At 46.3% G+C, this 288,358-nt stretch overlaps 2 protein-coding genes and 1 long non-coding RNA gene across 6 annotated transcripts; 2 read left to right on the forward strand and 1 right to left on the reverse strand.

The window, feature by feature from the left end:
- Positions 1-77,888: 77,888 nt before the first annotated feature.
- HUNK (hormonally up-regulated Neu-associated kinase) lies at positions 77,889-210,427 on the forward strand. 2 transcript variants are annotated; one of them, XM_086413136.1, is made up of 11 exons: positions 77,889-78,274; positions 123,497-123,789; positions 139,559-139,614; positions 145,567-145,702; positions 162,116-162,243; positions 175,838-175,973; positions 182,836-182,998; positions 188,998-189,081; positions 196,369-196,416; positions 202,376-202,556; positions 207,110-210,427. In XM_086413136.1, the coding sequence occupies exons 1-11, from the start codon at positions 78,011-78,013 to the stop codon at positions 207,757-207,759; spliced, it is 2,139 nt and encodes a 712-aa protein (XP_086269262.1). In that variant the 5' UTR covers positions 77,889-78,010; the 3' UTR covers positions 207,760-210,427. The 2 variants fall into 2 exon arrangements, with proteins under 2 accessions (XP_086269262.1, XP_086269274.1); XM_086413148.1 differs by lacking the exon at positions 196,369-196,416.
- LOC147380342 (uncharacterized) lies at positions 170,724-179,922 on the reverse strand. Of its 3 annotated transcripts, none has more exons than XR_015168290.1 (3): positions 179,722-179,917; positions 179,271-179,354; positions 170,724-171,104 (listed from the first exon to the last, which is right to left on the reverse strand). It is a non-coding gene; the product is annotated as an uncharacterized LOC147380342 (long non-coding RNA). The 3 variants fall into 3 exon arrangements; XR_015168288.1 differs by lacking the exon at positions 170,724-171,104 and adding an exon at positions 178,864-179,175 and having other exon boundaries at positions 179,722-179,922; XR_015168289.1 differs by lacking the exon at positions 170,724-171,104 and adding an exon at positions 178,864-179,199.
- Positions 210,428-245,994: 35,567 nt separating the features above from the next.
- Positions 245,995-247,515, forward strand: LOC147380343 (uncharacterized). Its single transcript, XM_086415986.1, has 2 exons — positions 245,995-246,676; positions 246,827-247,515. The coding sequence occupies exons 1-2, from the start codon at positions 245,995-245,997 to the stop codon at positions 247,513-247,515; spliced, it is 1,371 nt and encodes a 456-aa protein (XP_086272112.1).
- The last annotated feature ends 40,843 nt before the right edge of the window (positions 247,516-288,358 follow it).

Below are 288,358 nucleotides of genomic sequence, written 5' to 3' on the forward strand. Positions count from 1 at the left end.
TTTCCAGTCTCCAGAGGCCGCCCCCGTTTCTTGGTCTGCGACCCTTCTTCCGTCTCCAAAGCCAGCAATGGCAGGCGGGGGCCTTCTCACGTCAAATACTCTGGCCTGTTTTTCCACCCTTCTTCCACTTTTAAGAATCCTTGTGATTCCATCAGGTCCACTTGGATTATCCAGGATAATTTACCTTAAGGTCAGCTGAAGACAAGAGCCGGCACGTGGACACAGCAGGGGAGGAGAGCTGGGATGAGCTGGGGGCAGCACTGACATCTATACACTGCCATGCGTGAGGCAGAGCCAGTGGGAGCCTGCTGTGACGATGGAGGGGTGGGGCCAGTGGCCGGGATCCAACAGGGCAGGGACACGGGCATGCGCACAGCTGAGTCACTTCACTGTACAGCAGAAATTGCTTGAAAAGCAATTATATTCCCCCCAAAACCAATTATATTCCCCCAAATTTATATTTTATATTAAAAAAACTCAGTGGATTGGCAAACTTAATTCTATCCTTCTTAATTCTTAATCTTAATTCTATTCTTGAGACTCAGGAATCTCAATTCCTTCTTGCCACCTAACCTAACATATTCATGGGTTCCAGGGATTAAGAGGGGGACATTATTTAGCCTACCACAGTCCCGGGCATCACCTCTAGGTAAGCTTTCGTAAAGCGGAAATGCCTCTTTCCCCTTTCTCCAAATGTTGACATGCCTTGGAGGGCAGGCAGGCAGTGGGTTGGAGAAACAGGTATATTTAGCAAAACTGATTCAGCTCTGCCCTCACTGAGATCCAGTGGATGAAATGTTATTTTGAAGTAGTATCTGTCTTTTCCCAAACAGCACTTCAGGACTTTTGTGGTGACCTCTCTAAACACTTCATTTTCATTCATGAGGAAATGGAGAGCCAGGCTGGTGAAGTGACTTCTCCAGGGTTTCCCAGCTGGTTCCCCAGCAAAACTGGACCTTTAACAAGATTCTTAGAACTCCATCCCTTTCCTTTCCTATTGTAATGCTCATCAATGTTCCAAGATTATTGCTCTGCCTTTTCTCACCAAGAGAGATGTGGTTTTTGACCTTCAGAGGTGCTTAATTCTCTTGATTAACAGAATATCCATCTGTGTGTACGTGTCCTAAAAGCAATTACAACAATTGGATAAGATGCTTACTTGGTTGTGGTGTATTTGTTGCCGAAGGCATCTAATGAGACGAGGAGGTGAGAGTCTATATACATATACCTGGTGTTCAATTCCAAGTACCATGGCACCAAGAAGATGCAGACAGATTGGCAGCAGTTCAGAAGAGATCAGCTAAAATGATGAGAAGAGAGAAGATTGAAGCAGCTAAGCAGGGAATGTTTCACTAAGCAATCAACTGGCTTGAATAAAGCTGGCTCCAGGACTTCTATGAATATTTTCATAGGAAAGCTGTCACAAAGAGGGGACTTAATTACATCAGCATTTTGGCAGATCTAAGAAAATGCACTGTGTGTAGACACAGAGGGGGAAAAAAACCCCTACTTGTGCCAACACTAAGAGCACTGAATCATTGTACCTTAATTTGCAGTTGATCTCAACTTGTAGACAGTCTTTTTTTTTTTTTTTTTTTCACTTTGACTGATTGCTTGGGTGACCAGTTGTCCTAGTTTTCCCAGGCCTGAGGACTTTTCTAGGGTGTAAGACTGTCAGTGCTAAAACTGGTACTGTCCACGGCCAACCAAAACAGTTTGCCTCACAACTGACTGCCCAGCTTGTCTCATGGCATGTGAGGGTCATCATGTAGGCCTAACTTGTCTGTCTACCTGGAAATACTGGGATACCAGAGGTAATCAGAAATCCTATTTGTGTGAGATTCCAAATATCCTTAGAGAAATAGTAAAGAGATCCCGGAGATTTACAGTAGAGCTTCAAAAATACCTGCTCGAGAAATTTGGCTCAAATCAGGGAGGCAAAGCCAACTCACCTTGGCTGTGATCAGTAGTTATCTGGCTGTTTCCAAAAGATGGGGAAAATGGCTTGAGATTGCCTGAGATGTCCTGGGGTTCCTGGTCAGGTGTCATGACCTGTATGTTTGATGCGGTATTATTAGATGTGTGTGTGTGCACACTCAGTCGTAGCTGACTCTTTCAAACCCCATGGGCTGTAGTGTGCCAGGCTCCTCTGTCCATAGAATTCTCTAGGCAAGGATACCGGAGCTGGCTGCTGTTTCCTCCTCCCGGGAATCTTCCTGACTCAGGGATTGAACCCGCATCTCTTGTGTCTCTGGCATTGAAAGGCGATTCTTTACCACTAGTGCCACTTGATATTAGATGGTGTCCCTCAAACACCTCTAGTCCCAGCAGAAGGTCTGAGGATAACTTTAGGGCCCTGGAGATGTACAAGCACTGAGGAAGCAGTGTCCGTGCTGAAGGCCCTGCAGAAGCAGGTGGACAGGTGCTGAGGCTCTGGATCTGGGAGCGGGAGGACAGCTAATCACTTCTCTGTAGCAAAACCTTCAGCTGTCAAGCCAGGCTGTCAGATAATGGAGGGAAGGAGTGTAAACTAGTACAAAAACATCAAATGAGGGGACTTCCCTGGCGATCCAGTGGTTACAGTTCCCGGCTTCCAATTCAATCCCTGGTCAGAGTACTAAGATCCCACATGCCATGCAGTGCAGCCAAAAAATTAAAACAATAACCCCAAAACCCAACAACAACAACAAAACACAAAACAAGAAAGAGGTTTCCGTCCAAAAGGGAAGAACTTTAGTGGAAACCTAGAAACACAGTAATAAGATCTCCTTCTTCCAGACCAAATATAATCTCTATTTTTACTCAAGTTGTCAGAGTCTAAAAGTCCTGTTTTACTCATAGACTTAGAGCATGAACTTACGGTTACGGGGGGAAGGGAATGTGTGGGGTGAGGGATAGACTGGGGATTTGGGATTGACATGTACACACTGCAATATCTAAAAATAGATAACCAATAAGGAACTACGGCATAGCACAGAGAAATCTGCTCAATATTCTGTAATAACCTAAATGGGAAAAAAATTTGAAAAAGATTAGATAAACGTATATGTAAAACTGAATCACTTTGGTTTATACCTGAAACTATCAAAACATTGTTAATCAGCTATTGCTGTTGTTCCACTGCCCAGCCGAGTCTGACTCTTTGTGACCCCATGGGTTGCAACATGCCAGGCTTCCCTGTCCTTCACTTCTCCCAGAGCTTGCTCAAACTCATGTCCATTGAGTCGGTGATGCTATCCAACCATCTCATCCTCTGTTGCCCACTTCTCCTCCTGCTCTCAATCTTTCCCGGCATCAGGGTCTTTTCTAGTGAGTCGGCTCCTCACATCAGGTGGCCAAAGTATTGGAGCTTTAGCTTCAGCATCAGTCCTTTCAATGAATATTCAGGATTGATTTCCTTTAGGATTGACTTGTTCGACTCCTTGCAGTCCAAGGGACTCTCAAGAGTCTTCTTCAGCACCATAGTTCAAAAGCATCAATTCTTTAGTGCTAAGCCTTCTTTATGGTCCAACTCTCACATCTGTACATGACAGCTGGAAAAACCATAGCTTTGATGACATGGACCTTTGTTGACAAAGTGATATCTCTTCTTTTTATATGCTGTCTAAGTTTGTCATAGCTTTTCTTCCAGGGAGCAAGCATCTTTTAATTTTGTGACTATAGTCACTGTCCTCAGTGATTTTGGAGCCCAAGAAAATGAAGTCTCACTGTTTCCATTTTTTCCTCATCTATTTGCCATAAAGTGGTGGGACTGGATGCCATAAACTTAGTTCTTCAAGTCTTAAAGCCAGCTTTTTCACTCTCCTCTTTCACTTTCATCAAGAGGCTGTTTAGTTCCTCTTTGCTTTCTGCCATTAGATTGGTGTCATCTGCATATCTAAGGTTGTTAACATTTCTCCTGGCAATCTTGATTCCAGGTTGTGATTTATCCAGCCTGGCATTTCCCAAGATGTACTCTGCACAGAAGTTAAATAAGCAGTGTGACAACATATAATCTTGATGTACTCCTTTCCCAATTTTGAACCAGAAGTTCTGAGGATGGATTATAGGAACCTGCATTTAAACAACAGTTGGAACCAACCGAGAGGGTTGACCTTTCAGGGCTCTTCTACAAATCAGGACAAAATCCTTAGGTCTGGAATCTTCTTGGTCTGGACCTTCAATCTTGAGGCTCATAGCTCAAGACACTTCTTAGTGGGGAGGCTCCATGTTGTCATTAGAGGTGAAACCTTTGGGGAGGCTTATTTTGTAGTATGTCATAGTAGAGACTTGTTATTTAAAGAAATGAAATCAAGATGCCCATTCTTGGTGCCCAAATTAGGTGTTCCAGGGAGATTAGGAAAGGATAGGGCTTCCCTGGTGGTCCAGTGGTAAGGATCTGCCATGCAGTGGTTCGATCCCTGGCCAGGGAACTAAGTGATGCTGCCCAGCAACTAACCCCAGGCGCCACAACTACTGAGCCTGTGAGTGCCAGAGCCCATATGCCACAGCTAGAGAGAGAGTCCATGTGCTGTGATGGAAGATTCCATGTGATGTAACGAAGAGTCTGCATGCCACAACCAAGACCCAGTGCAGCCAAAGAAATAAATAGTTAAAAAATAAAGAAAAAAACACTTTATTTGAGCACCTGGGACAAACTCAGCTTGTGAATCAGTAGGTTGTATTACTAGACAGTGTTGTTGCTGTGGTTGTTTAGTAACTAAGTCATGTTTGACTCTTTTATGACCCCAGGGACTGTAGCCCACCAGGCTCCTCTGCCCATGGAGTTCTCCAGGCAAGAATACTGGAGTAGATTGCCATTTCCTTCTCCAGGGCATCTTCCCCACCCAGGGATCGAACATGCATCTCCTGCATTGACAGGTGGATTCTTTACCACTGAGCCACCAGGGAAGTCCCAGTTAGACAGCATGCAGTATAATTAATAGCAAAATCACCTGTTACCCATCCTGCAGGGTAGTGAGAGTCTCAGGGTGACCAGCCATCCCAGTTTGCCCAGGACTAATGAGTTTCCTGGGACATGGGATTTGCAGTGTTAAAACTGAGATAGTCTTGGGCAAACCAGGACAGTTGGTCATTATGGAGAAGGCTTGATTTTCAAGCAAGCCTAGTTGGGGAAGCCCCCTTTGGGGAGGAGGGAGACAACTGAATGGACATCACAGTCTGGAAGGATGTACAGTGGCCAAGAGCTAGGAGAGAAGAGGCAAAATTCTAATTCAAATTCACAAGTGCCTTCACAGATTCCCCAGCTCTATCAGCTCAGATCCAGGTGTTTTAAACCCCGGGTGTTTTTACTTGGCATGTTGCTACAAGAAGTGTGACAGAGCTAAGTGGTTCTGCAAGCTTGAATGGTAACAATTCACATGCGCACCCACCTCTGAGAACAGGCTGACTAGCTCATGTTTGCAGAAACCTCAGAGTGCACACAGCAGAGCCCGAAACCCAGGTATCATTAGCCAGTGAGCGCCACCTTTCAAGATTCACATTTCTGCCCTTTCATCCCATTTTTTTCTCCATTCCTTTGAAATCGCTGGATTCCTGCAGATTTTAGCTTGAGACACTCAGTGGAATAGAAGAGGCTACAAGGCCTGACCTGTGTGTGAAAGGGATTACATAAAAACAGCCCAGGGCCCAGCTGGCATCACTGGCGGGCAACAGGCCAATTTCTTTTCTTTTTTTATTATTACATTGAAACTTCTTTTTTTAATTGGAGTATGATTGATTTAGGGCTTCCCTGGTGGCTCAGACAGTAAAAGAATCTCCCTGCAATGCAGGAGACCCAGGTTCAGTCCCTGGGTTGGGAAGATTTCTGGAGAAGGGAATGGCAACCCACTCCAGTGTTCTTGCCTGGAGAATCCCATGGACAGAGGAGCCTGGAGGGCCACAGTCCAGTTCAGTTCAATCACTCAGTTGTGTCTGACTCTTTGTGACCCATGGACTGCAGCATGCCAGGATTCCCTGCCCATCACCAACTCCCAGAGCTTGCACAAACTCATGTTTATTGAGTTGGTGACGTCATCCAACCATCTCATCCTCTGTTGTCCCCTTCTCCTCCTGCCCTCAATCTTTCCCAGCATCAGAGTCTTTTCAAATGAGTCAGCTCTTCACATCAGGTGGCCAAAGTGTTGGAGTTTCAGCTTCAGCATCAGTCCTTCCAATGAATATTCAGGACTGGTCTCCTTTAGGATGGACTGGCTTGATCTCCTTGCAGTCCAAGGGACTCTCAAGAGTCTTCTTCAATACCACAGTTCAAAAGCAACAATTCTTCGGTGCTCAGCTTTCTTTATAGTCCAACTCTCACATCCATACATGACTACTGGAAAAACCATAGCCTTGACTAGACAGACCTTTGTTGACCAAGTAACATCTCTGCTTTTTAATATGCTGTCTAGTTTGGTCATAGCTTTTCCTCCAAGGAGCAAGCTTCTTTTAATTTCATGGCTGCAGTCATCATCTGCAGTGATTTTGGAGCCCAAGAAAATAAAGTCTGTCACTGTTTCCACTGTTTCCCCATCTATTTATCATGAAGTGATAGGACCTGTTGCCATGATCTTTGTTTTTTGAATGTTGAATTTTAAGCCAACGTTTTCACTCTCCTCTTTCACTTTAATCAAGAGGCTCTTTAGTTCTTCTTCAGTTTCTGACCTAAGGGTGGTGTCATCTGTGTATCTGAGGTTATTGATATTTTCCCCTGCAATCTTGATTCCAGCTTGTGCTTCATCCAGCCCAGTCCATGGGGTTGCAGAGAGTTGGACACGACTGAGTGACTAACAGACAGACACACATGCACAAACACGATTGATTTACAGTGTTTTGTTAGTTTCAGGTGTGCAGCAAAGTGCATCAGTTATACATACCCTCATATCCACTCTTTTTTGAAGATTCTTCTCCCATATAGGCCACAACAAAGTATTCAGTAGGATTCCCTGTGCTATACAGTAGGTCCTTATTAGCTATCTATTTTATGTATATAGTACTGTGTATATGTCAATCCAATCTCCCAATTTATCCCTCCCTCCCTTATCCTCTGGTAAACATAAGTTTGTCTTCTACATCTGCGACTCTACTTCTATTTTGTAAATAAGTTCATTTGTATCCTTTTTTATAGATTCCATGTAAGTGACATCATATGATATCACATATGATTTGTCTCTCTGTGTCTGACTTACTGTGGGGTCAATTTCTAAGTAGGCTGTCCACTTCCTGTTGGAGAGAGAATTTCTCCTCCCTGCCTCTCCTCTGGTTGACCTGTTCATAGACATCCTTTAATCTTTCTTATATATTGTTATATACATGTAATATCATAGACCATACGACACTCTATCAGTAGATAATGCAGGTCCTATAATGAGAGATGGAGTTGATGCCACAGTACAGCCGAAAACACTGCATGACAGCCCACGCTCTGCCCTGAGTCCAAGCTGGTTCCTAATGCCCCTGGGATGAGACAGAAGTGGGAAAGGTACAGCTCCCCCCACCCTTTCCAGAGCTGCTTCTAAAGGGAAACAGTGAGTTGGGGTCCCACTTACTGAGCCTGCTTCCTATTCCTGGGCAGCTTAAAGCTTGGTTAGCCAAGCAAAGTAGTGCTGGCAGTGGCTGAACTCTCAAAAGCACGCATGTATGGAGTTGTGTGCATGTGTTGTGTGCACGTATGTGTGAGGGTATATGTTGTTTTCATGTGTGTAAGGGTGTATGTTGCATGTATGCACATATGCGTGTGTATATATATGTGTGCAAGTTTGTTCTGTATATGTGTGCGGGTGTAGAATGTGTTTACATACGTATGTGTGTGTACATGTGTATATGATCATGTATGTATGTACAGGTGTGCTTGGGGAATGGGTGCAAATATGAGTGTGGTATGTGTGTGTGCCTTCTTGAAAGATCCCTGAGAGTTGATGGTTATACTCTGGACCTCGGGCGGTGAACAAGCTTGCCAGCCCCTGAATGTGCAGACACGTGCCCCTGCTCCTTGCTTTGCTGAGATGCTGGGGGAGGGGAGGGAAGGAGGGTGCACGCAGGCGCAGAGCCCAGGCTGGGAGCGGGGCTGGTTTCCAGGCTTGGGCTTGCCTCTCCGTCAGTGCCTCTCTCCTGGTCAGAGTGAGAGGCAGACGGGATTAGAGCCGGGTTTCACTACTAACAATAACTGGTCTTAAGACATCCTGCCAACCTGTGGAACTCCTAGAAGCGGTTCACCCAGCCATTGTTGCTAAGCAGTAGAGTAGGAATTGCTCTTTGAGGCCCACACTTGGCGAGGATTTCATGAATAAAAAAGCACACATGAGTGGTCCTGCCTGCCCAGTTCCAGAGCTTGTTGGATAATTCCATTCTTGGCCGGACCACCAGAGAGGGCGAACAGAGTGAGGAGTCAGCAAAGCTGATTTTCTTTAGACTTTACAGAGCCCTGAAGTCAAGGGGACTCTTGGAGGATTGCTGTTAAGGAGTCTCGAAAAATCAGTATGGCGGTAGAATGGACAATAGCTGCTTGACAGTGAAGGGGATGGAGCTTTGCTAAACAGAACAAAGGCTGAAAAACCCAGATAGATGAGCTGGGAGGTTAAAGGAGCCCGGAACACAGGGGCTGCTCACCGTCATGAACCCAAATCTGACCACCAAGACTCCTTGCGATTACAGATTCTTGGGGTTTCTTTCCTGGCATCTTAAACAAGTGCAGTGAGCTCCTTTGCCTGTGGGTGTTTCTTTTTCCCCAGCGGTGGCACCCACATAGGTTATTGCACAACTGGCGAGGCATCTAATATGGCCTTAAGAAAAGGAAGTGATGTGTAAGCAGGGTTTGGGAGCTATTTAAAGATGACATTATCTTCCTCCATCATACTCAGTTCAGTTCAGTTCAGTCGCTCAGTTGTGTCCGACTCTGTGACCCCATGAACCGCAGCACACCAGACCTCCTGTCTATCACCAACTCCTGGAGTCCACCCAAACCCATGTCCATCGAGTCAGTGATGCCATCCAGCCATCTCATCCTTTGTCATCCCCTTCTCCCCCTGCCCTCAATCTTTCCCGATACTGGTCTTTTCAAATGAGTAAGCTCTTCACATCAGGTGGCCAAAGTATTGGAGTTTCAGCTTCAACATCAGTCCTTCCAATGAACACCCAGGACTGATCTCCTTTAGGATGGACTGGTTGGATCTCCTTGCAGTTCAAGGGACTCTCAAGAGTCTTCTCTAACACCACAGTTCAAAAGGATCAATTCTCCGGTGCTCAGCTTTCTTTATAGTCCAATCCCTCATACTAGGGTTTTCAAAAGCCACATCAAACACTCGAATGGCCCATGACCATGCCTGTACGGTCACACTTTTGAAACTGTGTCTTCAGATGGGGAAGTGCCTGTCACCTCCAGATGAGGCTTCAGACAAATTGGCCCCTGGACACTGGGTTTCCTGTGCTACGGGGATAATGGGTTCTCTTGATCTGCAGTGAGACACCTTAGTGTTCATAACTATCTGACTATCTTCCTTTCTTCTCCCTGCCTTTCATCTCTTACTTTCATCATTAAAAAAAAAAAAAAACTTCTTTAAAAAAATAATAAATTTAATATTGCCTGTGCTGGGTCTTCTTTGCTTCGTGGGCTTTTCTCTAGTTGCGGCCAGTGAGGGCTACTTCCTAGTTGCGGAGCGCGGGAGCTTCTCATTTTAGTGGCTTCTCTCCTTGCGGAGCATGGGCTCCAGCGTGCTTGGGCTCAGTAGACGTGGTGTACGGGCTTAGTTGCTCTGTGGCATTTGGGATCGTCCCAGATCAGGGGTTGAATCCATGTCTCTTGCATTGGGATGTAGATTTTTTTTTTAACCATTGAGCCACCAGGGAAACCCTAACATTTTTTGTTTTTAAAAAACTTTTAATATTTTATGCACTTTTTAAAGGTTCCATTCTATTTACAGTTATATCTTTCACCATTGTGGACAGAAAACCTAAGAATGCCTTTTTAAAAAAATTGTATTTTACTCTTAACGCAGTCACCCAAGTCCACTTCATGTTTTTCCAACGCATTTTTTTGGATTGCCCTGCAAGGCCTATGGGGATCTTAGTTCCCAGACCTGGGATTAACCTGGTGCCCTCTGCAGTGGGAGCACAGAGTCTGAGCTACCAGGAAAGTGTTCCAACACTCATTTCAGCGATAGGAACTTTGCGTTTGGTTTTCCTTATAGGCATTACTTACATTGTATGCTCTGGCTGCCCAATAGCACTTGCCACAATGTTGGAAATATTGGAAATATCCTATACCTGCCCTGCCCAATATGGTAGCCACTATAGGTGATCGCTTGGAGAAGGCAATGGCACCCACTCCAGTCCTCTTGCCTGGAAAATCCCATGGGTAGAGGAGCCTGGTGGGCTGCAGTCCATGGGGTCACTAAGAGTCGAACACGACTGAGCGACTTCACTTTCACTTTTCACTTTCATGCATTGGAGAAGGAAATGGCAACCCACTCCAGTGTTCTTGCCTGGAGAATCCCAGGGACAGTGGAGCCTGGTGGGCTGCCGTCTATGGGGTCGCACAGAGTTGGACACGACTGAAGCGACTTAGCAGCAGCATAGGTGATCGTTTAGCACTCAAATGTGCTTAGTGGGGCTAAAAGGGTGGTATTTTCTCTTTTAGTTCACTTAAATTAATGTCAGTTTAAACAGTGGCGTGTGGCTAGTGGCTCTGGTGCTGAAGCCACAGTTGTAGAACCCGTGTTCTCCTCCTCCGCTACACCTCCAAACCTCAATTCAGTTGAATTTCTTCCCCCTTAGGTGATCCAGGCTCACTCTATCACCCTTCTCTAGGCTCCTTGACCCCAGAGAAAGTAAGCAAAGACTCAGTTCACTGTCCTGCAGCTTCTCCCAAGCTCTCAGACTCCTTTGTGAGGCGAGTGGGAAGGTGGGTTGGGAAAGGCTTACTGAAATGTCAGTGATACTGGTGAGAAAATTTCAGTTCTTTGCCAAGCGTTTTCTCTGTTGACACAACAGGTTTATCTGCTTACGTGTAGGGGGAGGTGATGGCCAGCCCCAAAATGAAGTGCCTGAATCCCAGGTGGGTTATATTTCTATTCCGGTTTCATGTATGTTTAAACAAATGTAAGTTATTAAGAGTTATCTGTGCTTGAAGGTACAGTATTACAAACATTTTAGGAAAAAGCTTGTGGGAATTACAATTACATAACTAGAGAAGAATGTGGAGAGCCCTGGGTTTGCATGGAGGAAGGCAGTCAGGCTGGGTTTAAGTTTTGTGTGAGGTACCATCTCTCTGCATGCATGCATGCTGAGTTGCTTCAATTGTTTCCAACTCTTTGTGACCTCATGGACTGTAACCCATTCCGCCCCCACTCCAACCCCGCTGCCAGGCGCCTCTGTCCATGGGATTCTCCAGGCAAGAATACTGGAGTGGGTTGCCATGCCCTCTTCCTGGGGATCTTTCTGACCCAGGGATGGAACCCGCATCTCTTACGTCTCCCGCATTGGCAGGCAGGTTCTTTACCACTAGCACCATCTGAGAAGCCCTAGGACAGAATAATCTGACTATAATCCGGTGATACTGGCAAAGACCTTGGACAAGGGAGGGAGGGGACTGGGAAGGTTGATTTACACAAACAGGCTCCTGGCAAAAGAGAGGCCCAAGGAATTTCCAGGGTGGAAAAAATAAAAGGCATACTTTTGAGTAAAAGTCAGATGCAATTATGAAGCCCCTAAGGGAGAAAGTGGTTTGAAAGGTGCTACAGCTCAGACAATACTATACACCTGGAAAAGCTCTAAGGACCCAAGAGAGCTCATCAGTGTCAGGAACACGAGATAGATGGGGATCGCCCGAGACGGGGTGTCAGACAGCGGTCGCGTAAGGAAACCACCCCCAGGTCTGCGGAGGAGTCCTTGGTTAAAACAGGGGGAGGTCGCCTCTGCAACATTCAGCCACCCAGGTGTTTTTGTCAGCTTGGGCTGCCAAAAACTATACACTTGACGGCTTAAACGCCAGACATATCTGGCGTTTTTCACTGTTCTGGAGGCAGGGTGCTGGTCAATTTGGTTGCTGGTGAGAGTTCTTTTCCTGATCGGTAGATGGCTGCTTTCTTGTCGTGTCCATACATGGCAGGATCGGGGTAAGGGAAGGAGGGAGAGGAAGGGGTGGGGAGGGAAACAGAGGGAAAGAAAGAGGCAGGGAGGGTGATAGAGAGAGAGAGAGAGAAGCACTCCATTATCGCTTCTTCTTTTCTTTCTCATTTACTTTTTGCTGCCCTGGGTCTTTGTTGCAGCACAAGGGGCTCTTCGTTGCCTGTCGTGGGCTCTGCCCAGTTGTGGTGGGGGGCTCTACTCCTCAGCTGTGGTGGGGGGCTCTAATCTTCAGCTGTGATGGGGGGCTCTACTCCGCAGCTGTTTGTGGGGGAGCTCTTCTCTCCAGCTGTGGTGGGGGGCCCTTCTCTCCAGCTGTGGTGGGGGGGCTCTACTCCCCGGCTGTGGTGGGGGCTCTACTCTCCAGCTGTGGTGGGGGGCTCTAATCTCCAGCTGTGGTGGGGGGGCTCTATTCCCCGGCTGTGGTCGGGGCTCTACTCTCCAGCTGTGGTGGGGGGCTCTACTCCCCAGCTGTTGGGGGGGAGCTCTTCTCTCCAGCTGTGGTGGGGGGCCCTTCTCTCCAGCTGTGGTGGGGGGGCTCTACTCCCCGGCTGTGGTGGGGGCTCTACTCTCCAGCTGTGGTGGGGGGCTCTAATCTCCAGCTGTGGTGGGGGGGCTCTACTCCCCGGCTGTGGTTGGGGCTCTACTCTCCAGCTGTGGTGGGGGGCTCTACTCCCCAGCTGTTGCGGGGGGGGGAGCTCTTCTCTCCAGCTGTGGTGGGCGGGCTCTACTCCCCGGCTGTGGTGGGGGGCTCTACTCCCCGGCTGTGGTGGGGGGCTCTTCTCTCCAGCTGTGGTGGGGGGCTCTACTCCCCGGCTGTGGTGTACAGGCATCTGGTTGCAGTGCTCTCCTGTTGTGGAGCTTACATTCTAGAGTGCCAGCTTCAGTAGTCACAGCGTGCAGGCTTCAGTTGCTCTGTGGCATTTGGACTCTTCCCGGACCAGGGATAGAACCTGGTCCCCTGCACTGGCAGGCGGATTCTGATCCACTGTGCCGCTAGGGAAGCCCTATAAAGCTCCTTTGTACAAGTCCACTCAGTGGATGATGGTGAAGACCTGACTGGGGGCCATGGTGGGGATAGAGAGGTGGTGGTAGGTTGGGAAGGTATTTGGATGGTAGATTCCAACGAGGGGGGGAGAGGTGAGTCGTAATTTGGGGACATTTCTAGACCTTTAGAGAAAGGGCTGACGGCTGACATGCAGGCGGGGAATTTAGTGGAAAGGACAGGTTTCTCCAAACCTAGTGTCAATAAACACCCAAAAAACAAATGAGCGTAACCCACTTAAGTTTAGCATGTTAACAGAGACCCTGATTGCAGAGTAATGAGACCCAGTTCTCAGTACAGCGCCCAGGATGAGACTAAGAGTTGGACACTTTTTGTATCTTATCCCAGAACTCCTTCTGCTTATAATTTCTGCCTTTTTATGTGCCCAAGATCGAGCACATACCTTTCCTAGGGCTAAACAAATGGACCAATATGTTTCCTAATATCCCAAAGAAACCCTGGGTGATAGATCTGATGTTCAGGAACAAGATTATCTAGAAAAATCACTGGAGGGAACCAGATCCAGTGAGAGTGCACCTCTGTTACCTCTTAAAGCTCAGCGTTCCCATTTTGTGCGTGCTCAGCATTGCAAGGCCATGCTGTATGACGTTACTTACACTACAGACTTGCTTTTGACTCAGTGCCAGAGGCAGCTGGGCCAGCAAGATCTCTGATTTCATTGAAAAATAGATTCCAAGCCTGAGTAACTTCTAAAACGAAACTTCTAAAGCCTTCCCTTTGAGTCCTCACCCCAGCACTGGCCTCTTCTTGCTTTTCTTCTTCCATACTCCATCGTGCTGCTGGCTCATCACCTCGGTGACTCTTCTCTAAAATACCTCCCAGCACCTTGAGTGTGGCACTGCCAAGCACCAGGTAAGCCGGGTAGGGAATGGAGATGAGAACAGATGAGATGAGCAGAGTGCCTGCTTCCAGGAGCGAACAGTCTCATTCGAGGATAAGACAAGTATGGGATGTCTTGGGACAACCCAAGGGGACCCTTGGGGAGTTCCCTGGTGGTCCAGTGGTTAAGAACCCACCTTCCAATTCAGGGGTCTTGGGTTCAATCCCTGGTTGGGGAACTAAGATCCCACCTGCCACAAGGCAACTAAACCTGAGTGCTGAGTGCCACAGCAAAAGATCCTACATGTCGCAACTAAGACCCTACACAGCCGCCCCCCAGAAGGGAGGAGTCTCATTTTTGACCAAGGTCCCAAGTTAGTACGTGGCGAGAACAATCACATTCCAAAGTGAGGTGTGTGGTTTCCAGGCAGGATGGCAAAGGAGGTTGTTGGAAACAAACTTTGAGCCCTTCAGCTGATACCTATTATCGTTATTCAGTGGCTCAGTCATGTCCGACTCTGTGACCCCATGGACTGCAGCACACCAGGCTTCCCTGTCCTGCGCTATTTCCTGAACTTTGCTCAAACTCATGTCCATCGAGTTGGTGATATCATTCAACCACCTCATCCTCTGTCATCCCCTTCTCCTCCTGCCTTCAATCTTTTCCAGCATCAGGGTCTTTTCAAATGAGTCAGCTCTTTGCATCAGGTGGCCAAAGTATCTTCAGTATCATCAGTCCTTCCAATGAATATTCAGGACTGATTTCCTTTAGGATCGACTGGTTTGATCTCCTGGCTCTCAAAAGTCTTCTCCAGCACCACAGTTCAAAGGTATCTATTCTTTGGCACTCAACTTTTTTTATTGTCCATCTCTCACATCCATACATGACTACTGGAAAAATCATAGCTTTGACTATATGGACCTTTGTTTATAGTCAAGCTGAAGCCTGTACAAAACATCAGCAAAGCTGAGAGAGGGGCTGGAGATTACAGAGAGGGTTTCTTAGAAGAGAAACAGGTCTTGTGCAATGAGCTTTATCTCTCCACGGAAGGACGGTGGGATGCTATCTTCTTTCCTTGGTTTATAAGGCTAGCTTCAGTGATGCCTTTTGGAAAGGTTGCTCACTGCCCAGGGAACTTAGGTAACTCAGGGATCAGAGTCAGATTCGGGCATGTGGATTCTCACAGGTAAGGGGCTGGCTGAAGCCACAGAGAAGACGGCTGTGTGCCCATACTTCCAATGACCATGAGACAAAGATGCAAGTTCACTGCAGAGCAGGGGTGTACCACGTGATAGAGACCTCTGTGGGACTGTACTGGAGAATTCTAAGAGCAGCAGGGGAATCGAGAGGTACTGCTAGGTTTCCAGAGACCAAGGCTCTTAGGTAAAGAACGAGATGAGATGCTTTTGCCTGAGGTGAGGGCGTGACGGGCAGGAAATATCCCCAGTCTGGGGGGTGGGGGCCAGGACAGAGGCTCAGAGACAGAGCGGGTGTCACACGGGGCCGTGGCCAGAGGCTGTTTACCTCTGCCTCCTCTTGATTCTGACCTTGGAGAGGTCAAGGTGCGGCCAGCAAGGTGAGGGAAGGAGTGAAGAAACCAACCACTTGCTTCCACGTGCCGGCCAGAGGAAACCTCAACTGAACCAGGCAGGAGTTTTAACTTTGAAATGGATATTGGACTCCTGAATGCAGTGGACATTGGGAATTCATCTTCGGAGAGTGAGCAGGAAGCATTAGGACTACCTGAGATTTCATCTGGGAGCAGGAGACAAGCCAACACAGAGCAGAGCCAACCACAGAGCAGGTCAGGGAAAGAAAACATCACTCCTGATTTATCTCACGAACGTCTCTCTGGAGAACTGGTTATACGCATGCATGATGATGATCTGGGCTTCCCTGGTGATAAACAACCGGACTGCCAACGTAGGAAACACAAGAGATGCAGGTTCGATTCCTGGGTCAGGAAGATCCCCTGGAGGAGGCCATGGCAACCCACTCCTGTATTCTTTCCTGGAGAATCCCATGGATGGAGAAGGCTGGCGGGCTGCAGTCCATGGGGGATGCAGCGTTGGACACAGCTGAGTGTGTGCGCACACACACACACACAGGATGATGATCTGAGACTGACACGCATGTCCCTCACTCTCTCCGCAAACACACCCACTGGACACCTGCCACATGCTAGGCTTGGAGCTGGCTCTGGGGACCAACAGAGAGCCGAGCCAGCAAGGCCCTCAGCCTTCCCAGGGCCGACAGGCTGATGGGGAGACAGTGGACTCCCTGCCCTCCTAGACAAACGGACTTGCAGAGTATTTTGAGAATTTGATGAGGGAAGCACCACCCAGGGTGGGGTGGAAAAGAAGAATGGCTTCATGGAAGAGAGGCCTGGGGTTGGGTCCTGCAGAAACTGACACTCCTGGCTGGGTAGCAATGGGCAGGGAGGCTCTCCAGACAGAACGAAGAAGCACTCCTTCTGCCCAAGAGGGGAGCAAAGGGACCCAGTTCTCTGAGAGCACAGAGTGTAGAAAAGGCCAAGTGAGGGGCCTCCCTGGCGGCCATGGCTAAGACTCCGCCCATCCACTGCAGGGGTGTGGGTTCCATCCCTGGGTGGGGACCTAGGATCCCACATGCCAAAAAAAAGGAGGGCGGGGGCGAATGGGCATAATTCCTTTCATATGAAATAGCCTAAAATAGGCAAGTCTATAGAGATAGAAAGTTGATTACGGGCAGTTGAGGGTTGGGGGGCAGGGCTTCTCTTTGGGATGATAACGTTTTCTAAAATTAGATTGAGATGAGGGTTAACTTAAATATACTAAATATACTAAACTTAAATATACTTAAATATACTAATACCATTGAATTTCACACTTTAAGTGGATAAACTGCATGGTATATGAATTGTATCTTAGAAAAAGACCATTCAAAAGTCATAGCACAATAAATACGGCATTTAGGAATAGGTGGCAAACTTGTAAAGAATTCAAGGGAATGCTTCTGCAGATGTCAGTTCAGTTCAGTCCAGTTCAGTCGCTGAGTCGTGTCGGACTCTGCGACCCCATGAATCCCAGCAGCCAGGCTTCCCTGTCAATCACCAACTCCCGGAGTTCACTCAGACTCACGTCCATCGAGTCAGTGATGCCATCCAGCCATCTCATCCTCTGTCAGGAGAGGGTCAACTCTTGGAGTCAGGAGAGGAATGGGTGATTGGGGGCGCAGACTGGGGAGCAGAGAGGTGAGTGGCCATCCAGCGGCCGCTAAGTACCCCTCGAGTCTTACTGTGAATGGTGGTTACACAGATGTGATCTCTGTAAGAGCAACTCGGACATCTCTTAGGAGCACTCTGGAATGTATGACATGTTTCTAAATAAAGGAAAAGGGGGGAAGTGGAGGCCACATGAGAGATGGACTGAAAGGCACCGGAGCACTGGCTGCAGGATCCAGAGGTTCAGGTCAGACGTCTGCACCGAAGGAAGACGCTGGGGAGCCAGTGAAGGTGGCTGAGCAGGCCACTGAGAGTGTGAAAGCGGTGGCTTACGAAGGGGTCTGGGTCTGCAGGCAGGAATGAATGGAGGGGTGGGGGCGGGCTCGAGGTACAGAGCCTAGAGGAGTGGGAGCGGGATCTGAGCATGCGCAGTGGGGCGGTGGAGGGGCGGTGTGGTGTGATAGGTGTAAGACCACCAACCCACAGAAACTCGGGGAGGAGGAAAGATGCCTGGGAGGATGGGCGGTGGCACAGGCGTGGGCAGAGATAGAGTGGGCGAGAAGGAGCTGGAAGAAAGAAAAGGTGAACAGGTTAACCTTGCATATATACATAGTGAAAGTGAAAGTTGCTCAGTCGCGTCGGACTCTCTGCGACTCCATGGACTATACAGTCCATGGAATTCTCCATGCCAGAATACTGGAGTGGGTAGCCTTTCCCTTCTCCAGGGGGTCTTCCCAACCCAGGAATTGAACCCAGGTCTCCCACATTGCAGGCGGATTCTTTACCAACTGAGCTATCAGGGAAGCCCTGCGTATATACATAGGAATATAAGAAAATACTTCATTACCAAATGAGGAATCTCGGGAGATTGCAGCTGTAATTCTTGGCATGTTGTAGATTCTGGGTAATTGTGGGGTCTTTCCAAGTTCTATGGGCTTGGTTCCTTGAGGAACACGCTCCTCTGTATAAACAGTTCCACACTGTGCAGGGTATCACGATCTGAGTTGCAGCCCTGCTTCCCACTCCTTCCCAGACACAGAACTTCTCTGGAGTTTAGCCTGGGGTCTTGTGGTTTAGTTGCTAAGTCCTGTCTGACTCTTCAGACCCCATGGACTTAGCCCACCAGGCTCCTCTGTCCATGGGATTTTCCAGGCAAGAATACTGGAGTGGGTTGCCATTTCCTTGTCCAAGGGATCTTCCCAACCCAGGGATTGAAGCCAGGTCTCTGGCACTGCAGTGATTCTGCAGGCAGATTCTTTACCTACTGAGCTACAAGGGAATTCCCACACTCACATACTAGTCAAATACTAAGTAAGCTGGTCTTGGCGGTGCAGATCTGAGAGGATGCTTTCTTGCTGGCCAGCTCTGAAAAGTCTTCCTTGAGTGAGTTCTCAGATGTTCCAACTTCCTGTTGCTCTGGGAAACTTACCTGGCCTGGCTTGTAAGAGGAGCAGAGAGGATGGTCCCAGGAGGAAGAAAGTCCTGGACCAGGGCAGGGATGAATGGGTGGGAGAAGCAGGTGTGCTGGTAAGTGACAGGGTCAATGGAGCCACAAGCAGGAAACAGCTGAGTCCCAAAGGTAGCAGAGGCCAGATTGCATAAACAGGTTGGACTTGATCCTTTTCCATAAGGGTGACTGAAGCAACTGAAAATTTTGAAGCAAGATAGTGATAGGATATTAAAAAGCAGAGACATTACTTTGCCAACAAAGGTCTGTCTACCCAAGGCTATGGTTTTTCCAGTGGTCATGTATGGAGTGAGAGTTGGACTATAAAGAAAGCTGAGCACTGAAGAATTGATGCTTTTGAACTGTGGTGTTGGAGAAGACTCTTGAGTCCATTGGACTGCAAGGAGATCCAACCAGTCCCTCCTAAAGGAGATCAGTCCTGAGTGTTCATTGGAAGGACTGATGTTGAAGCTGAAACTCCAATACTTTGGCCACCTGATGTGAATAACTGACTCATTGGAAAAGACCCTGATGCTGGGAAAGATTGAAGGCGGGAGAAGGGGATGACAGAGGATGAGATGGTTGGATGGCATCACTGACTTGATGGACATGAGTTTGGGTAAGCTCCGGGAGTTGGTGATGGACAGGGAGGCCTGGCGTGCTGCAGTCCATGGGGTCGCAAAGAGTCGGACATGACTGACTGAACTGAACTGAGCAATAGGATTGGTTTTTGCCTGTGTCTAATAAACATTTACTATGTGCCAGGAGTCATTCAGTTTTTTCATATATGTCCTCTCGTTTAATCTTCTCAGTGATTCTATGAGGGTAGATATGATCCAGCCATCCACCCAATCCGTTTTTAAAAACTGAAGACGGCTAGCTTTGGGCCAGTCCCTCTACGAGTGTTCTTTGGACACATACGGAAACTGAAATGTCCTCACTCCTGGAGGGTCAAAACAATTTCTAAAGGCCAAAACTAGAAAGAGGCTTGGCTAAGAATTCAAACCCAGGAAATCAGACTCTTCCACTGAACTGTGGTGCTGGAGAAGACTCTTGAAAGTCCCTTGGACTGCAAGGAGATCCAACCAGTCCATCATAAAGGAGATCAACCCTGAATGTTTATTGGAAGGACTGATGCTGAAGCTGAAGCTCCAATACTTTGGTCACCTGATGTTGAAGAGTCGACTCATTGGAAAAGACTCTGATGCTGGGAAAGATTGAGGGCAGGAAGAGAAGGGGGCAAGAGAGGATGAGATGGTTGGATGGCATCATCGACTCAATGGACATGAGTACTCCAGGAGATAGTGAAGGACAGGGAAGTCAGAACGACAACACTGGGCCAGAGGCCTGGCTCAGCTTGAGCCCTCCTCTTGGGGTGGGGCTGTAGGTGCTTGGTGTGCCCTAAAGAGAGGACAGTCAGCTGGGGTCTTGAAGTATGAACTGATCCTAAGTAAGAGGAGGAGGTCAGTGAAGCCTCTACAGATGAGGTGAACAGGATGCAAGGCACATGCGTGGATGGGCTTGGCAGACCTGGTTACCTGCCATTTCTCTGCTTTTTTTGTTGTTGTTGAGGGTAGCAATGTGCCCAGCTCTTACGAATAAATTGTGATTGGTTTTAAAGCAATGATGGTTAAGTTAAACTGTTTGCTAGGCACTCATTTTTGCTACAGCCCGTAAAGGGTCTTGTGACCAAGTTGGTTAGTCAGACAAAGGGCAAGTCTGTTGAAAAGGCTTGTAAAAAAGTATTTTGAGTCCCTTGATGGATGGCAGGAAGATCAGCCCTCTCTATCTGGCTGCCTCACTGCATCCTGACTTTGAAAGCAGCCATGAATGCAGGTGCTGTGGCAGCTGTCTTATGACCATGAAGCAACAGACACAAAAAGCCAACCAATGGGGAGCAGCAGAGTAGAAAGAGCTGTGTTCTTAATGAGCTGAACTAAGAAGGCTGAGTGCTGAAAAACTGATGCTTTTGAACTGTGGTGTTGGAGAAGACTTGAGAGTCCCTTGGACTGCAAGGAGATCCAACCAGTCCGTTCTAAGGGAGATCAGCCCTGGGATTTCTTTGGAAGGAATGATGCTAAAGCTGAAACTCCAGTACTTTGGCCACCTCATGTGAAGAGTTGACTAAATGGATTAAAGATCTAAACGTAAGACCAGAAACTATAAAACTCCTAGAGGAGAACATAGGCAAAACACTCTCTGACATACATCACAGCAGGATCCTCTATGACCCACCTCCCAGAATATTGGAAATAAAAGCAAAAATAAACAAATGGGACCTAATTAACCTTAAAAGCTTCTGCACATCAAAGGAAACTATTAGCAAGGTGAAAAGACAGCCTTCAGAATGGGAGAAAATAATAGCAAATGAAGCAACAGACAAACAACTAATCTCAAAAATATACAAGCAACTCCTACAGCTCAACTCCAGAAAAATAAATGACCCAATCAAAAAATGGGCCAAAGAACTAAATAGACATTTCTCCAAAGAAGACATACAGATGGCTAACAAACACATGAAAAGATGCTCAACATCACTCATTATCAGAGAAATGCAAATCAAAACCACTATGAGGTACCATTTCACACCAGTCAGAATGGCTGCGATCCAAAAGTCTACAAATAATAAATGCTGGAGAGGGTGTGGAGAAAAGGGAACCCTCTTACACTGTTGGTGGGAATGCAAACTAGTACAGCCACTATGGAGAACAATGTGGAGATTCCTTAAAAAACTGGAAATAGAACTGCCTTATGATCCAGCAATCCCACTGCTGGGCATACACACTGAGGAAACCAGAAGGGAAAGAGACAAGTGTACCCCAATGTTCATCGCAGCACTGTTTATAATAGCCAGGACATGGAAGCAACCTAGATGTCCATCAGCAGATGAATGGATAAGAAAGCTGTGGTACATATACACAATGGAGTATTACTCAGCCATTAAAAAGAATACATTTGAATCAGTTCTAATGAGGTGGATGAAACTGGAGCCTATTATACAGAGTGAAGTAAGCCAGAAGGAAAAACACCAATACAGTATACTAACGCATATATATGGAATTTAGAAAGATGGTAACAATAACCCTGTGTACGAGACAGCAGAAGAGACACTGATGTATAGAACAGTCTTATGGACTCTGTGGGAGAGGGAGAGGGTAGGAGGATTTGGGAGAATGGCATTGAAACATGTAAAATATCATGTATGAAACGAGATGCCAGTCCAGGTTTGATGCACGATACTGGATGCTTGGGGCTGGTGCACTGGGACGACCCAGAGGGATGGTGTGGGGAGGGAGGAGGGAGGAGGGTTCAGGATGGGGAGCACGTGTATACCTGTGGCGGATTCATTTTGATATTTGGTAAAACTAATACAATATTGTAAAGTTTAAAAATAAAATAAAATTAAAAAAAAAGAAAGAAAAGACTCTGATGCTGGGAGGGATTGGGGGCAAGAGGAGAAGAGGACAACAGAGGATGAGATGGCTGGATGGCATCACTGACTCGATGGACGTGAGCCCGGGTGAACTCCGAGGCCTGGCGTGCTGCGATTCATGGGGTCGCAAAGAGTCTGACATGACTGAGCGACTGAACTGAACTGAACTGAACTGAAGGGCAGCAAGACTTTCCCTCTGGGTTTCTTAATATATGAAAAAAGTAACCCCTAGGTTTTCATTGCCTCTAGCTGACCACATGCTAACTGCTATAATAAGCACAATGAGGAGAAAACAGGAAGGAGAGGTGAACTTATCTGGAGTGTAATGTGTTATGTTGGGCACCAGTGGAAACATGGCTTTGTTCTCTAACTTTTTTATGTGTTGTAAATCTTGAAGACAGAGTCATCGTTTCTGTTTTTTTCCCTCCTACCCACTTCCTACTTTCCTTGAGCCCACATTAAGCCCACGTGCTTCATGACTATTGGTTTGGAATAAAGACATTTCTCCTTTGTTGACTCTCATTGTACCTTTGTTAAGTGATCAGAAATATTCCAGGACAGAGGGCAGAGACCTAAACTCCTTCATTGTGCTCCCGAGGGCCTTTTACAGATGCTTTCTTTCCATTTTGTTTGGTGCCCAGAGGGAGGCTGGTAATTTAGAAACTTGAAGAAAAAAGACCTCAAGCAAGAAAAGTCATAAAAGAATTAGGAGGGGTGGAGGAGGGCAGTTGTTAAAATGACAAAGACAATGTAAGAATGGGAAAGAAAGGATGAAAGAGTGCTTTTTGTAACACTATGGATTTTCAAGGCACCCAGTAAAGACGCTATGACCCCTCCCCAACCCAACACATCTGCTATTCAGTCGCTCAGTCGTGTCCGACTCTTTGCGACCCCATGGACTGCAGCTCGCCGGGTTACCCTTTCTGCCTAAATCCCAGCAGCTGACTGAGGCCTCTTCTATCAGTGCAGAGACATTTCTGAGATATCTATCATTGCTTTCTATGGTGGACACTGTTAAGTGAAGTTGCTCAGTCGTGTCTGACTCTTTGCGATCCCACGAACTGCAGCACTCCAGGCCTCCCCGTCCATCACCAACTCCCAGGGTCCACCCAAACCCATGTCCCTCGAGTCGGTGATGCCATCCAGCCATCTCATCCTCTGTTGTCCCCTTCTCCTCCTACCCCCAATCTCTCCCAGCATCAGAGTCTTTTCCAATGAGTCAACTCTTCGCATCAGGTGGCCAAAGTATTGGAGTTTCAGCTTTAGCATCAGCCCTTCCAAAGAACACCCAGGACCAATCTCCTTTAGGATGGACTGGTTGGACCTCCTTGCAGTCCAAGGGACTCTCAAGAGTCTTCTCCAACACCACAGTTCAAAAGCATCAATTCTTCGGCGCTCAGCTTTCTTCACAGTTCAACTCTCACATCCATACATGACCACTGGAAAAACCATAGCCTTGACTAGACGGACCTTTGTTGGCAAAGTAATATCTCTGCTTTTGAATATGCTGTCTAGGTTGGTCATAACTTTCCTTCCAAGGAGTAAGCATCTTTTAATTTCATGGCTTCATTCACCATCTGCAATGATTCTGGAGCCCAGAAAAATAAAGTCTGACACTGTTTCCACTGTTTCCCCATCTATTTGCCATGAAGTGATGGGACCAGATGCCATGATCTTAGTTTTCTGAATGTTGAATTTTAGCCAACTTTTTCACTCTCCTCTTACCAAAAATCCCTGTTCCAACTGCCACCCCATCAGTGATGGAGATTTGTGAAAAAAACACTGCTGCAAGAGCTCCCAATAGCCAAAGCCGGACAACCTGAGCACAAGATAATGAAAGTACACTGGATTATAACCCAAAGTATAAAATAAATATCCATGAGTACATGTTAATATAATATGTGGTGGAATAAATAAATGAGGGGAAAAAATTTCCTGTGCAGAAAAATTCCAAATAATTTATGTAGCTACTGCATCCTCAAAGAGATGGAGCGAAACAACCTACTCCTTAAGTTTGCAATGTGCAGAGACTTTCTTCTGAAGAGTAAGCTGTGGAAACAGAGGAGATGAGGCTAACTTGTCAGTGGAGAGTCCCGACACACGTGACCTTAGCCAGTGGTCAAGGTCAGCATCAATAGTGATGTCATATTGAAGGTGTGTATCCGATATAATGTGATGAGAACAGTACTTTGTCTCTTTGGTTTTTCTTCCCCAAATCCATAACCCCTGTCCAATCAAAGACAAACTTCAGACAAACTGTAAACTCAAACTGAGGTACATTCTAAAAATTTCCCAGTGAGTACTCTGCAGAAGTATCAAAGTCATCAAAAGCAAGGAAAATCTGAGAAACTGTCACAGCAAAAGGAGCCCAAGAAGCAATGATGACAAAATGTAATGTGGTGTCCTGGTTGGAATTTGGAACAGAAAAATGATGAGTTTAAAAAAAATTATTATACTGAATAAAGTATCAGTTCAGTTCAGTTGCTCAGTCATGTGTGATTCTTTGTGACTCCATGGACTGCAGTACTCCAGGCTTCCCTGTCCATCACCAACTCCTGGAGCTTACTCAAACTCATATCCAGTTGGTAATGCCATCCAACCATCTCATCCTCTGTCATCATCTTTTCCTCCTGCCCTCAATCTTTCCCAGCATCAGGGTCTATTCCAGTGAGTCAGTTCTTCGCATTAGGTGGCCAAAGTACTGGAGTTTCAGCTTCAGCATCAGTCCTTCCAATGAATATTCAGGCTTGATTTCCTTTCAGATGGACTGGTTGGATCTCCTTGCAGTCCAGGGGACTCTTAGCAGTCTTCTCCAACACCACAGTTCAAAAGCATCAATTCTTTAGCACTCAGCTTTCTTCACAGTCCAACTCTCACATCCATACATGACCACTGGAAAAACCATAGCCTTGACTAGATGGACCTTTGTTGGCAAAGTAATGTCTCTGCTTTTTAGTATGCTGTCTAGGTTGGTCATAACTTTTCTTCCAAGGAGTAAGTGTCTTTTAATTTCATGGCTGCAGTCACCATCTGCAGTAATGTTGGAGCCCCCCTCACCTTCCCAAATAAAGTCTCTCACTGTTTCCACTGTTTCCCCATCTGTTTGCCATGAAGTGATGGGACCAGATGCCATGATCTTAGTTTTCTGCATGTTGAGTTTTAGCCATCTTTTTCACTCTCCTCTTTCACTTTCACTCTCCTCTTCTTTGCTTTCTGTGTATCTGAGGTTATTGATATTTCTGATATTTATTGGTATTTCTCCCTGAAATCTTGATTCCAGCTTGTGCTTCATCCAGCCCGGCATTTCGTATGATGTACTCTGCATATAAGGTAAATAAGCAGGGTGACAATATACAGAGTACAGTATGGACTTCAGCTAATAATGATGTATCAACATGTGTTGACAAGTTTACTTTACTAATGGAAGTTGTTAATAATAGGAGACAGGAGGTGGGGCATATAGGAAGTCTCTGTACTATCTTCATAAATTTTCTGTAAATCTAAAAGTATTTTAAAATTAAAAGTTTATTTTAAAGAAGAGATACCAATATTAAGAATGAAAGAGGTCTAAATAACTACAGATGCCACAGATATTTAAAGGATATGTTATGAATAATTTTATGCCAATATATTTGATAACTTTGATGAAAAGGACACCGTTGATAAATACTGAAGTTCATCCAGGAAGAAGTAGGTAACGTAAATAGCACTATGTCTATTAATGAAATTTAATATCCAGTTTAAAACTTTCCTGCAGGGAACTCTCATACACTGTTCATGGGAATTAAATTGGTATAGCCACTGTGGAAAACAATATGAAAGTTTCTCAAAAAACTAAAAAAAGAACTACCATATGACCCAGCAATTCCACTCCTGGACATATATCTAAAAACAAAAACAAAAACCTTGAAAACACTCATTTGTAAAGATACATCCATCCCAATGTCCACAGAAGCATTATTACAATTGCCAAGATATGGTAGCAACCAAAGCGTTCATCAGCAGATGAATGGTTAAAGAGGATGTGGTACAAATATACAATGGGATATTACTCAGCTATAAAAAGAATGAAATAATGCTGTTTGTAGCTACAGGGATGGACCTGGAGGGTGCTGCTGCTGCTGCTGCTGCTAAGTCGCTGCAGTCGTGTCCGACTCTGTGCGACCCCGTAGACGGCAGCCCAGCAGGCTGCCCCGTCCCTGGGATTCTCCAGGCAGGAACACTGGAGTGGGTTGCCATAAGTGAAATGTCAGAGAGAGGAAGACAAGCACTGTATGATATCACTCCTATGTGGAATGTAAAACATAAAGCAAATTGGTGAATGTAACAAAAAAGAAGCAGATTTACAGATATAAAGAACAGGCTAGTAGTCGCCAATGGGGAGACGGAAGTGGGAGGGGCAAGATCGGGGGAGGGGCTTAAGAAGTACAAAGTACTATCATAAAATAAATAAGCTACAAAGATATATTATACAACCCAGGGAATATAGCCAATACTTTATAATAACTCTAAAAGGAATATAACCTATATAAAATTTTTGAGTCACTATATTGTATACTTTGAAACTAATATAATATTGTAAAGTGGCTGTATGTCAATAAAAAAAGAAGAAAATAGTAAAAAGTTTTAGCAAATTGAATTCAACAATACGTAAAAGGAATAATATATTGTGACTAAATGAGGTTTGTAAGGAATGCAAGGCTGATTTAACACTGCACATCGAGCATCAACAAAGTAATTTACATTATCAAAGTAATGATAAAACAATAAAGTAAATAAAAGTTCACAGAATAAGAAAGTATTATATAATACAGAGTAAAAAAGAACAAAACACCTAAAATATGATCCACGAAAGAAAAATTGTTAAGTCAGACTTCATCAAAATTAAGAATGTTTTAGTTTTTTCAACATCATTGGAATAACTGAATATCCACATGCAAATGAAAGAAAACGTACTCATACATAATGTAAGAAAATCAACTAGGATGAAACACTTAACCATAAGATCAAAAGCTCTGAAACTCCTAGAAGAACACAAAAGGAATAAGCATCACAACATGGATCTTGACAATGATTTTATGAAAATGATATCAAAAGCACAGACAAAAAAAACAAAACCAGGCAAGACTACATTAAGCTAAAAAGTTTCTTCACAGCAAAAGGAGCAATCAACAAAATAGAAAGGCAACACATGAAGTTGGAGAAAATATTTGCAAAGCACATATCTTCTACGTGGATAATCTCCAAAATGTATAAGGAACTTGTATAACTCAATACTGAAAAAATTAATAACCCAATGAAACAATAGGCTAAGGGTTTGAATAGACATTTTTCCAAAGAAGACAAACAAATGTGCAACAGGTGGATGAAAAAAAAATCTCAATGTTACTAATCATCAGGGGAGGGCAAATCAAAACCACAGGAGGACTCATCTCACACTTGCTTCACAAGTGTGGGATATTAGTTTCCTGACCAGGGATCAAATCTGTGCCCCCTGCAGTGGAGACGTGGAGTCTTAACCACTGGATCATCAGGGAAGTTTCTCAATTTTTAAAAAATTACTAATTTTTTGTTCTTCAGAAGTCGCTGTAAGGGAATGAAAAAACAACTCACAACTGGGGAGACAATGTTTTCAAATCCTATTTCTGATAAAGAACTTGTATACAGAATATATAAAGAAAGCTCAAGATTCATTAAGAAGAAAGTAAACTATTTTGGGGTGGGCAAAAAAAATGTGAACAGATACTTCACCCAAAAGATCAATGGATGGAAAATAAACACTTGGAAAAAATACTCAATATAGTTAGTCCTTGCATGTGTGCTCAGGCGTGTCTGACTCTCTGCGGCTCTTTGGACTCTGGCCCACCAGGCTCCTCTCTCCATGGGATTCTCCAGGCAGGCGTACTGGAGTGGGTTGCCGTGCTCTCCTCCAGGGGATCTTCCTGACCCAGGGATCAAGCCTGAGCCTCTACGACTCCTGCATTTTCAGGTGAGTTCTTTACCACGGGTGCCATCTGGGAAGCCCCAAACTGTTTCTACATTATAAAAGTAGCACATTTATTTAGTATGAGATTTATGATAGATTTTTACTGACATGAGGAAAGGCACATGGTACTAATAAAGAAAAGTGAGATATAGTCTAAAGTTGCTCAGTTGTGTCCGACTCTTTGCAACCCCATGGACCATACAGTCCATGGAATTCTCCAGGCCAGAACACTGGAGTGGGTAGCCTTTCCCTTCTTCAGGGGATCTTCCCAACCCAGGGATTGAGCCCAGGTCTCCCGCATTGCAGATCATTTACCAGCTGAGCCACAAGGGAAGCCCACTCAAAAGTTTAATCACAGTTTAACTGTCCTCTCTCCCTCACACCCACTTCTAGATAAAATTCCTGAAGGAGATGCATTAAAATTGTGTCTGGGTAATTATAGTTTTTCTATACCATTTATTCTTTTATTTCCATACTTTCCAAACTTTCTACAATAACCACAATTAATCTTTCTTTTTTTTTTTTTTTTACCCAGAACATAATACCTTAATTTTGAAGACAGTCACCCAGATTGGTGAAAATACTGACTCATTAATCATCAGCTACTGGATGTCTGCCCTTGCATGGTACCAATCTTCTGCTTGTTCATATGTCCACACACTTGTAGGTCTAGTTTTAGCGACAACTATTTGTTCCCTCCCTGGAGGTGGAACATACTGATAGACTCAGCCGTACAACTTGTCATAGCTGATGGAACGTGAGCGAACATGACTGAGGCCACTTCAGACCAGAAGCTTTAGGTGCAGTTACGTGGTTTGGCTTGGCAGCTTGTGCTCCTGCCCTCTGCAAGAGAACTGCATGAGGCATGGGGCTGTTCCTCCTTTCTGGGTCCCAGAGTGAGATGGCACGTGAAGCTGACCTGAAGCCATCCTGCCACCTGTAGCAAGGGCACTGCTGACCTGCAGGCCTCCTACAACAGGAGTGAGAAATCAAAGTTTGATGCAAGAGGCCTCTGAAGTTTGGGGGATTGTTTGTTACTCAGCAAAAGCTGACCACTACATATTGTCTATTGTAGACATAAGCTCTCAGACAGTAGGGACCAATGTGTAGCATAGCACAGCAGTATGTGTACCACAAAATCTGGAATCCAAGTCAAACGCCTCTGATGCCTTAAATTCCACATCACGGGGCCGAACTGTGTGAATGAGGGTTAAGGGCTTAGGTGGAGTGTAGCAGGCAATGGCACCCCAGTCCAGTACTCTTGCCTGGAAAATCCCACGGATGGAGGAGCCTGATGGGCTGCAGTCCATGGGGTTGCTAAGAGTCGGACACGACTGAGCAACTTCACTTTCACTTTTCACTTCCATGCATTGAAGGAAATGGCAACCCACTCCAGTGTTCTTGCCTGGAGAATCCCAGGGACAAGGGAGCCTGGTGGGCTGCCATCTATGGGGTCGCACAGAGTTGGACACGACTGAAGCGACTTAGCAGCAGCAGCAGCAGCAACGCTTAAAGATGCCTTTAGAAAGGAGAAGGAAATGGAAAACTTAAGAGAGAAAGAAAAGAAAATTTTAGAAATGGGGTAGAGGAATGAGAGAATGGAGTGGAACTGTAGAGAAAAGAAGTGGATGAAGATGGAGAAGGAGGAAGGTACACACAATCAAAAGTTGGCTAAGAAACGCTTTCTATCTTAGCTACCACAGGTAGCCTTTCTGTTCTTAAAAATGGTGCTGACATCATCTTCTCCTCAAATGCACCTGTCACCTCCCTTCCTCAGCCAGAAAGTGGAAAATGCTCCACCGTGGGCTTTGGTGAAAGCATCTGCTGTCCTAGCAGCTCAGGGCACCACGGTGTCCGGATTTCTTTTCTGTCCACATTAGAGCTTCCTTGAGGTTCTCTTGTGTACGTTGCTTTTTCTGGGTGCTTGTCTCTGATTTGCCCTTTTCTCTTAACCTGCAGGTTTCCAGTTCAGGTCTGTCCTGTGCACCTAACTTCTCCTGGGAATGTCTCACAGCTTCATCTTAATGCGTCGCACCTGTCCGCCTTTCTTGGCGAGCAGGATTATTTGATGTAGGGGAGGGCCCAAGAAACTTCACTGAAGATTGAGATGTAGGTGGCAAGAATTTAAATTCATATTTAATAACCAGCTCATCTTTTTTTAATACCTAAAGGCTTTTTTTTCAAAAGAAAAAAACCTAATTATGCACAAAAGAAATTCACTTAGAATTAATTCACTGGGAATTAAATTGAAAAAAAGGTAAAGATGTTAACAATCCTTTTAAAAAATAATTCAAATTAGAAAGACTAATTATAGGAACTCCTTTATATAATAGGAAACCAAGTTCTCTGAGGCATGGGGCAGAGGAATAGCTATAAAGGAGACCTGAAGAAAACAAAGTTTCTGATTTATGGGAGAATTTTTGTGGATGAGGAATACAATTTCCCTTGATGAAGTACTGCCCCATTCTGCTGATAAGCTGTGTGATTGTTTCTGGGGAGATCAAAGGATATAGCAGGACCAACATTTAATTCTGGAATCAGGATCTCAGAGTTCACCATCTTGGACTCATGAAATCAGGAAGAAAGGAAGCCTGAACGTTTCAGTGGTCTCTCTGGTTGGATGAAGTCTGCCTGGTGAGTGATAAACCTGGGATTTCTATTTGGGGGTGACTTACCCAAAGCATTTGCTCTTTTCACTGCTCCCTGAGGACAGGCAAGGATCTCCATTAGGATCTGAGGGTTTATGCTTTCTGATTCCTTTTCAAGGTTTTACTTGCCAGTCATAAGACCATAGAGTAACGCCAACATGTTAAAGGGTGTTTTTCAAATTCTGGCTTGTGTCTCATTAGTGGGTTGTGAAGTCAAATTTTAGAGCATCTCATTATGTATTTTTGGAACACGGAACAGAATAGAAAATAACCGATGGTGCTGCATCCATGCAGAGAGTGTTATGAGGGAACTGTGTCCCTTCAAAGCTCATGTGTCAAAGTTCTAAACCCCAGTACCTCAGAAAGTGACTATATTCAGAGATTGTTATTGTTGTCGTGCAGTCCCTAAGCCATGTCCAGCTCTTTGTGACCCCATGGATTGCAGCACGCCAGGCTTCACTGTCCTTCTCTGTCTTCCAGAGTTTGCTCAAATTCATGTCCGTTGAGTTGGTGATGCCATCCAACCATCTCATCTTCTGTCATCTCCTTCTCCTTTTGCCTTCAATCTTTCCCAGCATCAGGGTCTTTCCCAGTAAGGTGGCTCTTTGCATCAGGTGGCCAAGTATTGGAGCTTCAGCTTCAGCATCAGTCGTTCTGATGACCCATGAATCAGGGTTGATCTCCTTTAGGATGGACTGGTTGGATCTCCTTGTTGTCCAAGGGACTCTCAAGAGTCTTCTCCAACACCACAGTTCAAAAGCATCAATTCTTCATGCTCAACCTTCTTTATGGTCCAACTCTCACATCTGTACATGATCACTGAAAAAATAAAGTCTTTTCTTTTTCCAGCTGTGCAGCATGTGAGATCTTAGCTTCTAGACCAAAGATCGAACCTATGCCCAGCAGTGGAGGTTCAGAGCCTTAATCACTAGGGAAGTCCTGGAGATAGAGTCTTTAAAGTGGTAATTAAGTTAACATGAGACCATTAGATTGTGTCCTAATCCAATACGCAGCTGTGCCTATAAGTTAGGACACAGACGTACAGAGGGAAGACCACGTGAGGAACCAACTAGAAGGCAGTCATGTGCAAGCCAGGAGAGAGGCCTCAGAAGAAACCAACCTGTCCACATCTTGATCTTAACTTCCAGGCTCCAGAACGGTGAGAAAATAAACTGTTGTTTACATCATCCAGTTTGTGGAATTTTGTTATGGCAGCCCTAGCAAAAATAGCAAAAGGGTTAAGTACTATTTTGTGGGATTTTAATTTCATCACACACTTAGACAATTACGCTCTGAATATGGATTTATAGCCTGAAATTATTAAAGAACGCTGAGTTAGAGTGAGGTCTCATTTCCATAGTCAGGGAGTCAGCTATGGAGACCATCTGTGGCCATCCAGGTGAGGGTGCTGACAACGGGGAAAAACCCACTACCTGAGCCAGCAAAGGCTGCCTGCGTCCCTACCAGCAGCAAAGAGAAGCCCCTGGCTTGGCAGTGGAAAATCTACTCTTACCTGGAATTTTACCATGGCAAAAGAATGTGTGTTAGAACAATGCAACAGTCTTTAAGTGCAAATTATTTATACTGATTTTTTTTCCCCCTCAAGGGAGCAACTGAGCTTCCCAGGTGGCTCACTGGTCAAGAATCCACCTGCTAATACAGTAGCTGCAGGAAACAGGTGTTTGATCCCTGTGTCAGGAAGATCCCCAGAGAAGGAAATGGAAACACACACCAGTATTCTTGCCTGGAAAATCCCATAGACAGAGGAGCCTGGTGGGCTACAGTCCATGGGGTTGTGAAGAGTCAGATCTGACTTAGCAACTGAAAATCAACTCAGCACCTGGTGAGCTCAACCATTTGTAATCAACCCAGAAGCATGGCAGGAAGCTGGACACATTTCACAAGTCAGTAAGCCTCAGGCTCACAAAATCCATCGCCGAAAGTTTACCAACTGTGTTCACAGGAAAGCTCCTCTGGTCCTCATTCCATCTTTCCCTTCTTATTTTTGGCCCTAATAGTTGGGAAAAAAAGTATTACTTTAAAACATTAAAAAAGCACTGCATTTGTTAGCCAAAATCAAGAGTAAACTCTCTCTTTTGATTTGAGCCTTATTCTTGGTGATGAGGTCAATCAATGCTTCAGGACACCTAGAATCCTCAAAGAGTCATTTTGCTTTCCCCTGAAAACATTTTTAAAAACATTTAATTTTTTCAGTTGCTCCATGTGGCTTGCTGAATCTCTTCCTCCATCAGGGATTGAACCCAGGCCTACAGCAGTGAAAACTTGGAAACCTAACCACTAGACCACAAGAGAACTCCTACCCCCTTATTTTCTATTAAAAAATATAACATATCTTTTAGAGATAATCAAGCAGACTTCTGTTCTGTTGATGAGAGGACTTATGTTTCCAGGGGTGTGAGCAGACCAGGATCACCCTGCTAGCAGAGCATCCTGAAACGGGGGTCTGCTTGGAAAGGGAAAGTGTGGGACCTTTTGTAGCCTTTCTTGGGGCAAATGTGACTGACAGAAACAGCATGCAATCACATCTCCATTGCCTGAGTTGGGCAGGCCTAATGGGCCTGCCTCTTTCCATTCTTTGGAACACATTTCTTGCAAAAGATTTGAGATCATCCATGTGTTTAATTTGTTGCAGTGCTGTGAAATTTACAACTCTGAAGGAGATGCACCCAACTTTTATATCTCCAATACAACCTTAAGTATATTAATCTTTTCTCTCCCAGAAGGAGGGAGAAAAATCATAAATGGTGAAGATGAGTAATGCCAGGCTTCAAATGGGGATTTTGACCAGAGGTCTCCCAGAACAAGCAACTGGAATTCTAGCGTTCTGTTCTCACCGTTGTAATTAGAAACATTTCACACAAAGCTGGCAGCCTGGCTCTCTAGTTTACAGCAGACTGGAAGGAAGCAGCAAGTTGGCAAGGCAAGTGTGATGACAAGCGCAAAAATGACAGCTAACAGAATAAGAAGAATACTGACAACCACAATATTAGAGGTGGACTAAAGATCTTGGGAAGCCATCTCCTGGGGCCCTCTGGCGAAGGACCATCCCTCCCAGCATAACTTAGAAGCCGCTGGCTGTGTTTCAGACCAGAATGACACCGTGGAGTAATCAGGGAGACAAACGATGATTCTGTTGTGTAATGACAAAGATTCTCGCTTTGACCAAACTTTAGTTGGGGTTCTCTGAGCTTTCTCAACTGGGCCTCCACCTTGGCCTCTCTTGTTTTCCAGGTCTGCATAGCCTAGCTGTAGCAAGAATCCTGCTACGTTAATTTAAAGACAACCCCCCCCATTCTCAATACCTGGTCCCCCCTCTATCTGTGATCAGATTCTTCATCCCAACACTTGATACCTGATCACCTTGGCTGCCTTCAGCAAGAATCCCCTACTCTTTTTTTTTAGGCAACTGGTTTTATTTTAAAAATTATTTTGGCTGCGCTGGGTCTTAGCTGCAGCGTGCAAACTTTTAGTTGTGGCATGGGGGATCTAGTTTCCTGATCCGGGATTGAACCCAGGTCCCCTGCATTAATAGTGAGGAGTTTTAGCCACTGGACCACCAAGGAAGTCCCAAAATATCCTCTTGATGTCTCCTTTAGTAATTCCCCATCCACTGGCCCCCTCACCCTGCACCTTGCCTGTAAGTTCCAACCCATCTTTGCATTCAGAGGTGAGCCCAGTCTCTCTCCCTTGTCGAGACAGTCCTGACACCCATTGCAATAACCCCAAATAAAGTCTTCCTTACCATTTTAACAAGTGTCAGAACAATTTACTCTTTAACAGTCATCAAGAAGACAAGCCTTTCATAACAGCTTGCTTGCAGATGCTTCAGCTGTTTGCTGTGCAGGTCCCAGGAAGCTTAGGCACTAGCTCCTGCCCACTTTACTCCAGGGAGCCCAAATCTGAGAGGCAGAGTTAAGATAATTATCATGTTGGTGGGTTTTTACCAAAGCAGGGGTGTGTAAATTGCTTCCTGCTACGAGTTCCCAGCTGAACACGGAGCTCAGCTCAGTGCTCTGTGAAGACATAGAGGGCTGGGATGGGGGTGGGTGGGAGGGAGACTCAAGGGGCAGGGGGTATATGTACACATATAGCTGATTCACATCGTAGTACAGCAAAATTAACACAATATAAAGCAGTTATACTCTTAAAAAAAAAAAAAGAGTTCCCAGCTGAAACCCAGCCTACATCTCCTTGGCAAGTGTCTCACCCTTGCATGGGGCTGTATTCTCAGAGCGAGTGATGCTGTTTGCTCATCTTTTCAGGGCCCCATGTAAACTGTGTACCTGCTGGGTTCATATACCTGGAGCTGCTGCTGCTGCTGCTAAGTCACTTCAGTCGAGCCCGACTCTGTGTGACCCCATAAACGGCAGCCCACCAGGCTCCCCCATCCCTGGGATTCTCCAGGCAAGAACACTGGAGTGGGTTGCCATTTCCTTCTCCAATGCATGAAAGTGAAAAGTGAAAGTGAAGTCGTTCAGTCGTGTCCGACTCTAGCAACCCCATGGACTGCAGCCCACCAGGGTCCTCCATCCGTGGGATTTTCCAGGCCAGCGTACGGAGTGGGGTGCCATCTCCTTCTCCTGGAGGGTCACGTTTAAATACTTATCCCAGGTACAGTTTGGAGAAGTAGTCTGAACACAGGTGTGGGATGGGTTACAGGGCAAAAGATAATTTTGTCTTAATACATTCAGTAGTAAGTCAGCTCTAACAGAAAGAAAAACAAATACAGTTGACCCTTGAACAGCACGAGTTTGAACTGAGCAGGTCCACGTAAACAGGGCTTTTATTTTCCAGTAGTACAACACGATCCACTGGTTGGTTGAACCATGGATAAAAAGAACCATGTATATGGAGTGAAAATGAAGATGTTGGTCTCTGTCGTGTCCGATTCTTCTTGACCCCATGGACTGTATAGCTCACCAGGAACTGTAACTCCTCTTTCCATGGAATTCTCCAGGCAAGAATACTGGAGTGTGTTGCCATGCCCTTCTCTAGGGGATCTTCCTGACCTAGGGATTGAACCCGGATCTCCTGCATGGCAGGCAGATTCTTTACTATCTGAGCTACTAGGGAAGCCCACATATATGGAGTTCAACTCAGTACAGTTACTCAGTTATGTCCGACTCATTGTGACCTCATGGACTGCAGCATGCCAGGCTTCCCTGTCCATCACCAACTCCTGGAGCTTGCTCAAATTCATGTCCATAAAGCTGGTGATGCCATCTAACCATCTCATCCTCTGTCATCTCCTTCTCCTCCTGCCTTGATTCTTTCCCAGCATCAGGGTCTTTGCCAATGAGTCAGTTCTTCGCATCAGGTGGCCAAAGTATTGGAGCTTCAGCTTCAGCATCAGTCCTTCCAATGAATATTCAGGACTTATTTCCTTTAGGATGAACTTGTTTGACCTCCTTGCAGTCCAAGGGACTCTCAGGAATATTCTCCAGCATCACAGTTCAAAAGCACCAATTCTTTGGCACTCAGCTTTCCTTATAGTCCAACTCTCACATCCATACGTGACTACTGGAAAAACTATAGCTTTGACTATACAGATTTTGTTGGCAAAGTAACGTCTCTGCTTTTTAATATGCTGTCCAGGTTGGTCACAGCTTTTCTTTCAAGGAGCAAGTGTCTTTTGATTTCATGGCTGCAGTCACCATCTGCACTGATTTTGGAGCCCAAGAAAATAAAGTCTGTCACTATTTCCATTGTTTCCCCATCGATTTGCCTTGAAATAACAGAATCGGATATCATGATCTTCTTTTTTTGAATGTTGAGTTTTTCAGTCTCCTCTTTCACTTTCATCAATGGGTTCTTTAGTTTCTCTTCACATATATGGAGGTCTGGTTATAAACGGAAGGTGGGTCCCCCAACCCCCATGTTGTTCAGGTATCTATAGGTTGAATCATCTACTTGAGAGGCTAGTGGTTCTCAAAACTCATTGTGCACCAGAATCACGGGGGAGCAGCTTCCCAGGCCACCCCCACCAACCACTGGATTCAGTAGCATTGGCCTCTTGACTGAGAATCAGCATTTTAAATAACTGCTTATGTGATTCAGATGCTTGCAGCTCACGCTTTGGGAATCCCCGTTTGGGAAGACTGCAGAGTCTGCGTAAGAAAACAACTGCTCTCATAGGCAGAGTGAGGATGTCCTTGGTAAAGTCTTTGCATAGAGTCTGGAAGAGGAGATGTGAACAGTGATGGAGCTGCATTGTTAGGTGTAATCAAATATCAGGGGTCTGGAAATTGTTGGAAGCCTGTAAGGGAGGAGGTTCCAGAAAGATGGAAAAGGCTTCTCTCCTGGGAGGATGGGCCCAGCAACTTGATAAGAGGCTAGGGCCAGATGGGTGGAGCAAAGTTCCCAGTGGTGAGAATAAACAAGGAACATTCCAGAAGATTAATGTCAAATATTTAATTTTAAGTTGCTTACGATTACGGGTATTAATACCCTTCTATTGCCCTCAAACCCTCAGAAATTCTGTTTTGCAAATTGGTCTTATGCCATTAGTCATTTGTGGATAAAGAAGAAACCCAGACGAAGGACGAGAATGGAAAGGGGACCGAGAGTTAGGAGGCTGGAAGCAGCACAAAATTCACTTTCTGTCTTGTGAAGTTGCCTATTGTAGATTCCTCATATGAATGGAATCACAAAATACCTGTCCATAGCAAATTACAGCTCGGAAGGGATGAGCAACAAATCTTCCCCCAAAAGGTCCTAAAGCCCTGGTGTCCTACCTTTTTTTGAGCAGATATGTTTATCAATAAAGAAAGATGGTAAGTACGCCCCTCTGATATATATGTATATCTATTTTTGTCAATAATAGACGTGTGTTACCATACTAATATATTGTCAATATTACAAAACACATATCAAAACACAAATCAAGAAAGAGATCAGGGTTTCCCTGGTGGTCCGGTGGCTAGAAGCAACAGTTAAAACTGGACCTGGAACAGCAGACTGGTTCCAAATTGGGAAAGGAGTACATCAAGGCTGTATATTGTCACTGCACTTATTTTACTTACATGCAGAGTACATCATGAGAAATGCTGGGCTGGAAGAAGCACAAGCTGGGATCAAGATTGCTGGGAGAAATATCAATAACCTTAGATATGCAGATGAATCCATACTTATGGCAGAAAGTGAAGAACTAAAGAGCTTCTTGATGAAAGTGAAAGAGGAGAGTGAAAAAGTTAGCTTAAAACTCAACATTCAGAAAACTAAGATCATGGCATCTGGTCCCATCACTTCATGGCAAATAGATGGGGAAACAATGGAAACAGTGAGAGACTGTGTTTGGGGGGGCTCCAAAATCACTGCAAGTGGTGGCTGCAGCCATGAAATTAAAAGATGCTTGCTCCTTGGAAGAAAAATTATAACCAACCTAGACAGCATATTAAAAATTAGATACATTACTTTGCCAACAAAAGTCCGTCTAGTTAATGCTATGGTTTTTCCAGTACTCATGCATGGATGGGAGAGTTGGATTATAAAGAAAGCTGAGCACTGAAGCATTGATGCTTTTGAACTGTAGTGTTGGAGAAGACTCTTGAGAGTCCCCTGGACTGCAAGGACATCCAACCAGTCCATCCTAAAGGAAATCAATCCTGAATGTTCATTGGAAGGACTGATACTGATGCTGAAACTCAAATACTTTGGCCCCCTGATGCAAAGAACTGATTCATTGGAAAAGATCCTGATGCAGGGAAAGATTGAAGGCAGGAGGAGAAGGGGATGACAGAGGATGAGATGGTTGGATGGCATCACAGACTCAGTGGACATGAGTTTGAGTAAACTCTGGGAGTTGGTGATGGACAGGGAGGCCTGGCGTGCTGTAGTGCACAAGGTTGCAAAGAGTCGGACATGACTGAGCGACTGAACTGACTGACTGACTAGTGGCTAAGACTCTACTGTCTCAATGCAGGGCCCTGGATTTGATCCCTAGTCAGGGAGCTAGGTCTTACATGCTACAACTAGGAGTTTGCATGCTGCAACTAAGACAGAAGATCCGGAGTATCACAACTGAGACTCGAGGCAGCCAAATAAATAATCTTTTTTTTTTTAAGGGAAGTGATGAGACATCAACACAAGAGTCCTAATAATTTACTCTTGTCCTTCACCCCAACCCTGGGCTGGATTGAGTGGCCACTAGAGCACATGGGCTCCATATTGGGAGGACTGACGGAAGGGAAGGTGACCTTTAAGTAGAGGAAGGACCAACCTTGCTGCTCTGTGGACAGGGCTGATTTAGTTAGCAGTCACTTGAATTACAGGAGAGCTGTAAGGAAGGAAACAGGAATCTATGTTCAGGTCAAAGGATGGTGCTGTATGTGCTTCTGAGACTGTGGTCAGTAGATTGTCTCCCAAAGAAAAGCCATGGCAAAAATATCTCTGTTACAACTCACTGTGATCAGTAATTAAAAGGGGGAGGAAAAAACCAACTTCAGGTGACCTTGAAACATTCAATTCTTATTGACTGAGCAGGTATTCTGGGGCTTTGGGCCAGGCGTCTAGGTTCTCCAAAACCAAGAGCAAGATGACTATGACTCCTTTCACCAGGGCTCTGGGGCCCAGCTTTGGCTTTTCCGACTCAATCTTTAAAAATTGTGGAAAAATATAGATAAGATAAAATTTGCCATTTTATGATACTTTGGCCATCTGATGCGAGGAGCTAACTCATTTGAAAAGACTCTGATGCTGGGAAAGATTGAAGGTGGGAGGAGAAGGGGATGACAGAGGATGAGATGGTTGGATGGCATCACCGACTCGATGGACATGAGTTTGGGTAAACTCCGGGAGTTGGTGATGGATAGGGAGGCCTGGCGTGCTGCAGTCCGTGGGGTTGCAGAGAGTCAGACACGACTGAGCAACTGAACGGAACTGAACCACTTTAAGGTGGGCGTTAAGTACATACACAGTGTTGTGCAACAGTAATTACTCTGGTTCCAAAACATTTTCATCACTTGAAACAGACACTTAGTACCCATTTGTTGGAGGAGGTCATTAAGACGGTGTGCCCGCCTGCTGCCCCGTGAGCTGGACCTCAGCAGTTAGAGGCTCCGTGCCTTCTGCCCTGTCCTTGGAATGCACATTCTGTTCACTGCCCCCAGCATGGGAACGATTTTGAAGGACACAGACGTAGAAGAGCAATGTGTTGTTGAGACCATCTGGATGGATTGTGTGTGACTGCACCCCATGATGCCTCTGTATAAACTTTTAAGAGTCTGGTGGACGGGGGCAGAGATCTATTTATCTTGTAGATGCCCAAGAAAAACCTCGCTTATCAAAACTGCCCCTTACCAATCTCAAGCGGTCTGCCTCTTCCTTGGTCTCACCCAGTCCTGTGTGTACAGAGGCCACTTTTACCAGGGAGACCCCTGAGGTTTTGAACCAGTACCTTAAGCAATAACTGCCCATTCTGTCCCCCACAGCCCTCATTCACCTCTAATCAACCTTCTGTCTCTGAGTGTCAGGCACATCATGAAAGTGGAATCATATACAATATTTGTCCTTTTGTGTCTGGCTTATTTTACTAAGCATAATGTTTTCAAGGCTCAACTAGGTTGTAGCATATGTCAGAACTTCACTTTTTTTATGGCTCAATAATATTTCATTGCATGGATCGATCACATTTGTTTATTTATCCATCTGTTGATGGACACTTGGGTCATTTCCACCTTTTGGCTATTGTGAATACTGCTGTAGTGAAGATGGGTGTATAAGAATCTGTTTGAATCCCTGTTTTCATTTTTAAGGGGTACAAGAGTGAAGTTTCTGGGTTATGGGGTAATTCTATGCTTAGTTTTGGAGGAAATACTAAACTGATTTCCACAGTAGCCACGCCAGTTTGCATTTTCAGCATTGATGTGTGGGGCTTCCAATTTCTCCAGGTTCTTACTAACACTTGTTAATTTTTGTTTTTGTTTTATAGTCATCCTATTAAGTGTGAAGTGGTATCTCAGTGTGGTTTTCATTTACATTTCCCTCATGATCAATGATGTTGAGCATCTTTTCATGTGTTTATTGGCCATTCATATGTCTTCTTTAGAGAGATGTCTATTCAAGTCTTTTGCTCATTGTAAAATTGTGTTGTCTTTTTTTGTTGTTGAGTTGTAGGAGTTCTTTATATATTCTGGATATTAAATTTCTATCAAATATATGATTGATAAATCTTTTCTCTCATTCTGTAGGTTGTCCTTTTGACTTTTGATGGAAAATTTTTTTTCATTTTAATCAAGTTCAGTTTAATCTATGTTTTCTTTTGTGGCCTTTGGTATGGTGTTATATCTGAGAATTGCCAAATTGAAGGCCATGAAGATTTACCTCTGTGTTTTAAGACTTCTATGGTTTTAACTATTTAATTTGGGTCATTTGTTTTGAGTTAACTTTAGTATATAGTATGAGATTTGTGCCCAGCTTTCTTCTTTTGCATATGAAAATCCAGGTATCTCAGCATCATCGTTTGAAGAGATTGTTGTTTTCCCATTGAATGGTCTTGGAATCCTTGTCTATAGTTAATCGGTCCATATATGTATGGGTTTATTTCTGGACTCTTAATTCTATTCCACTGGTTTCTATGTCTATTCTTCTGTCAACACTAGATTACTTTCTCTTTGTAGTAATTTTTGAAACTGAGAAGTGTTGAGTCCTCTGACTTAGTTCTTTTTCAAGATTGCTTTTACTATTTAGAGCCCAATTCCACATCCCCAGCAATTCCATAGAAATGTGAGAATGATCTTTTTCTTTTTGAAAAGAAAAATGGTTGGAATTTTGATAGGGATTGTGTTGAATTTGTAGATCACTTTGGGTCCAGCCCTGGCTTTTTTCTGGGACTATTAGGACTACTGAGAAGCTTCTCACCGGATTCCAGAGGGTTTAGCCTTGGAACTTCTTAGCCAGAGGGTTCAGCAACTTCCCAGCACTCTGTCCATGGTGAGATGGTGAGTTTGGAACAGTGAAGCCAGTCAGAACATTCAGTGACTGAGTGCATCACTCAAAACACCAACATGTCTCTCTCTTGCATTTGTTCCTACCGGAGACCATACTTTAGAACCCACTGTCTTAGTGGGTTGATGAATCAGCACCCAATTGAGGAACTGAAATTGGACCAGCTGGGTGTTCTGAGGCTAATTGGAAAGCAGACTTTGAATAAACTCTTGGCTCTCCAGTGACTCTTCCCCTTTTATGAATGCATTTTAGTACTTTTGTACTTATATTTTTCAATGTATGTGCATACTAGTTAGGAATGCATTCAGTTGCATGTAACAAAAGATTTATTTTTCTCTTATGATGAGAAGTCCTAAGGTAGGTGGTTCCTGGCATTAGTTCAGGCATTCAAAGATTTCAGGGCTGGCATCTTGGCAGTTCTTTCTGCCTTTCACTTGCAATCTCAAGATGGCTTCATCACTCCAAATATCACATCTACATTCATAACAGGAAAGGGTGGGAGAGGCAGCTCAGAGCTTATATCAAGGAGACAGAAGCTTTTCTAGAAGCCCACAGAAGTCTTCCTATTCTGTTTTGTCAGCTAGACCTGCATCCCCTGGCTCTCTGTAGTTGCAAGAGATCTGGAAATTTAGGGAGCAGGGTTGTCATGACTGGTTTCAACCAATCCTGATCCATTTCTCAGAGCCGGGTACATTGTCTTCCGAAACAGAGCTCGGATCCTGTGGGCAAGGAATAAGAAGGAGTAGGATATCAATACAGGGTATACTAGTACATGCAAATGGTGGTGGTGGTTTAGTCACTAAGTCGTGTCCAACTCTTGTGACCCCATGGACTGTAGCCTACCAGGAAGCTCTGTCCACGGGATTTCCCAGGCAAGAATACTGGAGTGGGTGCCATGACCTCCTCCAGGGGATCTTCCCTCCCCACTGATTGAAGCCATGTCTCCTGCATAGCAGATGGATTCTTTACTGACAGAGCCACCAGGGAAGCCCAGTACATGACTATACATATTTGTAATTATTTTATTATGTTTCCTTACCATTTTTTGACTCATGTGGGCTTGTTCTCATCCTGATGCTCTAATACCAGAAGTCATCTCTTCCTCTTTATTTCTCTGTTGGGCTTACATAATGGCTTGATACATTGTGATTGAACAGTAAATAAGGGGTGATCTCACCGACAGATAAGCTGGAAGGTTGCCCTCTTTAAGAGAACACGCACAAGAGGGGGCTGGACGGTGCTGTTCCTTTTCTGTTGATGAAAGTCTGATAAGGTGGGGAAGGCAGTATGTGCTCACCTGATCAGGCTGTAAACAAATTCAAGCAGAGTCACGGGCTCTGTGTCTTTAAGGCCCCGAGTTCACACTATCCATGATCGGCTTCCTAATTATATCCTCTAAATGTTAAAAACACTTTCTTTTCTTACCCTTTAGGGGAAACAAGCAGTATTTCCAAGAAAACATCTCATCTACGATTCAAACAAGGAAATAACTTAATAAGAAGACAAATAGGAAAAAAAAAATCCCAATATTGTATTTGGGGAGATTTTGATAGTTCGTTTAGATTTCCAAATGTGAACATAAATGAAAAGGCTAAATACTTGAAAGTCAAAAATATTCCATATTTGACATTAAAATCAATGAATTGATCCACAGTCACTGAATGTAGCTAGTATAAAATGTTAATTTATGGCTAAGTAATTAAACAGGGAGACAGATGGAGAATCAAATGAGTTTTCCCCACACCCAAATTTGCATGCAGCTTCTGACAGCGCACACACTTACTGCTCTATATGGTGCCCTCCAGTACTCGGAGCACGTGGAAAGCTATTCATGTCAGTTCTGCTCATGCCTCCCCAAAGAAAGTAAAGGGACTTAGATAAAATACAGAGCTCAGTTACATTTTCTTCTGGGTCTTATTCACTCATCCCTTTTGCTTCCATTTCATGATGGGAAGAACAGGCAATCGTGAAATAATGAAATTCTCTCCGTTCTCCCTTGTGTAATGGAAAATACATTGGTTGAGGAATCCGAAGACCAGCTTATTCTGGCTTTCTCAGTAACTAGCTATGTGACATTTGGCAACTCTCCTCTCTCTCGTCCCTGGTTGCCTCATTAGCCATTAGAGCTTACTGTTGACGAGATTATCTCTAGGTAGTCCGGCATGGTGGAGAATTGATTTTGGATCAACCACATACCAGCTGAGTCATCTTGGACAACTTATCTTTGATACTGACCAGGGTTCTTACCTTCCCCGATCGATAGAAATTAACTAGAGGCCAAACAGGGAAATTCAGGCAAGACTTATTGGGCCCCCTGTGCAGCAGGGGGGAGTGAGAATAAATAACAGGTTCCTTTATTTGCTGACTCCCTGAGTGGGGGCAAGCTTGTATCATATATGGGGCAGGGTAGGAGTGTGTCCAAGTTTTGGGCTGAGGGGTGGCTTAAGTGGTCTGCTCACCACTGTCTTTGTGGTGTTGCATGCAGGGGGGTGGCATGCACAGTACCCTACATTTGCTTCGAACACTCCATTTTTGCTCCTGGCTCCTCAGAAATGGCAGTTGGATTTTTTTTTCCTTTTTTGTCTTTTTGGTCTAGAATTTGCCCCAATGGTGCATGCACACAGTTATTTTTAGTCCCATATAGTTTCTGTGTGTTTTGTTGCTCAAGGAGAGCTGTGTCCAGGTGCAAGCATTGCGGTACTGCTGCGAAGTGTCCCAGGTCCCAGGCCTGTCTCACTTTGGCCACAATGTGCCATAGTTTCTTAGCCAATGCTTGATAGAGGGAACCTGGGAGTCTGTTCCTTGGATGGCATGAAGAAATACAACTCTGTGACCCAGACTTGAGCTGTCAGACACTGCTCCTCCCCTGCAGATGCTATCACAGGGCTGTGCCAATGAGGGAAGCAATTCCTTTACCATTGTTTGCAGAGATTCATTTTTAACCTTTCACTGAATTTTTAACCTCTCACAAATATGGAAGACCCAGTGATCAAGTGCCAGTTAGTTTTACAATCCATTTCATTTTCATTTTTATGTTGTAGCCAGTTGTTTGGGATTACAAAAGTACTAAAATCTATTTTTTTTTTTTTTAAGTTTCAGATAATTTCCATGGTAGATATCACTGTCTGGTCACTATGTTGCCTTATTTCTCTAAAAGTAACTTGATTTGCTTAAAGTCTTAAGGTCATAGCAAATCAAGATGGTCTGCCCTTCCCTACCCAAGAGGTGAGAACCAGGTCCAAACTGGGCAACTTGGATTCTCCTCTAACTTGAATTTTATGCTAAATGGAGTAAGAATGCACTCTTCACTGGTCTCTCCAGTTCACCTCCTCCAGCCATCCACACTGCTCAGTGTCTTAGAAAGCTGATCCCTACAGCGTCCATCAGTGGACTTCCTTGACCTCTGGATTCCATTTCTGTTTGGCCACTGGAACGCACTGCAGGGGGCCAGCAGGCAGAAGAAGGGCGATCCTGGGGTCTTTTTTCATCTTTTTCCCTCCCTGTCAGGCACTTTGGGCTGGCTCTTTCCCTTTCCCATTGCCTCAGCTCCTAGAAATGAGTAATTTCTTTCCAGGACTTGGCTGGTGGTCCAGTGGTTAAGAATCTGCCCACCAATGCAGGGGACATGAGTTTGATCCCTGGTCCGCGAAGGTTCCACAAGCCTCCGGGCAACTAAGCCCGCGTGCCTAGACTTCTGAGCCCGCCACCAGCTGCAGTTACTGAAGCTACAATTACAGGAGAAGCCACCACAATGAGAAATTCTCACCCCGCAACTAGAGAGGAGCCCCACTGGCCACAGCTAGAGAAACTGCGTGCAGCGGCAAAGACCCAGCACAGCCAAAAATAAAAGAAAAATTTCTTTCCAGTTTAGTACCACCACAGAGTGGCAGTCCTGATCATCACTCCTCGAAAACCAGGATGGTGTGAGTTGAGAACTGGAAGCTCTGCAGTTGTGGTGTGCATTTAAACATCAAAATTAACTCATAACCTCTTTCTTTTCTTGGCAAACATTTTTCAATCCAAGCATTATTGTATTTAGGGTTGTCTATTTCCGTGTTTGTAGTAGTTAACCTGTAAAAAATTTAGATATAATTAGCATATCCTGAAATTCACCCTTTTAAAGTGTACAATTCAGTGACTTCAGGTCACTTTTTATAAAATTAAAAAATTTTTTTAATTGTGCCATCATTTCCACTGTCTAATTTCAGAAGATTTTGGTGATTCCAAGAAATCCCACACCCGTTAAGCACTCACTCCCTATTCCTCCCTTCTCTATGTCACTGACAACCACTACTTTACTTTCTGTCTATGGATTTGCCTATTTTGGATATTTCATATAAATGGAATTATGGATTATGTAGTCTTTTGTGACTGGCTTCTTTCATGTAGAATAATACTTTCAACATTCATCCAGGTTGTAGCACGTATTAGTATTTCTTTTTATGGACAAAAATGCATTCCATTGTATGAATATGCTACATCTTGTTTATCTGTTCATCAGTGGATGAGCATTTTGGTTACTTCAGTTTTTTGATTATTATGAATAATAGTGCTGTGAATATTCATGTACAAGGTTTTGTTTTTTTTTAAACATCTGTTTTCAGTTTTTTTGGATGAATACCAAGAAGAGGAATTAGTAGATCATATGGTGATTCTGTGCTTATTTTGAGGAATTATCAAACTGCTCTCCAAAGTAGCAGTACCATTTTATGTGCCCACCAGCAATGTAAGAGGATTCCATTCTCCACATCCTCACCAACACTTGTTATTGTCTGTCTTTTTGATTGTAGTCATCCTAGTGGGTGTAGCTTGTGATTTGATTTGCATTTCTAGTGGTTAAATCTCAGTGCTTTCACTGCCGAGGGCCTGGGTTCAATACCTGGTAGTGGAACTAAGATCCCACAAACTGCACGATGCAGCAAAAAATAAATAAATAAATAAATAAATATATATATATATATTTGTGAGTTTGACCCCTGGGTTGGGAAGATCCCCTGAATGAGGGCACGGCAACTCATTCCAGTATTCTTGCCTGAAAAAATCCCATGGACAGAAGAGCCTATTGGGTTACAGTCCGTGGGGGTCTCAAAGAGTCAGACATAACTGAAGCAACTTAACAATAACTAATATTGTTGAACATCATTTTATGTAGTTATTGTCCATTTTGATGTTTTCTTTGGAGAAATACCTACTCAAATCATTTGCCCATATTTTAATTGAATTGTCTTTTTATTGTTGAGTTGTAAGTTTCTTATATTGTAGGTGCAAATCCCTTATCAGATATATGAATTGCAAAAATTTTCCCCCATTCTGTGGATTGTCTCTTCACATTCTTTTAAAAAATTTTTCGTTTATTTGTATTTTTGGCTGTGCTGGGTCTTCCTTGCTGCACAGGCTTTTCTCTAGTCGCAGCAAGCAGGGGCTACTCTAGTTGTGGTGCGTGGGCTTCAGTGCAGCGTCTTCTGTCATTGTGGAGCGTGGACTCTAGAGTTCAGCCTCAGCAGTGGTAGCACACGGGCTCAGTTGCCCTGTGGCACGTGGGATCTTCCCTGACCAGGGCTCAAACCCACATCTCTTGCATTGGCAGGTGGAGTCTTTACTGCTGAGCCATCAGGGAAGCCCCTGTCTTTTCACATTCTTGATGGTGTTCTTTGAGGTATAAAAGTTTTTACTTTTGATGATCCATTTTATCTATTTTTTTCTCGAGTTGCTTGCACTTTTAGTGTCATATTTAAGACACAAAGGTCCTAGGAAATTCTCATCTATTTTATATTCTAATATTTCCTCTTTTCCATGAAATTCTGAGGAACTGTATTAGATATTCTGACTTTATCCTAAAAGTCTCTTAACCACTATTCCATCTGCTGTTCTTTCTTTCTTTCACTTCTTTCTCCAGTTTCACTGAGACATAATTGATATACATTACTGTGTAAGCTTAAGGTGTACTTTGACTGTGTGGATCACAACAAGCTGTGGAAAATTCTTCAAGAAATGGGAATACCAGACCACCTGACCTTCCTCCTGAGAAATCTGTATGCAGGTCAGGAAGCAACAGTTAGAACTGGACATGGAACAACAGTCTGGTTCCAAATTGGGAAAGGAGTACATCAAGGCTGTATATTGTCACCCTGCTTATTTAACTTATATGCAGAGTACATCATGAGAAATGCTGGGCTGGATGAAGCACAAGCTGGAATCAAGATTGCTGGGAGAAATATCAACCTCAGATATGCAGATAACACGACCTTTATGGCAGGAAGTGAAGAAGAACTAAACAGCCTCCTGATGAAAGTGAAAGAGGAGAGCAAAAAAGTTGGCTTAAAGCTCAAGATTCAGAAAACTAAGATCATGGCATCTGGTCCCATCACTTCATGGCAAATAGATGGAGAAACAATGGAAACAGTGGGAGATTATTTCAGGGGGCTCCAAAATCACTGCAGATGGTGTTTGCAGCCATGAAGTTAAAAGACGCTTGCTTCTTGGAAGAAAAGCTATGACCAATCTAGATAGCATATTAAAAAGCAGATACATTACTTTGCCAATAAAGGTCTGTCTAGTCAAAGCTATAGTTTTTCCAGTGGTCATGTATGGATGTGAGATTTGGACTATAAAGAAAGCTGAGCACTGATGAATTGATGCTTTTGAACTGTGGTGTTGGAGAAGATTCTTAAGAGTCCCTTGGACTGCAAGGAGATCCAATCAGTCCATCCTAAAGGAAATCAGTCCTGGGTGTTCATTGGAAGGACTGATGCTAAAACTGAAATTCCAATACTTTGGCCACCTGATGTGAAGAACTGACTCATTGTAAAAGTCCCTGATGCTGGGAAAGATTGAAGGCAGGAGGAGAAGGGGACGACAGAGGATGAGATGGTTGGATGGCATCACTGGCTCTATGGACATGAATTTGAGCAAGCTCTGGGACTTGGTGATGGCCAGGGAGGCCTGGCGTGCTGCAGTCCATGGGGTCACAAAGAGTTGGACATGACTGAGCGACTGAACTGAACTGAAGGTGTACAGCATCATGGTTTACATATATTGTGTAAATACTTACATATATTGATATTTAAATATTTATACATATTGATTTATAATATTGGGAAATGATTACCACCATATATTTAACTAACATCCATTTTCTCATAGATACAATAACAAGAAAAATAAAGAGGACAAAAAAATTCTCTTTGTGATGAGAACTCTTAGAATTTACTCTCTTAACAACTTTCTTACTTACCATATAGCAGTATTAGCTATAGTCTTCATGCTATATGTTACATTCCTAGCATTTACTTATGCTGTAACTAAACTTTGTACCTTTTGACTACCTTCCTTCAATTTCCCCTTCCCCCACTTTCTTCCTCTGGTAACGACAAGTCTGATATCTTTTTCCAAGTGTTTTATTTTTTAATATTAGATTTCATATGTAAGTGAGATCATACAATATTTGTCTTTCTCTGTCTGACTTGTTTCACTCAGCATAATGCCTTCACGATTCATCCGTGTTATCTAAAGTGGCAGGATTTTCTCATTTTTATGGCTAATTAATATTCCATTATACATAGATACGGAGAAGGCAATGGCACCCCACTCCAGTACTCTTGCCTGGAAAATCCCATGGATGGAGGAGCCTGGTGGGCTGCAGTCCATGGGGTCGCTAAGAGTCGGACACGACTGAGCGACTTCACTTTCACTTTTCACTTGCATGCATTGGAGGAGGAAATGGCAACCCACTCCAGTGTTCTTGCCTGGAGAATCCCAGGGACAGGAGAGCCTGGTGGGCTGCCGTCTATGGGGTCGCACAGAGTCGGACATGACTGAAGTGACTTAGCAGCAGCAGCGTACATAGATACGTATAATTAGTTTACCCAATTTTTTTCCCCATTCATCTGTTGCTGGATACTTAGGTTGTTTCCGCATCTTGGCTATTGTACATAATGCTGCTGTGAATGTGGAGATGCAACTATCCTTTGGAGTTAGTGTTTTCATTTCCTTTGGATATATTCCCAGAAGTTGAGTTGCTGGATTATGTAGTAGTTTTATCTTTAATTTTTTGAGGCGCCTCCATACTATATCCCATAGTGACCGCATCATGATTTGTTTTGTTTTTCTATATTCCATCCTAAGTAATTTCATCATATCTATCTTCCATTTCACCAATTCTCCTTTTAGCTGTGTCTAATATGTTGCTTTTCTACTTACTGATGATGTCATTTAATATATTTGTATGTCTCGAATCTCTGTATTTTTTTAATGCCCTTGTTGTCATTTATAGCTGTTTGTTCACTTTATAGGGTTTCATGTTCCCTATTTAATTCTTTACTTATTTCTAGCATATTTAATTTGTGCTATTTTCCAGATTCTTGATTTTTAAAATCTTAGGATCTCTAATCCTCTTATTTGTTTTGTATTATGATTGTTGTTTCTGGGAAAGATTGAGGGCAGGAGGAGAAGGGGGTGACAGAGGATGAGATGGTTAGATGGCATCACTGACTCAGTGGACATGAATTTGAGCAAACTCCAGGAGATAGTGAAGGACAGGGAAGTCTGGCATGCTGCAGTCCATGGGGTCAAAAAGAGTCAGACATGACTGAGCGACAGAACAACAAATGGTCCCTGTGGATTGTTTGGTGTGCATTTACATAAATACATATATATGAATATATGTATGCATGCATGCATGCTAAGGTGCTTCGGTCATGTCCAACTCTTTGCAACCTTAGACAGAGCTACTCTGGACAGATTCTAGCCTGCCAGACTCCTCTGTCCATGGGATTGTCCAGGCAAGAACACTCGAGTGGGTTGCCATGCCGTCCTCCAAGGGATCTTCCCAACCCAGAGATCAAACCCAGGTCTTCTGCATTGCAGGCAGATTCTTTACTACCTGAACCAGCAGGAAAGCCCCATATGAATACATGTATATATACTATACGCTGCTAAGTCACTTCAGTCGTATCCGACTCTGTGCAACTCCATAGATGGCAGCCCACCAGGCTCCCCTGTCCCTGGGATTCTCCAGGCAAGAACACTGGAGTGGGTTGCCATTTCCTTCTCCAATGCATGAAAGTGAAAAGTGAAAGTGAAGTCGCTCAGTCGTGTCCGACTCTTAGCGACCCCATGGACTGCAGCCTACCAGGCTCCTCTGTCCATGGGATTTTCCAGGCAAGAGTACTGGAGTGGGGTGCCATTGCCTTCTCCATATATACTATATAATGTAATACATATACAAGTTCACCTTTAGCAAGGTTCTATTTTATGGCAGTCTAGTGTGACTTTCTTTGCAGAGAATCTGAGAAATCATCTTGTATTTTCTTCTCCCCTGCTCTTTTCTCCCTGGTCCAGGACCACTTTTTATATTAATTTCCAGTCTGATGCTTTCTGGACTCTACTAGTATAAATTAGAATCTCAGATACATGAGGCAATGACTTAAAATTTTTATTTCCTTTTATTTTTTTATCCAGAGCCTGAGCAGAAAACAGATGAGCTTTCTTCCCTACTATTGCCTGTGCTGGTGGATGAATGTTCCTGGTCTGCTCTTTTGCTGAGGTTGTCGCTATTTGACAGGTAAACTCCGCGTGCAGTTTTTGACTCTTCCTTCTTCATCTCACCCGGGCCTCAGTTCCTATCCCCACATAAACATTGAAACTCAAGTCCTTTGGTCATTTGGAGGAGACCTCCCCTTCGACCCCACGCCTTGGCAACCTCGTATCTACAGTGTCAATGCACATAACTTTTTTCAGTTCTCTCTTCTACATGGCCCTGGGATTTCTTCTTTCTTTCTTGTTAGCTCAGGTATGACATTTAAAAGGATTTTTAAAAGCTATATCTTTTAAATATATTTTAGGCAGCAGGTCTAAGAGTTTGTTGAGGGTGGTTTATCTTAGCCTATCATCTTGCCGGTAGACTTTACCCCCCATTCTCACCTCATGATTGGTTTTTAAAAGTCTTTTACTAGGAGGTCACTGCTACTGGCAAGCTTCCCAGGTTGGCTCAATGATACAGGATCTGCCTGCCAATGCAAGAGATGCAAGAGACTCAGGTTTGATCCTTGGGTTGGGAAGATCCCCTGGAGGAGGAAATGGCAACCCACTCAAGTATTCTTACTTTTAAAAATCCCATGGATAGAGGAACCTGGTGGGTTACAGTCCACGGGGTCGCAAGAGGTTTGGCACAACTGACCAACTGAACACATACACATGCTGTTACTGGAATAAAATGAGCATTAGGATCCTACGTCAAGCAGGCTACACTCATGAGAAGAGAGAGATTTAGTAAGGAAAGGAATCTTTGTTACATTGAATGTATAATGCTGAGCCATTTCTCTCAGCTTACCAGTTTTTTAGCATCTTCCTAACATGCAGTCTGAGCACAGGGGCTTGAATTATTGTTTTAGGACTAATTACCCAATGAGTGAATTATTAGATTTTTTTTGTTTTCTTCCCCTTTATTTATTAGCATCTCTTCTGTTGACTGGATCATGGGAAAGATGTCAACTCTTAACAAAACTATTGGGTTGGCCAAAGAGTTGGCTTAAGTTTTTCTGTAAGTAAAAGTGTTAGTCACTCAGTCGTGTTCAACTCTTTGAGACCCTAGGGACTGTAGCTCACCAGGCTTCTCTATCCATGAAATTCTCCAGACAAGAATATTGGAATGAGTAGCCATTCCCTTCTCCAGGGGATCTTCCCAACCCAGGGATCGAACCTAGGTCTCCCGCATTGCAGGCACATTCTTTACTGTCTGAGCCACCAGATGTTATGGAAAAACCCAAACAAATGCTTTTCTCAGCTCAATATTTTAATAACTGTCATTGGCGTCTCTGATAGAACTGTGATTGGAAAGATGTAGGAACAATTGGCTGAAATAAAATCTGGATTTTTTTACCATCTCTGCTTATTCTCTTAGTCTACATATAGAAATCTGACAACTAAATCTGAAACCTCCTACAGCACCATAGTGTTACTATGGAAAACTCAAACTCTGCTCTATGGACCTATATAGAGTTCCCAGAGTGTCTTCAAAGAGTTCTGCAGGAAATAATCTATCTGTTTATTTATTCAGCAAATATTCACAGAGTGCTGGCCAGATGTCTGGCACTGGCTTGAGTATGGTCTCTGGGGAGATAGACCTGCCAACTTCCTGGCCCCCACTCTTTCAACCAGTGCAATTCTGCTGGTATCAGTTTAATAGTTGGTGTTCTGCGTAAGGGGGTTCCGCTGCTTAGAGAATGTTTGAAATCTTCTGTGACATAGCACTCTTATTTAAAAGAAGTTCCTATTAAGCAATGATATTTGGGTGCCAGTGGCTTTTAGTTGTATGTATAAGTTGATTTTTCATCCAACACAATGATAAGCACAAATGGGTACTGTGTATTATTCAGGGTAGGTTATATTAAGCTGCTATAACAAACAACCCCTTAATCTCAATGGCTTACAACACAAAAGCTTTATTTCTTGCTTGTATTGCATGTCCTTCACTCATCTTTCATGGCTCTGTTTACATATCATGCTACTTTGGGACTCAAGCTGACAGAGCAGCCGTGAACTAAAACATCGCTGGCCCATGGCAGGGGTCAAAGCAGAACATGGTGAAACTTACATCGCCTCTTACAGCTTAGGCTTGAAAATGACATGTCACTGCTTTTGACATTTCAGTGGCTAAAACAAGTCATATGGCTTTGCCTGATGTCACAGGCACAGGGAAATATTCTCTTTCCATAGACAGGGGCAGCAAATATTTGAGAATAATCATGCAAAGTGCCATAGTATTCAGTAAATATTTGTCAATTAAACAGCTCTATATAATAAATAATCTTGTCCCAATGCATTCTCAAATTCCAACCCTTTAAGCCATTCTCTCTGAATAGAAGTTCATGATTGTGTGCTTTTTCAAATTATGAGTTAAGTGGAAATGAGATTAGGATAATCTCAAGGTTTTTATTACCACAACTAAGTAAAAACTTCCCTCCATTACTGGGTAAAGAAATCACAACATCCATTCCTTTAACCCCACATTGATTGTGTCTTTTCAAAATGCATTCTAAAATATTAGAAGGTAAAAAGGCCTACCACTTCTAAGGATTTAGAAGAAATTCACATCATCAGAAAGCTAGGATGTGAATCCCATGGAGTTGAGGAGATTAGTTCCGGAGCTAGATTGTATAAAACAGGGCTTAAAAAATAATCTGAAACCATCCTATGTAAAACTAATTGTCCACCAAGAGGAAGCCTCAAAGGGGGTTGCTGAGAATGAAGGAATGAAATGGATTCCAGACTACCATGACAACTTTCTTGATTGAAATGAGACCAACCTATAGACTTACAGAATTCTGTAAGTCTCTGGATTAAGAGAATCATATCATGCTCTGTATGAATCTATGGTTTCCCCCTTTCTGCAAAAATATGAAGGAAAAAATACAGATCTTCTTGCTGGAATACTTAAAGATGCTTATCTGTGCAAGAAGATACATAAAGGGAAGCCATGACTACTCTGCAGTGCAAGTGGCAAAAATTACTTGATTCACACATTGGAGGGACTGATGTTGAAGCTGAAACCCCAATACTTTGGCCACCTGATGCGAAGAGCTGACTCATTGGAAAAGACCCTGATGCTGGGAAAGATTGAAGGCAGGAGGAGAAGGGGATGACAGAGGATGAGATGGTTGGATGGCACCACCGACACAATGGACATGGGTTTGGGTGGACTTTGGGAGTTGGTGATGGACAGGGAGGCCTGGCGTGCTGCGGTCCATGGGATCACAAAGAGTCGGACACGACTGAGCGACTGAACCGAACTTTTAGTGAAAGGAAGTAATACTGGCTCTCAAAGCTGCAAAGCCCAGAGGTGGATTTGGTTTTACATGTGGCTGGATCCAGGTTGCCCCCATGGCTCCATGGTAAAGAATCTACCTGCAATGCAAGAGGCGCAGGAGATGCAGGTTTGATCCTTGGGTTGGAGGAGCCTGGCATACTATAGTCCATAGGGTTGCAAAGAATTGGACAAGACTGAATTGAGTGAGCGATGGCTGGATCCAGAGTCTCATGCCATATTGTGTCCTCTCTGTCTCTTGTCTCTCCTTGTTTCTGTTTGGATTTATTCTACAGGCTGGGTTGTATCCATTGAGGTTGTCCTCACCAGGGCCATGACTTTTGCATCCCATACCTCCCTTGGCTGAGCATTCAAACATCTCTGGAGTTAGCTGCAGCTGAACCATGTTTTCGGAGAAGGCGATGGCACCCCACTCCAGTACTCTTGCCTGGAAAATCCCATGGATGGAGGAGCCTGGTAGGCTATAGTCCATGGGGTTGTGAAGAGTCAGACATGACTGAGCGACTTCACTTTCACTTTTCACTCTCATGCATTGGAGAAGGAAATGGCAACCCACTCCAGTGTTCTTGCCTGGAGAATCCCAGGGACAGGGGAGCCTGGTGGGCTGCCGTCTACGGGGTTGCACAGAGTTGGACATGACTGAAGCGACTTAGCAGCAGCAGCAGCTGAACCATGTTTTAGCCTGCAGCTGGCCCGTGTGTATCCTTCCTTTGCAGCTGATCTGGGCCTCCTTGTGAACTCCCACTGGGATCCTCTGGGAGTCCTCACTCTCATTTGCTGTCTCTTCTCCTTTTGCAGGGCACCAGTGTGACTTAGTATAACTCAGCCCATGCTGCCGTCTCTGTAGGCTTTCCCCCCAGGTTTTTCACATGCCCCTCCCACCAGGACACTTTTCCAGGCCATCACCAATGAAAGCTTTAGCAACTGAGCTGCTACTTTTTGACCTACCAACCTAGACGGCGTGGGCTTCCCAGGTGGCGCCGTGGTAAACACTCCGCCTGCCAAGCAGGAGATGTGGGTTTGATCCCTGGGTGGGGAAGAGCCCCTGGAGAAGGAAATGGCACCCCACTCCAGTATTCCTGCCTGGGAAATCCCATGGACAGAGGAGCCTGGTGGGCTACAGTCCATGGGGTCACAAAGAGTAGGGCATGACTGAACGACTTGCACTCTCAGTAGACCTTGAGGGAAGAAGGGAAGGAGGGTCTGGTGCAACCCAGACTGACATGCAGTTTAAGGAAGATTCTGTGTAAGGATGCCAGGCAGTCCTCGAGCCCACCTAGGGGGTCACCTGTCTCTCAGGCAGGACCAAGTTATATCATATGCAGGGCCAGGGGTGAAGTGAACGTGCAGGATTCCCTTGTTAACAAATTATTAACAGCAGACAGTTTGGAAGCATGCACGGGGCCCTTATGAGAGGAAGGCTCTGAGTGGCAGCTTGGGACTTGTGCCCATGACGTCCTCCCTGCTCCCAGGAGTGGGCTGCCTCAGTATCCCCACTGCGCTCATCACTGCCTGGAAGTAGCTCATGGGAAAATGGGGACCTCAGTGCCACACAGTGGTGGGTGTCAGAGCCCAGTGGATGGGGCCTTTTGTGCGTGTGTGTGTATGTGTGTGTGTGCATGTGTGTGTGCGTGTGTGTTTATTTTTGTCTCTTAAGAAGGTTGAGGATGAACGTATTATCCTCTATTTCCAGCTAATACTTTAAAATGGAGCTGTAATCCTGATGCAATTTATTTGTATGAATGGTGTGAAGTGGGAATTTAAGTCTTGCCCTTCGTTGATAATCAGGTATCGTATCCTTAGTTATTGAATGGCTGTTTTTTTTCTTACTTAAATACCCTTTGTGTCAAACATTAAATTGCCACCTCTACATGGCTGACAGGAAGTGATAACGGAGCTGTCTTGTCTAGTTTTAACCTGGATTCTCAAGAGATTCCACATTTCACTTTTCATGTGGGAGTACCAGGCAAGGTTGGTAGAAAGGTGTTAGGACCCTGTTTTCTCAGACATATAGAGTGCACAAAAGGACTAAGAGTGAAGCTTGTTGCTGTTCAGGCGCTCAGTCATGTCCGACTCTGCAACCCTGCGGACTGCAGCACGCCAGGCTTCCTTGTCCTTCACCATCTCCTAGAGCTTGTTCAAACACATATCCATTGAGTCGATGATGCCATCCAACCATCTCATCCTCTGTCATCCCCTTCTCCTCCTGCCTGTAATCTTTCTCAGCATCAGGGTCTTTTCAAATGAGTCGGCTCTTTGTATCAGGTGGCCAAAGTATTGGAGCCTCAGCTTCAGCAACAGTTCTTCCAAAGAATACTCAGGATTGATTTCCTTTGGGATTGACTGATTTGATCTCCTTTCAGTCCAAGGGACTCTCAAGAATCTTCTCCAACACCACAGTTCAAAAGCATCAATTCTTTGGTGCTCAGCTTTCTTTATGATACAACACACACATCCATACATGACTACTGGAAAAACCATAGCTTTGACTATGTGGACCTTTATCAGCAAAGTGATGTCTCTGCTTTTTAATATGCTGTCTAGGTTGGTCATAGGTTTTCTTCCAAGGAGCAAGTGTCTTTTAACTTCATGGCTACCGTTACCATCTGCAGTGATTTTTGAGAACAAGAAATAAAATCTGTCACTTTTTCCATGAAGCTAGAGGAGGATTTTCCTTAGAGAGAGTGGTTGATGAATTTGGAGTCTTTCCAACCTAAAAGGGAGGAAGGGACGCTTGCCCTTCTTTCTAAGTTTAGAGAAAGGTGATCCCGTGGGCCCACCCTGAGTGCTTGTTCTTTGTGTCCCACGGCTGTGGAGGGGGGATCCTGTTGGCTGGTGTTTGACTTATTCCAGAAAAATCTTAAACTCAAGGATCTGCCCTGCCTCTGTGAGGCAAGGGGACGTGGCCCCCCAGTTCTCCCTCCAGGACTGCCCTCAGCCCCTCTACCCTCCTGGCATCACAGAAGCAATTTCCCAAATGACATCAGCTTAGCTCCTTGCCCTCTGGCTTCCTACTGGGTTTGGACATCAGGAGGCCCCAGCAGAGGGGAGCGTGGACAGGAAGGGCTGCTGTTCACAGCTTGACATTCCTGCCTCCTCTCACTTCTCCTGGTCTGAGGCTGAGAGATGCTTCTGCTTTCCTAAGTCTCAGAGGGCTTCTCTTCTCTCTTGGTTCCCCCCAGAGCAGCCCATGCTTTTATGGCTTATCCTTTGCTGGTTTTTCCAGTAGTCATGTACGGATGTGAGAGCTGGACCATAAAGAACATTGAGTGCCAAGGAACTGATGCTTTCAAACTGTGGTGCTGGAGAAGACTCTTGAGAGTCCCTTGGACTTTGAGGAGATCCAACCAGTTCATCCTAAAGGAGATCAGTCCTGGGTGTTCATTTGAAGGACTGATGCTGAAGCTCCAATACTTTGGCCACCTGATGGAAGAGCCAACTCAGGGAAAAAACCCTGATGCTGGGAAAGATTGAGAGCAAGAGAAGAGGGCAGCAGAGGATGAGATGGTTGGATGGCATCACCGACTCAATGGGCATGAGTTTGAGCAAACTCGGGGAGATAGTGAAGGACAGGGAAGCCTGGAGTGCTACAGTCCATGGGGTTGCAGAGTTGGACACCAACAATTTCCTTCGTTGAATCAGCTCCCGTTTCCCTTCCAAGTGGGCCATCTGCCTCCCACTGGAAAGAAACCTACAGCCCACATGTCACAACTACTGAAGCCCCAGCACCCTAGAACCCGTGCTCTGCAATAGGAGAAGGCTCTGCAATGAGCAGTTGGAGCACTGCAACTAGAGAGGAGCTGCCACCTGCCCCAACTAGAGAAAACCCACGCAGTGACAAAGACCCATTGGGAGAGAAGGCAGGCAGCTTGCTGGAGCAATTTTCTGCTGTCTGCCTGGTCTACCAGTGTGTTCGTCACTGTGACACACTGTTCCGGTTATCTGTGCTGTGTAAAAAAGCACCCCAAACTTGGTGGCATTTTGAAAACTAATTTTCTTTCTTTCTTTATTTTTGGCTGGGCTGGGTCTTTGGCAAGAATACTAGAGTGAGTTGCGGTGCATGAGATGCTCATTGCAGGGGCTTCTCTTGATATGGAGAGAGGACTCTACCGAACCTGGGCTTCAGTAGTGGCGGCTTCCGGGCTCTAGAGCACAGATTCCGTAGTTGCAGAGTACAAGCTCAGTTGCTCAGTAGCGTGTGGAATCTTCCCGGATCAGGGACTCAAACCCATGTCTCCTGCGTTGGCAGGCATATTCTTTAGAACTGAGCCGAAGCTCCTGGGTGGCATTTAGCAGCAATCACTTTATCGTGCTCACACATTCTGTGGGTGAGGTATTTGGAAAGGGCACTGTGCGGATGAGTCTTCTCTGCGCGTGATGGCTTGGTGTCAGCAGGCAGGACTCCAGGCTGGAGCAGAAAGAGCAAAGGCTGCAGGAAGCACATCTGGTTGGCTCCTTCCCTGACCTGCCTGGGGCCTGAGCCAGGCTCACTGAGAGCTGGGCTCCACTGGGACTGTAGAGCCCAGCGCCTCCACATGTCTTGGCTGACTAGGGTGTCTCACGGCATAGTAACTGGGTTCAGGGTGGGAGCACCCATGAGGAGTGTTTGGGTGATGACCATTCTGAGTGCACTGGGGAAGAGACTTGCTTAACTTGATGGTTACAGGGGAAGGGCAAGGAGATGTGTGAAGCTGGTAAAAGCTGACAAACCTCCAACTGTAAGATGAGTAAGTTCTGGGCTTCCCCAGTGGCTAAGACTCTGCTCTCCCAATGCAGGGCACACGGGTTCCATTGCTGGTTAGGGGGCTAGACTCCCAGACGCTGCAACTAAAGAGCTCACATGCTGTAACTAAGGCTGGGTGCAGCCAAAATAAATAAAAAATAAAATTAATGAAAGATAAGTGAGTTCTGAGCTTTTAATGTACAGCATGATGACTATAGTTAGAAGTTGTATACTTGAAAATTGCTAGGAAGATACACCTTAAATGTTCTCACCAAACACACACACACACAAGAACTATGTGAGATGAAGATGTACTAACTCACCATATTGTGGTAATAATTTCACCATATATACACATATCAAATCATCATGTTGGATACCTTAAATTTACACAAAGTTGAAAGTCAGATATATCTCAATAAAGCTGAAGAAAAAATTAAGATGACGTTTTCAAACCATCTCATATACACTCAGAAGCTAACACAGTTCCCAGGACACAGAAGATAAACAACAAATGTTTGTTGAGTGCACAAACAGAAAAGCTCAAGCCATGTGAAAAAAATATCAACTTTATTCTACTACCTGGAGATAATCACTATTAAAATATGCTGCTGCTATTTTTTTCAATGCATGGACTATATACACATATGTTCTTCTTACTGAACCATTACTTCTATAAATGCCACTAGCCTTGGAGAAGGCAATGGCACCCCACTCCAGTACTCTTGCCTGGAAAATCCCATGGATGGAGGAGCCTGGTAGGCTGCAGTCCATGGGGTCGCACAGAGTCGGACACGACTGAGCGACTTCACTTTCACTTTTCACTTTCATGCATTGGAGGAGGAAATGGCAACCCACTCCAGTGTTCTTGCCTGGAGAATCCCATGGACAGAGGAGCCTGGTGGGCTGCCATCTATGGGGTCGCACAGAGTCAGACATGACTGAAGAGACTTAGCAGCAGCAGCAGCAGCAGCCTTATAATATTTTCTGCTTAATATTAAACCTTTTCTGTGTGCATAAATATTCTCCCACACTTCCCAGGTGGTGCTAGTGGTAAAGAACCTCCCTGCTAATGCAGGAGACGTAAGAGATCCCTGGGTTAGGAAGATTCCCTGGAGGAGGGCATGGCAACCCACTCCAGTATTCTTGCCTGGAGAATCCCATGGACAGAGGAGCCTGGTGAGCTACAGTCCATAGAGTCTCAAAGAGACTGAAGTGACTTAACACACATGCATGCAATATGGCATTTTCAGAGGTACCATATTTTATGCATTTGATCCTTAATGCTGGACAATTGGATGTTTCCCAATATTTTGCTATAAGCAAATTCTGCAACAAACATATTTGTGTGCATGTCTTTATATTTCTTCTGAGATTTCTTTTCAGAATAAATTCCTGGAAGCAACACTGTGGGTCAGAAGGTAAGCACGTTTTCAAGATCTTTCACAGATATTTCTACATTATGGTTTTCCTTTTTTTTTTTGAGGAACCACAACTGAAGAGTTAACAAAAGCATCCTTGCTTGGTTTTACTCTAATTGGAGTAATTGCTTTACAATGTTGTGCTAGTTTCTAAGGTACAACAGCATGAATCAGCGATACGTGTACATCGTTCCCCTCTTTCTTGGGCCTCCCCCTAACCCTCTCCCGTCCCATCCCTCTAGGTCACCACAGAGACCAAGCCGAGCTCCCCGTGCTATGCAGCAGCTTCCCACCAGCCATCCACTCTACACCTGGTAATGCTTACATGTCAGTGCCGCTGTCTCCATTCGTCCCACCCTCTCCTTTCCCCACTGTGTTCACAAGTCCATTCCCCATGTCTGAGTCTCTATTGCTGCCCTGCAAATAGGTTCATCTATACCCTTTCTCTAGATTCCATATATATGCAGTAATAAACGATATTTGTTTTTCTCCTTCCAACTTCACTCTGTATGGCAGACTCTAGGTTCATGCACTTGCAAGTTTTAAATGAGATTTCTTGTCTTTAAAACAATAAAGCGTTCATGTATTTTTTTAATCTCTTCTAAATGTTGATCTTTATGACTTTTGCTTTTTTTTTTAATTTCCATAAAATCAGGAGTGCTTCTGAAAAGAAATCTCAGGAGGCTTTCTAAAAATAGCCATCTTTGCAAAAACGTTCAGATTTGAAAATGAAATGCGTCCCTAGTAATTGAATCCCCCTGCAAACCAATTCATCTTGGTTCTGTGTAGCAGAGAAAATTGCAGGGTGAGAGGCGTCACGGAGCAAATTACTTGTGCTGCATGACTTGCAAACTTGCTTGAACAAAAACCCGGAGCCTAGATGCACACAAAGAGATGATTTAAGTTTTCAGTTTTATGATAGTGATATGACATTTCATCTCTTGGAACACAGTTGTGTTCTATGAGTTTTAATCTGGTTGGGGACCATCTTGTCTCTTTCATGGTGGCACACCTCTAGTTATATTAATGATGGGTGTTATCCTGATGCATAATCTAACTTTTATAGTCTCACTAGAGTTGCAGAATAAGGAAACCGGCTGTCACACACATGATGCTGTTGTAGCTGCATCTACAATGGATCATCTGTGTATAATCAAACTCTCCTTAAGCTTGTACTGTACATTCTACACGCTTAAAAGGTGCACATTCTATGAATCATTTGGCTTCACGGTATCTTATATTGAAGTGAGCCAGTGTGATGGCCACCTACTTCAACTGTATCAGGGAGATAACCTGTAAAATCCATATCTGCTCATGTCTCTTACAGCAAACATCATTGGTGGAATAAAATACTAAAAGGTTTCCAATTTTTAGATAAAAAATAAAATGATATATAGTAGTTTTCTCCCCCTTCTTTGAAATATAATCAACATTTAACATTTAAGGTTTTACTAGTTTATACTGTACATCATAATGATTTGATGCTTGTTTATATTACTGATTACCACGGTAAGTTTGGTTAATATCCATTATGTCATATAGCTACAATTTTGAATCTTACTATGAGTTACTCTTTTAGCCCTTTTCAAATGTACAACATAGTATTGTTGGCGACCGTCAGGAGGCTCTACATTACATCCTCAGAACTTACTTATCTGATAACTGGAGTTGTATACTTTTTAACCACCTTCACCTCCCCTGGTGGTTCAGACAGTAAGTTATCCGCCTGCAGTGCAGGAGACTGTGGTTCACTTCCTGGGTTGGGAAGGTCCCCTGGAGGAGGGCATGGCGAATAACTGCAGTATTCTTGCCTGGAGAATCCCCATGGATAGAGGAACACGGTGGGCAACAGTCCATGGGGTTGCAAAGAGTCAGACACGACTGAAGCGACTGAGCACACACACACACACACATGTTATATATGCAAGTTGTTAAGGGAGTAAGTGCTGAGCTCTCATCACAAGAGATGAGAAATTTTTAATGTTTAATTTTATGTGAATGTGAAACGATGGATGTTCATTAAATTTATTGTCATAATCATGATCTCTGACTGTACTGTGTTGTACACCTTAAACTTATACAGTGCTATATATCGATAAAACCGGAAGGAAAGAAACCCCAGGAAGTCTAGAAACTCATTGATAGCATAAGTAATGGAAATAGAAATACATTCCTATCCCAGCTCATCAATGACATGTCACATTTCTTTTCTTCTGTGTGTTAAATGGGAAAAAAAAGCCCAGTGGTTTTTCTCAGAATATTTCCATTGAATTGTTTTTACCTTGGTGCCTGGACTTTTCTTCCTTGCCAGTCTTCAGCGCTCTCTTGAAATTCATGAAGGCACACCATAGATTAGCCACCAAAGCTTTATTTTTATGCCTGTTTTCTTTTGTACACTGTACTGTATCACCAAATAGGCTATAATTTTGACTTTAATTAAGGTGGAATGCATTAAAATCTTTTATTACATTTTTGGTACAAGGCTGGACTCAGAATTTGCTATTATGCATTTAGATTTCTTTGTATAAGCTTTAATGTGAATATTCTTTATTGATTCTCTTTTGAGATTGGTTTGTATTTTCTGTTTTATGCTTTTGATCTAAAAATAGCATTTAGCTTTCACATTTCTTTTATTTAAAAAAATTAATTTTATTGAAGTATAGTTGATTTATAATGTGTTAATTTTGACTGTACAGCAAAGTGATACAGTTATATGTATATATTGGATTTCATATTCTTTTCTCCATGGTTTATCATGGGGTATTAAATATAGTTCCCTGTGCTATATAGTAGGATATTTCCAGGAGAAATATCAATAACCTCAGATATGCAGATGACACCACCCTTATGGCAGAAAGTGAAGAGGAACTAAAAAGCCTCTTGATGAAAATGAAAGAGGAGAGTGAATTGGCTTAAAGCTCAACATTCAAAAAACTAAGATCATGACATCTGGTCCCATCACTTCATGGCAAATAGATGGGGAAACAGTAGAAACAGTGTCAGACTTTATTTTTGGGGGCTCCAAAATCACTGCAGATGTTGATTGCAGCCATGAAATTAAAAGACGCTTACTCCTTGGAAGAAAAGCTATGACCAACCTAGATAGCATATTGAAAAGCAGAGACATTACTTTGCCAACAAAAGTCCGTCTAGTCAAGGCTATGTTTTTTCCAGTGGTCAGGTATGGATGTGAGAGTTGGGTGGTGAAGAAAGCTGAGCACCGAAGAATTGATGCTTTTGAACTGTGGTGTTGGAGAAGACTCTTGAGAGTCCCTTGGACTGCAAGGAGATCCAACCAGTCCATCCTAAAGGAGATTAGCCCTGGGTGTTCTTTGGAGGGACTGATGTTGAAGCTGAAACTCCAATACTTTGGCCACCTCATGCGAAGAGTTGACTCATTGGAAAAGACTCTGATGCTGGGAGGGATTGGGGGCAGGAGGAGAAGGGGACGATAGAGGATGAGATGGCTGGATGGCATCACCAACTCGATGGACGTGAGCTTGGGTAAACTCGGGAGTTGGTGATGGACAGAGAGGCCTGGCGTGCTGTGGTTCATGGGGTCGCAAGGAGTTGGACACGACTGAGAGACTGAACTGAACTGTGTGTGTCTGTTTCATATTTGATAGTTCGCATCTGCTAATCCCACATCCCTAATCCATCCTCCCTCGCCTCATGGCAACGACAAGTCTGTCCTCTAGGTCTGTGAGTTTGTTTCTGTTTTATAGATATGTTCATTTATGTCATATATTCGATTCCACATATAAGTTATATCATATGATATTTGCCTTTCTCTTTCTTACTCCACTTAAGACGATAATCTCTAAGTCCATTTATGTGGTTGTAAATGGCATTATTTCATTCTTGTTTATGGCTGAGTGATATGGCTCTCATTTATATGTGGAATCTAAAATGCATCTCTCCTGTGATGGACATTTAGGTTGCTTCCACGTCTTGGCCATTGTAATCGTGCTGCAATTAACATTGGAGTGCATGTATCTTTTTGAAAATATGGTTTTCTCCACATATATTGCATTTCCTTTACTTTTCACATCCATCTTGACAGTGGAGGATTCACTTTTCTTTACTGTTGTGGTCTCATCCCCCTGTTAAGGGCTAACACTTTCCTCTTGTTTGGGCATGGTGCAGAAGCCTTGGTCCAACCTCCCCTCCTGGCCAAGAGATCAGTAGCTAGGATTAAGTCACTACATAACATATTTGGTGAAGTGCTAGTCTGAATAAGGGAGCAATGCAACCATATGTTGTAGGACCTAGCCAAAGTGTGCTGGCATAAGCAGAAGAACAGAAGGAAGTGAATTCTCAGATGTTGGATGAAGGGATGTGGAACATGAAGTCAGATAGAGGAGAGCTTATCAATTTGGGAGTACTCTCCTGGGATACAATCAACAAAATGAAAAGGTAACTATAGGATAGGAGAAAATATTTGCAAATCACATATCTGGTAAGGGGTTAATTAATATCCAAAATATACAAGGAACTCATGCAACTCAATAACAAAAAAGCAGATAAGCTTATTGAAAAATGGGTAAAGGATCTGAATCTGAATGGGTAAAGATCTGTATAGTCAAGGCTATGGTTTTTCCAGTAGTCATGTATGGGTGTGAGAGCTGGACAAGAAAAAAGCTGAGGGCCAAAGAATTGATGCCTTTGAACTATGGTGCTGGAGAAGACTCTTGAGAGTCCCTTGGACTGCAAGGAGATCAAACCAGTCAATCCTAAAAGAAATCAACCCTGAATATTCATTGGAAGGACTGATGCTGAAGCTGAAACTCAGATACTCTGGCCACCTGATGTAAAGAGCCAACTCATTGAAAAAACCCTGATGCTGATAAAGACAGAAGGCAGGAGAAGTCGGGGATGACAGAGGATGAGATGGTTGGATGGCATCACCAACTCAAAGGACATGAGTTTGCGCAAATTCTGAGAGATAGAGAAGGACAGGGAAGCCTGGCGTGCTGCAGTCCTGGGGTCACAAGAGTCAGACATGAAAGAGTAACTGAACAACAAAGGATTTGAATAGACATTTCTCAAAAGAAGATATACAAATGGCCAACGGATACATGAAAATGTGCTGAGCTTCACTAATCATCAGGTAAGTGCAAATCAAAACTACAATGAGAGATTACCTCACGCGTGTGCGAATGGTTATTATCATAAAGACGAAAGATAACAAATGTTGGTGAGGATGCAGGGAAAGGGAACATCTGTGTACTCTTGGTAGGAATGTAAATTAGCATAGACACTACGGAAAACAGTGGGAACACTGGAAAAGACACTGATGCTGGGAAAGACTGAAGGCAAAAGAAGAGGGCAGCAGAGGATAAGATGGTTAGATGGCATCACCGACTCAATAGACACAAATCTGTGAAAACTCCAGGAGACAGTGAATGACAGGGAACCCTGACATAGTGCAGTCCATGGGGCTGCAAAGAACTGGACATGATTTAGCGACTGAACAGCAACAACATGGAAAACAGTATAGAGGGCCCTCAAAAAATTGAAATAGAACTACCATATGATCAGCAATTTCACTTATGAAGGCATATCTAAGAGAGATGAATCCTTATCTTGAAGAGTTAGCTGTACTTCTATGTTCATTGCAGCAGTATTCACAATAACCAAAATATGGAAACAACTTAAATCTTTGTCCGTGGATGAATAATAAAGAAAATGTGGCATATAAATACAGTGGAATATTATTCAGCCATGAATAAGAAGGAAATACGGGCATTTATAACAACACAGATGAACCTGAAAGACATAATACTAAGTACAATAAGGCAGACACAGAAAGACAAATATTGCATACTCTTATTAATATGTAGAATCAAAAATGATCAAACTCATAGAAACGGAGGGAAGATGGGACTTCCCTGGCGGTCAGTGTTTAAGACTCTCTTCACCTGCAGGGGGTGGGAGTTCGATCCCTGGTCAGGAATTAACCTGTATGCCACGCAGTGTGGCCAGAAACAAACAAATAAAAAAGATGAAAGAAGTGGACAACTGGATGGGGCTGGGAGTAGGGGATACGAGGAGATGTTGGTCAAGGGCTACAAAGTTTCAGTTACACAAGATAAGCTCTGGAGAGCTAATGTAATACAACAAAGTGACTACAGTTAATAATATTATATTGTATGCTTGAAAACTTGCTAAAATGGTAAACATTAAGTCTTCTCAAACCACACATACAAAAAAAGGTAACTATATGAGGTGACAGAAACACCCTCTTCCAACAACACAAGAGAAGACTCTACACATGGACATCACCAGATGGTTAACACCGAAATCAGATTGATTATGTTCTTTGCAGCCAAAGATGGAGAAGCTCTATGCAGTCAGCAAAAACAAGACTGGGAGCTGACTGTGGCTCAGGTCATGAACTCCTTATTATCAAATTCAGACTTAAATTGAAGAAACTGGGGAAAACCACTAGACCATTCAGGTATGACCTAAATCAAATCCCTTATGATTATACAGTGGAAGTGAGAAATAGATTAAAGGGATTAGATCTGATAGACAGAGTGCCTGAAGAACTATGGACAGAGGTTTATGACATTGTACAGGAAGCAGTGATCAAGACCATCCCCAAGAAAAAGAAAGGCAAAAGGCAAAACGGTTGTCTGAGGAGGCCTTACAAACAGCTATGAAAAGAAGAGAAGTGAAAGGCAAAGGAGAAAAGGAAAGATACACCCATTTTAATGCAGAGTGCCAAAGAATAGCAAGGAGAGATAAGAATGCCTTCCTCAGCGATTAATGCAAAGAAATAGAGGAAAACAACAGAATGGGAAAGAATAGAGATCTCTTCAAGAAAATTAGAGATATCAAGGGAACATTTCAGGGAAAGATGAGCACATAAAGGACAGAAATGGTATGGACCTAACAGAAGCAGAAGATATTAAGAAGAGATGGCAAAAATACACAGAAGAACTGTACAAAAAAGATCTTCACGACTCAGATAATCATGATGGTGTGATCACTCACCTAGAGCCAGACATCCTGGAATGTGAAGTCAAGTGGGCCTTAGGAAGCATCACTACAAACAAAGCTAGTAGAGGTGATGGAATTCCAGTTGAGCTATATCAAATCCTAAAAGATGATGCTGTGAAAGTGCTGCACTCAATGTGTCAGCAAACTTGGAAAACTCAGCAGTGGCCACAGGACTGGAAAAGATCAGTCTTCATTCCAATTCCAAAGAAAGGCAATACCAAAGAATGCTCAAACAATGACACAATTGCACTCATCTCACACGTTAGCAAAGTAATGCTCAAAATTCTCCAAGCCAGGCTTCAACAGTACATGAACTGTGAACTTCCAGATGTTCAAGCTGGATTTAGAAAAGGCAGAGGAACCAGAAATCAAATTGCCAACATCTGTTGGATCATCGAAAAAGCAAAAGAGTTCCAGAAATACACCTACTTCTGCTTTATTGACTATGCCAAAGCCTTTGACTGTGTGGATCACTACAAACTGTGGAAAATTCTTTAAGAGATGGGAATACCAGATCATCTGACCTGCCTCTTGAGATTTCTGTATGTAGGTGAAGAAGAAGCAGTTAGAACTAGACATGGAACAACAGACTGGTTCCAAATTGGAAAAGGAGTACATCAAAGCTGTATATTGTCACCCTGCTTATTTAACTTATATGCAGAGTACATCATGAGAAATGCTGGGCTGGATGAAGGCTAAGCTGTAGTCAAGAGTGTGGGGAGAAGTACCAATTACCTCAGATATGCAGATGACACCATACTTACAGCAGAAAGTGAAGAAGAACTAAAGAGCTTCTTGATGAAAGTGAAAGATGAGAGTGACAAAGTTGGCTTAAATCTCAACATTCAGAAAACTAAGATCATGGCATCTGGTCCCATCACTTCATGGCAAATAGATGGGGAAGCAGTGGAAACAGAGACAGACTTCAGATTTTGGGCTCCAAAATCACTGCAGATGGTGACTGCAGCCATGAAATTAAAAGACACTTACTCCTTGGAAGGAAAGTTATGACAACCTAGACAGCATATTAAAAAGCATTTATGTTACTTTGCCAACAAAGGTCCGTCTAGTCAAAGCTATGATTTTTCCGGTAGTCATGTATGGATGTGAGAGTTGGACTATAAAGAAAGCTGAGCACTGAAAAATTGATGCTTTTGAACTGTGGTGTTGGAGAAGACTCTTGAGAGTCCCTTGGACTGCAAGGAGATCCAACCAGTCCATCCTAAAGGAGATCAGTCCTGGGTGTTCATTGGAAGGACTGATGTTGAAACTAAAACTCCAATATTTGGCCACCTGATGTGAAGAGCTGACTCTTTGGAAAAGACCCTGATGCTGGGAAAGATTGAAGGCGGGAGGAGAAGGGGACGACAGAGGACGAGATGGTTGAGTGGCATCACCAACTCAATGGACATGAGTTTGAGTAAACTCTGGGAGTGGGTGATGGACAGGGAGGCCTGGCGTGCTGCAGTCCATGGGGTCACAAAGAGTTGGACATGACTGAGCAACTGAACTGAACTGAATGTGAGGAGACGGATATATTTATTGACTTGATTATTGTGAATATTTTGCAATGTGTACACATATCAAACTATCCAGTTGTATTCCTTAAGTATACAAAAGTTCTCAGTGTCTATTAAAACTCAATAAAATTCTTGAAAGAGAAGTTATTGAGGCTTCTGCCTTGCTTTCTCTTACAGGTTACTGCACTGAGAGGAAGCCTTGTCATGAGGATAGTCAAACTATTTGGAGAAGTCTATAGGGCAAGGCACTGGGGCCTCCTGCCAACAGCCAGAATGAACTTCCCATCCATGGCTCTTGGACTTGGACCATCCATCCCCAGTGAAGTCTTCTGGGACGGAGCATAACCAGGGCCTGAGGACCAAGCAAGCTATACAAGCGGGCAGCTCAGATCTCCATAACTATACCATTGTGAAATCTGCAACCTTCCGTCAGCTCATGTCTGTGGCCACATTTGGAAGGGGGATCTGGTGGCTCACTGATGGAGGAGGAAAAAGGACAAGCTTGGGTGTTGGTTGGTGTGTATGGTTACAAGCCAAAAACACAGTAATTCGCTATGACTGTCCCCAGGATTGGCCTTCCTTCTAATGGGTGGAGCTTCAGTGGTGTATCTGGTCATCTGCTGGTCTAGATGGAAAACATATGTCAACCATCTATCTCCTATCTCTACACATAGACTCATCAGCAGTAACAGATGGCTTGTCAGCTGATGAGGGGTCTCTGGAGAAGGGAACGGCAATCCACTCCAGTATTCTTGCTTGGAGAATCCCATGGACAGCGGAACCTGTCAGGCTACAGTCCATGGGGTCACAAAGATTCGGATACTGAGCGATTAACATTACTGGAAGGAGAAACATTGGAAGGTCATCGTTCAAGGAGGCCTGAGGTGGGGTATGTCGATGGACTTACGACCGTAGGCACAAATGAAGATGTCTCTACCCATGTCAGTACTCCCCAGAAAGCCTCTGCCTTGAAAGGAAGAGGCTCTGAATAACCACATCTTTTCAACCATTCACTTTCCATTTTATTTTAAATTTATTGTTTTCGAAAGTATATCCCTGGTGGCTCAGATGGTAAAGAATCTGCCTGCAATGTAGGAGACCCAGGTTCGATTCCTGGGTTGGGAAGATCCCCTTGAGAAGGGAATGGCAACCATGGAGTTGTCCATGGACTCACAAAGTGTTGGACACAACTGAGTGGCTAATACATACAATGTATACCCAGGGCTTCCCCGGTGGCTTAGTGGTAAAGAATCTGCCTGCCAATTCAGGAGACTTGGATTTGATCCCTGGGTCTGGAAGTTTCCCTAGAGAAGGAAATGGCAAACCACTCCAGTATTCTTGCCTGTAGAATCCCATGGACAGAAGAACCTGGCGGGCTACAGTCCACAGGATCGCCAGAGAGTCAGACCTGACTTAGAGACTGAACAACCACAAGAATGTATGCCCCAGACACTTTACGTTTTGGCTTAAGACACCAATGACCAAAGTAGCTTCCATTTAAGAGAGGCACATTCACGCCAATTTGCTTCATTTTATCTGGAGAAGGCAATGGCACCCCACTCCAGTACTCTTGCCTGGAAACTCCCATGGGTGGAGGAGCCTAGTAGGCTGCAGTCCATGGGGTCGCTAAGAGTCAGAAACAACTGAGCGACTTCACTTTCACTTTTCACTTTCATGCATTGGAGAAGGAAATGGCAACCCACTCCAGTGTTCTTGCCTGGAGAATCCCAGGGACAGGGGAGCCTGGTGGGCTGCCGTCTATGGGGTCGCACAGAGTCGGACACGACTGAAGTGACTTAGCAGCAGCAGAAGTGAAGTCAGAGATAGTAGATACCCTGCTCAGGGTCACCGAACGGGCAGGTGAGGGTCGATTCTGGTTTCCAGACTGGTATTCTGTCTGTGGCTCCTTGGGCAGTTGAGTGGAGGGAAATCAGAGCCCAGTCGCCAGCAGGCGGCGCCTGACTCTCGTTTGTCTGAGTCCGGCCACTGGACCGCCCAGGGCAGGCTTGTGCAGTCAGCCTGCCTGTGTGCCCGACCTGCAACGGATGAGTGGACTCAGTTCTCCAGTGTCCTTCCTTTCTGACCCTCCGCCTAACACTCACATTCTAGAGCTGCTCCACTTTGTGTGCTCACTCAGGGGTCACTGCAGACCTGAGGATGCTGCCGGGTGCCGCCCAGTCCCCAGCAAGAACCGGACAAGGGTTAGCACCCATAATGGAGGTCATCAATTTCCAACTTTAGTGCTAATAATAGCCTTTCCCTTCCTGACACACTACAAATGAGCTTGCTCGGAGGTTTATCTTTGTGGCATGGTTATTGATTCTTTTTTTTTTCTTTCAAATCTGTCTTGATGATGTATGCTTTCTCTAGCAGAACTCAGTTTCGCTGTGTTTCTTTTTTTCTGCTTTCTCGTGTATCACGGTCCCCTCTTTGGCTGTGGGAGAACCTGTGAATTACAAATTCATTCAATCAGGACAGATGTGTATTGAGTACTTCCTGTACGCCTGGCTCCAGGCTGAGAGCCCTGAACTAAAGTCCCAGCCCTCATGGAGCCTCCATTCTAGGAAAGGAGACAGAGTAAACAAAGTAAATAAGGAAAATGCATGATTTGTCGGTGGTGTTAAGTGCCAGGAAGGAAAATCAAGCAGAGAACGGGAAGAGGGAGTTGGGGAGGTGAGAGTCTGGGGGAGGTCTGCATTGTAAACGAAGGGGTCAGACCCAGGCTCACAGAGGGGGTGACATTTGAACCAAGACCCGAAGAAGCAGGTATTTGGGAGGAAGTTTTTTTAGGGAATGCATAAGTTAAAGGGCCCGCTGCAGGAGTAAGCCTGGTACGTGTGGGAGCAACAGGCAGCCTGGTGTGGCTTCACTGGAGTGAAAAGGGGAGGTGAGGTCGGAGAAGTAATGGGAGGGGTCACAGAAGGGGAAGGGCTTCGTGGTCCACAGGGACGTTGCTGGTGAGGATGTTGTTGGTGTTGACCGACAATGAGAAACGCAAGCAAGGAGAAATGGTCGGTGGAGGAGGAGGTGAGAGGGCCTCTTTCTAGAAAACACTTTAACTTGCATTCCTTCTCAATAGCCTCCCTCTGGAATTTGGAGGAAGGGACCAAACCTTAAACTGTTGTTATTGTTCAGTCGCTAAGTTGTGTCCGATTCTTTGTGACCCCATGGACTGCAGCACGCAAGGCTCCCCTGTCCTTCACTGTCTCCTGGGTTTGCTCAAACTCATGTCCATGGAGTCCATGGTGATGCTATCTAACCATTTCATGGTTTGCAGTCCCCTTCTCCTTTTGCCCTTCGTCTTTTCCAGCATCAGGGTCTTTTCCAATGAGTCGGCTCTTTGCATCTGGTGGCCAAAGTATTAGAACTTCAGCTTCAGCATCAGTCCTTCCAATGAATACTCAGGGCTGACTTCCTTTAAGACATGGATTAGGATGAGAGAGAGCCTGGTGGCTAGCTTGAAGAGGGTGACAGAGGTGAAGGTGATGAGCTCTGGTCAAACGTGGGTGGGTTGTGAAAATAAAACCCATGACATTTGTATAGTCCAGCTCTCACAACCATACATGACTACTGGAAAAACCATAGTAGTCATGTATGGATGTGAGAGTTGGACTATAAAGAAAGCTGAGCACCGAAGAATTGATGCTTTTGAACTGTGGTGTTGGAGAAGACTCTCGAGAGTCCCTTGGACTGAAAGGAGATCCAACCAGTCCATCCTAAAGGAAATCAGTCCTGAATACTCATTGGAAGGACTGATGCTGAAGCTGAAGCTCCAATACTTTGGCCACCTGATGCGAAGAAGTGACTCACTAAAAAAGACCCTGATGCTGGGAAAGATTGAATTTGGGAGGAGAAAGGGACAACAGAGGATGAGATGGTTGGATGGCATCACCGACTCAATGGATATGAGTTTGAGTCAACTCTGGGAATTGGTGATGGACAGGGAGGACTGAAGTGACTTAGCAGCAGCAGCAGGGAGGCCTGGCGTGCTGCAGTCCATGGGGTCACAAAGAGTTGGACACGACTGAGTGACTGAACTGAACGGAACTGACATTTGCTGAGGGACTGGATATGAGACCCAGGAAGGAGAGAAAGCAGAGGATGACTCTTAAATTTTGGGGCGAATTTGGGTGAAGCCCTAGGATAGGAGTAGGGTGGTGTGTGTGTGTGTGCACTGAGCCCAGTGTAAGTCCGAGATCCTTTCAGACAGCCTGGTAGAGAAGAAGGTGGTTGGTCACAGGACTCTGGACTTAGGGAAGTGATCCAAACTGGAGGAAATGCTTTGGCTTCCTCTGTGATAAGGGCAGTTGTGTGTGTGGCATTCTGGAGTGACTTCTCCAAGTGTGGTGATGATGCCAGTATTGACTGAAGGGGTGAGAGCTAAAATTTACCAGGTGCTTCTCAGTGCCAGGCTCTGGGCTGAATGCTCTGTGTGCATCATCTCGCTGAATCCTCACGCTTCCTCAATACCCCAGTTTTATAGATGGAGGAGACTGGGGCACGGGGAGACAGTGAGTCACGACTCACTTTCAGACAAGGAGTTCACTGCTAGGTGCCGCACGCGGTCCGCTCTCCAGAGCCAGCCGAAGTTGCCTCCCCACCCCAGCGGAGGGGACCCCGCCTTCCTCAGCCTCTGTGCTGTGACAAGATCACGGTGGACATGAACTCTGGGGACCATGAGTTTGAGTCCTGCCTCTGATTAACCGACAGCTTTCTTTGGGGAGAATCAAGGGATAGTGCTCAGAGAATTGTCTTCCAGGCAAAGTTTCTTCGTGCCTGCTGTCTTCGCTTTCCCTCTCCAGTCACCAGCCGGCTCTGCCAGCCTAACTCCCTCCAGCCAACTTTCATTTCCTGGCCATGCCAGCCTGATTACTTCTAATTGTCTTTGACTGCTTCCAGCTGGGTCTCCTAGCTGGTGTTCTATGGGAGCACACAGACCGTCTCCCAGCCATATGGTGGGAGGAGATGGAGAAGGAGACAGGGAGGAAGGAAGCAGCTGGTACAAGTCAACTGAGAAAGCTTTTCACGGCTTTCCAGCCCACTGTCGTTGGTAAAATTTTTTTTAAAGGGTTAATGCATCAAAGTTAGGGAATTGTCCGACTCTGACAAGACAATTATATTTGTTGACCACCCATAGGCAACCAACGCTTTAGAAAGCTGTTAGAAATGTCTTCCCCCAGGACAGAGGGGGATCTTGCTGTCTGGAGCAACGAAACTCCACTCATTTGAGAATCCATGAACAATTGCTTTCACTTATGCAATAAATATATACCGAGAAATGGCCATGTCTCAGGCACTGTGCTAGATGCTCTAGGGCAAATATCAATATAATATAAAATAAGGGAGCTCCCATTTGCAAAGAGTCTAAAAGAGAAGCAAGACATTCAGTAGGAAGTAACATAGGACTTTGGGGGGCTTCCCCAGTGGCTCAGTGGTAAAGAATACACCTTCCAGTACAGGAGACACAGGTTCAATCCCTGGGTTGGAAAGATCCTCTGGAGAAGGAAATGGCAACCCACTCCAGTATTCTTGCCTGGAGAATCCCATGGACAGAGTAGCCTGGTGGGCTACAGTCCATGGGGTCGCAAAAGAGTCGGACATGACTTAGTGACTAAAAAACAACAACAATATAGGACTTAAGAAGAATGAGGGATATGGAATAAGAAAGAAGGAGGAGCGATTAGCCTCTTGCAGCTCAGTGATGGTGGAGGGCTTCATGGGGAAGCAAAGTCTGTGTTGGTTAGAAATGGGGTTGGGGCAGCTGACTGGGCAAGTTCATGGCAGAGGCAAAGGTGCAGAGGTGAGGAACCCCCATCCGGATGAAGGCAGCTGAAATGTAGTGCTCAGGGAGGTCCCACAGGCAGATAAGAAATAGAGTTCGAGATAATCAGTAGAGAGTCTTCAGTGCTGGACTGTGCTTTCAGCTAGGTGTTTTCTGCGTTTCTGTCTCATATGAGGGCAGTCTATTGTTTTGGGTACTCATCTGTCCTACATAAAGAGATTTCTGGGTTTATTCCTTTTTAAACAAGGCCATTTCAGAGAACAGGACCTGTAGTTCAAACACCAGTTATGAAGCCCAGGAAGGGTAGGATCTGGACTTCTCTTTGGCATGCATCCCAGCTGATGGAGTTAGCAGTGAGCTTGAATCAAACCCAGGCATCAGGCTTGAAAAAGATTTAACGGGCTTGGATTTTCTCTCTTCTTCACCCCTTTCCTGACCTCCACCCCAAGAGGATAATTAAAAGGAAAGAAAATCTCTATTTCATTGTAAATGTCTTCCACCATGTATGGAAGAATTAGCTAGCTTTTTTTTTTTTTTATTCCATAAAGACACTTTGATGAACTGTCTCTGACATTTGCCTTACATTATAAGAAAGTAATTTCTACATTTTCATACAGAGCTAATTAGCCAAAAATTTAAAGAAAGTTAAGAGTCCCTTGGACAGCAAGGAGAGCAAACCAGTCAATCCTAAAGAAAATCAACCCTAAATATTCACTGGAAGGACTGATGCTGAAGCTGAAGCTCTGATACTTTGGCCACCTGATGCGAAGAGCCAACTCATTGGAAAAGACCCTAATGCTGGGAAAGATTGAAGGCAAGAGAAGAGGGCAGCAGAGGATGAGATGGTTGGGTGGCATCACCAACTCAATGGACATGAGTCTGAGCAAACTCCGGAGATAGTGAAGGACAGGGGACCCTGGTATGCTGCAGTCCTTGGAGTGGCAAACAGTCAGGCAGGACTTGGTGACTGAACAGCAATACTCTATTAATACACATGCTATTAATTGGGAAAACTCTAAAACCTTTCTCTGAAAGAAGAGGCAGAATGGTTTCGCTCTCAAAGTGAGCTCCGTATTTGTCATCCATGAGATGTTTGTTGAACATTCACTCTTCAGGCACCGTGCTGGTCATACAGCCTTTCTCTCCCCTGCCTTCCATTGTCCTAACATTTGATTACTGAATCTGAGACATTATTGTGATTACATTGGCCTTGCAGAAATTATGGGAGTGGAGTGGTGGTAAAGAAGCCCCTTAAGCACAACAAGAAAAACATTTTTAAAGTGTATTTTTAATATTGGGAAAAGGGAACGACGAGAAGGCTGATGGAAAACAACCTCAGTCATAACCCGTGAGTAGCTGATTATAGCATTTTTGAAATGAGATCTACTTAAAATAGGCGTTTCTCTGGGTTAGAAAGCCCCGGAGACACTGGATTAATGACTGCCGAGCATCCCTTTCTCATCCTGCCCCGCCCCAATCTCAGAGCACTGACGTGGATCGTGCCATAATTGTTTACCAAGGAATTAGTAGTGAAAGGAACTTGGTTAGGACCAAATCCTGCCTTTCAGCTCTGATGCTGTAACTCTGACGGGGGGTTAAGTACGCATTAAACGCTGGCGCCTTTTATCTGGCTGCTCAACAGGTAGCATTTTGTAATACAAAAGGGGGGTATCTCCCCCTACCAGCCCTCCACTCGCCACCCCCACCTCCCTGCCCTAATTTTTGCTTTGAGAAGACTTTGGGGATCCCGGAGAGGATCAGAGTGGTCAGGGCGGCTGCACTTGTTTACCAGAGATGAGCAGGGTCCGGGCGCCTCAGAACAAAAGCCTCCAGGAGCAGGGAGCGCTGGTCCACCGCGTCCTGCAATCGCCGGCGTCGTTTCAATGGAAAGCAGCGAAGGTGTAAATGTACAGGCAGAGGGAGCAAACGCCCTGATTCCTACGTTGCTGCTGCTACTATTATTGTTGCGGCTGCTCCTCCTCCAACACCGCGTGCCCGCCTGGTGTGAGCCCAGGCTTTCGCCACTCCATCCTTCCATCCATCCACCCATCCCTCTATCCATCCATCCGGGGTCCAGAGGGTCCTACTGTGTGCGGGGCCTGGGGCTGGATACCGGGCACTTAAACCACAGTCCACCGGCTTCGAGAGCGCCTCCTTCCTTTCCTCCTGCCCCGGGTGGGTGCGGCTGCTGGTGGCGGATTTCTTCGCCGAAAGGTCCAGAAAGCCCAAGCCCAGAAGCCGGGCGAGAGGCACAAGCGGAGGCGGCCCGACTTGGGCGGCCCGGGAGCGCGCATCTCAGAGGCCGCGCGGGGTCCCCCCCAGTCTGGAGCTCAGGTGGCCCCGCCGCCCCCCTCCTAGGGCCCTCCCCTCTCCGGCGAGGGTCGAGTTTGGCTGTTGCGCGCGGGGAAGGAGGGGCTACGAGGGATTTGAAAGTGCACACGCTGCGGAGTGGAGCTCGCATCTGTTCCCGCCGCCCGCGACCGGATTAAATTTCTGCAAATTCAAACTGAATGGGGCTTTCTTCTGCTGCCTTCCAGAGGGCGCCTGCAGCCCGCCGCGCGCGCCGGCTCTCGGGCGGGAGCGGCCGCCCGGCGCGCAGCTAGGAACCAGCGAGCCGGACCCGCGTCCGTGCGGGCCAGCTGGTGGCGGCGAGGGCGGAGGCGGCCAAGGCGCCCCAGACTCCGGGACCAGACATCTCGGCTCCGGGACCCGGCACCAGATCGCGCCCCCAACCGCCCCAACGCCCCTCCACGGCCGGCGCGCTCCCTGCGCACCCGAGCCAGGAGACGGTCACTAGCCGCCTGGACGGGACTCGGGGCAGGGTCTCCGCAAGGAGCCTCAGTAGAAGAACTTCTTGTGGGTGGGGGGCGGGTCCCCGGTACCCCGTGGCCCGGCGGCCGCTATTGTCTGCGCGCGGCGCGCGGCGGCGGCCAGGGGCGCGGGAGCGGCAGGCCGGGCGGGGCCGGGCCCAAGGCAGCTGCGGCGGCGGCGGCGGCGGCGGGAGGAGCCCGGGGAGCCGGCCGAAGAGGAGGAGGAGCCGCGAGCGCGGGAGCCGAACCGGAGCGGTGCGATGCCGGCGGCGGCGGGGGACGGGCTCCTGGGCGAGCCGGCGGCGCCCGGGGGTGGCGGCGGCGGCGCCGAGGACGCGGCCAGGCCGGCGGCCGCCTGCGAAGGAAGTTTCCTGCCGGCCTGGGTGAGCGGCGTGCCCCGAGAGCGGCTCCGCGACTTCCAGCACCACAAGCGCGTGGGCAACTACCTCATCGGCAGCAGAAAGCTGGGCGAGGGCTCCTTCGCCAAGGTGCGCGAGGGGCTGCACGTGCTGACCGGAGAGAAGGTGAGCCGCCCGGGGCTCTGGCCCCTGGATCCCCCCCGCCTCTCAGCCCCGGGATGGGAGATCGGGGCGGGAGGGGCGGTGGGGACCCTACGGAGAGCCCTGCGCTGCGAGTCTGGCTGTGGAGCCCCGGCCCAGCACCCCCCCGCTCCGCCTGCTTTTCCTCTCGGGTTGAACGCGGGGTCGAGCCAAACGCGTGTGCTAGCTCTCGCAGACCGGGATACTGGCATTTCCCAGAGGAGCGATCTGGAGTCACTTTCCCTGGTGGGGTGGGGGAGTGGGGGGCGACTGGTTTCGCCGCGAAGCCAGCCGCCCGCAGCCTTTTTGCATCTCGAAGGGCGCCGCCTGGCGGACACCAGCGCGGGGTTGGGGTGCAGTGCGGGGAGGGGGGCACTCTGCTCTCGGGCCGATAGGGGCGGCAAGATCAGTGGAGAAGCTGGACCCAGGACTAGAGTGCGTGGGCCCTGATGTTGAAGGTGGGAGAGCCGATTAGCCAGCCCTTGGGGCCAATTTAGAGGCTGATCCCCCTCGCGGGCTCTGGGGAGAAGGTAGGGAAAGGCCGAGACCCCAGGGACATTCCCACCTGTGGGGTGCGGAGTTAGGGAACGTTTTACCTGGTCACAGGAGGGTTTTCACACGCCGCCCCTCCCACCATCCACCTTTCCCGCCCCTACGTCCTGGATCACCCTCACCGCACCCCCAGACATCCCACCCCCTCCTTCCCTCCTCACTCCCGCGGCTGGGGTGGGAGCCACTGGCACTGATACCCCCAGACTTCAGATGTTGGGAGAGACCTTATCTTCTAGAAGCGAGGAAAGCAAAGGAAGACCTCCTCCCGCCCCCAAGCCCCCCAGACACCTGAAGGGGCAGCCCCTCCAGCCCCTTGGAAAGTTAGCAGGGTGTGAGCCCTTGTCAGGCAAGGCCCTGCTAGACCTCAGCTGTTCACCTAGATCTGAGAAGAAACTCAATACAGGATGACTTACTTTTGAGATGCTGCGCAAGCTAGCCCGGGAGTTACCCTAAGTTTGGAGCCACTTCAGGCTGGAGCTTCATGGTCATCGCAGACTCAAGGCTCCCCCCATCCCCACCGCAGGCTGGGGCTTGCTCAGCCCAGGTTGGGTGGGTAGCAACTCCCTTTGGTGGCCCATTCAGAGAGAGAGACGCCAGCAGTTTGGGAAAGGCAGGGAGGCTCCGGGCTTCCCACCTGCCCAGCCACTCTCTGCCCTGGGATCCTCTGCCAGTCTGGGGATCCCAGACGCACTGCTGTGGGCCCTCTGACCCCAGGGCGAACTGCCGTGCCCTCTGACCCCCAGCTTCTCCTGGCTTTAACCTCTCTTGCCAGTTCCCTCGTGTGTGCTGGAACCCCTGGCATGTGACTGCAGGTCTTCATCGCCCTTGTCACTTGTTCCCTTCCTACAGTCTCTCGAGGTGGTGTGCCCCTTTGTTTCGGGTAAGTGGGGTTAGCAGTGAGTACTTTTCAAAGTGCCTCTGGCTTCAATTTCCATGCACAAGGGGGAGTGTTTGGGGGAGGAACTCACTGAATGGAGGGGCTCTTTCAAGAAGAAGAAGAAAACCCCTCCAAACCTCCTTCTAGTCCAAAGTGAGCGGCAGCGCCGCTTACTCCTGGGTTCGCAGTGGGCTGGGAACTTAACCCATCGCGTCTGGGAGAAGGCGGGGATGCCCGCGGATCCGGCTCGCTAATTACAGAGCGCTCACTTCCGAGTGCCAGGCACTGGTAATAGAACTTTCTTTTCACTCGAAATGTAGAGCAATCAGTCTGGTTACGTCCATTTCCTCTTTGAAACTTAGCAGAAAGAGACGAGGTGCTCTGCTCACAGCACAATGGGCAACGTTTAGGCGCGCGCGCGCTCCCCCTGCCCGGCCACTTAGCTTGTTCGGGCTGCCTTATTCTCTCCTGTGGCTCGGCTCCTCGCCGCTGCCCTTTCCCTCCCTAACATCAGGCTGTGTGCTTTGGCTGAACGGCCCGGGGTTGCACTCCGAACTCAGTCCCTAGCCGGGTGCTGCGGTTCTGGAGCTCAGGGCTGGGCCCCAGGCACTCTGGAATGCGAGGAATTCCTGCCCGGATGGAGTCCAGTGAGGATTCCGCCCCCCCACCCCTCGCACCCCTTAGGGGCTCACGCCCGTTTTTCTCATCTTGTCTTTTTCAAACGCTGCATTTCACTTCCTCTCCGCAAGGGGAGGACCAATTAATTGGACGTAAAATTATTGCGCTGGACTAACTGATTGAATCTAGTTAAGGAAGGTGGATCTTAGAGTGGTGGAGGACAGTGGGAGATATTTCTGATGTGTGCCCTACTTCAGCCGGGAGAATCAGGGGCTCCGGGACTGCAAGCCTCCTGAGAAGTCTGGATTTTAGTTCACTTAATGGCCAGCTTTAAAGAAACGATGGGTGTCATTCATAGCTTGTATCTCACAGATCCAATAACGCCTTGCTGCTGATGCTGCTAAGTCGCTTTAGTCGTGTGAAACTCTGTGCGACCCCATAGACGGCAGCCCACCAGGCTCTGCTGTCCCTGGGATTCTCCAGGCAAGAACACTGGAGTGGGTTGCCATTTCCTTCTCCAATGCATGAAAGTGAAAAGTTAAAGTGAAGTCGCTCAGTTGTGTCCAACTCTTCGAGACTCCATGGACTGCAGCCTACCAGGCCCCTCCGTCCATGGGATTTTCCAGGCAAGAGTACTGGAGTGAGTTGCCATTGCCTTCTCCTAATAATGCCTTAATGCTTAACTAATAGATTTGGGGTTTTGGCAGATTGCAGAGATTAAAATGTGTGTGTGTGTGTGTGTGTGTGTGTGTATGACTCTACCTTGTGTGTGTGTGTGTGTGTGTGTGTGTGTGTGTGTAGATGACTAACTAGGAAGGACTGCTGAGTTGATGAGTCCCCAGCCCCACTCATGTGCTGGATCCTGTCTTACTAAGAACAAAACAAAGGTGAAATCAACCTCACACAATTTGCAGCCTTCCAGGTCTCTTTAAAAGGTGACCTATTAATAGAGATTTCACCCAGAAAGTGGTTACTCCTGAGAGCCAAGCCAGGGGACAACTGGAGGTGACAGGACCTGGAGGAAGGGAAATGAAATGTCCCCAGAGTAGGTGATGTGAGTGTCCCAGGAGGCCCGCTCCTCTCAATAATTCCCCCTTTGGGGAGGTGCGTACTTTTCGGAGAAAGCTCTTCACTTTTCTTTTTTCCTTTCTTTTTGAGAGGGCACAGACCACAGACCACACACGAAGTCATGAATGCTATACTAAGATGTGTGTCTGGGGGAATCGATGCATTCTGCCCCACCCCTGCCCCCCACAGCACCCCCAGAGTGTAAGGATCCAGGGCAACCTGTCCTGAGGAATCAGTTCAGGAAAAATCTGCAAAGGTGGGTGGAGAAAAGGAAGAAGAGGAGGCGCCCCATGCCCGCAGTTGCGGTCTCAAACTGGGCACGTTATTTTGGGTGATTTATGCCAAAATCCAGAGTATCACTGGTTTAGGGCACTTGGTGTGCGTTGCATTTTGACTTGTGCACGTTTCCAAAAAGCTTTGGGTGCCATGCTCCATGGCACGCTGCGAATTACTCTCTGAATCAGGTTGAAAAACGAGACACTTTTCCCTGACTTTCATCCAATCCTATCTTATCAAGAGGCACCTTTTCCCATCACTGCCTGCAGGACAGTGTCCCCGCCCCCTCTCCCCCGGCCCTGGCTTTTCTTTTGCATACCTCTTTCCAAAGTTGTTTGAGAGTCATTTGAATCCGGTTGGCCCTTTTACTGCTTGAAAAAAACCGACGGCTTTGGGCAGGGCCTCACTTCGTCCTCTAGGAGCTTTCAGGTGGTACAGCCTGCCTTAACGTGGCTTTAAAAATAAATCATTCACTAGATCATGTGAAACTCTTTAACCAGCACATTCTGAGTCTTGTCTTTGACTAAGTTGATGATTAGACGAGGAAAAAAAAATGATGACAGGATCAGACTTTGAAAAGGATTCTCAGTGGCTTTGAGACAAAGAATGAAGTTGCCGTGCGGGAGTATGAAGTGATAACTTGTAAAGTCCCAGAAGGGAGGTGTGCTCACAGCCTCTGATGCTGGTCCCCAATACCTGGGCAATGCAGAGTCTCTGGCACTTGATAGGTTTTGGTACTTAATTTTTCAAAAGTATTTGTTTCTCTATCTATGGCTGCACTGGGTCTTTGTTGCTGCAGGGCTGCTCTTTGTTGCGGTGCACGGACTTCTCATTGCCGTGGCTTCTCTTGTTGCAGAGCACGGGGTCGAGGGTGCACAGATGTCAGTCGTCACAGCACATGAGTGCAGTAGTGTGACATGGGCTCTAGAGCATGGGCTCAGTAGTTCTGCCTCACTGGCTCAGTTGCCTAGCGACTTGCAGTATCTTCCCGGACCAGGGATTGAACCCGGGTCCCCTGCATTGGCAGGTGGATCCTTAACCGCTGGGCCACCAGGAAGGCCCAAGGTTATCACATTTAAAACATGAAGAAAGTGTAGTTGGAGAGGCTGACAGGGATGAGCCTAGGTGCCTTCAGGTATAGAGCTGTTTTCACCGACAGGCAAAACTGCAGGAAGGGGAAAATAGTTATTGCCGCAATTACTTTTTTTGGTGATTAAGTCTCTGTGAAGTTAGGTACGTAAAATGATTGGTTAAGATGCTTAATACCTTGTTCTAACCCTTAGTTTTTTTTTTAAAGCCTGTTAATCATTTTCATTGGAGCTATTTTGGGGCTAAAAATAAGGGTTGCCTGCTTAGGAAGTTGCCAATAATTATGCCCGAGCATAATAGCTCCAGGTACCTGGAGTGAAGGAGTTACTAAAAATAGAATTTACTATGTTTTTCAGAGCAGGAAATATGACTAATTTTAGAGGTGGCCTTTTGGCAGATCTGTTTTTAGCAAGTATTTCGGAGACAAACAGGTGCTAAATCCTGTAGTTTTTTTTTTAAGTGCTAGAAATTTAGGGGTAATAGCTCTGAGGCACAAGAAATGCTTAAGGAACTGGATATTCCTATTAACCCTCAGCAGGGATTTCTTGGCAAGTGAGAGGCATCGGGCAAAAAGCACCTGCTCCAAGAGTCGAGTGTGATAAGGCTGTGCCTATAATTTCGGAGATTGCATGCTGCAGTTCGAAGGCACAGTCTTTTTTGAACTTCCTGCCCTGCCTCATCTTTTTGAAGTCCTTGTGAATGATGGAAATTGGCACGTAGGGCTCGCTTCTCAGTGTTCATTGATCCTCAAGTCCCAAGGACTTCAAAGGACGCTTTGAGTCAGCACAACAGTGCTGAACCATGCCCGTGAAGAGGAGCACAACCTGAAATTTTCTCTGTGGGTGTGTGGAGTCATTGCTACAGGCTGGGCTCAACTACAGCGGTGTGCACACTGGAGGTTGTTCCAGGGCCACATGGTGGTCATCCATGCCCGGGGTTCTCCTCCCAGGAGGTGTGGGGAGTGGCCCCCATTGTCTGCCCTGAGAGGGGGCAGGCTGGGTGTCCTCTGTGAAAAAGTGGGCTGGGCAAGAGGTATCATTTATCTTGGGCTATACACCCCATCTCGATTATTCATGGTAACCGAGCAACCTGCTTGCTCTCTTGGCTAATTGAAACCTATAGATAATCCCTGAGCCTTATTTTTAGCAAACTGGCGAAACCGCTTCCCCCACTCAGCCTGGGCCCTGGCCGCTTTCAAGTGCTGATCTGAATTGAATTTCACGTTCTCTGATGCAGTGCTGCTGGCTGGTAGGATGACCGGCAGGAGAGGGGTGAACCACGGGGCCTGAACGGTACCCAAGGAGGCGGAGGCTTCTACAAAGGCAGAGAGAGCTGTCGCCCCTCCTTTCTCCTGAATGCCAGCTCAGCGGTAGAGCGCTTTGTGGCGTATCCAGAGTCTTCCATGCATTTTCTCATTAGATGCTTGAAGTGACCCTGAGCAAATAAGAACCACCTCTCGGGTATCCTTACCTGCGTTGACCATGAGGAGGTTGGCCTGGGTGGATTTTTTCCTCTGACCTTCTCTTCTCTATTGTCAGGGTGTGCACATGCTAAGTTGTTTGAGTCGTGTCCCAACTCTTTGCGACACTGTGGACTGTAGCCCACCAGACTGCTCTGTCCGTGGGATTCTCCAGGCATGAATACTGGGGTGGGTTGCCATGCCCTCCTCCAGGGGATCTTCCCGATCCAGGGATCTAACCCACGTCTCCTGCGTTTTCCGCATTGGATGCCCTAACAAATGACCGAAAGGGGAGGGGAGTTTGGGGGAGAATGGATAGATGTGTATATATGGCTGAGTGGCTCTGCTGTGCACCTGAAGCTATCAGAATGTTGTTAACTGGCTACTGGTGCTCAGTTGCTAAGTCACGTCCAACTCTTTGGACATGGACTGTAGCACGCCAGGCTCCTCTGTCTTCTGCCATCTCCTGGAGTTTGCTCACACTCATGTCCATTGAGTCAGTGATGCTGTCCAACCATCTCTTCCTCTGCCACCCCTGTCTCCTTTTGCAATACAAAATAAGAAGTTTCTTTCAAAAAATGACCACAAACTGGGGGACTTAAAACAACAAAATTTTATTTTCTTAGACTTCTGGAAGCCCAGAGTCCAAAATCAAGGTGTGGGTGAACCTCTGAAAGCTTTAGGGGAGGTTCTGGTACTTGCCAACCATCCCTGGCGTGTCTGGGCTTGGGGCTGCAACACCCCAGCGTCTGCCTCTGTCCTCACAGGTCCTTCTATCCCCTGTGAGTCTTCTCTGTCTCCAAATCTCCCTCTCCTTATAAGGACACCAGCCATGCGATTTAGAAAAGTAGTAAAAGTGTCAGTCACTCAGTTGCGTCTGACTCTTTGCAAGCCCCTGCCAGGCTCCTCTGTCCATGGGATTCTCCAGGCAAGAATACTGGAGTGGGTAGCCATTTCCTTCTCCAGGGCATCTTCTGGACCTAGGGGTTGAACCCAGGTCTTCGGCATTGCAGTTCAGTTCAGTCACTCAGTTGTGTCCAACTCTTTGCGACCTCATGGACTACATTGCAGGCAGATTCTTTACTGTCTGAGCCACAAGGGAAGCCAGTCCAAATGGATTTAGGGTCCACTGTAAACTAGTAGGAGCTCGCCTTGATGACATCTGCAAAGATCCCATTTCTCATAAGGCCATATTCACAGGTGCCAAGGGTGGGTGGGACCTACGCATCTCTCTGCGGGGCACAGTTCAACCCGCAACAGCTTCTTAGATGATGAGGACTGGATTGTAGGTGACTTCCTGGGAAGCAGACCTTGGGAAGGAAGGAGTGTGGTCTTGTGGGCTTGGTGTATATCAGCACCGTGAGAGGAGGAGAGGTGAGGGGAGGCGGGGGGAGAAGTCAGGCAGCCTTGGACCCTGATGCAGTCCCAGCTCAAGTCCTCCACCCACGCCATGCTGTTCTCCAGTAGCTGAGACGTCCAAACTGGAGGCTTTAGGTCCTTATATCTTTATATCTAGGGAGGGGTCCGGGTTGGGGGGAAGGGCCCTGGAAGATCATTGGCTGGGAGCGGCCCTGGAGAGGGGCGTGGCCTTGGACACTCGCCAAGGGCAGTTTCTGGGGCGAGCTCGCAGCAGAGTTCAGCAGCTGCGGAGGAAGTTCTTGGCCCAGAAGGGGAAGCGGGGCAGCGGGGCCAGGTGTCCACGGTTTCCTGCGGGAGACGGGCCAGAGTTCAGGGTCTTGATCTGAATCCAGGCCAGTTCCATAAACGGAGTGGGGGGCTCCCTGCGTCACCTTGCCCACCTAGTGTGGAGCTAGCCTCCTCTGGAATGAGGGAACAGCTCACAGAGGCTAGTTCCCAACACCGAGCATCATCGTGGGAATATTCCGGCATCATGTTTCTTTTCACTAGGATGCCCAGGGCTCTCTGTTGGGTTTGTGGGTGCTTTTGAGATACAGTTATACATTCTATGTATTTTCTCTTGAGGATGTCATGGCCACAGAGTTGGGCTAACTTGTCCGCCAGTGGGTCTAATCAAGAGACAGTGGGAGAGACCCTCCCTTTTGATCACTCCTGAGTTGTGGGGAACTGGATAGTTCTCTGAGTCCTGGTTTGGGACATTTGGGTGACAGAAGGGTTGCTAGGTGAGCGCCATCTCCTAACATCCTGTTACCACCTCCACTGAACTGGCTCTGCCCTTCCTAGCTGCTGCTGCTGCTAAGTCGCTTCAGTTGTGTCTGACTCTGTGCGACCCCACAGACGGCAGCCCACCAGGCTCCCCCGTTCCTGGGATTCTTCAGGCAAGAACACTGGAGTGGGTTGCCATTTCCTTCTCCAATGCGTGAAAGTGAAAAGTGAAAGTGAAGTCGTTCAGTTGTGTCCGACTCTTAGCGACCTCGTGGACTGCAGCCTACCAGGCTCCTCTGTCCATGGGATTTTCCAGGCAAGAGTACTGGAGTGGGGTGCCATTGCCTTCTCTGCCCTCCCTAACTATGCGGTTTCTACTTACTGAATCCTTTTTGGTTTTTAATCACTTGTATGTGTTTATGTTTTAAGAGTCATTTGGTTAAAGTCTAGAATGGGTGATACAGACACGTGGTCTTAAATGGAAAGGTTTCCAGAGAGGGTGCAGCTAGAGGTAATTCTGCCTCTACCTGGGTGCCTGGGTGTTTGTTGGGTTCCTCTCCCCAGAGGCAGTCCCGCTTCTGGCTTCCTGTGTCTCCTTCCACACTTACTCCATCTGCATCCAAGTGTGCATACATTTGATATTCTATACGCATACATTTGTAAATGGATAGATATAGGAAGAGATATTTTTACACCATACTTGCTGTTCAGTGTGTTGCTTTTTTCACTTAGCAGTATGTCTCGAACATCCTTTCCCCAAATTTACTAAAGAATTGTCTTACTCTTTTTAATTACTGCGTGGTATTTAGTACATGCTGTTGTTGTTCGGTTGCTAAGCCGTGTCCGATTTTTTTCAACCCCATGGACAATAGCCCGCCAGGCTCTTCTGTCCATGGGTTTTTCCAGGCAAGAATACTGGAGTGGGTAGCCATTTCCTTCCCCAGGGGATCTTCCCAGACCAGGGATCAAAACTGCATCTCCTGCACTGGCAGAAGGATTCTTTACCACTATGCCACCATGGAAGCCCATTCAGTACATGGAGGTACCATATTTATTTAGCCATTCCTTGATGAGGAAGTCAATGGACATTAGTTAACAAATTAAGCACAATTAAAGAATGGGCATTTAGGTTGCATACGATTTTTTTGTTACAGTAAATCCCCTACATATGAATTGAGTTCTGTTCTGAGAGCACATTCTGAGAGTAAGTCCAGTTTGTTTGGAAATCCAACAAAGTTAGCCTAGGTACCCAACTAGTGCAATCAGTCATAGAGTACTGTGCTGTAATAGGTGTATAATACTTTTCACACAAAGAATACATAAAAACAAACACAAAAGTAAAGAAAACCTTTTTAGTCTTACAGTGCCTTGAAAAGTATAGCACAGTACCACAGCTGACATGCACGGGATGGCGTCTCGTGAACAGGCAAGAAGCGTTACTGACTAGAGGTGGGAGATGGTAGAGCGGAAGGATCATTAGCAATAGGAGGTGAAGGGCAAGCTGCAGTGTCACTCCAGTTGATGGCAGAGGCTCTGAGCTTGAAATAAAGATACTGAGCGACTGGACTCTATACAGTGCTGTACAGTGAAGTACACAAAAGCACAACCATTTGTAGAGGATGCAGGCGCGTGACAATGTACACCAGACATGTGAACTTACTTGCGTGATTGGACGTGTGATTGCCCAGTTGCATCTTTGAAAGTTCACAGCTTGAAGGTTCGTATGTAGGGGACTTGCTGTATCTCCAAATTGTGGTGTAGTACATATCTGTGCCTATGTATCATCTTGTAAATGTTCAAGTATATCTGAGGTTTAAATTCCTAGTTCTAGGTGGAAGGGTATGTCTGATTTTCTTTTTTTTTGGCCGCACTGTGTGGCTTTCAGGGTTTTAGTTCCCCGACCAGGGATCAAACCCTGGCCCTGGTAATGACAGTGCCCACTGAGTCCTAACCACTGGACGCCAGGGAATCCCCAAGGATATGACTGTTTAAACTGTTGATGAGTCTTGCCAAATTGCCTGCCAAGGAAGTTGTCCTAGTTTATACTCTCATCAACCTGGTGTGGGGACATCTCTCCAGATTTTTATCAGTATAAGATACTGTCAGACTTTTTGATCTTTGCCAATCTAGTTGGTTAAACTTAATATCTTGTACTATGTGTAGTTTATCATATTTGTGAGTTGAACATATTTCATATGTCCAACAACAATTTGCATTTCATTTCTGTTCATTGTTCGTGACCATTCACCATTTTCCCTTGGGTTGTTGGTCTTTCTCTTCCTGATTTATAAGCACTTGTATGTATTAAGGCAATCAGTTCTCTTTCATGTATTTTGAATCCTCTTTTTGATGTATTTTGAAGCCTGACCCATCTTGCTTGCTCCCTGTTTCCTCTTTGTCTTAGTTTCTTGGTAGTTCTCGCAGTGGTTCCCTGGATTCCATTAACTAGCAAGGGACCATAGCTGAGCTGTGAGGTTCTGTTCAGTTCAGTTCAGTCACTCAGTCTTTGCGACCCCATGGACTGCAGCATGCCAGGCCTCCCTGTCCATCGCTAACTCTTGGAGCTTACTCAAACTCATTGAGTTGGTGATGCCATCCAACCACCTCATCCTCTGTCATCCCCTTCTCCTCCCACTTTCAATCTTTGAAGTTCTGTGGATCCCTGTAAATTGTACATGTATAAATATATTTCTGGGACAAGGATCCATAACTTCATCAGATTCTAAAAGGAATTATTTACTGAGCTACTGCTTTGTTGCTCCTCCCTGTCCGCAGTGCTGTCTGAATGGAGGTTTGTGTGTTGGGATGAGGATTTGGGTCACTGTGGTGTGTTAGCACCCCTGCTAATTGAGTTGAGTTGCAGATTACACTCAGGTGAGGCAGGTGTACAGTTGAGACTATGACCTTGGCTTGACATGCCTGATTTCTGCCTTCCTGCCCCTGCCATGCCTGGTCCCAGGGAAAGGATGTGATAGAGTGTAGACGGGTCTTTGGGAGAGCTTGACTCTTGCTCGGGCAACTCTGAATCGTGTCCTGTTATTTCTTCCTAGAAAAGAGGATGGATAGAGTGTGTGGTGGGCGGATGAGAAGAAAGAAAAAGAGGGACATTGGGAGAAGTGAAATCCTTTTAAGGACCAAAAGCTGCTGTTTAACTTGGACATAAAATGCACTGAGCCAGGTGTAAGCACAGGTGTATGCCTGGGGCCTTTCGGGGCTGTTTTGTCCACCCAGGAAGCCCCTTGAGGGCTGGTCCTGGTGGAGTGAACAACCAGGCCTGTTTGGGACCCTGGGGGTCAGCATAGGCTCTCTCTGATGACCCTCTGTATTGTCCCCATCCCCTGTTGCTCTCTGCCCCCTCACCTTGCTCTGTCTTTCCTCAAAGTGCATCCCATCACCTGTGTTAGTTGCTAGAGCCCCTGGACTAAGTACCACACACTAGGCGGTTAAATAACAGACTTACTGCCGCACGGTTCTGGAGGTCAGAGCCCAGGTCAGGGCTGGGTCTGCTCCAGGCCCCTCTCCTTGGTCTGTGGACGGCTGTCTTCCCGCTGTGTCCCTTCACGTCGTTGCCCTCTGTGTGTGTCATCTGCATTTCCCCTTTCTACGAGGATGTCAGTCATATTGGATCAGGGTCCGTCCTGATAACCTCACGTGATGACCTCTGGCAAGATCATCGTTGCCAAATAAGGTCACGTTCTCAGGTCCTGGGGGTTAGTCTGAATGTGTCCCCTCAGAGTTCATAGGTTAAAACCTCATCCCTGAGGTGATGGTATTAGGAGGTGGGGGCTTTGGAAGGTGATTAGGCATGAAAGCAGAGCCCTCATGAGTGGGATTTGTGGTCTTAAAGAGGAGACCCCAGTAGCACGGGGAACTCAGCTCAGTGCCCTGTGATGACCTAGATGGGTGAGATGGGAGGCCCAGGAGGGAAGGGGTATATGTATACAGATAGCTGGTTTGCCTCGTTGTACAGCAGAAACTAACAGAACGCTGTAAGGCAATTATACTCCAAATACATACCCTTAAAAAGAAAAAAGAGAGACCCCAGAAAGCTCTTTTGCCCGCTCTGCCACGTGAAGACACGGTGAGTAGATGTCAGTCGATGAACCAGGGAGAGAACTCTGACCAGATACCAAATCTAAGCCTGGATCTTGGACTTCCCAGCCTTCAGAATTGGGAGAAATAAATTTCTGCTATTTATAAGCCATCTAGCCTCTGGTACGTGTTGTAGCAGCCTGGACAGACTGAGACAGGACTTACACTGATGAATTGGGGGCGGACTCCCTCCAACTCGTAACATCACCTGATCCCATGGTATGTATTTACGGGCTCATGTGTTTATTATTTGCCTCCCCACTAGCCTGGAAGCCCCAAGAGGAAGGGAGCACTGCTGTATGCCTGGTGGCTAGAATAGTACCTGGTAGAGAAAGGATGCTCAGAATGTTTTCTGAATGGACTGAAGAATGCTTTGGTCTCCCTAGGACATGGGGATGACCTTCTGGATGGCAGTGATGTTCTAGTTGGCCGGGAATGGTTTGAAAGCCCTGTCTGTCTCACTCGCTGGCCTTTCCTGGTTGTGCCCATGTGAGCGGTGGGTAGATGGGACAGGTGGTCCAGCTAGAGCTCTTTGGGAAACATTCCAGACCCAGAACAGCTGTGCCTTCTTCGGGGACTCATTAAGGAAGCCACCTAGGCATTAGAGGGACCTACCGGAGGCAGAAAAATATTCTGCAGTATCATAGGAATGTTAAAGGACCCTCAGCTCTTTGCTGAGAAAATGTACCGACACCACAACAGATGGACGACGCTGCTATTTGCAAACATACATTTCTTTGGATGTCTCCCATGGAGATATATGGAGCTTTGGATTCTGTCTCTTTGACTACACATTTTTTTTTTTTTATAAGTTTATCAGTCTCTTGGCCAGCTTGCTGCCAAAGCATTTAGCAAACCTGCTTACTTCTCTTGCCTGTTCTCTGAGCCGTTTGATTTGTTCTCATCCCTTTCCTTGAGTTTTTCTGTCATTTTTTTTAATGAAGTATAGTTGATTTACAATGTTGTGTTAATTTCTGCTGTACAACAGAATGTTTGGCATATATATTTATATATATGATTCCCTGGTAGCGCAGACGGTAAAGAGTCTGCCTGCAGTGCTGGAGACCCATGTTCGATCCCTGGGTCGGGAAGATCCCCTGGCGAAGGAAATGGCAACCCACTCCAGTATTCTTGCCTGGAGAATCCCATGGACGGAGGAACCTGACAGGCTATAGTCCATGGGGTCCCAAAGAGTTGGATATGACTGAGCGACTTCACTTTAACTTTTTACTTTCATATATATATATACTTTTCATATATATATGTGTTCCTTTTTATCTTCTTTTAAATTATGGTTTATCATAGGGTATTGAAGATAGTTCCATGTGCTGTACAGTAGGACCTTGTTTATCCATTCTATATATAAAAAATACATATATATCCATTCTATATATATCCCTTCTTACATCTGCTGACCCTGACCTCCTGCTCCATCCCTCCCCTAACCTCCTCCCCCTTGGCAGCCACTAGTCTGCTCTCTGTGTCTGTGATTCGGTGTCTGTTTCATGGACTGGCTCATTTGTACTGTAGTTTAGATCTGGCATATCACATATCATATATAAATATTCCCCATATACATGAATGATATCACATGGTGGTATGATAATCTCTTATTTGTTTCAATGTTGCTGCAGATGGCATTATTTCATTCCTGTTTTATGGCTGAGTAGTATTCCACTGTACATATATCACATCTCATATATATATATATTTTTGGGGGGGTGTTGTACCTTGTGGCTTTTGAGATCTTAGTTCCTTGACCAGGGATTGAGCCTGGGGCTGTGGCAGTGAAGGGGCCCAAGTCCTAACCCCTGGGCCACCAGGGAAGTCCCTGTGCCACGTGTTTATTCTTTCGTCTATTGATGCACATTTAGGTTGTTGCCACGTCTCGGCTATTGTGAACAGCGCTTCTGTGAACAAGAGGGTGCATGCATCTTTTTGAGTTATGGTTTTGTCTATATGCCCAGGAGTGGGATCGCTGGATCATGTGGTAGCTCTGTGTTTAGTTTTTTAAGGAACCTCCATATGGTTCTCCATAGTGGCTGCCCCAATTCACATTCCCACCAACAGTGTCGGAGGGTTCCCCTTTCTCTACACTCTCTCCACCGTTTGTTATTTGCAGACTTTTTAATGATGGCCACTCTGGTGTGAGGTGACACCTCATTGTGGTTCTGATTTGCATTTCTCTAATAACTGGCCATGTTGTAGCTCTGCCATTTTAATCTCCTACTGAGTTTCTGTCATCTTACATCCGGTCTCTCGGCTTTCTGGTAAGTCCGGCTCAGATACTCTTCTTCCAGGAAGCTCCTCTCTTCGTCCTGACCTACTCTTTGCCAGAGCTCTGCGCAAGCGCATGGCGAGGGTGAACAGCAGTGACGGATGCTCTCCGGGCATGGAGCATGGTGCTCAGGATCAGAGGAGGTGGAAGATGCAGCTACCCAAGAGGAGGCTTGCTACCTCTGTTCCAGATGATGGGGTAAAGTTCAGAATCCCATTGATTCTTTATCTACCTGGAGCAAAGCAGGATTTTGTGACCTTCTGAATCACCAGAAGTCTACAGGAAAGGATTGAGTGCTTGCTCTCTGCTTTGACCACAAGGATGTAATACTGATAACGATAGTAATCATTAACATTTATGGATCACATACTGTCTGCTAGGCCACACCCTAGATACTTTGCTGTGGAATAGAATTTATCCCTTACAATGGCCTTCTGTAGTAGGTACTGTTGTCCCAATTTTGCAGCCTTAGGTTGACCAGCTGCCCGGGGTGCCCAAGGGCTTCCAAAGTCTTGCATTTTGAGAAACTTCTCAGGAAATGGCAAAATGAAGAAATCTCATCAATGTTGGTAATCCTGCTAAGGGTTTTCAAAAAGAAGTATTTAAAAAATATTTATTTACTTACTTGGCTGCGTTGGGTCTTAGTCGTGGCATAAGGGGTGTTCACTGCAGCTCCTCTGTAGTTGTGGCGTGGAGGCTCCAGAGCTTGGGGCTCAGTAGTATCGGCACGTGGGCTCTCTGGTTGTGGCACATGGCTTGGTTGCTCTGCCACATGTGGGATGTTAGTTCCCTGACCAGGGATTGAATTCACGTCCCCTGCACTGGAAGGTGAATTCTTAACCACTGGACCATCAGGGAAGTTCCCTCAAATAAAAGTATTAAAGAGCAATGAATCAGGTCATGAACCAGCCATGAATGAACCAAAGCCTAAAGCCCTGGGGTTAACTGGGTTGCTTGTTGTGGATGATGACCTCCATGTGTGGTCCTGGGTGGTGAGAGGGCTTTTTCCACCCCTAGGAAGGGGACAACAGGGGATGAGATGGTTGGATGGCATCACTGACTCGATGGATGTGAGTTTGAGCAAGCTCCAGGAGTTGGTGATGGACAGGGAAGCCTGGTGTGCTGCAGTCCACGCAGTCGCAAAGAGTCGGACTCGACTGAACAACTGAACTGAACTGAGAGCTCCAATATGCTAGGTTCACAGTGCACTCCAGGTCTCCCGAGTGCGGGTAGAGGTCCTGGTCTGCCATCTGTTACAAGTTCACTGTGAGATGAAGAGCTTGAGCCTGATGTGTGTGTGCTATTAAATAAAAATCATAATACTAAACTAAATATCAACACACATAACTTTTGGGTGGCAGACTTTCTTAGTGAAGGAAGTGATGAGGACTGGTACCCACTTTGAGTAGCTCTGGTTACCGTTCAGTCTTATTTTTAGTACCTTTCCTTTGCACTGGAGGCAGAAAATTGTGTATGAGGATTTTGAATTAAATGATGAAGCTGCAGGTACATGTCTTATGTGGCTCACTAAACATTCGCTAATAGCCTCCTTGGTAGACCACCCCCCTTCAAGAATGAACACAGATTATTTATTGAAAACAAAGAAAATACCCAGTACCTTTGCCTTGCTTATTATGCAGATGGGCGGAGCTAGACTAACTTTTCTAAGCCCTCAGTCTGTCCTCCTCCAGACTGAAGGGACGCTGGAGGCAAATGGAAGGAGGAAGTGCTGAATGAAAATGCAGGTTTAGGGAAAGTGGCTGTAAAGTCTGGGATCCGAGTATTCTAGCACGTTATCTGAGCCCTACTTTAGTGAAACCAAATGGCTACAGATGAGTGTTACCACTTACGTAATCTGGTCTTTCATTGGAATTACTGCAGCTCTGAAGTAGCAGTCGAGCTTTTTAAGTGCATTCTTTATTCCCGGTTAAAAATTTAATTAGAGAAACTAGTTGATGACTCAGTTCTCAGTTGAACGTTTACACTTACAATACCAATAAAAAACTTGAAAACACTTCTTCAGGTTTGTAAAGTGTCAGTCCCACAGGATGACATTTTATTCTATTAAAAACTAACATTTGTGAGCGGCAGTTGTAATTTCAAGGCCAATTTGACATAATGAAACTTGAATTTCCCTTTGGAGGGAAGGTGCTTTGTGGCTACGGCACTCCCACCCAATTCGTTACCCTGAGATGCCTTTTTCCAGATCAAAATGAGCTTTTATCATAGAAGCCATTAAATTAAAGTGCCTGAGAGCTCGTAGCGTGACAGGTAGTTTCTTTCCAATAATCAGACTTAGAATAATGTCCTACAGATTCCAACAGGGCATATTTATTTAAAAAATATATCTAAATCATCTAATATAAGTCTGTTTTCCTATGATTAACTATAAATATCTCTAAAATATTTTTTTTAAGTACTTTGGACTAAGTAGCTCACGTTTTAGAATTCTTTAAGCTAGTCTAGTCACAGGTACATTCTAGACTATTTGAGGTTTTTAGTTAATCAAAATAAATCCAAGGCTAATATTTGTTAACTGCCATGGATTGATATTTTGTTCTTGCATTGCCACTTACATTACTATTTGCTACCACATTTGACTGAACATATTTCATTATATACTCTACTTCTGTTTTAGATACCTTAAAAATTATCATTTTTAAATCTGATTATTTAAATATGATCCCCACCCCCAGTTCCTTGTGGAAAATAAACAGAAACACAAAGAAGACAGGAAAAGTCATCTGTAATTATACTACCCAGGGATAATCACTGGGTTTAGGTGTTTGGGCTGGTTACATGTGATATAGATGTATATATACACATGCATATGTGTGTATATGCATACATTAAAAAGTATGTTTTGATAATTAGTAAGGTTTATCATAATTTGTTGGAGAAGGAAATGGCAACCCACTCCAGTGTTCTTGCCTGGAGAATCCCAGGGATGGGGGAGCCTGGTGGGCTGCCGTCTATGGGGTCGCACAGAGTCGGACACGACTGAATCGACTTAGCAGCAGCAGCATCATAATTTGTGTATTTGATTGAAAGTGTGTTTCCTCTTTTATTAACTCTTGTTAATGATTTATCCCCAGGTTCCTCCTGTTTGTCTTATTGATTTGCACAAACTTTTTACATATTAAAGATAATAGCTTTTTTTTTATCTGTTATGCTGCAGATGTTTTCTCCCAATTGGCATTTGGCTTTTGATTCACTTTATGACTCCTTTTTTGGGGAGAGGAGTACAGAAAAATTTTATATTTTGTCTAGTTAAGCCAATTAGTCTTTTTTCTTCAGTTTTTGTCTTATTTTTTATGCTAAAGTAAATGAGAGGGTTTGTTGTTGGTTTTACCTTATAAATTATCAGTGAAGCTTGCCAATGTTTCATTGTTGTCTGCAGAAAAATCTTTGTGTTGGATAGGGATTTTTGACTGAATTTTCTAACCTGTTGCATGACAATGGGGTCATGTATTAAAGCTCAGGCTTACAGACTGAAAACCTTGGGTTCCTATGGCTTTTCTGGTGCTACCTAGTATCTGCGTGATCTTGTGCAAGGTTTTTAAATACTCTAAATTCCAATTTTTGTGTTTGTAAACTGGTGATAATATCTCATGAGAATTCAAGGGAAATTTGATTAAATATATGTGTATATATAAAATGCATATCAATTACATAATATATACATACATGCGTATTTTATGTATATGTGGTAGGCTTCCCTGGTGACTCAGCTGTAAAGAATCTGCCTGCAGTGCAGGAGACGCAAGTTCAATGAGATGCAGGTACAGTCCCTGGGTCGGGTAGATGTCCTGGAGGAGGAAATGGCAACCCACTCCAGTATTCTCGCCTGGGAAATCCTATGGACAGAGGAGCTTGGCAGGCTACAGTCCGTGGGGTCACAAAAGAGTCAGACATGACTTAGCAATTTTACAACAACAATGTGTATATATGTGTAAAGCACACAGCTTGAAAATAAAATGTGTTCAATATGTTAGTGAACAAAAGGCAGTTGGTAATTCTCTTCTGTTAGATTTTAGTATTTATATTCAACCCTTGTGTTAATTGGGCTCTTTTAGATAACTAGTAATGGACACGCACTCAATTCATCATGGAAGATGGAGTTTATTTTAAGGATAAAGGGAAGGTGAGGAAGAAAGACTTGGGCTGCATCTCTCCTCTCTGCTGCCTACACCTCCCTGAGGATCAGAAAGACTGCAGCACCCTCCTGGGACCAGGATGTCTGCATTCCAAACATTCTGCTTTCCTCCCCTGTCTCTGCCTGCAGCTTCCCAGGCTCCTAGGGAATATTCCTCTCTCTGCCTTGTGGCTTCTCTGCCTCCTGGTTTTCCTTTCTGCTCTAAGTATTATTTGGTTCCTTGACATGTCTTAAATTGGTGACATAGTGCTTAGAAGGTCTCACCGTTGAATCCATACTGCCTTGACCTTCTTGTCACCTTTCTGACACTGAGCATTCTTGAAAAGTTGAAGAAAGGGTCAGTGTACAGGTGATTTCCCCACAAGTTACCAGATTGGTATGGTTTAGAAAAATGTATGAGGCCACTTCATTCTCCATGCTTTTGATTTGGTAGCCAAATCTCTCCTCAACACTCAGGATATTTTTCTTCCTTTAGGGACTCTGATTTCTTTTACATGAATGGTTTTGGAGATATGGACCTATATTTGTTAACCGTCCCTTTGCTAGGAGTTCCCATTATTTCCATTGTGATCTAAGATCTCTTGAGAGTCCAGGATTGCACTGAGAATTTGTTACTGGATTATTATTGCCAAAATATCTGTCTTTCCAGTTCCTGTAGTGCCCCCCAGACTTATCCCCTGTTCTTCAAAAGCAACTCTATTCATCTACTTTTTCAGCTAAATTTGGCTCCCAGTCATTCTATGATGTGAGAATAGAATATTGATTGTTTCCTGTTGCCTGTGGGACAGGAATGTTTCTTGAATTAAAGCTAATTTTGGAGTTTAAAGTACTAAATGTCAACTTTTGAAGATACTCTAAGATCTCTTTGTTAGAAGAAAGGTTATTCAAGGCCAAGGGGAAGGGAAAGGAAGATAGAGAAGGGAAAAAAGAGAAAACAGCTGATGGCTTCTTCTCCCTCTTCTGAGTCATTCCCTCTACACTCATGGAAAACTCTTTCCATTTTCATAATGTCCTCGTTAAAGATTTATCTCTTCATCTAAAGCCATTTGCTAGGTGTACTGTGAGGTCAGAACGCTCATGGCTGGAGAAATTTCCCAGTTGTGAGTGAGTTTCTAAAGAAAGCATTACCTAGACTTGGCTGTTGCAGATGATCACGTATTTTTTTCATTCAAACATTTATTGATTTCTTTCATTATGCAGAGCCGCTGGCAGCTTGTATGGGCTTTTGTACAAATTAGAAAAAGCATGAATGTCTAGACAGGCTGGTTAGAAAAAGGTGTTGCCCTGGGCAGACTGTTTAGAAAAAGGAGTCTTCTATGGTAGACCAGTTGGAAAAAGGCGCCCCCTTTGAGTGGCTGCAGCTCCATGGCACCTGGTGCCTTGAGGGCACATGGGTGGGCAAGCCAAGTGGGGTCTGGGTTTCTGTCCCGAATCGCCCCTCCAGTGAATGTCTTTGTGTGTGTGTGTGTGTGTGTGTGTGTATCTAAGGCACCAAATGCACTGTGAGTAGACCCAAGAACCAGATCTGCCCTCAGGAAAACTGGATTCTAGGATCAGAACTGAACCATGAACCACAAATACAGAACTTATGGTATTACAATGAAAATGTTCCCACAGACTTTACTGTATAGCACAGGGAAGTATGTTCAGCATCCTGTGATAAACATAATGGAGAAGAATATGAACAAGAATTGTGCTTATGCTCAGTTGCTCAGTCCTGTCTGACTCTTTGGGACCCCATGGACTGTAGCCTGCAGGCTCCTTTCTCTCCATGGGATTCTCCAAGCAAAAATATTGGCATGGGTTGCCTTTCCCTTCTCCAGGGGATCTTCCCAACCCAGGGATGGAACCCCTGTCTCCTGCCTTGTAGGTGGATTCTTTACTGTCTGAGCTACCAGGGAAGTCCCATGGAAAAGAATATATATAAAAGAATATACGTAAACTGAATCAGTTTGCTATACATCAGAAATTAACACAACTTATAAATCAACTATATATCAATAAAATTAAAAAAAGAGAATTTCCTCAGTGAGTGACCAATGAAGCATTATAGGGTTTTAAGGAACCACAATTAAAATTCTGCAGAATCAGTCCTGGTTCCTCTCTGGAAACATCCACTGTGTTACTTTGCTCCATAAAAGAAAGACAAGCAAGATGAAGCATCTGGGTGAGAAATAAATTCAGTTGTGTTTGTGTTACTCACTGTCTGGGAGACAGAAGACATGCTCTGGCATGTGTAACATTAAGATCTTGGGGGAAATGCCCTTTGGTGGAGCCTCAAGACCTATGACCCCTCTGTGTCCTGAGTCATCATTCAAGGCGATGGAGAGGCCCAGGGCTCAGACTTCCTGTGCGTTAAGAACTGCAGCAGCTGTTCAACTGGGATCCTATAGACCCTGCTGCAGGAGTTCAAGCAGAAATATTCCCCCCAAGTGCTGATTGGACCTCAGTTCTTTCGGCACAGTACTTACCTTGGATGGGTAAATAGTGTGACCGTTTAATGAAGGGTCAGTGACGATTATATGCGAGTGGAGAGAATGAAAAGCAAGACCTTAGAACAGAATTGGTTTTCGTTGTTGTTTTTTTCTGGGAAAGGAACATGATGGTGTTGGATTTCTCCGTGTGTAATCTGAGAGGTTCATCCATCTCAGGGTGACAGAGGAAAATTTCAACATTAGGAAAGTAACCTGATTTATTACAAACAGCTGGGTGGGCCATGCCTCATTGGTGCCTGGGCATCAGCGACCTTTTCAGTAGAGTTGCTCACTGTGCTCTGCCCCTGAAATGGCTTGTAGGCTGGTGTTTGGTGTTCGAAGTGGTTGTAAGCTGCTATCATCCCGAGTATCCTTACTTAGAGGCACAAGCCTTGCATCTCTTGGGGTTTTTGTTCTGGGATGAATTGTGTCCACTCTCACTCCTATCCACCTTCCCAAATCCAATGTTGGAGTCCTAACCCCTCGGACCACAGAATGGAGCTGTTTTTGGAGATAAGGACTTTAAAGAGGTAATTACAATAGAATGAAGTCTCGTGGGTGGGCCCTGATCAGCAGGACAGGTGTCTTCATAAGACTAGGGGATGAGAAGTGCCCTGTGTTAGCTTGTCCCTCTGCCTTCCCACAGAAGCCTGTCCACCTGAGGGGCCCCCAGCTCGAATCTGGGTCCTGTATTTCTTAGCCTTGACGTTCACGCACGTGACCCTTGATGAATCTCCAGCTGGTTTGTCGTTACTATCATGACAAACTTTGTATTTCATGGTTTTATCAGGGCTCCCCTGGTGGCTCAGATGGTAAAGAATCCGCCTGCAATGCAAGAGACTTGGGTTTGATCCCTGGGTCGGGAAGATCCCCTGGAGGAGGAAATGGCAACCCACTCCAGTATTCTTGCCTGAACAATCCCATGGACGGACGAGCCCGGTGAGCTGCAGTCCATGGAGTCACAAAAAGTCAGACACAACTGGGCAACTCAGCACACACATGCACACCAGGCAAAAGTAAGTGTATGGAATATGCATTTTGCAGGTTCTCTCTTCTTCCAGCCTCTGTCGGCCACCCCTCTGTCTCTGGGTCACCCCTGGGAGAGGTCCAGCATTGAACTTTGCTGTGGGTTGGAGTGGGACAGGGCGGGGTGTGGGGGTGGAGGGTGATTAAAGTCAGACCAATGTGCAAAGTAATGGGTTCACAAAGTTTGGCAGGAAGGCACTTTCTGTGGATACTCAAAGAGACTGGCTTTGAAAGCTAAGCCTCTGATATCCTCAGAGCATGCAGTCAGTGTGCTTCAGTAGTTTGGTAGGAGCCTTCACCAACACCGTTGGTGAACCTCCTCTCGTTTATGGTGCAATGTTACAGACACCGATGTGCGTTGTAGTGGAAGCAGTTTCAGTGATTGTCAGTTATCGCCCTCTTCCGCTGCTGTGACAGGCCTATCCCAGGAGAATGCTGATTCCGTACTTAGCGCTACAGAGGAAGTGACTTTACGGCTAGCTGAGATTTCCTGATGAGCTAACCCTACTCACATCTTCGGTTTCCACGTTTGTATTTGTTTCCTGGGCCCGCGCCACAAACAGGGTGGCCTCAAACAACAGAAATTGTGTTGTCCAACGGTCCTGGAGACTTAAAGATTCCAAAATCAATTGTCGGCAGGGCCTGTCTCCCTGTGAAACCTGGAGGGGAGCTTTTCCTTGCCCCTCTCCCAGCTTCACTGGGCTTCCCCGGTGGCTCAGATGGTAAAGGATTTGCCTGCAATGTAGAAGACTGGGTTCAATCCTTGGGTTGGAAAGATCCCCTGGAGAAGGGAATGGCCACCCATTCCAGTATTTTTGCCCGGAGAATCCCATGGACAGAGGAGCCTGGTGGGCTGCAGTCGATGGGTCGGATTTGCAAAGGGGTGGACACGACTGAGTGACTAGCAATTTCTTCCAGCTTCTGGTGGATTTGCAGCAGTCTCTGGTATTTCTTGGCTTGTAGCCACATCACCCCATCTCTCTTTCTGTTTTCACAGTGTTCTCCCTGTGTCCCTTCTCTTCCTATAAGGACACGAGCCACAGTGGATGAGGGACCCTGCCTATTCCTGTAGGACCTCATCTGTCTTAACTAATTACACCCGCAATGACCCTGTTTCTGAGCAAGGCCCCACTGTGAGGTTCAGGGTTAAGATTTCAACTTATCTTTTTTTTAAAAATACATTTTTAATTAATTTTCTTTTATTTTATGTTTTGACTGTGCTGTGTCTTCATTGGTGCAAGCTGGATTTCTCTAGTTGTGGCGGCTACTCTGTAGTTGCATGCCAGTGGCTTCTCTCATTGCAAAGCATGGACTCTAGAGCTTGGACTCAGTGGTTGAGGTTCATGGGTTTAGCTGCTCTGAGGAATGTGGGATCTTCCTGGATCAGGCATTGAACCTGTGTCCCCTGCATTGGCAGGCGGATTTGTATCTACTGGACCACCATGCATGGATGCTAAGTTGCTTCAGTCCTATCTGACTCTTTGCGACCCTGTGGACTGTAGCCCAACAGGCTCCTCTGTCCATGGGATTTCCCAGGCAAGAATAGTGGAGTGGGTTTCCATTTCCTTCTCCAGGAAGTCTTCCTGACCCAGGGATCAAACCCAGGTCTCCTTGCAAGAAAGAATCTTGTAAGCAGATTCTTTTCCGTCTGACCCCAGAACTCGTCTGGGTTCTGAAGCCAAGAACCAGGTTTTAGTGACTGGACATAAAGACTCCTCTGTGCCTCTCCTGATGTTTCATGCATGGCGGGACTTGGCAGCTCGGGAGACTCAAGGTCTTCCTGTGGGGGCTCTGGCTGCCCTTCTGAGGCTTTGTGACCGTCCAGAGGTTTCCTTCAGACAGTGGGATTCTGCCGAGCCCTGTGTGAGACCTCAGTTAATCAGTACTCTGGAAGTAAGCCTTTATCCAGAGTCGGCCGCCAGTTTACAGTGGTTTATTTTTAACTTCCTGTTGGGCCGGATGTGGAGTGGTTGGGAAGGATTCAGACACGACTGAAATGACTTAGCAGCACCAGCAGTGACCTCATCGTGGGCTTTCCAGGTGGTGCTAGTGGTAAAGAACCCACCTGCTAATTCAGGAGACTTAAGAGATAGGGGTTCGATCCCTGGGTCAGGAAGATCCCCTGGAGAAGGGAATGGCAACCTACTCCAGTATTCTTGCCTGGAGAATCCCATGGACAGAGCCTGGCGGGCTACAGTCCACGGGGGTCACAAAGAGTCGGATAGGACTGAAGCGACTTAGCACACGAGCAGTGATCTCATCTTTAATTACAGACGCTGAGACTTTATTTCAAAGACGGTTACATTGTAAGATACTGAGGGGTAAGCTGCTTAGTAGCTCAGTCCTGTCCAACTCTTTGTGACCCCATGGACCATAGCCCGCCAGGCTCCACTGCCCATGGGGAATCTCCAGGCAAGAATACTGGGGTGGGTTGCCATTTCCTCCTCCAGGGGATCTCCCCAACCCAGGAATCGAACCTAGGTCTCTCACATCACAGGCGGATTCTTTACTGTCTGAGCCACCAGGGAAGCCCACTGAGGGGCTGGCATTTACATAAATGTTTTGGGGGCACATTTCAACCCATAAGAACCTGTAGAGCCTGGAGTGTGTCTGCTAGGTTGACTTGGGTAAAGCAATGAATTCGGAGGGAGGCACCCTGAGAGATGAAGGAGGTGAGGAGAAAGGGCTGACCATTCCCATCCACTCTGCTCACCTTTATGTGCTAAGTTGCTTCAGTCGTGTCCACCTCTGTGTGATTCTATGGACTGTAGCCCACGAGGCTCCTCTGTCCATGGAGTTTTTAAAGCAAGGATACTAGAGTGGATTGCCATTTCCTCCTCCAGGGGATCTTCCTGACCTTGGGATTGAACCTGTGTGTCTTACAGCTCCTGTATTGACAGGCAGGTTCTTTACCACTACTGCCACCTGGGAAACCTCTGCTTCCCTCTAGCCCCTGGGAGATAACTCTGGCCTATACACCCGGCTGTGGGTGCATTGCAAGCAGTTCTCCCATGCGGGTGTGGGGGGTGGGCTCAGGCTCATGGCCAGAGGGACCCACCAGGCCTGCGGATCCAGGCAGAGGTCAGCAGGAATGGGAAGGCCCTGTCTGAGGGAGCTTCAGAGATGTCAGCATTAAGATTCTAGCATCAGTCATGTCCGTGTTCAGCTAATGTTTACACTTACGACCTGCACTTTTCTGTTTACACTGTCCTACCTGTACCACTGCTTCCGCTGTTCACCAGGTTCTGATCACGCATGTGGTCGAACCCCTTCCTGTTTGTTAGGACAGATGGCATAGGATTGTTTCATTAGGCGGTGGCATAATGTAGAGATTTAGGATTTAGGCTTTAAGATAACTTGTTTTCATTTTTCTTGGTTGCATCGAGTTACCTGATTTAGCTGTTCTATAATGATCTAATAACCCATTGGGTAAGACAGCTTGGGCTTCAACCCAGATCCAGTGGCCCCTCCACATGGCAAGAAGCAGGTTAGCTGTGGGTTGAGAGTCAAATTCAGGCTGTGCCTCGTCCCAGCTGGGCTGCCGGTGGGACTGTGTATAGACCAAGTTTCCACTCTGGTAAAAAGAGAAAACAGAGACTTCCCTGGCAGTCCCGTGACTAAGACCTGTGCTTCCACTGCAGGGGGCCCAGGTTTGATCCCTGATCAGGAAACTAAAATCCCACGTGCTGTGGCGAGGCCAAAAAAAAAGGGAAAATAGTAGAATCTGTGGGAGTTGCATGAGACAATGCATGTGAAACGTCTTGCAGCTTCTTGCTTGGCAAGTGCCTAACACGTAGGACTAGCCCCAGTTTGAACTTTCCATGGTTTGGTGGCTGTGGTCTTTTAATTTGTTTCCACACTATGCAGTTAATGAAGAAATGGCGATTGCCCAATAGCTCATTAATCTTATGCTTATGGACAACTAAACTGGACAATTTACATCATCGAATGGCTCCCCAGCTAGTTCAAATATTTGTGTAGCTTCAGTTATTGAGACAGCTGCCTACACTGATTGATCAATTTATCTGGACCATGGAGACCCAATCCTAATTACAACATGAATTTTTAATACTGTTCATACTATGAATCTTTTCTTTATGTAATGATAAAAAATACGTTCAATATAATGGTATTATCACTACTGATCCATTTTAAAAAGTATGATAATGATCAAAGTATCTATTTTTTTCTTTTGGTGGAGAGGGAGGGGTGAGGTTGCAACCAGGAATCTTGTCTTCTATGAAAAACGCTATTAAAATCTTTCCATTCTGATTTTGACATAACAAAGTGCCATTAATTTTAATGGAAGAAAGAGATAACTAGTACTTGACCCAAATTCACAGTACAAGACCCAGTACCAGAGGAAATCAAACTGAGTAATAACTCTCATCACAGGCACACCTCCACCCCCACAAAAAAAAAACCTCGGAATTTAAAATGTGTTTCCTTAGTGATCACTTTCTTTTTAAGTGAGAAACATCCTTTTGAAGTCGGTGATCGTCTGTTCTCTTGAAATGATTCTTTTTATTGAACTTGACTGTATAAATATTTATGTTGCTGTGTGTGCATATTTCGCGTTGTTTCATTAGTTACTGTTTTGCCATTGGAATAACAAAAAATGTTTGCTAGGTACAGATAATACCTCGTTGAAAAATAATTGTTTAAGTTGAAAAATAATTTTAACTCTTGGCCAAACAGATTAGTTTATTATTATGATTCTGGCTGCACTGGGTCTTGGTTGCGGCACTCGGACTTTTTTCTCCTTGCAGTGAGAGGGCTCGCTAGATGCGGCTCCTGGGCTTAGGTGCCTGAGGCTGTGGGATCTTAGTTCCCCAAGCAGGGATTGAACCCATGTCCCTTGCAGTGGAAAGTGGATTCTTAACCACTGGACCACCAGGGACGTCCCCACATTAGTTCACTCTTGCCCAAAAAATTCACCTCTGCTGCAGGCCATTGAGTAAATGATGAATAAAAAAGTCTAAATTTTAAAAGAATTGTGAACAATGGTGTCCTGGATAGAACTGGGATAATTTCATTCCAGTCTGGCATTGCCACATTGTCAATGTCACCCTCAGTAAATCCCAAAACTCCTTGAAAGTAAAATTTACCTCCTGTCATCAGTAGAAACAGAACTAAACTCCCACTCCCTTCTTAAATGGTCACATTTTAGGAGGGCTTGTGCTTTGAAAAATGTATTAATACTTTGACAAGATGAGCAAGATTTTAGAGAAAAAAGAAATGTTTGAGGTTAAGTCTTTTCTAAAATTATCAGATTGTATCTAATGGGATGAATGCTGCTGCTGCTGCTGAGTTGCTTCAGTCGTGTCCGACTCTGTGCGACTCCATAGACGGCAGCCCACCAGGCTCCGCTGTCCCTGGGATTCTCCAGGCAAGAACACTGGAGTGGGCTGCCATTTCCTTCTGTAATGCATGAAAGTGAAAAGTGAAAGCGAAGGTGCTTAGTCATGTCCGACTCACAGTGACCCCAGGGACTGCAGCCTACAGGGCTCCTCTGTCCATGAGATTTTCCAGGCAAGAGTACTGGAGTGGGTTGCCACTGCCTTCTCCACATAATATTGATTAAAAATGGTTTCTTCTTTTTTTGGATAGCTGATTTAGATAATGTTACTCTTAGGACCTTGATACCATTTAAGAAAACAAAATGATACCAATGGAAGGATAACCTCTTTGGGGATAGGTGTGAATTTCTCATCTGACAGTTACTGAAAGAGTTTTAGGGCTTCCCGGGTGGCACTAGTGGTAAGGAACCTACCTGCCAATGCAGGAGATGCAGGCGATACAGGAGGTGTGGGTTCGGTCCCTGGGTCAGGAAGATGCCCTGGTGGAGGTCACGACAACCCACTCCAGTATTCTTGCCTGGAGAATTCTATGGATAGAGGAGGTTGGCAAGCTACAGTCCATAGGGTCGCAAAGAGTTGGACACAGCTGAAGTGACTTAGCACAGCACAGAGTTTTAAAGACCTCTTTAAGGAGGATGGAGCCAAAACCCAATTCAGTTCCCTCCTAGAACCATCTCTACCCGTACCCCACCCCCGCCCCCACCCCCACCCCCACTCCCCGCCCAGGCTGAGCAATTAATTACAGCTCTCTGTCTAACATGATTGTGACTATTCACCACAGAGGACTAGATTTTTACATGTACATATTGAAATCCTGGGAATTTTCAACCAGGATTCGTTTCAGGAAATCGTTAGGAATCCATCCTCACATCCCTTTTCTGTCTCTTTATTTTTTGCTAAACTTTAAAGGGACAAATGGTATGGAGTAGAGAATGTAGTTATCTGGTGTTTCCTAAACTTTGTGTATCACTAAAGGCAGCTAAAAAAAAAAAATAGCAAGAGAGTTCTTAATTTATCCCTCTTTCCCACCTTCCCCCTTGGGTAAGCTTGTTTGTGTTCTGAATCTGTGAGTTTGTTCATTTGCATCATTTTTAAGATTCCACTTTTAAGTCTTACCATGTGGTATTTGTCTTTCTGATTTACTTCACTTAGATAATCTCTAGGTCCATCTGTGTTGCTGCAAATGACACTATTTCCTTCCTTTTTATGGCTGAGTAATATTCCACTGTATATGTAGCATATCTTCTTTATCCAGTCCTCTGTGGATGAAAATAAATTTCTGTTGTTGAAGCCGCCCCATCTGACGTTGTTTGTTCTGGCAGCCCTTGCAAACGAATACACTGGGAGATGTTAATTCAGACGATGAAAAGAACAGCCTGTATTAAAAAGAAGTCCTAGAGCATTCTGGTCTCACCCAGGCGCTATTCTTGGCAGCCCGCGCCCTGCGCCCAAGTGCCTGCAAACATGCGCATACCGCCCATCCAGCCCTTTTGTTACCTGCTTGTGAATTTCTGGCTGGCCCTAAGAGCCTTTATCTGCTGTCAGCGGAAGCGGAGCTTTCAGGATTCCCAGCAAGTGGAGGGGAAGCTGGGAGGATTTATGGTGTCATTGCAGGAACACAAATTCTGCTTTCACGCCGACTGACACCATAAATGGAGGCGTATAAATCAGAGCACGAGCGGGGAAGGAAGACCTAGTTTTTCTCTTTCCAAGGAGCATGGGCGCTGGGGCCAGCCCTGATATTTAACACGTGATTTATGCAGAGAGGAAGGCAGCCTTGTGTGCAGGTGGCGCTGGGAACCGGTCAGCAGACGCGGACTGAGGCCCTCGTGGGAAGGGGCAGCAGCCGTCCGCGGGGCTGGAGGCGGGAGGGCTGGGAGGGATTCCTTGGGTTGGTGGGTGCACAACTATTATTGTTTCTTTTTCTGGAACCACCACATCTTCCCCTGCGCCCCCCCCCCTCCAATTTTCTGGGGCTGGTGAACTTTTCCACTTTGAGCAGGTCATCTCTCTTCTTGAAGGTTTCCATGAGACACCACCTCTCCCCTTGCAGTCCTTCCTTCTTTCCTTTCATCCCTTCCTCTCTCCCTTGCTTCCTACTTTACTCCCTGCCTCTTTACTGTGGTCCTGGCTTCCTTTTTCCCTTTCTTCCCCTCCGTATAAGCGTGGTGCGATTGTTGCTGTTGTGTTTCTGCGAACCCACGGACTGCAGCACGCCAGGCTTCCCTGGCGTGTAATCATGGTGTGATTGATTACTGCACTCATGTCCTCTCCCCACTGTGCTGTCACTGTTGTTTGCTCAGTTTTAGCTGCAACTAGGGGACGGTCATTATATGCCAACCCCTGTATGCGGTGTATCCTGGCCACTATCACCCCCCAGTTGACGGATCAACAATTCGAGGTTTATTGAAGTTAAGTTTCTTGCATGGGGTTTCTCAGTTCTAGACCTCAACCTTGGTTTGGCTCCAAAAGGGGTGATTTTATTCTCACTCTGAATCTGTGTGATTGGCATTCTCCTCCACACTGTGCATCTGAAGACCACAAGCATCTCTTCATTCTTTTCTTCGTTCACCAGACCTTTTTGTGAGTGCTCTGTCTCAGGTAGACTATGCTGGGTCCAGGGCTCAGAGAGTAAGTGACTCAGTCAAAGCCGTGGAACCAGGACTGCCTGTCCAACCCTGGCCACCTGCTACATCTGCCTGTTGAACCCTGGAAATGTGCCTGGTGTGAGCTGAGATGTGCTGGGAGTCTAAAATCCACGGCAGCCTTCAGAGACTTAGTATGAAGAAAAGAATGTAAAACAGTTTGCTAAGGATCATTCACAACGTGGAAAAAAATATCTGTGGACAGACGGATTAAAAAAATGCAGCACACATATGTGATGCAGTATTATTGAGCATGAGAAGGAAGGAAGTCCTGACATTTGTGATAGCGTGGATGAACTTGGAGGACACGATGCTAAGTAAAATAAGCCAGACACAGAAACACAGATATTGCCTGATCTCACTCATATGGAATCTCAAAAAAAAAAAAAAAAGACAAATCAAAGAAAGGTGATTTTACCAGAGGAGGAAGTCATGGGGAGCTATTGCTTAAAGAGTAAGGAGCTTCGGTTCTGCAAGATGGAAAGAGTTCTGGAGATGGGTGGTGGTATTCTTGCCTGGAAAATCCCACGGACAGAGGAGCCTGGTAGGCTGCAGTCCATGGGGTCTCGAAGAGTCGGACACGACTGAGCGACTTCACTTTCACTTTTCACTTTCATGCATTGGAGAAGGAAATGGCAACCCACTCCAGTGCTCTTGCCTGGAGAATCCTGGGGACGGGGGAGCCTGGTGGGCTGCCGTCTACGGGGTTGCACAGAGTTGGAAACGACTGAAGCGACTTAGCAGCAGCAATGGTTGCACAACAAGTGAATGCACTTGATACCACTGGATGATGTACTTGATAATGCTTGATTTCATATGAGATGTCTTTTATCCAAATAAAAATAAATGAAGAACAAATGAAATCTTCGGGACTATGTGTCTCACTACGACTATTATATGAAAACATTTAAAGCATGAAGACTTCATTCGACTGACAGCATTCAGGCCAAATGAAAGTTGATAGAATTCAAGCTGGGCAAAATTTTTTTTCAAAAAAAGAAAAAGTAGGTAAGGGGCGCTGGTGTCAGGTCATGAACAAATTTTAATTTCTCCTCAAGGAGTTGAGTTTCTTTTAAACGCCCTGAGCACAGAAGATGGTCATAACCGTCCTTAGAAAGAAAACCCGGGGACTTCCCTGGTGGTCCAGTGGTTAAGAGTCATCTTGTGATACAGGGGGTGCAGGTTCGAGCCCTGGTCAGAGAGCCAAGATCCCCCTTGCCTCAGAGCCGAGAAACCAAAACATAAAACAGAAGCAATACTGTAACAAATTCAATAAAGACTTGAGGGGGGAAAAGTCGGGATGCCTCAGTGGGTAGAGAAGGAGGAAGGTGGGGACTTGAGGGAACCCCAGGGAATCCTTACGAGACTGGGTCAGGGGTAGTGGAGGTAGGGAGGAAGGAAATTTCCAGATGAGATTGGGTGACTGGTTGCCATGGGGATGGGTTTTGGGGGGAGGAAGGGAGTCAAGTGCTCAGCCAGTTCAGTTCAGTTCAGTCACTCAGACGTGTCCGACTCTTTGTGACCCCATGGACTGCAGGACACCAGGCCTCCCTGTCCATCACCAACTCCCGATGTTTACTCAAATTGAGTCCGTTGAGTCGGTGATGCCATCCAACCATCTCATCCTCTCTTGTCCCCTTCTCCTCCCACCTTCAATCTTTCCCAGCATCAGGGTCTTTTCCAATGAGTCAGTTCTTCGCATCAGGTGGCCAAAGTATTGGAGTTTCAGCTTCAGTATCAGTCCTTCCAATGAATATTCAGGTAGGTAGTGATAATGATGGGCTCAATAAGGAGGGGAGCGATTTTCTCAAAAGAGGAGTGTGGCGGGTGTGGTCTTGGAGCAGCTGTGATGGGAGGGTTGGATGCAGGCTGTCTGAGTAGAGTATTCCGTGGGCAGCGGGAAGTTGCTGTTCTCAGCCCGTTGACAGTGATGGCTGACAAAGGGTAGTCAAGCCTAACCATCCCATTATCTTCTGGATTCCACGGATCGATTTGCTTCTAGGTGATGTAATTTGAGCCTTCCTCTGTATTGGCCCCAAGCTACATTCTGATTCATTATATGTATGCTTGCTCACTTGCTAAGTCGCTTCAGTCGTGTTGGACTCTTTGTGACTCCACCGACTGTAGCCCTTCAAGCTCCTCTGTCCATGGGATTCTCCAGGCAAGGATACTGGAGTGGGTTGCCATGCCCTCCTCCAGGGGATCTTCCTGACCCAGGGATCGAACCTGCCTCTGTTATGTCTCCTGCAGTGGCAGGTGGGTTTTTTACCACTAGTGCCACCTAGGAAGCCCCATTATATACATACCTTTGGCTGATTCATGTTGATGTATTGCAGACAGCAACACAATATTGTAAAGCAATTGTCCTTCAATTAAAAATAAACGAATTGAAAAAGTTGGGCCTAGTTGGAAGAGAATTGGAGCAGGAAGGGGCTGGTGGGGGATCAGAGTTAAAGGGTAGTTGAGACAAATGGACATTGAATCTTTTAATCAGTGAATTTATTGATGTAGTATATTTGGTGCTTTCAGAGCCAGACGCTGTGGGGAATACAAAGATGAATTACACATGCTCTCAAAAAACTTGTCGTGTGTTGCTGAGCTGGAGCTTTTTGATGCTTTTCCAAAACCAGAGAAATGATTCTAGCATAACCTGTTTTAATTTGTACCTCATCTTTTTAAATTTGTACCTCATCTTCCCTTAGGATTTCTGAGTTTTGGTGAATTCCAATTGGGCAGGGAATTTGGGCTTCCTTTTATCCTTGTGGATCATAAATACATTTTGACGACAAAGGAAGCATGCATACTGTAACTAAGTAGACTGTAGACGGGTTTATAGGAATTGTAACAACTGCACTAGTACTGCCCTTCTTGGGCAGCCTGGCCCATCTACCCAGCTCTCTCAGACATCCTCTGTTTTGCACTTTTCCTCCTTGCAGGAAGCAGTTTCTGGATTCCTACCTGCAGGATGTTTCTAGGGTGTCGGGATGTGACTTGCTTTCTGAGTTGGAGCTAGAGTCAGGGCTCGGAGAGCCTGGTGATGGTGGTTTCAGAACTCCCCGAGGTGGGGGTGGGAGGGTCTCCCAACCCTGGGTTCTGCCCTCATCACCAAGATCAGCCCTAATGAGCTCCGTTGTTTAAACTGGGGAAGGAAGCTTTCCCCCCTCATTTCCACAAAGACAGATTTTAGTGTAGAGTCCCAGGAGGGTGGCTGGCAGGAAGCCAGGGGTCAGAGCTGTGTTGCTCTGTGACATAAATTACAGCAATTAATGGGCCCCCATAAAAGAGCGCGATCTGTGTGTTTGCTGTCCAGCATCGTTTCTCCTTGAATTAGAGCGATGCTGAAATTAATTATACAGCCAGCAGAAGATATTTTCTGCTTTCTGTTAAATGAGTATCCTCCACACAGGCTCACGCTCTACTCCGATGCGTTAAAGGCGTGAAACCAATTTATTTTCAAAACTTCCTACTGGGTTGTGCCAATCACCACAGTTTTCAGCCCTTTTACACTGAATTCAGGCTTGGGCTGGAGCCTCAGATCCCTCAGCCCCATGCCGATTCTTCCTGAATTTTGGGGCATCCCCTCCAGCTCATGTCTGCTCAGTTTACTTCATCCAGCATTGTCTAGATGGCTATACATCTAGATTTCATTGATGAAGATGAGATCTACACAGCGAGCCAACCTATCACTAATAACTTGCATGAAGGTTCTGTATTGGTCCGCTCAGGCTGCCGTAACAAAGTAGCACAGCCAGGTGGTTGAAATGACAAGTTTATCTTCTCATAGTTCTGGAGGCTAGAAGCCCAAGGTCAAGGTGTCAGCAGGTTAGATTTCTCCTGAGGCCTGTCTCCTCAACTTGCAGATGGCCGTCTTCTTGCTGTGTCCTTGCGTGGCTTGTCCCCTGTATGACTGGTGTCTCTTCCTCTTCTTACAAGGACACCAGTCCTGTTGGATTAGGGCCCCACCCTTATGTCCTCATTTAACCTTTAACTCATCTCCTAGTAGTCTCGTTGGGGTTAAGTCTTTAACATAAGAATTTGAGGGAGACACGATTCAGTCCATAACAGGTTCTGATCTAGTTAAAATAGAATCTTTTCCTTCCAGCTGTACTTTCATTCATTCATTCAATCATTCATTTATTCATCCAAGAAATGTTTGTTGGTTGTTGTCTTTGAACCAGAGAATATTCTGGTTGCAGAAAGCATGACAGCAAAGGAGGCAGAGCACTGTTTCTGCAGCACCACGGGTCAGGCAGACTCCACACTCAGTTGATGAGTTCTGTGGGGTTTAAGAGGTGCTGTGCACCATGGGGAGGAATAGACTGGAGTGAGGCTTTGTTGTTGTTCAGTCGCTCAGTCGTGCCTGACTCTGTGACTCCATGGACTGCAGCACGCCAGGCTTCCCTGTCCTTCACTGCCTCCTGGAATTTGCTCAAACTCATGTCCATTGACATGCCATCCAACCTCTCATCCTCTCATGCTCACTTCCCCTCTTGCCCTCAATCTTTCCCAGCATTAGGGTCTTTTCCAACATGTGGGCTCTTTGCATCAGGTGGCCAAAGTATTCGAACTTCAGTTTCAGCATCACTCCTTCCAATGAATATTCAGGGTTGATTTCCTTTAGAATGGACTGGTTGTATCTCCTTGTGGTCTAAGGGACTCTCAAGAGTCTTCTCCAGTGGCACAATTGGAAAGCATCAATTCCTCAGTGCTCAGCCTTCTTTATGGTCCAACTCACACATCCATACATCACTACTGGGAAAACCATAGCTTTGACTAGACAGACCTTTGTTGGTAAAGTGATGTCTGCTTTTTAATACGATGTCTAGGTTTGTTGTAGCTTTTCTTCAGTGGAGCAAGTGTCTTAAGTCCATGGCTGCACTCACCATCTGCAGTGATTCTGGATCCCAAGAAAATAAAACCTGTCACTGCTTCCTCTTTCTCCCCATCTATTTGCCATGAGATGTTGGGGACCGGAGTGAGGGTTTGGCTGTTAATAGGTGGGTCAGGGAGCCTGTGTGAGTGGTGCCACCTCAGCAAGATTGGAGGTGAGGGTGAGAGTCTGTGGCCGGGGTGGAAATACCCCTGTCTCATCAGAGGACCTACAGGGAGGCCTGTGGGTGAGCAGAGGGGCTGAGAGGGGGCGGCAGGGAGATGTGGTCAGAGAAGGAGGCAGGTGCATGATGCATTCTCCAGGCACCTTCAGGACTGTGACTCTCTGGGAGAAACGGGGATTCTGGGTGTGTCTGGTTGGTCTTTGCTTTAGGGGGGCTTTCTTCCCAGATGGAGCTAGTGGTAAAGAATCTGCCTACCTGCCAGTGCAGGAGATGTCAGAGACATGGGTTCAATCCCTGGGTTGGGAATGGCAACCCACTCTACCACTATTCTTGCCTGGAGAATCCCATGGACAGAGGAGCCTGGTGGTATACGGTCCACAGGGTCGCAAAGAGGCAACTTGGCACACACACCCTGTCCTTCTGGAGTAGCTATTCTGGAAAAGATGCAGATGGCTCAGACAAGGTGAGGAGCGGGGAAGGGTGCCTGGCAGGGGCACAGCCCAGACACTGGGAGGGAGGGACTTAGGGGATACAGTGGGGAAGCAGGAGGCTCCTTCTGCGATGGACACCAGGTGCCCAGATGGCACACTTCACTGCTGGTCATGGCTGTCCTTCCAGCTCTCCTTCTCCTTGGTGACTTCTCCCAGCCAGGCTCTCAGGAAGGGAGAGAGCGCTTTCTTCAGCAGGACGGCTGGGCGCCTCCAGTGGAGCAGGGGACCACAGTCCACCCCCGTAGGCTGGCAGCGATCCTGAACTTCTCTCTGTGCTCTGTCTCACCCTGGGAGGGCCCACCACGGCTGCTGTTTGTTCCGCGTCATCTGATCTCTGTTCTAGTGTGAGCATCTCGTGTCCGCTGTCTGCCTTCTGTCCAGGAACCCACAAGGCTCGCGCGTTAACTGGGGAGGCATGGAGCATCCATCTGTCCATCCTTTCTCCCTTTCCCTCCCTCACTCCCTTCTCCTCTCCTTACCTTGCACAAGCCTTGGCTGTGTCAGTGGCCCTGCACACGTTGCCTGAGCCTCTTCTGTGTTCTCGACACTGCCAGGCATGGGGCGTGGAAGAGTGAGCTCTGTTTAAAGTGATGGTGGGGATTGGGCTCTAGAAGAAAGTGAAGTTACTCAGTCGTGTCTGACTCTTTGCAACTCCGTGGACTGTAGCCCGCCAGGCTCCTCTGTCCAGGGGATTCTCCAGGCAAGAATCCTGGAGTGGGTTGCCATTTCCTTCTCCAGGGGATCTTCCCGACCCAGGGATCGAACCCGGGTCGTCTGCATTGCAGGCAGACTCTTTACCATTTGAGCTATTCTACAAAAAGGAGGAGGCTTGAAAAGCGGTGAGAAGGGTTCAGCAGGACCAATCCCCAAATCAGGGAGCACTTTGTGCCATGAAGGAGGAAAGCCCTAATGGAACCAATGGAAAACCAGAATGGAGTAAGGGGGTTGTGGATTGCTGTCATGGACGGTAGAGGGTGGAGGGCGTGGTGCAGCTCTAATTAGACTGGTTAGGGAAGTCTCTGACCTGGAGACTTTTGGAGAGGGGGTAAGAGTGGGAAAGAGTGTTTCTGCATCACAGTCACACACGAGCTGAAACCACATGCACAGGTGGCGTCACATTTTGTAATTTTCATGGTCGAAGGGAAGGCTTTGGTCAGCCTGTGTTGAAGCTGAGAAAGTGGAGGGGAGGTGTTGGTCAAGTGGCCAGCTTACCCATGGCAGGCATAGAGATGAGCCACTGTAGCAGGCGGCTGGGACCTTTTTCTTTTATTTCTTCCCCTCCTGTCCTCGCCCTGGATGAACCAAGCGAAGTGCTGGAAGGCCAGACAGCTGCCTTGCTGGAAATGAGAGTGGAGGGTGTGCCCCACCGTTAAGAGTATCTGTGATGGGTGTGACAGCTGGGGAATTGCAGGGTGGCTTGAGCCAGTCTGGGCCAGAGAAAAAAATTGTAATCTGAGGTCAGAGAGAGGAGTTGGGAGTTGGGAGTTGATCTGACCGAGAGCCCTGTGTGGGAGGGAATTCCAGGCAGGGGTGGGAGACCTCCAGAGGGGATGGTGGTGCAGCCAGCGGGGTGGGGGAGGAGAGGGTGTGCGGAGACTTTGAGAGGTGGAGGTCCTGGTGAATAATTACGTGTGGGACTAGGGGTGTGATGGATGGAGGAGGATGCGTGGCTGGGCTTCAGGGACACCTGTGGAGAGAACTGCTTCAGGGGGAGTAGGGGGAAGCGATGGGTTTGGGGAGCCAGTGTGTGTGTCAGTCACTCAGTCGTGTCTGACTCTGCAACCCCATGGACTGTACCCCGACGGGCTCCTCTGTCCTTTGGATTTTCCAGGCAAGAATACTGGAGTGGGTTGCCATTGCCTCCTCCAGGGGATCTTCCCCACCCAGGGATTGAACCTGGAGTATCCTGTACTTGCAGGCTTTACCTCTGTGCCACCTGGGAAGTCCTTGGGGAGCCAGAGGACCATTCACATGGAGATGTCCCGGGCAGTGCTTTATGACAACCGCGAGGATAGGGTGGGGAGGGAGATGGGAGGGGCGTTCAGGATCGGGGAGGGGGGATGGGGACACAGAGGTCTACGTATGGCCGGTTCACGTTGATGTATGGCAAAAAGCGGCAAAATATTGTAAAGTAATTATCCTCCAATTTAAAGTGAATAACTTAAAAAAAAAAGTTTGGGAAAGAGGTGTAAGCAGGATGTAGGTGGTGGGACTGGTCATTAAATGGATGCTCTTAGGCATCTGGGAAGTGGACAGTACATTGCTAATGTGAGGAGGGAGGCGGCCTGCGGCGGCAATTTGGCAAGATCAGGCTAGGAGGAAAAGCAGGAGGCTAGGAGGCAGAGTGGCCTCACAGACTGGGTGGTCAGGATGCCCTGGGGACCCTGGTGAGGACCTCAGGGAGTGGCGGGGGTGGGAGCCAGGTGGGGGGCTTCCTGGCTTCTGGTTCTACACACTCTTCCTACACAAAATACACAGACCCTAACACTTATTGAGGGCTTCCAGGAACGTTCCCAGGGCTCACCACCGCATAAGGTAGGCACTTTGATCGCCCCTCCATTTTCTGTAACAATGAGGAAGCTGAAGCTTAGTGCGGTCCAAGGCACCAGGCGGGAGGGGCCGGCTTTGAAGTCCAGGCGCCCAGCCTGGGAATCTGCATGTCTGGCTGCCATAGTCTGCCACCCTCTGAGTTGCCAGCATGTGGAAAACAGCAGGAAAGGAACTGTCAGACCTGACCCCAGCCCTTGGAGGATGGACGCTCGCCCTTGGTTCTTACAGTTGTGCTCTTCTGCAGGGTAAGGGCATCTCGTAGGATTGTGTGATGCTTGGGTGGTCCATGAGTCTGCTCGGGTAGCCACAGCAGAAGATCACAGACCAGGTGGATTAAGTGACAGACATTTATCTTCTCACATTTATGGAGGCCTGAGTCCCAGATCAAGGTGCCCGTAGGATTGCTTTCTCATGAGGCTTCCCCCCTTGGTTTGTAGGTGGCCGGCTTCTTGCTGTGGCCTCTTATGGCCTTTCTTCCGTGCAAATGTGGAGAGAGAGAGAGGTCTCTGGCATCTCTTCCTTTTCTTATATGGACACCAGTCCAATTAGATCAGGTCCCCACCCTTAGCTGAAGCTCCGGTACTTTGGCTACCTGATGTGGAGAGTGACTCACTGGAAAAGATTCTGATGCTGGGAAAGATTGAGGGAAGGAGGAGAAGGGGGCAACAGAGGATGAGACGGTTGGATGGTATCACGGACTCAACGGGACGCGAGTTTGAGCAAACTGTGGGAGACAGTGAAGGACAGGGGAGCCTGGCGTGCTGTAATCCATGGAATCACAAAGAGTTGAACGTGAGTGACTTAGTGACTGAACAGCAACAATAACCCCACCTTTTGGGGCCCGTTTAACCTTTTTACTGCATATAGCTCTCTCCAAATAGAGTCATATTAGGGGTTAGGGCTTCAGCTGTGACTTTGGGGGTGTGGTGTGGGAAGGGTGGAGACGATTCAGCCTGTGACAGATGGTCATCCTAAATCACTATAAAAAAATCTGAATTATGGCCACCAGTAGGCCTGAAGATCCATGTCTCTTTCAGAGCGTACGCGTGGCGTGTATAACAGTGTCAACTATATTTTAGGTGCCTTAATAAGAGTTTACTAAAGAAGAAAAGATTCACTCGAGTTTAACCTAGTATATTTATTAAGAAACCAACATGTCCTGGAAAGAAAGCTGTTCTTGGCTCATTTTTACGTAAAAAGAAAATTCATTCAGATCAGAGCCTCCTGTTCTCCATGCATTCTGATTATTTAAAACATCACGAATAAAAGTGCTTTGATTAAGGGAAGGCTGAACGAACAGAAACACATTGGACATTGTATAATGGCTGAAGCATATATGCATGTTTCTGTGATATTAAAGACTAGTGTCTTTGATCAGTGCTTTCCTTCCTCTCCGTCATATGAAGATCCATTTTACATCTGCCTTTTCATTTTGGAGATTGGATACGTGACCCATCCTTGATATATTTCAGAGGAATGAATTTTAAAGGCAGTGAAGGGTGATCCAGGATGAAGGGATGAATTATTTTAAATCCTGTTAAGTCTGATCCTATGTAGGCAATCTGAATGAAGTCAATATTTAAAGGAAATGAGAGAGTAGACTAATATTAAACCACCGCCTTTGGATTTAAAAGCAGCTCTGTTCCAGAGAGTTCGAAACACTCAGATGTGATTCAAGCCGCTGCTGCTGCTGCTGCTGCTTTTTTTTTTTTAATATGCTAAGGTGACAGGTCAAGGCGATGCTTTTTTTTTTCTTGGCTGAACTAAGTTTTGAATGCTCTTCACCCTCTACAGGTGGCCTCAGTGAAAGCAAAGCGATAATGATTATAAGAACATCTTTTTAAGGAGCTCTTACTAAGTGCCAGACATTTTACTGAGTGCTTTGTGAACATCATCTTTGCACACCCATGGGTCTGTGGAAGTGTGTGCTGAGACTGGGGCCACACGCTTTGTGCATCCCTCATTCTAAGTAAAATTCTACATTGGAATTTTTCTCCTAAGACGTCACAGGGGTCATTAGGCATGAATGCCTTTCTGCAGCTAGCCCCTCTCCGGAGGAATTAGGATAAGCGTGTTTCTCCTTCTCCTCCTTCCCCGTGTGGGAGGGAGCCGGGCTTCCTATCCCCACAGACCAACCTCTTCCTTTGCTTTCTGAGGATCTCCTTCCTTGCCATCACCCCTTCTTCCCTGCATCTTCTGTTTCTCTATACCATAGCTGCTGCCGCCTCATCTTGGATCTATTCAATTTTTTTTTTTTTTTGCCTTGGGATATTTCCTTTTCTTTTGTGTGAGCTTAGCTATTTAAAAGTTTGCTGATTTTATGCACTGAGAGGTATTTATTTATGTATTTATTTTGCAGGAGCCTGGGAGTGATGATGGGGTGGGAGTTGCCATACTGCGATAAGTATGGTGTCTTAGTTAATGAGAAGCTGATGAATGATCAGTTTTACCTGTGGTCCACTGGTGCTGTGTTCACCTCTCTCTAGTAATTTCTCAGACTTTGCTACTTACTTGGAAATGTGGGGGCAATCCTTGAAAGCAGATTCCTCTGTAAAATTTCAGGAGGCTATGCAACTTGAAGCCATCAGAAAGTTGGAGACTTTGTTTTATTGACCTTTCGCAGCAAAACTTCTTTCTCCATATGCTCAGGATGAAACTCACAAACTCCCCTGACAACACCTCCCACCCCCCACCCCACAGCCCATTCACAAACTCAGAGACCATGTTGGGAGTTCTAGTCTGGTCCATCAACTTGGGTCCTCAGTCCATCTGTGCAGATTTAATTTTACTGTTTAAAACTGTCCTGACTGAAGCAGTTTATCTTTTCAGCTAGAGACCCATCATCACACTGGGCTTCCCCTGGGTAGAATTAGTGCCTATAAATCTCTGATTACTGTCAAATTAAATTAGATGCCTCCCTTTGCTGATCATTGATCACTGCCAATTCCTTAATTTCCCATTCATCCCCCCACCCCCATTTCAGTTGTTACAGACGAAGTTGATTGAACAGTTTTGTGTAATCAAGAATGTCATTCCATCTTCAGAAGTATTATCAATACAGAGTTTACAAGTTTAGCAATGCTTACAAATGAAGGTGTTTAAAAATAGAGAGGGGCCTTTATAGGATAGCTTCTCTAGGCGGGGCTGCCTTAGGGTTCAGGGTTTTCACAAAGGGACTTTGAGAATCAGTAGAACTTGGGAACCAAGATGTCAGATGATGGTGGAGTGGACCCCTGGTGTGTTAGTTTCCTGTGGCTGCTGTAATGCACGGGCTTCCCAGGTGGCTCTAGTAGACGTGGGTTCCATCCCTGGGTTGGGAAGATCCCCTGGAGGAAGGCATGGCAACCCACTCCAGTATTCTGGCCTGGAGAATCCCATGGACAGGGGAGCCTGGTGGACTGCAGTCCATAGAATCACAAAGAGTCGGACATGACTGAAGCGACTTAGCACGCGCACACACATGCTGTAATGCGTTACCGCAAACTTGGTAACTTAAAACAACAGAAGTTTATTCTATCACAGTTGTGGAGGCCAAAGTCCAAAGTCAGTTTCACTGGACCAAAGTCAAGGTGTCAGCAAGGCTGTGCTCCCTCCGATGGCTCTAGGTGGATCCCTCCTTTGCCTCTCCCAGTGCCTGGTGGCCGTATTATTCCATCCCTGCCATCTCTGCCTGCTTCACCACTTGGACTTCTCTGTGTATTTGTGTGAAATCTCCCACTGCCTCTATTTTATGGGGACACTTGCGGTGACCTTTAGCGCCACCCAGATAATCTAGGTTAATCTCATTTCAGCATCCTTCACTTTTTCCAAATAAGGTCACATTCACACAGTTCTAAGCATGGGGGCTTAATGTCTTTGGGTGGCCATTATATAACCTACTCCAGGCAATGAAAGAGCTAAATAAATTATCCTCCTAATAATTGTGTACTCTGTTAAGAAAGGCAGATCGTATTACTGCCAGGCTTTCAGACTGTTGTTTATTCACAGTACTTTTAAGAATTCCACTGCCAAAGGGTGTAATTTTTAAAACGTTGTAACATAGAGTTGAGCAGACAGAATCTAATTGTACTTTTCAGCATTCCTCTTTCTGCCCCCACAAGATGATGGATATATATTTGTGTGTGTATATATATGTGCATGTGTTATGCAGATATACATATATTTTGTCGCAAATGAATACAGTTTTTAAAGCTCTTGGCTTTGTATATACTGAACTGGTAGACCAAACTGCAGCCCACTTCTGTGGGCAGATAGCATCAGCCTCACGTCGCCCTGGGATGTTGCAGGTTCTGATTTATCTGGTCTAGTGGCTGATTGTCTCGCTCTTGGTCATATCTGTGGTTTAAGGGCCTGATAATCTCCATTAAAATGGGCGAAGGTGGTCAAAAGGTACAAACTTCTGGTTGTAAGATAAATCCGAAGGATGTAACAGGCAGCCTGGTGACTGTAGTTAGCAATGAAAGTGAAAGGAAGTGTTAGTCGCTCAGTTGTGTCTGACTCTTGTGACCCTGTGGACTGTAGCCCGCCAGCCTCCTCAGCTCATGGGATTCTCCAGGCAAGAAGACTGGAGTGGGCGGCTGTTTCCTCCTCCAGTAGTTAGCAATACCATATTGTATGTTTGCAAAGCTGCTAATATTGAAGATCATAAAAAGTCTCATATACACACAAGTTTATAACTATAGTGATGGATGTTAACCTGATTTATTATGGTAAACACTTCCCAATAGAGACATACACCCAATATTTATGTTGCATACCTAAAACTAATACAATGTTATATGTCAATTACATCTCAAATTTTTTTTAAAAAAAGACTGTTCTAGAAGAAATGATAAACTGTTTATAGCTAGATTAAGCTATTTTCAGCTAGTTTTGCTTCAATGATTACAAAAAAGGTTCACTGATTTGCTTGTTAGTAACCTGTTGGTCACTCATCATTTATAAAGTACTGTAATGTGGCAAAGTGGGGAGTGGTCCCTGTGTTAAGGGGAGGGATTGGTGCTCTAAATGGTATCGCAGGTGGTAGGTATGATGGGAGCATACGATAGGAGTGTTAAAGAGACCTTCTGGGAGAAAGGTGGGACTGGAGTTAGTGTCTGAGGATTTGAAGGTGTAAAGAGGGTGGAGAGTAGTGTGGTCACAGGGAGTGAGGAGACCTGCTCTGGGGAGCTCAGAGTCTGGGCTGAACAGTGGCGGGAGAAGAAGCTTCAGTGCTGGGCTGAGGCTGTGGACCTTGCCCGATGGGCATCAGGGAGCCCCCAAAGAGCTTCAAGCAAGAAATCAGAGTTCTGGACATCAAGGCAGGGCAGAGTGTGAATTCAAGGGGCCGGGGTGAGTATCAAGGAAAAGAGGCAGGACATTGATGTCATAGTCCAGAGCAGGGGTGGCCAGACTTGTATTTTTATCACAAACTTGTCAAGAAAATAACATTTGAAACTGACACAACAGTGTGAAGCAATTATCCTCCCATTAAAAAGTTACAATTTGAGTGGTGGTTGCCAGGACCTGGGAGGACTTAGGATAGAGGATTAGTGTTAAAAAAAAGAAAAGAAAAGAACATTTGAGCCCCTTTGTACAAACACGTATCTGCCTGTCTGTTGTTGTTCAGTCGCTCAGTCGTGTCCTGCTCTTTGGACCCCATGGACTGCAGCACGCCAGGCTTCCCTGTCCTTAACCATCTCCTGGAGTTCACCCAACTTCATGTCCATTGAATTGGTGATGCCATCCAACCATCTCATCCTTGGCTCCCTCTTCTCCTGTCTTCAGTCTTTGCCCAGCATCTGTCTATCTATCATCTATTAATCGTTTACTAATTAATCGGTATCACACTTCCGTACACTGAATGCATTATGAAGCAGTTACAAAATGTAATTACAAAAAAAAGAAATAAATAGAAATGAAAGGTCCAGTGTTTCTGTCCTGCAGCCCAGTGGCTTGACAGCCTCATAGAAGAATGCCCCTTGGGTTGCTCGAGTCTTACACAGACTCAGGGCATCTGAACGCTGGGAGGCAAGGTCCCAGATGAATGCAGCCTGGCATGGGGACAGAGAGGAAGGAAAAGTGAGAGAGAGGCAGTGAGCACAAGCAGACGATGAAGTGTCAGTGGCTGGTTGCCTTAGAGAGGAGAGAAGACATAAGTAAGAAAAGAAGAGGGCAAAACAGTGTTGTGTTTTAAGGCTGGGTAAGTGAATTGCCAATAGCTGACGAAGGAAGGGTAGGAAGGTGGAGAGTTGGGCAGAAGTCTTCTCTCCCCCTTCATCCCTCCATCCTTATTCCGTTCTCCTTTCCCTCCCTTCCTCCTTCCTTCCTTCCCTTTCTGCAAAGCTGGAGGGTCTATACATGTGACGTGTTGATTGTAGGGGAAGTGACCCAGGAGGGGCATCCAGGTGGCAGCGGAGATGTGACTTTGGAGCAGCAACAGGTTGGGCCTGACTTGGGGCCAAGAGTACCTGTGTCGTGATTCAGAGGGAAAGAGGTGACCACTGGAAGCCAGGGGCAGCCAGACCTGAGGGCCCGGTGTGGAGCACAGAAGGGTAGGGAGGAAGGGCAGGGCTACCAAATCCCTGGGCATTGCACCCCTCAGCTCCCTAAACACACCCCAGAACTGAAGATGGAGGCAGATTTGGCTGTTTCAGAAATGAAGGCCTGGGGGGACCCAACCTGGAGCAATTACGAGATCTGAGCGAGGTGGGGTGGGGGAGGGGAGGGGTCTTGGCTGGAGGTGACCTTGGTGTTTTCTCCGCAGGATAAAACACCAGGTTTGACACTGACTCTTCACTGAGCCTTCCAGACTTCTTCGAGCTGGCCTGAGTGAATGACATTCTCTTCCTTCGTGGTTGACTCTTCCGGCCTTTGCTGATGTAACATTTTTCTTTTCTCCCTGGATGCTATTTCAGATCAGACTTTGCTCCTGGTGCGGAGAAGGAGCGATGTGTCTTCCTAGGGTTTTGTGGCTAGTCAAGGGGGTAAACTTCGCCTGCAGTGTCTGGTAACAGCCGTGTTCCTGGTGTCTCCTTAGGTGGCCATCAAGGTCATTGACAAGAAGCGAGCCAAGAAAGACACCTACGTCACCAAAAACCTTCGTCGAGAGGGACAGATCCAGCAGATGATCCGCCATCCCAACATCACCCAGCTCCTCGATATCTTAGAGACGGAGAACAGCTACTACCTGGTCATGGAGCTGTGCCCTGGGGGCAACCTGATGCACAAAATCTACGAGAAGAAGCGGCTGGAGGAGGCAGAAGCCCGTAGATACATCCGGCAGCTCATCTCTGCGGTGGAGCACCTGCACCGGGCCGGGGTGGTCCACAGGTAAGGGCCGCGCCGTGATGCTGGCCACCAACTCTGGGCCAGACGCACCGCTGCAGTGCAAGTCAAGCAAGGCTGAATCCATCCTGGCTCTGTCCTTTAAATAGTTATGTGACCCTAGCCTGGTTACTTAACCACTCTGAACCTCAGTCTCTTCTTCTGTAAAATGGGAATAATCATGATACTCATCTCATAGTTGGTATAAAGGGAAATGAGTTGTTATATGGAAAGAACTTGGAACTGCATTTGGTATGTAATAGGGGCATTTTAAGTGTTGGCTGCTCTTGTTATTATTATTTCCAAAACAATAAAAACTCTTGCTCAGGTGCCCGAAAGAAGCATCAACGTTAAGATGGCATGAGACTGTTTTTTAGCAATGCTTGATGGTGCTTTCACTGTATTTGCTTTGCATATGGTAGTTGCTTAATAGCTGTTTTATTCAATGGAATTGAATCACTACATGAATTGTGAACTTGCCTTTGAAAGTGAGGCTTGTTCCCCATAACTAACTAACCTTGTTCCCAAACTAACCTTGCAAATAATTATGAAAAGCAAACTTTTTTTTTTTTTTGGAATAGCCTGTTCCCTCCTGAGGAGGAGCTTTGCAAGCAAACTGAATGGAGACAGAATTCTTGGCAGTGTTGCTGTTGGTGGTAGGGGCCGACTTTTAGTGCTAGACTAAAATAAGGTCAGTGCTGCTGCTAAGTCGCTTCAGTCGTGTCCGACTCTGTTCGACCCCATAGACGGCAGCCCACCAGGCTCCCCCGTCCCTGGGATTCTCCAGGCAAGAACACTGGAGTGGGTTGCCATTGCCTTCTCCAATGCATGAAAGTGAGAAGTGAAAGTGAAGTGGCTCAGTTGTGTCCGACTCTTAGCGACCTCGTGGACTGCAGCCTACCAGGCTCCTCCGTCCATGGGATTTTCCAGGCAAGAGTACTGCAGTGGGTTGCCATTGCCTTCTCCGAAAATAAGGTCAATAGAATATAGTAAAATTAAAAAAAATGAAAGTGTCCTCTTTTCCTCCCGAAAAAGTGTTGACTTCATCAATAAATGCATACTTCTTCATGGAGTTATAATTCATAATTACTCTGGGTTGTTGAGAAAAATTAGGGCTCATGTTTAATTGATTCTCATTTAAAAAACCAAGATCAAGGAATTATATAGATATACACACACATATGTTTAAAAATTTTGTATTGAGATACAGCTCACATCCCATTAGTTATCATTTTAAAGGGTGCAATTCAGTCATTTTCAGTATATTCAGAGTTGTGCAACTATCCTCACTGCCTTAATTCTAGAATATTGCCATCACCCCCAAAAAGAAGCCGGGTGCCCACTGGCAGTCACTCTCCATTCCCACCCCTCCCACCAGGCCCTGGTCATAACCACTAGTCTTCTGTCTGTCTCTGTGGATCTGCCTATTCTGGATCTTGCATATAAATGGAAACAAGACATGGTCTTTTATGAGTGGCTTCCTTCAGTTAACTGTACCAATGGGCTTGGCCAGGGATGCTCTGCCCCTTGTGCCTGAATCTGGGACACGGTAGGGAGGTCTTGGTGGAGGGGGCAGGGAGACACTGAGGGGAAGTCCCAATCAGATTGGGACTCACTGTGGGGAAGTCTCTGGTACAGGGGGGGACACTGGAGGGAGGCCCCAGGCTGGGGGTGGGGGGACATAGATGGGGCGGGAGGCCCGGGCTTGGGGGGAACTGGGGGGAGGGGGAAGTCCCAGCCTTGGAGGGGAACTGGGGGGAGGGGGGAGGTCCCGGGCTGGGGGAGGGGGGCACTGGGGGAAGTCCTGGGCTTGGAGGGGACCTGGGGGGAGGGGGGAGGTCCCGGGCTTGCGGGGTAACTAGGGGGAGGGGGAGGTCCCGGGCTTGGGGGTGGACTTGGGGGAGGGGCAGGTCCCAGGCTTGAGGGGGAACTGGAGGGAGGGGAGAACTGGGAGGGGGGAGTCCCGGGATTGGGGTGGGCGGGGGACTGGGAGGAGGGGGAGGTCCCGGGCTTGGGGCGGAACTTGGGGGAGGGGGGAGGTCCCCGGCTGGGGGAAGGGGCACTGGGGGGAGGAGCCAGCCTTGGGGCCAGGCCCCATTCAGGCAGATCATTTCCTGGCTAAGGTAAGAAAATCTCTCCATGTACGTATTTTTAGTCAGACACACTGTTAACAAATCACGATTCATCAGAACTCTTCTGAGTTTTGATCAGCAAGGAAGGGAACATTCAGAAATTGTAAGTGAATAACCCTATTTTTGGCTGTTAACAACCCCCTTGTGTAACCTGCGGTGTCAGAGCTCTGCCACGATGGGGTACATGATGATCGTAGGATGCCTGGTTTGGTGATGAAGACGACAAAGGCAGAAACCTCGCGAATGAATCAGCTTGGGTTACCCACTCCGCTGGTCATGGAGGAAAAGAGAACTGGGGGTGGAGCTTTCCGAGGGACTCAGGGTGTTATTACACGGGTTTCATGCTGTCAAAAATCAGATGCGCCCCGGCTCGGAGCTTCCGGGACAACAAAGGGAAAGCCAGCGAAGGCTGTGCACTGCTTGCTGGTCTCTCCCGCAGGAAATTCTCAACAACCCTTTTAAAGTAATTTTAACAAAATCCAGTCCTTCTCAGCGCAATTACTGTCAGAACGTCAAAGGAATGCATTTAATAATGTTTTGATAGCAACGAGGGTGCGCTTTTTCTCTCTCTGATCTCCGGCATTCCGCTTCGTTCCTTACCTCTTCGGAAATATATTCATCAGCCAGTAGTGGCAAAGGCTCAGATCTTTTGAAGTTACGGAAGGCTGGAAATACAGGTGCCGTTTTGGAGGAGTTCTTCATTTTCTCCTCTAGAAATCTCCTTAATGAGTGTCAGCGCACGTGGGCACAGGTGATTAGGTGGTGGAGACATGACAGGAAACTATTTCCAATATATTCCTGGGTGGCTATATCTGGAATGTCTTGAATTTTCAAAGGTTTTGAGTGTCTCACTTCTAGCAGCCATAATCTGGTAATACACTGTAGCCTTTTTTAATGGTGGAGAATTGTCTCCTTTATGCTGCAGAGGTGGAAAGAATTCATAAATTATTTCAAGGTTGGGCTTCCCTGGTGGCTCAGATGGTAAAGAATCTGGCTGCAGTGTAAGAGACCTGGGTTTGATCCCTGGGTTCAGAAGATCCCCTTGGCAACCCACTTCAGTATTCTTGCCTGGAGAATCCCATGGACAGAGAGGAGCCTGGTGGGTTACAGTCCATGGAGTCGCAAAGAGTCGAACACGACTGAGGGACTAACATACACGCATATTTCGAGGTTAGAGTTTTCAAATGAGGAAGAGAGTTTAGATAGCATTTCAGAGATTTCCTGGTGTCCCTAGTGGGAAGATTTCTGAGCAAACAGATTGGATCATCCAAAAGGATTTAGGATGAATTTTGGTGGCTACGTTATATGATTTAAAGGGCTTTAGGTGATGTATGTTAGAGGCTGCTTTAAAAAGCATAGTTCCTGATGAGTCTGATACTGTATCGTCATATCATCATCAGCTTAATGCCTGGCAGAGCCCTCATTTCCTGTGAAATTAAATCTAAATATTTAATTATCGATCCAGAGCTATTTAAATATCTTTTAAAGGAAGTGACTCTTTAAAAATCATGTAACTATTACAAGTAGAAGGGAAAAAAGGAAACCAAACGTCTGTAAAGCAGATTTCCTTAGCTGGCAGAGGACTGCATTTAAAACTGAACCTGGGCTTCCCTGGTGGCTTGGTAGTAAAGAATCTGCCTGCCAATGCAGGAGACATCAGTTTGAGCCCTGATCTGGGAAGATCCCACATGCTGCGGAGCAACTAAACCCTCGAAACGCAACTATTGAGCCTGTGCTCTAGAGCCCATGAGCCACAACTACTGAGTCCGTGCCGCAGTTACTGAAGCCCAGGTACCCTAGAGGTGTGCTCCCCAACAGGAGAAGCCCCTTCAGTGAGAAGTCCGCGTGTCACAGCTAGAGAGTAGTCTCCTCTCGCCACAACCAGAGAAAAGCTCTCACAGTAACAAAGGCCCAGCACAGCCAAAAATAAGTAAAGTTATTAAAAAAAAAAAAAAAGACCTGCCATACACCTTTCATGTCATCTGCTGCAGCAGTGGGGTTGTTCACTTACGCAAAGTTAGAATGTGGACCTCACATCTTCATTACACCCTCTGAGGACTGCCTGAGATAACTTTGGGTTTAAATTCTAACAAGGGTTTCTTTTTTCCCATTTTTCTTTTTCTCAACTGGGCTCACACCAACATCTGATGACTTTTCTATCATACAAAAAGCGTCGACCTTAACATCCATCATCAGAAATGCTGATGCCGAGAGGCTCATTTGAGATTCAACTGTTTGTTCAAAATAACAAAGTCCAATCAAGCTGCACAGACAAAACATACCCGGGTAATACAATACCGCCATCCCTAAGCAGGAAGAGACAAGCAGAACTGGGAGTGAGAGAGATGCGTGATCAAAGGGACCAGGCGCCCGTGTGTCAACACGGCTGGTCCCAGAGCCGTGACCCCAGTCACTCATCAGGGCTGGGAAGGGGCCTTCTGCACTCTGAGGAATGCCGGGCAAGAGAGGGGACCCTTCTTTGTTCTCGTAAGCCTGACAAGAAGCAGATCCCACCTGTGCTGATGGGGTTTTACGAAGTTCTTTTACCTTTTTGGTTTCCTTTGGAGAGGGGAGAGAGGGGAAGGCGGATGAGAGAGGGGTGACTTCTGCTTTACTTGGGGGGAGGGGACTATTGGAGATCCCAGGGCCTGAGCACATATTTGGAGACACTGGTTATATAGATCAAAGTTTCTTTTGTTTAATGGGGACTGAGAAAACATGATAAAAAATGTGGGATTTCACAAAGCTCTAGCCTGACAAGTTTGTGGATTGGGTTGCACCGTGGTCAGTGTGTGGATTCTAAGCCAGACTGCTTGTATCCATGTTCTGGGTCTACTTCTGAAAAGCTGCACTGGGCAAATCTCTCAGGCTTTTGTGCCTCACTCTCCGGAACTACACAATAGGGATAAGGGATTATCCACTTCATGTGGTTGTTGTGAGGATTAAATGACTCAATTCCTGTAAAGTGCTTAGCTCGAGACCCTCAGGAAGTACTGAGGATATGTATGCTGTAACTACCACTGAGCCCACCTCATTCGTTTTATCTGTGGAGGCTGAGTCCTGTGCGTTCAAGGCCCCAGAGCTGTTCTCTGCTTGTGTTGTTGCTTGGTGGTGTCCGACTCTTTGCGACCCCATGGACTATACAGTCCATGGAATTCTCCAGGCAAAAATACTGGAGTGGGTAGCCATTCCCATCTCCAGGGGATCTTCCCAACCCAGGGACTGAACCCAGGTCTCCTGCATTGCAGGCTGACTCTTTACCAGGTGAGCCACCAGGCTCTTGAAATCTTTGGCTGAATTGTCTTCATCCTTCAGGTCCCAGCTCAGAAGCTCACCTCCTGCAGGAGTCCCTTCTCTGGTCATAGACTCCCCAGCGCCTTCTATTTTGTTTTCCAAGTACTTTTCACAAGATTGCTGTTGTTCAGTCGCTAAGTTGTGTCCGACTCTTTGAGAGTCGGACACAACTAACTCCTTCACTAATGCCAGGAGCTTGCTCAAACTCATGTCCTTTGAGTCGGTGAGGCCATCCAACCATCTCATCCTCTGCCACCCTCTTCTCTTCCTGCCCTCAGTCTTTCCCAGCATCAGGGTCTTTTCCAATTAGTGGGCTCTTCGCATCAGGTGGCCAGAGTATTGGAGGAGCTTCAGCTTCAGCTTCACAAGATAACTGGCTTGTTTCCTGTCTGGCTTTTGCACAGACCACCATCTAGCCCAGCGCCCAACCCAGTTCAGACACAGTAAGACTCTGTTGGATGAGTGAAGGGAAATTGAATGAATACAGTTAGTGTCAGAGTTAGCACTGGGATGGAAGCTTTCTGGTCTCCAATTCATGTTCTTTCTGGAATATTCCATATTCTCTGTGGAATTTTAAGGGTGTTTCTTCATTGACTTCCATTTTATTTAGTTTTCAGGTCACATTTTGTTGGGTGACATCTTTTTAGTGAATGAATAGCTCTTCCATTGTATGAGCAGTATTTGTTTCTGGAGCATTGTAGGAATTCAATAAAGGTTTCATTTGGAATAAATAAATCGGGTTACATGCTTAACACGTTATTCTTGCATTTAACCAAATTGCTCATCTTATAAAGAAATCAAAGATTAAAAAATCATCTGGTTTTTAAAATATTTTTTATTTTTAATTGGAGGGTAATTGCTTTACAATATTGTGTTGGTTTCTGCCACACAGCAACATGAATCAGCCATAGGTATACATATGTCCCCTCCCTCTTAAACCGCCTTCCCGTTTCCCACATTTGGTTTTAATACAGCGCTTTTGATGATAAAACCTAACTAAAAAAATATACAAAAAAACAAACAAAAAAACTCTTGTTCACTGCAAAATGCCTGTTGCCTTGGGGAGTTATGTGCTTTTCTTGAATGCTTTATTCTTAGCTCATTACTAAGATCCATCTTGTGGCCATCTCCGCAGGCACAACTTTCTCCCCGAGACCTAGTCCTCTCTGAGTCTGATCCAGGCTCCCCATCTCCTGTCTCGGGCCCCTTCTATCTGACCTTTCATTTGCCTCCCAAGCCGGGAAAGATTGAGGGCAGGAGGAGAAGGGGGGTGGGCAACAGAGGATGAGATGGTTGGAGGGCATCACCAACTCGATGGACATGAGGTTGAGCAAAATCCGGAAGACAGCAAAGGACAGGGAGGGCTGGCGTGCTGCAGTCCGTGGGGTCGAAAAGAGTCGGATGGGACTGAGCGACTGAACAGCAACAACTGTCTGCTTATCACCGAGGGAATCGCTTATCTGAAATCTGTTTTCGAGTCTCCCCTTCACTGTGTCTCAGAACCTTTAGCTTCGTCGCCTCCCCTGCCGCACCGTCGCCTCCCCTGCCGCACCGGCGCCTCACCTAGTGTCTGTCAACGCTGGTGCAGCTGCGAGGGCCTGTTTCTGTCATCCTTGCCTGTCAATCAACCCTGCCAGGTGGCCCCTCTTAGGATTCCATTTTCCAAAGAAAGAATCAGGAGCTCAGAGCGTTTAAGTGACTCTTCCAGGGCGGCTCCGCAGGTCCATTCGCGAGCCCCGACCTCTGGAGCCTGTCTGCCCTACTCTCAGGCTGCCGTCCTGGCCCAGGTTCACCCCCCTCCTCCACACTAGGCCTCCACCAGCTCTCCCCTGTCCCCCGCCTACAGCCCTCTGACCTCCTCTCCCCTCCCTGGCAGCCTCCGCTTTATGCCCCTCTGTTCCTCCCCTTTCAGAGAAGGCAATGGCACCCCACTCCAGTACTCTTGCCTGGAAAATCCCATGGACGGAGGAGCCTGGTGGGCTGCAGTCCATGGGGTCGCTAAGAGTCGGACATGACTGAGCGACTTCACTTTCACTTTTCACTTTCATGCATTGGAGAAGGCAATGGCAACCCACTCCAGTGTTCTTGCCTGGAGAATCCCAGGGATGGGGAAGCCTGGTGGGCTGCCGTCTATGGGGTCGCACAGAGTTGGACATGACTGAAGCGACTTAGCAGCAGCAGCAGCAGCAGCAGCAGCAGTTCCTCCCTTTCATCTTGGGTCTCAGCCCTGAGTGGCCCCCCACGGGCGAGCTCTCTTCTTTAGGCCTGGGGTTCGTTAGAGGCCTGACCTTCACTGCCTCGTGAGGTAAGGCCCCATCATCCTGGTATTTGGGAAGCATGTTTGTGCATGTGCACACAGGCAAACGTACACACACAGACGTGTGCTTGCACACACGCGCACTCTCATACACGAGCATGTGTTCCCCTTGCAAGCCTGCGTGCACACACACTCCCTTGCCCTGTCTCCCCAGCAGCTGCACCTCCCCTCCCCTAGGGCGCCCCAGGACCCCCTTGTTTGTTATGGCAACAGGGTCTTCCCCTCCACCCCCTGAGTCTGGGAAGGCAGAGTTCCTCGTGGCCTGTCTCCAAACCTTAGAGATTACCATCTTGAACGGGATACCTTTAAAGGAGCCTTTGGGTGGGTGGGTGTGGAGGGGGAGGGATGCTTGCTAGCCTGTGGGCAAACCTTTAATTGTTAGTCAGGCCTGTTGGAGCTTGTGCTTTTGAAATAACCCAGAACAAAGGGCTGGTGATTAGGGCTCTCCCCTTGGGCCTTCCTCTCAATCTCTGGAAAAATGCCTACCCACCCCCCCCCCCCACGCCCCAACCGGACCCAGTGCTGGGTCTGCGGTTGCGGGGGTTGTGGGATGGATGCCATGAGGAGCCCCACCGGACATTTCTCCTGGGACTGCTCAGTCATCAGAGAAGGGCCAAGAAGCCTCTGGGTTGTGCTCCCTCTTGCTGGGGCAAAGGGCCTCCATCGACTGCTTTCCTTCGCTGCCAGGACACAGCGTTCCCACCCCAGCCCCCCAGCACTGTCCTGATCGCCGGTTCCGCCACACACGCCCTGTCCCGCTTCTTACTTGTCCCGAGTCCTCTTGGAAGCCCTACTGGTCAAGGGAAAGCCAGTTCCTGTCCATTCAGGGACCACTTTCTTTCCTTCCCCGGCGTTTTCAGTAACTCATTCACACCGCCTGCAGTCAGCTGGCCACAGAGAGGAACTTGTTCCACTGCAGGTCGGGAAGAAGAGCCCTCCACGTCTCTCTCTTCTCCGCAAGGTGGTTGATCCCATCACGGGCTGTTAAATGTGAAACTGAGCATCGCCTTATCGTCAGGTGCAAACTGGTCAGCTGTCAGGACCTTCCCTCTCATCTCACAGACCTGACACCGAATACAGACAGATATTTTGCTCTTGGGATGGAGCTAAACACCATGCTTTTCACATGCACCATGGGGAGGTTTTCTGGGTTACAGAGGCCTGCCAGTATATGTGTGTATATATATATATATATATGAATCTGCCTGCAGTGTGGGAAACCCCGGTTTGATCCTTGGGTTGGGAAGATCCTCTGGAGAAGGGAATGGCAACCCACTACAATGTTCTTGCCTGGAGAATTCCTCGGACAAAGAAGCCTGGTGGGCTATAGTCCGTGGGGTTGCAAAGAGTTGGACATGACTGAGTGGCTCACACACACACACACACACGGTGCATTGTAATATGCTAACACTAAAACTTTGTGAATAAATTCACCCTTCCAATTTTTAATTTTTTTTTTTTTTGGCTGTACCACACGGCTTACAGGATCTTAGTAGACCAATCAGGGATTGAACCCTTGCCTCCTGTTGTTCAAGTGCAGAGTTCTAACCACTGGACCATCAGGAAATCCCCTTATCCTTCTTTTATTATTCAAGAAGTTATCTTTCAATTTTTGGCCTCACGAGATCGTTCATGGTCTTTAGAGTCATTGTTGAATAGTTGGGCAGAGGGTCTGAGTGGCCCGCTGTGCTGAATGGACTCATAATTAACTTCAGGTGGTAAGGATGCTCCACAGGGAACATCCTGAATGAGGCTTGGCGGGAGGGGGGCATAGCATTCCTAGTACTGATCTCTTAGGAAGGGGAAAATATCCAAGTGTTACTGAAAAAGTTAATAGACTTAATTTTTTAAAGGAGTTTTAGGTTTACAGAAAAATCATGCAGAACGAGAGTTCCCATTTCCCTTCCCTGTGTTTTCCCTATTCTATCTTGTGATAGTATAGGACATTGGCTACAATTGCTGAATCAGTATTGATACATTATTGTTAAGTAATGTACACAGGTTACGTTCGGTTTCTTCAGGCTGCATGGTCCATTAGGGTGTTCTTTGTGCTGTGCCCTCTATGAATTTTGCAGATGCGTGGTGCCATCTGGCCACCACTGTAGTGTGCAGAATCGTTTGTTGTTTAGTCGCCAAGTCATGTCTGGCTCTTTGTGACTCTATGGGCTGTAGCCTACCAGGCTCCTCTGTTCTTGGGATTATCCAGCAAGAATACTGGAGTGGGTTGCCATTTCCTTCTCTAGGAGATCTTCCTGACCGAGGGATCAAACCCGAGTCTCCTGCATTCGCAGGCAGGGAAGTCCATATAGGATAAATTTGCCGCCCTAAAATAATGTGTTCTACGTGTACATTCTAGCCCTCCTTCTGCAACCTCAGGCAACTGGTGATCTTCTCCTTGTCTGTAGTTTTCTCTTGAGAAATGGAATATTTCCTGCCATATCACTAAACAAAGGATGTCACAGACATCAGTAATTGCAGCCATCATAAATGGTGAGCTAGTGAGCCCTGAGGGAACTCAGGAAGGAAAGAATAGCTGCCATCTAGTAGCCATCAGACCACAGCCACTCCCTGCAGTGAGCCCTGAGGACCCTCAAGATGTGAAAATACAGGATCCTGGCCCCCAAGACTGGAAGTGCTTATCAAAGGAGTGAGTTCAGTGAGGCCAGACTCTTGCTCTTCCCATACACCGCAAGGTGCTGAATTCCTTAACTTGGGACAGCTGGTTTTCTTTAATTTATAATAATCTTTTGACGTTCAGACTACCTGCCTTTGTAGGTAGTCTACATACTTCTACATAACCTAGCTCTCCTCCTCACCTCCTTGGAGCAGTTCCTTCAGGGTTATTTGATATGTTTCCTCCTGGACTTGAAGTCCTAAAAATTCCTGCCGATTAAAACATAACTCTCAACTTTTAAGTTGTGAACATTTTTTAAGTCTACAGTCTTTTTCAGAAGGTCATAGAGTTGGAATCATAGTTTATTCAGACAACCTTATTTCACTTAAAAACATGCATTTACGGTTCCAAGTTCAATTCCTGGGTTGGGAGGATCCCCTAGAGAAGGAAATGGCTACCCACTCCTGTATTCTTGCCTGGAGAATCCCATGGACAGAGGAGCCTGGCAGGCTACAGTCCATGGGATCACAAGAGTTGGACACAACTAAACTACCACCAAGGGTCTTCCAGGCTTCCCTGGTGGCTCAGTGGTAAAGAACCTGCCTGCCAGTGCAGGGGACTTGGATTCAATCTCTGGGTCGGGAAGACCCCCTGGAGAAGGAAATGGCAGCCCGCTCCAGTATTCTTGCTTGGTAAATCCCGTGGACGAAGAAGTCTGCTGGGCTATAGTCCTTGGGGTTGCAAAGAGTTGTACATGAGTTAGCAACTGAGCATGCATGCAAGGTTCTCCGATGACTTTCATGACTTGGTAACTCATTTCTTCTTTAAAAAAACTTTTTTTTTTTTGATGTGGACCATTTTTTAAAGTCTTTATTGAATTGGTTACAATATTGCTTCTGTTTCATGTTTTTTTTTTTTTTTTTTTGCCACAAGACACATGGGGTCTCAGTTCCCTGACCAGGAATTAAACCTACATCCCCTGTGTTGGAAGTTGGAATCTTAATCATTGGGCCACCAGGGGAGTCCTGATAACTTGTTTCTTCGTATGACTGAAGACTATTCCATGGTCTGGGATGCCCCCCAGTTAGTATATCCATTCACCTACTGAAGGACATCTTGGTTGCTTCCAAGTTTTGACAGTTAGGCATAAAGCTGCTGTAAACATTCATATCCGAGGGTAAAATGACGTTTTAAAATATTATTTCTGAGCCTTTTTTCCCTAGAGTCAGAAGGAAAGTCTTCTTCTTCTTTGTAGATAAACCTCCAAAGACAAATCAGGAGGTGAAATAAAGCCAAAAGAGGTTGAATATTCCCTTCATTTGGGTAGATTAAATACATTGATCTGGGTGGAGACTGATATACCTAACTTTCCATTAACTAGTCATGAAAGTTTTGGGCAGTTCGATTGGTTGTCACTGGAATATTTTAGAAACCTTGATGAAAAGGTATGGGTAAATGGCCATTAACCAGCTTTGCTGTGAGCATTTTTCCTAGGGGTTGGGGTGGGTGTCTAGGGGATGCAACAGGTGAAAAGAAAAACTGATTTCATTTTCCTCCTTTTGCCTAATAATTACATTTTTATACTTTCCATCCTGGTTTTATGATATTTCCCTATTTTAAAAGTGGGTTTTTTTCTCTTCTACATCTCCTCTTATTCTGGGGGGCTTCCTTTGTGGCTCAGACAGTAAAGAATCTGCCTGCAGTGCAGGAGACCCAGATTCACCCCCTGGGTCAGGAAGATCCCCTGGAGAAGGAAATGGCAACCCACTCCAGTATTCTTGCCTGGAGAATTCCATGGACAGAGGAGCCTGGTGGGCTACAGACCATGAGGTCTCAAAGAGTTGGACATGATTGAGCGTAATAATTACATTTTTATACTTTCTACCCTGGTTTGATGACATTTCCCCTATTTTAAAAGTGGGCCTTTTTTCTCCTCTGTATCTTCTCTTATTTTTAGCCTTTCATTTATATCATTCTTCTAATCACTGTGGTTGGTTGTTCCTTGGTATTTTGTGGCCCCAGAGTTATCCAGCTTAGTTTTATTGTTCTTGGCAGTTGCATTCTTTGTCCTCACCTCTTTAAGCTGTTTTTCTTCATAATATTTGTTCTGAACCAAATTTCTCCTTTAATGCCTTCGTGTGGCTTCCATGCTTCCCAGGGAAAGAGGTTTAATTTTGCTGGAAATAAACTGTGGCCCTCTTTTAGACTAAAATAGTGCTGCTGCTTTATAATCAGTTTTCACAGAATTCACAGTTTGGACTGTTGCTGGCACATTGTTTTGTGAGTCCGTGCAAGTGGCCGGGAATTACCATATATGCTTGAATATAAGGGTAAGACATAGTCTCTCATTTTCAGGAAGGAAGAAGTGCCTTACAGAATGCTTGCAAAGTCTCTCATAGTATCAGGGTACAGTCTCCATTATTTTCAACAGCAAAATACTAGTTAACCTTGACCTGACTCACCGATGGCCTTGGAAACTCTAGAAGTCTGAGGGAACCAATGGAAAGGGAGGCGATGGCATTTTGCGTGGCTTTAATAACAGCTGCTAAAAGGGATATGACTCACAGTGGTGAGAGTTTGTGAGACCACTCTAAAATCAATTGACTCAGTGGATAATTTATAGAGATTTTAAATGGGCTCTTATTATTTAAATGGCTTGGGATAATATTTCCAACAAGCACATCACATACAGATTTGAATGGTGCTTTATCTCAAACATCCAGTCAATTGAGATGGCTCACTGGTAAAGAATCCACCTGCAGTGCACGAGACTCGAGTTCGATCCCTGGGTCGGGAAGATCCCTTTGAGAAGGAAATGGCAACCTACTCCAGCATTACACTGGAGACTCCTGCTCTTGCCTGCCACGAGTCTGAATGAAATTGTTTCAATAAGATGTGAGGGCGTGGGAACAATATTTCTAAAGTAATTATGTTAAGATGATAGTATATGCTCTGAAATAAGATGGTGCAGCTTCATAGATAAATAGTGTAAATAGTCATTTTATCATTTCATTGCATTTCTAAAAATTATAATTTGTATTTTCCAAAAAACCTTCTGAGGGGCAGAGTCTTCCCGTTGGAAAAGTGAGGAGGATCACTTTATATGGTGGTGATGGGGGAGGGTTTACCCTGCATTTGAACATAGGTGACATCTTTTAAAGACTGGTACAGTTTTTTGAGTGTATGGTTTTATTTAAATCGAAGGGCATGTGTACAGTTCTTCCCATTGGATTTGTTGTTGTTGAATTGCTAAGTCGTGTCTGACTCTTCTGAGACCCCATGGACTGTAGCCCGCCAGGTTCTTCTGTCCATGGGATTCCCCAGGCAAGAATGCTGGAGCAGGTTGCCATTTCCTTCTCCAAGGGATCTTCCCACCCAGGGATGGAACTCGAGTCTCGTGCACTGCAGGCGGATTCTTTACCAGTGAGCCGCCTGGGAAGCCCACACGTGGACTGGGGACCATCTATCTACCTTCCCCAGATGCTCCCTTCTTATTCAGGTATTCAGCCTTAAGGCTACAAGGCAAGGGTCAAGGATTCCAGTTTTGAAATCCAGAGGTGACTGTTTGGAGCTCATCTTTTCCTGCACTCCACTCCTTAACTCTTTTCATCTTGAAGTGCTGCCCTTTTGTCATTCCTGTGCCAGTACTTGCCCTACTGTTCCTTCTTAGCTGGCTCTGAATGTCCTTGTTCCTGCCAGCATGTTGGCGCCTCATTTTCTGCCCTCTCCCTGGGCGTCTCATGTCCTTTGAAGGCTCAGCTTCCTCCCAAACGGAGGTTGAAAATCGGTAGTCTGTAGGCTGGATCTTGCCTGTAAGGTTGGCCCACGCTCTGTGGTTGTTATTGTGAATTTGTTGCCAACGTTGAAAAACTGGGATTGAATCCAGATTTCTGGCCACTCTTGGAAGACGGGATGAGGTGGCAGTGCTGAGACCAAGTTGTAAACCCCTGTCCCCATGGGGCACTTTGGCTCCCTGGGCCTCTACAGTTCTAGCAAGTGCTGTTCCCCTCATCTCTGCACTTCCAAGAACCGCTCGCTATCAGTCACCATTTTTGTTTATCATGACCATACTCTTCTAGTCCTAACAATAGAGATAAGAGGACAAAAATAACTCTTTTGGCTATGTCTGTATTCAGAAGTGTGAACATAAAAGCTGGACCAAGAATGCTGTGTTTCAAAACAATGGGAAAAAGCATTTTGTGTATATATAGAAGGGAACTAACTATATGCTCACACATTTAATGTTCATAGTGTGTCTGAGCTGACAGGTTGCAACTTAAGGTGCTCATGATCATTGACATAGATGGCTTATACCTTCACCCACGTTTTTTTCTTCCGGAATCCCAAGTGATCTCTTTAATAATGTAGATTCATTGGTATTTACTGGGTTACGGAATGTGCAAAGGTACTGGGGCACAGTGGTAAGCAAGGCAGAATGTTTCATACCTTCAAGGGGCTGACAGTCAGCTTGTACAGGTACCACCAACCCCTCACACTCGGCATGACCTGGAGCATGTGTCTCCCTCCCACCTCCCGAGTTATCTCAGTGTCCGTGATCAAAAGCCACTTATCGTCTGATTAGCAATCTTCATTCCATCTGCAAACTTAGTTCTCTTTGGTTATGTAATGTTTACATATCCAAGGATTGGAACCCTGACATTTTGGGGGTCTATTTTTCTGTCCACCGTAATAGCTGCTTGCAAAATAGTTTATTATCCCTTGCCGATTTGTGGATAACTCATGGGCTTCCCTGGTGGCTCAACTGCTAAAGAGTCCGCCTGCAATGTGGGAGGCCTGGGTTTGATCTCTGGGTTGGGAAGACCCCCTGGAGAAGGGAAAGGCTACACACTCCAGTACTCTGGCCTGGAGAATTCCATGGAATGTATAGTCCTGGGGGTCGCAGAGGCAGACATGACTGAGTGACTTTCACTTCACTTGGGCTCCAAGTATGAAGGTTGTAGGACTGATAATCATATTTTCAATTAAGAGAAAAAAAAAGAAACTATTTGCCAGAATATTCCTTACTCTGGCTGGTTTTGCTCACCAACTCATGAAAACATGGTCCCATTTGTATTTTCTCAACTGTTCTGGCAGTGCCTGTCTTGAATGATGTCTTCTACTGTCTCCTGATTTTATTAACTTCTAAGTTTCAACTCTGGCCCCACTTCTTTTGGAAACTGATTGGTTCTGCCCTCCTTGCTCTCTGTCTTCTCTGAAATCCTTTAGCTTTTTGACTCTGCAGCAATTACGTATATCACGTTTCATAAATATTTACTTATTGATTGTGTGAGTTTTGGCAGCAAGCCTTATGGGTTGGTTCAAAGTGGCTCTCAACAGTTCGTTTCCCTTCGGAAGCAAAATGTTATTCCACTGTTTCAAGTGCTTATCTGAAATGTTGTATGGTTTTGTTTATTTCAGAGACTTGAAGATAGAAAACTTGCTGCTAGATGAAGACAATAATATCAAGCTGATAGGTATGACTTTTTTTTTTAAAGCAAGATTATCCTTTAAGTGCTGTGCTGTCAATTCTCAGTTATTTATTTCTGACTTTGAAAATTACCATGGTCTATTTCTAATCCCCAGACAATACTTCTAGTTCATCTCCTTTTACCTGCAACATCTAAGCATGGTTTTGAATCATTTAAACATAAAACATGTTCTTAGGATTCTTCTAACTTTTGCTTCTCTGTTAATTCAGATGGAGCTGAACTTGTGGAGGGGTTCTTTTTACTTGAATTCACCTGAAAGCTTCTTAAGAAAAGGGGAACATAGTTTGGTTCAAAAATGCTGCTCTTAGCTTGGCCATGCTTTATTCCACTTTTCAGTGAATGTAGGGGCACTGAAATAATAGGGAATGCAGCTTACCTCCTCCTTTTCATGTCTTCGCTTTAGCCCCGTAGTACTGGATGATGGTACAGAGTGAAACAGAGGGCTGCTTTAGAGGTCTGTGCCAATCAGGAGGAAATTCCAGGGTGGAGTGAATCATAACTGATTCACCACTAAGGGTCCGTAAGCAAATTCATCCCATGGGTTCTTCTCCAGATATGTTCTACTTTTGATTACCTGTGTGGTTGCTCTTGGCAAAACCACAGGGCATCATGTTTCCACCCAGATGTTAGCCCCATCTTTTACTCCTTTCTTTCTTTTCCCACCCCAAGTGCAAGTAATTTCTTCTGCCTCGAGGGCTTGAAAAGACTTTCTATTAGAAGAAAAGAGAAGGATTAACAGAACTTTGTGAATTTTAGCTTTTGTACCCAAGAAGGAAATTTTGTTTGGCAAATACTGAAAACCATCTCCAGACTCTCTAAAACACATCATTCAAATGACCAGTTATATTCCTTGGGATCCCAGATGGCTTCCAACCCAATAACAGGCAAGAGGCTGCCAGGCACTCCAGGCCTGGGTGATTAAGCATCATTGACAGGTGTTGATAAATACACCCATTATTAGGACATTAACAATTAAGAGGAAACCAATCCACCCCCTCCCCCAACCCGAGGGATTTTTAGGATGTATTCGGGTTTTATTTATTTTAATTGGATGATAATTATAATACTGTGGTTCTTGCCACAGATCAAGAGGAATTGGCCATAGGTATACAGGTGTCCCCTGCATCTTGAACCCCCTCACCCCCACCCAATCCCTCCAGCTTGTCACAGAGCACTGGCTTTGGGTGCCCCGCGTCACACATCAAACTTGCACTGGTTATCTATTTTACGTCTGGTAATATGTATGTTTCAGTGCTGTTCTCTCAGCCCACCCTCTCCTTCTCCCAGAGTCCAAAAGTCTGTTCTTTCCATCTGTGTCTCCTTTGCTGCCCTGCACGTAGGATTGTCGGTACCATCTTTCTAGATTCCACATAATATGCATTAATATACGGTATGTATCCTTCTCTTTCTGACTTACTTCACTCTGTATAATAGCCGCTAGGTTCATCCACTTCCTTAGAACTGACTCAAATGTGTTAGGATGTATTCTTAGAAGATTCTTGGATGATCAAATAATTTTTTTTCCTCCTTAAATCAGATTGTTTTACTATTGCACTTGAGTTGTCCTGAGAGCCAGGTACAGCAGCCTTAAACAAGGCAGACTCTGAAATGTCTGCAGGATGTCTTTTTGCTCCTGGTTTCCGAGGTCTGCAGCATTAAACAAAGACACGTCCTGGTGGGGGTGGGGGGTGAGGAATGGAGGAAAGGAGATTTCTTTGTGGGTTCCCTGGCAGGGTGACTTGGCACTTGTCTTTGGAAAATGTGTGGGGAACAGTCACAGAGTTGCCCTGAAGCTGCAGAGTGTATAAGAGAGCAGACGGTGTGAAGGCTGGGTGTCCATTATGGTATGAACGAGCGCACCCCACTCCCCTGCGCGCTGTCTGTGCCGAGGCCAGCGACCCCAGCACAGTGTAGGCCACTGCCAGGCGGTCCCCTTACCCGCCCAGCACCCCCATGCTGTTTCTGCCCTTCACTTTGCCTCTCTCTCTGCCCCTGCGTGTGTTTTCGCTTCTTTCTCTTCAAGTGATAGCCCTAGACAATCAACAGTGAGAGGGGAGAGTGTTGAAAAGCACAGACCTTTCCACTGCTGAGAAGATTCTGGAAGAACCAGTCTCTGTAAATTGTGGGTACATTTGCAAGTAGCTCACACCTTGGCTGGGCTTCCCCAGTAGCTCAGGGGTAAAGAATCTGACCGCAATGCAGGAGATGCAGGTTCAATCCCTGGGTTGGGAACATCCCCTGGAGGAGGAAATGGCAACCCACTCCAGTGTTCTTGCCTGGAAAATCCCCTGACAGAGGAGCCCGTGGGACAGCACACAGTTGGGCGCATGAGCACACACACGCACACTGGCCACATAATAAACCCTCTTAGAGGAGACCTGTACAAATAAGATGAAGACATGGCAGACCTACATTAGAGCCCACAGGTCCCCTGAGAGGGGTAGGGGGACCCTTTAGATACCAGAAGCCATTTTAGGCAGAGTCATCGCCTCTTAGCTTGGCAGCTTCTGAACTGGTACCCAGGCAGGCATCGTAGCTCATTTGGACACAGTGGGCCATGTCAGAAACCAGGGGTCAGGAACCAGAATTCCCGAAACAGCTGCAAAGGAGGCTTTGATAACTGGGTGTCCCTTTGTTAGAACTTCTCGCTTGGCGCCCATTCTCTCCTGACCCGCTAAACCAAAGAGCCCTAATGAACGTGTGAATGGAAAGAGACATTATGCCATCCCAGAGGGCAACTGGGAACTGCATGTTGTTTAGCAGAATCTGCATTTCATCATTTTTTTTCATACAGAGTAGGTGGGAGAAGAAGGGAGATGTTTGAGGCAAAGAAAGCCCAGTGTCTTAGGTGTTTTCTTGCTTCTGAGTTAGGCAATTTGGATCAAATATCTCTACAGCTGCCCTCTTGCAACTTGAAAGCCCTTTGAACCTTTCCTTCAAAGGAATTAGCTAGTTGTTTATTCAAAGGTTGATTATAGCTATTACCATTTTCTCTTAACAGTTTCTCTTTCTTTGAAATAATCTGATATAAATAAATTTACTTAAGCCATGTAAGCCACGGTTCAAGTTAACTAGAATTAACTGGAATAAGATTTTATTTAATTAGGATCCTTTCCCCCTTTTAAAAAAAGAAAGCAGTCTGATATTTTTAGTTTAGTATAATCTTAAAGGGTAACAGCCACAACTTAAAATGATTTTGCATGTCAGTTTTCCAAGACAGCGTTTGTTTGGGTGTTTTTTGAGATCCATTTCATAACTCTCAGAAAACTGAGTGATAATTGGCTTATGTGTATACCAAATCTAATTGAGGCAGACCCGTGTGATGTTACTGGGAGGTGAACTTGCCCCTAGTTTCACAATTCTAATTATAGGCATATGTGTGAAATTTTAATAATTACAGTTGTGCATGTGAAACACACTAGTTATTTCTCTACAATATATTTTACATTAAACCCTTTTGGCCAGATCTACATAAGTCACTTAAAATGTAGATTTTATCTTCTCTGTCCCACAGACCTCGGCTCATTTATCTTTTTGAAAGTGTGCTTAAGACAAGGCCAGACGCCAGTGTTCACAGGCTTGCCTGGGAGCAAGTGAGGAATCTGGTCTCTTATTTCCCCCCTCCCCATCCCTGCCCTTTTTTAAGATCAAGCACTTAGTTGTAGCCCCGAATCAAGAGCTGAGGGAGTAAACTGAAGGAGTTAATGGAACCCTCAGAGATCAGGAAGTGAGGCTTTTAGTTTATGGGTTCTCAGGAGACTGGGTCTCTAACATGACTATTTATAAAATTACTCTTAAAATGTTGGCCCAGTAAATATGTTTATTCCATGGTGCTGTCTCTCCATCTTACCATAGTGGGTGCTCTGTATGCATTGATTGTCTCCTTAAATTTCCTTTGGGAAATTTTTTTTCTTTTTAGAGATTTTTTTTTTTTTTTGAGGTGGACCATTTTTTAAAGTCTCTATTGAATTTGTTGCCCTGTCGGTGGTGGTGGTTTCGTCGCTAACACATGTCCGACTCTTGCGATCCCATGGACGGTGTTGCTTTCTGTTTTATGCTTTGGAGTTTTGGCCACAAGGCATGTGGGATTGTAGATCCCTGACCCGGGATTGAGCCCGCACCCCCTCTACTGGAAGGTGAAGTCTCAACCACTGGGCCACCAGCGAATTTTAAATGGTCATTCGACTGAAAGCTCGGAATCATTTTTCTACTTCTGACCCACCTCCCAGCTCTCCCACTTCAGTGATACTACAGAGTAGGGCCTGAGAGCAGGGGCCCTCAGAGTCTCTAGAACAGAGATCTCCTCCTAAAACACAAATCCAAGAGAGCTGTGGGGCCCCCAAAAGGGCCTCCTGGTGCAAGCTGGGCTGAAGGGAAAGCAAATAGGGGCCTTTTGTTCTCCTGTTTGTGAAGGCGGGAATGGACGAGTAGGGAGCAGAGGAAGACAGGAGGAGAGAGGTTAAGAGAGAGAAAACAAAACTCTCCCAAACAAAAGAAGAGTCAAGTGTGTGAACAGGCAGCGCTCCTGGTGGGTTTGCCCATCCCGATTTGGGTTCTGACTTTTCATTCCAAGCTTCAGCTGAAGAGTTTGGGTGACCTTCAGAGCCTTGATGTGTTTTCTGCCTGGATGAGGTTCTATTTAGAAATGCTCTTTCATTGTACAGCTTAACCCAACGATCGTAGGGGGAAATGTTTGTGGTGTATCTTGACCCGTGGTGTGTGAGTAACTTCATGGACTCACAACTCTGCCTTCCCGGCCCCCAGCGGGTTTTTTCTTTCATGAGCTTCCCTATAGCTTTCACAAGAGCCACGGCTTTGCAGGTGGAGACGTGTTAGCGTGAAGGAAAACAAGAAGTTAGATGTATGTCCTGCCAGTTGAGAAAGTGCAAGGTTTTTTTTTTTTTTCCCTCCATGTGGAGCCTGTCTCAGACCACAGCCCCTTTCTGTCTGAGCCCCATGGGCCAAGTCTTCTCTTTGGGGACCAGAACCGTAAATATTTACGTTGAAGTTCAAAGGAGGAGGCATGATCTTAAATCTGCACTCACCAAAGTTTGAGGAATGATATCAGATGAGGACCAGACACTAACTGCTCTCTAATGACCTGTCAGCTGCCCTATCTGTAACATCAAAATTAAACAGAGCACAGAGGGCATAATGGGCCCAGCGTGGCTTTAGATGCTCTGAGTGCTTCTTTCTTCTGCCCCCTGCCTTAATCACCCAGGATCCAAGCAGTGGATCATTGCTAGAGGTCATTTAGTCTACTTCTCATTGCTATTTTTCTGGCCTTTTTTTTTTTTTCCCAGCCAACACTCGGCATTGTCTAAATCACTGGGTGTATTTTTCCCCCTCTCTTCAAATCACCATATGTTGCCTCATGCATTGGGAACATTCTTTTTTAAGAGACTTGCATGCAATGAAAACATTCAGCTGAAAAAAGTCAACTCTATCGGGTGGGATCGCGTGTCATCTGGGGTGACACCGACACCCGCCAGAGAATATCAATCTTCCTTCGGCTCTTACCCCCTTGGCCACTTGGAAGCCAGCAGGCTGACTCCAGGGACTGTTGGCTCGTTTTCTCCTCCTGCCTTAGTCCTCGAAAGCAAGCAAGCCTGTCTTGTTTTCCTGGATGACTCATAACCCAAGAGTTGATGAAAATATGTTTTGGTTCAGCATACTTTTTAGCTCTCACTGGATTTGATTGTGAGGCCCTGCTAGAAAATATTTCCAGTTCGGCCGGGGAACCACCGCCTGACATTCTTCTGTCTTGAGACCCATATCCAGAGGTTACGGTTCACAGCTGCTGGGTTTCCTGGTGGATGCGAAATGATGTGTTAGCCCCAGAGAATGTTTCCTTTCCCGCTGCCTCCCCCCAACCTCCCTCCTTGTTCATGTCCATGGTTTTCTATATCTGAGCCGGTTTTGTCCTCCTCTTTGCAGACTTTGGTTTGAGCAACTGTGCAGGGATCCTGGGCCATTCCGACCCATTCAGCACACAATGTGGCAGTCCTGCATACGCCGCTCCCGAACTCCTTGCCAGGAAGAAATACGGCCCCAAAATCGATGTCTGGTCCATGTGAGTTACTGAGCTTCTAAAACGGCTCTCTTTTGACCTGTCTCCCTCCTACCGTCTGCACGGTCCCTTTCTGATGACATAACCTTTGAGTGTTTAATGAGCATGCATTATCAGCTCTGGGATATATACACAGTGATTCTTTGGGGGTCTCACTTTCCACCGCTGTTTCTGTCGTTTTTCCACCAACTGCCCCAAGAGGCCCTAAATTTAAATTCAACAAGGTGCAGGGAGGAGAAGAAAACAACCGAGCACTTGCCAAGATGATTTTTGGTTTCACGAGTCGCCTGTGTCCTTCCCTGCTTTCCATGAGCATCAGCATAAATCCCAGCCTCAGCCCTGGCCCTGCACCCCACTGAGGGTCTGCCCACCTCTCCTGCCTCTTCACCTACTCCCCCCGTCCCTCCCCAGCTGCTCACGGTTCTTCACACAAGTTGTCTTCTGTTTTGTCTTCCCTGCCGCTGGGCTTTGCAGTTGCTGTGTCTTTCATTGAAGTGTAGGTGGCGTACAATATTGTGTTAGTTTCAGGTGGACAACACGGTGATCCGACATTTATATATATTACGAATTGACCAGCACAGGAAGTCTAGGAACCATCTGTCACCGTACGGAGTTACTGCCGTGTTACTGACTGTATTCCCTATGCTATACGTTACACCTCCGTGACTTATTTATTTTCTAACCGGAAGTTTGTACCTTTGAATCCCCTTCATCTATTTTGTTCCACCTCCCAACCTACCCCTGGCCCCAGCCAGCAACTCAGTGGTGCTTTCTCCTGGAATGCTGTTTCCCAGCTCTTCGAATGGCCCGTCCAGCTCCGCGTTCCAGTATTGATCAGTGTCACCACTGTGGAATCCGTTTCTTGTTCTGGGGATGCCTAGCATATGGCACGGATCCTGGGCTGGAGAGGGAGAATGAAGGAAGGAGGGAAGGAAGGATAGAGGGAGGGAGGAACGAGAAGAAGGAGAGAAGGGAGGGATGGAGGGCAGGACAGGCATTTCAACCACGTGAACAGAGGCTGGAGAGAATGAAAGTGTTAGTAGCGGGGAAGATCCCCTGGAGGAGGAAATGGCAACCCACTCCAGTGTTCTTGCCTGGAGAATCCCATGGACAGAGGAGCCTGGCGGGCTACTAGGGGTCACTAAAAATCAGACGTGACTGAGTGACTTAGCACGCGCTTATGGACTGTAGCCCACCAGGCTCCTCTGTCTATGGGATTCTCCAGGCAAGAACACTGGAGTGGGTTGCCATTTCCTCCTTCAGGGATCTTCTCTACCCAGGGATCGAACCCAGGTCTCCCACATTGCAGGCAGACTCTTTAGCGTCTGAGCCACCAGGGAAGCCCTAGAAGCCAGAGGGTCAGCACTAAAGCCAGCAGAGGAAGCAAACAGAGGAATGTGAGTGAATGAGAGGATTGTAGAAGGTCTGGTTGGAGATTATTCAGAGGAACCAGAGACGAAATGAGAATCTGAGGGCACCAGAATCCCCTGAACATTCCAAGAAAGGGCCGGCTCTCCTTGGAAGTGCAGCTCAGCTCATTCAGCCAGGGGGTGAGATGTTAGTGGGGGTTAGCCTCCGTTGCTGAGGCTCTGAGTCCTCTGTTTCCTTTGATCCTCAGGACCACCTGTGAGGCCGGCTATTACCCTTTTTCACATAGACAGGAGGGTGGCTTGGTGGTTAGTGTGGCCCAGGGCCACTCAGCCTCTAGGCTGGGGAGCTGCGCTCAGCCCTCAGGGCTCTTCAAGCCTCAGGCTGAGCTCCAGGTTCCTCCTAGTTCTCCAGAGGATGTGAGAATGCTCCCGTGTGCAGCGGGTGCCATGTACAGAGGGTGCCATGTGCAGAGGGTGCCTGTGAGCAGAGGGTGCCTGTGAGCAGAGGGTGCCGTGTGCAGAGGGTGCCGTGTGCAGAGGGTGCCTGTGTGCAGAGGGTGCCGTGTGCAGAGGGTGCCTGTGAGCAGAGGGTGCCTGTGAGCAGAGGGTGCTGTGTGCAGAGGGTGCCAAGTGCAGAGGGTGCCATGTGCAGAGGGTGCCGTATGCAGAGGGTGCCTGTGTGCAGAGGGTGCCGTATGCAGAGGGTGCCGTATGCAGAGGGTGCCTGTGTGCAGAGGGTGCCTGTGTGCAGAGGGTGCCGTATGCAGAGGGTGCCTGTGTGCAAAGGGTGCCGTATGCAGAGGGTGCCGTATGCAGAGGGTGCCTATGTGCAGAGGGTGCCTGTGTGCAGAGGGTGCCGTATGCAGAGGGTGCCTGTGTGCAGAGGGTGCCTGTGTGCAGAGGGTGCCTGTGTGCAGAGGGTGCCATGTGCAGAGGGTGCCGTATGCAGAGGGTGCCGTATGCAGAGGGTGCCTGTGTGCAGAGGGTGCCGTGTGCAGAGGGTGCCTGTGTGCAGAGGGTGCCTGTGTGCAGAGGGTGCCTGTGTGCAGAGGGTGCCGTATGCAGAGGGTGCCTGTGTGCAGAGGGTGCCTGTGTGCAGAGGGTGCTGTGTGCAGAGGGTGCCTGTGAGCAGAGGGTGCCTGTGGGCAGAGGGTACCTGTGGGCAGAGGATGCCATGTGCAGAGGGTGCTTTGTATAGCTGACTCACGGGGGACCCCTGGGGCAGGGGAGTGGTAGTAGGAAGCAGAGGCAAAGGGTGCTTCCTCTTTGAGGTGCCCTGGGTGATTGCTACTCACAGACTCTTTTTATGCTGTGCCCAGACGGGCCTCAGAATCCTTCTCAACACAGTCCTCCAGGCAGCCAACCTCAGTGGATGAGTCAATACATAGGTGAAATCCATTCATGCCCTCCTAAGTATCTGGCATGTCATCTGCCCTTAATAGTTATTTATGTATCAAGGGGGGCTTCCCAGGTGGCTCAGCAGTAAAGAACCCGTCTGCCAGTGCAGGAGCCACAGGAGATGCGGGTTCAATCCCTCGGTCGGAAAGATCCCCTGGAGGAAGAAAGAAACGGCAACCCACTCCACTCTTCTTGCCTGGAGAATCCCATGGACAGAGGAGCCTGGCAGTCTACAGTTTGTGTGGGGTTACAAAGAGTCAGACATGACTGAGTGACTGAGCACGCATGTGCACATGTATGAATGGGTGAATATGAAAGTCTGAGTCTATAATCACTCTCTTTCCTCAGCATTTAAGGAATTATTTATGCTAAATGGAAAGCTTTGAGAGGAATAGTTTGTGAAACAAAAAACAAAACAAAATGAAATAACAAACCCCCTCCCTCCAAAAAAATACCCAAAACAAACCACATGGACAGTGGGTAGTCTGAAAGACCAGGGGTTCAGGGGTGTCACAGAACTGTGGTGATAGGGACTGGGCTGGGTGACAGCAATCAAAGGGAAGGAGAGCTTGGAGAGGAGGTGACAGTTTGCTCCTGGGGTCCTGCTCTCGAAGGCGCTGGACAGTACAGCGTCATCACTGGTCGTCATGGTGACGAAGATTGGCCTGTGTAAACGGGACCCTTTCTGGCCCATGACTAACAAAACAGGCATCTCCGCAAAGTCTAGAACTGCTGGTGGAAGGAAGGAAGGAAGGAAGGAGCCTGTGGCTGTCAGAGCTGTAGGAGACCACCTGGCCTTATAACTGCCTGGGGCCTCTTGTCCTCTCCTGGGAACTCTGAAACGGAGACTGATTATTTATCTTGTGTGTAGAAAGGAAAATGAAGTATATGGACACTAAGGGAGAAAGGGGGAGTGGGGTGGATTGGGAGATCAGGACTGACACTTAACACATGATTGATAGGTGTGTGTGTCAGTTGCTCAGTCACGTCCGACTCTTTGCAACCCCCATAGACTGTAGCCGGCCAGGCTCCTCTGTCCATGGGATTCTCCAGGCAAGAATACTGGAGTGGGCTGCCATGCCCTTCTTCAGAGAATCTTACCCACCCTGGGATCGAACCTGGGTATGCTGCGTCTCCTGTGTTGGGAGGGGGATTCTTTACTACTAGTGCCACCCGATGCTATGTATAAAATAGACAACTGATGGGAACCTAGAGTATAGCACAGGGGACCCTGCTTAATGCACTGTGGTGACCTGAACGGGAAGGAGATCCAGAAACGAGGGGATATATGTGTACATATAGCTAATTCATTTTGCTGTACAGTAGAAACTGACGCAACGTTGTAAAGCAACTACAGTCAAATAAAAATTAACTTTTAAAAACGAAAATGAAAAGCACAGGCTGCAAAAGGATCCTAGGGTGAGTATTAAGCTCAGACTTTGTTCCTGCCCCTTCTTCTGAGTCCCTGGACCCTGGAAAGGAATCCACGTTTAGTGACCATTTTAGATGCTCCCCTTCTTAGTTTTGGGGCCCCGGGATTAAAATAAAGGGACTTGGGCCATTGCCACCTGCTGTGTGTGTCCACATCCGTCCAGTGGCTCCATCCAGGCGGAGGTGAAGCTTCAGAAGAAACTGCAGAAGAAACAGAGATGACCCGAGACTAGGATGCCTGGACCCTCGCCTCCCTCTTCCACCCTTGCTGCTGGCAGGACTGTGTCTGGGGCAGTGGGGCACTTCTCTGCTAACTTCCACTTAATTGCATTTTTCTTTTTTTTTTAAGATGATGATGTGTAACTGAAAGCTCTTGAAAGCTCTCATCAGGCCTCATTCTTGGTCATGATGCTGTCAAGCAATGTACACGAAAGCCTTTGATAAGTGATTATGTACTTTACAGACTCTGGGCTTCAGTTGATCCTGGCAATGCTCTGGAGGCCCATGGGGGATGTCCAGGTAGACCAGAAACCCCAGCCCCCTGAGTCCTTTGTTTTGGTCTCCAACATGGGGGGTCAAGGTGGAATAAATTCTCACCCTTGCTCAGCCACCAAGGACCATGTTTTGCTCTTTCTAGAAACCAGGTTTTCCCAGAGCAACTCTGTGTTAGCTGACTCCCTGAAACGTTCCCTAGGGGGATGAGACCCCCATGATCCACACCTCATTCACAGGGATGCTATAAACTAGGCCCTTTTTAGAAGCTGTTGATAAAGCTTAAAAAAACAATAGGAAGCCATGTGAGCCACATGCTGGCTTATGAGAGATTTGTTCATTCGGCACATATTTGTGGAGCCAGGCACTGGGCCGAATTCCGAGTGCACGACAGTCTGTGCGACTCCTGTAATGATCGTGGTTAACCCTTGCGTACCTCCCTCTGAGTGTCGGGCAGTGTTCAAGGGCTTTGCGTGTTTTAGCTTATCTCATCTCGTCTGCCTCAGAAGTCTTCGGGAGAATGCTGTGTTGTCCCACTTTGCAGATGAGGACACTGAGGCGTGAAGAGCTGTAGACACTTGCCCAGATAACACAGCTGATGGGTGATGGGGCCAGGATGGGCCACGGTGGTTTGCCTCTAGAGTTTTGCCTTTAATCGTCACTCTCTACTGCTTCTGCCATGTAGCCCTTCCTCTTGTAGGATTCTAGTGGGGCAGGCAGGCAGTTTTTTAAAAGCTGTAAATTCACTGCAGTAGCCTCTCTGGAGGAAGTGGGAGGGCTGCAGGGAACAAGGATGGGGGTGGCCTCTTGAGAAGACCTCAAAGCCAAATCTGAGGATGAGAAGAATCAGCTATGAGCGGAAGAAGATGTGGGCAGAGGCTCCAGGCAGGACAGAACAGGATGTGTGAAGGCCGTAGCGTGGGAAGGAGTGGGAAGGGGTGTGAATTTTGCCCTAAAGGAAGGGAGAGGCTATGGGACAGTTGTAAAGAGATGCAAAACAAATTGTTATGGATTGATTGTGTCTCTCCAGAGAAAGACATATATGAGAGTCCTAACCTCCAGGACCTCAGAATATGACCTTACTTAGAGATGGGGTCTTGAATGAGTTGAATGAGGTCATTAGGATGGGCTCTGTTCCAATAGGACTGTGTCCTCATATAAAGCGGACATTTAGATCCAGGGAGACACAGGGAGAAGGCCATGTGACGATGAAGGCAGGGACCCGGGTGACCCATCTGCGTCAAGGAACCGCAGATGGCCAACAAACCAGCAGAGGCCCAGGGGGCCTCGGGAAACAGACCCTCCCTCACTGCCCGCAGGGAACACCAACCCCGCCGACACCTTCAGCTCAGACTCCGAGCCTCCAAAATTGTGAGATGATAAATTTCTGTTATTTAAACTCTGCCCTCTCGGGAAAGGTCAAAGGTGAGTGAAAACTTAACGGTCCAGATCCCAAGAGCCAATCTCCTCCCAAGTGTGAAATATTTCCTTTATTAAGTCAAGTGTACTACCTGGCAGATGAACTGGACGAGCTGAAGTCTTGGTCATCCCTCATCCCCGCCCCACAGTGGACTGTAAACCTCCATCAGCCCCCCCAAGAGAGGTCATCAGATGGTCAAATCATAAAACAGAAGTCTCAGTCCTTGCTGTGCCCCATAGGCAACGTATTACTGGCTCTGTGAAAACCAGGAAGCAAAGAAACCCCCCAGTATGTAGAACTTCGTTCACATGATTGTGGAAAGGTCCCTGGAGTAAGAGAGGGTTAGCCTTGCTGCAGAAATACTTTTTGAGAGTCCTCTGAGTCACATTTGCTTGTGTCTGTTTGGGCAAAACAGATGGCCCAATGGTGAAGCCAGGGTCAGGAGGAGAGATATTTTCTACCCCTTGATGGAAAGAGTAACATGGAATTTGTGGTTATTTTAAAAAATGGAACACACTTATCTACTGCTATCTACAATCTGCCTGTAATGCAGGAGACTTGGGCGATGCCAGTTTGATCCCTGGATCAGGAAGATCCTCTGGAGTAGGAAATGGCAACCCACCCCAGTATCCTTGCCTGGAAAATTCTGTAGATAGACAAGAGGAAACTGGCGAGCTATAGGCCATGGGGTCACAAAGAATCGGACACGACTGAGCACGTGCGCAAAAACATGTTCTGCTGCAGACTGAATGGTGTCTCCCTCAAATGCATATGTTAAACCACTCACTCCCAATGTGATGGTATTCAGAGATGGAGCCTTTGGGAGGTCTTGAGGGTGGAGACTTCATGATGGCACTGGTGTTCTTTTGAGAAGAGCTTGCTTAGTCTCTCTCATGGGAGGACACAGAGAGAAGGCTGCTGCTGCTGCTGCTAAGTCACTTCAGTCGTGTTCGACTCTGTGCGACCCCACAGACGGCAGCCCACCAGGCTCCTCTATCCCTGGGATTCTCCAGGCAAGAACACTGGAGTGGGTTGCCATTTCCTTCTCCAATGCATGCATGCATGCTAAGGCGCTTCAGCTATGTCTGACTCTGTGCGACCCTATGGACAGCAGGCCACCAGCCTCCTCTGTCCACGGGATTCTCTAGGCAACAAAACTGGAGTGGGTTGCCATTTCCTTCTCCAAGGTGGCTGTCTACAAGCCAGGAAAAGAAACTTCAGTGGAACTTGACCACGCTGGCATCCGGATCCAGACGTCTAGCCTCCAGAACTGTGAGAAAATTAACTTCTGGTGGTTAAACCACCCCTTCGGGTTATGGTAGTCAAGCTAAGACACTTGCTTATAGGTGACCTAGAAGTCTCACCTTTAAACCAATAAAGCATGTCAGAAGACACTGTGCAGAGATCAAATGTGGCTGCTCAGGTGGGTTAAATTCAAGAAGGCATCAGGGACTTCCCTGGCAGTTCAGTGGTTGAGATTTTGCCATTCAATGCACGGGGTCCAGGTTCAGCCCCTGGTTGGGGAGGTAAGATCCCACAGGGCTCATAGCCAAGAAACCAAAACATAAAACAGAAGCAGTATTGTAACAAAAAATTCAATAAAGACTTAAAAAATGGCCCACATAAAAATTTTTTTTTTTTTAAGAGAGGCATCAGAGGAGAGTTTAATCTGCTTCTGAGGGATGAAGTAGTTTGTCAGGTGGAGAAGAGGAGGAGAAACTTTCCAGGCAGAGGGAACAGTTGAGCAAAGGCAGGAAGGTATAAAAAGCCTGATTCCTTCTGCTCTTAATCTTGGAGAAAACACAACTTCAGAGCCTTCTTCAAGAGATTAATTTCCCAGCACTTTGGGGCGTTGTGTCTGAGATGCTGGGTAGGTTTCTATTTGGTGCCCACAGCTTGGCTGGCAGCACTGGAAATGGAAAGCCCAGAGAGGATTTAATTTGAAAGGCTGTTTAACAAAATTGGAAGTGGGGCCAGTTTTCTCCCTGGTCAGACACTGTTATTACAAAGCACCCCTCTTTATAGCTCTGAAACAACAGAAGGAAGAGTCCACTTCCAAAACCAAAAGCAAGCTCCCATCTCCAGACGTGGTTTTTTTGTGTGACCTTGACAGGTAGATGGGGCCTTTCTTTAAGACTTCTGACACTGGTTCAGGAAGAAAACCAGCTTGTCATTCAAGAAAACCGTGGGAAAGAAAACTCTTCCCCACCAAAGGGGCCCCTAGGAGACTCCTCCTCTAGTGAACCAGGAATTAACAATGGAAATGGAAAATGGTGAGCATGTGGACGGTGACTGCCACCCTGAATTAAAAGATGCTTGTTCCTTGGAAGGAAAGCTATGACCATCCTACAAAGCATATTAAAAAGCAGAGACTTCCCTTTTCCAACAAAGATCCATTTAGTCAATGTTAGGATTTTTCCAGTAGTCATGTACAGATGTGAGAGTTTGACCATAAAGAAGATTCTCCATTGTAAGTCCTGCTCAGGAAGCCTCAGGTCTCACTTTGGGTTATAAGAATCAATAGCATTTATCATCCTGGAGATTCAGCCTAAACTGAGAGAGAAAAAAAGGGGGGGTCCCATTTTTAATATCCTATTACATATAATATACAAGCTGGCTTAGCAATAAGCCGTATTTATAGGGTCTTAAAATTCTGAAAGAGATGGGAATACCAGACCACCTGATCTGCCTCTTGAGAAATTTGTATGCAGGTCAGAAAGCAACAGTTAGAACTGGACATGGAACAACAGACTGGTTCCAAATAGGAAAAGGAGTTCGTCAAGGCTGTATATTGTCACCCTGTTTATTTAACTTATATGCAGAGTACATCATGAGAAACGCTGGACTGGAAGAAACACAAACTGGAATCAAGATTGCCGGGAGAAATATCAATAACCTCAGATATGCAGATGACACCACCCTTATGGCAGAAAGTGAAGAGGAACTCAAAAGCCTCTTGATGAAAGTGAAAGTGGAGAGTGAAAAAGTTGGCTTAAAACTCAACATTCAGAAAATGAAGATCATGGCATCTGGTCCCACCACTTTATGGGAAATAGATGGGGAAACAGTGGAAACAGTGTCAGACTTTATTTTTCTGGGCTCCAAAATCACTGCAGATAGTGACTGCAGCCATGAAATTAAAAGACGCTTACTCCTTGGAAGGAAAGTTATGACCAACCTAGATAGCATATTCAAAAGCAGAGACATTACTTTGCCAACAAAGGTTCGTCTAGTCAAGGCTATGGTTTTTCCTGTGGTCATATATGGATGTGAGAGTTGGACTGTGAAGAATGCTGAGTGCTGAAGAATTGCTTCTTTTGAATTGTGGTGTTGGAGAGGACTCTTGAGAGTCCCTTGGACTGCAAGGAGATCCAACCAGTCCATTCTGAAGGAGATCAGCCCGGGGATTTCTTTGGAAGGAATGATGCTAAAACTGACACTCCAGTACTTTGGCCACCTCACGTGAAGAGTTGACTCATTGGAAAAGACCCTGATGCTGGGAGGGATTGGGGGCAGGAGGAGAAGGGGACAACAGAGGATGAGATGGCTGGATGACATCACTGACTCGATGGGCGTGAGTCTGGGTGAACTCCGGGAGTTGGTGATGGACAGGGAGGCCTGGCGTGCTGCTATTCATGGGGTCACAAAGAGTCGGACACGACTGAGCGACTGATCTGATCTAATAGGGTCTTAATTATGAGTGCTGATGAACTGATGCTCTCAAATTGTGGTGCTGGAGAAGACTCTTGACAGTCCTTGAACAACAAGGAGATCAAACCAATCAATCCTAAAGGAAATCAACCCTGACTATTCATTGGAAAGACTGATGCTGAAGCTGAAGCTCCAGTACTTTGTCCACCTGATGCGAAGAACTGACTCACTGAAAGAGACCCTGATGCTGGGAAAGACTGAGGGCAGGAGGAGAAGGGGGTGACAGAGGTTGAGACGGTTAGATAGCGTCACTGACTTAATGGACATAAATTTAAGCAAACTCTGGGAGATAGCAGAGGACAGAGGAGCCTGGCATGCTGCAGTCCATGAGGTCACAAAGAGTCAGAATACAACTTAGTGACTGAACAACAGCAACATCTTGGGGAATTCCCATTATTTTCAACAGTCAATGTTTTTGTGTTTGGACCATATACGAATATCTCTAAAATAATTCACTTCTTCCCTTTAATCTATATGAATCAAATATCTATATCTTTATCTCCAATGAATTTTGAAATTTCAGAGACAAAAACTAAATGTTCATTCTGTTGCAGTGAACCTTTTTTTACTGTTGACTGGCTTTTCCTCGAAGGGGCATAAATGCTAATTAAAAAAAAACTTGAATGCAGATATACTTTTTAAATGAAAAGAATCAAAACTAACTTAATTTTCAAAATATTACAGTGCTCTCTGGAGAACTCTGGAGAGTATCTAAGGGTAGGGAAAAGGAGAATGGAGAGTTCTGTCCCCCAGAGATTGAGAATACAACACTTTTTTCACCAAAGCTGCTCTTGGCTCTTATGGGGCCATCTGGAGTGGGGGAAGCATTTGTGTGAAGACCTGGAGCTTAGTTGAGTGCCCTGCACAAATATCTAGGCCATCTTCCCAGGCACACTGAGTGGGAAAAATCTGTCCCAGTGCTGTCCTTTTGGGTAGACAAGTTGGCTGAGGGGCGCCGTCTTGTTTCTAGTTCTATCCCCGTGTAGACCTAGGCTTTCAGGAGGAAGAGCTGGAGAATTCGTTTCAATCCCCAGAACTGTTTTGTAAAAGTACACCAGACACCACCAGCTACTTCCAGGACTCAAATCTGGAAGGATAGCATTTTGTCTCCATTCAGGCTCCCTTCAAATGAAAGATGGCAGGAGAAACAGGCAGAAAGAATAACCTGATGACTTCTTTTGGGTAGTTTAGAGCTTTTGCCTTTTTTTTTTTTTTGGATCAGAGAAAGGTTCATTGCAAGGCCATGCAAAGAGATGAGGTGGCTTATGCCCTAAAAAGCCTTGAGCTCCCCAAAGGGTTTTGGCAAAGAATTTTTAAAAGCTAGGTGAGGGAGGAGGGATTCCTCGGGTTACATGCACATTGACTTTTAGAAGAGAAACTTTCTTTAGCTTCAGAGATTTTTCAGTTACAAAATCCAAGACTTTTTGTTTTTGGAGCTAGCATGCACACTTAGAAGAGAAGAGGGAAGAAAGGAAAAGAAGGGGGGGGAAGTCTTAAAATCCACAAGAAAATAATCTTTTGCTGAACACAGACCATATAATGCTGTAGTAGTGAACTTCGTGATTTTCCAAATGGATGGATCTGTTCCCACTCTATTTTTAAGACCTTAAATTGGAGGTTGTACTGAAAGCTGATACTGAAATGTGGAAGGCTATTGCTTTTAGGCAGAGAATTATTTTTAATTTTTATGAGGCAGTTTCTTTCTCGAAGAATCACACGGAAGCAAGGCATGTCAGCTGAAGGTTCTCTCAGCTTCCCTCTGGTGTAAGCTGAGCTGCCCACCTGCCCTGTAAGAACCAGTATTCACTCCCTCCCTGACACCACAGCTCTGCAAATTACTTTGTCTCTTTTTGTTAAAGTTGCTGGTTGACTTCTCCAGGGACCTGAGCCCCTCGGTCTTTCCTTTCGGAGATGCCAAGTGATACCCTAGCTTTCCCTCCAGGGAGTATTTTTGTGTATTAGACTAAATATCAGGACCACTACTTGGCTCCTAATCTTTTAAAAAAATTATTTTCATTTATTTATTTTGCTGCATTGGGTCTTGATTGTGTCGCAAGGGCTGTAGAGTGCCGGCTACAGTAGTTCCAGCGCATGAGGTCTCTAGTTGTGGCCCACGGGCTTAGTTGCCCTTTGGCATGTGGGATCTTAGTTCCCTGACCAGGGACTGAACCCGAGTCCCCTTCATCGCATGGCAAGTTCTTAACCACTGGACCATCAGGGATGTCCCCTGGCCCCTGGTTTAATCCCAAAGATTCCACGTCTACTTTTCCCGGGACCCCTTCCTCTCTTCTTGCAGCTACCCTTCTGGTGCACTTTTTCTTTCTCTTTTGACATCAGAGTATTCCACCCAGTCAGTGTCTCTGGATTGGCTTGCATATGTTGGTGACTCACCCTTATTTCTCTCTGTTTGGAAGCCTTGAATTTTATTTCTTGTTGGCCTCCTTTGGGCTTCCCTGGTGACTCAGTGGTAAAGAATCTGCCTGCAATGCAGGAGATGTGGGTTCGATCCCTGGGTCTGGAAAATCCCCTGGAGGAAGAGATGGCAACCCATATCCAGTATTATCCCATGGACAGAGGAGCCTGGTGGGCTATGGTCCATGGGAATGCAGAGTCGGACATGACTGAGTGACTGAGCACGCACGCAGGTCGCCCTCCTTCGTCCCGACATCTCGTTACTTTCTTTCAAACTCTTTGTGGTTCTTGGGGGCCCCATGTCTGCCAGGGAGAAGCGAGAAAGCCCCTGGGCCATGTTTCAAAAGACACATCAGGAAATTCTGAACGTGTTTTGAAACTTCTACTAATTCTGTGGGATTATGGAGGTTTATACACTGCATTCCACATTTCTCCCTTGGTATTCTCACATCCTTCCGAAATGTCAAAGGGGCTAGATTTTCCTTATCCAGATATTAAACATGTATGAAAACTCTAGGGGAGGGGGATTAAGATGCTCAGTCTGGTTTCCCTTTTCAAATGTACTGCGGCCATAGGACTATTAATGTAGATTTCCATTATTATTTGGCAATAGGGTACAAATATAATTGTAGCTTTTTGTCTCTTGTTTTTAAAAAGTTTTGTGATGAAACAATAGGTCACATTTATCAAGTACTAAGATTATGTCAGGCATGGCATTCAGTACTTTCTGTGGCTTAGTTCATTTGACCCTGATACGACCTGAGATGTAGGGTCTATTATTATCCATATTTTATAGGTAAAAGATGCTGGATAGAGAGCTGGGTCTTCTTTACAGATTTATGATGGTTTTTGTTGATGATAAACTTCTCCGAGAGAAGTGAAACCTGAGGTCAGTTTGGTCAAAGAAGCAGTTTGTTGTTGTTTAGTTGCTGAGTCGTGTTGACTCTTTGTGGCCCCTTGGACTGTAGCCCTCCAGGTTCCTCTGTCCATGGCATTCTCCAGGCAAGAATACTGGAGTGGGTTGCCATGCCCTTCTCCAGAGGATCATCCTGACCCAGGGATCAAACCTGAGTCTCCTGCATGGCAGGCAGGTTCTTTACCGTTTGAGCCACTAGGGAAGCCTACTACATGGATTGAGTATCAAAAAAACCACCTGCGGGAAAAATAATTTTGTTTAAGTACCAGACTCTTCAGCTTTAGATATGAGTGTCAGAGTGAGAATTAATGCATACCGAGGTGAGTGGGGACAGGACTGGCTGGTCCCACAGATGACGGGTAGGAGTTGTAGACTCCGGCTCAGTATTTGAAGCCCTTGCCCATGCGTAGTGTTGCCCTGAATGGCCTGAGCTGCCTTAGGGGGCTGGAAGAGCTTGACTCTGAAGCTTCACTGGGGTCCCCAACAACAACCTTGTGGAGTGTCCCATGGGATTTCCATCCCCAAGAGCCATGTGTCCAAGACCCCTTTAAATGCACAAATGGTACAATTTGGAGGGCCCTCTTAGCTTTCTCGCTTTATCAGCCTCCAAGAATCCTCCAAGCAAGGATGGTTGGCTCTGCCTCAAATGTATCCACAGTGCAGCAGTGCATTGAAGGTTCTCAAACAGGTTAGTTCCCCTAATCCCCTTTTCCTCTGCCGCCAGACTACCTCTCCTCCCGGCTTCCTGGCTTCTGTTATATCGCCACCATCGTCCGGCTTTCCACGCTGCGTCTTGGCGTCTCCCCTTCAAACGTCCCTATTGCTAATTTTCTCCTCTCTCTTTCTACCATATGCTGTCCCTCCCGTTCAGAACTTAATGAACAACGTGCCTCAGTCTGCTGGTCCCCATTCTGAGCCCCTTTCACCCACTTCATGCCAGATGACTGCTCTGCAAATTATTTGGCCACAGAAAGTTTATCCACCCAACATCTAGTCTTGTCTTGAGGATGGTGTTCCACTAAGCACACACAGGGAAATGCTGCTTTAAACAGTGCTGGATATGCTTTGTTCATTCTTACCTGCATTTCCTTTTTAAGAATTTAAATATTTATTTAGTTATTTATTTTGGCTGTGCTGGGTTGTTGTTGCTGAGCGGGTGGGGGCTACTGTCGTTGCGGTGCACAGGCTTCTCATTGCAGAAAGCAGACCCCAGGGCACTCAGGCTTCGGTGGTTGCAGCGAGTGGGTTCCATAGTTGTGGCACATTGACTTGGTTACCCTGCAGCACGTGGAATCTTCCTGGGTCAGGGATCAAATTGGTGTGCTTTGCATTGCAAGGCAGATTCTTAACCACTGGACCACCAGGGAAGCCCTTTTGTCTCCACTGCTTGGTCCACATAATTTATCCTCGTAACCAGTTGGCCGAGACAGATAAACTCACACACGTATACTTATCCCGAGAGGGCTCCCATCTTCAAGTACTTATTATAGTCATCTCTCTCCCTTAATTGAACTCCTCTGGGGTCCAGAGCCGCAGAGTTCAGCATTTTCTTATCCCCTCGGCACTCACTACTTGAAACACTTGAACTTATTTATTTGTTGATTTGCTGGTTGTCTGCCTTCACCCAGTTCTGAGTCTGAGATGGCAGCTCCTTGTCTGGTGTCCCCTCCGGGGGCCAGCCATCAATACTGCTGCATGAGACTGAGAGCCAGCCTGCAAGCATTGAGAAGTGAATGATGCTGTATCCGTCTCCTTAACTCCACTTCGAGTTACAAAGCAAGAACTGGGTCTTAGCATACGCCTGCAATTCGAGAATGACTTCTAGCCGGAGCCCGTGGATTCTGGACCTGTCCCTCTCCAGAGTGCTGTAATTCAGAGGCACCTCAGTGGAACAGGCCCCACGGGTCTTCATTTCAATCAGTCTCATTGGATTTGTTTTGACTGGAGATCTTGTTGCCTCTTTTTAAAACACTCCCCTGCGCGCTTTTGAGCACTCGAGATCTCGCGGCAGGCCAGGCATTTCACCCCATCAGGAAATCTCATCAAAATGATATTAGGTTTTGCACATCAGGAAAAGAAAAGTCCTCCAAGAGATGTTACTGTTCTCTAGTTTGGTTTTGGCTGTAGGTAGTGAAGCCCATTCGGAAGGCATTTTGACCACATGTGAGCTGGATGGCAGAATCTCCCAATAAAAAATGATACGAAAAATAATAGTGGGAAAGAGATCTCCCTTCCTCCCCACCTCCAAAGGAATTTCTCTAGGTACAGGCCAAAACGGAATTCAAGAGAAGAGTGAAACACCAGTTTGGGTGTGAGACTTCTGTCTCCAAGGGCTGAGTAGTAGCCACACAGGCTGGCCAGACTGTGACTTGCCCTCCCGTGGAGGGTCTTGCTGTGTATGTTTTTGATCTGGCCTCCTCCAGGCTCCACCTCGTAAACTATACTTGAAAACTGCATTATGGCGGAACTACTTTTATTCGAGGTTCCTATTTACACAGGCATTTTTCACATCATTTGGTCTGGACTTCCTTCCAGAAGAAAAGGACATAGTTTCCCCTCCTTATGGGGGTAGCTTCTGAAGCTCTTTATTTACTTTCTAAAAGTTGATTAATTAATTAATTTTTTGGCTGTGCCCCACGGCCCGTGGGATCTTAGTTCCCCGACCAAGGATCAAACCCATGTCCCCTGTAGTGGAAGCATGGAGTCTTACCTCCAGGAAAGTCCCTGAATTTATTCCTTTTTAATTTTTATTTTGGAAGATAGTTGATTTACAATATTGTGATATTGTGTGTGTGCAGCAAAGTGCTTCAGTTATTCAGATACATGGATTCATTCTTTTCCAGATTCTTTCCCATGAGGTTATTACAGAATATTGGGTGGAGTTCCCTGTGCTATAGAGTTGGCCCTTGTTATAGGAGTGTGTGTATGTTAATCCCAAACTCCTAAGTCATCCCCCTACCCCTCCTCTTTGGTAACCCCACGTTTCTTTTCTGAGTCTGTCCCTGTTTTATAAAAATAGGTCATTTGTGTCATCTTGACGCTCTTTAAACCCCTGTTGTCACCACGGTCCGACTCTCCGCAGCTGCGCTTTCGCTCGTGCCTTTCACACCTCCTGTCTCAGCGCAGAGCTGAGCGCTCGAGGAATGGCCGAGCAGCGCCGAGGTGGACGCGGAGGCGGCAGGACCCAGCTTCCCCACGCCCCTGGCCGCTCTGTCTTCTTCCCGGCTCGTCTTCCGGTCTCACGTCTGGTGTGTCTCTCCTTCCAGAGGTGTGAACATGTATGCCATGCTGACCGGGACCCTGCCTTTCACGGTGGAGCCTTTCAGTCTGAGGGCCTTGTACCAGAAGATGGTGGACAAGGAGATGAACCCGCTCCCCGCCCAGCTCTCCACAGGTAATGCACCTGCCGCCCCAGGGTCCAGGGCCGCTCTCCGACCTCCGGAAGCAGTGTGTCTCCTGCAGCTTTGGGGTCTGGACGACCCAGTCACTGCCCTGTCTCTTCCTAGTATGAAAACGAAGTCTCCAGAAACGGTTGGGTTTCCCATCTCTAAGGACACACTTCGCTTCATCGCCTCTGAGTCCTTTCCTTGTCCATTATAATCCCGACCCCCTAACTTCCTCCTTCCTCCTCCTGCACACAGTACACACCTATCAAAAGGATCGTATAGTCTCTCTTGGAAAAATAATTGCAGACTGAATTGTGTTAAAACTCACCTCATTATAATGTTGACTCGGAAAAAAGAAGGTTGATCATCACATTTCTATTGTGTGTTCCTTAGTCAGCTCACTGTAAAGAACTATTAGTTTCATTTGAGTCTGTTCTGAGATTTGTTTAGCAATGTGAGTTTCCAAGTCTGTTCAAAAGCTTTTAAATATATATGGGTTCGGTTACGTGATTAGACCAAATCCTCAGGTGTGTTTGGACATTACTCTCAAACTTTAGCTGGTTCACATTTCAGTAAACAGTTCATATTAAGATTTGGTTTCAGATCCAGGAAATGACTGCAATTTGTTCTCTTGTTTGGTTTGCAATTCACTTCAAGTTCCTGGCCTCCGCTTGGCCTTGATGGTCATTTAATTGGCTCCTTAGAATAAACTCAGCTTCACTGAGATAAGGCATGTGGCCAGAAAAGAAAAAAAGGAGTAATTATTTGATTTCAACTTATGATACATGGTTCAAATATGGCATTTTTGTTTGACTACTATTAGGCTTTTGGTGTGTTTTTTTTTGCTTGAGTTTATAAAGCATCCATGAAGCTGACCTAGAATTTATGCTTGCCAAATGACACCCAAGCTGAAATGCATTCTTCTATAATTATCTAATTAGGTTCATTCTTTCACCTCTGCCGAGGCGTGTTGAATCTCTGGAGGCTGAAAGCAAAGCAGGCATTATGTACTTGGGAAGATGAGTTACGTTTCTGTTGTTATAAAAGGAATAGTTCTGCATTGAGACCTGTAACTCGTGGAGTTAGAAAGGGTGCAAAATGTTGATCAAATTGTTTGGTTTAGGTTTTAGAGCTTGCCAAAATGTTGAAAGTGCTGCAATGGAAGCACATTCATTCGTTCATATTTCACATTTATTCACTTATTCCACAAATTGATCCTGGCATCAACTTGCTGCTAGAGATGTTCTAGGCCCCAGGAAGACAAAACAGTCTCTATCCATGTAGAGCTTACATATCAGCAGAGGAGGCAAAAAATAACAGATAAACACTTGTGATGTTTAGTAGTTTCAGTGTTCTAAAGAAAATTAGAAAGGGGCTTCCCTGGTGACTCCGTGGTAAAGAATCCACCTGCCAACGCAGGAGACACGGGTTCAATCCCTGGTCCGGGATGATCCCACCTGCCTCAAAGCAACTAAGCCCCTACACCACAACTACTGAGCCTGTGCTCTAGAGGTGGAAGCCACAGCTCCTGAGTCCATGCGCCACAGTTCCTGAGTCCATGCACCGCAGCTCCTGAAGCCCACACGCCATAGAACCTCTGCTCCACAAGAAAGACAGGCTTGTGCGCTGCAACTAGAGAAAAGCCTGTGCAGCAATGAAGACCCAGAACAGCCAAAAATAAAGAAGATAAACCAGGATAAGGGGACAGAGAATAAAGATACAGTTGGGTTTTTGTTTGTTTGTTTTTTAGCCACTCAAGGTTTATAAAAAACTTTTTGGTGTGGCATAAGTGTAGACTCATACACAGTTGTGAGAAATCACGCAGAGGTGTGTTTGTGCTTCACCCAGTTCCCCCCGTTGATAGGCTCTCAAGTAACTGCAGTTTAGGGTTGCCACTAGGACGCGATTAAAAGCCATTGGCCGTGTTCGGACGAACGTGCACTTGTGTTGGCGTGTATTGAATTCTCTGCAGTGTCATCACCACATGTGTAGATTCATGTGATAATTAAGTCAAGATATGGAACAATTCCATGACCAGAATTCCTTATCTTACCCTTCTATAGCCTCAGCCAGCTCCCTGCCTCCCACCCTGCCTAACCCCTGGCCACCACTAACCTGTTCTCCAATTCTGTAATTTTGTCTTTTCAAAAATCCAATATATTTGTATCTCTTTTTTTCACTTAGCATAATTCCTTTGGGATCCATCCAAGTCATTTCACACACCAATCCTTTGTTTCTTTTTCTTGCTGAGTAGTGGTCCATGGTATAGATTTACCATAGTGTATATATTTACCCACAGAAGTATATTGAGTTGTTTCCAGATGCTATGAAGGAATCTGCTGTCAATATTTGTATACAGGTTTTGTGAGAACATGTTTTCACTTGCCTGAGTGAAATAGCTGGGTATTATAATAAGCGTATAATTGGTTTTGTAAGCAACTGTGACATTTCTGTTCTGAGTGGCTGTACCACTTTGCGTTCTTTCTAGCAAGGCATGAGTGATCCAGTTTCTCTGCATCCTTGCCAGCATTTGATACTCTCACTTTTTAATTTTAGCCATTCTGATAGGGATATAATGATACCTCATTGTGGTAACAAATAAGATTTAACACTTACAAATAAATGCAGTCTTTCAAGGTAGTCTCTTTAAGAGTTATATAATCATAGGACTACCATCTTTCAGAGTGATTTTGAAGTTCCTTTTATTGTTCAAGCCTGTTTTGTCTAAAGTGTCCCAATACAAAGAACAATAGGAGGTTGTTTCTAACTTCATGCCTGGAAAAAGCAGACAGTGTTCACTTTGAATTCCAGTGAGACCCTGAAGAGCTAGAGCTGCTTCTCATTGTACTAGTCAGGATAGCCTAGGTTATGCTACAGTAACAAATAGCCCCCTGATCTCAGTGGCATAAGACAACAAAGATTCTTTTTTTCTTGTTGGTTGTGCCATGTAGCATGCAGAATCTTAGCTCTCCAAGCAGGGATTAAACCCATACCCCCTGCCTTGGAAGCTTGGAATCCTAACCACTGAACAACTAGGGAATTCAACCGAGATTCATGTCTCATTCATGCTACGTATCTGTGGAGAGTTGGATCAAAGGTTGAAGGGTTCTGCTCATTCTTGTCAATCAGGCTCCCAGACCACTGGGGCAGCCACTATTTCCAATGTGTCTGATCCGTGCAGAGGGAACCAGAAATCTAGAAGGTCTCTTTGCAGCAGTGAAATCTCCCACCAACATTCCACTCATAACTTGTAACTTTCTAAAACATTTCACATGGCTTCACCCAGCTAAAGGAGCTGAGGAAATGCAATCCTACCATGTATCTGGAAGGTGAAAAGCCAGAAATATCTGATTAAGCAGCATTACTCGTGTGAGCCACAGGCTGTGGGAGGAGGGGGTCCCTGACATTGGCACTGGGGTGTTTTGGGCAGCAGGGCAAGGACAGGCGGACTAAAAGCACAAGGAAATCAGTTTCGTTGCTTCTGAACCAACCTTGTTTTTATCCCAGTACTATTACTCAGCATTAGCAGACTAGGCTCTAAGTGCCTTCTTATTGTGACAATTAAATTGCCTTCTTATTGTGACAATTAAATTACCTTCAAAGAAGTAAAAGTTGCACCCTGAAAATATCTTTTTTTTTTTTTTAAGTCGGAGGGAGCAAAAGAAATATTAGAAATGTTCCAAGCAATTTCGGTATGATTGGAGTTGATATGCAGTCTCACGTAGCTCTTGCTTGGAACAGACAATTTTGACTTTGGCCTTAAACTCTGAACTGAACTTAAACTCTGTGTGTGCTTTTTAGAGATCTTCATATCTGTACAGGACCTTATAGTCTTGATTGGTCAAGCATGAACAAGCATGAAATGCATTTTTATATCTGATTTTATGCATTTATATATCTGATTTTATGATATAGGAATGTGGACATCGCCCTCCTCCCCTTTTGACTTCCCTGATGGCTCAGTGGGAAAGAATCTGCCTGCAATGCAAGAGACCTGGATTTGATCCCTGGTTTGGGAAGATCCCCTGGAGAAGGGCATGGCAACCCACTCCAGTATTCTTACTTGGAGAATCCCATGGACAGAGGAGCCTGGTGGGCTACAGTCCATGGGATTGCAAAGAGTTAGACATGACTGAGCTACTAACACTTTCACTCCCCCCTTTTATTCTCTTACTATTCCAACACAGAGGGTTAAAGCCTAAGATGGGTAAGTGTTTCAGTTCAGTTCAGTCACTGAGTCATGTCTAGCTCTTTGCGACCCCATGGACTACAGCACGCCAGGCCTCCCTGTCCATCACCAACTCTCAGAGTCCACCCAAACCCATGTCCATTGAGTCAGTGATGCCATCCCACCATCTCATCCTCTGTCATCCCCTCCTCCTCCTGCCTTCAATCTTTCCCAGCATCAGGGTCTTTTCAAATGAGTAAGTTCTTCACATCAGGTGGCCAAAGGATTGGAGTTTCAGCTTCAGCATCAGTCCTTCCAGTGGATATTCAGGACTGATCTCCAATAGTAAGATATGTAAATATCTACCCACCTCAGGCTTTAACGTTTTGTGCCAGGTTTGTGCTATCAAGCATAGTGTGGGCACACAGTGGTTGTTCAGGGAATCTGAGTCCCTGGCCCTTGTGTTAAAGTGTGTAGTCTGGGAAGCCAGCCCACAGACTCATTTGGCTACTCAGCTGTGAGATCTGGCCCGATCCATTAGGGCCCAGAACTGCACCTTCGATGCTGAGGAAGCTCAGGTCATCTTCTCTGGTTTATAGAGTGAAGGACATCAGTTCTGGGGATCAGCCTCTGCTTTCTGTCAGCCCCCTGCTTTTCCAGCTCTTTGTTATTTGCACCCCAAGTTGACCACTTTTCCTTCCACCATGCTGGCCCACCCTCATCTGTGGTACCGTGTGACACCAGTTTCTTTACGTCCCAGAATACTAGCTTCCAGCAGCAGGAGTGGCTGCCATTTATTGAATGGCCATGGGTAAGTGCTTTTCATAGTGTCTTCTGTTCTCATAACAACTCTGTAAGTTAAGCTCTATTATTCCCAAGTTATCAAGGAGGAAACTGAGTCTCAGCAAGATTATATAGCTTCTCCAGTTTTTATTTACTTCCCCTTGACCCCCAAATCTGAACTTCCCTCCTGTACTCGGTTGCTTCTTTGAAAGTGAAAGTCATTCAGCTGTGTCTGACTCTTTGCAACCCCATGGACTATACAGTCCATGGGATTCTCCAGGCCAGAATACTGAAGTGGGTAGCCTTTCCCTTCTCCAGGTGATCTTCCCAACCCAGGGATGGAACCCAGGTCTCCCACATTGTAGGCAGATTCTTTACCAGCTGAGCCACGAGGGAAGCCCAAGAATGCTGGAGTGGGTAACCTATCCCTTCTCCAGAAGATCTTCCTGACCCAGGAATCGAACTGGGGGGTCTCCTGCCTTGCAGGCGGATTCTTTACCAACTGAGCTATGTATGAAATGTTGCTTGTCTATTTTTCCTTACTTTATTTTGTGTAAGATGCCCCCCTCCCCTCCCCACTGCAGATTTAGCAGTGTTATCTGTTGTCCTCATGTTTTGAGTAATATCAAAACCGAAATATCCAAATTGAGAATGTGCCATTTTATTAAGTGTCTCATTAACACATCTCTATTAATTTTTTTTTTAATTTTATTTTATTTTTAAACTTTACATAATTGTATTAGTTTTGCCAAACATCAAAATGAACCCACCACAGGTATACATGTGTTCCCCATCCTGAACCCTCCTCCCTCCTCCCTCCCCATACCATCCCTCTGGGTCGTCCCAGTGCACTAGCCCCAAGCATCCAGTATCGTGCATCGAACCTGGACTGGCAACTCGTTTCTTACATGATATTTTACATGTTACAATGTCATTCTCCCAAATCTTCCCACCCTCTCCCTCTCCCACAGAGTCCATAAGACTGTTCTATACATCAGTGTCTCTTTTGCTGTCTCATACACAGGGTTATTGTTACCATCTTTCTAAATTCCATATATATGCGTTAGAATACTGTATTTATGTTTTTCCTTCTGGCTTACTTCACTCTGTATAATAGGCTCCAGTTTCATCCACCTCATTAGAACTGATTCAAATGTATTCTTTTTAATGGCTGAGTAATACTCCATTGTGTATATGTACCACAGCTTTCTTATCCATTCATCTGCTGATGGACATCTAGGTTGCTTCCATGTCCTGGCTATTATAAACAGTGCTGCGATGAACATTGGGGTACACGTGTCTCTTTCCCTTCTGGTTTCCTCAGTGTGTATGCCCAGCAGTGGGGTTGCTGGATCATAAGGCAGTTCTATTTCCAGTTTTTTAAGGAATCTCCACACTGTTCTCCATAGTGGCTGTACTAGTTTGCATTCCCACCAACAGTGTAAAAGGGTTCCCTTTTCTCCACACCCTCTCCAGCATTTATTATTTATAGACTTTTGGATCACAGCCATTCTGACTGGTGTGAAATGGTACCTCATAGTGGTTTTGATTTGCATTTCTCTGATAATGAGTGATGTTGAGCATCTTTTCATGTGTTTGTTAGCCATCTGTATGTCTTTTTTGGAGAAATGTCTATTTAGTTCTTTGGCCCATTTTTTGATTGGGTCGTTTATTTTTCTGGAGTTGAGCTGTAGGAGTTGCTTGTATATTTTTGAGATTAGTTGTTTGTCGGTTGCTTCATTTGCTATTATTTTCTCCCATTCTGAAGGCTGTCTTTTCACCTTGCTAATAGTTTCCTTTGATGTGCAGAAGCTTTTAAGGTTAATTAGGTCCCATTTGTTTATTTTTGCTTTTATTTCCAATATTCTGGGAGGTGGGTCATAGAGGATCCTGCTGTGATGTATGTCGGAGAGTGTTTTGCCTATGTTCTCCTCTAGGAGTTTTATAGTTTCTGGTCTTACGTTTAGATCTTTAATCCATTTTGAGTTTATTTTTGTGTATGGTGTTAGAAAGTGGTCCAGTTTCATTCTTTTACAAGTGGTTGACCAGATTTCCCAGCACCACTTGTTAAAGAGATTGTCTTTAATCCATTGTATATTCTTGCCTCCTTTGTCGAAGATAAGGTGTCCATATGTGCGTGGATTTATCTCTGGGCTTTCTATTTTATTCCATTGATCAATATTTCTGTCTTTGTGCCAGTACCATACTGTCTTGATAACTGTGGCTTTGTAGTAGAGCCTGAAGTCAGGTAGGTTGATTCCTCCAGTTCCATTCTTCTTTCTCAAGATCGCTTTGGCTATTCGAGGTTTTTTGTATTTCCATACAAATTGTGAAATTCATCTTTATTAATTTATATCACTCATACTTGTAATGATCTCTCCATATCTACTGTATAACAACACTTTTTTTTTAGGTGAAGTTGGAAGAATTTTTGCCAAATTTGAGCTGAAAAAGAGCACAGTGTTATTGCCCTTTGAGTCTGCTCTGCATGCTTTCCAAGAATCGTCTCTCTTCCCCACCATGTAGTTCGAAAGCTTAAGCTGTTGGGATCTTTCCAATTCTGGCTTCTAGACAGTTTCTCTTTGTGCTTGTTGGTGCTTGTACATCACAAAGTCGTGAATGCCTTTCACAGCTTCCATGTTTTCCTTTTTTATCACTACACCTCAAGGAAGGCGTTCTGAACGCATTCCAGATACTCACTTTAGATCAAGCGGGTTTTGCACCATGAAGTCACTGAGGTGATACTAAAGGCGGGATGTCAGCATCTGCGAGGGACGTGTCAGTGCCAATTGATTTTACGTGAAAAGATGCTCAGCATCACTCATTAGAGAGATGCAAGTCAAAGCGACAATGAGGTGTCCCCTCACACTGGTCAGAATGGTCATCATCAAAGAGTCTACAAATAATAAATGCTGGAGAGGGTGTAGGGAAAAAATGAACCATCCTACACTGTTGGTAGGAATGTGAATTGGTGCAGCCACTATGGAGAACAGTATAGAGGTTCCCTAAAAACTAAAAATAGAGTTATTACCGTGCGTGCATGTGTGCTGGCACTTCAGTTGTGTTTGACTCTTTGTGACTCTCTGGACTGTAGCCCACCAGGCTGCCATGTCCATGGGATTCTCCAGGCAAGAATACTGGAATGGGTTGCCATGCCCTCCTTCAGGAGATCTTCTCGACCCAGGGATTGAACCTACATCTCCTGGGTTGCCTGCATCATAGGTGGTTTCTTCACCCCTGAGCCACTGGGGAAGCCAGAATTACCATATGATCCATCAATCCCACTCCTGGGCATGTATCTGGAGAATACTCTAATTTGAAAAGATACATGTTTGTAGCAGTACTATTTACAATAACCAAGACAAGGAAGCAACCTAAATGTTCATTGACAGATGACTAAAGAAATTGTGGTACACACACACACACACACACCCTGGGAATGCTACTCAGCCATAAAAAGGAAGGAAATAATGCCATTGTAGCAACTTGGGTAGGCCTAGAGATTATCATACAAAGTCAGACAGCTAGAGACAAATATCATATGATATCACTTATATGTGAAATCTTAAAAGAATGATTTAAATGAATTTATTTATAGAACAGAAACAGATTCGCAGACATGGAAAACAAACTTATAGTTACCAAAGGGCAAGGAGGGAGGGATAATTAGGAGTTTGGGATTAACAGATATGCACGACTATATGTAAACAAGGTCCTACTGTCTAGCAAAGGGAACTATAGTCATTATATTGTAATAAACTATAATGATGAGAATCTAAAAAAGAATATATATAGATAGGGTAAAAAGGATTTCCGAGAAGCCTCAATCGTCAAATAATTGCTGTTGCTGCTTTCTCCTGGGAGCTGATGGTGAAGGAGCCTCTGGTACGGGTGAGATCTCTCTCAGCATCCCACGGGCTGCAATAGAACAAAGAATTTGATGGCTTCGCCTGCCTCCTGGGGCTCTTTCCCAAGGCACGGGCTCATGGAGCTCACACAAGCCAGCCCAGGCTCCAGAAAGCTGATGCTTGGAGGAAACAGGTTTTGCACTGGAGGAGTGTGTACCTTCTGTGACACGGGGCGCAGAGAGGGACCACACCCTGGGTGGGTCATCCCTATGCCTGGCTCTGAAGACCAAGCGCTAGCTTAGAAGTGCTGGGTGGGATGTGTGGCCATGGCCCCCACAGCTTTCCAGAACAGTGGAAAATATTTTTATGCCTTTTGCTCATGAGTCATAGGGATATTCAAGACCCTCACACAGACTTCAAAGAGCTCCAAGGATGTTTTCAAAGTCCTTTTTGGATACTAATGCAATATTTGTGATGTCCAAAGAAAGAAAATTCACTGGTAGAGATCTGAACTAAAATTACTTGTGCTCATCAGCAATTTGTGATGGTGCAGAGTGCTTGGTTCTGAAAATAGAACAAAAACTCACATCCAGTCTGTTCTTAGCTCTTCTGGGTAATCATACTCTGAAAAAGCCTGGGTTGCTGTTTAGGTCCTTTGAGGGTAAGCAACAGAGATGTCCAGTTTTCTGTTGATGGATGGAGCTGTGTTCCCTCCCTGTGAGGCCAAACTACGGTAGGGGTAATGGCAACCTCCTTCAAAAGGACGTAGGCCAGCACACCATGGCTCCTGGAACTCTTGTATTCAGTGCCTCTGACCCGTGGCAGGCCAGTGTCTTCCCGTGTGTCCACTGCAGACTCTTGGACACTCACAGGTAACTCTGGCTCAGTGTCTTGTGGGGTCAGTGCTCCTTTCTCCTGGGTCCTGGTGTGCACAAGGTTTTGTTTGTGCTTTCTAAGAGTCTGTTTCCCTAGTCCTGTGGAAGTTCTGTAATCAAGTCCCACTGGCCGTCAAGTCAAATTCCCTGGGGGTTCTCAGCCCCTTTGCCAGACCCCCAGGTTGGGAAGTCTGTTGTGGGCCCTGGAACTTTTGCAGCAGTGAGAGAACTTTTTTGGGATAACTGTTCTCCGGTTTGTGGGTCGTCTGGTTGGCGGCTCTATGGTGGGGCTGATGGCGACCTCCTCCAAGAGGACTGGAGCCATGCTGTGCCTCCAAGGCCTGCTGTAGCCTGAGCCCCTGTCCCCATGGCAGGCCACTGCTGACCCATGCCTGCATAGGAGACACGCAAACACTCAAAGGCAGGTCTGGCTTAGTCTCTTGTGGAGTCTCTGGGTCCTGGTGCACACAAGCTTTTGTTTGAGCCCTCTGAGCATCTGTGGTGGGTATGGGGTTTAATTCTAAACACTGTTTCACCCCTCCTACTGTCTTGTTGGAGCTTCTCCTTTGCCCTTGGATATGGGACATCTTTTTTTGGTGGGATCCAACATTCTCCTGTTGATGACAATATTAGTCAAGAAGATAGCGGAAAAGTACTTGTGGAAAATTCTTCATGAAATGGGAATACCAGATCACCTTACCTGCCTCCTGAGAAACTGTATGCAGGTCAAGAAGCAGCAGTTAGAACTGGACACGGAACAACAGACTGGTTCCAAATTGGGAAAGGAATATGTCTGTATATTGTCACCCTGCTTATTTAACTTATATGCAGAGTACATAATGAGAAACGCTGGGCTGGAGGAAGCACAAGCTGGAATCAAGATTGCTGGGAGAAACGTCAGTAACCTCAGATATGCAGATGACACCACCCTCATGGCAGAAAGCAAAGAAGAACTAAAGAGCCTCTTGATGAAAGTGAAAGAGGAGAGTGAAAAAGTTGGCTTAAAACTCAGCATTCAAAAAACTAAGATCATGGTATCTGGTCCCATCTCTTCATGGCAAATAGATGGAGAAACAATGGAAACAGCAAGAGACTTTATTTTGGGGGTCTCCAAAATCACTGCAGACGGTGACTGCAGCTATGAAATTAAAAGACGCTTGCTCCTTGGAAGAAAAGTTATGACCAACCTAGACAGCATATTAAAAAGCAGAGACATTACTTTGCCAACAAAGGTCCGTCTAGTCAAAGCTATGGTTTATCCACTAGTCATGTATGGATGTAAGAGTTGGACCATAAAGAAGGCTGAGCACCAAAGAATTGATGCTTTTGAGCTGTGATGTTGGAGAAGACTCTTTAGAGTCCCTTGGACTGCAAGGAGATCCAGCCTGTCAATCCTAAAGGAAATCAGTCCTGAATATTCATTGTAAGGGCTGATGCTGAAGCTCCGATACTTTGGCCACCTGATGCGAAGAACTGACTCATTGGAAAAGACCCTGATGCTGGGAAAGATTGAAGGCAGGAGGAGAAGATGACAAGAGGTTGATGACAAGATGACAAGAAGAGACAAGAAGATGCACAGAGGACGAGATGGTTGGATGGCAACACTGACTCAATGGACATGAGTTTGGGTAGGCTTGGGGAGTTGGTGATGGACAGGGAGGCCCCGCGTGCTGCAGTCTATGGGGACACAAAGAGTCGGACACAACTGAGTGACTGAACAATGACAACAGCAGAGATGTCTCAGAAACATCATTAACTGAAGAGTCTCCTGGTTTCAACTCATTATGCTCACAGTCTTTTTTTCTTTGACCAATAGATGTCCCGATTAAGCATCCAAATGACCTTACAATATAGGGAAGTGGAGAGAAGGGAGGTGGAGGTTTCAACAAGAGAGACCCCTCTTTTAGAGCCCCATTTGCTCTTCAGAGCACTGAAGAACATTGTAGAAAAGATGTATTTGGAGACCCAGCTATAAAACTTAGAATATTAAATACCTCTCATGTCTGCTTTGTCATCTACACATATATTTTTACCCACTGCATTCTCAAAAGGAAATGGCTTTCCAGTGGCCTCATCCACTGCTTGGAAACCTATGTGGAGGGGTTACCTGGTGGCCTGACCTAGCAAAAGTTTTTCCTTTGGGGTTGGTTCTGGCATCAGAGTTAGCCCCTTTTGACAGCTTCATTTTTACCCTGCAAAGACGGTTGACCATAATACCCATCATTCTTCAAAGGACAGTTTTAAAAATGACAACTGAAGCCTGTGAGAAGGTGACAATTTTTATGACTTTTCATTGAAAGGTTAGATTATCTTGTTGCTATTGTTCAGTCACCAAGTCATGTCCAGCTTTTTTGCAACCCCTTGGACTGCAGCATGCCAGGCTCCTCTGTCCTAGACTATCTCTCGGAGCTAGCTCAAATTCATGTTCATTGAATCAGTGATGCCATCCAATCATCTCATCCTCCGTCACACTCTTCTTCTGCCCTCAGTCTTTGCCAGCATCAGGGTCTTTTTCAGTGAGTTGTCTCTTCGCATCAGGTGGCCTAAGTATTGGAGCTTCAGCTTCAGCATCAGTCCTTCCAGTGAGTATTAAGGGTTGATTTCCTGTAAGATTGATTGGTTTGATCTCCTTGCTTTGCAAGGAACTCTCAAGAGTCTTCTCCAACACCACAGTTTGAAAACATCAGTTCTTCGGCGCCCTGCATTCTTTATGGTCCATCTTTCATATTTGTACATGACTACTGGAAAGACAATAGCCTTTACTATATGGATTATCTTAGGAAACTAAAAAATAGCTTTAGGGAAAAAGATTTAAAAAGTTTGGTGACCAAGCAAATTCAGATTAGTTTCCTCAAAGTTTTATTTGGTATATTGGAAATGGGATATCATGTACAAAATTACATAAAAGAATATTTTTTCTATTGCAAGGATACTATCACAGTGCTTTATAAAATGAGTATAAATAAGAAAACATCCTGGTCCCCAAACTCAAGCAAGACAGAGCATCTTCATTTTCAGGGAATCCCTGGCAGTCTTTGTCCATATGAGGATCTGCATATTCTCATGCTCAACAATTTTGGAGCCTGTGACCTTTATGTGCATTATAAACATTTTCTTTAGTGTTGTATTTTTGTTTCCATTGTTATAATCTTAAAGGATGCACGTATAGCACAGGGAACTCTCCTCAGTATTTTACAATCATCTATAAGGGAAATGAATCTGAAAAAGAATCTGAGTCTTGGTTGTGGCATGTGTGATCTTTAAGTTGTGGCATGTGGGATCTAGTTCCCTTGCAAGGGATCAAACCCAGGCCCTCTGCATTGGGAACACAGAGTCTTAGTCGCTGGACTGCCAGGGAATTCCATATATATACAAGTATATACACATATATATGGTAGTTTAGACGCTAAGTCATGTCCAACTCTTTGTGACCCCATGGAGTATAGCCCACTGGGCTCCTTGGTCCATGGGATTCTCCAGGCAGGAGTCCTGGAATGGGTTGCCATGCCCTCCTCCAGGGGATCTTCCCGACCCAGGGATCGGACCTGCATCTCTCACATCTGCATTGGCAGGTGGGTTCTTTACCACTAGTGCCACCTGAAAGGCCTATGTATAAATTCCTTAAAACCTACCTTGAGACCCAGCGTTGTCCTTTCACATTCGTCTGTTCCCCTTTGGCTCACCTTTAGTGGTAAACCACAAGAGAGAGCACAAGGGTTGGGGAAGTATGGTGTGTGGGGAGACCCATGCCAGTTCCTGCTTTACCACGTGCCAGATACCTCCTTGGACAGACATCTTGTACTCTGGATGGGTGGCCCCCCAAGATCCAGAAAATAGATGAGCAGTGGCCCGGGAGGTGTGGTGGGTCACCTGCCTTGGTCTGCCTTCAGCCTGTAACAGATGTGACACTTGCCCAATGTCTTCACAGGAGCCGTGAACTTCCTGCGTTCTCTCCTGGAACCAGATCCTGTGAAGAGGCCCAACATTCAGCAGGCGCTGGCGAATCGCTGGCTGAATGAGAATTACGTGGGCAAAGTGCCGTGTAACATCACCTATCCCAACAGGTACTCAGTGCACGCAGAGGGACCCCTCCTCAGGCGACATGGGGCCTGTCTTACAAGCCCTGAATAGTTGTGGACAGGATGCTCTATGTGACTCAAGGGAAGGCCACATCTTCTCTTGGCTGCCCTGCCCCTCTGCACCCACAGGTCCGCACGTGGGGCTCCCCTCCGTGCACCAGGAGAAGTGTAGGTGGGGCCATCCCACGTGGTCGTGCAGAGTGCACCCTTCAGGGGGCCCTGCCAGAGGGTACGTGGGGGCTGAAGTCCAGGCTACTCTCCCCTCCTCAAACCTGCTGCTGAAGGCCTCTGTCTCTCTTGAGTGGCGCCTCTTTCTAATTCACACAGAGGGACTGTTTAGACGAGCTAAGGCCTGAGTGAGCAAGTGAGTGTGTGTGTGTGTCTGAGTATGCCTGTGTGTGTGAGTGTATGTGTTTCAGTATGTGAATCTGTGTTGAGTGTGTGAGGGTATGTGAGTGTGTATGTGTGTCTGCTGGAGTGTCTGTGAGTGTAACTGAGTGTGTGTGTGTCTAAGTATGCCTGTTTGTGGGTGGCTGTGTGTGAGTGTATGTGTTTCAGTATGTGAATCTGTGTTGAGTGTGTGAGGGTATGTGAGTGTGTATGTGTGTCTGCTGGAGTGTCTGTGAGTGTAACTGTTTGAGTGTGTGTGTGTCTGAGTATGCCTGTTTGTGGGTGTCTGTGTGTGAGTGTATGTGTTTCAGTATGTGAATCTGTGTTTGAGTATGTGAGGGTATGTGAGTGTGTATGTGTGTCTGTTGGAGTATCTGTTTGTGTATCTGTTTGAGTGTGTGTGTGTCTGAGTATGCCTGGTTGTGGGTTGTGGATGTCTGTGTATATGTTTCAGTGTGTGAATCTGTGTTGTGTGTGAGGGTATGGGAGTGTGTATGTGTGTCTGCTGGAGTGTCTGTGAGTGTATCTGAGTGTGTGTATGAGTGTGTGTGTGTGTTCCACTCAAGAGCTGTCCTGCCAGCATCGGTTGGAATCCAGTGGAATTGCCTCCGTTCCTTCAAAATGACCCACAGGCTCCTCTTCTGCCACCTCTTTGCTCTGATGTTTGTTTCAGCCCCGAGTCCCTGCTCTGAAATGTTGGGGGCAGGAAGAAAGGCGGGAAAGGCTTCAGCCCGAGTTTCCCTGTGCCGCTTGCTCGAGAAGGAGTCCATGAGGAAGCTTCCAGGCAGGAGCCCACAGTATGGAAACACTGAGGGACACCTTGTGATGGGCCACGTGTCCCCGAGTGGGGGTATCGACTACAGACTTGTAAACAAGCACAGGAAAATCCTGGGCTTCCCTGGTGGCTCAGACAGTCAAGAATCCGTCTGCAAGGCCAGAGACCCGGATTTGATCCCTGGGTCAGGAAGATCCCCTGGAGAAGGGAATGGCTACCCACTCCAGAATTCTTTCCTGGAGAACCCCATGGACAGAGGAGCCTGGAGGGCGACATGGGGTGGCAAAGAGTCACACAGGAAAATACTTCCTAGCACTTTTCCCCTACTCGTTTGACATACTGCTCACTAGTCTGAGTTAGGGGAATAAGGACCCCCTCCTTGGTGACTTTATTTTGTAAAAAAAATTTTTTAAGATTTTTTTTTTAATGTGGACCATTTTTTTTTAAAGTCTTTAATGAATTTGCTACAATACTGCTTCTGTGCTGTGTTTTGGGGTTTTTTTGGCTGAGTCATGTGGGATCCCAGCTCCTTGACCAGGGACGGAACCTGCACCCCCTGCCTTGGAAGGCGTAGCCCCAACCACTGGACCACCAGCGAAGCCTCCCACCCTTTGGTGACTTTAGAGCAAACGTGAAAACCCCAGGGGTCAAATACCTTCCAGGACTGAGACCAACCTAGAGTCCTCTTCCTTCAGACCTAGAGGGGCCTGCACATTCTAGATCTGAAGCCCAGGTGACGATGCAGGAGCCACTGAAGAAGGGGGACGCATAGAGCAGTAACAGGGCAGGGAAGGGGGTGACGTCCGCCCAGGATGGTCTGGAAACAGGCCCCGAGCCCTATGAAAGCTGCAGCACCAGCTTCTCCAAACAAGAGCTCTGTCCTGGGGAGGAGGCTCTGAGGGGCTTCCGAGGGCGTGGGTGGACAGTGCTGGGACCTGCAACCTGGCTCCTGGGCCCCATTGACACTTGCCTTGGCCAGAGAGAGCCGCTATCTAGAATTCTAGCCTTTGACTCGTGAGAGGTAATTTAAACAAAGTCTAGGGGACTTGGGTTACCAAGGGAACCTGGAAACAGACTGCTGGTTTCCAGTGTTGGCTCGATGTGGGCTAGTACCAGAAATAGACACCAGAAATATTAGCCCGACGTGAGATGGAAAGCGAAGCCAAGGGGCCGAGCCTCATTACCAGGCTCACGCTGCCTAGCAGTACACAGCTCTGCTCTCTGTAAGGGAGCAGGCACCGGTGGCGGCCAAATGAGTCATTAACCTAATGTAATCACCACCTAAATGAGCAGACTCAACCCCCTCAGTGCAGCAGGTGTTGAAGGGCGTGAAGCAGCTATTAGAGATACAGCCCTCCCTCCTTGCCGGTTGCATCTTCATTCAGAGATTCATGCCCTGCTCATTTTGTCGCTTCTCCACGGGTTATAAACAGCCTTTTGTAGATTAAATCTTAAATTCTAGGTACCTGTACTAGCTCTGCCAGTTTGGTCCTTTTTACATCTGGACTTGGTCAGAGGCATAAAGGCTGTTTAAGATCTAGTTGGGTAGATTGTAAAAATGATTGAGAACTTGCATATGAAGGAAAGCAGCAGCTCAGTGCCTTCTCTTTAGGTAAGGCTCATTACTCATTTAATGAGGCAAATCAATGTCCAATTTTTCGAGGCAAACCAATGTCCAATTTTTAAAGTAATGAAACCAGAAATCTAAACTATTAGAAAAGACACGTCTTCCTTAGTCTTTATTTTGAAAAAGAATGCAAAAAAAAAAAAAAGTGCCCTTGATAATTATTTTTCTGATTTTACCAGGACACAGATAAACAAAATAAGAACATGCAACCGGAAAAAGGAATATTTTCTCTTTGAAGTCTATTTTATAGCTTCTCAACATATGTAGCCCCAGATTTAATTATTTTAGATGTTGTCAGTGTTTTACTGTTGGGAAAGAGAGAAAATAAAGGTCTCATGTTTTCTATCACTGTTCTGTAAAGCCTTCTGTTAATTCCTTCAAGCCTCTGAGTTGACCTGCAAGAGGCAAGAAGAAAATACCTTTAAAAGGAAACTTTTTATAATAAGTTCACGCCAGTCAGTTACAGATGTCTGCTGTATACCAGGCTCACCTCTCTGTTCTGGCAGCAGACATTTTTTTCTAGAGCAGACCTTGGCTGCCTCCTCCATCACCCTGCCTGGGACTGTCTCTCCACCTGGAGATGGGTGGGAGGGAAAGCAGATCATTGGTAACAAAGGACAGAATTAGACCACACTGGAATGAAATTGACTTTAATACATATTGACTCAAAATTGTACCTCGTATTCTAGAACACTTTTTAAATATTGTTTGTATCATTGAAACTTGGAGAGGTAATACAAATTCAACAACTGATACAAGTATGGTTGGTGGTGGTTTAGTTGCTAAGTCGTGTCCGACTATTTGCCACCCCATGGACTATATAGCCTAGCAGGCTACTCTGTCCATGGGATTCTTCAGGCACTCAATATATACATTGCATGTTGAAAATGTTCAAAATATTGCTGTTAGTCAAGAGCCAGTCTACATTTGGCAGAGCTCACCTGTTTTTGAAGACAGTGGGTAGGAAGGGCAGAGACTGCTCACTTTTCTCCTCTCACCTCTGCCTCCAGCCCCACCCTGGTGGCATCTCACACCCAGAGCACACTCCCTTCCAGGACCTGCTCCAGGTAGAGAGTGGAGCTATCCAAACGGCAGCCATGGATGATTGGCTGGGGTGGAGTCACAAAAATCATGATCTGATTGGCTGAAGGAGTGGCCATGAGGCTGTGGTCTGATTGGCCAACATAAAAGGGCAGTGATCTCATTGGCCAGGAGTGGGGTCCAGTAGGCGTGGTTTCACTGATCAAGGGCATGGCCAGGAGCACATGGATGTTACCAGGTGGTTTCAAACAGTTGTGTTCTCTTGTGTTAAGTGCTTTGGCAACATTCAAGTAATCGTATCCTTTTAAAACAGATGTTATTATTTTTAACCATTAATCATAGCAAGCCTACTCCAAACTGTTTCTAGAATTTGCAATTTTTGTAGCCAACAGGAGTGAGGAAGGCAGATTTTGTCGTTTCTCGGGCACCTTTTCTTTGGGTGGCACTTAGCCAGACCTAGAAGAGGGAGAGCTGACCTAGTTACAATAGTCAACAGACCCAGGTCTGCCCTGGCTGCCTTTGTGAGCTTGGCAAGTTGGTCTCTTCTTCTGCACCACTATAGGGTTGTACCCTGTGGTTTTTCCTAGTGTTATGGTTCTGCTGCTGCTGCTGCTAAGTCGCTTCAATCGTGTCCAACTCTGTGTGACCCCAAAGACGGCAGCCCACCAGGCTCCCCCGTCCCTGGGATTCTCCAGGCAAGAACACTAGAGTGGGTTGCCATTTCCTTCTCCAATGCATGAAAGTGAAAAATGAAAGTGAAGTCAGTCATGTCCGACTCTTTGAGACCCCATGGACTGCAGCCTACCAGGCTCCTCTGTCCATGGGATTTTCCAGGCAAGAGTACTGGAGTGGGGTGCCATTGCCCTCTCCAGTTATGGTTCTGAGGTCCCACCAAAAATGTCTCCAGACTCTGGCAGGGGTACAGAGCTTTCTAGCCAGATGTGCTTGCTTTCTGCTCACAGAGTATTGTCCTTGCCTCTGTCTTCAGGAATGTAAAATGTTGTATCTGATGACATACCTCCACTACCAACACATGTATTCCCTATGCCCTTCTCCTGCTTTCATGTTCTACATAGCTGCTACTTCTTGCCAGTGTGTGCCTGGACAAGTTACTTTCCTGCTGTGGGCCTCAGTTTCTTCATCTGTTAAATGGGGATAATAATGGTTTGTTGTTGTTGTTTAGTTGCTAAGTCATGACCAACTCTTTTGTGACCCCATGGACTGTAGCCCGCCAGGCTCCTCTGTCCATGGGATTTTCCAGGCAAGGATACTGGAGTGGGTTGTCATTTCCTTCTCCAGGAGATCTCCCCAACCCAAGGACTGAACCCACGTCTCCTGCATTGGCAGGTGGTTTCTTTACCACTGAGCCATCAGGGAAGCTCTGGTACCCTTTGTAAGACTGTCGTGAAGAATAAATGGATTTATTTTCTCTCTTCCCCATTGCCATGTAAACTCCATGAAGCAGGGACTTGAATGAGCAAATAAGTAGATATATACACACCTGGCATTCATTTTGGGGCATTCTATCCCAAGGGAGTTTATCTTCGTATCACTCCTGTGTAGAAGCTTTAACCTGTCCTCTGAGAGCATCCAACTTCACAGCTGCATCCCAAATCCCCTCTTTGTGAACTTGAGAGCTCACATTGTTCCTTTAAACATGGTCTGGTCTGGCTCCTGAATACCCTTCTTTCCCAACCCAACACCCACCCAAACTACATGGGCTCTACCCAGTTCAATAAATACATTTTAAGGAAAAAAAAGTAAGATTGTAAAGAAATTTGGGATGAATAGGGAAATTGGAATACAGTCTAGATATCAGAGAATATTAAGAGATTTCTAAAATTTTGGGGATGTTTTGAACGTATTATGATCCTGCAGGAGATGTCATTGGTTTTTAAAGATGCATCCTGAGGTGTTTAGGAAAAAAAAAAAAGTTTGTGATTTGAAATACTTTAGTAAAGGAAGAAAGAGGGAAGCGAAGGGAAGAAGGAAGGACAGGAGAAAGGAAAGGAAAAAAGAAAGGGAGAAAGAAAGAAAGAAAGGCAAAGTGCTAACAGTTAGTTCAACCAGGCACTCAGTTCAGTTCAGTTCAGTCTCTCAGTCATGTCTGACTCTTTGCAACGCCACGGACCGCAGCATGTCAGGCCTCCCTGTCCATCACCAACTCCCAGAATTCACCCAAACACATGTCCATTGAGTTGGTGAGGCCATCCAACCATCTCATCCTCTGTCGTCCCCTTCTCCTCCTGCCCTCAGTCTTTCCGAGCATCAGGGTCTTTTCCAATGAGTCAGTTCTTCGCATCAGGTAGCCAAAGCATTGGAGTTTCAGCTTCCACACCACTCCTTCCAATGAACACCCAGGACTGATCTCCTTTAGGATGGACTGGTTGGATCTCCTTGCAGTCCAAGGGACTTTTAAGAGCCTTCTCCAACACCACAGTTCAAAAGCATCAATTCTTCTGCGCTCAGCTTTCTTTATAGTCCAACTCTCATATCCATACATCACTACTGGAAAAACCATAGCCATGACTAGACGGACCTTTGTTGACAAAGTAATGTCTTATTGGCTACACACATAGGGTGATACCCAGATGGCACTAATGGTAAAGAACCGCCTGCCAGTGCAGGAGATGCAAGAGACACGGGTTCAATCCCTGGGTCGGGAAGATCCCCTGGAGGAGGGCATGGCACCCCACTCTGGTATTCTTTCCTTGGAGAATCCCATGGACAGAGGAGCCTGGCAGGCTACAGTCCGTAGGCTCACACAGTCAGCCACGACTAAAGCAACTTAGCATGCACATATAGGGTAATTAGACTATTCCCTTTCTTTTGTTGTGTATGTTAATGGTTCATAATAAGAAGTCAAGTGAATGAATGAGTGGACTAACTGTCCACGAGGGAGCCCTTGAGTGTTTGAGGGTAGGAGGGGGTTTCTGTGCTGCCATGCTTGTGAGCATCATTAAGGGGACCCCAGAGCCTCTCAGTGACTGGTTCTTTGTCCCTCCGTCGAGCAGGATTTCCCTGGAAGACCTGAGCCCCAGCGTGGTGCTGCACATGACCGAGAAGCTGGGCTACAAGAACAGCGATGTGATCAACACCGTGCTCTCCAACCGCGCCTGCCACATCCTCGCCATCTACTTCCTCCTAAACAAGAAGCTTGAGCGCTACTTGTCAGGGGTGAGTGGGGCCCTGTGCTGGCTCTCTCTGCTCTCTATGGAAAAAAAAAAAAAAAGAGAGAGAGCTCTGACACCCGAAGTGTTTCCCAGTGGCCGACACTTGATCTGAGCTGTTAATTGAAACTCATGTGAGGTTGAGTTTCCTGAATGTGTTAGAAAAGAGGAGCAAAACCTGCTTCTCTGCTTTTTATCTGAGATGTTTTTAAAATATTCTCCCACAGAGCTGAGCTCTGGGCCAACTCACGAGAGACTCAAGCTTCTTTTCCCTTCAGCTTCTTGTTGCCTTTTTTGTTCCTGTTTCTCTTGGGTGGGGTCCCCACTTAGGGGTACTGGGGCTTGTGTGATCATAAAAACTGGGGAGCAGAGCCCCTCAAATATTCACCTCTAAAGCAGGGTAGATGAAAAAGCCACTCTTCACATTGACTTCTCTAGAAAACAAGAGTGAAATCGACCACGGCTTCTTCAGTTAGTCTGGGCATCAGGCGTCCTGTGTCACAGGTGAGGGAGGTGCAGCTGGGGGTCTGTGCTGGACCCTGGTACCCTCATGCTTTGGTCACAGGTATCCTTCTGCGTATGCAGTTTATAAGTGCCCAGGTGAGGGAATTTACATGCTTCCATATCTGTGTGTGTGTGCTTAGTTGCTCAGTCATGCCTGACTCTTGGGACCCCATAGACTGTAGTCTGCCAGGCTCTCTCTGTCCATGGGATTCTCCGGTCAAGGATACTGGAGTAGGTTGCCATTTCCTGCTCCAGGGGATCTTCCTGACCCAGGAATCGGACCCAGGTCTCCTGCATTGCAGGCAGACTCTTCACAGACTGAGCTACGAGGGTTTTGACTAAATCGTGCTGTGTGTGCTAAGTTGCTTCAGTCGTGACAGGTTCTTTGCGACCCCATGGACTGTATAGCCTGCCAGATTCCTCCGTCCATGGAGTTTTCCAGGCAAGAATGCTGGAGTGGGTTGCCGTTTCCTACTCGAGGAAATCTTCCCAACTCAGGGATCAAACCCAAGTCTCTTAGGTCTCCTGCATTGGCAGGTGGCTTCTTTACCACTAGCGAAATGGTTGATTTCACTTATGAAGGAAGCCCTTCATAAATCAACTCTTTCCAAATGAACAATGGCTGAAAAAGAAATCTGCAAAGAAAGCTAGATCAGAGGCAGTGGGGATTCTGCATATCTTTCCTGCTGTTTCTCCTACTCAGAATGGCGAGGGCTGACCAGATCTAACAAGAAGTCATGCAGAGAAATGTGCAGTTGTTGGGAAGCCCATCTGAAGTGTGATTTCACACCCACTCTCTTGAAGCACGGTCTTCACCCTGTGTGTGTGTGCCTTGAGATCTGTGTGAGGTCATCACTGTTAGGAAGACATTCAGAATCCAAAACATGAAGATGAAATTCTGGAGTTTTTCAGTGCTACTTAAAGTCATGTGATATGGGAGATTGGGATTGACATATATTCACTATTTTCCCTGGTGGCTCAGATGGTAAACAAACTGCCTTCAGTGCAGGAGACCTGGGTTTGATATCTGTGTCAGGAAGATCCCCTGGAAGAAGGCAAGTACAACCCACTCCAGTATTATCTGGAGAATCCTGTGGACAGAGGAGCCTGGAAGGCTGCAGTCCACGGGGTCGCAGAGTCAGACACGACTGAGCGACTGAGCACACATACTGCGTATAAAATAGATGACTAATGAGATATAGCACAGGGAACTCTACTCAGTGCCCTGTGGTGACCTAAATGGGATGGAAATCTAAAAACAGAGGGAATACGTGTATACACATGGCTGAGTCACTTTGCTACACAGCAGAAACTAACAGAACATTGAAAAGTAACTGTATTCCAATAAAAATTTAAAAAAATACGTAAAGTTATGTGATAGCCCAATTAGAGCTAAAGATGAAAATTCACTGACGGGGAAATGGTATTCTCCTGGTGAGGTAGAAATGACCAAAATGATGCCCAGAAGACAAGATGGTTAGACTGTGTCTCTTGTTAGCAAATAGATTTGGAAGACGTCTAGAAAACATTGCTAAATAGATCAAGAAGCTTGATGGGAGGTTTGTTAAACAATGCGATGGAAGGATAGGTGTTTCTAAGCTGATTCAGCTTAGGGTATTTCCTAGATTTGGCTTCGATGTGAAATTATCCACAGAAGCACTTTTTATTTTGTGTGAGCCACCAAAGGAAAGATATAGGGCTTCCGTGGTGGCTTAGATGTAAAGAACCCGCCTGCAGTGCAGGACACCCAGGTTTGATCCCTGGGTTGGGAAGATCCCCTGGAGAAGGGAATGGCTACCCACTCCAGTGTTCTTGCCTAGAGAATTCTGTGGACAGAGGAACTTGGAGGGCTGCAGTCCACGGGGTCACAAAGAATCAGACACGACTGAGTGACTAACACTTTCACTTTCAAAGGAAAGAGGTACTTTCCTTTGATGAGAAGAAACATTATAGTAAATGGCTGTTAAAAATGAGAGCAGTGTTTTATGAGGGAGAAAAAAAAAAAAACATGCTCTAGAAGCAGGGATGGAATGAAACTTTGGAAGGGAGCAGAAATGCAGCTGGATTTCAGAAACAATACCGTGGTCACAGGAAAGCCGCCACAGGAGAGAAGTGGAGGTCAAAAAGACTGGACCCCTGACCCATAATGTATTATTTATATCGTTTTACTATGTGATAGGAGGGATTAAGAAATTCTCTTACCCCAGAGAACAGAGGTCCTCTGTTCACCTATGGTGATGGACTCAAAAGACATGTTAGACTTGAAGCCATTTCTCATTTCTCTTTTATTTCTTTAAAAAAGTTGTTATTTGTTCATTTTTGGCTGCCCTGAGTCTGCGTTGCTGTGCATGGGCTGCTCTCCAGTTTCGATGCCTGGTCTTCTCTTTGTGGCGGCTTCTCTTCTCGTGGAGCTCGGGCTCTAGGCACACAGGCCTCGGGAGTTGCAGCACGTGGGCTCAGTAGTTGTGGTACATGGACTTCATTGCCCTATGGCGTGTGGGTTCCTCCCGGAACAGGAATTGAGCCTGTGTTTCTGTGTTGCAAAGTGGATTCTTAACCACTGGACCACCAGGGAAGCCCTAGTGGTTTTGTAAAAAAACCACATGTCCCATATATTCCTTATCCTTTTAAATCCCCATTTTATTGCATATTTTATAATGTACAGTATTTTATAATGTATATATTATAATGATATATTAGTACAGTATGTGCTTATAATTTATAAAATAAATATGCACATATTGTTGATACAACTTTTTCACTCATATGGGCTCAAGGTCACACCATTTAGAGACCACCATGCTAGAGACAAGCAGTTCTCAAGTAAAAGGGACAGAGGAGGGTCACACACCAATTTTCTTTTTGAAATGATGAATGCCACTCAAATATGAGTTTTAAAAAGTGTTTCCAGGAAACTGCCGATAAAGTTCATGATTCCACGTGTTTAAAGGATGACACTGCTACTTTCCTAAGCAAGCAAGCAGAATTCTTTCAGCAGAATCAGTTCTCCGAATACTGATCAATAAGATAGAGGGGCTTTTGTTTTAAAAAATAGTTTCTTGCATCTACCTCTGTAGAGACCCGGTTAAACAATCACGGGGCTCATCCCAAGTAAGAGACATTTGTGTGAAGCTCTTAGGCTGTGTCCTGCCTTCTCCAGGTGTCTTACCATCTTCTGTGATCACTCAGCATCAGAGCTGCAAATGTTGCAGTGTGCAAAGCTTTGTGGTTTTGTCTACTGAGAAGCTGGAGTAGGAAATGGCAACCCACCGCGGTATTCTTGCTTGGGAAATCCCATGGACAGAGGAGCCTGGAGGGCTACAGTCTATGGAGGTGCAAAGAGTGTACATGACTGAGCGACTGAGCACGTGCGTGCACACACACACACACACACACACTGCTGAGAAGTTCCTGGTGGAAACTAACATAGTTCTAACAGGGGACGGTTCTTATTTTATTGTCTGTTTCACACTTAACCCTTAAATCACAAGACATAGATGGTCTGAGAACCAGTGTCTAGGTGGGTGACTGCTTTTAAGAGTGAATTATTCCCCACAATGGTCCCATCACTTCATAGAAAATCGATGGGGAAACAGTGGAAACAGTGTCAGACTTTATTTTTCTGGGCTCCAAAATCACTGCAGATGGTGATTGCAGCCATGAAATTAAAAGACACTTACTCCTTGGAAGGAAAGTTATGACCAACCTAGATAGCATATTCAAAAGCAGAGACATTACTTTGCCAACAAAGGTCCGTCTAGTCAAGGCTATGGTTTTTCCAGGAGTCATGTATGGATGTGTGAGTTGGACTGTGAAGAAACTTGAGTGCCAAAGAATTGATGCTTTTGAACTGTGGTGTTGGAGAAGACTCTTGAGAGTCCCTTGGACTGCAAGGAGATCCACCCAGTCCATTCTAAAGATCAGCCCTGGGATTTCTTTGGAAGGAATGGTGCTAAAGCTGAAACTCCAGTACTTTGGCCACCTCATGCGAAGAGGTGACTCATTGGAAAAGACTCTGATGCTGGGAGGGATTGGGAGCAGGAGGAGAAGGGGACGACAGAGGATGAGATGGCTAGGTGGCATCACCGACTCTATGGATGTGAATTTGAGTGAACTCTGGGAGTTGGTGATGGACAGGGAGGCCTGGTGTGCTGCGATTCATGGGGTCGCAAAGAGTCAGACATGACTGAGCAATTGAACTGAACTGAACTAAACTGATTGCCCACAAATAACTATAGCTAGTCCACTCAGTAATTTCCATGCAAGGCTAATTTAATTGCACCCAGGGCACTATTCCAGTTATTAATATCATTAAGCAATTACTAACAACCATATATAATTTTGAAAGGGCAACTAGTGAACTAAAAAGTAAAATATTATACTTTAATTGCCATTTCTCCCTTGATTCTTGCTTCTTCTTTCTAAAGCCTAGATGCATGGATTTTAATTTGGAGAGCCTGAAAAGGCCTTCCGGGAATATTTGTTGACTGATACATTAATCAGTCATTTAATTTCAGCTGTCGCCAGAGAGGACTGTACCTAAATCGTACCCCTACACCATCTTAGGTGTGGTTATATATCTTCTTCTTTAAGCTATATTATGAATTGCTGTGACTTTTTTTGGGGGTGGGGAGCAGGAACTAGGGCTGTTTTTTTATACTTGAAGTCTGGTTGATACAGTGTTGTGTTAGTTTCATGTCCACAGCAAAGTGATCCAGTTATACCTGTATATATATATATTATTTTTCAGATTATTTTCCATTGTAAGTTTTTATAAGACATCAAATATAGTTAGTCCCCTGCGCTATATAGTAGGTCCTTGTTATGTATCCATTTTAGGCCTGATTTTATTTTTTAGGTTAATTAATTTATTTTTGGTTGCACTGGGTCCGTGTCGCTTCACGCGAGCTTTTCTCCAGCTGAGGTACACGGGCTTCTCATTGTGGTGGTTCTCTTGTTGCAGAGGACGGGCTCTAGAGCACAGCTTTAGGAGTTGTGGTTGCAGGGGTTTAGTTGCTCCACAGCTTGTGGGATCTTCCTGGACCGGGGATTGAACCCACGTCCCCTGCATTGGCGGGTGGATTCTTATCCACTGCGCCACTAGGGAAGTTCTTAGGCCTGTTTTTAAATAAGCAAGACCTGCATCCCATTCAGTAGTTCCATAAAGTTAAGTTGTCCTCCCCAGCTCACATATTCGGTCCCTGAGCTCACGTCTTAGCGTGGCCTTCGTCGCACAGATGAAAGAGCGGAGGTGCAGCAGGAGCAGTGGCGTGCCCAGGGCCACCAAGCCCTTTTCTGGCAGAGCCAGGAAGCTGGGTCCTGCCTCTTCCCACGCTCCTGTGGGCTGCCCACGGAGTAGTCTTTGCACTGCTCTTAAGTGCCCTGCCAACCGCATTCTGTCGTTTCTCAGCCAAGCACTGGCTTAAAAATTAACGACTGCTTGATAGACATTCCTATTTTCCAAGAGTTAAGCCAGGCTTTTTTTCTTTTCTTCTCCGGTAGAAATCTGACTTCCAGGACAGCGTCTGCTACAAGACCCAGCTCTACCAGATAGACAGGTGCAGGCCCACCAAGGAGCCCTATGAGGTGAGTGGCTCCCCAGAGCAAAACCCGGGACCTCTTAGGAAGAGTGGATTTCCCTTATGGGAAGAGGACTGGAAAGGAAGCCAGTTGTTATGGGACATGGAAGTAGCCAGAGACAAATACTTACTCGCTTTCCTGAGCCCTTAAGAAATGGCTTACCTTGATGGCTCAGATGGTAAAGAATCTGCCTGCAATGCTGGAAATCCGGGTTCAGTCCCTGGGTGGGGAAGATCCCCCGGAGAAGGGAATGGCTACCCACTCCAGTATTCATGCCTAGAGAATACCACGGACAGGGGAGCCTGGCGGGCTACAGTCCCTAGGGTTGAAAAGAGTTGGATACAACTGAAGCGACTCACACTTTCACTTTGTAAGAAACGGCTTACAGCGGGGCCACCGTTGTTCAGTCTCCAGACCGTGGTTCTCAGCTGTGGTCATATAGTAGAATCCCCAGGGGACATTTCAACTTGTGCATGCCTGGGCCACACCTCAGACCGCTTCCATCGGAACTCAGGGGGCAGGAGTGGGGCGGGGGTCGATGTTTTCTGTTTTTGTTTTTTGTTTTTTTTTTTGCTGCACTGTGTAGCATGTGAGGGATCTTAGTTCCCTGACCAAGAATTGAACCCATGCTTCTTGCAGTGGAAGCACGGAGTCCTAACCACTGGACTGCCAGGGAAGTCCCAAATCCGGGGATCAGTATTTTTTAAAGCTCACTGGATTATTCCCAATGGAGTCACAGTTGGAATCTACTGTCAGATCACCAAAAAATAAAAATGAGATGCTGAAAGACATGTGTATGTAACACTTGGCATCAGGAGAAGAAAGTAAGGAAGGTGAGGATCGGGAAAAAGGATCAGGAGTGAACCTTTCCAGTCTGCTGTCTCTGGTGACCTGATGCTACCTAGGATGCACCTGAGAGAAAATACCAAGATTCTTTGGTTTCAGAGTAAAGACTAGTATCGTATTATCCCAAATTCGAACCCCAAATCCATGCTTGTCAAGAGATCGTGCTAGCATCTCCAGATCCAGGGCCTGGAGCACAGGGTGAGGGTCCCCCACCCCAGGACCCCTCATTCACTGTTCTGTCCAGTGGGGGCTCCCTTGCCTGCTCAGGGATTTCCCATAGAATGTGGAGCCCGCTGGGCTGTGCTTCATCGTGGCAGCAGAAAGCAAGTGGGACGTGGCCCAGACCACGCAGTGATACAGGTGTCAGGGTTGCTGAGCTGCCGTGTGTGAATGAAGCCGCCCCGAGCATCGAGGCGGGGCTGGGGTAGGCAGCTGGGTTGGGAGGGGGAGGCTGATCACTCTAGACAGAGCCTGGGGGATGGCACGATTCAAGCAGGCGGAGAAGAGGAGATGCTGATGACAGGAACGAGCGAAGGTCCTCGGGCAGCCGGAGACCCAGGAGGGAAGGATGTTGGGGAGGACATGGGAAAGGTCAAGTATAAAATGGCCCGTGGTGACGGCTGAGCAGCTGCTTGTCGTGGAGGAAGTGGAAGGGCAGAGAAGAGATTGCCTGGATTTGGGGGAGTGAAGACGGTGAGCATAGATCTCTCCGTGGATGATGCTGGTGATGAATGGGGGGCGGACATGACCGCCTCTGCTTGAAGGATGCACGGGGTTGGGAAGGAGTCAGGGTGGAGGGCAGAGGAAGGAAGTACAGTGGAGGGTGGGGACAGACGGGCATTCAGAGCAACCTGGGTGGGGTCTAGCCCTGACCCCGGACTGCAGGCCCGCTTCCTCTGAGACTGTGAGGCTCCAGCATGGTGAGGGTGGAGATGAGCCTTTGGTGGGGTGGGTTGTGTGGGTTGGTTCTGGGAAGCACATGCTTTTGGGTTGCGAGCGGAAGATCAGAGACGGTGAAGGGCCAGACACCCTCGAGCTCCAGACCCCACCGGCCAATTGCCAAATCTCCTCTTGCAGGAATGTAGGTCTCCAACGCAGCACACAGGAACCAATCCCACAGCAGCCCTCCTACCCTGCCCCTGTTCTCTGTCTCCAAATGGCAGCCTCGCCCTCATTACTGGGCAGAGGCCTTTTTATTCCTTTCCCTCACCGCCAAGAGCTTCCCAGGTGGCTCAGGGATGAAAAATCTGCCTGAAATGAGGGAGACGCAGGTTCGATCCCTGTGTCGAGAAAAATCCCCTGGAGAAGGAAATGGCAACCCAGTCCAATATTCTTGCCTAAAAAAAAAAATCCCATGGACAGAAGAGCCTGGTTGGCCACAGTTCATGGGGTTGCAAAGAGTTGGACGTGACCGAGTGACTGAGCATGCACATGGCAAGTTCACCCCTAAGAGCCAGTCTGACACCATGTTCTGCCAGCTTGACTCCTGGAGCTCCCCAGCCCCATCCTCCCGCCCTGGTCCAGCCTCCATCACCTCTTGCGTGGACCTCAGCCACAGCCTCTTAACTATCCCCTCTTGGTCAGCATGAATGCAGTCATGACTACATGCGGTCCGCACACAGGCCAGAGTGAGCTATTCACACTCAGATGAGACCATATTGCTTCCCCGCTTGAAGCCTTCAAAGGCTTCTTCCCCATGGAAGACGAACTGTGACGTGGCCACCGTGTCCCAGATCGGACTGGCTTCTGCCGGCAACTCCAACTTTATCTTTTAGCTACCCTTTCCCACCCCCACCACCCTGCTTCTTGCCCTTATTATTATTATTATTATTTTTAATTTTCATTTGGTCACTCCCTGAGGCACATGCGATCTTAGTTCCCCAACCAGAGACAGAACCCGTGGCCCCTGCATTGGAAGTGCAGAGTCTTAACCACTGGACCGCCAGGGACATCCCCCTGCTTCTTGCTTCATGCTCAGTCCCATGGGCCTTCAGACTTCTGTGCTCTCTTGGTTTCCAGGGCTGTACACATCCTGTTCTCTTCCAGAATGTTCTCCTGATCTCTCTCTGCTGAGTTAATCTCTGTCTTCAGATGCAATGGCAGGGTCATGTCCTCATCAGTTCAGTTCAGTCGATCAGTTGTATCTGACTCTTTGAGACCCCATGAATCACAGCACGCCAGGCCTCTCTGTCCATCACCAACTCCCAGAGTTCACTCAAACTCACGCCCATCGAGTCAGAGATGCCATCCAGCCATCTCATCCTCTGTCTTCCCCTTCTCCTCCTGCCCCCAATCTCCCCCAGCATCAGGGTCTTTCCCGGTGAGTCAGCTCTTCGCATGAGGTGGCCAAAGTATTGGAGTTTCAGCTTCAGCATCAGTCCTTCCAATGAATACCCAGGACTGATCTCCTTCAGAATGGACTGCTTGGATCTCCTCGCAGTCCAAGGGACTCTCAACAGTCTTCTCCAACACCACAGTTCAAAAGCATCAATTCTTCGGCACTCAGCTTTCCTCACAGTCCAACTCTCACATCCATACATGACCCCTGGAAAAACCATAGCCTTGACTAGATGGACCTTTGTTGGTAGAGTAATATCTCTGCTTTTGAATATGCTATCTAGGTTGGTCATAACTTCCTTCCAAGGAGTAAGCATCTTTTAATTTCATGGCTGTAGTCACCATCTGCAGTGATTTTGGAGCCCCCAAAAATAAAATCTGACACTCTTTCCACTGTTTCCCCATCTATCTGCCATGAAGTGATGGGACCAGATGCCATGATCTTAGTTTTCTGAATGTTGAGCTTTAAGCCAACTTTTTCCCTCTCCTCTTTCACTTTCATCATGGACCCCTGCTATTCTCTGACCTCTGCCTTTGGGTCGCATCTCTCCAGTGCAGGCTGTCACACACCTCCTGCCTCCCGGGGCTGATGCCCTGGATGGGGTTCTGTTTGTTCTGGGATGATTTGACTCCCATCTCTCTTCCACTCTGGTCTGTGACTTCCCTAAGAGGAGGGCAGGCGTCCCGTTACTGATTTCTCTGACAGCTCTTGGTCTTAGTTTTAGCGCCTAGTTGCCCTGCAGCACATGGCATCTTAGTTCCCCAACCGGGGTCAGACCCGAGTTCCCCTGCATTGGGCTCTTAACCACTGGACCATCAGGAGGGTCCCTGGGACAGCGTCCCTTTTGTTCCTCACAGTGTCTCCAGAACCTGCAGGATGCCTGGCTCACAGTAGAGGCTTAATAAATATTTGCTGAATGAAGAAATGAAATAATCAAGTGGACCTTGGCCTGAGTCTCAAAAATGGAATTGGGTCAGCGTCTTGGGAAGGTCGAACATTCCAGTGGGACACCTAGCTTGGTTAAAGTAGGGGGACCACCTGCATGACAGCATTCAAATCGAATTACCATCCCTTGATGGCCATGCCCTATGGGAGGGACCTCTTACAGTCACTTGCACGGGGGGTGGTCACCTCGGCTGGGGTTCAGGGGGTACAGAAGTCGCCGTTAGGCTCCCCTGCCTCTTGTTTGACTCTTTAGGGCCTCAGGTAGTAATGCAAACTTAAGTGTGCCACGTCCCCTAAGTGTGTGTCCTAGGCGGCCTCTAAGCCTCTCGGCTGGTGCCCATGTCCTTGGTTGCCTGGTACCCGACACTGCTTGTGTGCTCAAAAGTATCAGAGCCACAATGTGAAAGGGGCCTCTTTTTTTTTTTTCATCTAGATTATTTTTCTCAGCTGCTTATTGCATTTGGCCTGAAAATACATGGTAAGCGTTTTAAAACATTTGTCGCAATATTTAATGGCTAGAGTTTCAATAGAAACGCTAATGGGGAAACAGCATTTCAATTTTCTAGTTTCCATTTGTTTTCTCCAAACCGCAGAGATACTTGAGCTAATTAAATTACAGGCTCTGGCTAGATGACCCAGCTCCTCTCCGTTGGAACCTAGCAAAGTGGAATGGGGCCAGCTAGAAAAAGTGGTGAGAAAGGCTGAAAGAGGCCAGATTCTCCAGGGACAGCCCACTCCGGGCCTCTGTGGGCTTCAGCCCAGCTGGTCAGGAGGAGAAGCAGAGGGGATGGGTGGTGTGAACAGGAACAGCGGAGTGAAGTTCAAGGTTGTACACGAGTGGGCTAGGGGGTGGCTCTGGGGCCGTGTCTGGGCATTGAGGGCAAGTGTTGGCCTCTTTCTTCTTCTGGATCCCAGTTCTTTTTCTCCTAGGAAACAGAGGAGCTGACCTAAGCAGAAAACACTTCCCTCTCAGGATTCTAGTGCTGTCATGGTATGACTTTGCCACTTTCTCCCCGTCTTCTTACTGTAGCAGGCAGAGATCACGTCTGGAAAAGGGAGACCCTTGTCTAACCTTGGGGGAAAGGGAGACCCTTGTCCCACCTTGGGCTAATGCCCCAGAGACTCCTTTTCCTAAAAGAGATGTCCAGAGAGGTGGGGGCCGGGGGCGCCATGGAGGGTCGTGGCAGGGCAGTCATCACTAGTAACCTGGCTCAGTAAAACCACAGAGAGCCGGAAGCCAGTGTTGTTCAAGTCTTGAAAAATAATGCTGATATGTAGCAAAATGTCACTTAGAAATACGAGGGCTTTTCTGCGGTATCTAAGTAACACTGCAGTTTTGGAAGTTAAGTCATGCAGACGGTGGCAGAGGGACTGTAGGAGTCTGCGAGGGCTCCCATCACAAAGTCCCACAAACCAAGTGGCTTAAACCAGGGGTTCCGCACCTCCAGAATCTAATGCCTGATGATCTGAGGTGGGGCTGATGTAATCATAATAGAAATGAAGTGAGCAGTAGAAGTGATGCGCTTGAATCATCCCCAAACTATCTCCTACCCTGGTCTCTGGAGAAATGGTCTTCCACGGAACCAGCTCCTGGTGCCCCTGAGGACCACTGGGTTAGACGAAAGAAATGTGTTGTCTCCTGGTTTGGGAGTCCAGAAGGTCAAGGTTGTGGTGTCTGCAAGACTGATTCCCTCTGAGGATGGTGAGGGAGAATCTTTCATGCCTCCTAGCTCCTGGTGGATGCCAGCAGTCTTCAGTATTCACGGGCTTGTAGGAGCATCCCCCTGATCACTGCCTTCACCTTCACGTGGCATTCTGTGTGTGCGTCCATGACCAGTTACCCCCTTTCTGTAAGGATTCGGTCACACTGCACTAGAACCCACTCTGATAATCTTAACTGGATCACCTCTGAAAAGGTAACACCAGGAAGAGGTTCCATCTCAAAGGCCAAGGAGAGCGAGCTTTCACACTCCCCCCTGTACCTCCCGCCCAGCTTCAGAGGGGATGGGATGCGCCTGTCCTGACCGTGTCTTCAAGTAAAGCTGCATTCTGAGGTCTAGGGGTTAGGACTCCGACATCTGAATTTGGAGGAATGTGAAGAAATACGGGCTTCCCAGGTGACTCAGTGGTAAAGAACCCACTTGCCCAGCAGGAAATGCAGGAGATGTGGGTTCCATCCCTGGGTTGGGAAGATCCCGTGGAGAAGGAAATGGCAACCTACTCCAGTGTTCTTGCCTCGAAAATTCCATGAACAGAGGAGCCTGGCAGGCTGCAGTCCATGGGGTCACAAAGAGCTGGACACGACTGAGCAACTAAGCCACCACCGCCATCGTAATTAAATGCATAATGGGAACTATAAGTTTAAAGGTAAAATATTACAGTATTTTCTTTGTGTCATTTCAAAATCTGGTCAAATTGAAAGAAAACTTAAAATTTATGTTACTTTTGGCTACCATGGGTTCTGGTTATCGTGCCCAGGCTTTCTCTAGTTGCGATGAGCAGGGGCTACTCTTCACTGTGGTTTGTGGGCTTCTCACCGCAGTGGCTTCTCGTGCTGTTGAGCACAGGCTCTAGTGGTTATGGTTCACGGGCCTGAGATCTCACAGACTTCAATAGTTGTGGCCCATGGGCTCAGTCACTCCAAGCCACGTGGAATCTTTCCAGATCAGGGATTGAGCCCGTGTCTCCTGCACTGGCAGGCAGATTCTTATCCACTGGGCCACCAGGGAAGTCCTGCACAAGTTTTAACAATCAAGTTTAGAATCAAGCGTCTGCTGTGGTAAATCAGAACGGTGGTTACCTTTGGGGACAGGAAGAGAATGTGGGAATGAGGGACTTCTGGGTGTTGGCTGGGTTTTGTTTCTTGATCTGGGCGCCGTTTTCATGCGTGCTTTTGTTGACTGAGAAAACCGAGTCGACGCCTTACTCATCATCAGAGCACCCCTCCGTCATGTGTCCTAGACTTCAATATAAACCTTACCTAGAAGATCTCTCCAGGGCAGGAATTAGGACATCTGCCGCCTGCTTCTGGGGCAGTTTGGTTTCTTGTCTGCAAACACTGAAATGGGTAACCCTCAACCAGAGCTGCAGGTGGGAAGGGGTGAGTTTAGGGAATAAACAAGTGTAGCTTCTTGAATTGTTGAAAAATGCTGGGGTTTTTGCAGGCCTCCCTGGACACCTGGACAAGAGACCTTGAATTTCATGCTGTGCAGGTAAGAAATTGGGGGAGGTTCTGATGGATTAGACAGAGTCCTCCAGAAAAACGGAATCAATAGTGTGTGTGTGTGTGTGTGTGTGATGCATGGACACCCAGGGAAGAGTTTATGTTTCAGCTCCAGTTCCAAGTCTTCTGGAGGCAGAATTCCTTCAAAAGAAGGAAACCAGGACACTTCAGTCTTCTCTCTCTCATTTTTAAATTAAATTTATTTTTAATCGAAGGATATTTGCTTTACACTGTTGTGTAGGTTTCCACCAAACATCTTCTCTTAAGCCCTTCAACTGATTGCCCAAGACCCACCCAGATTGTGGAAAACAAGCTGCTTTACTCAAAAGCCTAGCGATTTAAATGTCATTCTTATCTAACACAAACCTTCACCACAAACTGTAGACTGGTGTTTGACCAGACACTGGGTGCCCTGGCCTAGCGAACTTGACACATGAAAGTCACCATTGCATATGACCCTGAAGATTAGGGAATCCCTGCCCAGAGCTCTGGAGTCTGCACACCCCTCATCCTGTCCTGAATTCAGACATGCAGAATCCTATTATAAGTGGATTTGTCAGAATCCCCTCAGATCAGATCAGCTTTCTCTGTGTGTGTGCTAAGTCACTCAGTCATGTCTGACTCTTTGACCCTATGAACTGTAGCCCACCAGGCTTCTCTGTCCATGGGATTCTCCAGGTACTGGAGTGGTTGCCATGCCCTCTTCCAGGGAATCTTCTCAACCCAGGGATCAAGCCCATGTATGTCTCCTGCATTGGCAGGCATGTTCTTTACCACTAGAGCCACCTGTGTAGTTGACTTTTTTAAAATTCATCTTGCTATAACAACAAACTTGGCTGTGCATTTGTGTTTCTACCTGTAAAGAAGTGGGGTTTAGAACAGTCCACGGCTTCCTGGTTCAGTGGCCTAATTTACGGACCAAGCCCTTTTTATACTCATTTGTTTATTTCCTATGGCAGAATCAGGCTTCTGTGGCTTCCCTTATGTAACGGGCTTGGGCCTGTGCTCAGTCGCTACGTCGTGTCTGACTCTTTGCAACCCCGTGGACTCTAGCCTGCCAGGCTCCTTTGTCTGTGGGGATTCTCCAGGCAAGAATACTGGAGTGGGTTGCCACGTCCTCCTCCAGGTTCAGTTCAGTTCAGTCGCTCAGTCGTGTCCAACTCTTTGCGACCCCATGGACTGCAGCACACCAGGCCTCCCTGTCCATCACCAATTCCTGGAGTTTACCCAAACCCACGTCCATTAAGTCAGTGATGCCATCCAACCATCTCATCCAGGTTAGGATCTTCCTAACCCAGGGATCGAACCCACATCTCCTACATTTCCTGCATTGGCAGGTGGATTCTTTACCACTGAACCACCAGGGAAGTCTGGGTCTGCATATTCAAGGCATCCATTTTTTTTGAAAAACATCCATGCACATGTGTGGTGGTTGGAAAATGGTTTAAAGAGAAGAGGCTGTTTTGTATGCGGTTTGCTTGCATCTGGGGCCTCTGGCTTCCTCCTGGATCCGCCTTGGAGGGTATGGACTGAGCATGAGGGGGCAGAGAAAACCCCTGAAGCTTCAGCTCCACCACCCGCCCTTAGGCACATGCGGATGAGGGGCACACTGCCCACCCATGAGAATCAGAGGGAGACTGAAGAGGCCTGCAGGCGGCCAGCGTTGCTAGGTGGGGTGTGCGGGAGTGGGTGCAGGCATGTCGAAGGGGGAACATAATTAGTCCTTCTGAAGATCTGTTTCTGTTACATAAGGCAATTTAGCATCCTTCTCCCTGGGAAATCTCTTTTGGAGAAAATAGGCCATGCAAATGAAAATGGTAGAATTGGAAAATCGGTTGCATTTATGAATCTCTGCTTGGAAGACATGAAGATGGCTGCTTGTAAACAAGTCAGTTTCCTGAGGGATCACCGGGACAGATCCAGGGCATTGTCCCCCACCCCCAAGGAGCAGATGGGCAGTAAACTCTTGGCATCTCCCTAGAAACCCATCACTATGAAGTCATCTGTTCTTTCAGGCTGAGAAGAATGCTCTGGGGGTGGGGGAGAGGATGGGGGTAGTTTGGAGGAAGTACCATGCTGCGAAAGATTGAGGGCAGGAGGAGAAGGGGACTACAGGGGATGAGATGGTTCGATGGCATCACTGACTCAATGGACATGAGTTTGAGCAAACTCCGGGACATGTTGAAGGACACGGAAGCCTGGCATGCTGCGGTCCATGGAGTTGCAAAGAGTTGGACACAACTGAGCGACTGAACAACACCAAGGTGCAGGATCGACAAGGCGATGTGAGTAAGGTTCCCCAGACTCTAGTCCTAAATCCACGTCCTCTTTCTTCTGTCCCCATCGTGGGCTTTCTCGTTGTTGTTGTTCAGGAGCTCAGTCGTGTCTGATTCTTTGTGACCCCATGAACTGCAGCACAGTTCCTTGTTCACTATCTCCCAGAGTTTGCTCAGACTCATGTCCATTGAGTTGATGGTGCCATCCAACCATCTCATCCTCTGTTGCCCGCTTCTCCTGCCCTCCATCTTTCCCAGCATCAGGGGCTTGTCCAGTGAGTCAGCTCTGCTCATTGCCAAAGATCCCTTTGTGGGTTGAAGGAGAGATTTCTAGAGCCAACCTTGATCTCGTCCTACAGAGAACTCTCACATCTTGGACACCCTTTGGTTCATGAGCTCTGTCTGGGTGGTGATACTGGCCCCCCTGAAAGTTTGCATCTTGATCCTTTTATCTTTGAGAAGCCACAGAGAGTTAGAAAGGAGCTGAGATGAACCCAGGAGGCTGCCGGCAGGAGCCCTCTGAGAGCAGGAAGTGCAGGGTAGCCCAAAGGAAGATGTACTCACTGTCCTAAAAAAGGGGGGGCAATGTTGGGGTTGTGAGCGGTGGAGGGCGAGGTAACTCCAGTTTTATTTTTTCTTCCAAATATTGTTTTACAATGTATCACAAAAGTGCATTTGATTTCTATTTTCCTGTTTAAGGTGTTACCAGGTAGAACTGATGAGTTTGCTCGTAAAAACAGATAGAATGGAGCCAGACTTTGGGATGGAATTCTGCCAGACTTTTTGGGACAGGCCATTTATTGCTTGGGGAGAGGCTGGGGATGGTGAAAGTTCATTCTTCTTTGCTGTAGAGCAGAGGGCCTGTTGGTGTTTGATAGAAAGAGGGAGAGGGAGGCCGTGGAGAATTGCTCTTGGCCTTGACCAGGAGCGGATGCCCCGCCCTCCGCTCCGCCCTTCATAGCATCCTGCTCATGATCTCCTCTGTAGCATCCTGGAGGCCCTGGACTACAGTGTGGTCCCTGCCCCAGCAGTCACTGTGCCTAGCCTTTCTCTCTGCCACCAGAACAAGCCTGGCCCTGCTCCATCTTCCAGAGGGCAGTGTGGAGTCAAGGGTTAAGAACACATCGACTTTCAGGGAGGGCTGCAAAAATCTGAGTTGCTGTCAGGCTCCTGGGTGAATTCTTTAAAAAAAAAAAAATGAAGTATAGTTGATTTACAGTGTTGTGCCCATGTCTGCTGTACAGCCAAGTGACTCTGTTATACATGTGTGCTGCTGCTAAGCCGCTTCAGTCGTGTCCGACTCTGTGGACCCCATAGACGGCAGCCCACCAGGCTCTCCCGTCCCTGGGATTCTCCAGGCAAGAACACTGGAGTGGGTTGCCATTTCCTTCTCCAGTGCATGAAAGGGAAAAGTGAAAGTGAAGTCGCTCAGTCGTGCCTGACTCTTAGCGACCCCATGGACTGCAGCCCACCAGGCTCCTCCATCCATGGGATTTTCCAGGCAAGAGTACTGGAGTGGGGTGCCATTGCCTTCTCCGATACATGTGTATACATCCCTATTTTTGACTGTTCTTTTCTACTATGGTTTATCACAGGATATTGAATATAGTTCCCTGTGTTCAACGGTAGGCCCTTGTTCATCCATCCTGCATGTAACAGTTTGCATCTTCCAACCCCCAAGTCCCACTCCATCCCTCCGCCTCCCCCTTCCCCTTGGTAACCACAAGTGTGTTCTCTGTGAGTCTCTTTCTGTTTTGTACATAGGTTCGCTTGTGCCCTGTTTTGGGTTCCACATATAAGTGACATCCTGTGGTACTTGTCTTTCTCTTTCTGGCTCACTTCACTTAGGATGAGAGTCTCTAGGTGCATCCGTGTTGCTGCAAGTGGCCTTCTCTTTTCACAGCTGTGTAGTGTCCCTCGTGTGTATGTAGCCACATCTTCTGTATGCACTCATCTGTCAACAGACGTTTAGGGTGTTTCCAGGCCTAGGCTGTTGTGAATAGTACTGCTGTGAACACAGTGGTGCATGCATCTTTTTGAATTGTCTGGGTATATTTAGCTACTGCAGGCACCTCTGGAAGAGGGGATAACAGGATTTGCCTCATCAGGGGTCCTGCTCTTAGCGTAGCGTCTGACGTTCCAAGCATCCTCAGTAAAGCTGGTGGTGGCTGATCAGACGCTGGTGAAGGTGTTTGCAGGAGCTTCACCTCTGCCTTTGTCCTGACCACCCGCCCATGGGGGGAGCGAGCCACCTCAGCCAGGGGCTGGGCTCCCAGCAGCTGCTGCCCTGAGGTGGCACTCAAGGCTGGGGTGGGTGCCCCCACATCCAATTTCTCTTCTGCCATCTTTCCCACTCAAAACCTGGACACAATGGACCCCAATCCAGAAAGGCTTTGAAAATCCTTGTTAGAAAGGGCTACCCAAGTGCAAGGGGATGTTTCCTTGAGAAGCTTTTCAACAGCATCCATGAAAAATAGATGAGCTTTCTTGAATTGCAAATGTTCTTAAGGTTTTAAGGCAAAAAATGTGAAAATTGGTCTCTTCCCCCCCACACCCACACTCCTGGTGAGGTCAGGGATTCGGTTGCCTCTGTTTGACAGTAAACATCAAACACAGTCTTTAGGGCCAGAAAAAAGCCTCTTCCTTGTGGCATCACCCTTCCCAGAAGCTTGAACCCAATTCATTTTAATTCAGTAACGTTTCCACTGGCTTTTTTGTTTTTGTTTTTTTAAATATTTCAATAACTATTTGATAAGCTTTCTCTCCATGCCTGGCTTCATGCCAGAGGCTGTGGGGTTGAAGATGTATAAAACAGTCAAATTCACTCCCGTCAGAGGGATTATAATTGAGTTCAATCAGGGCAAGACTTGACAGCACAAATGGCTGAATTGTGCCAATTGAAGTTCACAAGTAAGAGCCCACGTGAGCTTCCCGTGTGGTCAGTGGTAAAGACTCTGCCTGCAGTACAGGAGACACGGGCTCAAGCCCTGGGTCAGGAAGATCCCCTGGAAGAGGAAATGGCAACCCACTTCAGTATTCCTGCCTGGAAAATTCCACGGACCGAGGAGCCTGTTGGACTACAATCCATAGGGTCGCAAAGAGTCAGACACAACTGAGTGAGCACACAGCAGAGACATGACTTAGTGACTAAACAACAGGAGCCCACGTGAGCAGGGCAAGACAGGGGTCAGAAATTAACCCAGGCAGGCTCAGGGCTCCATGGGTCGGGCGTCCACCTCCTCGGCTTCACTGAACACTGAGGTTATGATGGAGTGCTTCTTGCCTCTGCAAATCCACTACTTGGGGAGAATCTTAGGACTCTGCTGTAGCTAGGACGGAAGGTTACCAGGAGTCCTCATAGGCTTTACCTCGGTTTGTTCAGCTTGTTCTAAGAAAATGGAGCACCCAGGGATATCCTTGCCCTTGTTGGAACATGTCAGAACAGCACAGTGCAGGGAGCTGGGGACCACCGAAGCCCACTGCGGCCCAGGGAGAGGGCCGTGGCTTCCCTGGAGTGTCCTCTGGGTCTGGGCGCTTCCCTTGATGCAGCTGAGAGCCTGGCGTTGTAGAAAACTGAGGTTTCTTAACTCTACTTTGATAACTATTCAAAGAGGGATCCTGTTGTGCATTCTTGTGTGCATCTGAGTACCTATGTTTGCTTCTGATTGGAAGGATAAAAAGCCCAAAGAACAAGAAAAAAGAGGGGATTTTCTTCATCGACCATTTTCCAAGAAGCTGGACAAGAACCTGCCGTCGCACAAACAGCCGTCGGCCTCACTCATCACGCAGATTCAGAGCACCAGGGCCCTGCTCAAGGACCGCAAGGCCTCCAAGCCTGGCTTTCCTGACAAAGGTGGGTCAGCGTGGGGGACTGTCTAGGCCTCTCGTGTTCAACTGCGTGGCTGTTGTGTATCCCATGCTGGTTTCTGTGTGCGCCCCTGGGACAGACACTACTCCTGTGCCCATGGGAAAGCGGAATTAATGCTTGAGAGGCAACGTGAGAACAAGACCTTGTCCTGACTGCTTGGTGTGGTCCACCTGTGTGGGTGGGATTTGAGAAACCAGAGACGGGGTGGGTGCAGAAATCAGGGTGTAAAGTATTGCAGGAGACTGGGGTTCATAGGCTTGTGGGTGCAGAAATCAGGGTGTAAAGTATTACAAGAGTAGAGACTCGGGTGCAGGAGCAGAGATGGGGTACAGGAATATAGATGGGATGCAGGAACAGAGATTGGGGTGCAGGAGTAGAGATGGAGTGCAGGAGTAGAGATTGGAGAGCAGGAGCAGAGATGGGGTACAGGAATAGAGATGGGGTGCAGGAGCAGAGATTGGGAGGGATGATTTTGCAGAAGCAGACGTCAAGGTGGGTGGTACTATGGGAGCAGAGACTGGGGTGCATGGTTTTGTGGGAGAGCAGATACCAGGGTGCATGGCATTGTGGGAGTAGAAACTGGGGTGCTTGGTATTTTATTGAGGTAGCAGAGATTGGGGTGCATAGTATCATGGAGCCAGGCATCAGTGTTCAGTTTTAAGGGGCAGAGATTGAGGTTCAGGAGCAGGGATGGGGCATGCTCTCGTGGGAGCCTTCCCTGAAAAGTATACCCTGAGAGGCAGTGACATGTGGTCCACAGAGTCTGGGCTCTGGGTGGAGGTAGGGTGCTCAAACCCAGCTCTGAGGCTGCTGATGCCCCACGTTCCTCATCCTCTGAGGATCTTTACTGATTCCCTTCCTTGTGAAAAGAAACCTACCTGTCAGAGCTATTGGGTGGATCCAGTGAGATAAGGGCTCCCTTGATGGTTCAGATGGTAAAGATCCCTACATCAGGATGATCCCCTGGAGGAGGACCCACTCCAGTATTCTTGCCTAAAAATTCCATGGACAGAAGAGCCTGCCGGGGTACAGTCCACGGGGTCACAAAGAGTTGGACGCAACTGAGTGATTTACACTTTCACTTTTCACTTCAATGAGAAACACGTGTGGGCTTCTCCTCCTCATTCATCGTCCAGCACATGCGGTAACTGATGGATATGGGTCTCCCTCCTCTGGAGCAGGCATCCAGGGATGCGGAAAGGAGACTTAACACACCCTGAGAGCCTGGAGGGGCACAGGGAGCCAGGAGTGCGTGTCCAACTGTGGAGTAGAGGAGCGTTCCCCTTACAGAGTGGGGATGGGAGAGGTGGTGGCGTCCAGCCTTAGATCCCTTTGTTTTAAATGTGAAGAAACTAAGGTTCCAGGAGGGCTCTGGCTGTCTGACGTTAACCAGCAGGAAAGTATACTGTTGTTGTTCAGTCATAATATCATCTCTGACTCTTTGCTTTGAGACCCCATGGACTGCAGCACACCAGACTTCCCTGTCCTTCACAATCTCCCGGAGTTTACTCAAACTCACGTCCATTGAGTTGATGATGATGATGCGGTCCAACCATCTCATCCTCTGTAGCCCCCTTCTCCTGCCTTCAATCTTGCCCAGCAGCAGGGTCTTTTCCAGTGACTCAGTTTGTCGCATCAGGTAGCCAGAGTATTGGAGCTTCAGCTTCAGCATCAGTCCTTCCAATGAATATTTAGGGTTGACTTCCTTTAGGATTGACTGATTTGATCTCCCTGTAGTCCAAGGGACTCTCAAGAGTCTTCTCCAGCATCGCAGTTCAAAAGCATCAATTCTTCGGTGCTCAGCTTTCTTTATAGTCCAACTCACACATCCATACATGACTACTGGAAAAACCATAGCTTTGACTAGACGGACCTTTGTTGGCAAAGTACTGGGGACGTTCAAAACAGTAGCACGGGTCTTCCTGACTCTAGGAGGGACCAGCTGTCACCCAGGGAAGAGCAAATCTACTTGGTTCCATTTCATTCTGCAGCCGTCAGGAAGGCAGGGGCCCCACTGGAGAGACTGTGCTTGTCCCTCCTCGGGAGACCTTCCTTCCTGGCTTTGGAACCAGCAGTGAATCCGGGCCCTCACAGTGGCATCCTGTGGGTTCCCCGAAGGAAGGTCTAGGTAGAAGCTGCATATTTGGGGTTAACTTTGTAGCGGGCCTCCCTGGTGGCTTCGAGGGTAAAGCGTCTTCCTACAATGCAGGAGACCCAGGTTTGATCCTTAGGTTGGGAAGATCCCTTGGAGAAGGAAATGGCAACCCACTATAGTACTCTTGCCTGGAAAACTCCATGAACGGAGGAGCTTGGGGGAGCTACAGTCCATGGGGTCGCAAAGAGTCAGACGTGACTGAGCAACTTCACTCACTTATGTAGCCCCAGAGGCTACGTAAGAGTCTGTTCCTTGGTACTTTCCTGGGCCAGCTGTCATCTGTTCCTTTGCATTTTGCCTTTGTCCTGGGATTTGGGAATCTGTGCCGAGAAGCGCTGAGGATCCTGTGTTAACTGTTCACACTGACCACTCATGGGGTGGCGGGCACTGCTTCAGCTCTTACCTCAGCCCATGAGATCATTCTCACCCCCATTTCTAGAGATGAGGAAATAGCACAGAGAGTTCTCCAAAGTCAGGGAGCTGGTAAGTGATAGAGTCCAGATTTCCAGCCCAGCAGGCTAGCTCTAGAGCTTTCTCTGCTAACCAGGGTAGCTGACTCCCTCCCAGAAAGAATGGGGTGAGGAGGAGCCAGCCAACATGCCTATCGCTCTGGCAGGGTGACTGCCCTTCTTGCTGGGGACCAGGCAGGGTCTGGGTCTCTGCCCCAGGGCTGACTCTGGGGTGGGAATAAATAGGGTGCCTGTGGGAGGTATCCTGCCAGTATTTACACCTCTAGGCAAGCAGAGGAAGCAGAAGTGGGTGGAGGGAGAAGCTGGGCTACAAGATTGGGGCACACAGCCATCTGAGGGAGAGGCAGGGGGCTTGCGTGCCAGCTGGAACGCTGGAGACGTTAGCCATCAATGAAATTTCCCGTCTCTCTGCCCGTGAATCTCAGGCATCTGTGCTGGCCCCAGGAGGAGATTTATTTGGGGATCTGTGTATATATTTATGTAAGGGAAAGAGGATTCCCAGTGCCCTTGGCTGTCGCCGAAATAGCTCCCGGTGGCAACAGCTCGTTCCTGCCTCCAGGCTCCAACAGGGCTGTCAGGTGTGATGGTAGGAGAACCAACCAAGACAGGGCCTGATCCATGGGAACCTGGCTTCACTTCCCTCAGCGCCAAACACCGGGGGTTTTCCCTTTCTTCTCTGCCAAAGCCTGCAAACCTGGATTCTAGCCTGTGCCAGCTTGAGATGGAAGCCACGGGAGTTGGCTGGTTGCCTGAGATATATAGATGAAGAGTGTTTCACCCCTGTTCAGGATTGGTGAGGCTCCAGGGAGACCAGAAGTCATGAGAGAGTCTTTAAAAGGGAGGAAATTCTGGGGCTTCCCTGGTGGCTCAGTGGTAGAGAATCCGCCTGCCAGTGCGGGAGCCACAGGTTTGATCCCTGATCTGGGTAGATCCCACATGCCGAGGAGCAAGTTAGCCCGTGCGCCACAACTGTTGAACCTGTGCGCTACAGCCCTTGAGCTGCACTGCTGAAGCCCACGTGCTGCAAGTGCTGAAGCCCACACACACTGGAGCCCATGCTCTGCAGCAAGGGAGGCTGCCAAAATGAGAAGCCTGCATACCACAGCTAGGGAGTACCCCCTGCCCAGCAATGAAGGCTCGGCACAGCCGAAAGTAATGAATAAATAAAAATTTTAAAAAGGAAGGAAATTCTGACACATGCTCCAGCACAGGGGAACCTGGAGAACACTGTACTCAGTGAAACAAGCCAGTTACGAAAGGACAAATGCTGTAGATTCCACCTACATGAGGGAGCTAGAGTAGTCAGATGTATAGACCAGTTGCCCCAGGCAACCACTAGCAGATCTGCAAGTGAAGAGTTCTATTTCACAAGCATGTGAATGTACTTAACTGCCCTGTACACTTAAAAGAGGTTAAGTAATAAATAAATAAGCAGTTTAAAATTTATGTTATGTAATTTTTACCATGATATTTTTTTTTAAGTTACGAAGAAACTTTCCTTCCGGTTTTGATTATCTGAGGACTAAACTTGCAAGTCCTCAGTGAGTTGGGATCCACGTGCTTCCAGCAGTTTTGTGGTCATTCTGTTGAGCCACAGACCTTTTCATTCAGAGGCTCTTGGGCAGGGTCCAGAATTTTAAGCAACAGAAAGGAGAGCAGAAGTTAAGCTGGTGCCGTGAGGCAAGTCAGAACCCAGGAGGCCTCCTGTCCCCGGCCTTCTGTCCGCTCTACTCCAGGAAGTCCGTCTGGTTCCCCGCAGGGAGAGTGGGAAGCCATGTGCCCCTCGTCTCGTCTGACCTCCCCTGGGCACCTCCCGCCCCTTCTCAGCGCAACTGGGGTCCGAGTACGTGGGAGCAGGGCCGTGGGCACTGACTGTGGTGTCTTCACATTTCCTTTTCTTTCTTGGTGTGCAGATTCCTTCGGCTGCCGCAATATTTTTCGCAAAACCTCGGACTCCAATTGTGTGGCCTCCTCCTCCATGGAGTTCATCCCGGTGCCACCCCCCAGAACCCCCAGGATTGTGAAGAAACCGGAGCCCCCTCAGCAGGGGCCTGGGAGCACCAGCCTCCCCATCAAGGAAGACCCCCTGATGCTGGATATGGTGCGCTCCTTCGAGTCCGTGGATCGAGACGACCAGACAGAACTACTCTCCCCGTCCCATCACTATAGGATTCTGAACTCCCCTGGGGGTCTGGCTCGCTGTGAGCGGACACTCTCGCCTGTCCTGCTGCCTGGAAGCCCGTTGCCCCTCCAAACTCCTTTGCACCCCACTCTGGTCTCCTTTGCTCACGAAGAGAAGAACAGCCCCCCCAAAGAGGAGGGCACGTGCTCCCCAGCCCCGGGGCCCGGTAATGGCCCTGCGCAACCCCTGGGAAGCCCCAACTGTGTCAAGAGCCGAGGCAGGTTCCCCATGATGGGCATCGGACAGATGCTGAGGAAGCGGCATCAGAGCCTGCAGCCTTCTGCAGACAGGCCCCTGGAGGCCAGCATGCCCCCACTGCAGCCCCTGGCCCCCACAAGCCTCTCCTTCGACTTGGCTGATGGGGTTAAAGGCCAGTGCTAACCTGGGCCAGAGAAGGGCATCTGGGCGTTTCTAAGGAAAGCAGTGGAGCAGCTCCCCGTATCAATCAGGGTGCAAAGATTCTAACACCTCTCCTGGAGTACCCTTCACAGCCTCACCTCCTCCTGACAGTCGCTGTCCCTGCAGCTGAAACCACAGACCCAGAGCCTGTACTCCCCATTCTCATGTAGGGTCCCCACTGGAGATGCTGAGACTCCCAGGAAGGTTGGCTGTCTGTGTGGCCAACTCCATCAGCCATGGCCTCCTTCCTCCCACCTGTTCACTGGCCCTCCACCCACCTCCCTCCGCCGGGCTGGCAGGGAGAACCCTGCACTGGCCTCGGCCTTCTCAGACGATACACCCTTCTGAGCCGTCTCTCTGCGCTGTGCTCTGTGTGCGCCTCTCAGTGGGTTGGTCTCATTTCAGCAGTCACGTGGCAGGGAAGCACAAGGTGGTTCACCCAGGCCACAGTTTCCCCTCCTTTAATCGAGAGAACTCCCTGCAGGGTGGCAAGAGCTGGTCACCCAGAGAACCCAGCTTCAGGAGCCCCTGGGGAAGGTGGGCAGGAAGCTTAGAAACCAGCACCACCCTCTCTGGTTGGATCCAAGACTGATCCCCACAGCGGGGTCCCCAGTGAATGGAAAAGACCAATGTGGGACACTCATTTGCCAAGCAGGGTCTTGATGGAATTTTTTTTCACTTGGTTGAAACTTGCTAACAGTTGAATTATTAGTATCTTCTCCAAAGGTTATTGTTCTTTATGTGATGTCATTAAATCGAGTCAACATGATTTTTAGAAACCTGGGTGGCGAGATGGGAAGTGATTTCACCAAACTCCTGTTCTCACGAGAGGACGAGCATGGAGGGCATCAAGGCTTGCCCAGGTGACGTTTTCAGTGGCGCTGGCCCCTGGTGGCCTGCAGGGGGGGACGTGATCCTCGCCGGCTGCCTGTCCTTCCCATTGGATCACCAGAGCCCGAATCCTTCTGGAAGGTGCAGAGCATAGTTACAGTCGGTTATTTAGAAAGAGAAGACAGGTAAGGTTGAATATGGACGCGCCCGGAAGGCACCTCTAGCTCTGTGCAATGCAGTTTTCAAGCTGCCAAGGGGACAAGTGTGGTTTAGAGCTCAGCCAGTTTGCCGTGAGCAGTGAGAGACTCTTGTGCAGGGACTCACGTTCAAAATACAGTACTGTATCTTCTTTGAGGAAAGCAGGGTTCCTCAAACAAGGCTTTGAATCCGTGGTCGGTTTTCACACCTTTTGCCAAGGATGGAACCAAAGATGCACCTCTGGATCTGTGTCCATGCCGTCCCTGTGTATGTGTTTTGTGGATCCCAGTGTTGTCTTTGTCTAGTTAGGAGCCTGCCAGGAGCTGTCTCCACTGGGGCTGGGGCCCTGGCCCTTGGTGGGGACCACTCGGCCATGAACAGAATTGGCAGAAGTAGAATCGGCACAGGTTGGATGCAGGTCAGCTCGGAGCCAGGTTCCACTGTGGCTTGGAGTCTTCAGCTGCTGGCTGCTGCGGGCGTGACCAGAAACTGCTGCTGGGGCCACCCAGGGGCTAGTCCTCCCAGCCCACTGATCTGAAAGAAGGCCATGACCCTGGGAGCCTGCAAAGCCCGCCTTCGCTTCCCCCGGCAGCCAGCCTGTGCCAGAGAGTGCTGGGGGTGGGTCTTCCTTTCTTCTCATTCCACACTGGTGACCTCCTTCTGGCCCAGATGTCCCTGACTGAGCAAAGAGAGGGTGGACACCTGGCTGTGCCCATTCCTGGCTGATCTTGACGAGACCTTGGGCTGCTACTCCCCCTCGCCTTGTTGGGGATCGCCCAAGCCCTGGGGCTTGTTGGGAGGAGGTCAGACTCCCCACCGTGGGTGGCACTCCTTTGGATGGCTCCAAACCAGGTTCTGGAACTTTCCACTGAAAAGTAGAGCTTTTTTTTTTTTTTTTTTTTAAAGCAGAGAGAATAAAAGAAGCAGCTGAGAAGTCCCTCTCTCCATTTGACATGGAGTGTTGGGTTTTTGATCAGTGAAGAACCCTCTTTGAAGATGGTTTCCAGCTGCAAGTGTGGCTCCGCAGGCTTGCAGGCTGCGTGCCCGCGAACTTGGTCTAAGCTCTTTCTGTCTCTCTCATGCTTTACTTGCCTCAAGACCATGAGCATTTCTGTGTCGCTGTGTTCACCTGCTGGGACGTGTCCCCCCGATCCTGGCACGCTTCCAGAACAGCCGACTGTCTGTGTCACCACTGGCAACATGAACTGTGAACTCAGGTTTATTCCAAGCCCAGTGAGAGGTGAGGGGGCAGTGAGGAAGGGGAGAACCCATATTTTGTGTGTGTGAGCGCCCGACAAATCTATGGAGTCGAGTGAGAGGAGAAATGTTGAATTCTTTATTATTTTATTATATTTATATGGAGACCTTGAGTATCCCTTTGGTAAGTACAAAGCGTGTTTCGTCTCTTGGACCCATGGCTGTCTCTTGTTAGTCTGCACCCGTGAGCTCAGTCAGCCTGTGTGTAGTTACTGCCGAAAGTGACGACTATCAGCGTGTGATATCCGGAAGTCAAGTTGGCTTTGGTTGTACGATTTGGTCATAAGTAAGGACTGTATTTACGTCACCTTTATGAAATATATGTACTTTTATAACGACTGTGAAATACACTTTTCCCTCACTATGACTGCTTCGTTTATTGACTGATACGTCTGAAAACTAAGAGTATGTTGCAAAAGAGTGGTGTCAGCTTCTAAGCAAGGTTCTTGGCCCAGCAACAGACAGAATACAAGAGGGGATCGAGGTGTGGGTATTCAGGCATTTTTGGCTTTGCCTCATTGCTACAGGGGTGTCTGAAGACTTCTATCTGCCTGATGTACTGCAAATGGCCGTTCAAGGTGAATCAACATTTTTTTCTTTTTGCAGGGGAAATGTTCAGGTTCCTCCTTGTGAGAGTGTAGAAGTGTTAGTCACTCAGTCGTGTCCAACTCTTTGTGACCCCATAGATTGTAGCCCACCAGGCCCCTCTGTGTATGGGATTCTCCAGGCAAGAATACTGGAGAGGGTTGCCATTTTCTTCTCCAGGGGATCGTTCTGACCCAGGGATTGAACCTGGGTCTCCTGCATTGCAGGCAGATTCTTTACTGTCCGAACCACCAAAGAAGCCCTGGAATTCCTGAATTTCCCTGGCCTCCCTCCCCATTTTCTCACAGGCATCTGCCCTAATAAAATCTTCACATGCTTAAGCCCATTTCAACGTCTGCTTAAGCTAGAACCAGACTAGCTTAAGGCTCTGAAAATGACGCGTGAAGAATGACATCAGTGAACGTCCCCTCTAGATCTGGTCCTTGTTTCAGGACTTGGTGAGGGTGAGGGGGAATTGAAGTGATGAGTAGAATGAAGGGGGAGTCCAGATGGGGTGTTTGGATTGGCCCAGTTCTGACTTCCTTTATAAGTGTTCACAAAACGTTTTTCATATTTATGGACTTGCTTAAGCCCTGTGTCCCCTGAGCTCTGTGGCCGCCCTGTGCAGTATAGCATGGTAGAAATCGAGAGGCCTGTGGTTTCCGCTTCATGAAGCTCTCTGAAGTTTGATGGGGTGGGGGTGGGGGAACCAGAAGCTGTAGCTAGTATTGATGATGATAGCAACCCACTCCAGTATTCTTGTCTGGAGAATCCCATGGACAGAGGAGCCTGGAGGGCTCCAGTCCATGGGGTTGCAAAGCATCGGACACGACTGCATGATAAATCCTTTCTTTCAGGAATCAGAGCATTTTAGAACACAAAGGGACTTGAGATTATCTGGTGCAAGCCAGCTTTTTTTTTTTAATTCTTTTTGCTTTTGAGCTTTTTATTTTGTATTGGGATATAGCTGACTGACAGTGCTGTGATAGTTTCAGGTCATCAGAAAAGGGACTCAGCTATACATATACACATATCCATTCTCTCCCCAACTCCCCTCCCATCCAGGCTGCCACATAACACTGAGCAGAGTTCCATGGGGTGCAACCCCAACTTTTTTGAAGAAGAGAAAACTGGGAGCCCAAATGGTTTAGGGACTCCAGGGTCCTGAGTGAGCTGGTCCCAGAGGGGTTTTGGGGGACATGGCCCCCACCTCCACGAACACAGAGACATCAGAGGGCTTGGCCACCACGGGCAGAGGGGAAAGTCAACTGCAGATTGAGCTGTCCTTATAGCACACATCTTTGAGGTGCCTGTGTGGACCAGGTCATCACAGTGTTAAGTCATTCTCAAAATCACATGGCTTGTTGAGATTCTGAGCATCACGGCCTTTCCGCCATCTACCATCAACTCTTAAACCGGGACAAAGACTCTCTTTCTCAACAGATCTCCCAAGTAAGCAGCCACCCTGGATCGCCTCCTTATCTGTTAGCTGTTAAAAGGTTGCTGGGTTTTACTAGATTAAGTCAATAAAACACTTGCTATATAACCATGTCATAAAATGAGACCAATTCAGAAAGAATGCAAGACTGATATTTTTAGGGGGGGTGCATCTGGAAGCCTCTCGATTATTGCATTTGTTTTCTCTACAAGACCCTCTCTGTGCTACAGGCACAGTTAGAATAATTCAGAGCAGGACTGGGAGCTGGTTCAATTTCATGTCATCACTTTTCAGTGAAAGGAGCATATTTCCTGAGTAGTAAATGAGTGTATTATTTGTGGCAGGTTTTTTTTTTTTTTTTTTAATGTCAAGGGAGCGCTTCAGACATCTGGTTCCAAAGACAAATGTGGGTCTATATTTGTACTTCTGTTCTGCAGACCTCTTTTCAGGACACTATCTCTCAGAGCTGATGTCTGTGGCACCAAGGTCTCAGGGCGGTAAAGAGTGGGGAACATTGTAGCCTTTGCGGTTTCCTTCCACATGTATATCAGCCTTTGAGCTTGGAAGAAAAGTTATGACCAACCTAGATAGCATATTCAAAAGCAGAGAGATTACTTTGCCAACTAAGGTCCGTCTAGTCAAGGCTATGGTTTTTCCTGTGGTCATGTATGGATATGAGAGTTGGACTGTGAAGAAGGCTGAGCACGGAAGAACTGATGCTTTTGAACTGTGGTGTTGGAGAAGACTCTTGAGTGTCCCTTGGACTGCAAGGAGATCCAACCAGTCCATTCTGAAGGAGATCAGCCCTGGGATTTCTTTGGAAGGAATGATGCTAAAGCTGAAACTCCCATACTTTGGCCACCTCATGCGAAGAGTTGACTCATTGGAAAAGACTGATGCTGGGAGGGATTGGAGGCAGGGGGAGAAGGGGATGACAGAGGATGAGATGGCTGGATGGCATCACTGACTCGATGGATGTGAGTCTCAGTGAACTCCGGGAGTTGGTGAGGGACAGGGAGGCCTGGCGTGCTGCGATTCATGGGGTCGCAGAGTCGGACACAACTGAGTGACTGAACTGAACTGAACTGGGGTGCACATAAGGAGGCCTTTGGGGGCGGCAGCTCTGAGTATGTGGAACAGACTGAGGTACTGGAAGCTCAGGCACTAACCAATGACCACAGCACAGAGTGGACAATGCCAGGGAGATGCATTATTTACAGATGAAATAAATAAATAAATGGCTCTGATTTAAGGGCCTGAGCTGGTTACACAACGTATTCCTTGCTCAGAAGATGGCCCAAAGCTATTTTTTCCCTAATATTTATTTTTGGCTGCTTTGGGTCTTAGTTGTTGCATGTGGGATCTTCGCTGTGGGCTCTCTAATTGTAGCACAGGGGCTCAGTAGTTGCGACACATGGGCTTAGCTGTCCCATGGCATGCGGACTTCCCTGGTGGATCAGGGGTAAGGAATCCACCTGCAGTGTAGGAGATGCAGTTTGACTCCTGAGTCAGAAAGATGCCCTGGAGAAAGGAAATGGCCACCTACTCTGGTATTGTTGCCTGGAATATCCTGTGGATGGAGGAGCCTGGCAGGCTACTGTCCATGGGGTCACAAAAGCAATGGACACAACTGAGCGACTAAACAGCAGTGTGCGATCTTGGTTCCCCAACCAGAGATCAAGCCCAGGTCCCCTGCATCGGACGGCAGATTCTTGACCACTGGACCTCGAGGGAAGTCCTGGCCTAATAGCCATTGTGAAAGAAAAGTCTTTGGCTGATATTGTATATATAAAGCCTCAGGAATAACAAACTGTATTCTTTTTAGGCTTTGTTACCATAGCCAGCTAACCAAGGGCAGAGTGCAAGCATTTGTTAGGAATAAGGCTTCCCGTGCAAGATTAGGTAGTGAATTCGCAGCAGGTCTTAGATGGACATGTCTTTTGTGACCCTTCCCCAGCATTCAGCTCTCTTCTGACAACCAGTGTGTCCGATAGATCAGGTTTTGGTGTGATAGACTGAGCTCCAGATCGCTGTGATTTGCACAATAAAGCTTTATTTCTTACACGTTTATGCAGTTTGGCTGATGCCAGAGCAGCTCTCTTCCATGTGGTAACTCAGGGATCCAGGTTGCTTCCAGCCTGCGGTTCTGTCCTTTCAGAATGAAGCTTCTCTGGCTGCCATAGCCAAGAAGCTTCCTGAAACAGGGAAGCCAGGCATGCTGCAGTCCATGAGGTCATGAAGAGTCAGACACGACTGAACAACAAAATAGCCAAAGAAGGGCAAGCTGGAGAGCTTCCACTGGCCCTTAAGAGCTCCATAAAGGCCAGAACTAGTCCTCTGGGCCTTCCTGTGAGCAAGATGCTGAGAAATGTGAGGGAGTATATGGTAATTTTGAGCATTACTTTGCCAGCATGTGAAATGAGTGCAATTGTGCGGTAGTTTGAACTTTTCTTCGGCATTGCCCTTCTTTGGGATTGGAATGAAAACTGACCTTTTCCAGTCCTGTGGCCCCTGTGGAGTTTTCCAAATTTGCTGGCATATTGAGTGTAGCACTTTCACAGCAATATGCATATTTTGGGTGCACTTAATGTTTCTGCCCCAGGGGAAGTACAGATGCCTCTCTTAACAGTCCCTTAACATTGGGCTGGACTTTCCCATTGTTACATGGCTATGGATCCTCTTCATGTACAAGGATTGTTCATTGTTTAGTTGCTCTGTCACGCCCAGCTCTTTGTAACCCCATGGACTGCAGTGCTACAGGCTTCTCTGTCCTCCACTGTCTCCCAGAGTTTGCTCAAATTCATGTCCATTGAGTCGGTGATGCCATCTAACCATCTCATCCTCTGCTGCCCTTCCATTCTCCTTTTGCCTTCAATCTTTCCCAGCATCAGAGTCTTTTCCATTGAGTTGGCTTTTCACAGCAGGGGGCTGAAATATTGGAGCTTCAGCTTCAACATCAGTCCTTCCAGTGAATATTCAGGATTGATTTCCTTTAAGGTTGACTGATCTTGAAATCCAAGGGACTCTCAAGAGTCTTCTCCAGCAAGGATAAGGATTATTTGTCCTAAATAAAGGGATGAGCATTGTTAATTATTAATACTTCCCTTAATTTAAGAGGACAGTTATAGGCTGAATTGTACATACCCTCCAAAATTTATATACTGAAGACCTAACCCCAGATACCTCAGAATGTGGCTGTGGTTGGATATAGGGCCTTTAAAGAGGTGAGTTAGGGACTTCCCTGGTGGTCTAGTGGTTAAAACTCCATGCTTCCACTTCAGGGGGCACGGTCAGTGAATTAAGATCTCACATGCCATGAGGCACAGCCAACAAAATACATAAATAAATAAACATAAAAAAATAAAGAGTTGAGTTTAAATAAGGCCACCATTGGAAAGTGAATTCACTTAGTCATGTCTGACTCTATGCGACCCCATAGACTGTAGCCTACCAGGCTCCTCCGTTCATGGAATTCTCCAGACAAGAGTACTGGAGTGGGTTGCCATTTCCTTCTCCATTGGGGTGGGCCCTAATTCAGTCTGACTGGTGTCCTTGTAAGAAGAGAAAATTTGGACACACACAGAGGGACACCAGACAGGGGAAAGAGCATGTGAAGACCCAGTGAGAAGGCAGCCATCTGCCGGCCACAGAAAGTGGCCTCGGGAGAAACCCAACCTGCAGACACCTGGGCCTTGGACCTCTGGCCTCTGGAGCTGTGAGAAAATAAATGTCTGTTGTTTAAGCTGCATAGTCTGTGGTATTTGGTTACGGCAGCCCCAGCAGACTAACACAAGGGGAAGGCCAAATAGAAATATTTATATATTCTACAAATCCTACAGATTTTGTCCCATATGTTGAATCTCATTTACCCTTTTCGTGCAACTACATTACTCCCAGAAAGTTGTCCTTTTTTTGGTAGTGAAATTCCACCTTTTCCAAGCATCCCCTGTGTGCTAGGCCCTAGGCCAGTTATTTTCAAGGGTATTTCTTCCTTCAATCCAGAGACCCACACACTTTTTCTGTAAAGGGTCAGGTAGCAAACAGTTAGCAGACGATCATGCAGTCGTTGCATACTCTTCTTTGTGTTTTCCTTTTTAACAACCCTTGAATAATGTGGAAACCGGGGCTCTGCTGGTGGCTCAGTGGTAGAGAATCCACCTGCCAGTCCAGGAGACATGGACTGGATCCCTGATCTGGGAAGATCCCACATGCCTCAGAGCAACTAAGCCCGTGAGCCACAACTACTGGGCCTGTGCTCCAGAGTCTGCGATCCGCAACTTCTGAGCCCCCGTGCTGCAACTACTGAAGCCCGTGTCCTAGAGCCTGCAACAAGGGAAACTGCCCCAATGAGAAGCCCGCACCCCGCAACTAGAGAATAACCCTTGCTTGCTACGACTAGTGAAAAGCCACGCAGCAGCCAACACCCAGCACAGCCAAACATTAATACAATTTTTAAAAATATAGAAACCGCTTTTTTTCTGGTGGGAAAACATAGGCCACACAGACTTTGATCCTCAGGCCTCTGTCTTTAAGCCTCACACGGACCCTGTGGAATGGTCAAGTTGTCTTAATTTTAGAGGTATGTGTAGGTAGCTTTGGAGAAGGAAATGGCAACCCACTCCAGTATTCTCGCTGGGAAAATCCCAAGAACAGAGGAGCGTCATGGGCCACAGTCCATGGGGTTGAAAAGAATCAGACTGAGCATGCACACCACCCCAGGTAGCTTGCCCTGCTCACATGACCAGCACACAGATGTTCAGATGTGTCCCGTCACCTGAGAGCTCCTGGGAATTCCCTGGTGGTCCAGTGGTTAAGACTCTCTGCTTCCAAAGCAAGGGGCATAGGTTTGATCCCTGGTCAGGGAACTAATACCAGGCACATTGTGTGGTATTAAAAAAAAAACACCATGACTAACAAAGTAGTTGAGTAATAAAAATACATACTAAAAAAAGAGAAAGTGAGAGCTTCTTCCTGTATTGCTTTTGGTAGATTTCCAGCTCTGGTTGCCATCCATAGGGCATAAAAATGTCTCGGGGGAACATGTTGGTCACCAGTCTGTTGCTGCAACTTAGTCCCACTCTTGGATTCGTCCTACAGAGCAGAGCATGGCCCTAGTGCTCAAATCACATTCCATTCAAGCTGTTTTCCATTCTCTTTGTGAATGGCCTCTCTAAAATGGGCTCTTGCTTGCTCATAAAAAGAGAGAGCTTAGTCAACTTTTAAGGGAACAAGTCTAAATCTGGAGCCGACATGGAGCTGCGTAGTGCCTCGTAGACAAATCATGGCCATTACTCACACCTGAATGACGTGGTGTCACCACTGGCTGGACCAGCGTCCCCTCCACTGAAAGATGAATCGTGCCCTCTGAGTCAGAGAGCCCTGAAGAGCCCATTCAGAGTCCTTCCCACCCATGGCCACTTCAATGACGTGAGCCATACTCACTTTCAGAGCACTGGAGCCCAAGGCACAAAATCACAAGGATCTTGGGGTCACCTGGTTCCTGGGCTTAGTCCCCCCAGGAGTTTGGGGCAGTCCAAAAAGAGCACTGATAAACAGGGGTTCTCAGGATAAACACGAAGCAGCTTCTTGGAGCAGAGTATTTATAGTCCACTGATAATCAAAAATAAATTTTCCTTTTGACTTAAAACTAACATGTGTCATGTATTCAGATGCAAAATTAGTGTGAATATTGTGAATCCACCAATGACTGTCCTCTTTGCTCTGGACATTTCAGGGGATAATTTAAGAGGCAGAGTCAGGGTCAACTTTCCTCATTTACAGATGATGCATTTGAGTCCAGACCAGAGAAATGAGGCATGAAGAACACAAACTTGTCATTGGCAACATCTGCCTCCATGGTCAGTTCTCTTCTCACCACGCTGGGTGAAGAGACCAGAATTAATGGGGGCCTGGGGATTCTTAGGGCTGTCATGGCGTCTGGAGTCCGTTTTTTCCCCTTTGCAAATTTTGGGCCACAGAGAGGGTGGACCTGGTGACGACCTTAATAGAAAGAAGGAAATTGATTTGTGAGGAGTGTTTGAAAGAAGAGGGTATGTCCAACTGCTCTTTCCACCTTCCCAAGTATGATTTGACATGCCCTTCTCTGCATACTCCTGGTTTTTCATGAGTACATGCAACACATGGATGGATGGGTGAGTAGATGGTGGATGGATGGATGCGTGGGTGGGTGGTGGATGAATGGATGGGAGGGTGGATGAGGGGGTGATAGATGGATGGGTAAGGGGATGGTGGATGGATGGGTGGGTGAATGATGGATTGGCTGGTGGATGTGAGTGGATGGATGGTTGGATGGTGGATGGATGGGTGGGTGGGTGGATGGTGGATGGATGGGTGGGTGGATGATGGATTGTTTGGTGGATGTGAGTGGATGGATGGGTGGATGGTGCATGGATGGATGGGTGGGTGGATGGTGGATGGATGGGTGGGTGGATGATGGATTGGTTGGTGGATGTGAGTGGATGGTGCATGGATGGATGGGTGGGTGGGTGAGCTGATGCATGAACGATAGAGTAGGTCCCCTACGTATGAACACGTTCTGTTCCCAGAGCATGTTAGTAAGTCCAATTTGATTGTAAGTCCAACAAAACTAGTCTAGGTACCCAACTAACACAATTGGTTATAGTACTGGAATGTAATAGGTTTATACTACTTTTCACACAAACAATACGTAAAAAAACAAACAAAAAAATGAAATAGTTTTAATCTTATAGTGCAGTACCTTGAAAAGTACAGTGGTACAGTACAACAGCTGGCATACAGGGGCTGGCATAGTGGAAACAGGCAAGAAGAGTTACTGACTGGGGGAGGGAGAGGAGGTGGGAGATGGCAGAGCTGAAGGATTGTCAACAAGGAGGGCAAGCTGCCATTTCACTCCTGCCTGAAAAAGTTGATGGCACAGAGCTTGAAAGAAAGGTCCTGAACTACCAGACTCTCTGCAGTACTGAAGAGCAAAGGACACAAAAGCACAGCCACTTGCAGAGGAGGCACACACACAGCAACGCACACCACACACGTGAACTAAATTATATGATCGGACACGTGAACACACGTTTGCATCTTTGAAAGGTCACCACGCGAGGGTCCGTATGTAGGCGATTTACTGTGTTAAGAGTGACTGTCGAGAGGACTTTGATGACTTTGATTAGTGGATGGCTGAAGGGCACTTGAGGGAAAGGAAAATACTCCCGATCCAGAGTATAAGCCCCTGAGTACAAACATTCAAGTGGAGGGTCTGGGAGACAAATAGGGCTCACAGATGGGGTACCAACACCCTCCACAGAAGATGGCCAGAGTGCCAACTCATCCTAGTATTGGTCCATGTGCCACCCTGGCAGCAAGTAACCATGGGCCTTGGGTGCGTGGTGAAGCCAGTGTCCCCGTTTCCACCATGCACGTATGTCCGCTTGACTGTTTTCCTTTGGTGACTGGGTAGAGACTTGGCATGAGGGTGAGATGCTGATGAAATTAGCTGGGACAGTACCTGGCTCACCGTCGCCACCCTCATGCCAGTTTACTGAGGCCCAGACTCTTCGGTGTACTCTCATGCTGACTCTGAAGTGCTTTTTCTTACTAATTTTCATGTCTCACCACCCCAGTCTTTCAGCTCTGTTGCACACAAATCATCTAAAAGCTACAAACAGATAATGCATTCTTACAAGGGAGATATAATGTCTAGTCAAGTTGGCATTCGTCCAACTCCATCTCACCCCAGTTGACCTGGTCCCTTCCCCTCTGCTATGGGCTGAATCATGTCTTTCCACCATCCATATATTAAAGTCCTAATTTCCAGCATCTCAGGCTCCAAATATATCTGGAAATAGGGTCTCTTTAGAGAGATAATTAAGTTAAAATTAGGCTGCCGTTAGGGTGGGCCTTTATCCAATGTGTCTAGTGTCCTTATAAGGAGAGGAAATTTGATCATCCAGAGAAACGCCAGGGATACAAGAACACAGAGGAGGGACTGTGTGAGGATGCAGGGAGAAGGCAGCCGTCTGCAGGCTGCGGAGAGAGGCCTCGGGAGGAGCCAGCCTCCCAGCCTCTTGATCGTGGGCTTCCAGCCTCCAGAGCTCTGAGCAAATAAATTTCTGCTGCTTTAGCTTCCCTGTTGCTATAGGAGTCCTTGCAAGCTAATACACCTACAGATTCCAGATGTGGAAGCAATGAAGACCCCCCCCTGCCCCCCGCCACAAGGACAGGCAGAGGCTATTTCTTAGAGCTCACTGTAGCCAAGGAGTCAGAATCATCTCTACCACCAAGTGGGAAAGCTTCATGGTGGAATCAAGGGAAGGCCTCAGGTGTACCCCGACAGGAGGCTGTTGCCATGGAGAAGCTGGAGGCAGGTTAACTAGAGACAGGGCATCCTATGTGATTGGGTGGGGGAGCATGCTTGGCTGTTTGTAGCGGGTTTGCAGTTGGAAGCAGAGGTAAAACTAGGGAAACTGGCAGTCCCTGACCAAGTCCTGACCTATTGGACTGACTGTTGCAGAGGGAATGGTTTGGTTTCACAGGCTGGTTACTGCAGAGGTTGAAAATCAGAGTCCCATTTTTCCATTTGTCTATCCTGCATCGCATAGGTCTTCTCATCCCATTTACCTGGCTGTGCTAGTTTTCCGGGACTGCTGTAAAAAATGACCACAAGCTTGGTGGCTTAAAAACAACAGAAATGTGTTCTCTCACAGTGCTCGAGAAGAGAGTTTGAAATCAAGGGCCGTGAAGGGTCTTGGGGAGGACACTTTCTTGCCTCTTTCAGCTTCCAGCGATTCTTGGCAATGCTTGGCATCCTTGGACTGTAGACTCATGATTCCAAAGTCAGCCTCCATCTTCACTTGCCATTCTTCCCTGTGTGTCTTTACACGGACTTCTTAGAAAGATACCCGCCGTTGGATTGGTGTCTAACTCAGCAAGACCTCATCTTTAATCATATCTGCAAGATGCCTATTTCCAAATCAGGTCACATTTCTAGGGGTCCAGGTGGATGTGAATTTCAAGGGAGACAATATATGATGCACTGGAGAAGGCAATGGCACCCCACTCCAGTACTCTTGCCTGGAAAATCCCATGGACGGAGGAGCCTGGTAGGCTGCAGTCCATGGGGTCGCAGAGGGTCAGATATGACTGAGCGACTTCACTTTCACTTTTCACTTTCATGCATTGGAGAAGGAAATGGCAACCCACTCCAGTGTGCTTGCCTGGAGAATCCCAGGGACAGGGGAGCCTGGTGGGCTGCTGTCTATGGGGTCACGCAGAGTCGGACACGACTGAAGTGACTTAACAGCAGCAGCAGCAGACTCATTAAGGGCTCTCTTCTGCCATCACCAGGGCTAATAACCTGGCAAGTCTGGACCCAACACAGGGTCTTTGGCACCAGAGGGGAGTCAACTCTGTGAAGTCTCAAGATGTTCAGAACTGAGGATATTAGGAAGTGATGTGTTGATGGAAAACTGGGACGCTTGGGGGCGGGGGAGGGAAAGAGAGGAAACCACATCTGGAGTGAGTGGCAGGTTCACCCCAAGGAGGGAAGAACCTGGGGCCAGGTTGATGCTTTTTTTACCTTCTGACATAAACTTTTTTTTTTTTAACTGTGCTCTCTGGGTCTTTGCCGCTGTGTGAGGGCTTCCTCTCACTGCGGCAAGTGGGGGCTGCTCTCTAGTTGCAGTGCGGGGCCGTCTCACTGTGGTGGCTTCTCCTGTTGCAGAGCGGGGGCTCTAGGGTGCACGGGCTTCAGTAGCTGTGGCACACAGGCTTGGTTGCCCCGCGGGAAGTGGGATCTTCCCCTGCATTGGTGGGTGGGTTCTTAACTGCTGAACCACCAGGGAAGTCCCTGACATAGACATAGAGACAACCTGGGGCGGATGCTGATTTGTGAGAATACTGTGTCCAGTTCAGTTCAGTTCAGTTTAGTCACTCAATCATGTCCAACTCTTTGTGACCCCATGAACTGCAGCACACCAGGCTTCCATCACCAACTCCTGGAGTCCACTCAAACTCATGTCCATTGAGTCAGTGATGCCATCCAACTATCTCCTTCTCCTCCTACCTTCAATCTTTCCCAGCATCAGGGTCTTTTCCAATGAGTCAGTTCTTTGCATCAGGTGGTCAAAGTATTGGGAGTTTCGGCTTCAGCATCAGTCTTTCCAATGACTATTCAAGACTGATTTCCAGAGGTTTATGAAATCTTGATTCTCCACAAAATCCGTGGATCAACATACTGTTCATCCTAAAACTCTGTCTTCAATAAGAATATGCTCTGAACTTCAGGCACATTTATCAAGCCCCAGAAAAAGACTGTATTGCACTCAGTGTCTCCTTAAACAAGTGATATCATTCTTCAGATCAGCTTCTCCTGGGCTCCTTCTTGCAGTGAAGGGCATCACCGATGTCTCCTTGTCCAATTCGCATCCTGGACCACACTCTCCCCCTCACATCCCATGTCTAGTCCATTCACAAATCTTGTTAGCTCCCCTGTCCCAAAGATGAAGGGCTAGTGAAGGCTAGTACAAGCTCCACATGGAGGTATGAAACCCACTCTCCATTCATGCTGTTTAGCAAGGTGTAGAGGAAGATGCAGAAAATCCAGAATCATCTCTATAAATAGAAATTTGAGGTAAGAAGTAAATGAGGGGTAAACAGTTAATATATGAAAGACCCTTAAAAAAGTCTGATACAAAGCAGATGCTAGAGACGTGTCAGCTCTCCTGTGACAGCCGTGCTATGCTGTTGTGCAAAGCACCAGAATCAAGGGCCTGGGTCCTCATTCTCAATCTGCAGTGAAGAGCTATGGAAAGCTGCCCTACTCTTTAGGAAGAGACTCCTCACTGAAATAAAACAAACCCACTGATTGCAGCCTCTTGGGAAACTACACTTGTGCTCTAGCATAGCTGCCGTTTTCCAAAATGCTTTGGGGGAGTTCCATTTTGGTGTCTCTCTTAGAATTCATAATATTCTTTTTTAATTGACTTTTAAAAAAGAATTTTATTTTGTGTTATCTTGGCTGCGCTGGGTCTTTGCGGCTGTGTGCAGGCTTTTCCCTAGTTGTGGCGAGTGGGGGCTACTCTCTGGGTGCTCAGGCTTCTCGCTGCAGTGGCTCTTCTCGTGGAGCATGGGCTGCAGTAGTTGCGGTGCACAGACTTAGTGGCCTGGGCATGTGGAATCTTCCCAGTCCAGGGATTGAACTCAGGTCCCCTGCGTTGGCAGGTAGATTCCAACCTCTGGACCACCAAGAAGTCCTGAATTGACCTTTTATTTTGGAAAAATTTTAGATTTACAGAAAAATCACAAAGACACTACAGCCAATTCTCCTTACCTGTATAATCTTCACCCCATTTCTCCCATTGTTATACATCTTACATTATCAGAGTATTTTTGTCACATTAAGAAACTGACATGGGTGTTATTAACTCATCTCCAGATGTTATGGAAAACTCATCAGTTTTCCCATTAACTGGACATCTTCTGTCCCAGGATCTAGTCTAGGATAGCACATTGCATTTCATTATCATGTCTTCCCAGTCTCCTCTAATCAGTGGCAGTTCCTCAATCTTTCATTTGAGGGTCTCAAGGAGTACTGGCCAGGTGTCCTGTAGAATGTCTCCTAATATGGGTTTTTCTATTGGTTTTCTCATCACATTGTATCAGGGTGTACCTGGGAGCCACGTGGCAGCATGATGAAACGAACCTTGATCATTTGCTTAAAGTAGAGTTGTCAGGCTTCTTTGGTGTTGAGTTACTGTTTTCCCCTTTCTCTACTCTAGTCTTTGGAAGCTAGTGACTAAGTAAGAAGAGGGGGAACCAAGCTCCCTCTCCCAGAAGACGGAGTATTTCTCCTTTGAGGAAGATATATCTCTTTTCCCCCATTTGTTTGTTTATTCAACCACTTATTGATATCAGCATGGACTTATGGCTTATAAGTTTATACTTTAGGTGATAATTCAATATACATGATTTATTTTCTTGCCCAAATTGTTCCAGATTTGGCCATTGAGAAACTTTTCGTGTTGGCTCTGTGTTCCATTGACACGCTTCCTCCCTTTTGTTTTTTGAGCACTCCCTTACTTTCTGGCATTCTATGATGCTCCAGACTCATCTTATGTTTTTCCTGCTTTAGTCCTAGAATCGGTCATGTTTCCAAGGAACTGTGATTCATTACACTCTTTTGAATGTCACCAGCAGTGCCAAGCCCAATTCCTTTGGGAGCAGGTTTAAAAAATACTTTGGGACTTTCCTGGTGGTCCAGTGATTAAGAATCCGCCCGCCAGTGCAGGGGACAGGGGTTCAATCCTGGTCTGGGAAGATTCCACCTGCCACGAAGCAACTACTGAAGCCTGAGCCCTTAGAGCCCATGCTCCACAACAAGAGAAAGCCCATGTGCAGCGACAAAGACCCAGCACAGCCAAAAAATAAAATAATGAATGCTGAAAAAGTATTTTAATAACCAAACACCACTCGGTATTTTATCTGGTGGCACAGACTGGTAATCAAGTGAGTTAAATCACCTCTTTCATCCAAAACTATGAGACAGAAGAAAGTAAGGGCTGAACCAAAGCAATGGCGTAGTTGAGAAGCAAGTCACAGTCAGTCTTATTAAAAAAGTATTTGACATTTCCCGATGACTTTTGTGTTTGTGCATTAAAAAATATGATCAACTCTCATCTTTTGTGGGCTGCATTGAGCGTGAACAATGTCACCGACGTGAAAGAAAGAAATGAACACTTCCCTTTTGCTTTTGAAGCGGGGCATTTTTCCTAAGTCTTAGGGATGTTGAAGTTTGCCACCATGAATACTGACACTTAGCTTCTGGATCATAATAGAAACACCATGTTCCATGATCAGTTACTATTTTTCTCAAAAACATGTGTGCTCTTTCATTTCTTCAAACCCCCCTTGAACAATCTGAGCAAATGCCAAGGCTTTTTAGCTTTAAGTTCATCAATCAAAATTCTTGGCAAGTTTTCACAGAAATTTCCCTGGCATTCAAGTCCACTTCCATCTGACTGTAACACTTCAGCCATCATGCTCACAATTAATTGTCCAGCGTGCAGATCTTTCAACATTTCCATTGCTCTTTTGAATGACAAGGCAACTCCCCATTCTCCATCGCTGAACAACCTCCTTCCTTTCTTAAGCCTTTCGTGACAATCAAGAACTCTTCTTCTTTGCCATCTGTTCTTGGCTTTTTCTCCAAACGCTTTTTTTTTTTAATGTCAGACGTCTAACTTGCCCACTGTTCTATTTTGTAGGAAGTTGGAGACTCTGCTTTTAAAAACTGCCCTCACTTTTACTCAGGCTTGAAGAGACATGCACGTCCTCTGCAGCCCCCTGGCACAGACCTGCCTGCGTGATGTTGGAAATCCTGCTGGTGCCAGGCACAGGCAGGTTATGGCAAATCCCTTTAAAAATCAGTTTCTGACTTCCGCAAGTCTCATGGGCCACTCCTTTGGATACAAAGAAATCCACTACAGTGGATGGATTCACGGTGCAAAGAGTTAAAAATGCCTGTCTTGTCTATGATGATTAATTTTACCTGTCAACCTGTCTGGCCGTGGGGTGCCCAGATTCAATTTTATTTGGAGTATGTCTGTGAGGGTGGTTCCAGATGAGATTCCCATTGAAATGGAAGTGGACTCAGTGAAGCAGATGGTCCTCCCCAAAATGGGTGGGCATTATCCAATCCCAAATAGAACAACAGGTAGAGGAAGGTGAGAGTCTCCCCTTTCATCTCTGCCTCAGTGCCAGAGCTGGGACATCCCATCTCATTTTCTCTGGCCTTTGAATTGGGGTTTATATACTAGATGGTCCATGGTTCTCCTGTCTTTGGACTTAGACTAAATTATATTAGTAGCTTTCCTGGGTTTCCAGCTTGCAGAGGGCAAACTGTGGAATTTCTCAGTCCCCAATTCCTTATGATAAATCTCTCTCCCTCAATTTCTCTCTCTATATAGGTGTGTGTGTGTGTGTGTGTGTGTGTGTGTGCGTGTGTTAGTTGCTTAGTCGTGTCTGACTCTCTGCAACCCCATAGGTATATGGGGGCTTCCCAGGTGGCTCTAGAGGTAAAGAACCTGCCTGCCAATGTAGGAGACATAGGAGACATGGGTTTGATCTTTGAGTTGGGAAGATTCCCTGGAGGAGGAAATGGCAACCCACTCCAGTATTCTTGCCTGGAGAATCCCATGGACAGAGGAGCCTGGCAGGCTACAGTCCATAGGGTTACAAATAGTCAGACACGACTGAAGCAACTTAGCTCACATAGATATAAGCATTCTACTGATGCTCTTCTGTGGAGAAACCTGACTCATACACTCTCCTTAGAAGGACCATGTGCCCTGTGGCCAGGAGCAACCCCTAAAATCAAGGTGTTGTCGGGACTGAATGAAATTCTGGAGGCGCTGTTTGCCTGCCTTTTCAGCTTTTAGTGGTTGCCTGGATTCCTTGGCTTGCAGCCACTTCAAAGTACACGACTCCCATCTCTGCTTCCTTCATCACACACCACCTTTTTCTCACTCTAAGCTTCCATTCCATTTGGAAGAACCTTTGTGATTAGACTGGGCCCATCTATATAATCCAGGACACTCTCCCCTTGATAACATCCTTACATCCTTAATTTAAACACATCTGTAAAGTTCTTTTGCCCTACAGAGTAACATTTATAGGTTCTGGGGGTTAGGATGTGGATATCTTTGGGAGGGGCATTCAGTTCAGTTCAGTCGCTCAGTCGTGTCCAACTCTTTGCGACACGATGAATCGCAGCACGCCAGGCCTCCCCGTCCATCATCAACTCCCGGAATTCACTCAGACTCATGTCCATTGAGTCAGTGATGCCATCCAGCCATCTCATCCTCTGTCGTCCCCTTTTCCTCCTGCCCCCAATCCCTCCCAGCATCAGAGTCTTTTCCAGTGAGTCAACTCTTCACATGAGGTGGCCAAAGTACTGGAGTTTCAGCTTTAGCATCATTCCTTCCAAAGAACACCCAGGACTGATCTCCTTTAGAATGGACTGGTTGGATCTCCTTGCAGTCCAAGGGACTCTCAAGAGTCTTCTCCAACACCACAGTTCAAAAGCATCAATTCTTCAGTGCTCAGCTTTCTTCACAGTCCAACTCTCACATCCATATTCAACCATAACGCCCTGCTCTGATTCTCCTGTAGCTGTTGATGCATATCCTCATCACTTAACTTATGTTACCTTGTAGGTGTCTACTTCTGCATGCATCTTGCCCTTCCCACCCCAGCTGTTCTTCGAGCTTCGGAATCTTATCTTTCTCACCTTGTATTGCCCATACTAACTGTGCCTGGAGCATAATAGGCGCTCAGCAAACATTTGTTGAATAATGAAATGAATGGAGATCTCACCCTGATTTTAAGATCAGACCTTTGCCTGGACTTGACATATATTGAGATTGCCCAAGAATTTAGTAGTTCAGAGAGGAAAGGGCTCAGCAAGTTGTTTCCCTCTTCTGTACCCATCCCCCCAAAGCCCAGAGAAGCAATAGGCACCACTTTCAAAGAGCTAGAGGTTGGGGGTGTCCAGGCAGCCCTTCAGCTCCCCGAAGGTCCTTCCTCCCTACACAGGGGAGGTATGAGGTTTGGAGATATTAGTATTGCCAGTTTTGCATGTAGCCAAACCACACAGAGTTGGAGCTTGTGATCTGATTTGGACCCACCAACCACTCTCCCCATTGTGGTGTATGGGCTATGAATTCCCCTGATTCTGGGCCAGGCCACAGCTGTGGGTTTGAAGCCACCATCCAGCTCTCCCACAGCAGTAACCTGGAGCCCTGATCCAGGGCCGTGCCTGTGACCCCACTGACCTAAGAGAGGCAAAGCTGTATGACTATGGTTTAGCAAGGTTACCACGAGGTCGCATGTCCTGCCTTTAGCCTCCCAGTGTGGCTGGCATCTCAGATCCTGAAGGTCCTCGGGCCCTGTGGTCCTTGTTCTGGGCTGCAGCAAGATAGAATTTGGGGAGGGGCCTTCTGGGTAGGTATTAGTGTTATAAGTCAGCTTTTTCATGAGCAGTTCACCGGACTGGAAAATAATAAGGCAAAAGGGCTGGAGGGACACAAATGACAAACTTGTAAACAGCCATTTTAGATTTGGGTCTGGAAAGGAGAGTTTCACAACGGCTGACCCAAATGCAGAGCCTACCCCTTGGTGGCCTGATGTGGGCTTGTCGGGAAAGCAGCTGGCTTGGAAAATGCAACGAAGGCCAGTGTGTGAGTTTCCAGGGGCTCTCGTGTATCCCCTGGGCTGGGAGGCTTAAACAACAGGCATGTACTGTCTTACAGTTCCGGAGGCCACAAGTCTGAGCTCATGGCAGGTTTAGCTTTCTCTGGAGGCTCTGGCAGAGAACCCCCTCCAGGCCTCTTTCCCAGCTTCTGGCGGCCTCAGGCTCTCCTTGGCTTGCAGTCGGCTGTCACCCTCCATCTTCACATCACCTCCCCTCTGTGCGTGTCTGTCCTTGTACCCATATTCCCTCTTTTAAGAACACCAATTGTTTTGGATTAAGGCCCATCCTAAGGACCCCATCTTCACTTAATTATCTCTGTAGGAACTCTGTCATAATCTCCAGATAAAGTCACATTCTGAAGTCTTGGGGGTGACACATTATCTTTTAGGGGGAGAGGGGTCAAATTTAACCTACAACAGCCAGTCACCTGGAAATGAGAATTTTTGCTCAAAATGACATTTCTTCTGGAGAAGAACATTCTCTGCATTTTGTGGGGTGGGTTGCTATGGGTAGAAAGGGACAGAGGAGTCTGATGAAAGGCACCAGAGCTCCCCTGTTATGACTGAACTTCATAGAAAAGCTTCCTGATCATCAGTGACAAGGCCATCAGTCCGCCCATGGCATTGATAGAACAGTTCAGAACAGACCATCCCGTCCTTAGCCTGGACTGGGACTGATGCCTGTGTTTTCTTTTCAGCCATTGCTCTGGTTTTCATCTCACCACTGATTAGAGGGATGGTGATTATGCTAATAATTCCTTTAATACAAATTTACTTGTGTTTATAGACATAAATCTATACATATTTGTTTATTAAGAAGTAAGTTGCTAGAGATCTAACAATGAGGCTCTGCTTTGGCCCTTAAATATCAAAAGAGACTCACATTTCTATATTTGACTGGAAAAGTAGCAGAAGGCTTTTTAAAACTGAGAGTTTTCCCCCCTAATTATAATAATACAGTTGCATTTGAGCAAGTCTAGAAGGTTAGATAAAAAGGAAAAAATGTTTTCCCCAGATCCCATGCCTAAAAACATTTGTAATTCTTTCCTATGCACTTATAAACACATTTTTACCCTTCACAGGGTTTGCTCATTTTACTATTATTTTTAAACTTTTTCTCTGGAAATAATTTTAGGCTCATGCAAGTTGCCAAACTAGTATGGAGAGTTCTCATGTACCTTCCCTCAGTTTTCCCATGACGATATCTTTTTATTTATTTTTACTTTTTGGCCACACTGCAAAGCTTACAGGATCTTAGTTCCTTGACCAGGGATTGAATCCTGGCCAAGGCAGTGAAAGCACTGAGTCCTAACCACTGGACTACCTAACCAAGAGAATTCCCTTATTTTTAAAAAGTCATGTAAAATAAATACAATATAAATTTTGCATCATCTTAAGTGTCCCACTCAGCGTTGTTACGTACATTCACGCTGTTGTGCAACCATTCCTGCTGTCCATCTTTGGAAATTCTTTCATCTTGCAAAACTAAAACACCAGACTCATTAAATCAAAACGCCCATCTTCCTTCTTCCAAGCCTTTGCTCATAGTCGTTCTACTTTCTGTCTCTGCATCAGCTCTGCTAAGGATCTCATATAAGTGGAAGCACAGAGTATTTATCCTTCTGAGACTGGCTTATTTCACGTATCATAATGGCTGCAAGGTTCACGTGTGTCAGAAGTTCCTTCCTTTCCGAGGCGGAATGTGTAGTAGCCATTGTATGGCTACACTACATTTTCTTTAATCATTTGTTGATGCACACTTGCGTTGCTTTACCTCTTGGCTATTGTGAATGATGCTGTTATAAACGTGGGTGTATAAATACCTCTTCAGATCCAGCTGTCACTTCTTTTGGGTGTACACCCAGAAGTGGAATTGCTGGATCACATAGTCATTCTATGTTTAGTTCTTTGACACCCTGCCATGCTGTTTGCCACACTGGCTGCACCATTTTATACTCCCAGCAGCAGAACACAAGGTTCTACTTTCTCCACATCCTCGCCAACACTCGCTATATTCTGTCTTTTTGATAATAGCCATCCTAATGGATGTACCCACTGATAACATCTTCTATAACCATAGCAAGATATATGAGTTTTTAAATTTTATTTTTCTTTTTAATTGCATATGCAATCTTTTGTGGCCACCAGCTTTGTTTACTTAACAAAATACAGATACATAGCAAAAGCATTTGGCCCTGTCACTAAAACCTCTCTGTAAATACTATTTTCTTTGGCAGTTTCCTACTCCTTTGAGGGGCTGTGGTTTCCCTGCCATGAGTGGACTGGCCAGGCTGTGAGGCCAGCAGGTCACTGGGTCTGCTGTGTCCTGAGTGACTCCTTGAGCCTGATGACCAGGAGTGGGACTGCTGAGTGGGAAAATGTGACTTGGTGTGTGATGGCTCTTTTTCAGCTTATTGGTGCAATAAGCCACCAGACTTGGAAATATCGCAGTAGTAGGTCCGTAGGAAGCCTCTAACGTGGTCTTGAGGCTCAAAAGGGAAGACAGAAGCTGGAGCTTTGCTTTGGTCTGAGTGAGGGTCAAGCCAACAATGACTGATTGCAGAGGAAGAGCTACTCTCGTAGCGACTGTGTTTGGCCCATACATTAAATCCAGGGCACTTAGACCTCAGGACCTCAGCAGCTGCCCTTGCTGTTCCCACTGGATGAAACAGCCCTAACCGCTTGGGGCCCTTACATCTCTGCCCCGTAATTACACATTCCTCCTGGCTTAGCTTCCTGTAGCTTCCACAACAAAAGACCACAAACAGAGTGGCTCAGAACAGCAAAAAGTTACTCTCCTACAGTTCTGGAAGCCAGAAGTCTGAAAACAAGGTGTCCATAACCAAAGCTCACTTTGCTCCTGTTGTTTAACCACTAAGTTATATCTGACTCTTTTCGACCCATAGACTTGTTAGCCCACCAGCCTCCTCTGTTCATGGAATTCTCCAGGCAAGAATACTGGAATGATTTGCCATTTCCTTCTCCAGGGATCTTCCTGACCCAGGGATAGAACACGCTTCTACTGTTTGGCAGGCTGATTCTTTACCACTGAGCCACCTGGGAAGCCCCCTTATGACCTCATTTAACCTTAATTACCTTCTAGGGGGCCCATCTCCAAACACAGTCACGCTGGGACTAGGGCTTCAGCATAGATTTGAGGCGTCTATAACATCCTCCATGAAGACTGATCACCAAATACATTTGCAAGACACACAAGCCTGGAAGGCAGCCTCCTCCTGCCTCTGTGCTTGTGTGGATGATGGGGGCCCCTTGCCTTGGCAGCCACAAATGCACCTGGCATTGTGGCTGAGGGGGTGGGGTTTTCCAGGGTCCCCTGTGCGTTTCCCCCAGCCTGACCTCTCTCTTTGGCAGCCGACGGCAGCCTCAGCGAGTCTGAGCCGGGAGTGTGAATGTCAGGAGGATCCCAGGCATTGCTCCTTTCAGCGTGATGGGTGTGGGGGTCCCCAGAGGACCTCACACTGGCAAAGGGCAGGGAAACTGTGAATGAAAGGCAGCGTCTCAGACATCCTCATCTGTCTTGGAACAGGCACGTGGCGGTGGCACCCAGCCTGTCCCCATCCATGTGGGGTCAAACAGCTCCCGGCGGACACGGACAGGAATTCATGGCAAACCCTGTGTCAGTGGTCCTCCCTGCCAGCCACAAACCCAGCTTATTAGTTTCAAAGGCTTGGGGCAAAACATACCATTGTAGTGAGTTAGACCCATTTATAAAAGAAGCTCCACATAGGAGGTTTTGCCAGCGTTTCTGTTCCACATCAACTTGCTGTTTGATTAAAATGTTTTGGTGAACTTCTCTGATGGTCAAGACGGTGTTGGACATACAGTCAAAGGTATGGTTTTTCTGGTAGTTACATATGGATGTGAGAGTTGGAGCATAAGGAAGGCTGAGAACCGAAGAATTGATGCTTTTGAACTGTGGTGCTGGAGAAGACTCTTGAAAGTCCCTTTAGACGGTAAGGAGATCAAACCAGTCAATCCTAAAGGAAATCAACCCTGAATACTTATTGGAAGGACTGATGCTGAAGCTCCAATACTTTGGCCACCTCATGCGAAGACATAACACATTGGAAAAGACCCCGATGCTGGGAAAGATTGAAGGCAAATGGAGAAAGGGGTGGCAGAGGATGAGACGGTTGGATCACATCACTGACTCAGTGGACATAAATTTGCATGAACTCTGGGAGATAGTGAAGGACAGGGAAGTTTGGTGCTCTGCAGTCCATGGGGTCGCAAAGAGCTGGACACAACTTAGCGACAGAACAACAACAACGGTGTTGGCCAAGGATATATTATCAAATCTTGCATTAATTCTGGGAAATGGGTCCAGAAGTCTCATGGATACCAATGCAAGCATTTCCACCTCTTCATCTCATTCAGAATGACTGCAGAACCTTCCCAGGGATCTCCTGGATTTCTGGCAGATGGTGGCCCTCACTCACCCTGCATTCCTGACATTTTGCGGAGCTGTGACTTTGGGAGGTAAGCTCTGGATAGACCAATTCACAAGGGAACAAAATGCCTTATGGTGTTTCTGCAATGCTGGAAGTTTCAAGTTCAGTTCTGAACTTTCCTCTTTCCTGGGGGAATAGAAGGACACTGAGAAGGGAAGGAGGTTAGGAAATGGCCTTTGGTGTATGGAATAAAAACCTGTCCTTCAACAGATAAAAGATGAAGATGCTAGGACATCCCATCTTGCCTATGTGTGTTCATAGGTGGTGCTAGGATTTCAGCTTCATTTCAGAGGGCAACTCAGCCATGAAGTTCTTCACTGAACCTCCAAATCTGAGCTTTCTCTGGCAGGGAAGGTGGAAGGTCTGCTAATAAATAGGTACCCAGGTTTTGACACTTTTAAGTTCTATTGCCCAACTTCAGTGGTTATGTGAACAGGCAGGTCTGGCTGTGGGCAGAGGGGAGGGGAACCCAAGGAAGGAAGAGAGGTAAGGGTCTGGGTGACATGGAGATGCAATAATTTCCTCTTGCAAAACTCAGTGCTGGTTGTTGGCTCTGATTTCTCCAAATGAAATCTCCATGTGACCAATGGCAAAGAAAAAGTGACTGTCATCTCCTAAGACTGCCATGAGTTATGATTTCAATAAACCCTGGGTACCACACTTTTATTAAATCCCCCGATACCTGCCACTTTTGTTGGTATAATGGTATTATTTTGCTATCATTAAAAAAAAAATCAGAATCATCTCCATTTTGAGGTAAACCCTGGGAGTTATAAGTGAAAAGATTTCCTCACTTGAAATGAGTGGAGACCACCTCCCTGAGTTGTTCAAAACCCTCCTAGGAAACTGTATTGTTGTTTTTAATTTCTGTTTCTGGAGTTCCTAGTGAAGTTGAACATCTTATGTTTTTTTGTCATTTTTATTTTTCTCAGAGCATCTGGCCCACGTCTCTTTCCTTAACTCTGTCTTGGAACCATCTTAGAATTTTGGAGAATAATGAGAAGTTGTTTAGTTGCTGAGTCATGTCTGACTCTTTTGGTGACCCCGCAGACTGCAGCACACCTCTCTCCTCCACTATCTCCTGGAATTTGCTTCATGTCCACTGAGTCAGTGATGCTCTCTAACCATCTCATCCTGTGTCATCCCCTTCTCCTCCTGCCCTCAATCTTTCCCAGCATCAGAGTCTTTTCAAATGAGTCGGCTCTTCAAATCAGGTGGCCAGAGTATTGGAGCTTCAGCTTCAGCATCAGATCTGGGTGTTCAATGAGCATTCAGAGTTGACTTCCTTTAGGATGGACTGGTTGGATCTCCCTGCAGCCCAAGGGACTCTCAAGAATCTTCTCCAGCACCCTACAGTTCAAAGCATCCAGTCTTCGGCGCTCAGCTTTCTTTATGGTCTCACTCTCACTTTGAACATCCTTAAATAATAGGACAGAGTCATGTTATATCTGCTCGTGACCTGCATTTTAGATGACAAAATCTCATGATTATCTGAAAAGAAACAGTGAATCAGGTTTGTCTTGTACTTAAGGCATCTAGACATCACCTACGTGGAAGATTTCAGAGAGGTACACTAACCCTATTTTTGCTGACCCCCACCCACATCACTTGTGGACTCCAAGGACTCAGGGCTTATCTAGATTAGGCTTTGGAAGTGGCATCTGATCTGGAAAAGACAAATGGGCTGAGGAATTGAGTCTGTCCAGATAGATGGGCTTCCCTGGTGGCTCAAACGGTAAGGAAACTGCCTGCAATGCAGGAGACCCAGGTTCGATCCTTGGGTCAGGAAGATCCCCTGGAGTAGAAAATGGCAACCCATTCCGGTATTCTAGCCTGGAAAATTCCATGGACAGAGGAGCCTGGTGGGCTACAGTCCATGGGGTCACAAAGAGTTGGACACGACTGCCGGACGAACACACATACACACAGACTGATGGGGCCCAGTGAAGAGAGACGGCTGGAACGAGTGGCAGGATGTGCGTAAAGAATTCAGCCTTGTCCAGAGACAGTCTGGCCTTTTCCCTCAGCTTCTCGGGGGAGACTTCTAAGCCCTTGGATGTCATGCTTGATGGGAGCTTCCTTGGTTTGCCTGGAGGCTTTGAGTCACACCAACAATGTGATTTAGGGTGGGGGCTTTGCATGGCACAGTTATCAGCTAACCTCTGGAGGAGCTGGAGACAAGTCAATCCTGTTGGGGGCCGACCAGGTTTAAATGATGGAGGCCCCGTAAAAGCTATAGATTCCGAGGCTTGGTGAGCTTTCTTGGTGGGCAGTACTGTGGATTGTCACACATCTGTGCTGGGAAAGTGGTGCCGGCCTGACTCTGCTGGGAGATAACAGCTGGAACTTTGCATCTGGCTCTTCCCCTTTCTTTAAACTTTTATTTATTTTTGGCTGTGCTGGGTCTTTGTTGCTGGACGCAGGCTTTCTCTAGTTGCGGCAAGCAAGGGTTACTCTTCAATGTGGTGTGCGGGCTTCTCATTGCAGCGGCTTCTCTTGTTGCAGAGCACAGGCTCTTAAGAGGCATGGGCTTCAGTAGGTGTGGCTCATGGGCTTTGCTGCTCTGAGTCATGTGGAATCATCCTGAACCAGGGACTGAATCCATGTCCTTTACGTTGGCAGGCAGATTCTTATCCACTGTACCACCAGGGAAGTCCCTGCCTTTGCATCTTTCTTGGTCTCCACCCTATGCTTCTCTTCCCTTGCCTGATTTTAATCTGTATCCTTTCACTGTAATAAACTGTAACCATGAGCATAAAAATTCAGTGTGTTCTGTGAGTTCTCCTAATGAGTTATCAAACTTCAGGGTGGGGACTGTGCCCTCTGAACTTGGCTCTTGGTACAGAGGTGAAGACTCTCTGTACACAGCTCCCAGCCTTCACAGCTTCACAAGCAAAGACCAGCAATTGAGTGCTGAATGGAAGCTTAATTTTTCCCTTGTGACTAACTGTGCATCTCGCCTCCTCCATCATCCTCTTCCCTTCTGCTTGCTGGCCCTTCACTTGGTGGCCCTGGGCCCAGATCTCCAGTTACCAATGAAGAAGTAGAAATGACCGAAGAGCACTTACCTTCATGGAGTTCCAAGGATTTCACACATGAATCCAGAGAAGGCAATGGCACCCCATTCCAGTACTCTTGCCTGGAGAATCCCAGGGACAGAGGAGCCTGGTGGGCTGTGGTCTGTGGGGTCGCACAGAGTCGGACATGACTGAAGCGACTTAGCAGCAGCAGCAGCACAAATGAATCCAGTTAAGCCTTTCCTGTGTCACAGGGTGAATTAGAAAAGCAGACTCAGATTAGCATCTTTTATCTGTTATTTAGTGAAGAATTAGTTCATGATTTGGCCCAAACAGAAAAGCAAGCCCCTTGGAGCTTCCATTCAGTCATCACCCATGAAAGGCAGGGTCTCCGTGCCCTCTCTGAGTCAGGACCAGCTCATTTTTAGGTATATCACATTTCGTGTCCCAAATCAGTACTCCCTAGGCTTCATTTGAGTTCAGGTGCTTTTATCTCTGACAAGCAAACACAGATATGAATTAAAGAGAAGCAAAATCATTCGAGTGAAATGTCAAGTTCAGCCATTCAAGTGAAATGTCAAGTTCAATTTCACCCATATGAATTTTCTTTTTTGCAGACTGAGCAACTGGCACACAGGCTGAACAATGAGAGTTTGTCCCTGTAGACAGATACTCCAAGATGAAGAGGAGAAGAAGCTGAGCCTGGCCCGGATAAGAGACCACATATTTCTCATTCTCAAGGTCAAGGAGATCTTCCTGACCATACATGTTCAGAAAGGCTCCTCAAAGGTCAAAAAGGGAGGGGGCAGCACCCCATCATAGGTGATGTCAACTTATTCATAGGCTACTTTGCTAGGATCCATCTTGGCTATGAGATGCATGTGCACAAGGCAAGAACCCTTAGATAGGCAAATACAGACTCAGAATCAGGCAGAACATGATTAGCCAAAGGAAACCCAGAAGAAATGCCCCATATAAATGATTTAAACTACCATGAGGGTGTATGCAATTCTCTATCTCTGAGCCTGCCTGTGTGTCTAGCCACACATATCCTTTTTCCTCCACTTCATTTGTCTTACTACTTCTGGTCTCTATGTGGAAATTCATTTCTGCGCAGCTGACAGGCCAGAACCTTGTCACTGGCCACTGGTCTAGCGGCTAGGATTCAGCGCACTCATCTCTTCAGCCTGACTTCAATCTCTGGCCAGGAACCAAAATCCTGCTTCATGCTGAGACCATAAGGACTGCAGGGCACAGACCTGTGGGGAAGATATCCTCCCCAGAAGTGAAATAGAATTTTCTATGGACTGTTTTTTCCTCTCTGTAAAAATCTTTTCCCTTTTTCTACAACCTTTTGCCTCTCAAAGCAGACATGCTTGAGATTTGAGAAGTTGGAATTCTATCTTCACCCATGACAGAGTATACACCCTGCCTGTTTCTTAAATGAGTATGGATGGTCAGTTTGGAGGAGAAGAAAGAATTACGATGGACAGGGGGCTTTGCTGACCAAGTCAGCATCAGGTGATAAGCTAGAAGGGTGAAGACTGCATCATTTTAATCAGAGATGGTTCACACCAGACTCCATGGACTCAGTCTGAGTGCCAGTGGCTCATTTCCTCTCTATCTGCGGCATCAGGATCCTGGTAGGAAACAAGCATTCTCAAGCTGGGTCACTGAGGGATGTTTACTGAAAGGACAGCCTACAAGGTGTGGGCTGATGTAGAGAAGGAACCCTGCGAGGCAGCATCAGTGGGGAGCCGTTGCCTTCAGTGCCTGTAGGGAGGGGCAGGGCGTGGTCACCTCCAAGTGAAGAGACGGTGGAGCGGCAGGAACTCTCGACGGGGCAGTGACATTTGTTAGATGGACAGAGCCATAGGTGGCACAACAGTAAAGAATCACCTGCCAATGCAGGAGACACAAGACACGCGGGTTCAATCCTGAGTCAGGAAGGTCCCCTGGAAGAGGAAATGGCAACCCACTCCAGTATTCTTGCCTGGAGAATCCCTTGAACAGAGGAGCCTTGTGGGCTATGGTCCATGGGATCGCAAAGAGTCAGACACGACTGAGAAACAGCGATGACCAATAGAGCCAAACCGAAGCCCCGAAGTGGAAAGGGACCCTGGAGAATAAACATCCGAGTCCCATGCTCCATCCTTCCACCTAACTCCAGTGCTGCCTCCCACTGGCCGACACCAGCTGGGGGGAGACTGGTGACACAGTACACGCAGGCCAGCCTCGCAGTGGGGAGAGAAGAGTGGGGAAGGGCAGAGGCAAACGAGAAACATCAGGCCGGTCCATCTGTCAAGGCACATTCCAGAGGACCATGCCCTGAGTAAGGGTTTGCAAACCCAGACCTCCATGTGCCTTCCCTCTGTCCCTTCACCTCGTAGACAAAACAGCTGCAAAACCAAACCTCTTGTAGCTACAGAGAACTTTCCCCTGAGCATCCCTTGCCTGGCCTGTCCAGAGCTGTCCCTGGGAGGAGAGAAGGCTAAGACATGCCACAAAATTCTTCCAAATCATTAACTCAGATGACTCGTTTCTTCCCACCCTGCTCTATGGCCTGTAGTTCCAGCTTTGTGGGGTGTGTGTGTGCGTGTGTGTGTGTGTGTGTGTGTATCCTCGGTCCACAGTCCCTGGATAACAGCCACAAATGTCTTACCAAGGGGTCCTTCCAGAGCTCAGTGCCAAGTGCAGCCGAAGCCTTGCTTTCCTTTCTCCTCCTAAAGTGTAAAAGCAAGACCTTCACTTATTGGAACTTATATGATCACTGGGGTTCTCAATCTGGTGGTGGGGGAACTCGAGTTGTATGAAGGGGAAGCTGCTGATTGGATGAACTGAGAACTCAGTGAGAGGAAAAGTTAAGGAATGTTTCCCAGAACCTAAAACACAGAATCTCCACTCTGACTGCGGAGTCTAGAATTCTCCTCTTAGATGCCTTGTAAATCCCTGAGAAGGTAGCATGATGTCATGAATGTCACCCTAGGAATGAGTTCATCAGGAACCTGTCTCCCAGGAGCCGGTTTTGCAGCAGGCGAGCCAGGGGCCAGTCTGGGGGAGGAGACAGGGAGGGTGAAGGGTCCTTGGGGATTCTCCAGTGTTCTGGACTTTCGTCTAACCCCAGGAGTGGTTCCTGGAATTCTAAACAAAGCATGAACTCTGCAGAGGGCCCAGGCGTGTATTCCTCCTGGGGGTCTTCTCTAGAAAGAATATGAATTCCCTTTGCATTTCCACCTCCGAGTGGAGCAGAGTGAGAACTCCTGCACCCTCTCCTTCCCAGGCCCCTTCTTCTCCTAGAGGAGAAGGACATATGGGCTACATACCTTGGAAGACATAGCCCCCCTGCATCCCACTTATGAGCGAAACCACTGCAGGCCGGCCAGTGGGAAGGGAAAGAAGCCACAGATAGAAAGGGGCTTCCAGGAGAAATTCTGTTTGTATTGCACAGGCCAGAGTTGCAAGTTCTGGAAGGGCCAGTGTGGCGGCTCGACAATCAGCCTACACTGTGAAATCAGGGGAAAGGGACAGCAAAGGGCAGTTTTCCTGGAAATGAAACAAACAAGCAAAAACAAGCCACCATACAAGGTGGGATGTGGATGGAGAGGCAAGGATGGTGGGAAGACCTCACAAGATCTGCATCCTCAGGCCCCTCGAGGATTCTCTCTGCTGCCTGACGCTGGGCTTTGGGTCCTGCTTAGCACGAAGCAGCCACATCACCTTCTGATCTACTGCAACCAGCCTCCAAGTCACTGTCCTACCAGACTGGAGGCCCCACAAGCTTGGGACAGTCACTCCAACTTGTTCCTCTGGACCCTCTTTGCCTTAAAAGCTACATGAAGGGAGCTTCTTCCAGGCTCTACTTTTCCAGTTGGGAGATCTTTTCCCTGAGAAATGAAGAGAAGGATTTGAGTTACCACCATCCACCTCCATGGCCATTCCACCCCACGGACTTGGGCACCACTACTCACCTCACCAGGATGCTACAGAGCTTGACCTCAAAGTGAAGAGATCCCAGTCACACTGGCCCCTTGATCAAAGAACAAGCTTGGAAATGGCATTATTTCATTCTTTTTTATGGCTGAGTAATATTCCACACATACAGAGATTGTCATATTGCGTGAAGTAAGACAGAGAAAGACAATATTATATGATATCATTCATATGTGGAATCTAAAGAAATGGTACAAATGAACCTATTTATAAGACAGAAATAGAGTCACAGATATAGAAAACAAGCTTATAGTTACCAGAAGGAAGAGAGGGAGAGATAAATTGGGAGATTGGTATTGACATATATACACCACTATATATAAATGCTAAGTCACTTCAGTTGTGTCCGACTCTGCGACCCCATAGACAGCAGCCCACCAGGCTCCCCCATCCCTGAGATTCTCCAGGCAAGAACACTGGAGTGGGTTGCCACTTCCCTCTCCAATGCATGAAAGTGAAAAGTGAAAGTGAAGTCGCTCAGTCATGTCCGACTCTTAGTGACCCCATGGACTGCAGCCTACCAGGCTCCTCCGTCCATGGGATTTTCCAGGCAAGAGTTCTGGAGTGGGGTGCCATTGCCTTCTCCGAATATATATAAAGTAAATAACTAATAAGGACCTATGGTATAGCACACCGCACTCTACTCAGTACTCTGTAATGGCCTATGTGGAAAAAGAACCTAAAATAGAAGGGATACATGTATATGTATAACTGACTCACTTCACTACGCACCTGAAACTAACACAACGCTGTAAATCAGGTATACGCCAATAAAAATTAAAAAGAAAAAAGAAAAACCTTAGCCCTCTGGCTGTTCGAGGCTGCCAGGCGGTTGAGAAGCTATAGGCCAATTGTGAAGAGAACGGGGTCTCCCTACTGACAAAGAACTCTTGATGCGGGCTTGTACGCTAATCAGTGACGACGGTCTGGGGTCTAGTACCTTAAGATCCCTCCCTTCAGGAATATGACTCAGCCATAAGAAAGAATGATTTATTGCCATTTGCAGCATCACGGATGAACCTAGAGATTTTTATCGTACTAAGTGAAGTAACTCAGACAAAGACAAGTATAGTATGATATCAATTATATGTGGAATCTAAAAACAGTACAAATGAACTTACAAAACCAAAACAGACTCACAGACATAGAAACAAATTTATGGCTACCAAAGGGGGAGGTGGGGGGGGGGAGGGAAAAAGCAAAAGTATAGGATTAACAGATACACATTATACTATATATATATATATATATATATATATAATCTATATACTATAGACCATATGTGTGTGCGTGCTCAGTTGCTTCAGTTGGGTCTGACTCTTTGTGACCCATGGACTGTAGCCTGCCAGACTCCTCTGTCTAGGCAAGAATACTGGAGTGGGTTGTCATGCCCTCTCTCAGGGGATCTTTCCAACCCAGGGATCAAACGTGCATCTTCTGTGTCTGCTGCATTGCAGGCAGATTCTTTACCCACTGAGCCACCCGGGAAGCCACAGATACATATATATATATATATATATAGAGAGAGAGAGAGAGAGAGAGAGAGAGAGAGCAAGCTTGTCTTCTACATCTGTGACTCCTTCTGTTTTATAAATAAGTTCATTTCTATCACTTTTTAGATTCCATATATACACACACACACATATCACTTTGTTGTACACTTGACACTAGCACAATATTATGAGCTTCAATTAAAAAAAGATTCCACCCTTTAGAAATTTGCTTTCAAATATTTATCTCATCTTGACAATCAAGAGGAAACCTCAATAGTTGATTTGTCTACAGAGGAGAGTTTCTCAGCCTGGGCACTATTGATGTTCTGGTTGGATCACTCTTGGTTGTGAGGTTGGCCCTGTACATTGCAGGGCACTTGGCAGCATCCCTGGCCTCGCTTCACCAGATGCCAGCAGGTTCCGTCCCCTCCACCAGTCATGGCAACCAAAAACATCTCCAGACATTGCCAAACATCTCCTAAGTGTGGGTGTGGGTGGGGCAAAATCAGCCCCAACTGAGGACCTCAGCTGCAGAATAATTTTATTCAAACCCCAGATATGTGTTGCACAGGTCTGTGATACCTCATGATTTATTCATCTCAACTGAATCAGGGACTGGAGGGGTAAAGCTATGACTAAGACATCATGGCTGTTCTCCTGAAGCTTGGCACGTGGGACTGGAGATGTCCCACAAATGACTGGAAGGAAGAGAGAAGGTGAATGCCTCAAGGTAGAAGAGGAGCTCTCCCTGCCTCACTTTTGATCAGGAAGTAAATAACTTTCCCAACAGAGGATGAGATGGTTGGATGGCATCACCAACTCGATGAACATGAATTTGAGCAAGCTCCAGGAGTTGGTGATGGACAGGGAAGCCTGGTATGCTGCAGTCCACTGGTCACAAAGAGTCGGACACAACTGAGAGACTGAACTGAACTGAAATAACTTTTCCAAAAGTCCTCAGTAGATCCTTCCTTTTGTCTCATTGGCCGGCCCTGCTGGTCACATGCTCACTCTTAGACCAATCACTGGTCAAGGGGGAGGTGATTGCCAGACAGACTGAGCCAGTTGTGACTCACCATGTGGGGGGACTGTTCCTACATGCCCCTGCTCCCAGCCACTCACCCTGGAAAACATTTATTTTTTTTTCCCCAGCAAAGAAGTAACTGGAAAGAGTACCAATGATTCAGCCAGCAGAGTCTGCCACATCATATCCCAGGACTGGGTCCCCCTGACTGTCTTTTATCCTCTTATTACCACCCACAGAATATATTCTGCTCTTTGTGGTCACAGAAACTCTTGATTTAATGTTTTTGGCTTTGCTTTTTATGAGAAAGCCAAGTTTGGGCTGCCTTCAGATAAAGTCATGGTAGAGTTCAGTGCCTCGTGTCAAGAACAGACATTGAAAAAGAGTTGAGTTGGTTCTGCCTTGAAATGTGAGCAGTCTATTGTGGTTGCTAAGAGTTGATTCATCCTCTGGCCAAAGGGGTTTACACCTGCTTTATTAATAAACGCACAGCCGGGCCACACAAAGAAGCCACCGGCTATGCGTGTCGTGCTCAGACGCTTGCTTTGAAGACTGTAAGATATGCTTGGTGTCTGGTCGGCTGTGTGTCGGGCCGTCTTGCCCACACTTGGCCTGGCGTGTTCAATGACAGCTGCCACTTACTGCATACTTACCTGCCTCGTAAGAATTGTTGTAAGAATTTCTTCAGAGGGAAGGAAAATGATATAGGTTAGAAACCCAGATCCACACAAGAGAGGAAGAGCGTTAAGAAAGAATAAATGAAAGTAAAATAAAATATTTTATTTTTTAATTCTTGATCGATTTAACGGGCTTCCCTGATAGTTCAATGGGTAAAGAATCCGCCTGTGATGCAGGAGACCCTTATTTGATTCCTTGGTTGGGAAGATCCGCTGGAGAAGGGATAGGTTACCACCCACCCCAGTATTCTTGGGCTTTCCTTGTGACTCAGCTGGTAAAGAATCTGCCTGAAATGCGGAAGACCTGGGTTTGTTCAAAATGATAACAGCAACAGTGTATCATATGATTATAACTTATGGATAAGTGATAATGAGTGACAGCAGTGTTATAAGAGGTGGAAAAGAGGAATTGGGAATGCTCTGTTATGGGGGTGTTTGTACTACACATAAAGTGGTGTAATGTTGTTTGAAGTTGGACCTAGATTAGCTATAAATGTATATTGCAACTCAAGGGCAACTGCTAAATACCTTTTAAAAAGAAGTAGAATTGATACGCTAAGAGAGGAGACAAAATGGTATCCTATAAAATGCTCAGTGAAAACCTCAGAGAAGGCAAAAAAGAATGAAAGACCAAAAATGCAGTAAAAGACAATGAACAGAAAATAGCAATAAATGTATTTGTCTAAATATAACAATAATCATTTTAAAATCTAAGGTCCAAATACATGAATTAAATGACAGACATCATCCGTGTGAATCAAAAAACAACACCCAGCTATACATGGTCTACATCAAACCTACTTTAAAGACATAATTAGAGGGACTTCCCTGGTGGTCCGGTGGCTAAGACTCTGCACTCGCAATGCAGGGACCGCAGGTTCAGTCCCAGGTCCGAGAACCAGATCCCATGTGTCACAACTAAGAGTGCACGTGCTGCAACCAAACATTCTGCAAGCCGAAACTAAGACCCGGCGCAGCCAAATCAATCAATACTTTTTTTTTTTTAAGGCATTAGATGAAAAGTAAAGGGGTTTCCTGGTGGCTCAGTGGTTAAGAATTCACCTGCCAATCCAAGAGATGCGGGTTCAATCCCTGGGTCAGGAAGATCCCCTGAAGAAGGGAAAAGGAAATGGCCACCCACTCCAGTGTTCTTGCCTGGGAAATTCCATGGATAGTGGAGTCTGGTGGGCTACAGTCCATGGGACTGTAGAGTCGGACATGACTTAGCAACTACACAACGACAAAAAGTATGAAGCAAGATATACCATGTTAACGTTAATTAAAAGAAAGCCAAGAGTAGCTATAAAAATATCAGACAAAGCAAACTTGAGAGCAAGGAAGTAATCAGTGGTTTCTACCAGTTCCAGAGGAGAGAGAGAGGGATGAGTAAGTGGGGTACAGTGGGTTTTTAGGGCTGTGACACTACTATAGATGATGCTGTGTTGGTGGATACAAGGCATTACCCGTTTGCCAAAACTTACAGAACTGCACAGGACAAGGAGTGAACCCTGATGTAAATACTGGACTGTAGTCAATGATAATAAATCAGTGTGGTTCACAGTTGCACAAATGTACCACACCAACATAAGATATAAATAGTAGGGGACATTTTGCAGGGAGACAAAGGCATATATGTAAAAATCTATGTACTTTCTGCTCAATTTTTCTTTGATCTTCAATCTGCTCTTTAAAAACAGTTTAAAATTAAAATTTTAAAACTGAAACAACACTCACTGTGAGCACTTGGCCCTCTCCTCCCTCTATCACCAAGCCTGATCAGAACCTCACCTCTCTCCATCCATGGAGCCCCTGAGAACTGAACACCCTATGACACCCCTCAGGACCCCCAGACTGGCCTCGGCTGACAGTTCCGTTGTGTCCATCTTGGACAGAGGGACTGGGGACAAGAGGCTCATGACAGAGTCCCAGGGATACACAAGGGGAATCTGAGGCCCCTCTCTGGTCTTCCAGAGAGATGTTAGGCGAGTGAGATGTGGTTTAATGAAAGAAAAGGGGGCAATTCAGCCAGAGGGAGGGCTCCTCCCTCCCCAGAGGCCCACTTCTGAAGAGGACTCAGTGGATTGGAGACTCCTTGGGGCCACTTTGATTAAAGAAGAAAATGAAGACTTCCAGTCCCTGTCTCACTCCTGGAGTTGAGTCATTTCCCCCTATCCACCCCTCCCAGGAACACTTGGATTGCACAAAACTGATGCCAAAGGAAATCTTTGACCTCATAAGACCCTGCCAGTTGCAAATGATGCATGAGACAGGGTGCTCAGGGCTGGTGCACAGGGATGACCCTGAGGGACGGAATGGGGAGGGAGGTGGGAGGGGGCTCAGGATGGGGAACACTTGTACACCCGTGGCGGATTCATGTCAATGTATGGCAAAAACCACCACAATATTGTAAAGTAATTAGCCTCCAATTAAAAAACAAAAACAAAAAACAAAGACCTTGCCAGTTGCAACTGATTCCTCCTGAGCTGTTAGGATTGGAATTTTCATTAATACCTTTTGATCTGGTGGCCCTGCCTGTCTGTCCACAGTGACCACAGACAAAAGAGAGAGGGAGCCACAGAAAAGAGAGATCCTTGGGACCTTTAGGGGGCAGGACAGGCTTCTCTGCATAAGAAACTTTAAATGAGGAGAATAGACTTTGCTTGGGGACAGAGCTCCACCCACCTGCGCCAGTGTGCTCTTGTATATGGAAAAAGACACAGCCTGGCCCTGCTTGGACCCCCTGGGCTTGTTGTAGGTCCAGGTGGGGCTTAGAGTGGCCCACCTCCAGGCTCTGATCAGACCCTGCCACCTCCCCCAGGACCTGCATAAACGAGATCTCTTCCTGTTTCAGAGCACTTAGGGAGAACTGTTTCCTAGAACCTGGCTGGTGCCTCCCCCTCCCCCACCCAACTCATCTACCCTGGTTACACAGCGATTGCTCACCTTGGAGACAGGACACTCCACAGGGTTCTGAGCGGTCAGTTGTGGCTCATATGACCACTGGCTCTCAGACGCGGAGCTGTGAAGCCATGGAAAGCCTGCTGCCTGCCTCTGGATCCACTTTCCAGCTGATCCTGGAGCATCTGCAGGGTGTTCTTCTGGTGGTTTCAAAAAACTTGACCAATGTCCTGAATCACCCTATCTTTCTCTGGAATACCATGGTACGTAGTGTGATGATAGATTTGATAGTGAAGAGGCGATACACTTTAAAAAGTGCGAAATTGCTGGGCCAAGAGGGTTCTGCCCACAATGAAGTCTGTGGACTATGTAGTGAGGATGGGAATGCTAGACCAACGGCACAAGCTGATGAAGTCCTCAGGTCCCCTGGGGTGGAGGCCAGTCCTCCCAGCTTACAAACCCTGTGTTGGTTGGGCATGAATGCAATGCAGAGCAAGTCCTCATTTCGGGGCAATGTTGACTTTCTGAAAAAGGCACAAGAGAGTCAGCCTCCTCAGTTTTCCCAAGTGACTGATGGAAAACCCATCTCGAAAGCATCAAAGAAGGGTGGAGAAGAATCTCAGAAGAAAATGGTTGATTCGAAGAAGATCACTCGTTTTCCAGAAGGTTCAGTTCTGCTCACCCAAGAAATTGCTAGATGGAAAATGAGAGTCCAGAAAATGAAGGAGAATAAAAGGTTGGAGCGGTCCAAGTCACAGATGGAACAGGTCCTGAATGGTAAGCTCAGCCTACTGACACCGATGGCTGAGCACGTGCTGAAGATTAGTCCCTTGCTTGACCCCCTCAGACATCATGTGGAGGTTGGGAACCCCAAGGTCCCATGAAAGAAGGAAGCAGAATATGGTCCTCCGCCCATCCATCGATCAGAAGCTGATCTGAAACGTGTCATCGGTGGTGCTGACTTCAGTGGGTCCCTTTGGAGTCCTAAAGAAATAGCCCAACCACTGTGGGAAGAAAGGCAAAGGAATGAAGAGCTTTCAGGACAGATATCAAGTCTTGAAGCAGAAGAAGCATCTCTGTGGGATGAGAATTCACAGCTGGAAAGAGAGATTCGGCGGCTAAGGCTGCAGCTTCAAGTTCTGCCCCAAACGTTTGAAGATCACGTAGCACAACTTCAGAAAAAATGTCTTGAGAGGGAACTGCACTGCTTAGACATGGAGAAGAAGCTTGCCAGGGTGTGTAAAACTGTGAAATCCTTGAGCGAGGATTGTGACCTCTATAAGAGGATGGTGGAGGAGCTGGGCAAAGAACTGGAGAGCACCAACTGCTACCATCAAAAGCAGATCTGTGTCCATGAGAAACGGGCTCAAGCACTGGGGATGGCAGCTGTGTCTACCGAGAGGAGGCTCAGGGAGCTAAGGAGAGAAAGCGACCACACGAGGCAGATGCTGGCCAAGCTCCACTGCAAGTTCCAGCCTTTCCCAAGGGGCCCGTGTGCTCCTGCTGCTGCTCCACCCGCAGCCCACAGAGGCCCCAAAGGGTCAGGGCACCCTCTCCCAGGTCACCAGGCTCCCCAGGGAGCAGGAGGGTCACTCAGTGAGGGTTCCGGGGTCTGAGGTCACCTGCAGGTTTGGTTCAGCTTCCCCAGAAGGCAGGTGCTGAATCCTCATAACCGCAGCTCAGCTTCTGCATATGCTTTCCCTTTAATTTTAACGTCTCTCTTTTTAGTTTAGCGACTAATATTTAACTGATGCCACAATGGCTCTTATTCAAGGAGATATTCTAGTATTTTAAAATAAAGATTTATGTAATATAATTCTTATTTATTCCTTTTCTTCATATATTCTTAACATAATTCTTATGATTATATTGAACTTCCCTGGTGGCTCAGCAGTAGAGAAACCACCTGCAGTGCAGGAGATGCAGGTTGGATCCCTGGGTCAGGAAGACCCCCTGGAGGAGGGCATGGCAACCCGCTCCAGTCTTCTTGCCTGGAGAATCCCCTGGACAGAGGAGCCTGGCCAGCTGCAGTCCACAGGGTCACACAGAGTCAGACACAACTGAAGTGACTTAGCACAGACACACGCATTAGAATACGTATTGCCATAGAATTTTGATTTAAATAAAAAGGCCCATTATTATTCTGATCATCACTGAAGTTTAACACGGATATGCTTAAAACAATAAAGATGGTTTTGTATGCCATGAATATTATTAGAAGTCTGTACAAGTAACATTTATCTGAAGAAATTTTGATTAAGTTTTTTAAAAACAATTGGGAAAAAACCCTACATGACACTCAATTCAAGCTTAACATATTTTTATTAGGTTAGTCCTAAATTCATAGGTTAATTTTGAAGAGTTAGCATTTTGCAACAAATTTTTTCTTATTTTGTCATTTTTTGAAGCTTTTCTGTCTTGTTGAAGACTTTTTTTTTTAGACAGCTCTAAATTTTACACAATTATAATAAAAGTTTTCCCTGGATGGCAAACACACACACATACAACCACAATGTAGAAACAAGGCGCTTTTAGTTTGTATGACATTAACAGAGCATGATTCAAAACTAGAGTCGCAAAATTTAAAAAAATGTTTAAAGAAAAAGAGAAAGAAAATTCATGCTCACACTGCATATATATAAAAGATACCCTAACGCGTATTGAGTTAGCCAAAAACTTTGTGCTTTTCTGTAAGATGTTATGGAAAATCCAAACAAACTTTTTGGCCAGTCCAACAGATTGAAATGGCAACCCCACGCCAGTATTCTTGCCTGGGAGATCATGGACAGAGGAGCCTGGCAGGCTACAGTCCATGGGGTCGTGAAGGAGTCCGACACGACTTAGCAACTAAACAGCAACAAACACGTTGAATAGGAGAGTTGCCTGGTTTATCAGTCGGGATTCCAGCAACACTTCATCCCGAATGGTGTAGATGGAGAGACTGTCATGAAGGTTCAGCTTCCTGAGTCATGGAGGGATGAGGGAAGGACCAAGGATGGGAGTGGGGTAGGATGGTGGTGGGGTGTGGTTCCCAGATGCTGATGAGAGAGGACACAGTTCCCTCTCTGGGCCTGGAGGGAGGGCAGGAAGTGTGTCGCCTGGTCAAGGGGAGGAGAACAACTAGCCCCCACCCTCTGCGCTCCTGGGGTTTCCTTTACTGCTGCAGTGACAGCAGCCACCTGCCAAGAGGGCCTGGGTGGTGTTGGCAGGGAGCCCACCTCCTGGTACAGAGCAGGCCAGAAAAGCGCCCGGGTGAACTTGGAGAGTGACCTGAAGATCTGAGCCTATTTGAAAGTGTGTGTGTACTGTGTTGCGTTTATTCACATTTCTTGAGTACACATCTACTGAGCCGCTACGATGCCTGCAGCGCTGTTCTAGGTGCTCAGGATCCAGCTGATGGAAAAGCCTCACCATGAGGCCTGTGGACCCACAGAACTAACATTCTAGTGGAGGCAAGGTCAGATAATATAAAGGAAGCAGAAGAGGTGATGGTGGACGAGGAGGAAATGACGAGATCCCCGGCTTGCGGCTGTAGCTGGGCTGGCCCCCTCTGCCCTCTGCAGGGGCCTTCGGGCTGTGGTCTTGGCGGGGCCTCACCTCAGCAGAACCCTCCTGGGCAGGAGTTTTCACAGCCCAGCATGCAGCCTGCTGGCCCCGGGGCTGAGCCTGTTGCCTGCCTTCTTCCCCGCTGGGGGCTGGGGCCCCAGGCTGATGTGGAGAGGCAGGGCTCCTGCCAGAGCAGCAGTAGCCAGAGCGGAAGGAACACGCCAGCTCCACTTTTGGGAGCCCCTAACGGTTCTTTCTGGAAGTGCTTACTTCCCCTCTTGGGGGTGTTTGTTTGTGGCTGGATCCAGCCTCCTCATTGCCCAACTCAGCAAGCATGGTGGTTAAGAGACTGACTGGTAAAATGATGCCTGGTAGCCAAAGGACTCGGGTTTGAGGAGGTGCAAGAGATGTTCTTCCTGATTCCTATATCTCCCGCTCACCTTTTCTCCCCATATTTCCTTTCTCTCCTTCTCTCCCACCCCTCCTCTCTCCCCATTGAAAGAGCTTCTATTCCCTAAAGTTGCATAGCAAGAAGGAAAAGACAAAGAAAGGGGTGTAATCAGACATTTCTCTTAAAAAAATCACACTGCCTTTTCATTTCTACTTCCTTCCGTCAGTTCAGTTCAGTCGCTCAGTCATTTCCGACTCTTTGTGACCCCATGGACTGCAGCACGCCAGGCCTCCCTGTCCATCACCAACTCCTGGAGCTTAATCAAACTCATGTCCATCAAGTTGGTGATGCCATCTAACCATCTCCTCCTCTTTCATTCCCTTCTCCCGCCTTCAATCTTTCCCAGCATCAGGGTCTTTTCCAATGAGTCAGTTCTTCATTCACATCAGGTGGTTAAAATATTGGAACATCAGTTTCGGTATCCTTTCAATGAATATTCAGGACTCATTTCTTTTAGGATTGACTGGTTTGACCTCCTTGCAGTCCAAGGAACTCTCAAGAGTCTTCTCCAACAGCACAGTTCAAAAGCATCAACTCTTCAGTGCTCAGCTTTCTTTAATAGTCCAACTCTCACATCCATACATGACTACTGGAAAAACCATAGTTTTGACTAGATGGACGTTTGTCAGTAAAGTAACCTCCTCCAAAAGCAACATTTTTTCCAAGCCTTTGAAATTTGTTATGTGTTTGAATGTCTGTGCTTTTCTGGTCTTTTCTAAAGTTTTTTGCAAATTAATTTGTATTGGATAAAACACTTTAAAAGAAAATGTTAATTGCTATCTAAGATACATACATGAAGATATACCTTACACACAGACACCAGAAATGTACAGTCCGATGAATGATCACAAATGGACACGTGAACGTAACCACACCCCAGGGCAAGAAAGGGGTCCTTAGCAAGATCTTCAGGCTTCCTCCCAATGCCACCTCCTCCCCTCTACTCTAATTCTAATGCCATAGGTTGGTTAGTGCTTAAATATCTTATACTTGTCTTCTTCTGAGCTGGGTCTCTTTCCCTCTGCAATTTGGTTTTGCTTAGAGTTGTTCTGCTTTCATTTCATTCTTAGCTAGCGTTTCATCATATGAAGATATGGTAATTTATTCATCCTCTTGTTATCAGACATCTGGGTGGTTTCATTTTTGAGTAATTACTAACAATGTGGCTATGAACATTCTTGTTCATATCTTTGGGTAAACAGTATGTGTGCCGAGCCGCTCAGTCGTGTCCAACTCTTTGTGACCCCGTGGACTATAGCCTGCCAGGCTCCTCTGTCCATGGGATTCTCCTGGCAAGAATACCGGGGTGGGTTGCCATGCCCTCCTTCAGGGGATCCTCATGACCCAGGCTTGAAACCTGAGTCTCCTGCATAGGCGGGCACATTCTTTACCACTAGTGATTAATTTTCACTTATTTTACTTTATTTTTTTACCTAACTGAAAGTCTTCTGGCTGTGATCTCAGCAGCAGATCCGTGACAGGGAATTTCAGATCTAAACTTGTTTCCAAAATGTCTTGGCCATCTATGTTAGTTCCCCAGGGTTGCCATAACAAATTACCGCAAAGTTATTTTTTTATTGATATTATTTATTTTCACTGCTTCTTAGAATAGGCTCTTCTACGATATGCCTGCCTGTTCAAGACTCTTACTCATTGTTTCCTTTGGGTTGACTTTTGCTCTTGTTAAATTAGTAGGGGTCTTATAAATTTTTTATTTCTTTACTTTTGGCTGCCTAGGTCTCTGTTGCTGTGCCTGGGCTTTCTCTAGTTGTGAGTGATGAGCAGGAGCTGCTCTCTGGTTGCAGTGTGCAGGCTTCTCACCACCCTGGTTTCTCTTGTTGTGGAGCACAGGCGCTGGATCACAGACTCAGTTGTTCTGACGCACGTGTTTAGTTGCTCCTCGGCATGTGGGATCTTCCCAGACCGTGGACTGAACCCGTGTCCCCTGTGATGGCAGCCGGATTCTTACCCACTGGCCCACCAGGGAAGTCCCTAAATAGTTAACAGTGTCTTTGATGAACAGAAGCTCTCTACTTTGGTGAAATCTAGTAAATCAATATTTTCTACAATGGTTGTTGTTTTATGTGTCTTGAATTGCTGACTCCAATGTCATGAAGACATTCCCCGGTTGCATTTCCAAAATTGTTATTGTTATCACTTAAACCTGATCTGGAATTGATTTCTTTGTACGGTGTGAGGAGGCTGGCAAGAGAAATACTTTTCCCCACGGATAGCTAACTGACCACGAACCATCTATTGAAAAGCCCCCATTTCCCCTCTGTTTCATGGTGCAAATCTTTTGTTATAAATCAAAAACAAAAGTGTTCTTTGATATGTGGTTCTGCTGCTGGATGCTCTATTCTGTTCCATTGGTCTGTTTGGCTGTCTTTTTGCTGATAACACACTATTTTAATGACTAGCTTGGTAAAAAGTCCTGCTGTCCAGGGAGTCCAAGTCTTGCTTGTCCAGGGAGGGCTAGTGTTCTAGCTGTTTTGTAGTTCCTTAGGATGGTTTTGGCTGTTCCTGGGTGTTTGAACTTTCACACATATTTTAGAATCAACTTAACACTTTTCACAAGTATCTACATAGATTTTGATTGTGGTTTCATGTAACCTACATTGTGACTGCATTAATCCATTTGGAGAGAACTGATATCTTTGCAGGTTTCCCAGGTGGTGATAGTGGTAAAGAACCTGCCTGCCAATGCAGGAGACATAAGAGACTTGGGTTCGATCCCTGGGTTGGGAAGATCCCCTAGAGGAGGGCATGGCACCCCACTCCAGTGTTCTTGCCTGGAGAATCCCCATGGCCAGAGGAGCCTGTTGTGCTCCGTCCGTGGGGTCACAAAGAATGGGACTCGACTGAAGTGACTTAGCACGCACACATGATATCTTTACATTCCTGAGCCTTCCAATCCATAAACTTAATATATACCTTCATTTATCAAATCTTTACTTAAATTTGTAAGTAAATTTACTGGGTATTTTATTTTAATTTATTTTATTTTATTTTAATTATTTTAAATTTTAATTTAATTTTAATTTTTTAAATAATTTTAATTTATTTTAATTTAATATTAAAAATAATAGCAAATGAAGCAACCAACAAACAACTAATCTCAAAAATATACAAGCAACTCCTCCAGCTCAACTCCAGAAAAATAATTATTTGTTGATTATTCTTATGTTGATCTTGTATTCAATAAAATCTAAATTAACTTCTAAAAATATTCTTATCAGTTAGCATCAGTATTTGTTTCCCAGGGCTGCCATAAACAATGACCACAAATTTAGTGGCTTAAAACAGCACAAATTTATTGTCTCACATGTTCTGGAGGCCAGAAGTCTAAATATAAGATGTCGTCAGGGCTTCACTCCCTATGAAGTCTCTAGGGGAACATCGTTCCTTGCCTCTATCAGCTTATGGTAGCCCCAAATGTTCTTTGGTGTGTGGCAACATAATTCCAACCTCTGCTTCCGTTTTCACATGTCTTCTCTCTGTGTGTCTCAAAGGTCCCTCTTGGACTTCCCTGGTGGCTCACTGGGTAAGAATCTGCCTGCCAGCACTATTTAAAATAGTTAGGACGTGGAAGCAACTTAGATGTCTGTCAATGGATGAGTGGATAAAAAAGTTGTGAAACATACACACAATGGAGTATTACTCAGCCATGAAAAGGAACAAAGTCAGTTCTAGTGAGGTAGATGAACATAGAGCCTATTATACAGAGTGATGTAAGTCAGAAAGAAAAAAAGTAAATGTCATATATTAATGCATATGTATGAAATCTAGGGAAATGGCACTGATGAATCTATTTGCAGAGCAGGAATAGAGATGCAGATGAAGAGAATTGTGGACTTATGGGCACAGCAGGGAAAGGAGTGGGTGGGACGATTGAGAAAACAGCACTGAATACATACATTACCATATGCAAATAGAGAGTTAACAGGAAATTGCTCTATAGCACGGGGAGCTCATCCTGGCACCTTGCGACAGCCTGGAGGGGTGGGATGGAGGGTGGGGAGGTGGGAGGGAGGTTCAGGGGGAGGGAACCTAGGTATGCTGAGCTGTGCTTAGTTGCTCAGCCGTGTCCAACTCTTTGGGAGGCCAGGAACTGCATCCTGCCAGGCTCCGCTGTCCATGGGGGTTGTCCAGGCAAGAATACTGGAGTGGGTTGCCATGCTCTTCTCCAGGGGATCTTCCCAACCCAGGGATTGAACCCAGGTCTGACACATTGCAGACGGATTCTTTACTGTCTGAGCCACCAGGGAAGCCCAAGAATACTGGAGTGGGTAGCCTATCCCTTCTCCAGGGGATCTTCCCAACCAAGGAATCAAACCAAGATCTCCCACATTGCAGGTGGATTCTTTACAAGATGAGCTACGAGGGACACCCGAACGTATACCTATGGCTGATTTATGTTGATGTATGGCAGACACCAACACAACATTGTAAAGTAATTATCCTCCAATTAAAAATAAGTAATTTTTTTAAAGGGGGGGCTTAAAAAGAAAAAGAATCTACCTGCAAATGTAGGGGGCATGGGTTTGATCCTGGTCTGGGAGGATCCCATGTGTGGAGGATCAACTAAGCTGGGGCACCACAGCTACTGAGCCTGGGCTCTAGAGCCCACGCTCTGTGACAATGGATACCCAGCTCAGGCAAAAATAAATAATTCTTTAAAGTCTCGCTTTCTCTTTAAAAAAAAAAAAAGCTCCCTCCCTGGGAACTTCCTGGTGGTCTAGTGGTTGGGATTCCATGCTCTCACTGCCAAGGGCTGGGGAACTAAGATTTAGGGCCCATTCCGAACCCAGGATGATCTTATCTCAAGATCCTCAATTTGATATCATCTGCAAAGACCTTATGTCCAAATAGGTCGCATTCATAGCTACTGGGGGTTAGCACTTGGACATGTCTTTGGTGGGAATACAATTTAACCTGCTACAGCATCCCAGCAAATCCATGTGTTTCAGCCTTTCTTTGCTTGTGGAAGTTCTGCACTTTGCTTTATTTTTTCACTTTGCAGCGTGTCTTGAAGATTTTTCCGTACCAGCCGTTCACATATCGCCTTGTTCTCTCAAAGGTTGCTTGGTTCTCCACTTTGGGGAAATACCATAATTTAAGGGACCCACCGTTTATTGCTGCGCATTTGGGAGAAAGCAGAGCCTTAGAATCCACTCAATCCCATTCTAAGAGGTGACTTCTCTGGCCGGGTGGGTTCTGTCCCTGAGCTCAGGCGCTTCCTCTATAGGGTGGGCAGTGGAGAGAGATGGTTGCCACCTCACTTCTAGCTACCAGGCGTCAGAGTCTGGTCTGCCCCTTCCACTGCGCACTTTCCAGGGAAGGTCTGGGAAATGGAGACAGCACTCCGTCTTCCCCGATTCCTTCCCTGGGCACAGGTTGATGGTGGTTTGCACACATGGGAGGGACGCTCAGGAGGAGATAGAGGGTTCTGACTTAAGCAGAAGGAGCATCCTGAATGAGCTCCATCTGTCGTGTCCACATCAGGGGCTTAGGGTGTTGGGTGGAGGAAATTGCAGCTAGATGCCTTCTGCCCGAGGCTCTGCCCCCCTCAGAAGCACAAGCAGGACTCTCCCCGGGCCCCATAGGGTCCAGGCCACTAGTCACTTTCTTGCCTTTGTTTTATAACCCTCTGGGCAACTTCCATGCCTTATTAAGGTTCGGGTTTCTTAAATAAAAACCAGATGCTCACTGCCTCGGCACTGTGAATGCTTTTCTAGAACTCCTTCAGAGCCGCTTGTCTCAGGAGTCCACGACGGCCACAGGCAGTGTGTCTGCCCGTGGCTTCGAAGTGCTCAAGAGCCTGCTGCAAAAATCATGTGTCATAATATTCTTCAGCATAGGTTAATTATAGTAATTTTTCTCAGCTCACAGCAGCTAGAAAATCCTCTGTGACAGCAGAGGATCCAGGTTCCTGGGATCTGTATGCACCCTGGATTTATGTTCCCATTTGCCTTGACATACCGGTCCTCGATGAGCCTAAGGTCACCTTGGTCTGCAGAGATCTGTCACATGCCGTCAGCCCTCGTGTCCTTACCCACTGCCACAGCTCGGGAATCCCAGAGCTTTCGTAGCTGGTCGATGGTCTTGGACACAGCAACACTTGTCCAAACTGTCTTCCCCCATTTATCCTTTTCATCTGAAATCATTCCTATTCATTTGTAAGTGCAAAGAAAGAAAGTGAAGTCGTTCAGTCGTGTCCGACTCTTTGCGACCCCATGGACTGTAGCCTACCAGGCTCCTCCATCCATGGGATTTTACAGGCAAGAATACTGGAGTGGGGTGCCATTTCCTTCTCCAAAGCACAAAGTCTTCAGCTATCTAAACCCACAGCCGAGGCTCAGGGGTCGACCTGGCAGGGTGAGGGTAGAGGTGGGTCTTCTGGCTCTGACACTACCATGAAAACCCATGACCTTGGGCTCTCCCATCAGGGGTGCTGAGTGAGCCTCAGTTTACCCATGTATTCATTCAATCACCTGCTGAGGCTACAGAAAGGAATCAGGCCCCACCCGAGCTCTCAGGGGGCTCACAGTCTAAGGTGGGAGACCAAGTTGAAAACCCAGGGCTGGACAAGGCACTTCAGGGGCTTTGACAGAAGTATGTAGGGCTGACCATGTGGACACAATACAGGAAAAGCTCAAATCTCCACACTATGTCAGGATGCCAAGCTTGCACCAAATATGGAATGTGAGTGGGCATTTACCCCACGGGGCAAGAAGGCAGGGGATTGTGGAGAGAGCAGAGGGATGGGAAGCCTGGCATCCTGGGGAATGATAGGCAGCCCTACGTAGTTAGAGCATGGGCAGCAAGGGAGGGCCGAGTTGGGAAAACCTGTGTGCTCTGCTCCAGCTTTGTCCCCAGGGTCTGGGTTCTCACTAGGGGTGTTTCCCAGTATCTGCAGACATCTAAGAAGAATTTTTTAGTTGCAGCGTGTGGGATCAATTCCCTGCTCAGGGATCAAACCCCAGGCCCCCTGCATTGGGAATGCAGAGTTTTAGCCATTGGACCACCAGGGAAGTCCCTGAAGACATTTTTGATCGTCACCACCAGGAAGATAGGGGTGCCACTGCCATGTGCCGGGCAGGATGAAGGTGAGCATCCTGAATGCTCAGGGCAGCTCTCTCCTGCCCACCAAAGAACTGTCCAGCCCCAACTTCCCAGGTGGGGCTAGTGGCAAAGAACCTGCCTGTCAATGTAGGAGACCTAAGAGACACAGGTTCGATCCCTAGGTCAGGAAGATCCCCTGGAGGAGGGCACAGCAACCCACTCCAGTGTTCTTGCCTGGAGACTCTCCATGGACACATGAGCCCTGTGGACTACAGTCCATGGGGTCGCAAAGAGTCGGACACGACTGAAGCAACTTAGCGAGCACACACACGAGTATCAATACAGCCAAGGCTGAGAAACCCTATTCCTAGGTTACTGGGGGCCTGTTGGAGGGTTTGAGCTGGAGAGTGGCACACGCAGCGACCTTCCAGGCGCACCATAGGAGCAGAGCTGAGGCGGGAGTCCTGGACAAGGAGAGAGGGCTTTGGGAAACAGATGCGATGGCACAAGCTCGGAGCTGATGAACTACGGCCTGCAGTCCAATCCGGCTTGCCATCTGTGCAAGAGGTGGAGTGGGTTTACAGTTTTTCAATGGCTGAGAAAAATCAAAAGATGAATACTATATTGTCAGATGTAAAACTTATATTAAATGCAAGTTTCAGTATCCAAGAGTAGTTGCTTTGGGACACAGCACATTTATTTCCCTATTTGCCTATTATTTAGGATGATGCCCTTTGAGCTACAATGAGAGCACTGAGTAGTTTTGACAGAGATCCCGCAGCCCACAAAGCCTAAATTATTTACTATTTGGCCCCTTATAGAAAAAGTTGATCAACTCCTGGCTTCAACCAAGGCAATGTGGTGGAGATGGCAGAAAGACACAGGCCCAGTAATGATATAAAAGGAGTAAAACAGATGGCTTGATCACCAATTGAATATGGTGACATGAAAAGAGAGCATTATCTAGCCTGGGAGCTTTGATAAGAGGGAAAGAGGATTCAGGTTTCAGGGGGAGATAATGGATTGGGTTTTGGATATATAGAGTCAAATATGAGTCACAAAAGAATAACTATGAACTGTAATTCCAGGAGATAGCAAAGGAAATGGAAGCCTGGAGTGTGCTGCAGTCCACGAGGTTGCCAAGAGTCAGACACGGCTGAACGATGGAACAACAACAAAACTCTAGGTTGGACACACAGAACCGGGGCTTAAGAAAGATGTAGGGTCTGGAGATGAAGACTCACAAATCTTCACCCTGCAGAGGACGGATGAAGTCAGGACAGCAAGTGAAATGACCGAAGACAATGTTTTTTTTTTTTCTCTCACTCCAGTTTACAGGTCACAGCACTCGGGGAATCTACTAAAAGCTTTGGCCTTCCAGTGAGAAAAAGAACACACTCAAAATTCTTCATGGGGGTTTCTGGTTCCAGAATCACAATGAAGTCTGGGATGCAAGATTAAGAACTTCTGGTCTGGAACAAACAAGGGCAAAAAGAAGGTCAAGTATAACACATCAATATTAGAGGTGTAGGCAAAGGAAAAAAAAAAAAAGAGCCTGTGAGGGAAGCTGGTCTGACAGATGGGAAGAGAACTAAGCTCTAAAAACTAAGCCCAAGAAGAACAGATTGAAGGATCAAGGTGTTCTGTGCCTTAGAGAGGTTCAGCCACATAGTTGAAGACAGCCCATCGTGGATTTGGTGGCAGTGGTCATGGGTGAGCTCTGTCTGGACCTCTAGGGGGAATTGCAGACTAGGTGAGGCTGCAGGCGGGGAAGGGCAGACAGCAAGCACAGGCTCTTCTGTCCGGGGTTGCGCATGAGAAAAGAAGAAAGCCATAGCAATAGTTTTGGTTGGATACAAGGAGTTGAGGATCACTAAGTATGTGTTGCTCGTATAGTCTTAATCTGAGATGGACTTGAGTTTTATAATATTTTGGCAATGACTAACAGACAAAGAGAGGTCACAAATACAGAAGCGAGGAGCAGAGGAAGCTGAGGAGCAAGATTCTGGTCCAGAGAAACTATAAAACTCTTAGAGCAAAACATAGGTAGAACACTCTATGACATAAATCAGAGCAAGATCCTCTATGAACCACCTCCTAGAGTAATGGAAATAAAAAACAAAAATAAACAGCGGGACCTAATTAAATTTAAAAGCTTTTCCACAGCAAAGGAAACTATAAACAAAGTGAAAAGACAAGCCTCAGAGTGGGAGAAAATAATAATAAGTGAGACAACTGATTAAAGATTAATCTCAAAAATATACAAGTGTTTCATGTAGCTCAATACCAGAAAAACAAACAAGCCAGTCAAAAAGTGGGCAGGAGACCTAAACAGACATTTCCCCAAAGATATACAGATGGCTAAAAAACACATGAAAAGATACTCAACATCACTCACTATTAGAGAAATGCAAATCAAAACTACAGTGAGATATCGCCTCACACCAGTCAGAGTGGCCCTCATCAAAAAATCCACAAACAATAAATTCTGGAGAAGATGTGCAGGAAAAGGAATCCTCTTGCACTGTTGCTGGGAATGTAAATTGATATAGCCACTATGGAGGACATTAGGGAGCTCCTTTAAAAAACTAGGAGTAAAATTACCATGAAAGAAAAGTGAAAGTGAAGTCACTCAGTCATGTCTGACTCTTTGCGACTCCATGGACTGTAGACTACCACACCCCTCCATCCATGGGATTTTCCAGGCAAGAGTACTGGAGTGGGTTGCCATTTCTACCATATGACCTAACAATTCCACTGCTGGGCATATACTCTGAGAAAACCATAATCAAAAAAGACACATGCATCCCATTGTTCATTGCAGCACTATTTGCAATAGCTAGGACATAGAAGAAACCTAGATGTCCATCAACAGATGAATGGATAAAGAAGTTGTGGTACATATATACAATGGAATATTACTTAGCCATAAAAAGAAAGCATTTGAGTAATTGAAGGGTTTACTTGAAGGACAATTGTAAAGAAATTATCCTTAAATTGAAAATAAATTTTTTTAAAAAAAGAAAAAAAGAGATCCTGGAGGAGATGGTGCAGATGGTGGGGATGGGGAGGTCAAGAGATTTCACGGTTGACCCTCCAGTTTTCCACACTTCCTTCTACTCACCACATATCCCCTGCTCACCACAACCAGACATTCAAATTCAGCTGAATGTCTACAGCCTCCCTTGTGTGTGTGCTGGGTCTCTTCAGTTGTGTCCGACTCTTAGCAATCCCATGGACTGTAACCTGCCAGGCTCCTCTGCCCATGGGATTCTCCAGGCCAGAACACTAGAGTGGGTTGTCATGCCCTCCTCCAGGGGATCTTCCCGACCCAGGGACTGAACCCATGTCTCCTGCATCTCCTGATTGCAGGTGGATTCTTTACCCACTGAACCATCTAGAAAGTCCATAGCCTCCGTTAGTCCTTCCTAATAATCTGTGATAAATGTCAATCTAGGTGGAAAAGTTTTTGGAACTTTTTCCAAAATATTGGGTTGGACAACAAGTTCATTCTGGTTTTTCCATAACACCTTGTGGAAAACTGGAATGAATTCTTTGGTCAACATAATACTTAGCCTAACTTGAACCTTACCAAAAAAGTCTGGCCCCTAAGCAGTATGTGAACTCAAATTTATTGATGTCATTATTTGCTTTTAAGGGAATGATAAGTAGGTGTTGATATTTTAATGACAGTTACCTTGTTGAGTGGCATATATAAAAGTAGTTGGTTTAAGATATTTGAGCCAATCAAACACACACTATGTCAAATGAGAGGTGCAAATTAGTAGTAAAATATATAATAAATCACCCTTTCCCAGTATTGCTGAGTTTAAAAATTCCTATATATGGTAATAGGAATCATTAGTAATCAGTCAGTGCACATTTCCAGAGAACTTGCTAAAATATTCCTGTAATTGCTAAGTGTGGGAGATTGTTTCTTTGGTGGCTTCTAATAAATACAGGTCCCTCCCAGTGTCCCCTTCCCTTGAGTCTGGGTTGGCCTGGACCTTCCTTAAAAAGGTGAAAAAATAAAGTGTGTCAGGCATGACAGTGAGCCAGTTCTAGGTCTCTATCTTTTAAAAGTAAAGTAGCTCCAGCTTTTGTGCTCTGGGGAAGTCAGTTACCATGTAAGAAGGCCAAATGCCCAGAGATGAATATGTCGAAAGGAAGGCCAAGCTAACCATGTGAAGAAGTCACATGGAGAATAGGGGCCACCCCGATCCCAAGTGTGATAGCTGAGGCCCCGGACATAGGAACCAAGCTGAACCATGTCAGACAGCCCTAGCTGCTCAGGTTACCAAGCTGGTGCCACATGGAGCAGAAACAAAGTCCCCACACAAAACTCTATCCAGTTTGCAATATCCTGAGCGCGTAATAAAACGGTGCTATTTCAAGCTGCTAAATTTCCGGCATGTTCTGCAGCAAAAGAAAATAGAATCTTGGCGCTTTCTGGTAAACTTAAATCACACAGAATGGAAGGAAGACATGCACAGTAAATGTTTGCAAAGGATCAGATCAGTTGGTTGGCCTTGGGTAGTGATGAGCGGGATAAAGTTAGATCCTTCACTTCAACCTAGATGAAAGTCAATTCTGAACGGTATTTGTACACTTCTGTAAGACGTTCTAGAAAACGTTGGTAAGATTATATTGTTAGTGAACCAAACTTGAATCCATTTACCTACATGCAATAAAGCCAATCTACACCAGGTTGTGGTCAAGGAAAATGCAGCGCATATTTCTGACTCCAAGCAAGGAACCCAGGTAGCTAGTGCTTAAAAAGCCTAAACTCCCTAAATGCTTCCAGAGAAAGATTTTAAAGATGGGGCTAGAGAAGGGAGGCTTGTGGGATGTGTAATCAGTTCGTGAACATTTTTTGATTGGTTGGTGGTGAGGAAATGAGGAATCAACATTATCAACCTTCTGGTTCCAACCAGTATGGGATCTACATGCTTATAGACAGTATGCCGTTAACCTCTACCAGCTGGTGGGAGTTTCAGTGTTTGCAAAACCATTCAAAGGATATGATTCAAGATGTTACCTCTGTCTTTAGACAGACAAATGGCTAAACTATTACTATTTTGTCTTGCTTGACTTTTCCTTTCCTTCTGCCTTTTCTCACTTATCTGGTTAAATTTACTCTTTGGAACTCAGGGAAGGCTTAGGAGGCTAAGTTTATCTCCCGATGAGGTAGGTTACCTCCACAAGAGGTATGTGGAGGATGTGGCAGGTGGGGGTTGTCTATTCTGGGAAGGCCTCATAGGGTCCTGCTCAGTTACAGTATGTTTATGAGTTTTGGGTCTACTTTGTCATGATGTGGGCTTGGGAAGGGAGCAGAGGCACAAATAATCTATGTTCCTTGTATTAAAAATCCTAAAGGCCAGATATACAGAAAAGGAGAAAATAAAAAGTATCCACAGTAACATCACACAGAGATGACACTCTTAGCATTTTTGTTCATATTCTTCTAGAGGATTTTTCATGTGTGCTAATGATGGTAAAATGTGGGCTTATATTGTGCAGTCGCTCCAATCTATGTTGTTTCACTCTATACTTTATGATAAACATATGTTCACATCTATCAATTAGGGCCACATAATTTTACATCAATGGATGTCTAACAAATTTCTGATTGCGGGACATTGAGACTGGTTGCAATTTTTCAGCTCCGCAGGGAATGCTTCGGTGAACACTGTGCACCAGATCTTTGTGCACATATACAATATTTCTTAGAATAAATTCTGATACGTGGAATTGCTAAATAAATGAGCTTGCATTAGTGGAGGCTTTTTGCTGTGCAATTTCAAATTACCATAAAGAAAGGGATGCAAAAGTTCCGCCATTCCCAATAGTACCGGAGGATAACTTTCCCCGCTTACATGTTCTTCCAAACCATGGGTATTGTCACTCCTGTTAGTTTTCAAAAAAGTCACTACTTTTTGAAAATTGCTTCTAGTATTTGACCAAATTGTCCATAGGTTCCAACTGCAGGTAAGCCGAGCACCACGGGAGGGGTGAAGGTTGGGAGAAGAGCAAGATAGTAAATATTTTAGGCTTTAAGAGTCAGACTGTGAGAATATTATGGAGATACTTACATAATCACTGAAAAACATGAAGATGGTTCTTAGCTTGTGGTGGTGCCAAGCAGAAGGTGGGCTGGATTCGACCTTTGGGCCACAGTTTGCTGACCAAGGCTCTAGACTGTCATTCCTCAAGCCTGAGGCACTTCCTCTGACAGTTTTTCAAAGGTCAGGGGTGTGAGTGCACATAGGGTAACTCTCAGGATGGCGGTTTCTACAAAAGTCCCCCGTGGAAGAATTTTCTGGAATCCTAGATTGCCATCATTTTCTGTGGTCTATTAAAATACTCCAACCATGGCTCTGGTATCCAGGTGGTTACATCCATGGTCACGTAAGTGTGCACTCAGACAGCTAGCAGAACTCATGCCGTCAACATACTCTTATGAGACGGGGTTCTTTCTCACTGTGTAATTTATAATATGTAAGTTTTCTTTATATTTTTTCTTTATATATTTCTTTAAACATGTATGTTTTCTTTATACGTATTTTTTATAATATGTATGCTTACTTTTCTGATCATAGAAGTATTATATACTTGTTTTAAGAAGTAGAAAAATTATTAATACACTTGCCCATCAGAAAGTGAGTTAGTCCCTCAGTCATGTCCACCTCTTTGCTACCCCTATCAACCATAGCCTGCCAGGCTCTTCTGTCCATGGGATTCTCCAGGCAAGAGTACTGGAGTAGGTAGCCATTCCCTCCTCTAGGGGATCTTCCCAACCCAGGGATTGAACCTGGGTCTCCTGCATTGCAGGTGGATTCTTTGCCATCGGAGCCACCAGGGAAGCCCCACCTATCAGAGACAACCTCTATTAATATCTTGGTTAATTTCCTTGTAGTTGTGTGTGTGTGAGAGAGAGAGAGAAACAGAAAAATGGAGAGAGACAGAGAGGCAGAAGGATAGACAGAGACAGAGAGAAATGGGGGAGAAAAAGATAGACACTCTTAACTGGGATCTTATTTGCATACAGGGTTCTAAAGGGATAGTGTGATTCATTTAGTGTTGAGCAATGGGTGTCCTTGGTTAGTTGATACCACATCACATGGATGTGCCTTTTTCAAGTGAATTCCCAGCCGATAGACATTTGGGCTTTTCTCAATTTCCCAATGTTATAAATGCCACACAGAATATCTTTAAGTGCAAGTCTTCATCCACGTTTTTAGCCTTTTATTATCTCCTTACAATAGATTCCAAAAGCAGGAACTGTCTTTAAAAGAGTAGGCATGTATTTGGGCTTCCCTGGCGGCTCAGTGGTAAAGAATCCGCCTGCCAAGCAGGAGACGCGGGTTTGATCCTTGGGCTGGAAAGATCTCCTAGAGAAGGAAATGGCTACCCACTCCAGTATTCTTGCCTGGGAAATCCCATGGACAGAGGAGCCTGGTGGCCTACAGTCCATAGCGTTGCAAAAGAGTCAGACACGACACAGCAACTAAACAACAGCAACACTTATCGCTACTTGCTTTTCCAGAGAAGTTGCACTAATTTATGGTAATGTATGATCAGAAGTATATCCTTAGAACAAAATTTTCCAAATTTTGCTAAGTAAAATGCTATTTTGTTGTTGGATTAAATCATGTTTATTTGATTTCTAGCTGTTTTTTCTTACCATTTTCATATGTATATTATCCATTTGCATTTCTTTTATGAAATATATATTTGCATTTCTTACCCATTTTGCTATTTTTTCTATTTTCTTTTTTTAAAATTTTATTTTATTTTTAAACTTTACAATATTGTATTAGTTTTGCCAAACATCGAAATGAATCTTATTCTTTTGTAAGAATTCTGTAAACACTAATAATAGTAACTCTATTGTTATGTTACTGTCCTATATATTGCAGATATTTTGCAACTTGCCCTTTAATTTTTGGGGGGTAACTTTTTGGTGTGGAGAAGTTTTATGTATCTTTATGTATTCATATCCAACAATTCTTTCTTTGTGACTCCTTCCCTTCCTTTTATGTTTGGGAAATTCATCTGTGGGATCATCCTCTAACCCACTGAAACTTTGAAGTCTTTTTTTTTTTTTTTAATGGCTCCATGTTTTATGTTTAATTCTTTAAGCCATCTGGAATTAATTTTAGTCTAGGTTAAAGTGAAGGATCCAGCTTTGTCCTCCTCCCCCTTCCCCAAAGCTAACCATCTGATCTGTCTTTATGAACTAATCCTTTCCAAACATTTAATGCATGACTTTCTCCCACCCTGCCGTCTTGGGGGTGGGGAAGCGGGAAGGAGAAGGAAGAAGGAAGATAAAGAGATGGAGATTCTCTGAGCTCCCCTGGGCTAAAGCTGCCTGGTAAGTCCTCCGGTGGGGATGGGAGGCTTTTATCCCCAGCAGCCCGTGATTCTCTGCAAGGTGCTGAAAGTACCCCTGCACAGAGCAGCATTTCTCAGCCAGAAGCAAAAACAGTGACAGAGGCCATCTCCAGCCCTGGCCCCCAGTCAGAGGTCTCTGATGCAACTTTGTCTGATGCTGAGTTATCAGCCTGAGCCTGGGGAATGGTGGCTCCATCTCAGGCATCCTTGTGGGCACCAGTGTGCTTTGCTGAGGGATGAAAGTAACTGTCCAATGAAGACCCACCCTGCCCTTCAGGCTCCTCTCCCAAGTGTAATGTGTATGTGTATCCCATGACCCTGGGGCTTTCAGAAATTCATCTCTCTGGTTATCTGTCTCCTGGAGACTATGTCCTTGGCCACAGCGTTGGCTAGTCATGAGCTCCTCTTGCTGCGTTGTCTAAAAATTTACCATGTGGACAATGTGGACTAGTTGGCCACATACAACAAGGAACTCCAACTAGTCCATCCTAAAGGAAATCAGTCTTAAATATTCATTGGAAGGACTGATGCTGAAGCTGAAACTCGAATACGTTGGCCACCTGACGGGAAGAACTGACTCATTGGAAAAGACGCTGATGCTGGGAAAGATTGAAAGCAGGAGCAGAAGGGGACCGCAGAGGATGAGCTGGTTGGATGGCATCACCGACTAGATGGACATGAGTTTAAGTGAACTCCGGGAGTTGGTGATGGACAGGGAAGCCTGGCGTGCTGTAGTCCATGGGGTCGCAAAGAGTCGGACACGACTGAACGACTGAACTGAACTGAACTGAATGACCCTCTAGGGATTGGGCTTCGAAGGGTGGTAAAAGTAGTGGTAAAAGAACCTACCTCCTGATGCAGGAGATGTGAAAGACTCAGGTTTGATACCTGGGTCAGGAAGATCACTTGGAAGAGGAAATAGCAACCCAATGCGGAATTCTTACCTGGGAAATCCCATGGACAGAGGAGCTAGGCAGGCTACAGTCCATGGGGTTGCAAAAGACTCTGACACGACTGAAGCGACTTAGCACGCATTGCCTTCTAGGAACTCACAGTCTGAATTGCATGTGGCCAAGAGACATTTCACTGCTGCCTGGGCCTTAAGGATGACAGGCAGGGAGCTCCGTGCTTGGGACTGTAATCCTAAACCCACAGCTAAACCTACAGACACTTACTCAACCAGTGTTTCTGAAGTGCCTCCGAAGTACCTGGACACTAGTCACTGGAGGAAGGCTGTGCAGATGCATTTTAAATAAATATATTCATATATGTACAAACATTATTATAATTACAAATACACTTGCTTTTATTTTGAGTACATATAAACATGTTACAGTTAACCCTTGAATAGCATAGGGTCAGAGTCGCAGCCAACATTCCACATAAAACTTTTAACTCTCCTCACAACTTAACAACCAAGAGCCTTCTGTTAAATGGAAGCCATACCAATAGCATAGTCAACTCACACTTATTTTGTACATTATATTAATATGTATTATATACTGTATTCTTACAATATGGTAAGCTAGAGAAAAGAAAATGTTGCTAAGACAATCGTAAGAAAATAAATAACCAATAAGGACCTACCAAGAGTTCTAATCAAGGACCCTGTATAGCATAGGGAACTGTTCTCAATACTTTGTAGTAGCCTACATGGGAAAAAAAATTGAAAAAAGAATGGATATAGGTGTGTGTATAACTGATTCACTTTGCTGTACATGTGAAACTCACACAGAGCTATAAATCAAATATAATAAAAATATTTTAAAAAATAAAGAGAAAAGAAAATCAAGACATCAAGATAGTTGTAGCCTTACCCTGGTTTTACAGTTGAAAAGACTTTTACAGACTAGCTTCTTTACTGGAAACCTGATGCTTTCACAGCCTTGTGAGTAGAATGACTGCTCCAGGCTCAGCTCTGTTAGAACCATCACCTTGATATCGAGCAGTGCTTAGTTCTGTGCTGTATTTGCATTTTTACTGTCACCATAGTGCATTTAGAATTACTTTTCTTCAGTTCTATGTGTGTGTAACACCAGCTAAGTAACACTGATTTCATTCCATGTAAGCATTATTAGACAGTGTGTGTAGCTGCAAGAGACTTATCGATGATTGTCATTACATTTTATCTACCTTCACTTAATACGCTTGAACTGTCGTCTTAACTAAGTTAAGCATCTAGAATAAAAGCCAAAATGTAACGATTGCTGCCTTTCTAAACCCAGACGCAGTTCTGCATTCGCCTGAGATGTGCACTGGCCCCACGCAGCCTGACAGTACCTCCCGAGCTAGCACAGCTGCCGATGTGCATTTGAGACTTTCTAATCCTTCCTTGTGTAATGGAACTTCTTTCTTCTAAAAGTAACTGATATCACTTTTTGAGAAATGAAGCACTATATATTTAATGTAAAAATTCTTGTACTAAATAGAATGAACCTTGACTCTTCTTTTCATGTGTAGATTAAGTGGGCTAAGACCTGATTGTGGCATTTACACAGTATGTAACCTAGCTGCCCCGGGACGGTCTCCGGACACTGTCCTGGTCATGTGTTCCATTTCCTGCCTCCTCCCTGCTCAAAGAATGACACATTATCCTGATTTTTTTTCCCCCCTCTTTGGCTTATGCCTATTCTATTTTAATTAAAAATGTATAAATAAAGTTAAGTTCTAGTCAAAAAAAAAAAAAGAAAATCATAAGGAATGAAAAATACATTTACAGTCATATACTGTGTTTATTCGCATCATGCATTTACGTCACCTGCTTATAAGATGAATTGTCCGTCAGTATCTACATCAGTATTATCTTATATGATACAAAATAATGTAGATAGTATAGGATCCCATTCGGGTTACTTCTCTTTCCTTTCAGTTCTGTCCTTTAAAAAGAAATTATTCATTTGTCTGTGTTGGGTCTTAGTTGCATCATGCAGGATCACTGCTGGGGCCCACGGGCTTCTCTAGCTGTGGCGTGCAGGCTCTAGGGCACGTGGGCTCAGCAGTTATGGCAAGGGGCTTAGTCGCCCTGCAGTATATTGGATCCTAGTTTTGAGACCAGGGATCGAACCTGTGTCCCCTGCGTAGGAAGGTGGGTTCTTAACCACTGGACCACCAGGGAAGTTCTCTTGCTTCCTGCTTGCATCCACCGGCATACGCTTGCCCCCATGTCCAGATGGCTCCTACTCTTTCTACAACTGCATAGCAAAATGACAACCTTTGTATAGGATGCTTTGACTCAACCCAAAGGGTGGAAGCATAGTACGTATATACTCGGGTATGGTGGCTTTTATTGTAAAGCTCGATCAACTGTGTGCAGAAGACATGCTGGGGAGAGAGGCCACACACACACAAATTTGCACTTTAGCATCATAATAAGCTTTGAAGGATTTTGCTTTTCTTTCTCCCCTACTTTCCTCCCTCCCTCAGTATAATTATTATTGACATTCTGAATGGATGATTCTTTTTTTCACCAAAGAGAAACTCTCATCCTCTGCAGACAGTCTCCCTGCAAGGAGGAAGGTTGGGGTGCTTCTACTGTGCGGTTCCATGTCTGCAGTTCCATGGTTACGTGGAAGGCTGTTTGTAGGTGTAGTTACTGTCCTTAAAGTGTGCGCAGGGGAAAACACGTAAGCACATTTTTAAAAGCATGTTCTTTTTGATGGATCCAGATCCCTTTGTTCAGAGAATGTCAGTCTGCTCACCTCTCTGCTCTTCTTCCTCCCCTGATACAGCCACGTGAGCACAGGTCTGAGAATCCACCTACAAGGAGCCCTAATAAAACAGGAACATTGTGTAATCAGCTGCCATTCCAGTCCCTGGGCTCCTGGCACTCTGCTGGATGCTGTATGTGGATCGTTGCATTTAACCTTCAGAGCAGCTCACAGAGGCAGGAACTCCGTTGGTCATACCCATTTTACAGATTGGGAAACTGAGGATCGGAAAAATCAAGAAACTAGTTCAAAATCACATAGCTAGTCAGTGGCAGAGCTGGGGTTTGAACCCGGCTTCCTGGCTCTGGAGTCCCCACTCCTGATTTTTGGCGCTTCTAACACTAAGGCTTAGTTTACGGGATTGTTGTCAAGAGTCCCCAAGCAGGCCTGGCTCCTACGAAGTCCCTGAATTGTAGCAGCGGTGGTGATTAGTGCTGGGATTTGTGACTTACTCTCTGGATGTCCCCAGGCCGTGTCCTGATGGGGGCCTATGTCTCCCCATCACAGCTAAGGTCACTAGATGTTCACCTATTTTCCTGAAAGGCTCAGATGGTAAAGAATCTGCCTGCAATGCAGGAGACCTGGGTTCGATCCCCAGGTCAGGAAGACACCCCCCCACTCAAGAGAAGGGAATGGCAACCCACTTCAGTATTCTTGCCTGGAGAATTCCATGGACAGAGGAGCCTGAGGAGCTACCGTCCATGGGATCACGAAGAGTCAGACACGACTGAACGACTGTCACTTTCATTTGCACTTTATTTTTGTGAGCAAGGCTGAGCTGAGGGCCAGCCCCACCAGAAGGGCAAAGACTTCATCTCTTCGCCTTTGAGTTAATGCACTTCTGGCAGTGCCCCCCCCCTTTCTGCTTGTCTCTGTCCTTCCGGTCTGGTGCCACCTCGGGCCCTGTCCTCCCAGCATGTCGCCACCTGGTGCAGGGGCTTCTCTGACCACGCTCACGCTGGCCTGTGTGTCAAGGCGCTTCCTTCTCTCGGCTTCCCCTTCTGCTGGGCATCAACTCAGTGACTGGGCCTGAGTCTGGCCAATTTGTCTGGAAGCATCACCTGCCTACAGGTCCCCATAACCAGAGCTGAGGAAATTGCCTTCTAGGATAATTTGGAATCTAAATGCCCCCTTGGAAGAAAAGTTAGGACCAACCTAGACATTAAAAAGCAGAGACATTACTTTGCCAGCAAAGGTCTGTCTAGTCAAGGCTATGGTTTTTCCATTGGTCATGTATGGATGTGAGAGTTGGACTATAAAGAAAGTTGAGCGCCGAAAAACTGATGCTTTTAAACTGTGGTGTTGGAGAAGAGTCTTGAGAGTCCCTTGGACTGCGAGGAGATCCAGCCAGTCCATCCTAAAGGAGATCAGTCCTGAATATTTATTGGAAGGACTGATGCTGAAGCTGAAACTCCACTACTTTGGCCATCTGATGCAAAGAGCCAACTCATTTGAAAAGACCCTGATGCTGGGAAAGATTGAGGGCAGGAGGAGAAGGGGACGACAGAGGATGAGATGGTTGGATGGCATCACCGACTTGATGGACATGAGTTTGAGTAAACTTCAGGAGTTAGTGATGGACAGGGAAGCCTGGCGTGCTGCGGTCATGGGGTCACAAAGAGTCGAACACGACTGAGCGACTGAGCTGAGCTGAAATGCCCCTGGATGCTCTATAACTCTGGCACCACAGTGGGGACCACAGTGAAAAGCCAAAGAAAGAGAAGCACAGCCTGAGAGAGGAGCTGAGGGTGGGAGAAGGCACCTGGGGAAGGTGCCCTTGCACACGTGAGAGGTGGGTGCCCCCATGTGGATGGTTCTCGTGTGGTCGTGGGCTGGAGGGAACCACTGGCTACACTCCAGGTCTTCCTCGGGATGCCCTGCCTGCCATCTTGGTTCCCTCCCTGTTGCCAGGAAACATGTGGATAACATCCTGCCTCACTGCGGCGTCCAGAAGCAGCCTCTGCGCTGTGAGTCACCTCTCACATCCCTCCAGTGGAGAGGGCCCATCTGAACCAGGACCACCAGCCGACACCACCATCAGGGCTCAGAGGCTCCCCAGGTATTCCTGGACAACACAAGTACTGATTTGCAAAACAGGGCCTGCTCTGTGAATAGGCACGTTCAGTTGAGTTAGGTGAGGTTAACTGTATCTGCAAACAGAATCTCCAGGGGAGCTGGTTAAAAAGGCCGATTCCAGGGCTGACCCCACATACTCGGAAGCTTGATCAAATCTAACCCTTACTTGGTGCCAAGAATGACCCTCTGCACTTTACATGTGTTAATTCACTCAGACCTGACAAGCCTATGAGGCAGATGCTGTGATTATTGTTCCCCTTTCACACACGAGGAAACTGGCACAGAGAAGGTGGGTAACTTGCTCTGACCACACAGCTCATAAGTGGCTGGTCTCTGAATCCAGACTGCACAGTTCCAGAAACCGCTCGCTGTCCAGCCCGTTTGAGAACCTGCTGTCTCAGGCAGAGAAGTCGTTCTACTCTCAGAAATGGCTTTCAATGTACTGGGCTAATTGGAGTTCAAGTCATGAGCTTAAAGAAAACCTCTTTCATCTATAAAATTCATATTAACCCCACAAACATGCTTCTTTCACCAAAAAGAGCTGAAAAGTTACATCTACACAAAAACTTCCATGAGGATGTTTATAGCAGCTTTATTCATAATTGCCAGAAGGTAAAAGCAACCAGATGCCCTCAGTGGGTGAGTGCATAAACTGTATTGCTTGTAGACAGTGGAATATTACTCAGCACTAAAGAGAAACGAGCCATCAAGCCGTGAAAAGACATGAAGGAAACTTAAATGCATATTACTAAGTGAAAGAAACCAATCTGGAAATTATGCATACTGTAAGATTCCAACCATATGACTTTCTGAAAGAGGCAAAACTATGGAGATGGTAAAAATATCAGTGCTTATGGGTGGACAGAAGGGAAGGAGGGGTGAATGGGCAGAACACAGGATCTTAGAGCAGTGAAAGTACTCTGTATGATGGATACAATATAATGATGGATACCGGCCCTACCTTGGTCCAAACACAAAGCATAAACCCTAATGTAAACCATGGACTTTGAGTGATAGTCATTTGTCAATGTAAGTTCATTGATGATAACAAAAGTACCACAATATTGGGGTGTGTGGATAATGAAGGAAGCTGTGTATTTAGGGGAGTGGGGAGTATATAGGAAATCTCCATACCTCCCATTCAATTTTGCAATGAACATAAAGTTGCTCTAAGACATAAAGTTTATTTTTTAAAAAAAATCACAGTTCTCAGTTAATCAGCCACCTCACTGTCCTCTAAGTGGGATGGAGTTATCTTTCTAAACTCTGTAAGAAGCTTCTGAACCCATGTGGGAGTCATTTACCATTTTGAGGCTCTGATGAAAGTATGGATTCTCTCCTCATTAAAAAGGCACTTACACACAAACACGCATGCACCTTTTATATGTAATAAGCAGGGATCCTCAGGAAACCTACAAACCCCAGGTTGAGAACCCCAATCTCAACACGTTAATCCTCCCTTAGCCGTGCCCCTCCACTCCCATCTTTGTGTCTCTTTTAAAATTCTTGGTCAGAAAGAAAGAATACCTAGGAAAATTATTTGGTTGGAGGCAAAGTAATTAAGGCCCAATTTTACTTTTCCTTGGTGCTTATAAAATTCATCTTAATTAAAGTGCTTTAATGAGACTAGAGCTCAGGGCTGCCAGGACACAGGATGAGACAGGGATTATGAAAGGTCATTGCTCACTGAACCTAGGATGCTTAGCCCTGAAGTGACCCTTTGCCTTGGGTAAGTTTAAAAAGATTCTTCCTGGCAGCAGATGTGGGTATTTGCTTCCTCTTTGAAGTTCGCTTTCACCATAAACTGTAGAGTTATGTTACTATGTGTTATTCAGCAAATGTTCAATTAAGAAATACCTGGTGATGGTCAGTTTTATATGTCAACTTTGCCAGGCTCTGGTGCCCAGCTTTTTTTTTTTTTTTTTTTCATGTCATCATTTTTAAAAGTTTTTTTTTAATTGGAGGATAATTTATTTACAATATTGTGTTAATTTATACCATACATCAACATGAAACAGCCATAGGTTTACCTTTGTTCCCTCCATCATGAAACTCCTTCCAACCTCCCACCCCATCCCACCCCTCTAGTTGTCACAGAGCACCAGGTCTGAGCTCCCTATGTCATATAGCGAATTCCCACTGGGTGTCCGGTTACTAATCAAATACTAATCTGTTTCTGGGAAGGTATTTGTAGAAGTGGTTAACATCTACAGAAGCTGACTTTAAGTAGATTACCCTTGGTAAGATGGCTGAGCCCCATCCAGTGAACAGAGAGGCTTTAGGAGTAAAAAACTGAGAAGAAGCCTTCCTGGAGAAGAAGAAATTCTGCCTCAAGACTGTAGGATCAACTCCTGCCAGAATATCCAGCCTCCCAGCCAGACCTATCAACTGTGGGCCTGACAGCCCTCGGAACTGCATGAAAGTGAAGTCGCTCAGTCATGTCTGATTCTTTGAGACCCTACAGACTATAGCCCACCAGTCTCCTCCATTCATGGGATTCTCCAGGCAGGAGTACTGGAGTGGGTTGCCATTTCCTTCTCCAGGGGATCTTCCCAACCCAGGGGTCAAACCCAGTTCTCCCGCATTATAGGCAGACGCTTTACCATCTGAGCTTTTTAAAAATAAATACCTTAGATGGATAGATTGGTGAATGGATAGATCCACTGATCAATCCAAAGATAGATCTGGATTTATCTACCTGTCAATCGATTGATCTATCCATCCATCTATTTACCTGTCAATCCACCCATCCATCTGCATGTATCTCCCATTGACTTTATTTCTTTTGGAGAACCCTGAATGATACACAGCCCAAAGAAGCCAGTGACCCATATGGGTGACAATTGCTCCCTAAAAAATGAAAGATCGGTATGCTATCAAATGCCACATGCTTATGCATACCCCATGCTCAGAGCTCCTAGCCCCTGGGAGGAGAGATGTGAGCTCAGAATGGGGAGCCGGGAGGCAGGCAGTCCCCTGGGTGCTCCTCCAGCTTTCTCGTGCAGTGGTCTCCCTGAGGCCAGTGCGGCAGGTGAGGGGTCGGGAGGGTTTGTTTAAAACGCAGACTCTCAGCATCCCACCTCTCAAAGTTCTAAATCTATGGGTCTGGGCTCAGACTCCTGCCTTTGAACAATCCCTCAGGTTGATTCTACAACAGGTGACCCTTTGAGAAGCAGAGCTTACAGGATGGCCTCCAAGCCCCAGACCAGACTGGAGTCTGGCCTTCACTCCCAGGACTTCCTCATCAGTCCCTCCAGTTCCAAAGCTGGGAGCAGGGGATGTAGCTTTCAACCCTCTGGGTCTCTGGACAGGTTTAGTGGCCTGACTGTGCCTGTTGACATCCAAGTACTTAAAATCGGGGAAAGCAAAGGCCGGGCTCTGTGGCTTCCACGGCAGAGCCATTAAGCTTATGGACTCAGACCAGACTGCCTTGGGTTCAGATCCCAACTTGGTCTCTTACTGAGTCTTCTTCTTCCCCTCCTCCTCCTCTTCCTTCTTCTTCTTTACAACTATTCTTATAGCCACATGTCACCTGATTTCTCTTCCCCCACACTTGAGGTACAACAGAGTGCACTTGCTTAACTTGCCAATCCAGTGGCCTTTCTGGCCTTCCCCCTACGATCCAAAGTTTAGAACAGTAAAATATAAATGCTTTGGTCCTAAGATCCCGGGGGAGGTTCACAGTTTGATATTGACCTGTAGCCTTACTTTATGCTGCAAACCTCACTGAGCAAGACGGAAAGGAACCCAGGACTCGTGCCAGGTGCTGGCCCGACAACCACCACCAGCCTGGGACTTTCCTTCCCGTGATCAGCGCCCTGGCTGCATGCGGGGTAGCTTTGCCCCTCCTCCAGCAGAGGGGTTGGCCTGCCGCTGCCAAACCTCGGGGTGCGTGTTCTCAGCAGATGCTGCTGGCCTGCGTTTGCGAGTGATGAATAGGGCTGACCTAACGTTGCCCTGGAGCTGAATTAAAGTCTCTCCTGGGAAGAGAGTGATGGGGGTGCAGGCTGGGTTTCTGGAGCAGAGTGGGGAGGAGAGTGGGGATGGGGTGGTCATAAAACATGAAGGTAGGAGGCTCCGTGTTTGTTCAGGTGATGGAGATCTCTCGGGCTGGCCTCCGGACGGTACCGGGGCCCCCTTTCCCTTCCAGCACTTGCTCCCTCTTGACACTCCTTACCTCTGGCCTCTCCTACAAACAGGCTGGGAAAACGTCTGGAAAAACAGTCCTGGGCTGATCTAGCCAGTGAAAGAGGCCACGTGGAGTCTGTTTAGCTTTTTAAGTTCTGATTTTATCTTGTTTATAAAATCCATCTGGAGAGGGGAGGGAAAGGGAAGTGGGCCCTGGGGAACAAGTAACTTCTGACTGCTTGGAAGAAGTGGCATCTTTCCTGGGCCTGGGGCTTGCTTTGCCTGTCACACAACTCACAGCCTCTCCTGGGGGGAGCCTGTCTGCTTATCTGAGAGCAACTCAGAGGCAGCCTTTTTAGCTTTAGCTACTCAGCTAAATGTCACTCCCTCCAAGAAGCTCTCTCCAGGCTCCTCAGGTTTTCAACCCTTTCCCTCATGGAATACATGGAGTTGTAGTTACAGGTTTATTATATGACTTCATCTCTAAAATAGCATCCCAGGTCCTCTAAGAGCATGAACTAAGACTTGTTCTTTTGTAAATCCTAAGGTTGAGAAGAATGCTTTTCACAGAGTAAGGAAGAGTGGATAAATGGAGGGATGAATGGGTCAATGGTTGGATGGATGGATGGATAGATGGGCTGATGGATGGATAGATGGACAGACGGATGGATGGATGGAAAGATGAATGGATATATGGGTGGGTGGAGAGGTGAACAGAGAGGTGAATAGAAGAATGGATGGAAAAAGTTTGCAGACTTGCCTCAAGAACTACCAACGCTTGCTGTCTCTCTCTGAATTTTCTTTGAATATGGTGCTAAAATGATTCCCTTGTCTTCCGCTGACATGAATCAGTAATCAGTACAATAAGCATAGGAGGTGTGACGGACTTTCACCAAAAGGTTAGCTCACTCCTAAAATATGGTTCCGGGAGATCCGGCCTGCGTTTCTCCTCCTCAGGGGATTCTGCCGGGCACAGGTTGGGTGCTTGTCTCAATTGAAAACAGCTGTATCTGCCCCATTTCTCAAACTCCCCCATGGAATATTTGCCACGGCAGACCTGACCAAGTACATCACGGCCTTAGGGATCAGAAACAATTTTGCGGCATCCTTTATGAACCTCTCAGGTGGTGGGAGAAAATTACTCCCTCTTGCTAAGATGGAACGTGGTATTTAACAAAGATTGCTGGGTTGGAAACCAGGACATCCACTCCTGGCCTGGTTCTGCCACTGATTTGCTCTGGGATTTGGGGGCCAGTCACTTCACCTCACTAGACCTCAGCCTCTTTGCAAAAAAAAAAAAAAATTGGGGACTGTACCAGTGCCAAGATCAGCAGGCTCCAGAGAGACAAATGTCTGGAAACCAGGCCCTCGACCTTGACCTTCATGACTCGGGGGACTCTACCAGTCCTCCTGGTCTGCCCGCCCTCTGCTGAGGACACTCCCAGGGGGTTGGACGCAGCCAAGACGAGGCTGTTTAGCACAGTGGTTACAAGCTCAGAGCTTGGCTCCAGGCACTAGAGTTCTGCAGCCTCGGGCAAGTTCCTTAATCCCTCTGGGTCTCACTTTCCTTCTGTCTTTGAGATGCAGTACGCCTGCATGTTGCTTCTGTCGAGTCCAACTCTTTGCAACCCTATGGACTGGAACCCTCCAGTCTCCTCTGTCCATGGGATTCTCCAGGCAAGAATATTGCCATGCCCTCCTCCAGGGGACCTTTCCTGACCCAGAGATCAAACCTGCGTCTCCTGCATTTTCCACTTTGCTGGTGGATTCTTTACCACTGAGCCACTGGGGAAGCCCTAACGTGTACTAATGATGCGCTAATGGTCCACCACCATCCCCCAACACTTCCAGCAGGGATTAGATGGAAAATGCAACACACATGAAATGCCTCATGCAGTGAGCACTGGAGGGACATGAGTTGTCACTACAGAGGCTCTGGGAGATGATGGTGGCTGTGACTCCTGACCTTCCAATCCTGGGCCTTCCCCAGGTGGGGCTCAGCCCCAGGATGCCGAGATCTGTGGGTCCTGGCTTCTAAAGGTGCATTCAGCTGCCACACTGCTGGTGTGAATCTGGTTCGAAGTCAGAGACCTGATGGATTGAATGAAACCCTCGCCTGGATAAAGGGAGCCCAGCTGTAAAGGCCAGTCCTTAGGAGACAGGAACAGGGCTTCTGGCCACCCAGCCGCCTCTTTGTCTACTCCTTCCCTCTGTCCCTGTGGCTCTGTGGGTGCTTTCATCTGAGCAGAGGGCCTGTGACCTCTGACCGGGAGGCGGCTGCCCACCGCAGGCCTGGTGATCATGCAAAACATAAGGAGAGCCAGAGACTCCCGGGCCTAGGAGGGCTGCATTTGCACAGAGGGCCCTGAGAAGGCAGCTGCCCCACCACTGATCATTTTGAGAATGGCTTTGTCTCTGGCCGTCAAACCTTTGGCAGCCAGGCCCTTGAATGCACTGGAGTAACAGGGCAGCAAAGTGGGCTGCTGTTAAAGGTGATAAAGGCGCCTGTCCCCAGGGGCCTGGAAAAGCAGCCCTGCGTTGGAGTTGGAGTCAGCTCGGGCCGTCCTAATGGAGGACCACCACACCCATGCATCGTCCCACGAGTCTGGAGGCTGAGACGAGGAGGTCCAAGGGTTGGTAGGGTCATGCCTCCTGACAGCGGGGAGGGAGAAGCTGCTCCAGGCCCCTCCTCTAGCTTCTGGGGCTTTCTGAGCTCTCTTAAGTGTCCTTGGCTTGGAGATGCACCTCTGCCTTCATCTTCACGTGGCCTTCTCCCCGTGTGCATGTCTGCATCCTAACTTCCCCATTTTACAAAGATAGTCACACTGGATGAGGGGTCTTCCTACTCCAGTCTGACCTCATTGTAGCATTCCATCTGCAACAACCCTAGGTCTGCACGTCGGTCACATTCTAGGGTCCTGGGGGTTAGGGCTTCTGCATGTGAATTTGGGGGAGACAGAAACAATTTAACCCCAAACAGCTGGCTTTTCCATAAGGAGGGGGCAGTATTGGGTACACTTACAGCTGAGTTTCAAAGCTCATGGGAGACAACCCCTGTTTCCTCTCTGCGTAGAAAGGAGCTCGGAGGTCAAGGCGACCTACCTTCTACTGATGGATCGCCTCTCACACCCAGGGTGGTGACTGTCCCTTCTGAGTTTGAATACATCTAGAAAGAGGAACTGACTCCTACCTTCCCCCTCCTTGGACCGTTCTTCAATGGATGTCAAATCTTTCCCAGTAGCTCCATCCCTTGTCTTCAGCTCACAGACATGCTCAAGGATGTCTTCAGCATCCCTTGTCTGAAGCTCCATCCCTCGTCTCAGCTTCAGATCACGGCAATAAGCATAGGAGGACTGATGAGCTTTCAGCTATTGTCACTGTAACACAGACCAAACTGAGTGTGCCACCAGGCCCCATGGGTGGGAGAAGTGCCCTGGGCTGGCACTGGAAGATTCCAAAGGGACCCTGTCTTTGTGATCCACTCCAAGAACTTGACAGATGATTTTGGACTGGTCACCTGGCCTCAATAAAATGAGATGTTGTAAGCAAGTCAGTAGGGCTTCCCTGGTGGCGCTAGTGGTAAAGAACCCACCTGCCAATGCAGGAAACAAGAGACGCAGGTTCCATCACTGGCTAAGGAAAGTCCTTGGACGAAGGCGTGGCAAGCCATTCCAGTATTCTTGCCTGGAGCATGGGTGCACAAACATGCAGTAAAACAAGGCATGCGAGGGTGGGCAGGCCCATGGTGGGCTCTTGGAGGAGTCAGGTGAGCACGGCAGAGCCCAGGAGGGCGGACCCACAGGCTCCTGCCATCTAGCTGGGTGACCACAGGGAGGTTACTCACCCACTCTGGGCTCCCTAGTGTTGGGCGTGGGCACAAGAGCACCCGCCCAAGGGTTTCTTAAGGATGATGCTCAGTGCAGCCAGTGCAGGGATGGGCATAGACAGGAAGCAGGAGGCCCAACTTGGAGTTCTCTCCAGGACACTAGGCACCCTGACCTGGGCCCAGCCATCAGCTCCACGTGTGTCCCTCTTTCCTCCTTAAAGTGGAGTTGATGAAAGCTGGGTCCGAATTGAGGAAACCCTTGTGATATGATCTGAAAATGAGGAAATGCTGTCCAGCGTATTATCATCTCCTTGGATTCCAAGCCTTGGGAGGTGATAGTCTTGCTCCACGCTTCATTGGACCATGATTGTTTTTAATGCTTTGAAGGCGGTTCACAGATTTCCACTTTTACCATGTTGATTGCTGGAGGTCTGTTTTCTTACCTTAACCGTGCTGTGTTTTCTTGGTCATTCATGTTCTGGTAGGTGTGTTTTGTTCTGTACATTGGAGCAAGCAGTCCACAGGATAGCCCAGAGTTGAACACAACTGCAGTGACTTAGCATGCACACCCATTTGACATGGAGAGATCTTCACCAGCCAGCCATTATTAACTGGAGGTGAGGTAGAAGCCAATCCATCAGGGACCCCTGGTGGTGTCCCCAGATATCTGATGATAACTGCATGAGTGACCCTAGGCATGACAGCAGAGGTTCCCAGCTAGGTCCAACCCAGTCTGCAGAACTGTGAGCAAAGGTGTGACTGTTGGTTGTTATCCTAAGTCACTAAGTTTTGCTGGGTTGGCTCCCCAGCCCCCTGTACCCCCCATGAAAAAGGTGGAAGGGGCAGTCAAAGGTCTTGACTCACAGAGGGAAGGAAGGGAGGCAGGCATGCAAGTCCCTCCTGTTCAGTTCTCCCAGCCTGAGCTCCCAGGATGAGCCCTCCAAACAGCTCACCGGCTTCTGCGGGGCTCCATCCTGCTCTGTCTCCACATGCTTCAAGCTCAGAAAGCCCTGGACCAAAGCCTTGCTCCATCTTCTCCTCACCCATCTCTACTGACAAACTGCCTCCTGACAGATGCTTCTCGCTTGGCCAGCCGTGAAAACATCACCATGGAACACTTGAGCTGAAAGACCAGTTTCTCACTTGAGATGGCTACAGCTGGGCAGAGTCGGGCCAAAATAAAATTTTAAAAAATCAATATTAGCTTTGCATCTATCTGACATAAATTTGATTTTATCTAAGATATTAAATCGTTTACACAGTCCCTCCAGAAATGATGTACTTTCTATCCTTCCATGAAAGGCAAGCAGTTGGAAAGAATTTTTTTTTAATTGGAGGATAATGGCTTTATAATGTGTTGGTTTCTGCCATAAGTATGCGTATGTCCCCTCCTTGAACCTCCCTTCCACCCCACCTCAGCCCTCTAGGTTGTCACAGAACACTGGGTTGAGCTCTCTGTGTCACACAGCATCTTCCCACTAGCTGTCTATGTTACATATTGTAATGAGTAAAGATCTTAGTGAACTGAATCTTAATATGCAGATCATAATGAACCGGATTACTATGATGGGATGGTTAGTCATCCAGAGCCAGACATTCTGGAGTGCGAAGTCAAGTGTGCCTTAAGAAGTACTGCTGTTAATAAAGCTAGTGTATGTGATGAAATTCCAGCAAAACCCTAAAGGATGATGCCATCAGGGTTTTGCATTCATTATGTCAGCAAATTCTGAAGACCCAGCAGTGGCCACAGGACTGGAAAATCTCAATCCTCCTCCCATATCTCAAGAAGGGTAGTACCAAAAAATATGCTAACCATCAGACAATTGCACTCATGTCCCAAGCTAGAAAAGTCTTGCTTAAAATCTTGCATGCTAGTCTTCAGCATTATGGGAATCAAGAACTTCCAGATGTCCAAGCTGGGTTTAGAAAAAGAAGAGAAACAAATTGCCAACATTTGCTGGATTGTAGAGAAAGCAAGGGAATTTCAGAAAAACATCTGTCTCTGTTTCATCGACTACACTAAAGCCTTTGATTGTGTGGATCATGGTAAACTATAGGAAGTTCTTAGAGAGACGGGAGTGGCAGACCATCTTACCTGTCTCCTGAGAAACCTGTATGTGGATCAAGAAGCAACAGAACCCTGTATGGAACAGCTGATTGCTTCAAGATCGAGAAAGGAGTCCAACAGGGCTCTCTTCTGTCACCCTGTTTGTTTAACCTACATGCTGAGCACATCATGAGAAATGCCAGGCTGGAGGAGCTACAAGCTGGAATCAAGATAGGCGGAAAAACATCAACAACCTCAGATAGGAGGATGATACCATTCAATGGCAGAAAGCAAAGAGGAGCTAAAGAACCTCCTGATGAGGGTGAAGGAGAAGCGTGAAAAATATGGTTTAAGACTAAATATAAAAAAACTAAGATCATGGTATCCGGCCCCATTACTGCATGGCAAATAGAGGGTGAAGAGGTGGAAGAAGTGACAGATTTCCTCTTCTTGGGCTCCAAAATCACTGCGGATGGTGACTGCAGCCATGAAATCAGAGAACGATTGCTTGGCAGGAAAGTGAGGACAAACCTAGACAGTGTGTTGAAAATCAGAGACATTAGTCTGATGACAAAGGCTGTATAGTCAGGACTATGGTCTTCCCAGTGGTCACACACGGTTGTGAGAGCTGGACCATAAAGAAGGCAGGATGCCAAAGAATTGATGCCTTCGAACTGTGGTGCTGGAGAAGACTCCTGAAAGTTCCCTGGACTGCATGGAGATCAAGCCAGTCAATCTTAAGGGAGATCAACCCTGAATATTCACTGGAAGGACTGATGCTGGAGCTGAAGCTCCAGTATTTTGGTCATCTGATGGGAACAGACAACTCATTGGAAAAGTCCCTGATGGTGGGAAAGATTGAGGGCAGAAGGAGAAGACGGTGTCAGAGGATGAGATGGCTGGACAGCACCATGGATGCAATGAACATGAACTGAGGCAAACTCCGGGAGATGGTGAGGGACAGAGAGGACTGGCCTGCTGCAGTCCATGGGGTTGCGAAGAGTCAGATACGACTGGGCAACTGGGCAACATCTCAATTCATCCCACCCTCTCCTTCCCTTTCCGTGCCTGGAAGTCTGTTCTCCGTGTCTGTGTCTCTATTCCTGCCCCGCAAATAGATTTTTTTAAAAGAAACGATAAAAGAACACTATATAATGGTATGCCAGAATAGAAGGCTAAAAACCATATTTTCCTAGCAAAACAAGAGATAGTCTAATTGGAGTGTCTAGCTAATGGAGATTAACAAAATCTTTTTAGGAAAATCTATGGCCATGTGCTGTTGGAAGAGGGTGTTTGTTATGACCAGCACATTTTCTTGGCAAAACTCTATTAGTCTTTGCCCTGCTTCATTCCATATTCCAAGGCCAAATTTGCCTGTTACTTCAGGTGTTTCTTGACTTCCTACTTTTGCATTCCAGTCCCCTATAATGAAAAGGATTTAACTTATATGCAGAGTACATCATGAGAAACGCTGGACTGGAAGAAACACAAACTGGAATCAAGATTTCTGGGAGAAATATCAATCACCTCAGATATGCAGATGACACCACCCTTATGGCAGAAAGTGAAGAGGAACTCAAAAGCCTCTTGATGAAAGTGAAAGTGGAGAGTGAAAAAGTTGGCTTAAAGCTCAACATTCAGAAAACGAAGATCATGGCATCCAGTCCCATCACTTCTGGGAAATAGATGGGGAAACAGTGGAAACAGTGTCAGACTTTATTTTTCTGGGCTCCAAAATCACTACAGATGGTGACTGCAGCCATGAAATTAAAAGACGCTTGCTCCTTGGAAGGAAAGTTATGACCAACCTAGATAGCATATTCAAAAGCAGAGACATTACTTTGCCAACAAAGGTTCGTCTAGTCAAGGCTATGGTTTTTCCAGTGGTCATGTATGGATGTGAGAGTTGGACTGTGAAGAAGGCTGAGTGCCGAAGAATTGATGTTTTTGAACTGTGGTGTTGGAGAAGACTCTTGAGAGTCCCTTGGACTACAAGGAGATCCAACCAGTCCATTCTGAAGGAGATCAGCTCTGGGATTTCTTTGGAAGGAATGATGCTAAAGCTGAAACTCCAGTACCTTGGCCACCTCATGTGAAGAGCTGACTCATTGGAAAAGACTCTGATGCTGGGAGGGATTGGGGGCAGGAGGAGAAGGGGACGACAGAGGATGAGATGGCTGGATGGCATCACTGACTCGATGGACGTGAGTCTGAGTGAACTCCGGGAGTTGGTGAGGGACAGGGAGGCCTGGCGTGCTGTGATTCATGGGGTCGCAAAGAGTTAGACATGACCGAGCGACTGATCTGATCTGATGGCCGTGTGAAGAGCCATCCATGTTTGAGAGCTCTTAGCTCTGGGAGGGGAAGAGAGTGGCTCCCAGAGAGTGGAGCTGGCTGGGATCACAAGGATACCCCACCAAGCTTTGCATTTTTCCCAAGAGGAGGCTGTGGTCCAAGTGGTAACTGATATTAGGTCTTTTCTCTGAATTAACTCAGTTTTCTAATAGCTCTGCATGGAGAATTAGTGTCCCCACTCTAGAGAGAGAGACAGAAGCTGAGACACTGAGCACAACACAGACTGTAGGGGTCCCTGGGTCTTACTCCTTCTGCACCAGCAACAAGGGCTTCCCTGGTGGCTCAGCTGGGAGAGTCCGCCTGCAATGCTGGAGACCTGGGTTCGATCCCTGGGTTGGGAAGATCCCCTGGAGAAGGGAATGGCTACCCACTCCAGTATTCTGGCCTGGAGAATTCCACGGACTGTAGTCCATGGGATGGCAAAGAATCAGACATGACTGAGTGACTTCATGTCACTTCACTTCACCAGAAACAAATACGTCACAGACAGAAGTTTAGGTGGCCTCCCTCCCGAGCATGGTCTCCGGGGCTCCAGGAGACCTACGCTAAGCATGCCTCCATCTGGAAGGCAACATGTGCTTGGATGTGAACCAGTGGTAAGAACATGAAAAAAAAGGGGGGGTGGCAAAGATGGGGCTGACAGAAGGGCCGGGAGCAGCCTCTGGGAGTGTCCCCTGCTCTCACGGGCCCTTGCTGTGGTCCCAGGAGAGAGGCAGGTGGACAGTTTTTGTGAGGCCTCCCAGAGAGGCTGGCAAGGCTCGGGGGGAGCTTCAGGCTCCATGGACCAAAGGCATCATCCCCCAGGTGTCAACCCTCTTTGAAACCCTATTGCTCCCTGGGGGCGATGGTCATCCTTTTGGGCTGTACTTAAGTCTCCACCGTCTCCTTTGAGATGGCACTGTAATTTGCTCACTTTCTCTCTCTCCCATGAGCTGTGGCCTTTTCACGGTGGCCTGCAAATGCTGATCTAAGGGACCCCCATTCCCATCCCCTCTTACCCCAGTAAAGGAAGAAAGGAAAAGCCCCGAGTCTATTGAAGAAGGAGGTGTCTGGACTGGATGCATAGCAAGGATGGCAAAAGAACTCGAGAATGTCATCTGTGGGGCAGAAAGCAGTAGCCCTAGGGACCTGCCTAGTCCCAGCAAGGATGCTGTCCTTCTTCATGACGCTTGGACAGGTGAGCTCTCTGGGGTTCGGCCCCCTCATCTTTAACAAAGGCTGAGCACCCCCAGGCACCCTCAGGCTGAGAAAATGAAGAGGACAGATGGCCTGAAGGTCAAATGTTTTAGAACTCATGGCATTCTTGCAAATACACAGCATTGTCAAGGGTGCCTAGTAATTTGGAGATGGGACCAGGCATGTGGACCAACTGCTCCATATTTCTTTCTTTCTTAATACTCCTTTTTTTATTTTATTTTTAATTTGGCTGCTCTGGGTTTTAGTTGCTGCATGTGGGATCTTCATTGCTGAATGCAGGCGTGTGGGATCTAATTCCCTGACCAGGGATTGAACTGGGGCCCTTGCATAGGGAGAGTAGACCACCAGGGAAGTCCCTGCTCTATATTTCTTTGATTAAATAATTAATTTATACCCTGCCTTCTTCCAGAACGTATTATAATGGAGCAGCTAAAAATCTCCATTAACATAATTTTTGTATTCCAGAAGTTATTAATTTTTAATTTTAGAAAATACAGATTTAAAAAATACCAACCATCCCCTCTCCTCACCTCCACACTCATTGTATCCATTTTTGTGTTCATTCTTCTGGGCTTTTTTTTTTTTTTCCCTTCTATTTCTGTGCATCAGTATACTTTTAAATATTTACTTAACGAAGACAAGATCTTACCAGATGATTGTTTTTGAACTTTACTTTTTACCTTGTAAATTGAGAATATCTTTCCATGTCTATAAATATAAATTTGCAATTATAATTTTTAGTGGCTCCTAGCATAAGACTTATAAGACTCTTAGGAGTCTGTAATAAGATTGTGCATACACTTGAAACAAAGCTTTTATTATTTTATCTACTATTTTTTCTAGTTTTTCATTACTATACATGGTAGTAGGTTAAATACCTTTATGCAGAGTGTGGAAGGAGATCTAAAGATAAATGAAACAGTGAAAAAAATCATGGTTTTGCCCACCGTATTCCCTTGCCTACCTCAAATTAGAAAATAAAAATGTGCTTAGCTGCTCAGTCATGTCTGACTCTTTGCGACACCATGGACTGTCATAAAAAAAGGTTCAGCCCGATTCTGGTTTATCTACTATGATACTCCTCCAGTCTATTTTTGAATATCAAATGTATTTCTTTTTTTATTTTTATTGAAGTATAGTTGATGTACAATATTATATGTTAAAGGTGTACAATGTAGTGATTCACAATTTTTAAAGGTTATACTCCTTTTGTAGTTACAACATATTGGTTGTATCCTTCATGTTGTTCAGTATGTCCTGATAGCTTGTTTTATATCTAGTAGTTTATATCTCTTTCTCCCCTATCTCTATATTGCCCTTCCTCCCCACCAGATGCAAAGGGACGACTCACTGGAAAAGACCCTGATGCTGGGAAAGATTGAGGCAGAAGGAAGGGGATGAAAGAGGATGAGATGGTTGAATGGTATCATCAACCCAATGGACATGAGTTTGAGCACACTCTGGGAGATGGTGAAGGACAGGGAAGTCTGGTGTGCTGCTGTCCATGAGGTTGGAAAGAGTTGGACACGACTGAGTGACTGAACAACACCCTTCCCTCTCTCCTATCCCTACAACTCTTTTTTTTTTCTCTTTCTTCTTTAATTTTTAAGTTATGAAAATATGATAGCATATTTATAGGAGACAGGAAATACAAAACAAAGTTATGTATAATTCCACTGTCAGTTCAATTCAGTTCAGTCACTCAGTATATTACAATTATTTTTTTAATAGTGTAACTCTTTCATTTTAAAAGAAAAGCTTTCTTTGCTTCACTGATGCCTAAACATGGGCTTAATTTTACCTTTTGGTGCTTTTATGCCAACACTTCTTAGAATGACATTCTCAAAAAGAGATTCCTGGGCCAAAGGAAATGAATCTTTGCAAGACTATGAAGACTCAATACCTAATTGTTTTCCAGAAATGATGTTATAGGTTTATATTTTTAGAGGTGAACCTATTGTTCCACACCCTCTTTGCTAATCTTTTAGACCAAAAGTAGCTTTGCTTTGTTTTCATATGCTTTCTATTGACTAAGGAGGTTGAATCCTTTTTTTTTTTTATGTTGATTATGTGCACTCATTGTAGGAATAGAGAGTTCTTATTCTATCTCATTTACTTTATACTACACTATTTGCCTCTTTCTTTCATCAGGTATCCCTTTGTATTTTAAGATATTAAATCCTATGTATGTCACAGATCACAGCTATTTTCCCAAATGTAATTTATCATTTATGTTTTTTCTTTTTTTAGAACTCTAAGACTAAAATATTTATTATAGTCATTTCTCCGAATATGCTACTTTACTGATATTTCCTTTGGTGGTGTGCTTAGAAAGCTTTTCCTACTACACATTTCCTTCCTACATGTTTACACAAAAGTTTACCTCTTTTTCCTTCTGGTACCTTGATTTTTTTTTTAAATATATAAACCATGTGCAAGTTATTACCATGGTTGTTATGAGGAGGAAATCCTGCTTGATTTTTTCCAAATGGTTAGCCAGTTATTCCAAAATGATGTATGGACTGGTTCATTCTTCTCCACTTAATTGGAATTCCATCTTTATTATATCTGATTATTTATAATAAGTAGAGTTATTTCTTTACTTTTCATTCTGTTCCTTATCTGTTTGTTCCTAAGACCATATCATTCTGTTTATATTTTTGTCACTTAAAAAATATGTTTTAATATCTGGTAAAAATCAATACCGCAGCTTCTTTAAAAAAAAAAACAAAAACTGACCAGTTTCACATATTCTGTTGGTTCAACTTTAAAATGACTGTCAAGTTCCAAAAATAATTTTTTGGGGATGGAGATTGAAATTCTATTGAATGTATATAGTTAGTTTGGGATGGATGAATACATTTATGATGTTAAACTACCCCAATTCTATTTTATTTTTTTAAGTAGGCTTTAAAAAACTTAAAGTTTATAGTTTTCTGACTCTAGATTCTGTATGCCCCTTGCTTTCTTAGTATTTTATATTTTTGTTGTTACTGTGAGCAACCTCTCTCTTCCTTTGTGTTTTCTCAGCAACTACACAAAGTTGCTAGTTGGTTTGTATTCCATCTCCATGAAGGCAGGAGCTCAGAGCCTGCAGGCCATTTGAGATCATCTTTCCCTCCATTAATGTTAAAGTTGAGAGTTCTGGTGGAAGGTTCTACATGCACTTAAATTTGTCGGAAGCATCTGGGAATTCATAGTGCATTCTTTCAGAATCTCTTACCACCCTTAGATGTGATAAACCAAAACACAGGTCTCCCGGACAGATTTCCTCCTCTCCCCAGGCAGGGTGCATTCAGTTTTCTCTCCCTCTGTTTCTCAAAGGAAAATACAAACGCTTCATTCTCACTCTGGGATGTGCAGACCAAGCGGGTTTCTGACGGCCTGTTTCACCTTCTGTGCATCTCACCTAGCACAGTGATAGGCATAAAATTAGGACTCCTAATATAAATAATTGATTTGGAACCACTTGGAGACTAGACTGTACCCAACGGTCCTCAAGGCTGGCTGAATCTTAGAGTTATCTAAGGACTTTTAAAAACCACTGATGCGAGGGAGGCGCCAAGATGGCGGAGGAGTAGGACGGGGAAAACACTTTCTCCCCCACAAATTCATCAAAAGAGCATTTAAACGTCGAGTAAATTCCATAAAACAACTTCTGAATGCC

The sequence above is a fragment of the Bos grunniens genome, chromosome 1 (assembly GCF_055505025.1).
Source record: "Bos grunniens cultivar Pamir isolate PY7600 chromosome 1, Bosgru_T2T1.0, whole genome shotgun sequence".
Lineage (NCBI taxonomy): Eukaryota > Metazoa > Chordata > Mammalia > Artiodactyla > Bovidae > Bos > Bos grunniens.

What these genes read in the sequence shown, in the direction of transcription:
- HUNK (XM_086413136.1), top strand. Translation starts at nt 78,011, where the DNA reads ATGCCGGCGGCGGCGGGGGACGGGCTCCTGGGCGAGCCGGCGGCGCCC. An exon ending in AACATCACCTATCCCAACAG is followed by an intron (nt 175,974 to 182,835) that starts GTACTCAGTGCA and finishes TCCGTCGAGCAG; the next exon opens with GATTTCCCTGGAAGACCTGA. An exon ending in TTGAATTTCATGCTGTGCAG is followed by an intron (nt 196,417 to 202,375) that starts GTAAGAAATTGG and finishes TCTGATTGGAAG; the next exon opens with GATAAAAAGCCCAAAGAACA.
- LOC147380343 (XM_086415986.1), top strand. Translation starts at nt 245,995, where the DNA reads ATGACCACTGGCTCTCAGACGCGGAGCTGTGAAGCCATGGAAAGCCTG. An exon ending in GATGGAACAGGTCCTGAATG is followed by an intron (nt 246,677 to 246,826) that starts GTAAGCTCAGCC and finishes TCCATCGATCAG; the next exon opens with AAGCTGATCTGAAACGTGTC.